Consider the following 275367-nt stretch of genomic DNA (forward strand, 5'->3'; position numbering starts at 1 on the left):
CTATATCCAGTAGTTTGCTTTCCTCCATTTCTGTCATTTGTGACTTGTTTCTTTGTCTCCGCATTTTGGCTGCTTTCCTGTGTTGATAGAGTGGCTTTGTGTGCTAGGTGTCCTATAGGGCCCAATGGCTCAGCCTCCCCAATTACCTGAGGTGGAAACTCTTGGTGCACCCCTTTGTTGGCTGTGTGCACAATTTTGTTGTAGTTAAGCCTTGATTGTAGTTGGTATCACTGGGAGGAATTGACCTCCAGGCCAATTGGCCGTGAGAATCAGCTGTGTCTATGGTGGGAGAACTTCTGTGCTGGAGACACCCTTCTGGGGCAAGACGTACTTCAGTGGGGCTTGGTGCTCACTGAGTCTGCCCCCTGAGTGTGTCCCTTATGGATCTGAGGAGTTGTAATCTGGATGGTCCCACTCTGACCACTGGGTACACTGGCTCTTGAATCTCTAAGGAGGTGCTAATTTAGACTCTGCCTGAGGCTACCCAGCAGGAGCTATGGAGAGATCTGCAGATTCCTCTTCCTTGTTTGTGGTTTGGAGGTGCCCAGATGAGGCCCAGCTGTGAAGCAATGCAAGCTGCTGTGGGGCCTTGAGCCTTCTTTTGGATGTTCTGGGTCTGTCTGGCCCAGCTGCAGTTTGTTAGGTAATTTTAGATCTCAAAGGGCCAGCCCATTCATATGCAAAAGCCTCTGCTCGCAGCTTGGGTGGGGGGGGGGGTCTCAGGGAATCAACAGGGTGGATCAAACAGCTATGGCTGATCCTCAGTCCTGCCCTAAGAGGCCCCACGTCTCAGTGTCCCACGGTAATCGCTGCAAGCACCTCTGAGAGAAAACCGCCCTCGAGTTCTGCCCGCTGCCAGACAGTCCAGTTTCTCCCCGTATGAGTCTGGGTCACCAGAGACTTGCCCAGAACTGGAGTTCAGAGCAGTTTGGAGCTTGAGACTCCCTCCCAATTGAAAAAGACAACAGCGTCCTCAGTTGCCAGCCCTTTCCACGTGCGCCTCCGTACCTCTGCACTTTGCTTCCGCACCTCCTCTGAGTCTCAGTGTGCTTTTCTCTTTCTTTCTAGTTGTAGAATTTCCACTCAGCCAGCCTTCCTGTGGTTCTGGATGATGTCCGTTTTGTCTTTTAGTTGTATTTTTGAAATGGTTGTGCGAGGCAGCAATTTCAGGTGTTTACCTATGCCGCCATCTTGGTTTCCTCCTTTTTTATTTATTTTTTTATGTAGGATCAATGTAAACCCATTTTTCTCTAAGAATATCGAATGCCTATAGTTTAAAAGTGAGGATGTTAAATATTTTATCATATGTCTTTCTTGATCTTCAGATCCCTTTCCCTAGTTATTCCTTATTCTATAACATGTGTGACTGCATGATTTATTGTAGGTGGCCACAAACAGCCGTGTCTATTTATTTGACATTTTCCTTCTGGGAAATCGTGCTTTCAACAATGGACTGCAGATGGTATTAGAAGACAAGAAAATTTTGAAGGTGAGTGTGTAAGCTGATTGCTCTGCTAATAAAACTAGTAGCCAGGTTCTAATTACTCTGTCTCTGTCTTCTGGTGCCTTAGGTTATCCATGATTGTCGTTGGCTTTCTGATTGCCTCTCTCATCAGTATGGAATTTTGCTGAATAATGTCTTTGACACACAGGTACATGCAGGGAAACATTGGATTTAATATACTGTACGTAGCTCCTGTAGAAAATAGGCCTTGTCTGATGAGTTGTTGAAAGTCTTTATGTGTCTGTGCCCTATTCCTGTTCATTTCTCATGTAAGATGTTTGTACAATGTGTGGGATCATTTGGTGAACTATAAAATCACTGTAGAAAAGTTACTTAAAATTATTTGGTATTTTCCCCTCATTTTGCTCAAGAATTTGCTCTGTACTCTAGTAAATAATATTCAGAAACAAACAATTTGGGGGTCATTCAGAAGTCTGAGATGAGACCTTTAGTATGAGGTGAACAATCACACCTCTGCCTTTACCACATATGTACCAGTTAAGGCTAGTGGCTAGTTGGCTTCTAGCTCAGGGATGCAGGTCGTCCTAGATATGTGAAAACGCCTCTTTTGGCACAACATAGCCTAAAGATATATGATTTTTCTCTGCTCTAAAGGACCCTAGATAAATGAGAAATTCTTAGACAATACTATCTCTTAGAGCTGGTTTGGCCGTGAGAGCAGGAAAACCATTAGTTTTCATTATGCTTTCTTAGGTTCTTCTAGGTTTATGCCAGTGAAAGTGAAATATTGAATATATAAGACCTAGAGCCTTTGGAGAGGGGTTAAACTATTGAGTTGGCCAATTTTTAACAAATTCCTAAAAGTTTAATTTTTTGTGGGTTTTTTTGTGTGTGATTCAGTTTGCCCTGTATGTATCGGCTCATTTACATGTTCTTTTGGACCTTATTTCAGGATCTTTCACTCTATAGAGATTGCTTTTGTACTTATTCCAAAACATAAGAGAATTGCTCATTGTTCCCTTGAGGCCATCAGGCTTCTTGATTGTGTGTAATAAAGACACTGGCATATCTTTCCATACTTTTCTTCTCAGATTTTCATAGTGAAAGAAGCAGGTATTGAGAGTTTTTCTAATTTGTTTTCCTTAGCACAATGTATTAGTTTCCTGTTGCTGTTGTAACAAATTCAAATTTAGTGGCTTAAATAACATTAATTTGCCCTGGCCAGTGTGGCTCAATTGGATGGGTGTTGTCCCATGCACGAGGAGTTGCCAATTTGATTCCCAGTTAGGGCACATGCCTGGGTTGTGGGTTAGAGTTTAGGATTATGGTTAGGTCCCCAGTAGGGGGCATTCGGAAGGCAGTAGATTGATGTTATGCTCTCACATTGTTTCTCTCCCTCTCCCTTTCTCTCTTTAAAAATCAATTTTTAAAAATCTTTAAAAAACCACAACATTAATTTACTCTCTTACAGTTCTGGAGTTTAGAAGTCTGAAATCATTTATATTGGGCTATAGTCAAGGTGTCAGCAGGGCTGGTTTCTTCTGGAGACTGATGGGGGAGAGACTGATTTCTTGCTTTTTTTATATTCTTTGGTTTATTCTTATTGCATCTTCAAAGTGCATCACTCCAGCCGAAACCGGCTTGGCTCAGTGGATAGAGCGTCGGCTTGCGGACTGAAGGGTCCCAGGTTCGATTCCGGTCAAGGGCATGTACCTGGGTTGCGGGCACATCCCCAGTGGGGAGATGTGCAGGAGGCAGCTGATCGATGTTTCTCTCTCATCGATGTTTCTAACTCTCTAGCTCTCTCCCTTCCTCTCTGTAAAAAATCAATAAAATATATATATTTTTTCAAAGTGCATCACTCCAACGTCTGCTGCCATAGTAAGATCTCCTTCTGCTTCCCTCTCATAAGAACACGTGATTACATTCAGAGCCTATCCTGATAATTCAAGATAATATTCCCATCTCAAGATCCTTAACTTATTACAGCTTCAAAGTCCATTTGTTGCATAAAATAACATTCATATGTTCCAGAAATTAGGATGTAGATATCTCTGGTGGCCATTATATAGCCTATCACACACAGGTAAATAATTATTTCACATTTTTAAAAATATGTTTTTTTATTGGTTTCAGAGAGAGGAAGAAAGAGGGAGAGGGAGTTAGAAGCATCAATGATGAGAGAGAATCATCTATTGGCTGCACACCCAGGCCAGGCATGTGCCCTGACCAGGCATTGAACTGTGACTTATTGGTTCATGAGTTAATGCTTAATCACTGAGTCATACCGTCAGGGCTTAATTCTTAAATTTTTAAGCTTTCCTTACCAAAACTTTACCACAGTTGCTAATGTATATATATAAAAAGTCTTAGCGACCATCCAACCGTTTGACTGTCCAACCGGTAGCTATGATACACAATGACCACCAGGAGGCAGACACACAACACAGGAGCTGCTGAGCTGCAGTGACTTGGCAGCTGCAGTTCTTGGGTTATACACCAAGAACCAGAGAGGAGGGAGCTCGATTCCAGGGTGCATCACCTGAGAACTGCCCTCTCACAATCCGGGACACCATGGGGGATGTCAGAGAACTGGTTTCAGCCCAATCCCTGCAGGCCAGGCCAAGGGACCCCACCAGTGCATGAATCCGTGCACCAGGCCTCTAGTATGTAATAAAAATAATTCTGTTTTTTTGAAATCCTCACCTAAGGAGATGCTTAGAGAGAGAGAAAGAGAGTTTGCCGAGATTGCCTTCCATATGTTCCCCAACATCGGATCAAACCCACAACCCAGATATGTGCCCTGATCAGGAATAGAACCAGCAACTTATTGGTGTAAAGGATGACACTCAACCAACCGAGCCACTGTGGCCTGGCAAAATAATTCTTGAATTTTATCTTCCTTTCCCCATTTCTCAAAGGCACCAAAAAATAATAAATAGCCCTGGCTGGTTTGGGTCAGTGGATAGAGTGTCGGCCTGCAAACTGAAAGGTCCCAGGTTCGATTCCGGTCAAGGACACATGCCCAGTGGGGGACTTGCAGGAGGCAGCCGATCCACCATGATTCTCATCATGGATGTTTCTATCTCTCTCTCCCTCTTCCTTTCTGAAATCAATAAAAATATATTTAAAAAATAATATTAAATAACCATAAGGCAGTCAAATTAAAGAAGTGGAAAAGAAAGTAGACAAGTACACATTAAAATTGGGTGATCATTTTTCTTTTTCTTTTTTCCTCCTACTTTTCAGAATAAGTTGTACAACTTTAAATTTTCATGTGGGTCATTGGGGAAAATGGTATTTAAAGACATTTATCTAAATACTGTATACTTCTACTATTTCTGCCAGGAGATAGCTCTGTGTATATATTCTACAGACTGGTCTGTTTGTCTTTTTTTAATGCCACAGGTGGCAGATGTCCTTCAGTTTTCCATGGAAACAGGCGGCTTTCTTCCAAACTGCATCAGTACCTTACAGGAGAGTTTAATCAGACATCTTAAAGTAGCCCCTAAATATCTCTCCTTTCTGGAAGAGAAACAAAAACTGATTCAGGTGAGTATTAAAGGATGTCCCATATGAGTTAGTTTTTTTCAAGTGCTTTCTGAGTGAGGTTATTAGCATATTCTATAGAGAAATGACAGGTGCCATGTAAGCATATGAGCATTGCTAAAATCTTAGTTGTTCCAAATGGGAACAGTTCGTTTGTGGGCTCAAGTGGATAAGAGCCAGGATCCAGATTTGTTGTCTGTCAATTTAAAAGCATTCTGAAATACATTGTTAAACTGACAAGAGGGTGATTAGGTTGGGAATTTGGACTAAGTGATAGGACAAAAATAATTCCAATTATTTATCCCAAAGTAAGGTAGATTTTATTTAGCTCCTGATTGTTTCTCATGCTAAACTGGGATCTAGGTCATTTGGCTATAGTTTTGGCCATGTAACCAAATCTGCTGCCTCCAGTTTTAAATAAGTCCTGATTTTTTATCTTTCTCTCCTTCTCCCTCCTTCCTTCTTATCTTTTCTTCCTTCTTCCCTCTTCTCTCTCTCTCTCTCTCTCTCTCTCTCTCTCTCTCTCTCTCCCCCCCCCTTCCTTCCTCCCTCCCTCTGTCCTCCCTGAATCATAAAGTGTGTATGTGTGTGTGTGCTCAGAAGGCTAGCCATAGTGTGAAAGTAGAAGGTAATAATTGAGGGAAATGACAGTAATAGTATTTTAAGTTAAACAGCACTTACATAAACAGTTTTCTTTCCTTACAGTTATTTTCTTTAACGTTTTGCTTACTATTCAGAGAAAATTGTTTTGATGTTTCTAGGAAAATACGGAAGTGTGGTTCACACGACCTCTTTCACCCTCCTTGCTAAAAATTTTGGCCCTAGAAGCCACCTACCTGCTACCCCTTCGCTTGGTACTCCTGGATGAGATGATGTCTGACCTAACCACCCTGGTAGATGGGTACCTAAACACCTACCGAGATGGGTCTGCAGACTGGCTGGGAGGCATGGAGGTAGGTGCAGCTCTTTGTGGCTGTGTCTTGAGGACTTCTGCTTCTGCCTTATTCTTCGTGGAGTGATATCCACAGCCACAGCAAATCTCACCAGGCAGTCTTGGTGATAAATATTTTTTTAAATATATTTTTATTGATTTCAGAGAGGAAGGGAGTAGGAGAGAGAGATAGAAACATCAATGATGAGAGAGAATCACTGATCAGCTGCTTCCTGCACGCCCCCTACTGGGGATCGAGCTCACAACCTGGGCATGTGCCCATGACCGGAATTGAACCTGGGACCCTTCAGTCCTCAGACTGATGCTCTATCCACTGAGGCAAACCGGCTAGGGCAGTAATAAGTATTTTTGAAGAGGCTATAGCTTGGGCTTAATCCATGTCCTTGAGCATTTTTCACAATATTATGTTTCCAATGAATATTTCTATCAAAGAATGATTAAATTTAAGATTTCATTAGTTATTTTTATGATGCCAGTACAATATAAGAAAAATTATAGACCAGGAGTTGAGAAAATGTTGCCCTTAACGCCTAACTTAACCACTGGCCTATTTTGGTATAGCTCACAAACTAAGAATGGTTTTTACAGTTTTAAGGGATTATTTAAAAAAAAAAAAAAGTATGCAATGGAGTTGGTTTGTGGCATAGAAAGGCCAAAATATTTACTGTTTGGCTCCTTACATAAAAAGTTTGCAGGTTGTTGGATTCTCCGTTAGAAAATCTGATGCAGAATCTTAAATACAATATTAGCATTTTGGGTATGAACCCCACTAGATGTATTTCACTTTTCTTTTAATGTGTTGCTGGATTCTATTTGCAAGCATAGTTTAATGTTAGGAAATTCTCCATTTTACTAGAGCCAAGAGAGTCTCATGACTATCTCATGAATGCCAAAAAAAATAAATAAATAAAAATACAACTTTTTTGTATTCTGCTCTCACTGTTTAATAGCAACAGCAGCAACAAAACATAAAAATCCTTGCATACCTTGTTTTACTGGATAATTTTAATGTTTTTTATTTACCATGTGAAACCAACGACAATTTTATAACTTTTTTGTATTTTGCTCTCACTGTTTAATGCTAGAAACATTTATATTACTTTACATACAATATTAATTAAAGTTGGAATAGATACTTCAACATGATAAAATTTTCTCAAGCAAGAAGACTACATAATGTTTAGGAACACTAAAAGCATTCCCATTAATATAAAGAAAAAAATTTAAATGGTGAATATTACCATTACTTTAATATTTTTAAAGCTTTTTTAAAATACTTTTTTTTTTTTATTGACTTTAGAGAAGAAGGGAGAGGGAGAGAGAGAAACATCAATAATGAGAAGTGTCTTCGATCGGATGCCTCCTGCTCGCCCCCTACTGGGGATTGAGCCCTAAACCTGGGCATGTGCCCTGACCAGGAATCAAACTGTGACCTCCTTGTTCATAGGTCCATACTCAACCCTGAGCCATGCCAGCCATACTACTTTAATATTTTTTGAAGTTATTAGGCAATGGAATTTAAAAAAATATATAAACTATAAAAATTGAATAGGAGAAATTAGAATTATGACATGCCTATGATACACAGGAAACCTGAAGAGAATCAACTGAAAAAAAACACTCCAAACAAAAAGAGAATTTAGTAAAGTGGTGGAAAATATGACATAAAAAATAGCTTTCTCATACCCATATACACAGCTAGAAAATGAAAGAAAACATCAATTTGTAATTGTAACAAAAAAGGTAGATTACCCAGAAATAAGTCTAACAAGAAATGTGTAATATAGAGATGAAGAAAATGTTAAAATATTACTAAATGACATAAAAAAGAACTTGAATGGAGACACTAAATATTTTTAGTTATCTAAATTAACTTTTATTTATTTATTTATTTATTTAATTAAATCTTTATTGTTCAGATTATTACATTTGTTCCTCTTTTTTCCCCCCATAACTCCCCTCCTCCCAGTTCCCGCCCCACCCTCCGCCCTCACTCCCCACCCACTGTCCTCTTCCATAGGTGCACAATTTTTGTCCAGTCTCTTTCCGCATCTCCCACACCCCTTTCCCCCCCAAGAATAGTCAGTCCATTCCCTTTCTCTGTCCCTGATTCTATTATGATCACCAGATTATTTATTCACTTGATTCTTAGATTCACTTGTTGATAGATGCATATTTGTTGTTCATAATTTGTATCTTTACCTTTTTCTTCTTCTTCCTCTTCTTAAAGGATACCTTTCAGCATTTCCTATAATCCTGGTTTGGTGGTGATGAACTCCTTTAGCTTTTCCTTATCTGTGAAGCTCTTTATCTGACCTTCAGTTCTGAATGATAGCTTTGCTGGATAAAGTAATCTTGGTTGTAGGTTCTTGGTATTCATCACTTTGAATATTTCTTGCCATTCCCTTCTGGCCTGCAAAGTTTCTGTTGAGAAATCAGCTGACAGTCGTATGGGTATTCCCTTGTAGGTAACTGGGTTTCTTTCTCTTGCTGCTTTTAAGATTCTCTCTTTATCTTTTGCTCTTGGCATTTTAATTATGATGTGTCTTGGTGTGGTCCTCTTTGGATTCCTTTTGTTTGGGGTTCTCTGCGCTTCCTGGACCTGTAAGTCTATTTCTTTGACCAGGTGGGAGAAGTTTTCTGTCATTATTTCTTCAAATAGGTTTTCAATATCTTGCTCTCTCTCATCTTCTGCCACCCCTATAATTCTGATGTTGGTACGCTTAAAGCTGTCCCAGAGGCTCCTTACACTATCTTCGTATTTTCGGATTCTTTTTTCATTTTGCTTTTCCAGTTGGGTGTTTTTTGCTTCTTCGCGTTTTGAATCTTTGACTTGATTCTTGCGCTCCTCTGGTCTGCTGTTGGGTGTCTGTATAATATTCTTTATTTCAGTCAGTGTATGCTTAATTTCTAGTTGGTTCTTTATCACAACATCGAGCGTCTCATTAGGTTTCTTGAGGATCTCACTACATTTATCGGCTGTCTCACCAGTCTTTTCGAGGGCCTTACTAAGTTGATCGGCAGCTTCTAGACAGTTCTTGAGCGACCTTAAAAGTGTGGTTTTGAGCTCTATATCTTCCATTTCTGACATTTGCGTCCTGTTTCTTTATCTCCATATTTTTTATCTTTTCTTGGTGCACCCCCTAGTGGTCTTTGTGCCCAGTCTTGTAGTTAAGCCTTGATTGTTGTCGGTAATACCAGGGGTGATTTGACCTCCAGGCTAACTGGCTATGAAAGTCAGCTGTGTCTGCAGTGGGAGAGCTTCTGTGCTGGATCTCTAGGGTGGTGCTAATCTAGCCTTTGCCTGAGGCTATCCGGCAAATGGCTCTGGGCAGGGCTTGGGAGGGGCGGGTCCCTGGGGATCTACAGGGCGGGCGGAGAGAGCAGTTATGGCTGCTCTCAGTTCCGTCCCTAGGGGCTCTGCCTCTCAGAGTCCCGGCAACTGCTGCAAACCTCGGAGAGAAAGCTTCCTTTGAGTTCCGACCGAAGCCAGACAGTCCCGCTTCTCCTGTTTGAGTCTGGGTCCCCAGAGACTCACCCGGATCTGGAGCTCAGAGTCTGAAACTCCCTCCCGATTGAAAACAACAACCGCGCCCTCCGCCGCCAGCCCGCTCCGTGCGCGCACTCCGCACCTTAGTATTTCACTTCAGCACTGTGCCTCCTCTGAGTCTGGGTATGATATTCTCTTTCCTCCTAGTTGTAGAATTTCCACTCAGCCAGCCTTCCTGTGGTTCTGGATGATGTCTGTTCTGTCCTTTAGTTATATCTCTGAAGTGGTTGTTCGAGGCAGCAATCTCCGGCGTTAACCTAGGCTGCCATCTTGGTTCCCCTCCTAAATTAACTTTTAAATTTAACTCTATTCCAATAAAAATATTAACAACAGCATTATTTAGGCAAACTGTGATTATAGAGTTTATAGAGATCAATAACCATAAGTAAAACATATAAGTCTAAACCAAATAAAACAGTTTGCGACAGTACCGGTTTAGGAAGACCAGTGGAAAAGAATAGAAAACCGTGCTTGCTTCGGCAGCACATATACTAAAATTGGAACGATACAGAGAAGATTAGCATGGCCCCTGCGCAAGGATGACACGCAAATTCGTGAAGCGTTCCATATTTAAAAAAAAAAAAAGAATATAAAACCCAAAAATAGATCCAATTTATATCTACCAAGATGGTTATGATAAAGGTAGACTTTTCAATCCATGAGAAAAAAATATAATTATTCTGAAAATGACCTTAGGCAAATGACTAACCACTGTGGGGGAGGAGAATTCAGAATTGAATTGCTATCTCTTTCATTACACTGAAACAAACTCATGGATCGAGTATTTTTGTAAAAAATGGAATTATAAAATTAGGTGGGGGAAACAATTTAAAAAATAATCTTACATAAGGAATACTTTTCTTTCTTTCCCCGCAATTTTATTGAGAAATAATTGAAAAAATTAATGGTATATATTTAAAGTATACTAGTACATATACGTTGGTGGAATGCTTCTGAGATCAAGATAATTAACACATCCTTATCTCACATTGTTACTTAGTGTATATGTATGCTGAGAATGCTTAAGATCTACTCTCAGCAAATTTCAAGTATACAATATCGAATTATTAGCTATAATTAATAACCATGCTGTACATTAATTAGAAACTACTTATAACTGAAAGTTTGTACCCTTTGAACTATCTCTCCATTTCCCCCAACTCCTGGCAACCACCATTCTATTCTCTGCTTCTATAAAATTTAGCTTTTTTAAAAGATTCCACACATTTAAGTAATAGCATACAGTATTTGTCTTTCTCTGTCTGGCTTCTTTTACTTAGCACAATATCCTCCATGTTCATCCACATTGTCACAAACAACAGGATTTCCTTCTTTTCATTGTATGTACATATAGACACATCTTCTTAATTCATTCATCCCTTGATAGACACTTAGGTTGTTTCCACATCTTAGCTATTGTGAATAATGCAGTGTTAACAAGATTGCTGATATCTCTTCAAGGCAGTGATTTTATTCCCTTTGGATATATACCAGATGTGGGATTCCTGAACCATATGGTAATTTTAGTTTTAATTTTTTGAGAAACTGCCATACTGCTTTTGATCATGGCTATACCAATTTACATTCCCATGAACACTGTATGAGAATTCCCTTTTCTCCACATACCACTCCTCCCCAAGCACTATTATCTCTTATCATTTTTATAATAGCTATCCTAACAGGTATGAGGTGATATCTTATTGTGGTTTTGATTTGCATTTTCCTGATGATTAGTGTTATCAGAGCATCTTTTAATATACTTACGGCCATTTGAATGCCTTCTTTGGGAAAATGTCAATTCAGGTCTTTAGTTCATTTTTTAAAAATCCTCATCCAAGGATAATGTTTTATTGATTTGAGAGAGAGAGAGAGAGAGAGAGAGAGAGAGAGAGAGAGAGAGAGGAGAAAGAGACATAGATCAGTTGCTTCCCAGACTGGGATTGAACCTGAAACCAAGGTATGTGCCCTGACCTGGAATGAAACCTACAACCTTTTGGTGTACGGGACAACCAACTGAGCCTCCCGGCCAGGCTCTTTGCTCATTTTTTATTTGGATTATTTGCTCTTTTGCTATGGAGTTGTAGGTGTATGTGTTTTTCTATCCAACAAAGAAATACTCAGAACTCTTAAAAATTTAATAAATTTGACTTACAATTTTTTTGTATGGCGAAAAGATAGTGAACAAAGGCAAAGGCAGGCAACCTGGGAAAATTATTTACCTCCTGCAACAAAGAGGGCATTTTCTATTTCTTTAAAAAAAATTTTTTTTTATTGATTTCAGAGAGCAGAGAGAGAGAGAGAGAGAGAGAGAGAGAGAGAGAGAGATCAATGATGAGAGAGAATCATCGATTGGTTGCCTCCTGCACACTCCTTACTGGTGATCAAGCCCACAACCTGGGCATGTGCCCTGACCAAGAATTGAACCGTGACCACCTGGTTCATAGGTCGACGCTCAACCACTGAGCCACACCAGCTGGGCTCACTGTATAATCCTGATACATACACACACAAAGATGCACACAAAACTGGATTCAAAATATTTGTTACTTGAAAAGTAGTAGTACTACAGTTAAAGACACTAGAGGGTACTATAAGAATACATTTGGATAGAACTTCACTTGCCAAATACTGTTAAGTATAGCAGAAGTGATTTTAAGGCATGATCAGAAGTTTAATTATAGGAGATTTGTGTTCAATTTCTTTTCTTAGCCTACGTGTATGGAACTTCCAGAGGAACTGCTTCAACTCAGGGACTTCCAGAAGCAGCGCAGAGAGAGAGCTGCAAAAGAATACAGGATGAATGCACAGGGCCTCCTCATAAGGACACTGCTACATCCAAAGAAATCCGTGACAGAGACAGCAAAGAAAGAGGAAAAAGTAAGGGGTGTCTTACTTTGTGAAAAATCTAGGCTGGATAAAGCTCCAAGTTTTGCATCTCATGAGAATGTAAATTTGCTGAAAGAAGAAGCTGAGAGTAAGCAAATTACAACAGAGCCTCCACATTTACCTCACATAGAGCAGGAAGTCCATGAGGATTCCAGTAACAAAGTCCTTTGCCCTGAATCAGAGGGGTTGGAGGACCAGAGAATAGGCCAGAAAGAACACCTTATGATACCCAAACAGGAATTTCAAGCAAGTTTATCTTTGAAAGAGGAGATAGAACAGCTACTAATGGTGGAAAACAAGGAAGATCTAAAACGCACAAAACAAGATGTCTCAGTGTCTCCTTCCCTTCCTCAGGAAACCAGAATGAATCTGAGTGACACCTTTCATCCTTTTAGAAAAGCTGTGTTTCCCACACTTCCTCCCTGTCCAGCTTTGGAGGATACTGATTCCTGGATAAATTCTTCTTCAAATCTGCCTTAGAGATCTAAAATTTGTTCTTTAGGCCAAAAAGTGGCTCATTTTCCCCTACCATTAGGACTTTCCTAAGTGCTTAAATTTCTTTTCTTTTCTTTTTTAAAAATATTTTTATTGATTTCAGAGAGAGGAAGGGAGAGGGAGAGAGAGACTGAAACATCTATGATGAGAGAGAATTATTGATTGGCTGCTTCCTGCACACCCCCTACTGGGGATTGAGCCAGCAACATAGGCATGTGCCCTTGACTGGAATTTAACCTGGTACCTTTCGGTCTGCAGACTGACACTCCATCCACTGAGCCAAACAGGCTAGGGCTAAATTTCTCATATAATAAATTTAATTATGCCTCAGTCATAGGCTTCTGGGGAAATTATATCCTCTCGCTTATTCCTGGGAGTGAATAAGTTAAATAATAGAAGAAATAAATTTTCTGATTATGTCACTGGGCAGAAGAAATGTTCCCAGTGGCCAGAGTGAATTATTTCTCATAATTTGAATTTAGAGGATTTGAAGAAAGGAGAAATCTTGGGTTTAATATCTTGAAAAATCTATACTTTTAAAATTTTGTTGTGTTTTTTGGTTTGAAGAGTGTTGGTAAAACTCTTACCTATAAGTTTAAAAATAATTGGTACCTGACAACCTTTTTTCTTTCTTTTTTTTATGCCCCATAATTCTTTTTAAAAATTATTAATTAATTTAGAGAGAGAAGAAGGGAGAGAGAAAAAAACATTATTTTGTTATTCCAATTTGTGCATGCATCTGTTGATTCCTGTATATGCCCTGATGGGGGATTGAACCCAAAACCTTGGCAACATTCTAACCAACTGAGCAACCCGGCCAGGGCTCTTTTTACCTTTTCAAAATATTTAAGTTGTCAATTATACTTCAATAAAGCTGAAAAAATATTAACTGTTTGAATTTTGAAAGTTTTGTCTGTCTTATGTCATAAACAAACAATAGTTAATGTTATTATCAGAAGCACTATTCCAGTTTTAATTTCAGACCATTTACTTTTAGGAGATTTTGTCTATTTTCTAATAAAGCTAGGGCTTCCTTTGAGTATGTCTGTTATGTAAACATGAAGTTTGATTCTACTCTATTAGCTTGGAATTGGTATATTTTCTAGACCGAAAGGAAGGCAGCTTGTACCAGGCCTTTTATTATATTGACTAAAGGCCCAGTGCATGAAATTCGTGCACTGGGGATGGGGGGGGGGCACCCTTAGCCCCGCTTGTGCCCTCTCACAGTCTGGGACCCCTTGGGGGATGTCCGACTGCTGGCTTAGGCCCGGCTGAGGCCTGGCTTAGGCCTGGGGGATTGGGCCTAAGCTGGCAGTCAGACATTCCTCTCGCAGTCGGGGATCCCTCGCTCCTTACTGCCTGCCTGCTCGCTCCTTACCGCTCAGCTTGCTGCTTCTTAGCAGCACGCTCCTTACCGGTTGGCTCGCTGCTCCTTAGCACTGCCGTAGAGGTGGGAGAGGCTCTTGTCACCACTGCTGCACTCGCCAGCCAGCCGTGAGCCCAGCTTCTGGCTGAGCAGCACTCCACCTATGGGAGTGCACTGACCACCAGGAGTCAGCTCCTGTGTCGAGCATCTGCCCCCTGGTGGACAGTGTGCATCATAGTGACAAGTCATTCTGCTTGTTCAGCCGTAATGGTTGCTTAGGCTTTTTTTATATGGACTAGAGGCCTATTGCACGAAGAGATTTGTGCAATAGGCCTTCCCTTTCCTTGGCTGCTGGCACCAGTTTTCCTCTTGCACCCGGGACCCAGGCCTTCGCTCTGGCTGGGCTCTGGACAGAGCCCCCTGCCCCCAGCCATCAGGCTTCACGGCTCCGCTGATCCCGGGGTGGTGAGGCGTCCCAGCTCCGCTGATCCCGGGGGCGTGAGGCCTCATGGCTCCGCTGATCCCGGGGCTGTGAGGCTCCGCTGCTCGGCAGGCTTCAGGTACATTTGGCTTCACTCCACTACTTGGAGCCTAGTATGCAAATTAACCGCCATCTTTGTTGGCGGTTAATTTGCATATTGCCCTGATTAGCCAATGGGAAGCGTAGCGAAGGTACGGTCAAATACCCTTTTTGTCTTTTATTAGATAGGATACTTGTAAGTTGCTCACATTCTTTTGTGTACAATAACCAATAAACCTGTTTTTACATTAGGTTATCTCTTACATTTCTTTCTTTTTTTAAAAAAAAATATATTTTATTGATTTTTTACAGAGAGGAAGGGAGAGAGACAGAGAGTTAGAAACATCGATGAGAGAGAAACATCGATCAGCTGCCTCCTGCACATCCCCCACCGGGGATGTGTCTGCAACCCAGGTACATGCCCTTGACCGGAATCAAACCTGGGACCTTTCAGTCCGCAGACCGACGCTCTATCCACTGAGCCAAACCGGTTCCAGCATCTCTTACATTTTTTAATTGGGTTAGGGTAAATAAATTGGAATATGTCTGGATTTATAGGTTCAGAGTCCAGTTTAGAAATATGTAATTATATTTTTACAGGTCTCTATTATTTATTTCACTTAGGGACAAGCTATGATTAGGAACATCCTTGTCTGCACCAGCTGATTCAATTATGAATTTCACTGAAAGCAGAGCTATGCCCTTCCAAACTCCAGAGCTCAGATCTAGTCTAAGGTTAAGATTAATTAAGGCTAGTGTTGGTCAGTAGTTAGGGCATCAGCCCTCAAACCCAAGCATCATGGGTTCAATTCCCAGTCAAGGGCATGTACCTGTGTTGTCAGTAAGGGCTCCTGCGGGAGGCAACACAGTATTTTGACTCCCAGACTAAATGAATCCTTGGGTTTCATTACAGTATTTTGTCAGAGAAGCACTCATAGTCCTGAAATTGCATTTTTCTCCACATCCTATCTAGTGTAAAGTGCCTACCTAAATTCCATGTGTACTGTCAGATCCTACCTATCCTTTGCTAGATAGACTGTAAAAAATCTCTAGGTTGTTTAAGCCCTGTTGCTAGTACTCTGTACCATTACTCAGATGTCTTATCTAAATTTTGCCCAGAATTTGGGGAAATGCTGGGTGTTTATCCCAACCCATAGTTGAGTTCTTTTTTTTTTTTTTAAACATATTTTATTGAGTTTTTTTTTTTACAGAGAGGAAGGGAGAGGGATAGAGAGTTAGAAATATTGATGAGAGGGAAACATTGATCAGCTGCCTCCTGCACACCCCCTACTGGGGATGTGCCCGCAACCAAGGTACATGCCTTTGACCGGAATCGAACCCAGGACCCTTCAGTCTGCAGACCAAAGCTCCATCCACTGAGCCAAACTGGTTAGGGCTCGAGTTCTTTACTGACTGTATTTTTCTAGTTGAGAGCTCATAAACTGTACTGCCTGCTTTCTCAAACTCTTGGGGTTTTGCTTTAGTCTACAAAAATTTCCTGAATCCTACTCAAGTCTGACCTTTCCATACATGAACTACAATTAGAGATTCTTACAAATAATCTGACCTTTTTAGTTTGGGATTTAGAGAACAGAGATAAATGACTTCCTTGAACAAAAATGCACCACGGGGAATAGAACCAGTGTTTCTTCCTACTTGGTCCATTAAATGTTCTTTCAACTATAGTGAGAAAAATCACTGCAGCAGCTTTGCCTCCAGTCTGGCTGTGGGCTCGATAAATCTTAACACAATAGAATTTTAACTCACTATTGGTGTGTCTCATTGTTTTGACACAAGGTAAGTGCCAACAGCAAACTGAGATGAGGCCTAGGGCAAACCTAGGGTGCTTGGGGGCGAATAGCTAAGTATACTTGTCAAAAAGGCATTTATAGCCCCACTGGTGCGCTCAGTGGTTGAGCGTCCACCCATGAACCAGAAGGTCACGATTTGATTCCTGGTCAGGGCACTTGGCTGAGTTGCGGTTTGATCCCCAGGAGAGGGCTTGCAGGAGGCAGTGGGTAGATCAGTGATGGCGAACCTTTTGAGCTCAGCGTGTCAGCATTTTAAAAAACCCTAACTTAACTCTGGTGCTGTGTCATATATAGAAATTTTTTGATATTTGCAACCATAGTAAAACAAAGATTTATATTTTTGATATTTATTTTATATATTTAAATGCCATTTAACAAAGAAAAATCAACCAAAAAAATGAGTTCGCGTGTCACCTCTGACACGCGTGTCATAGGTTCGCCATCACTGGGATAGATGATTCTCATCATTGATGTTTCTGACTCTTCCTTTCCCTTCTTCTCTCTGAAATAAATAAAAACATTTTTAAAAGGTATTTATACTGTTATAAAAATAAAATACCTTACTTAAAATTTAGAAAATAAAAAAGAGAAAAAAGATTTAACTATCATCCCACATTATACAACCCTTCCTAGCATTTTGGTATTTTCTTTCAATTTTCTCATTCTCTCTCCACATACACACATATCTGAAATATAATCACTACTATACAATAAATACAGTTAAAAGTGCTTTTTACATCATGTATTTTTCCTTTTTATAATCCTAACTAGCATATTTAATAGATTTTTAAAAATATTTTTATTGATTTCAGAGAGGAAGGGAGAGGGAGAGAGAGAGAGAGAGAAACATCAGTGATGAAGAGAGAATCATTGATCGGCTGCCTCCTGCACGCCCCCTACTGGGGATAGAGCCCGCAACCCAGGCATGTGCCTGTTGACGAAAGGGGCCACATGCTAACCTGACAAGCTCAGGGGAGGCCTGCATGGCAGTCTTGCAAACTCAGAGACCTAAAGTAACCACAAAGGATGGTCTGAAATTAAACTTTAACTAAAAGCAGTTATGGTGGGTAGTTACATCCTAGGCCGGTATCTTCACTGACAAGGTCAATCTTTACCTTAACTGAGCCTATCTGTCTTTTTGCATCTATAATAACATACCCTTTGAAATGTCTGGGTAATTTGTAGCTTCCCTTTTTCTGGACCCCTTGGGGCACAACCTAATGTGCTGGGCGCCAGGACAGATACCACAAATTCCTTCATTATCATGTTTGTTTGGTTTTTTTGTTGTTATTTTTTAAAAATATATTTTATTGATTTTTTTTACAGAGAGGAAGAGAGAGGGATAGAGAGTTAGAAACATCGATGAGAGAGAAACATCGATCAGCTGCCTCTTTCACACCTCCTACTGGGGATGTGCCCACAACCCAGGTACATGCCCTTGGCCGGAATCGAACCTGGGATCTTTCAGTTTTCAGGCCGAGGCTCTATCCACTGAGCCAAACCGGTCAGGGCCTTCATTATCATGTTAATTGTTCCTGCACACACCTAAATATGTGTCTATCATTTTACTTTTTATCCAATCCCAGGGGTTCCCCCCCCACCCCCCCTCCCAACCTGATGCTTTCCCCCGCCTCTCTAGTCTATCACCAATGGATTTCATGTAACCCACCTAGGTCCCTTTCCTTTGATTACAATGTATACATACAAATGTAACCCGCCATTCTCCGGAGCATTAGCTCAATTCATTGAAGTTCAAATAAACTCACAAAATCCTTTACAGGTTTCAATGGTTTTTTATGTTAACATGCCCTTGATAGGAATCCAACCTGGGACCCTTCAGTCTGCAGGCTGACACTCTATTCACTGAGCCAAACCAGCTAGGGCTAGATGTTTTATTTAAAATTCATATGCTATTAAGTAGAATTTGGAAAATATGGACAATAAGAAAAATTACTCTTATTTCTCTAACCTGGCAATAAGGTAACATTTTTGTTAATTCCAGTGTTATGCATAGGTGTTTTTCCCCCTACATGGTTGTAATCATACATGCATATATATGAAAGGGCAAGGGCTATGCCCTCCATCTTGCCCCGAATCCTCCATTTTTGGGCAGAGCCATGTGCTCAGCAAAGAGCTCCTTTCCGGAAGAAGCCCAAGCCTCTGCTAGCCACACCTAGGATTTCTTTAAACTAACCAATGATAATCAAGGGAAGTGCGTGTCATAGATACGACCACATCCTGTGTAACGAGGCACCGACTTGCGCCTGGCCAATTGGCAGGGCCCACAGTCCTCTCTCCTCCCCTTACTATAAAACCCCTCTCCCCACAAGGCTGGGTCTCTCTGCCACTTGCTGCTGCGTCAGTAAGGAGGGTAGGGGAGCCAAGCCCGGGTTTGAATAAAAGACTCTTTGCTTTTGCATCAGACATGGCTGGCTCCCTGGTGTGGTCTCTTGGGGATCCTGAAGTCTGGGCATAACAATATATATCCCGCCTTATGAATATTTTCTTATGCTGTTACACAATCTTTGTAAAGATTTTTAATGACTACAAAATATTTAGTAGAAGATGCAGTACAGTTTATTTAACTGTATTTTGGCATTTTGAGATGGTTTTCAATTCCTTACTTTATGCTTTTTTCAAAGCTTATTTAAAAGTTTTCCCCATGTTTTAAATCATTTCGTTAGAAAGAAATTCCAGAAATAGAAATATCAGGTCAAAGAAGTTTCCTTGTTTTGGTTTCTATAAAAGTTTATAGCTCTTGCTAAGTTATTTTACAAAAAACTTAGTAAATTATATGCCTGCCACTAATTTTTGTGGTAATGATGCACCATTGACAGCATTAGATTTTTATCTTGCATGGCATGGCATACTTTTTTGGCTTTCAAAAATCTTCATCCATAAATCTAAAGGTTTCTTGTCATTTTCTGTAGCTTACCTGCATTGAATACTATGGTGATTAATGAAAACATAAATATTGGGAATATTTGAATCTCTGATATCTAAGTTAAGGACAATATTATGGGTAAAATATTTAACTATAGAAACACTAAAATAAAACCAAAGTCTAATATACTCATGATAAATATCTTCAGAGCTCTCATCAGGAATAGCATAGAAAATTATTTTGTTATATAAAATAAGAATCTTAGCTAAATTGCTAGGTTCACCCTAAGATAAAGTTTAATATAGTTTATTCTACATACTCATAGGATTTGAGCTTTTGGCTTATAAGACCTCTTCAAACAGGAAGTGCTGTTAAATTGTAATGAGAGCATAATGAGCAACCAATTTAAAATAACATGTTATTGCAAAAAAAAAGTCTAAACTGTGCTTCAGTTTAATCAGTCATTAACAGCATTTCTTAAACCACAGAATAGAAAATATCAGAGTACATTGCACATATTAAGAAAAAGTATTGTTCTGTGAAACTTTTCTTTCTCATTTGTAGGCCTGGGGCATGTGTGCTTTTACTATTGGTTGCAGTAAAATCAGCTCAAGATAAGCATAGAAGGCCCTAGGTGGTTTGGGTCAGTGGTTAGAGCATTTGGCCCTCAGACTAATGGGTCAATGGTTCCATTCCAGTCAAGGGCACAAACCCCAGCCTGGGAGCATGCTGGAGGCAACCAATTGATGAATTGTTTCTCTCACATCTTGTTTCTGTCTGTCTCTTCCCCTCCCTTCCATTCTCTCTGAAAATCAGTGGAAAGAATATCCTCAGGTGAGGATTAACAACAACAACAAAGATAAGCATAAAAGGAAATTTATATACTGATACAATAAAATAAGATCTAAAACCAGTGATCTCAGCCTGTACCTTAAGGTAGAAAAAGAAGAGTAAACTTGGAGTAAGTAGGAGGTGAATTGAATAATGATAAGAATGGAAACAAAATTAAAAGTAGATGGAGAAAAATGAATAAAACCAAAACCTGGTTCTTTGAAAAGATCAATGAAATTGCTAAGCCTTTAAAATTTAACCATACAGACCAAGAGGGGGAAAAAGACACAAATAACCAATATCAGGAATCAAAGAGAGATTATCTTTACAGAAACTATCCTATATAATAAAAGGGTAATATGCAAATAGACCGGACAGCAGAACAACCGAAAAACCAATCAAAGTATAATATGCTAAGGCTGCTCAACCACTCACTATGACGTGCACTGACCACCATTGGGCAGTCAACCTGTCGACCAGTAGCTATGACATGCACTGACCACCAGGGGGAAGATGCTCTGACCAGTAGTTTAGCTTGCTGCTGGGGTCTGGCCAATCTGGACTGAGTGAAATGGGCTGGACACACCCTGGAGCCATCCTGTGGTCCCTCCTCGGCCCAATCATGCACCAGTGGGGTCCCTCCTCCTGGCCTGCACCCTCTCGCAATCCAGGACCATTCGGGGGATGACAGAAAGCTGGTTTCAGCCCAATACCACAGGCCATTCCCCTTGTGAGGGCGCCAGACACAGGGCTCATGGCTGGTGAGAACTGCTGTGGCAGCGAGAGCCTCTCTGGATCGGGATTGATTGGGCAGGAGCCCGCAGTAGGCACAGTGGGGCCAGGATGAGCAGGAGCAGCATGTAGGAGCTACAGGCAGCGTTAGACTGAGGGTTTCAGCCCAATCCCTGCAGGCCACCCAGAGGGACCCCACCGGTGCACGATTTCATGTACTGGGCCTCTAGTATATATTAAAAGGATAACAAGGGGCTACTTTAACAATTCTATACCCACAAATTGAAAAACAGTCGAAATAAACAAAAATCATTAAAACACAAATTACCAAAACTGATTCAAGAAGAAACACCTGAATAGCCCTAAATCAATTAAACAATTGAATTCATAATTTAAAACCTTTCCTGAAACAAACTTTGTACCAAGATAGCTTTACTGGTGAATTTCTATCTAGGAAACACTAATAACAATTATTCCAGGAAATAAAAAAGGAGGGGTCACTTCCCAACTAACTTTATAAGGCCATCATTACCCTAATACCAAAACCAGAAAATGACATTTCAAGAAAACAATAGACCAATATCACTTGTGAAAATAGATATAAAAGTCCTTAACAAAATATTAGCAAATGGGATCCAGAATCATGGAAAAAGGATAATACTTAATGACCAAATGAAGTTTATTCCAGCAATGCAAGTGTGGTTTAACATGAAAATGTAATGCATCATATTAATAGAATAAAGGAAAAAGACCATTTGATTATCTCAACAGCTACCAACAATTTTTTGTTTTTTAAAAATATATTTTTATTGATTTCCTAAAGAGGATGGCAAATCAGAAAGAGCTAGCCCAGGTTATAACCTGGCTATTTCTTAAAAGTTCAATATTCACTTACCATACCATTCAGAAATTCAACTCCTATGTGATTATGCATTAATGAAGTTTATTTTTTTAATTGAAAGACTGGCAATACCAAGGGTTTCAGGATGTGGAGCAACCAGAACTATAAAATACACAACCACTTTAGAAGACTGTCTATTTCTTATGAATTTATCACCCCATAATCCACTCCTAGGAATTTATTCCAAGAGTAATGAAAACATGTATTTACACAAACACTTGGACACAAATGCTCATGATGGCTTTCTTCTCCTTTTTTTTAAGTTTTATTTTTCAATTACACTTTGCATTCAATATTATTTTGTATTAGTTTCAAGTGTACAGCATCGTGGTTAGACAGTCAGACTTACCAGGCAGGGGATGCACTATGATCATGATGGCTTAATTCTCAGTGGCCCTAAACTGGAGTACAAATTTCTCAACAATAGGCAAATGGATAAATAAATAATCTACTAGTACTCAGCAATAAAAAGGGATAAACCATGATGCACACAACATGGATAATTCTCAAAAACTTTTGCTGAGCAAAATAAGCCAGATGCAAAAGAGTCCAGAGTGCTATTACATTACATGAAACTCCAGTAAAAACAAACCTCATCTATGGTGATAGAAGGCAGGTCAGTGGTTGCTTGGGGCGAGGGACACAAGGGAATTTTTTCAGGTGATATGAATGTCCTGTATCTTGATTGTTGTGGTAGTTAATCCTCATGCCCATGTTCATCAAAACTCATTGAACTGTACACGTATTTTATTGTGCATAAACCACATCAATAAAGTTTATTTTAAAAGCATTTGGAAGCCACTGATCTCATGTGCATAAGGGCAATAATAGAATTATAGCATTTTGTTAAATGCTATCAATGAACAGAAGAAGCAAGTATATGTTGCTAATATAGTCAGATAAAATTTAATCAAAATTTAAGAAGAAACAGTAATACATGCACATGGTTATAAAATAAATAGTACACAAGGGATTAATAAATATTAATGAAAATAAATATCCCTCTCCCCCATTCTTTCCCAGCCTCAGGAATTTTCCCCAGAGGTATCCACTTTTGATATTTTAACCTCTCCCCCCTCATTTTCCTCAAAGAACTAGAGTATAAACTGCTAGATACGGAACAGTTGATGAAAGGCATTTAACTGTGATATAAACCGGGAGGGCCAGTAACTTAAGCTTAAGGCTGCTGATCTCTCCACATGGCAACAGTAGCTTCTCTGATTTGTATGATATACTTCCACATTCTGGAGTTCTCAAATTCCCCAAAGTACATTTTTGTTTATAACTTGAAAGCCACCTGATGGCCAAACCCTGAATGTTTTAAATAAAAATCTGTGTAATGGAAACAAATTCTAATGAAAACATCCCTTAGGAAATGCCAAATCTGCAAGTTCCAGGAATGAGGGAAAGAAGAGAGAGTTCTGTTGATCATTGTGTAACTTGTTGGGATGCCATCCATAGTTTGTTTTTCGAGAAGCTATTGAAATAGAAAAATCAATATAGCGGAAAGGAAACCCTTCTTCAGCTCTCTCTCTCTCTCTCTCTTTTCTTTTAGAAAGTGATCTTAAAAGAAGTAAAAAGTAAATGAAAATATTATGTGTATGAGGAGCACGTACTCATACTTGCCTTTAAAATAGAGAATACTGAACTGTGGCTGTAAAGCTGCTTCACTGCAGTGTCTTACATGGTAGACTTCATTTGTGCATTCATTAGCAACTACAGTGGGGCCTTGACTTACGAGTTTAATTCGTTCCGTGACGGAGCTCGTAACTCAAATTACTCGTATGTCAAATCAAAGAGTGAACGAGTAAGACACGTGATGCTGGGCTGATGTTGTGGTGTTCACTGTGACGTTTGCTGCACCAACTAGCGGTGGGGTATCTGAAGCTGGCTCGTAACCCGAATTTTAGCTCGCGACTCAGAGCAAAAAATCAGCCAAGAGACGGCTCGTATCTCGAAAAACTCGTTAGTCAGGACACTCGTAAGTCAAGACCCCACTGTATTTTGAAGCCCCTTTTTGGAGCCAGGTGCTGGCATGGAGAATCAGAGGTAAAAAGACAGTCTTGCTTGGCCAGAGTGGCTCCGTGGTTGAGTGTTGACCCATGAACCAAGAGGTCAGGGTTCAATTCCTGGTCAGGGCACATGCCCAGGTTGTGGACTCCATCCCCAGTACAGGATGTGCAGGAGGCATCTGATCAATGTCTCTCTCTCTCTCTCTCTCTCTCTCTCTCTCTCTCTCTCTCATTGATTTTTCTATCTCTCAAATCCTCTCCCTTTTCTCTCTCTCTAAAATCTATTTAAACCAAAGTAAGTACTCTATAAGGGTTGACGATTATTCCACTATTGTGTCCACCCTATTTTAAAAAAGCAAAGAAAAGAGACAGTCCCTCTTCTCAAAAAACTTATATTTTATTGATTTTCTACAGAGAGTAAGGGAGAGGGATAGAGAGTCAGAAACATCGATGAGAGAGAAACATCGATCAGCTGCCTCCAGCACAGCCCCCACTGGGGACGTGCCCGCAACCAAGGTACATGCCCTTGACCGGAATTGAACCTGGGACCCCTCAGTCCACAGACCGATGCTCTATCCACTGAGCCAAACCGGTCAGGGCTATTTTATATATTTAAATGCCATTTAACAAAGAAAAATCAATCAAAAGAATGAGTTCGCGTGTCACCTCTGGCACGCGTGTCATAGGTTCGCCATCACTGCTATAGACTGTGGGAAACCATTGAAGAATTATGAATATGAAACTAAGATAATCAGAAATGTAGATTTTAGATCATCTGTAAATTGGAGGATGGACTGAAATGATGACAAGAATCATTGGTGTGTGTGGGGGGTTTGTCCCTCAGCCCAGCCTGCCCCCTCTCACATACTGGGAGCCCTCAGGAGTTGACCCCCATCACCCTCCAATCGCAGGATCGGCCCCTTGCCCAGGCCTGACGCCTCTGACAGAGGTGTCAGGCCTGGGCAGGGGACCCTCATTTCCCCCCATCACTGGTTCTGCCCCCAGTCCAGGCCTGATGCCTCAGCCAGAGGCGTAGACCCCCATCACCCTCTGATCGCCTGATCGGCCCCTTGCCCAGGCCTGACACCTTTGCCAGAGGTGTCAGGCTTGGACAGGGGACCCCCATCTCCCCCAGATCACTGGCTCTGATCCCCGCCCAGGCCTGAGGCCTCTGGCCCAGGAATCATGCCTGGGCAGGGGACCCCCATCTCCCTCTGATCGCTTGCTCCACTCCCCGCCCAAGCCTGACGCCTCTGACCCAGGCTTTAGGTCTGGGCAAGGGGACCATCATATCCCCCCAATCCCCAGCTCCACCCCCCACCCAGGCCTGATGCCTCGGCCAGAGGAGTTGACCCTCATCACCCTCCGATCACCAATCACCAGATCGGCCCCTTGACCAGGCCTGAGGTCTCCAGCAGAGGTGTCAGGCCTGGGCAGGGGACCCCCAGCTCCCCGCGGTTGCAGGCTCTGCCCCTGCCCAGGCCTAACGCCTCTGGCCGAAGCATTAGGCCTGGGCAGGGGACCCCCAGCTCCCCGCGGTTGCAGGCTCCGCCCCTGCCCAGGCGTCCGGCCCGGGCAGCAGGGACCCGCAGCTGCAGCGGCCCCGCGATCGCGGGCTCCGCTTTAGGCCCAGGTAAGGGACCCCTAGCTCCCGGGACTGCCAGCTTCGACCGTGCCCAGCTCCCATCGCTGGCTCCACACCTACTTCCTGCTATCACTGGCCAGGGCGGCAAAGGCAACTGATTCTCCGATCATGGCTGGGGGGCAGGGAAAAGGCAGCCCCAGGGCCGCCTTTTCCCTGCCCCCCAGCTCTTAGCTCCCCCCTGGGTTTCCGATCACTGTCAGTGGCAGGGGGCTTCTTCCTGCTTTCCCTTTCACCTCCCTGCATTGTGCCTACATATGCAAATTAACCGCCATCTTGTTGGCAGTTAACTGCCAATCTTAGTTGGCAGTTCATTTGCATATAGCCCTGTTTAGCCAATGAAAAGGGTAGCATCATACACCAATTACCATTTTTCTCTTTTATTAGTGTAGATGTTTACCACTGGTTCTAATGCCAATGACTCTAGTCATTTTGATCATCTCCAACTCTTCCTCTAGTAGATTCATTATCAGGGGCTCATAGGAGCAATATTCCCTGAGTACTTTCATGATGTAAAAATTTATCTGTGTTCTTTATATATGAAGGTTAGTTTTGCTAGATATGAAATCCTTGATTTGTATTTTCTTTCCTTGGGTGTCTTAAATATGTTATTCCATTTCTTCCTGGCATAAAATGTTGTCATTGAATCAAAATATACTAATCTAATTTTATTTCAAATTTTATGTCATGTGGTCCTGTATAGGCTCTCCAAAGATTTTCTTTTCTTTTTTTAAAAGCCATATAATTTTACTAGAATATATCTTGGTATTGATCATTCTCTATCACTGTTTTTAAGATGTATAATGTGCTTTTTCAATATGTAGTTTTAAGAAGTTTTTTACGTTAGGAAAACTTTTTTGAATTATATTTTTAGTGTTTATTCTTTTCTTTGTTTTTATTCTTTAAGGACATCTGTTACCCATGAGTCAAATTTTCTTTGCCTGTCTTCAATATTTGCAACTTTCTCTCAAATTACTTAGTTTTATTCATTTCTTTTTTATTGAAAGAATGCTCTTCCTTTTCATCTTCTTTTTCTTACACTGAGTTCATTTGCTCTTGGGTTCATTCTAGTTTAGTCTTTTCTTTTTAAATCGTTTTAAATTTTTTGTATTTCTAATTCTTTTTGTTGTTGTTGTTTTGTCACCTCATTTCTGAATATTTCTAATGTTGACATATGTTATTTGATATTCTTTTTTTAAGGGTAAAGAATTATGAATTTATTAGGTCATCTGGAAAACCACATGGGCTGAGCCACCAAATGGCACCAGCTCGTGCTTTCATATTCTTTTTTTTAATATATATTTTATTGATTTTTTACAGAGAAGAAGGGAGAGGGATAGAGAGCTAGAAACATCAATGAGAGAGAAACATCGATCAGCTGCTTCCTGCACACGCCCTGCTAGGGATGTGCCCGCTGAGATGAGAGGGAGAGTTGTGGTGCCTGGTCTGGGCTTGGCTCCTCCCTGGCCACCTGCCGCTTCACGCACTACTTCTTGTGGGATTGACGGGGACAGCAGACTGGAGCCTGATGAACTGGCAGGTAAGGCCGGGCTATGGCGGTGCAGAGGTCCACTGATCCCCACAGGCCAGACCAAGGGACCCCACCAGTGCACGAATCCGGGCACTGGGCCTCCAGTAATACTACTAATAAAAAATACTGGAGCTTCCTTCATACTCTGTCTTTCAGATCACTTGTTCTGAGGGAAGTCAGCTGCCATGTTGGGGCAATACTCAGACAGCCAGTGGAGAGGTCAACCTGGCAAATAACTGAGGACTTCAGCCAACATCTTATGAGGAACTATGTCCTGCCAACAACAATAGTGAGTGTGGAAGAGTATCCTTCCCAGTCAAGCCTGCAGATGACTGCTGGCCCAGCTTGACTGAAACATCATAAGAGACTTTGAACCAGAACTATCCAGCTAAACGGATCCTGGATTCCTGATCCTCAGAAACCGTGAGATATATGTTTGCTGCTTTAAGTGCTAACTTTGGGAATAATTTGTCACTGAGTAACAGAGAATAAAATATTTATGAACAAATGATCCCACTTTGTTTTTGTTTGTTTGTTTTTTAAATATATGTTTTATTGATTTTTTACAGAGAGGAAGGGAGAGGGATAGAGAGTTAGAAACATCAATGAGAGAGAAACATGGATCAGCTGCCTCCTGCATGCCCCCCACTGGGGATGTGCTCGCAATCAAGGTACATGCCCTTGACCGGAATCAAACCCGGGACCCTTCAGTCCACAGGCCAACTCTCTATCCACTGAGCCAAACCGGTTCTGGCATGATCCCACTTTGTAAGCCTATGTTTTGCTGACTTCAGTGATGGTTTTTCAACATTTTATTATAGGAAATTTCAAACATGCAATAAAATCACAAGATTTTACAGTGAACAGCCATATACCCACTACCTAGATCCTATCAAAAATTTTCTGTGGCTTTTAATGGCATCATATAGAACTTGTAGGAAAACATTTCATTTGAAACATTCCAAAAAAATTTAACAAGTTATAGACTCCAAGATTGTCACTTTTCAAGGCAAATTGTTCCCCTTTTTAGGCAGTTCTGTTTATTCAAATATTCTTCCTTATTTTGATTTTAGATTTGTTTTACTTAACTCCTTATCTGTTGATCCTTTGATAAATATAAGTTTTCAGTGGTGCCATGGAACATAAATTTATTCCCTCTCCCAAGTGATAGTCATTTGACTATTTGGAGACAAGTGTTATGATTTCTCTGAATCCCCTTTTTCTCTAGTCCCTTCATTTCTCAAGCTTCCCCTGTTCTCCCGCTATGGCTGTTTTCCAACTGATTCCAGCTAGTGGGAAGCACTGGTAGAAGATTAGAGGGAGGGAGAAGCCAGGATATTCACACAGCATCCTCCCTTTCTGTCCCGGTTGATATCTCCAACAGAGACTATGTCCACTGCATGGCTCCATTGTCAGCTAGGCAGTCCTGCCTGGTTTCAGCATTTTAGGGAATCCTGGCCTCAATAATACTACTGCCTCTCTTTGTTCCTCCAGCATAAGTGTCGTAGAGTCTTCCTTCCTTACTTCCTTCTGTAGTGTTTATTAATTCATCTGTGATTTCTCCCAGAGACAGGAAATTATATTGCATGGATATGTTGGCTTATCTGTTCCCTGCCACCCAGGTAACACCTGGAGGTATAAGAGAAATCATGTTTTCAAAGTAGTTGGAATTAGATGATGAAAAATTACAATAATGATATTTTGGAAAATGACTTATTAATGAGTTGTAACTATAGGAAAGGAAGTGAGTGGTCTTTGGAATGATATCCTGTAAATGAGATTAGAAGAAACTTGATACCCAAGGAGGAACTGGGAAATTAAAGTCAGGCAGGTGACTGAAAAGCTGGATGTACATCGAAAGGCTCCTTTCAGTTAGAAAAAAAGAGACCCAGTCATAATGAAATGTAAACACCAGTAATGCTGTATGACTCATTGCTAATGTTTAAAAAAACAGCAGGAAAATCAAAGCATCATCCATTAGTAGTGCTTCTCATTATATATATATATATATATATATATATATATATATATATATATATATACACATAGATTAAATATTCTATTTATTGTCATTTTTCTAAAATTTCAACAGGATGTCATTGTGATTTTCATGCATTTCCATCTACACTGCAGGTCCTGAATACATTTAAGAATTAGAGAAGAATGAGGAATAAATACGTGAATTTCAAAAAATGTTTCTGGAAATCACCATCATGCAATGATGATGTCAACATTAAATAGTGGAATAAATATTTAAAAAGAAAAAATGTGTCAGCCTCTAAAGGGTGAAGGAATTCTGATTAATCAACAGCAGTGATGGATTATAAATAGCGGACCTTGCCAGATTGGTGTGAATGGTTTTCTGGGGAGTTTTTGGATTATGAATTCCAGTAACAAGAGAAGAGATGTGTTGAATATTCTAGATTGACTATCAGTAAAACATTTAGATCTAGCATCTTGTGAAATCTCAATTACGAAATTAATTTATAGTGATTTCCAGGTGAGAGCGGTAACTGGAAACTTTCAAGGAAGATTTAGAGGAACAATGAGCAATGACAGGGAATTTTTTAAAAAATTTTTTATTGTGAAATATATATAGAAGTTTATATAATGAAAATGCACTGTTTAAAGAAAAATCTAAAGTGAACACTGAGTGCAAGAGCTAGAACATTGCCAGTATCATAGAATCTTACGTTGTATTTGTTTTCTATTCTAACAATTCCCTTCTAACTCTCCAACTCCGAGACAGCCATTATCCTAACCTTTATGGCAATCATGTCCTTGCATTTTAAAAAAAATCCTTATTGTTCAGATTATTACAGTTGTTTCTCTTCCCCCCCCCCCCATAGCTCCCCTCCACCCGGTTCCCACTCCACCCTCTGCCCTTACCACCCCCCAACCCACTGTCCTCATCCCTAGGTGTACGATTTTTATCCAGTCACTTCCCGCACCCCCACACCCCTTTCCCCCCAAGAATTGTCAGTCCACTCACTTTCTATGCCCCTGATTCTATTATATTCACCAGTTTATTCTGTTCATCAGATTTTTTATTCACTTGATTTTTAGATTCACTTGTTCATAGATGTGTATTTGTTGTTCATAATTTTTTTTAATATTTTTTTGATTTTTTTTACAGAGAGGAAGGGAGAGGGATAGTTAGAAACATCGATGAGAGAGAAACATTGATCAGCTGCCTCCTGCACACCTCCTACTGGGGATGTGCCCACAACCAAGGTACATGCCCTTGACCGGAATCGAACCTGGGACCCTTCAGTCCGCAGGCTGACGCTCTATCCACTGAGCCAAACCAGTCAGGGGCATAATTTTTATCTTTACCTTTTTCTTCTTCTTCCTCTTCTTAAAGGATACCTTTCAGCATTTCATATAATCCTGGTTTGGTGGTGATGAACTACTTTAGCTTTTCCTTATCTGTGAAGCTCTTCATCTGACCTTAAATTCTGAATGATAGCTTTGCTGGGTAAAGTAATCTTGGTTGTAGGTTCTTGGTATTCATCACTTTGAATATTTCTTGCCATTCCCTTCTGGCCTGCATAGTTTCCTTTGAGAAATCAGCTGACAGTCGAATGGGTACTCCCTTGTAGGTAACTAACTGTTTTTCTCTTGCTGCTTTTAATATTCTCTCTTTGTCTTTTGCCCTTGGCATTTTAATTATGATGTGTCTTGGTGTGGTCCTCTTTGGATTCCTTTTGTTTGGGGTTCTCTGTGCTTTCTGGACTTGTAAGTCTATTTCTTTCACCAGGTAGGGGAAGTTTTCTGTCATTATTTCTTAAAACAGGCTTTCAATATCTTGCTTTCTCTCTTCTCTGGCACCCCCATAATTCGGATGTTGGTCCCTTCAAGCTGTCCCAGAGCCTCCTTACACTATCTTCGTATTTTTGGATTCTTTTTTCTTTTTGCTTTTCCGGTTGGGTGTTTTTCACTTCTTCGTACTTCATATCTTTTTTTTTTTTAAATATATTTTATTGATTTTTTACAGAGAGGAAGGGAGAGAGATAGAGAGTTAGAAACATCGATCAGCTGCCTCCTGCACATCCCTACTGGGGATGTGCCCGCAGCCCAGGTACATGCCCTTGACCGGAATCGAACCTGGGACCCTTCAGTCCTCAAGCCGACGCTCCATCCACTGAGCCAAACCGGTTTCGGCTGTACTTCATATCTTTGACTTGATTCTTGTGATCCTCTAGTTTGCTGTTGGAACTCTGTATAATATTCTTTATTTTAGTCAGTGTATGCTTAATTTCTAGTTGGTCCTTTTTCATATCCTCGAGGGTCTCACTAGATTTCTTGAGGGTCTTACTAAATTTATTGGCGGTTTCTAGAAAATTCTTGAAAAACCTTATAACCGTGGTTTTGAACTCTATATCCAGTAGTTTGCTTTCCTCCATTTCTGTCATTTGTGACCTGTTTCTTTGTCTACGCATTTTGGCTGCTTTCCTGTGTTGATAGAGTGGCTTTGTGTGCTAGGTGTCCTATAGGGCCCAGTGGCTCAGCCTCCCCAATTACCTGAGGTGGAAACTCTTGGTGCACCCCTTTGTTGGCTGTGTGCACAATTTTGTTGTAGTTAAGCCTTGATTGTAGTTGGTATCACTGGGAGGAATTGACCTCCAGGCCAATTGGCCGTGAGAATCAGCTGTGTCTATGGTGGGAGAACTTCTGTGCTGGAGACATCCTTCTGGGGCAAGACTTGCTTCAGTGGGGCTTTGGTGCTCACTGAGTCTGCCCCCTGAGTGTGTCCCTTATGGATCTGAGGAGTTGTAATCTGGATGGTCCCACTCTGACCACTGGGTACACTGGCACTTGGATCTCTAAGGAGGTGCTAATTTAGACTCTGCCTGAGGCTACCCAGCAGGAGCTATGGAGAGATCTGCAGATTCCTCTTCTTTGTTTGGGATTTGGAGGTGCCCAGATGAGGCCCAGCTGTGAAGCAATGCAAGCTGCTGTGGGACCTTGGGGCTTCTTTTGGATGTTCTGGGTCTCTTTGACCCAGCTGCAGTTTGTTAGGTAATTTTAGGTTGCAAAGGGCCCGGTCATTCATATGCAAAAGCCTCTGCTCGCAGCTTGGGTGGGGCGGGGTCTCAGGGAACCAACAAGGTGGAGCAAACAGCTATGGCTGATCCTCAGTCCTGCCTTAAGAGGTCCATGGTCTCAGTGTCCCCCGGTAATCGCTGCAAGCTCCTCTGAGAGAAAGCCGCCCTCAAGTTCCGCCCAATGCCAGACAGTCCACTTTCTCCCCGTATGAGTATGGGTCCCCAGATACTCACCTGGAACTGGAGTCATGGTGGTCAGGAGCTTGTGTCTCCCTCCCAATTGAAAAAGACAGCCGCGTCCTCAGTTGCCAGCCCTTTCCACGTGCGCCTCCGTACCTCTGCACTTTACTTCCGCACTCCTCTGAGTCTCAGTGTGCTTTTCTCTTTCCTTCCAGTTGTAGAATTTCCACTCAGCCAGCCTTCCTGTGGTTCTGGATGATGTCCGTTTTGTCTTTTAGTTGTATTTTTGAAGTGGTTGTGCGAGGTAGCAATTTCAGGTGTTTACCTATGCTGCCATCTTGGTTTCTCAACCATGTTTTTTTGTTTTTGTTTTTAACAGCGTTACCATCCACCTGTGAATTCCCTAACAGGAAAGTAGCTTTGCTTGTTTTGAACTTTATTTATTTATAAATATACTAGGGGCCCGGTGCATGAAATTCGTGCACTGGGTCTGTGTGTGTGTGTGGGGGGGGGAGTGTCCCTCAGCCCAGCCTGCCGCCTCTCACATACTGGGAGCCCTCATGCATTGACCCTCATCACCCTCCAATCGCAGGATCGGCCCCTTGCCTCTAGCGGAGGCGTCAGGCCTGGGCAGGGGACCCTCATTTCCCCCCATCACTGGTTCTGCCCCCAGCCCAGGCCTGATGCCTCTGGCCTAGGCGTCAGGCCTGGGCAGGGGACCCCCATACTCCTCCGATTGCTGGCTCTGCCCCTTGCCCAGGCCTGATGCCTCAGCCAGAGGCGTAGACCCCCATCACCCTCTGATCGCCTGATCTGCCCCTTGCCCAGGCCTGACGCCTCCGCTAGAGGTGTCAGGCTTGGACAGGGGACCCCCATCTCACCCCGATCACTGGCTCCACCCCCCGCCCAAGCCTGATGCCTCTGACCCAGGCTTCAGGCCTTGGCAAGGGGATCATCATATCCCCCCAATCCCCGGCTCCGCCCCCAACCCAGGCCTGATTCCTCTGGCCCAGGCATCAGGCCTGGGCAGGGGACCCCCAGCCCCCCACCCAGGCCTGATGCCTCGGCCAGAGAAGTTGACCCTCATCACCCTCCGATCACCAATCACCGGATCGGCCCCTTGACCAGGCCTGAGGCCTCTGGCAGAGGTGTCAGGCCTGGGCAGGGGACCCCCAGCTGCAGCGGCCCCGCGATCGTGGGCTCCGCTTTAGGCCCAGGCAAGGGACCCCTAGCTCCCGGGACTGCCAACTTCGACCGTGCCCAGCTCCCATCGCTGGCTCCACCCCTACTTCCTGCTATCACTGGCCAGGGCAGAAAAGGCACCCCAGGGCCGCCTTTGCCCTGCCCCCCAGCTCTTAGCTCCCCCCTGGGTTTCCGATCACTGTCAGTGGCAGGGGGCTTCTTCCTGCTTTCCCTTTCGCCTCCCTGCATTGTGCCTACATATGCAAATTAACCGCCATCTTGTTGGCAGTTAACTGCCAATCTTAGTTGGCAGTTAATTTGCATATAGCCCTGATTAGCCAATGAAAAGGGTATCGTCGTACGCCAATTACCATTTTTCTCTTTTATTAGTGTTGATTTTTATTGATTTAGAGAAAGAGGAAGGGAGAGGGATGGAGAGATAGAAACATCGATGAGAGAAAAATATTGATTGGCTGCCTCCTGCATGCCCCTACTGGGGATGGAGCTAGGAACTGAAGCATGTATCCTGGCCAGGAATTAAACTTGGTTCATAGGTCTATACTCAACCACTAAGCAATACCTTCCAGGCTGTTTTGAACTTTATATATATGGAATCATACTGTATATATTATTTTGTATCTGGCTTTTTATTCAATACTAGAGGCCTGGTGCATGAAATTCATATGGGAGGGTAGCCCTTAGCCCAGCTTGCACCCTCTCCAATCCTGGACCCTTGAGTTCGCAGGCTGACGCTCTATCCACCGAGCCAAAGCGCCCAGGGCGAGTATGTGTCTTTTGCTTAATGAGTTTTGGGAATTCTTTATTCTATATACAAGTTCTTTGTCAGATATAGTATTACAAATATCCTCTCCTGCACTCTTTATTTCCTTTTTCACTTGTAATGGTTTCCTTTGATAAATATAAGTTTTTAACCTTGATGATGCCCAGTATATTATTGCTTTCTTTTATAGTCAGTGTGATTTTTTTGTCTTAAGAACTTTCTTTTTGCCCTGGCCAGTGATCTCAATGGTTAGACCAGTGGACTGCCCATCGAAGGGTCCTGGGTTTGATTCCTAGTCAAGGGCACATACTTAGGTTTCAGGTTTGATCCCAGGCTTCGGGTGTGTGCGGGAAGCAACCAATCAATGTGTCTCTCTCCATCTACATTTCTCTCTCTCCCCTGCCCTTCCACCCTCTCTAAAAATCAATGGAAAAAATATTCTTGGGTGAGGATTAACAAAAATCAAAAGAAAGAAAGAACTCTTTTTTTTACTGCAAGGGTCTGAAAATATTTCTTTTCTTTTCTTTTTTTTTTTTTTATCCTCACCTGAGGATATTTTATGCATTGGTTTTTAGAGTTGAAGGAAGGAGGGGGAGAGGGAGGAAGAAACATCTAGGTGAGAGAGACACATAGACTGGTTTCCTCCCCTTGACGAGATTCAAACCCAAGATCCTGGCCAATGCACTAACCACACCGAACAGGGCTGAAGATATTTCTTTTGTTATAATCTTTTTGTTTTGCACTCACATTTAGGTCTATAATACACCTGAGACTTTTAAATACAGTATGAGATATAGATCAAATTTTACCACTTTCAGTATACAATTACTTAATTGTTTGGTGCCATTTATTGAAAAACTGCAGTGTTCCCACTATCAGATAAATAGTGTTGGTACAAGCTGTGCTACCAATGCCAATGTCTGCTGCTGGGTTCTCCTGTTTATTGGGTTTTTGTCTATCTTATGTCAATAACACACTGTCTTAATTATTGTAGCTTTATAATAGATCTTGATATCCAAAAACAACTCATTCTTCTTCTTCAAAAGTATCTTGGCTCTTCTTGGCCTTTTGTATATCCATAAAAAGGTTAAGCATGTAAATTCCACAAATCTTTTAGAGTGTTGATTTGGGACAATAGTAAATCTACAAATTACTTTGGGGGGACTTGACATTGTTACTAAATTATGAATTCTAAACCATGAATTTGGAATACTTCTATTTATTTTATGTTTTCTCTAACAACTCTCTGTGAAGTTCCAGGCTATTTCCTATAGAGGTCTTACACATCTTTGTATTTAGAAGATTGTGTGGCACATAGAAGGTGCTCCATAAATGTTTGTTTAATATTTGTTTCCTAAGTGAATAGGCAAATCCTTAGAAACAAAAAGTAGATTAGTAATTGCCGGGGTTGTGGGGAGGAAGAACGAGTGATTGTTAATGGTCGCAGGGTTTCTTTGGGGGTGGTGATGAAAATGTTCAGGATTTAGATAGAGATGATAGTTGCACAACCTTGTGAATATACTAAAACCCACTCAATTGTACATTATAAAAGGGTAAATTTGATATGTGAATTATATCTCAAAAATTTGTTGGCCTTTAACGAAATAAGTTATTATTAATGCGACTCTTTTCTGAGTACAGATAAACAGTTCTTAGATAGAATAGAACTTTATGAATGCAGCTCATTATATAACCCATACCCCAAGCTTATAAATAGTTATTTCAGTTCCTCAGTACTCAAGGACTTGTAAGGGCTTGAGATGATACGTACATTTTGTTCTTTTCATTAAGGCTTTAATTTTAGAGCAGTTTTAGGCTCAGAAAAAATTGAGCAAAAAGTACAGAGATTTCCCACATACTCTCTATCCCCACACATGCATAGTGTCCCCCATTATAAACATCCTCCACCAGAATGGTACATTTGTTATAGTTGATGAACCTACAATGACATATACAGTCAACTTAAGTCCATATGTATATAGGATTCACTCATGGTTTTGTACATCCCATAGGTTAGGACAAATGTGTAATGACATGTATCCATCATAATGGCATGATATTGAATATTTTCACTGCCCTATAAATTGTCTGTGTTCCACTTACTCATCCCTCTTCTCCCCCCAATCCCAACCCTGCCAACCACTGGAATTTCTACTATCTCCATAGTCTTGCCTTGTCCAGAATGTCATATAGTTGGAATCATACAGTATGTAGCCTTTTCAGATTTGCTGCTCTCACTTAATAATATACATTTAAGACTTAATAGCTCAGTCTTTTCAAGACTTAATAGCTCATTTCTTTTTAGCCGTGAATAATATTCTATTGCCTGGACGTACCGCAGTTTACTTATCCATTTACCTACTGAAGGACCTTTTGGTTGCTTCCAGGCTGTGGCAATTATGAATGAAGCTGCTATAAACATTCATGTGCAGGTTTTAATGCAGACATAATTTTCAGCTTTTGGAGACAAATATCAAGGAGCATGATTGCTGGATCATATGCTAAGAGTACGTTTAGTTTTGGAAGGAACTGTAAAATTGTCTTCCAAAGTGGCTGTATCATTTTGCATTCTCATTAGCAATTGAATGAGGGTTCGGTTTCTTCCACATCTTCACTGGCATTTGGCGTTAGTGTTCCAGATTTTGGCCTTTGTAATCGGTATATAGTGGTGATCAATATTTCTCTCTCATTGTTTTAATTTGCATTCCACATGTTAAATTGCCATCTGTATATCTTCTTTGGTGAGATGTCTGTTAGGACTTTGGCCCATTTTTAAAAACTATGTTTTTATTGATTTTTTGAGAGAGAGGAAGGGAGAGGGAGATAGAAAATCAATAAGAGAAAAACATCAACATGGATTGGCTGCCTCCTGCACACCCCATACTGGGATTGAGCCCACAACCCAGGCATGTGGTCTGACCAGGAATTAAAACAGTGATCTCTTAATACATGGGTCGATGCTCAACCACTGGGCAACACCAGCTGGGCCTTTGGCCTGTTTTAAAATCAGATTGTTTGTTTTCTTAATGTTGACCTTTAAGAGTTCTATGTATATTTTTTGCAGTCCTTTATCAAATGTGTCTTTTTCAAATATTTTCTCCCAGTCTGTGGCTTGTCTTCTCATCCTCTTGCCATTGTCTTTCACTGTGCAGAACTTTTTAATTTTAAAGAAGTCCAGCTTATCAATTATTTCTTTCATGGATCAGGCCTTTGGTGTTGTATCTAAGAAGTCATCACCTTACCCAAGGTCATCTAGGTTTATCTCCTGTGCTATCTTCTAGGAGTTTTATTGTTTTACATTTAGATCTGTGATCCAATTTGAGTTAATATGGTCTGTATCTAGATGATGATGATGATGATGATGATGATGATTTGGCATGTGCATATCCAATTGTTCTAGCACCATTTGTTGAGGAGATTCCATTGTAGCTATATAAAATTTTAAATTACTAAGTGCCAATCCCTGCTCCCTCCTCCTTCTCAAATTTTAAAAAGAGGATCACATAAGAGAGTAAGAGGAACAGCATCGGAGAAAACTGGTATGACTATTTGAGAGGTCAACTTAATAATAATGTAAGGGCTATAAAAATGTTTGAACCCTTTGATTTGCAATTCCATTTAAAAAAAATCAGTTCTAAGAATTTAAGTGGAAGTGCAAACACAAATATTCACCACAGCATTCTTTTTAACTGTGAAAAAATTTGGAAATAGCCTAGTTTTCATGGCAACACTACAGTAAATTATGGTAAGTCTAAATGATGCATCCATGAAAATGCTTTTGAAAAATTTTTGGTAATGTGAAAAAATGCTTAGATTATGTTGTTTTAAAAAGCAATAATCAAAATCATAATCAATTAGATTTTTAAAAATCTATATTTAGCCCAGCCAGTGTGGCTTATAGTGGTTGAGCATCAACCTATGAACCAGGAGGTCACAGTTTGATTCCTGGTCAGGACACATGCCTGGGTTGCAGGCTCCATCCCCAGTGGAGGGTGTGCAGGAGACAGCCTATCAATTATTCTCTCTCATGGTTGTTTTTATTTCTCTCTCCCTCTCCTTTCCTCTCTGAACTCATTTTAATATATGAAGAAAATGCACCAAACACTATCAGTCATCATCTCTGAATTGTAGAATTATGGCTGATTTTTAAAAATTCTTTATCCAATTTTTCTGTAATGAGCACATAGTAATACCTTTTGCTTATTTATTGATTTTGTTGTTGTTGTTGTTAATCCTCACCTGAGGATATTTTTCCATTGATTTTTAGAGAGAGTGGAAGGGAGGGGGAGAGACAGAGAAAGAGAAACATTGATGTGAGAGAGACACATCAATTGGTTGCCTCTCACACATGCCCCATAAGGGCCTGGATGGAGCCTGCAACTGTGGTAGGTGCCCTTGACCAGGATCAAACCTGGGACCCTCAGTTCATGGACCTATGCTCTATCCACTGTGCTAAACAGGCTAGAGTGATTATTTTTATTCATTTATTTACTTATTTTTTAGAGAGGGAGAGAGAGAGAGAGAGAGAGAGAGAGAGAGAGAGAGAGAGAGAAAGGAAAAAGAAGGGAAACATTGATTTGTTGTTCCAAATTTATGCATTCATTGTTTGCATCTTGTACGTACCCTGACTAGGGACCAAACCTGCAACCTTGGTGTATCAGGACCATACTCCAACCAACTGAGCTACCTAGCCAAGGCCATAGTAATACTTTTTTATTCTGAGTATTTACTGAAAAAAAAAACTTGTCTCCTGCCCTAACCGGTTTGGCTCAGTGGATAGAGCATCAGCCTGCAGACTGAAGGGTCCCAGGTTCGATTCTGGTTAAAGGCATGTACCTGGGTTGCAGGCACATCCCCAAAAGGGGGTGTGCAGGAGGCAGCTGATCAATATTTCTCTCTCATCGATGTTTCAAGCTCTCTATCCCTCTACCTTCCTCTCTGTAAAAAAATCAATAAAATATATATTTAAAAAAAGCCAAAACTATGTCTCTTGTTAGGTAAATAATGTTAAAACCTGGAAGAAAGGGTATACATTCAAGTATGTATTCTTAGTTCCCCATCTCACCACATTCCAAGAAGGAATTCGTAAGTAACTGTCAAGTATGTTCCTCAGAGACCTCAGGGTTGGTGCAGCTGTTGTTATCTTCTACAAGTAGGAAAATGTTTATCTGTAATGGCTAATTAGCTTATGTTTTTCAGGCTAATAAGCCTGTATTGTCTGGGCTAATAGAACTGAGGCAGTTTCTTGAGAGAGAGTGATATAATGTCCTTTGTTGTTGTTGTTGTTAATCCTCACCTGAGGATATGTTTTCCTTGATTTTTATTTTTATTTTTTATTTTGTTGTTGTTAATCCCTACATGAGGATATTTTTCCATTTAGTTTTAGAGAAAGTAGAAGGAAGAAGAGACAGAGAGAAACAATGATGTAAGAGAAACACAGGGATTGATTGCCTCCTGCAAGGTCCCAGACCAGGGCCGGGGATTAAGCCTGCAACCAAGGTACATGCCCTTGACTGGAATTGAACCCAGGACCCTTCAGTTCGTGGGCTGACGCTCTATCCACTGAGCCAAACCAGCTAGGGCACCTTTGATTTTTTTTTTAGAGAGAGTGGAAGGTAAGGAAGGAAGGAGAGAGAAACATCAGTGTGAGGGAGGCACATCAATTGGTTGCCTTCCGCGTGCTCCCCGATGGAACCTGCAATCCCAGTAAGTGCCCTGACTGAGAGCCCTTTGGTGCTTGGGCCAATGCTCTAACCACTGAGCACACTTTCCCAGGGAGAGAGTGATATAGCCTTACAGGTTTCCCAAAGTGATTTCTCTGAGGAAGAAAGAGGATTGATTGATAACTCCTACTCACCCTTCAAGTCCAGCTCAGGTATCCTATACTTCAGGAGACCTCTGATGGGCACACCAACACCCCCCCAGTCTGGGTTAGGTATATCACTGAATTCTTCATTCTTATTACTATCTTTGCACTCACTGCATTGAGTCATAATGATTGATTTTTGTATCTGTATTCCTCATCAAGCTGCACTCTTTCTTTTTTAAAAAATTTTTGTTATATTGCTTAAAATATTACAAAGAGTATTACATATGTCTCCTTTTTTCCCCCTCCTTGACATTTCCCTGGCCTCCCCTACCTCCCAGTGTCTTGTGTCCATTGATTATGCTTATATGCATGCATACAAGTCCTTCGGTTGATCTCTTACCACCCACCACCCACCCCCCACCCCCGTGGCCTTCCCTCTGTATTTGACAGTCTGTTCGATGCTGCTCTGCCTCTGTATCTATATTTTTAAATATATTTTTAATTGATTTTTTTACAGAGAGGAAGGGAGAGGGATAGAGAGTTAGAAACATTGATCAGCTGCCTCCTGCACACTCCCCACTGGGTATGTGCCCGCAACCAAGGCACATGCCCTTGACCGGAATCGAACCTGGGACCCTTCAGTCCACAGGCCGACGCTCCATCCATTGAGCCATACCAGTCAGGGCTGTATCTATTTTTGTTTATCAGTTTATAATGCTCTTTATTATCCATAAATGAGTGAGATCATATGGTATTTTTCTTTCATTGACTGGCTTATTTCACTTAGCATAATGCTCTCCAGTTCCATCCATGCTGTTGCAAATGGTAAGAATTCCTTCTTTTTTACAGCAGCATAGTATTCCATTGTGCAGATGTACCACAGTTTTCTAATCCACTCATCTGCTGATGGGCACTTAGGCTGTTTTAAATTTTGTTTTATTGCTTAAAGTATTACAAAGAGTATTACATGTCTCCTTTTTCCCCCCCTCCTTGACATTCCCCCGGCCTCCCCTAAGAGCTGCACTCTTTCAAGATGGGTCCAGGTTTTGCTCAACTTTGTAGCCCAGGCATCTGGGATATTGTTAATATTCAACATGTTTGATGAATACCTGAGGAACAAATGAATGATGAGCAAATTGTATGAGATGGCAGGCTAATGAGAGTTGGACTGAATTCCATGGGATGTCAGTGAATCCATTTGGCAACTGATCGCACTAGGCAGGTGGCCACAGGAACATATATCAGATTTTAGGGGTCAGATTCTCAAACGGACTAAATGGCATACCAGGAAAGAAGGGAATGACAGGAATTTCTGCTGGTAAAAAGATTATTTCTCAAGTCTGTTTTGCAAAGTCTGCCTCCGGGCTGCCAACATCACAACCATTGTGTGCTGATTTACAATGTAGATTTCCGGGCCTCTTCTCAAGTCCTTCTGAAGCGAAGTTTTTGGAGCTGGGCTGAAGGAACCTGCCTTTGACCAGCTTCCCAGATGGCACTCTAAGGTGAGAGGGCCTCCGGAGGAGGTCATTTAGAGCGAGTCTGAGGGCCCTGGAATACTTTGTTCTGCAAAACCTGCTCTGTGTGAGGTTTCAGCCTACCACAACAGACTTGTGGCTCCATCTCAGAGATTGCTATTCAGTAAGTTTAGGGTAAATCCTGAGAATACATGTAGAAAAAAAACTAGGTGCAAGCCCCGCAAGCACTGAGTATATTTACACATAAGCTGTCTAGTTTGAATGGGAATGAGAATTTTTTCCATAAAAATTTATGAAAATATTCACAAACCTTTTAATTTATTATATATTTTGACTAGCCTGTAATTTATTTACTCCATGCAAACAATGTGCTTTTTGAGAAATGGGAAGATAAATTAGACGTAGCTTTTATGTTTAAGGCTCTTATAATTGGAAAAATGAGGTGTGTGGAAATAATCGTCGTAATGACATGGCTCTCAGATTCCCATGCTGGGACCTTCTAGTAAGGATCTTGGAATGGGGGAGGCCAGAATGAACCGTGAGAGCTGGCATGAAGCCCCATCATTGTGTCCAAAGAACATAATTTGGGGGTCAGTCTCTGAAGGTCCCAAAATGAGGGGTCACGACACGGTTGCAGGATTTCTTATCAGTGCGGATACTGGCCAACAAGTAGAAGAGAGAGAATCATATGAGCCAGTGTAAGCAATACTGTAGAAAGGAATAGCTAGAAACTGTGTAAGGGGTCAGAGCTTTGACTGAAAAACAAACTCCCGGGACAGGCTACAGTTCCGGAAGGAAACTGGAGTGAGAACCAGGGGCCCAAGTCGGAGGTCTTTGTCTAGACTAACCGTGCACATTGGAGTGGTAAACAGGAAGACTCAATTCAGTGTTCCTGCAGACATCCAAGACTGTTCACACCAGGCCAAGGGCAGCCCACTACATCCTCACTAGAGGAAGAGGGACAGAAATTGTGCCAGGTGAGGTCCTCCATGGTTTGGAGCTGGGGGTGGGGGGTGGAGGGTTGATGGTGAGAGGAAACTGCAGATAGCAGGCTCTCTGTGCCTTCAGATGTCTGGGGCAGGGGTGGAACTAGCAGGAAACAGTTCATCTAACACTGCTTTTTGCATAAGAAAGGTATAGATCCAATTGTACTGAAAGAGAAGTGGGAATCAGGATAAGTTTTTGTGGAGGAGTGAGAATTTGAAAGGAACTTGAGAAATCGGTGCTAAGTAAGGAAAATGAAACTCAATGGTCTGGATTAACAAGGTCACTCCTGGAGCCCTTCTTATTATTAGGAATTATGTAGCAATTCATCAAAGTCTTGGCCCAGTGACAGAGTTAAATATTTTCATTGTGTGCATGCAATTGAATCCTAGAATTAAAATAAAATCCTGAATGTATGCCATTTGACTCTAGTGACTTTTCCCCAGGTTTCTAACCTGTCAATTCTTTTCTTTCATCACTGGAAAAATATTATGCCAGTTCTTTCTGGCCTCCGTGGTTTCTTATTTTTTTTCAATTACAGTTTACATTTACTATTATTTTGTACTAGAGGCCTGTTGCACAAAAAGATTCATGCAATAGGCCTTCCCTTCCCCTGGCTGCCTGAACCGGTTTTCCTCCGGCACTTGGGACCCAGGCCTTCGCTCTGGCCGGAGCTGCCTTCAAGTCTTCGCTGTTCCAACAGGAGCCGCCTTCAGTCTTCGCTCTGCCGCTTCATGCCTACATATGCAAATTAACCGCCATCTTTGTTGGAGGTTAATTTGCATATCTTGCTGATTAGCCAATGGGAGGCATAGCGAAGGTACTGTCAATTACCATGTTTGTCTATTATTAGATAGGATTAGTTTCATGTGTACAACATAGTGGTTAATCATAAACTTTACAAAGTGATAACCCCACCCCCCTGCCCATATTTCAAGTACCCACCATACATAGTTATTACAATACTAGTGGCCGGTGCATGAAATTCATGAAAGGGGTGGTGTCCCTCAGCCCGGCCAGCACCCTCTCCAATCTGGGACCCCTTGGGGGATGTCTGACTGCCAATTGCAGTTGGACATCCCTCTTGCAATCTGGGACTGCTGGCTCCTAACTGCTCACCTGCTGCTAGAGGCTGGCCCATCCTTGTTGCTTGACACAGTCACTACAGGGGAGAAACATCTGCACAGCATATGTTTCAAGGGACCTGGCATCCTCTTCGTAATATGTTTGCTCCCCTTCTTAGCGCTATGAGGGCCACCTCCCCGAGAATGGTTGTTTCCAGGTGGGGATTTTTCCCTGGAGTTGGGGATTAACAGGACTAAGGAAGGGAATAAATCAGTAAAACCCCTTAACTAAGTGCCAGGCAGGTAGTTAATCACCTTAACTACAAACAATCACGCTTAAGCTACATAATCTTTACTTAGGATAATCTCCTTCAGTTACTTCCTTGTAGCTTAACAGAACAGTAGTGACCTTGGAATGGAGATAATACCTTTGGAATAGAATGGATAGGATTAAAATCAACAGAACTAGATGGAGAGGGGATTTTTTGGCAAAGGTCAGATAAACTATGGACATGAAACAAGGAACTGTAGAAGGTTAAGGGAGGACCCAAAACATACCATGATGTAACTACAGAGGCATGCTTATAGGATTAAATGGTATAAATACAGATGTAACAGGAGAATAAAGAGAGAACCTGGCAATGCTGATCAACTGAACACTGTCTCCATGTCAATCATTCTTCACTGACTCCGTCCACACCTTTGGGAACCCCTGGACTGTTGGGGCTGGACCCCAACAACCTGCCTGCCTGCCTGCCTGATCGCCCCTATCCACTCTGCCTGCTGGCCTTCTTGCCCCCAACTGCCCCTCCTTGCCAGCCTGATTGCCCCAACTGCCCTCACCAGCCAGTCTTCCGGAAGGTCTCCCGGTCTAATTTGCATATTACCCTTTTATTAGTATAGATTATTGACTATATTCCCTATGCTGTACTTTACACCCCTGTGACTATTTTGTGACCACAAATTTGTACTTCTTAGTCTCCTCCCTTTTTCTCCCAACTCCACAACCCCCCATGGTTTCTCATAAAAAATTCACTGTCATTCAAATTGTTTTTCCTAAACAGGTAATGTGTCATCTGAGTGTTGGCTTCTATTGGTTGTCCTCTTTCACTCAACTTGAGATCTTGGTCCTTAGTGATTCTCCACTGAAATATGACATTTTCATATTATGTTTTAAATATATAGAGTATCCCAAAAAATGTATACACACTTTTATTTTTATTATTATTATTTTTAATGTACACACATTTTAACAGCTGATAGCTCAATTGATGTTTCTTTTCTGATTTAACCCATTGGAATTAATAATGGTATTCAAAGTGTGTATACATTTTTTGGGGGACACCTTATATAATTCTAGATCTTATTTAAACCTGTTTTATTTTTAAAAATTTTAGAGAGAGAGGAAGGGAAAAGGAAAGAAAAATCTATGTGAGAGTGGAACCTTAATCAGCTGCCTCCTTCATGCCCCCTACTAGGTATCAAGCCGACAACTCAAGCATGTGCCCTGACCAGGCATTGAACCAGCAACCTTTTAGTGTACAGGATGACACCCAACCAACTGAGCCACAGTGGCCAGGGCTATGTAAATCTATTTTAGTTGGCTTTCTCTTACACCATTCCAGCAGGGGAAGCTGGGTGTGCCATGTTGTTACTGTTAGGTGGAGGTGGAAATCCATATTCGTTGCTTGGTTTCCATTGGTATATGAATGGGGTGCTCCTCCTTATTGTTGGTTGGGGGTTGGAATTCCAGATGGCCACATGGTCTCTGCCAATGCCATGTGGTAGGGGTTCTTGTTATCCCCAGATGGGGATGAAAGTTCTGGCTCCCTACTTGGCTTTCTCTGATGCCACCCTGGCAGGGGTGTTGGGGCATTTGTTATGGGCTACAAGAGTAGAAGTCTGCCCTAACAGGTTTGGCTCAGTGGATAGAGCATTGACCTGCAGACTCAAGGGTTCCAGGTTCGATTCCGGCCAAGGGCATGTATCTTGGTTATGGGCACATACCCAGTAGGGAGTGTGCAGGAGGCAGCGGATCGATGTTTAGAAACATTGATGTTCCTAACTCTCTATCCCTCTCCCTTCCTCTCTGTAAAAAATCAATAAAATATATTAAAATGAAATGCCTCTTTCCAAACCCCATAGGAGCCACCCTCAAGAGAGCACATAATCATGTTAACTATCCTGTAATCCAATCTCTATCTTGCTTTCTCCTACTTTCATGTAATTTTCCTTCCTTCCCCCCTTAATTTCAAATGCCTAAAAAAAGCTGCAAAGCCCTAACTGGTTTGGCTCAGTGGATAGGGCATCAGCCTGCGGACTCAAGGGTCCCGGGTTCAATTCCCGGGTTCGATTAGTTGTACTCAGTTAGGAAGAATAAAGAAATGTTTGTTTACTTTCCTGGAAATGCAATTATTTTGTGAGTTAATATTTCCCAATGTGAGTTTCTCTGATATTCCCTCAGGATTAGATTTGGGTTATGCTAATTTGGCTGTAGTTCCACTGAAGTGATGCTGAGTTTTGTTTTTTTTAGTGCATCATAGCAGAAGGCACATGCTGCCAGTCAATATCATTACCAGTGATGTCAGCTTTGATCACTTGGTTAAGGTGATGTTTGCCAAGCTTCTCCACTATGAAGTTACTGTTTTACCTTTTAAGGTTAATAAGTATTTTGTAGGGAGATACTTTGGGACTGTGCAAATATCTTCTCACTCTTCAAACTTTCACCCACTAGTTTTAGCATCATACAGTGATAACATTTGTCTGAATCAATTATTATGACGGCTTTCAAATGATAATTTTTCAATTTATCATTCCTTTGTTGTTTATTAATTTATGTTTAACTGAAAGAAAAGCTTTCTCTTCTGTACCATTCATTCACTCATTCATTTTTCTATATATCTATCAGTGTGTGAATTCTTATAAGTAATAATACTTTACTATAATTACTTATTTTGTTGCTCAAATTATCTCAGATTTGGCCAGTGGGGTCCCCCTTTAGTTGCTTCCTATCCCTCTGTGATAGGTCTTTATTCAAAGACAACATGTAGAGTCCTATCCAGTTTGCTCAATGGTTAGACGATTGGCCTGGGACTGGAGGGTCTCAGGTTCGATTCCCAGTCAAGATCACGTACCTTGGTTGCACGTTTGATCCCTAGCCCCAGTTAGGGCACAGGCTGGAGCAACCAATCGATGTGTGTCTTTCACATCGATGTTTCTCTTTCTCTGTCTCTCCCCCTCCCTTCCACTCTATAAATCAATGGAAAAAATATCCTCAGGTGAGGGATAACAAAAAGTAAAAGAAAGTAAAAGAAAGGAAGGAAGGAAGAAAGAAATACTGTTATTTCTTCCTGCTTAAAAAAGAAGACAGCACGTAGAAATATATATAAAAAATCCCAAATAATCCATAAAAATGCTACTAGAACTATAAGTGAATATTATAATGTTGTAGGACACAAGAATAATATACAAAAATCAAGCATATTTCTATACAATAGCAGCAAGCAATTGAAATTAAAATGTTAAAAAATACCATTTACAACAGTAAAAAGCCTGAAACATTTAAGAATAAATCTAATGAAATTTGTGCAAGATTTGCATGTTGAAATTACAATTGATGAGAGAAATTAAAGAAAACTTAAATATGTATGGAAAAGTCAATATAGTTAAGCTATTGATTCTTCCAAAATTTATCTGTGATCCAATACAAACCCAGTGAAAATCTCAGGAGCCTTTCTGGGTAGAAATTGGTAAGCTTATTCTAAAATTTATATTTAAAAAATAAATCTAGAATAGCCCAAACAATTTTGAAAGTGGACATAGGTGGAGGACTCATACAACTTAATTTCAAGACTTATTCTAAAATTATAGCAATAGACACTGTGTTATATATCAATAGAAAAAATAGAGTCCGGCCCAGCTGGTGTGGCTCAGTGGTTGGGCATTGATCTATGAACCAGAAGGTCTCGGTTGGCTTCCCAGTCAGGTTACACGCCCAGGTTGCAGGCTTGATTCCCAGTAGGGGGTGAGAGAGGCAGCCAATAGTTCTTTCATCATTGATGTTTCTGTCTATCTCCCTGTCCTTTCCTTTCTGAAATAAAAACATATTTTAATAAAATAGAGTCCAGATATATAGACTCATATATATTTGGTCAACTCATTGTCAATCAAGATTCCAAAGCAATTCAAAGGAGAAAGTATAATCTTTTCAAAAACTGGTTGTGGGAACAATTGGGTATCCATATATAAAATATGAGCTTTGACCTTTGCCTTGCAACAGATAAAGTAACTCAAAATTGATCACAGTCCTAAAACCTAAAATATAACTTATTGAAGAAAACAGGAAAACATCTTTGTCATCTTGATTTAGGAAGAGCTATCATAAAGAGGATACAAAAAAACACAACTCAATAGCAAAAAACAACAACACAAAATAAAACAAAAACCCCCAAACAATCTGATTGAACAGTAGGCAGAAAAAATGAATAGACATTTTCCAAAAGAAGACATACAAATGGCCAACGGGTACATGAAAAGATGTTCAGTGTCACTAATCATCAGGAAAATACAAATGGAAACCACAGCAATATTACCTCACACTCCTCAGAATGGCTATTTTATTTTATTTTATTTTTTTAAAAAATATATTTTATTGATTTTTGACAGAGAGGAAGGGAGAGAGACAGAGAGTTAGAAACATCGATGAGAGAGAAACATCGATCAGCTGCCTCTTGCACACCTCCTACTGGGGATGTGCCCGCAACCAAGGTACATGCCCTTGACCGGAATCGAACCTGGGACCTTTCAGTCCGCAGGCCGACGCTCTATCCACTGAGCCAAACCGGTTAAGGCTCAGAATGGCTATTTTAAAAAAATTTTTATTATCTCAGAGAGGGAGGGAGAGATAGAAGCATCAATGATAAGAGAGAATCAGTGATAGCTGCTTCCTGCAGGCCCCCCTACTAGGGATGGGGCCCACAACCTATGCATGTGGCCTTGTTCAGAATTGAACTCGGGATCCTAGAGTCTGCAGGCCTATGCTCTTTGCACTGAGCCAAACCGGCTAGGGCTCAGAATGGCTATTATAAAAAAAGACTAGAGGCCCAATGGATGAATTCGTGCATGGGTGGGGTCTGGCTGGCCTGGCCCCAATTGGGGTGGATCGAGGCTGGGTCTATCGGGAGGAGGAGACGGTGGCAGGTTGGCTGGTCAGCCTGCCCTGATCTGGGCCTGATCAGGGCCGGGCCAGCTGGAGGGAGGGGCCACAGGCAATTGGCCAGCAAGCCCCACCTCCTATTGGTGTGTGTGGGGGGGTCAATCAGGGGTGGAGCTGGCTGGGGGGAGGTAGGCTGATTGGAGTGGTGGGGGCCCATCAGGGTTGGGGTTGGCCAGAAGGAGGGGCCACAGGCCATTGGCCAGCCGGCCCTGCCCCTGATGGGAGTGAGGGAGCTGATCTGGGCTGGTGTCAAGGGGGAGGGGCTGCAGGAAGTTGGCCAGCCGGCCCCACCCCCTATTGGGGTGGAGGGGCGATTAGGGGTGGGGCCAGCTGGGGGGAGGGGCTGCAGGAGGTTGGCCGCTGGCCCCACCCCCATTTGGGCTGGTTCACTGGCCGCAGTGGGCGTCATAGAGACTGGTCATTCCGGTCGTTATGGTGTTCTGGTCACTGGCTTTTTATATATATAGATAAGAAATAGCAAGTGTCACGGAAGATGTAGAAAAAAGGTAACCCTTGTACACTTTTGGTGGGAAAGTAAATTGGTGCAGCCATTATGGAAAACAGTATGATGGTTTCTCAAAAAATTAAAAATAGAACTACCATATGATCTGAAGAAAATGAAAACAGGATCTTAATGAGATCCCTGCATTCCCATGCTTATTCGCAATATCCAAGGCATAGAAACAATCTTAATGTCTGCCTGACATTTCCTCTAATTCAGTGGTTCTCAACCTTCTGGCCCTTTAAATACAGCTCCTCATGTTGTGACCCAAACATAAAATTATTTTCGTTGCTACTTCATAACTGTAATGTTGCTACTGTTATGAATCGTAATGTACATATCTGATATGCAGGATGGTCTTAGGCGACCCCTGCGAAAGGGTCGTTCGACCGCCAAGGGGGTCGCGACCCACAGGTTGAGAACCGCTGCTCTAAGTTGTCTTAGTAGTCAGCTTATGGTTAGACAGAGAAAACTTTAAATGTCTTAAACTTGTAAGCCTCCCAGACTTTTCCAAAGGGCTGTGGGTGTGTATTTGGGTTTACCTTCATTCTTCAGCTTGCTCTTCTCCCTTACATACCAGGCGTCTAACCACTGTTTGATGGTATTAACAAAAGGGATTCCACTGAGCCACCCCACAGCCAGAGAGAAAATATGAATTGTTGAAGCCAGTATGATACGTGTAGTAGGAAAATGGGCTAAAACCCAGACTCAGTAGCATTTCTGCTTAGAATGGGGACAAACTGCCAGAGTTAAACTCTAATATGTCCTGACTCATAGCACAGAAGGTCACCCATAAACACTTTCCCCCGAAACAACACTGTTTGGAACCTGGATTATCCCCTTGTCAAGTTGGCAGTCCTATGGCTTTTCCTCCAGGCAAGGGTGGATTAGTTTCATCACTCTGGGTTGAGTGAAGACTGAGTTTCTAAGATCATGCCAGATTACAACTAAGAATGTGCTGAAAGATCATAGATTTTTTTCCCTTAAAACAAACTTTTTTCGATAAAAAATTTCTAACTTAAAAATACAGAAAATAATATAATGAACCCCAGGTACTCATAAACACAGTTGCAGAATTATCAGCATGATAATTTCATCATTCTCCTTTCATCTATTCTTTGCAGGTTCAATCCCAGGTCAGGGCACATACAAGAATCAACCAATGAATGCATAAGTAAGTGGAACAACAAATCGATGTTTCTCTCTCTCTCTCTCTCTCTCTCTCTCTCTCTCTCTCTCTCTCTCTTTCTCTCTCTCTCTCCCTCCCTCCCTCTCTTTTTCTAAAATAATCAATTAAAAAACGACGACAAGCTTTTAGCTTCTGCTCCTGGTCCATGTGAGGGACAGATGGCTGAGATGAGCGGGGTTCAGGCTGCAAAGAGCCTTCTGGCTCTAAGGGAACAGGAAGAACTAGAAGATTTGCCAAATGATTACCCCTCGAGCACCAGTGAAGATGAGAGGGGCGGTAGTGGAGAGTGAAAGCATCAAAAGCTTCCGGAAGCAATCAGGTCCCTTGATGGAAAGAATAGGCAGAAATTGGCTGAGAGATCTGAGGCTAGTCTGAAGGTGTCAGAATTCATGGTCAGTTCTGAAGGATCAGGAGAAAGGCTGGTCCTTTCAGATCTTCTCGAGCCCTTTAAAACTTCATCCTCATTGGCCACTGTGAAAAAGCAACTGAATAGAGTCAAGTCAAAGACGACTGTGGAGCTACCCCTCAACAAAGAAGACGTTGAGCGGATCCACAGAGAAGTGGCATTCAATAAAACCTCACAGACACTCTCCAAATGGGATCCCATCGTTCAGAAGAACCGACAAGCAGAACAGCTGGTTTCCCCCCTGATGAAGGAGCAGTCAGCCGTCGCTCCCATTGAGCATGTGCTCAACGGCTGGGAGGCAAGAACACCCCTGGAGCAGGAGATTTTTAACCTCCTTCGTAAGAACAAGCAGCCAGTGACAGACCCTTTACTGACTCTTGTGGAAAAGGCCTCTCTCAACGCCATGAGCCTGGAAGAGGCTAAGATGGGCGAGCAGAGCTTCAGAGGGCCCGAGCCCTGCAGTCTTACTATGAGGCCAGGGCTCAAAGAGAGAAGAAAATCAAAAGCGAAACGTATCACAGAGCTCTGAAGAAAGGAAAGGCCAAGAAAGCCCTAAAAGAGTTTGAGAAGCTGCGGAAGACCAATCCTGCTGCTGTGCTGGAGGAACTGGAAAAACTCGAGAAGGCCAGAATGATGGAGTGAATGAGCCTTAAGCACCAGAACAGTGGGAAATGGGCAAAGTCAAAGGCAATTGTGGCCAAATATGACCTGGAGGCTTGCCAGGCTATGCAGGATCAGTTGGCCAGGAACAAAGAACTGATGCAGAAAGTCCAGGTGGCCTCTGAGAGTGAGGAAGAGGAGGGAGGTGAGGAGGCAGAGGGTGATCTCCTTGTCCCTGATGCGGCGAATGAGGCACACATGACTGCAGATGGACCGAACCCCTGGATGGTCAGGAATCACGCTGGTGACTCAAAAGAGGCTGAAATCCAGAAGGACCCTGAACAACTTCCAGAGCCCATGGCCAATGAGGCTTCTGAAAGTGAGGAAGAAATTTTGTTGAAAGAATTTGAGGAAAGGCGATCGCTTAGGAAAAAGTCCGGGCTCAACCAGGATGCCAAGCCACTGGGCAGACAAGAAACAAAAGATTCTAGCACCCAGGAGGTGCTTCCGAACTGAGGGCACTGTCTCAGAAACTCAACAAGGACAACCATCAGTGCAGGAAGCAAAACGTGGGTTCAGCGAGGACTATTTTGTCTGTCCAGAGAGAGGGACCCACTGTGTGTGTGTGTGTGTGTGTGTGTGTGTGTGTGTGCGCAGATCCTATAGGGGTCTGGATGGTCCTCTCAAATTGTTGATGGTGGGCAAATGGATATGGAAGCACCCACACCTGGTGAGCTGCTGCATGGATATTGCACTTCTCATTTATAATCACATTTGGTAAATTCTTATCTTTTCTTGGAGGACCTTCAGGTGCTTCAATGAGAAATCGGCGTCTCTTCTTGGCACTGGGCTTCAGGCCCATACCGCCCCCTGGCCCCAGCCAGGCAGAGTCAGGTCCACGTCCTGTGGCTTACTCGCCTCCACAGTTTCTCCTCTTTCAAGAAATCTCTGATGACATCACCACCAGCAAAAGCTTCCTTTATCATTTGCCTTTGCTCTCTCTTCTGTTCATCTTCCGATTCCTCTATCGTGGGGACAGCCGAGGACTTCATGGAAGGTGATTTGTGCTTAGGATGTTCTGTAGGTCAATCATTTGTTCCTTCGTTTTCTTCTTGGGAGCATTAGGCTGATTATTCCTCTCCAACTGCTGCCCTTCTAATGGAAAGCTCCTCATTTTGAAAGCATCCTTCTTTGCTCAGTTCCTCTAGCTCCTCCAGAGTCTGTGCTCTCTCCAGCCTCTGCAGCAACAGGGGCTCCTCTTCTTCCCCAGTGGGTCCCTCTCTCTGGACAGACAAAATAGTCCTCGCTGAACCCACGTTTTGCTTCCTGCACTGATGGTTGTCCTTGTTGAGTTTCTGAGACAGTGCCCTCAGTTCGGAGGCACACACACACAGGATGCCTGCTCCGAGCCTCTGCTGCCAGACTGTGGCCATCAGCAGGACATCCACTGAGGGTTCCTGGACTGTGAGAGGGGCAGGCTGGGCTGAGGGAGCCCCACCCCCCAGTGCACGAATTTCGTGCACCGGGCCTCTAGTTGTAAATAATGTTAAACTCCATTTTCTAGCAATTAATTATATAAGGGGATTATGTCTACAGTGGCCCTGCCTTGTCAGTCATTTCTAGTGACCTTTTTACTTCTGTCAGGAGTGTACTAGTATATGTTGAAGAGCTCCTTATGACTAGTTGTTTTATGGAAGCCAGCACACATCCACAACAACATTTAAGCACAGGACCATTAGTCTATATTTTTAATAAATGTACCAATTAAATAAAATAAAATCTTTTTTCCTTGAAATATTAATGTTTATTGCATGTAACATTATTATACTTAAAATCTATTATATTTAAAATAGTTTTTCTTGAAATATTAATGATTATTGCATGTAACATTATTATACTTAAAATCTATTATATTTAAAATCATTTTTCTTGAAATATTAAAAAAAAAGTGTGTTGTTGACTAAAGTGGAACAAGCTGTCTCCCCAGGTAAAGGCAGGACTTGGCACTGCCCTCTCTTTCTAGGGGAGGGAAGAGCCTGAAAACCAGAGAGGATTTTAAGACTTGATGGTAGAGAGGATGCTGGAAAACTGCCTGAATGTTCCACACTTTTCATAGACCGAGTGAACCTGTTAAGGGCTAGCTGGGTTTGGTCCTCTTGGAGTAGGCGGTCTTGAGACTTGCCTTGAGCACATGTCAAGGGGGAACAAGCACATAGAAACTCTTCAACACCCTGCCCACTCCTCTGCTGACAGAGGGAAAGAAAATGGGCTGGTGGTAGAAACAACCTAGAACCTGTGCTTGGGTTTGTCTCTTGCTTTTAAACTAGACAAGGAACCCCTCATTTCCTCCAGAGTCCATTGTGCATCATTCAGCTCTAGCCTTCTAGTTATGCTCCTTCTAGCACCGGCATGAAGTCAAACTGGCGCCTCCCCTTTGATGGATCTGACACACAACATTCCCCAGGCATACAGCATTTGCAAAGAGAAGAGATGGGTGAGTAGTTATTCATTCTGTCCCCAACATCTACCCAGGTATGGGCCAGACTTATGGAGTATGAAGTTAAATTAAGATAGGCTGTGGGACACGTACAAACACGCAGGGTTGCTAGGGACCAACTGAAGGACACTCTCCCAGCCTGACAGAACCTTTAGATTTGGGCTAGAATTGACATCTGGGCTATCCTATTATCACTTTCTATTGGATTTCAGTGATAACCATACTGGGGGTTATCCCGAACAGCTAAAAGGTGAACATATCCACTATCAGATTAATTTAAGAAAACCTCCAGACCTTTAGGGTTTTTTTTTTTTTTTTTATTGCTTAAAGTATTACAAAGGGTATTACATATGTATCCATTTTATCCCCCCGCCCTAGACAGTCCCCTAGCCTCCCCTATCACCCCGTGTCTTATGTCCATTGGTTATGCTTATATGCATGCATACAAGTCCTTTAGTTGATCTCTTACCCCCCTACCTCCTGCCCCCCAACCCTCCCCGGCCTTCCCGCTGCAGTTTGACAATCTGTTTGAGGCAGCTCTGCCTCTGTATCTATTATTGTTCAAAAGTTTATAATGGTCTCTATTGTCCATGAATGAGTGAGATCATGTGGTATTTTCAGACCTTTAGGGGTTTTTGTTGTTGTTGTTTTAGCATTGTCTAGGGAGAAAAAAGAGGGTGCTAGGGAGATTTGGTCTTCAAGTTCTTTTTCTTTTTTTATAGATTTATAAGTACCGCATGCTAACCGATTGCGCGACTGGAGCTCCATATAGATTTATTGTGATATAATTCACAACCATGCAAGTCACCTATTGAAAGTGTTAGTTCAGTCCTAACCAGTTTGGCTCAGTGGATAGAGTGTCGGCCTGCGGACTCAAGGGTCCCAGGTTCGATTCTGGTCAAGGGCATGTACCTTGGTTGCGGGCACATGCCCAGAGGGGAGTGTGCAGGAGGCATCTGATCGATGTTTCTCTCTCATCTATGTTTTTGGCTCTCTGTCCCTCTCCTTTCCTCTCTGTAAAAAATCAATAAAATATATTTTTTTAAAAAAGTGTTAGTTCAATAGTTTTATTATGTTCACAGATATGTGCAACTATCACCACCATCAATTTTTGGAACATTTTATCACCTCAAAAGGAGACTCCATACCCTTTAGTTATTAGCTCCTCTAGCTCAATCCTCCCCAGCCCTAAACAACCATATTCTTCCACCTTCAAGTTAGACACTGAGGCCTTCCACTTCAGATTAGGTATAGGAAAGCTCAAACCACATGTAAGATATTAGCAGCATCAGAAGTATTCACTGCCCCTACCTCTAAGGCAATATTCAAAATTATTTTTCTAAAAATATTTAAATGCCTCCTCATAACAATGTTACTCTTTGTCACATCTTCTCTATTATAAAATAACCACAATGGAGAAAAGAAGCTAAACATGTAAAACTATTTTAAAACTTTGTGTAGGCCATGTTTTATTTTTATTTTTAAAAATATATTTTATTGATTTCAGAGAGGAAGGAGAGGGAGAGAGATAGAAACATCAATGATGAGAGGGAATTACTGATCAGCTGCCTCCTGCATGCCCCTCCTCCCCCGCCCCTGAAGATTGAGCCTGCAACCCCAGGCATGTGCCCTGACTGGGAATTGAACCTGGTTCACAGGTCGATACTCAACCACTGAGCCAGGCTGGCTGGGCCGTAGGCCATGTTTTATACACTCATGGATAAATTTATCTTTATTACATCCTCCTTGCCAGGCTTCTTACTCCAACTTAAAAGGATCTGTTGTCATTACCACTGAATATGTCTCATTTATTTTCTTTGTACTTTGCCTATTTTACCTACTATGTTTTAAATTCCAGCATGCTCCAAGGAGTTAAAAATCCTCAAGTTGTGCTTCAGAACTCTTCATCAAGATGCTCTAATTTTCTTTCAAGTATTGTGATATAGTGGAAAGAACATGGAATAAACATTCAGAGAACTTGAGTCAAGGCTTGGATTTACTGATGACTGGATTTGTGATTGTGGGCTTAATATATATTTTTAAAATATATTTTTATTGATTTCAGAGAGGAAGGGGGAGGGAGAGAGAGAGGGAGAAATATCAATGATGAGAGAGAATCATTGATCAGCTGCCTCCTGCACACCCCCTATTGGGGATCGAGCCCACAACCCAGGCATGTGCCCTGACCAGGAATCAAACCGTGACCTCCTGGTTGGACGCTCAACCACTGAGCCATGCCGGCTGGGCTGGGCTTAATATTCTTTTTTTTTGCATTTTTTTAATGGTTTGATGTTTTTTTTTCTTTATTAAGGTATTACATATGTGGCCTTATCCCCCCGCATTGTCCCCCCTCCTCCCGCTCATGCCCTCACCCTGGGCTTAATATTCTTGAGGTTCCAATTTGTCATCCAGAAAGAAGAGATAATATATATATATAAAATTATTATTATTATTATTATTATTATTATTATTATTATTGCCCTAGCCAGTTTGGCTCAGTGGGCAGTGTCAGCCTGTGGACTGAAGGTTCCCAGATTCAATTCCTATGATTTAACAATTTGAGTCATTGTAATAAACCTCGGAGAAACTTCAGCAGCTACATTAGAGAGCTGTACATCATAGAAGATAAGACAAATCTTACAATTTGTTTATTGATATATAACAAAAATAATTATCTGAGAATATGAAGTAATTAGGAATAAATCTAACAAAAATGGTCTAAGATTTCTATACTGTATAGGAAAAACCATAAAATGTTATTAAGTGGTAGTAGTAAAAAGGATCTAGATAGGAAGATTACTAGTAAATGTCATGGAACATCAATTCCCTTTCATTTGATCATGGATTCAATGAGAAACAATTAAAATACCAATCATATTTTCCATTAAAATTTATAAGATGATACTAAAATTTAAATGGAAGAGTAAAGGACCAAAAATAGTCATTTCTGAAGAAGGGAAAGGGACTTGCCTACCAGAAATCAGAATTTATTTGGAAATTGTGGTAATTAAGACAATGCAGCATTGGCACAGGGAGAGACAAATTGACCAGTGGAATAGAATAGAGTCCAGAAACAGACCATCACACTGTAGAACTTTAGTAAAAAACAAATCGCATGTCAGAGCAGTGGGAAAGGAAGGACCAGCTGTTCAATAAACGGATTTGGAAAAAATGGATCTCTATGTGGAAAAAGATGTAATTGGATTCTTACTTTACCACATATTTAAAAATGCCAATTGGATTAAATATCTAAATGTTAAAATTATTAAAGCTCTTAGTAACAAAATATTGATGGATTTTTTTTAAAGAGATGGTATAGAGAAAAATAGCTTAAGGAAAATACTAAAAACATTTAATATAGAAGAAAATATTGATAAATTTGATTATTAGAATTTTTTTTCTTTTAAAAGAATACTAAAGTGAAAAGATAACTAGCGAACTGGGGGAAGATATTCTCAATAGACAAACTTAGCAAAGATTTGTATCAACAATAAATTAAGCCCTGGCCGGTGCGTTTGGTGGTTATAGCTTCGGCTCACGCACCAAAGGGTCTCAGGTTCGATTTCCTGTCAAGGGCAGGGACCTGAGTTGCAGGTTCAGTCAGGGCTCTCATGGGAAGCAACCAACTGATGTCTCTCTCTCTCTCTCTCTCTCTCTCTCTCTCTCTCTCTCTCTTTCTCTCTCTCTCTCTCATCCTTCCTCCCTCCCCCTTCTATTCTCTCTAAAAAAAAAAAATCAATAGAAAAAACATCCTTGGGTGAGGATTAATAAAAATTTTGAAAAGAATAAATTAAGAACACTTACAAATCAATTAGAAAATCACACACACACACACACACACACACACACACACACACACACAAAACCAACACAAACACAGGCAAAAGGCATGAAAAACAATATCACAGAAGAGCAACATAAATGGTCAATAAACATTTGAAGAGATATTCAACATTATACTAGTAAGTGATCATTATGAAATTTTGGAAAGCAATTAATCCATAGGATCTCTCTCTCTCTCTTTTTTTTTTTATTGCTGGAGAGAGTGTAAATTTGCACAACTACTTCAGAATATAGTTCCCAAGTAGTGTTAATTATTTTCTGTACTTGACCACTTGCATACCCATTATTCTATAAGGCTACTATTATGTATATAATACGTATATGAGAATGCAGATACAAGACTATTCAAAACGCTAGTCATAACTGCAAAACCTGGAAAATAACCCAAATGTCCATCAGTGGAATAGTGGATAAATAAGCTGTGTCATAAACAAAATACTATTATACTACATTAAAAATTAATGAAATAATATCTAGAGACAGACAGATTTGAGGTGGAGGTGGGTTGGGAATGGGGAGTGAAGCTAATGAATATGGGTGTTTCTTTTTGGAATGATGAAAATGTTCTAAAATTAGATAATGGTGATTTGCACAACTAAAAACAACTTAATTATATACTTTTAAATAGGTGGATTTTTGGTATGTGAGTTATATACCAATAAAGCTATTTTTAAAAGTACAAACTCTGCCCAGGCTGGTTTGGCTCAGTGGATAGAAGAGTTGGCCCGCAGACTGAAGGGTCCTGGTGTTCGATTCCGGTCAAGAGCACATACCTCAGTTGCAGGCTCCTTTCTAGGCCCCAGTTGGGGTGTATGCAGGAGGCAACCAATTGATTTGTCTTTTTCACATTGATGTTTGTTTCTCTCTCTCTCTCTCTCTCTCTCTCTCTCTCTCTCTCTCTCTCCCCCTCTATGTCTAAAAAAAATTAATAAAAACATATTTAAGTAATAAATAAAAGTTCAAATTCCATACTTACCTGGTAGGGGAGATACCATGATCACAAAGATTGTTTTCCCAGAGCGAGGCAGGAGGCAGGAGGTGGAATTTTGGGATGTTTTATGGTTAAACACAACTTATTGTCCAGGACTTAGATGTTGTTTTTTATAATGAGTTTGCAAGTGGTTATTACAATATTAAAAGTAAGCTTAATAAAAAAGGAGCCATTGACAGACCTCTGATATGTCATGAACTAAAGATTATGATTAATCCAATTTTGTGAATCTGAAGCCACCCTCCAAATTTAAAAATATAAAATAAATTATATACACATTAACATGAGTAAGTCTCAAAATCATAATGTTGACTGAAAAGAGCAAGTGAAGATAGATATGTGTAGTGTAGTTTTTATGGATGTACAAAACATGGAAGGATATTGCTAATAATAAATTCAGGACAGTGGTTACCTCTGGGAGTGAGGAGAGAGGGGAAATGGGATACAAAAGGGCTATATAGGCAGCGTCAACTATATTTTTAATGTCTTATTAATAAAAAAAAAATAAGGCCCTGACCAGGTACTCAGTAGTATGTGATCCCAATATGTCAAGGTTGTGGGTTTGATCCCTGGTTAGGGCACATACAAGAATAAACCAGATTCCAGTCCAACACTTTAGGCTTCATTTTAGCTTTCCCCCTTTCCTTAAAAACTTTTTTTCTCCAACAATGAGAAGCCCAGCTCATGATCTACACTGTATTTTAACCAGCACACACATAAGTGGTTTCAAGTTGCTTACATCTCCCCCTGACTCCCCCAAACACTTAGTATGTGGATCAGGGCATTTATGTACAGATCAGTTGGTTTTATTTTTAGGGATCCAGCCAAGTTACTATTTCCCTTAGTTACTTGGGTGAGTTATTTTCTTCTGCACTCCTGCAGAGTGGCTGTCTTACTTATTTGTAATATTGTTCATTCCTTAGTGCTTGTATTCAGTTTTGGGTCTCCCCCCACATTTGTGGTATTTAGTTTTATTACTTTGTTTTAAAAAATAATGTATATAACCTAAGTAATCCACACAAAGTTTCCTCAAAATGATCATTAAATAATATTGTTTTGTTTTGTCCTGCACTTTAAACATTAAAATTAAATATGTTGCCGAAACCGGTTTAGCTCAGTGGATAGAGCGTCGGCCTGCGGACTGAAAGGTCTCAGGTTCGATTCCGGTCAAGGGCATGTACCTGGGTTGCAGGCACATCCCCAGTAGGAGATGTACAGGAGGAAACTGATCAGTGATTCTCTCTCATCGATGTTTCTGACTCTCTGTCTCTCTCCCTTCCTCTTGGTAAAAAATCAATAAAATATAAAAAAAATAAATAAAATTAAATATGTTATATGGAATGATTGTGAACAATAGTGAAATAAGCCCAAGTGACTCCTCTTTTTGGATAGAAAACAGAATATGTTACAATGAACTATAAAATAAAATCAAGATATTTCTGGGAAACAAATCCCAATTTAAATCCAAACTACAAAGAAATTGTGGGTTAAATCTTATATGATCTACTAAATCTCTAAGGCAGCAATTTTCAATGTTTTTCAGCTCAGGTCACACACAAACTAGTTACTAAAATTCTGTGACACACCAAAATATATATTTTTTGCTGATTTGACAAAAAAAGATATAATTTTGATTCATTCACACTGGATGGCTATTGTTGTGTTGGCTGTTACCTTTTTTTTTTTTTTTTTTTTTTTACAAACTAAGGGAAAAGTGGTCAGTACCTCTGATTAAATAGTCAGGTATTGCATGTTTTAAAAATTATTGCAGCGCGCTGGTTGAAAAAAATCACTGTTCTAAGGCAAAGAATTTACAAAGATTTGTGTGTGTGTGTGTGTGTGTGTTTTCTTTTGTGTACAAATATTTTAAATCAAGAATGCAAGACTGGCCCTGACAGGTGTTGGTTGGGCGTCATCCCATGCACTGAAAGGTTGCTGGTTTCAAGTCCTGGTCAGGGCATCTGCCTCGGTTGTGGGCTCAATTCCTGATTGGGGGGGGGGGAGGGGGCATACAGGAGGCACCCACTGATCCATGTTTCACTTTCATATCGGTGTTTCTCTCCCCATCTCCCTTCCTGTCTCTCTAAAAATCTATTAAAAATCTTTTTAAAAAATGAATTCATGACTGTATTAGAGATTGGAAAAAACTGGATTTTAGCATGGAAGTTATACATCAAAGATGTAATGAGTTGTATGTCAGAAGTTCTATGACAGATGTGGAGAGTAGAATAGTGCCTTTCTACCCCCACCTCCAAGGGTATCAATAGGACCTGTGAGTATGTTAAGTTTCAAGGCAAAGGGAAAGTCAGGTTGCAGGTGGACTTAAGATTGCTAATCACTTGATTTTAAAATGGGGAGATTTTCCTGGATTATCTGGGTGGGCCTGATGTAATTGCAAGGGTCCTTAAAAACAAACTTTTTTTTTTTGTTTTACAATGATCCTTAAAAGGTAAGATTGGTCAGATATGTGAGATGGACCAAACCTTCCATTAAAGATGGAAGATGGAAGCCAGAAACCAGAGCAGCCTTTGGAAGCTAGAAAAGGAGCTAAATTCTTACCCAGAGCCCTGCCAACACCTGGATTTTAGTCCAATGAGACTAGTATTAAGCTTCTGACCTACAGAACTCTAATAAATTATTTTTAAGCCACTTGTTGTGTTAATTTGTTAGCACAATAATAGGAAACAAAAACAACCTACATTTGAACTTTAAAAAAACTACAATTTGGTCCCTAACTTATTTTTTTCCTTTTACTCTTTCCCTTTGGTCTATACTCGAAACGGACAGCTCACTGTTACTCATGCATTATCCTACTTGGTTGCAGGAGTTCATTTTGGAAGGTATATGAAACATTAACTATGATTTTAAGATTCAGTCCAATACAAAAATCTTTACCAATCCCTCATCAACCCTCCACCTTGTTCCCAATTCCTCCCCCTTCCCGCTACCCTTCCATTAGGAAATCAGTCATTTTAATTTATGGTTTATTCTTGTGTTTCTTTTGCATCAATGAGATGTTTTCTTATGCTCCCTTCTTTCTTACACAAAGGATAGTATTTTGCCTTGGAGCAAAGTTAACTTTTTAAGTCCAGTGAATTTAGCGCAGTAAGTCTACTTAATGACCTTAAGCAAATGCTGTTCTGCTGAGATACTAAGGGCCAGGTTGAAATGAATTAAAAAGCTCGAGACTCGAAGGAACTGAAATAGCATCGTTAACTTCCGGCAAGTTAGAATCCTTAGCTGCGTTTAGGCTATATATATAGCAGGCCCTCCTCATGACAGATCCTGGTAACTGAGTTTAGTAAACATTGGTAGCACGGGGCTAACACTATGGAGACGGTACAGACAAATCAATTATTCCTTTTTTTCAGAGGCTCATTGAGCGACAGGTCTGTGTGTTCCCAAGTGCCTGAATCCTCAACTCTCACTTAGACATCTATGTCACAGCCTATATGTCACAGGATAGCGGTCTTGGTCTGAGCCTAGAGACCCAAACTACTGTACGAGAGTGCTCTACACAGCGGGCACTTCCCGGACGAGGTCAAACCCTGCCCAAGGGGCCAGAAACAGGTTAAAATATCACCCGAACCTATCCTTTCAAACGGATCTTCTCAGTGTTCCGTAACCCTTAACACACTCATCACAAGCTCCCTCTCTCTCCTGCCTGCGGGAACGAATATTCCCAGGATCCCGGGCCGTTACGATTGACGTTACTTCCGGGAAAAGTAACCTTCCTTCAGCGGTTGCAGGCCTGGAGAAGTCTCGCGACATTTACTCCCGCGAGATCTGCTTGCTCACTCTAGCGACGACATCCTTCTCCTCCTCCCCGCCGCCTTTCGGCAATCTTCGCCAGTCCCAGCCCCGACCAATCTGCACTCAGATGGCATGGATCAGGGTCTCCCCCCGAACCCCGGTCCACGCGGGGCGTCAGGCGGCAGCGGCGGGGTGCGAGCTGCTCGAGGCCGTGAGCAGCGGCACTGCGGAAGGCACGGGCCGGCGATGAGCAGTGAGCGTGGGCGGGGTAGGAGTAAGCCAGCTGAGTAGCGGCTCGATTGTTCTGGCCTGGCTATGGCGCCTCTCCTCCCCCCCGCCATGGCTCCCCGTGTCCCTGCTCCGCTCCTCTCAGTGAGTGAAAGTGGCCGCCGCCGCCGCCGGCCCAGCGCCCGCAGCCGCCTCAGCGCCGCCGCCATCTTGGGGTCCCAGGAGCCGCCGAGGGAGCGGGCTAGGAGCGTCCACGCCCAACGCAGTCACCGTCCTGCGGCCTCAGAGAGCGAACCGCGGCTCCACCGTCGGCGGGGCGACCCCCCCCTCCGGACCCCGCCCGCACCCCGCCCCCCCTCCGCCGCCGCCGCGGCGGCGGGGCCCGGCGGCCCGAGGTGAGGCGACTAGACGTGGGCGGGCGAACGGAGTGGGGGTCGTGTAGGCCCCGTTGCGCCCCTCTCTGCGGGCGACGACTGGGCCGCGTCTTAAAGGGGCCGTCGCCCCCGGCCCTCGGATTTGTTGGGCTTAATGGGCAGGATGGGTGTGAACACTCTCCGCAGGGTTGGGACCTCAGGGACCTGGGCCTTGTTCTTTCCCTCTCAGACCTCTGGAGATCCGGGGTCACGCGGTGACCTCAGCCGGCCGAGGAAGCCCGTGGGGCGCCCACATGTGGGGAGTGTGTTAGACCAGGTGCACGTGGGACCCGGTGGGGCGGTGTCGGGCTAACACGTGTGTGGGTTGGGGGTGGGGTGGGGCAGGGCGAGGGCTGGTTGGGTTCGAGTGGGAACCCCGTGAGGGTTATCCCTATCCACAGCAATCGAGACCTCAGGGCTTGGGAGTGTGTCAATTTCTGGGAGTAAGTTGGAGTATGGGTCTGTGGTGCATGCTGCTGGTGGGTGTTAGGTGGGGGCAGCCTAACACGTGCCGATTTAGGGAGTGTGTAGGTGACACTCCTAATCTTGTCGGCTTTCTTAGGGTGTTTAGGCAAATGTCATCCTACTTGACATTCCGTCTTGAGCTTGCTGATGAGAACTGCCACTTCCGTAATCACCGAGGGTAGAAGCCCCCTACAGTTTGGGAGTGATAGAGCCTCAGAAGGCACCCAGTGTTTTAGTTAATAGCCAACTGTACCGAATTCTTTTGATTGAAACACTCCCTAGTTTCATGTTCCTGTGCTTGTTGGTAAGAGTGGGAGAGAGAATTAGGGGGTTGACCTCGCTAACAGAACTGGTCACCAGCTTACTTTTCCTCATCAGCGACTTCTATGATTTCCTTTCCCACAAGGAAATTTTCATGGCGGTTTACTAGCGGGGTGGCTTTTAATTCATTTTTTAAAGTAACAGCTTTGTTGACATATACTTTACATATCTAGAAACCCACCCTTTCAAAGTGTACAGTTCTGTGATTTTTAGTATACTTGTGGCGTTGTACAGCTATCACCACCGTCAGACTCATCACACCCAGAAGAAGCCGCTTTAGCAGTCACTCGTCATTCCTCCTTACCACAGCCACTAGCAGCTAATCTATTTTCTGTCTTTGTAGATTTGCCTATTCTGGGTATTTTGTATAAACGGAATCACACATGTGTACTTTTGTGACTGGCTTCCTTCACTTAACATGTTTTCAAAGTTCATCTGTGTTGTAGTGTGTATTAAATTTTGTTCCTTTTTATTGCCAAATAATATTTCATTCAGATTGTGTTTTGTGCTTGAAATATACAAGTATTTCATGTAAAATGACAGTTGAAGGTTATTATATATGGTAAAAGTTGGATACCTACTAGATTCTAAAATTAATTTGTTTTTAAGGATTAAATCCCATTATTTAGTTTACTGTGTTCTTTTCCTCTACATTTTTATTTCAAAAGAATCCAAACCAAGTTTCAAAGATGAGTCTTTTGATAGGAAATAATTGTTAACAGCACAAATGTGATTAGAAAAGTTTATGACTAATAAAAACATTTTGAGTGCATCAAAGGTGGAAATGTGACAGACCATAAACTGGTGATATAATTTCACTTAATGAGAGTTTGTCCTATTACTTCTGAGGGAAGGTATCATAACAGTTTTTGACTGGTTACTTGAGTAGACGTAGATCAAGGAAAGGACTGCTAGACACCTTCTGCCCACAAAGAAGGTTAAAACTGGCTTAGGGATTTAACATGTCAACATACAAGTTCACACAAAACATAAATACTGGGATGCAGTGAATTTTAGAGAGGGCAAATGAAATAGAGTTAATAGGAAACTTTGAGTTTCTGTAGGAAGATAAGTGAAATTGATGACAAGTTTCAAAGTTGCATCTTAAGTATAAGAACTTTGATATGATAGGCTGCAGCATGCAGAGGATGAGCACATAGTTGCTAATCTTAATTACATTTTATGGGCACTTACCCTAATCATGAGGGCTCTTTTCCTACCTCCTGGTACTATTAACTTGGGGATATGTGAACATGGGATGGGACACAAATATTCAGACCATGGCTGTACATTAATTAAGTCAGAAATTCACTTGGAGAAGCATTGGATTCACTTGCTAATGATACAGTAGGCTTGCTTAGGATTGAAAAGTTGGTCACAAAGAAGCTTAATGCCTGTGCTTAGTAAGTACATAAGAGATTTCCATATATGTTAGGTTAGAAGTTGGAAATCAGTAATACTAAATGTAGTTGACAACTTAAATATAAAAAAATAATTGGGACTAAAAGCTATTCACATTTTTAAGGGACTAGAGGACAGTGAGTAAACTATGACATGCCTTTATAAACTTTCACTACCAAGGATTGACAGCCTTTGTAATGGTCTCTAGAGCAAGCAGGATTCTTACATATTTTTTATGTGCCCTGGACTCCTTTGCAGTCTAAAGAAGCCTGTGAACCTCTTCTCAGAATATGACTTTTAAATGTATGTAGTTCAAATATTTAAATTTATGATGTAAGACATTTGCTTTTATTGAATTAAATAACAACTAGTGATGGTCCTGCTAATACTGCTGTGGTATACTGCCTACATTCAGAATCGAAGGAAATGCTAATTTCAGCTATAGGTTAATGAAAGGATGTAAATTTCTTCCATCCAAATTTATGCACCCATAGTTTAAGATTCATAGTTTATTTGTTTGTTGTTAATCCTCACCAAAGGACACATTGATTAGTTGCCTCCCATACTCAAGCATGCTATTGGGGCTAGGATTGAACCTGCAACCTTGGTTTGTGTTCTTCACTGGGAATTGAACCCTTGATCCTTCATTGCATGGGCTGATACTCTACCTCTTAGCCACATTGGCTAGGGCAAGACTTACAGTTTTAGAGTCTCTGCCCTAAAGAGTCCTGCACATGTAAATAAGTTATTTCATATGGGGAAACCAGTGGTTTCCATAATAAGAAGAAGGATTGTTGATTCTTAAATACTTGTTCACAAGAACGTGACCGAGACTTCTTACAGTGAGACCAAGTGATAGTTTAAGGAAAAACCTGGTAGTATAATGGAAAGACATTGGGTTGGGAGATAAAAAGACTTGAGTTTGAGTTCTGCTTGCCACTGGGTAAGTAACGGAACTTTTTCTGAGTTTCAGTTCTCCTTATTTGTAAAATTGGGATAATAATTTTCACTTCTGAGATTAAATGACATATTAACTATAAAACAGTATATTGGTGAATGATAGTTTATTTTCATCTTTGAAGAAATTAACATTCCAAAGGCTGTGATTGCCCTAACCGGTTTGGCTCAGTGGCTAGAGCATTGGCCGACGGACTGAAGGGTCCCAGGTTTCATTCCAGTCAAGGGCATGTACCTTGGTTGCGGGCACATCCCTAGTAGGAGGTGTGCAGGAGGCAGCTGATTGATGTTTTTCTCTCATCGATGTTTCTAACTCTCTATCCCTCTCCCTTCCTCTCTGTAAAAAATCAATGAAATATATTTTTTTAAAAGGCTGTGATATACATTATTTTTATTTATTTTTAAATAATTCTTTATTGTTGAAAGTATTACATATGTACCGTTTTCCCCCATTGACCCCCTGCAGACCGCCCCCACCCCTGTGCTGTGATATACATTTAGTTTTTTTTAATTTTTATTTTTTACTCTTTGTAATACTTTAAGCAATAAAACAATTAAAAAAATAAAAGAAAAAAAAATCATCACTAGAGCTATGCAGTTCCCCTCTGTTCTCAGAGCACTCACATGGGGCCAGACTAGGATTTGCCCTTCCCTCAATATACCTGTCTTGCATGACTGCTCTGGTGGGCACTGGGGCTACCCCATGGAAGTTCCATACTTTACAGACAAGTGGCATCTGGGAAAGGTTGTTGGGGGGCGGGTGCGGGTGGAGGAGGAGAAGGTAGGAGAGGCCTTGATGTACAGAGGAGGAAGGTAGGAGGCTCTATATCCCTGCCTTTATCTGCCTAAACGATGCAAGGTTGACCAATCAGAAAGCTGCTAAAGGGTTCTGATCTGGCAGTCCTGACCTCTGGGCCTGTTCTCTGGAACCTCAGTTTTCCCATCTGAACAATGGGTGCTGGTCTATGGTAAGTGTTTTAAGAACACCCTTCATCTATAAAAGATCTGAAGCCTTGCAACCCCGAGGCCCCAGGGGCTCCTCCCCAGTCCAGGGTCCCTCCCAGATCCAGGTATCCAGCTCAGGTTCTTCTCTAGCGCTGGGTCCAAGAAGCAAGCACTTAGGTCAGACTCCCCCAACCTGCCAGTCCCCCTCCCGGGCCAGTACAGCCACCCAGCCAAGGCAGTGGGCAGGGCAGACACATCCAAATTCATCCCCGACTTAAATTCAGACCAATCAGCATTGAGTTCTGCATGTGAGCAGGAGGGAGGGTCACCGGCCGCTGCTCTATAGGCATGCGCAACCTCTCGCCTAAGGTCTCCTCCCGCCTTGCATGCACTCCGCACAGAGGGGTTAAGGGAACGGGGTAAGACATGAACCTTGGTTCCATCTTTAAAGTCAGGGAGTTCTCCTCGGCCCTCCTGTATCACATGCTTTTGGATCCCGTTCTCCCGGAGTCTTGCGATGACATCTGCCATCCTCCTTACCCGCTGCTCTCTTTCAGTAACTTCTGGACTCGCTCGGCAGCTTCCGGACCTGCTTCAGCAACTGCTGGCGCTTCCATTTAGTTTTTGTTTAGATGAGGGGAAACTATTATGTAGTAGGAGGGAACGACATGAATGGCATATAGGGCTTTCCCTAGGGTATTCAAGTGGAGTTCACCTTTTGGTAATGGTACTAAAACTATTCTTATCCTATATAATAAAAGAGAAACATGTAAATTGACCATCCTCCACTACATTCACCAGCCAATCAGACGTGAGTATGCAAATTAACCCAACAAAGATGGCGGGTTAATTTGCATACACAGGTGCCAGGCGGAGAGCAGAGCAAGAGAGCCAGCAGAGAGTGGAGCGGCTTGGGGAACTTGGCTCCCCAAGCCGCCAGACGGAGAGCAGAGAGGGAGAGGTAGCAGCTTGGAGGATTTGGCAAAGTGGGAGGCTGTGGGACGGAGACAGAGCAGGAAGGGAAAACCAAGAGCGCGGGGAGCACCAGGAATTCTGGGAATAGTAGTTCTGGTGGCAGACCCAGGACCTGAAGTGGAAGCCCAGAGTGTGGGGAGCACCAGGAATGCTGGGAATTGTAGTTCTGGTGGCAGACGGATCTCCTAGACCAGTGGTTCTCAACCTTCCTAATGCCGCGACCCTTTAATACAGTTTCTCATGTTGTGGTGACCGCCAACCATAAAATTATTTTCGTTGCTACTTCATAACTGTAATTTTATTACTGTTATGAATCATAATGTAAATATCTGATATGTAGGATGTATTTAGGCGACCCCTGTGAAAGGGTCGTTTGACCCCCAAAGGGGTCACGACCCACAGGTTGAGAACTGCTGTACTAGACACTAGAGCAAAGTGAGCCTGGAGCAAGGTACTGTTGTGGTGGGGGATGGAGGGAAAGCAAAGGTGAGAGAGATAAGTAAAATCAGAGTGTCTAGGAAAAATTAAAGGGAAGATATCCTAAAACTTCCAGGAAATCTCCACCAATAAAGCAAAGGAAAAAAAAATGCCTCTATTATTCTGTGAGCAACAAACCAAACTGGGTTGGGGGTCTCAGACAATTCGCTCATATGATTGCAAATACAGACAGAAACTCGTGGATTGGAGAGGGCTCCCCTGAGGGCTCCCAGATTGGAGAAGGTGCAGGTCGGGCTGAGGGACCCACCCCCAGTGCACGAATCTTTGTGCACCAGGCCTCTAGTTTCTTTTTTTTTAAATATATATTTTATTGATTTTTTTACAGAGAGGAAGGGAGAGGGATAGAGTCAGAAACATCGATGAGAGAGAAACATCGATCAGCTGCCTCCTGCACACTTCCCACTGGGCATGTGCCCGCAACCGAGGTACATGCCCCTGACCGGAATCGAACCTGGGACCCTTGAGTCTGCAGGCCGACGCTCTATCCACTGAGCCAAACCGGCTAGGGCCCTCTAGTTTCTTATAAAAGAACAAATAAAATGCCTTGGTTTGCGTGTGACAACTAAGCTTTTCAGGTTAAGAAGTTAGTTGATAAGTAGGATAAACTGGGTAAATCTCATATCTTTGTCCATGAACAGAAAAATGGCTAGTGACAATCAGTATGGTAAAAAGAATGCTAGGCCAACTGGTCATTTTATCTCTGAGAATGTTGCCTGAATGGTTCCCAAAAGGCCAACAAAATGTTAGTCATTCCCAATAGAGTTAAGGAAAATAAAATTTATAAATGGACTGCATTATCTTGGTATGAAACCACAGTACACTTACTCTTAAACTATTGAATGGATTCTAATTATTATACCTCAAGGAAGAAGAAATTTAAGAGGAGGGTTTCCAGAAAATGGCAATATAAATGATGAAGGCAATGGTGAGACTGTTGTATGAAGATAAAGAAATTAGACTCTACAATGGAATGATGAAGACTAAGATGGACTATGATTAAATTGTATTGAATTAGGAAAAAACATGAATAATAATCCTGGAAAATTAGAAGTAGTTTGAAAGATGAATATAGTTTGACAGGGATTGAATAATGAGTGGTTTATGAAATTTATTAGCACAGAAGGTGGTTAAGGCTTAAGAACAGACCAGGCATAATTTAAGGATTACAAAACCAGAGACATTTGTGATCCAGTCCTAGTTCATTTCAGTTAACAAACATTTAATGATACTTGTACCTAATGGTTTATGACAGCGGTCACCAACTGGTGGTCCACGGGATCTGAAAGATTGGTGACTGCTGGTTTATGAAACTCCTTGTTCTTTTCATTCATTCAATAAATGTTTATTGAAAACCAAGTGAATGCTTTTTGATCTTCCCAATAACCATTTATTGAGCATCTGCCACACTCAAGGGGCTGTGGTAGACTCCGAGGGTGTACACTGAATTAATACAGTTGTAGCTATATATATGGGGAGTACTGAGGGGTTCTGCAAAGATAAACACAGGCAATATTTTTTTAAAAATATATATTGCTTTCAGAGAGGAAGGGAGAGGGAGAGAGAGAGAGAATGTCAATGATGAGAGAGAATCCTTGATTGGCTGCCTTTGGGGGACAACCTGGGCATGTGCCCTTGACCGGAATCAAAACTGGGACCTTTCAGTCCGCAGCCTGACACTCTATCCACTGAACCAAACTGGCCAGGGCCAGTTATGCAAATTCGAAGTGCCATAGAGAACAATAAACCTAAATGTTTCTCTAAGGTGCTGATATGAATTACTAGTACTTAGGGTTTCTATTTATTTTTATTGATTTTCTTTTTAGAGAGAGAGGGAGGGAAAGGGAGAGAGAGATAGAAATATCAATGAGAAACATTGATAGGCTGCCTACTGCATACCTCTCACCAGGGATGGAGCCTCAAACCTGGGCTTGTGGAACTAGTGACCACACTATTCAGGCATACTTAGGGTTTTTTAAAAATATATTGAGCTTGGCCAGTGTTGTTCAGTGGTTGAGCGTCGACTTATGAACCAGGAGGTCACGGTTCAATTCCCGGTCAGGGCACATGCTGGCTGGATCCCCAGTGTGGGGAGTGCAGAAGGCAGGCGATCGATGATTCTCATCATTGATGTTTCTATCTCTCCCTCTTCTTTCCTCTCTGAAATAAAAATATTAAAAAAAAAAAATATATATATATATATAGACATTCTTTTCATTTGTTTAAAGGTCCTAAACTGCATTGTAATCCACTGGCAGTGTAGTATAACACAATTCCTCCTAGATCAAGCATGTCAAACTCAGAGGCTAACACGGGCCAGATGAACAAGGTTTAAGTTTATGTGTGCTGCCAGAAAAAAAAAACACCACCCAAAAGCTTCAATTTTCATATAAATGTAGGTTTGTTTTGATAGAAATGTGCTGAATACAAAGGGCTGAACTAAATAAGTAATTGCCAACATAAATAATAGAACATTTTAATAAAAAATAATATTTTTTCTTGAACAGTAACGTACCAGACACTGAATAACTGCACAAGTTAATAAGCGTAACACAAACCTATTTTTCTTGTTCTCCGAAAGCGAAATATTTCCTGTTGTGCACACCAAACATGTCAGTACAAGGCTAATGACATGGCAATCGGCTGCTAAAATGTTTGTTGCTAGTATTAGTGGAGAGAAATGGTGCGCCTGCCCGTAAGGCATGTAAGGGAAATGAATGCAACACAATTATAGTAATCAGTCATTAGCAAAAGTTGTAGTTCGTTATTAATAATTATGTATAACAGGACATTGTAAAAAATTAAGTTACAAAATTTTTGTTAAAATGTTTCTTATATGCCATTATATTGGCTGGGCTGCAAAAATATTCATTGTGGCCCGCGAGTTTGACATGCTTGTTCTAGATCCTAGAGTGAGATGACCTGTGTTCAAATTTTGGCTCTTTATCTTTATCTTATTAATTGTGTGACCTCTGGATAGCTATTCAATTTCTTCATCTCTGAAATTAGGATAATAGTAGTACCTACTCCATAGAGGATAATTGGGAGACAGCAAGGAATACATACTAGTACTGAGAATGATACCTGACACATAGTGCTGAGCAAGTATTAGCTATAATTATAGGTACCATTTTGACAGTTTAATCAAGAGCTTAATCTAGAGTTTTTATTTATAGTTTAATCAAAGTTTTAATTTATAAAGTATGGAACTCAGAACCATTTTTATTAGGAATAGAAATTATCTCATCTTTTTTTAGGTATGGTAGAGAAAAATACATCAATAAAATTGTTACTATGCAATAACCTCTGTCTTTATATAATGAATACAGTAGATATGAATAGAAGTATCTTCCTATTTAATAAGACCATAGCTCAAATAAAAAGGTGGTGTTTTGCAACATAGAACTCTTTAGTTCAGGCTCTAAAATATTTCTGTCCAGGATGTTATTCTGATGTTTTGATAGTTTACCCTTTTAAGAATCATTCTTAGAATATAATTGTAGGCCAGGCTTCTAGAATAGGGTTTGGGAAAGTTTTTCTGTAAAGGGTCAAATACTAGATCTTAGGCTTTGCTGGTTATGTCTTCTCTATTGCAGCTTACTCAACTCTGCCATTGTAGTGTGAAAGCAGCCATAGTGAATTTATAAATGAATGAGTGGGGCTGTATTTCAATAAAACTTTTTGGGCACTGAAATTGTAATTTTATGTAATTTTCATGTGTCAAGAAATAAGATCCCCCCCCCCCCCAATTATTTAAAAATGTAAAAACTATTATCTGCCAAGGGTTTACAGAAATCCAGCAGTGGGCTGGATTTGGCTTCAGACCAAACTGTGCTGACTCCTACTCTAGAGTCTTGGCTCTACAACTCCCAGGCTTTATGATCTTGTGGAAGTTAATGTTAAGCCTTAATTCCATTTTTAAATGGGGGATAATAACAGTATCTATTATATGTAGAATTGTGAGAAATGAGATAATTTATCTGAATTGCTTAGCACCATCTCTGACACATAGTGTTTAGTAAATGCTGTATGTTATTATCATCTAATTGAACCCCCTCATATACAATAAGGCTGTTGGGACCCTGAGAGGATAGGATAGCTGATATTTCTAAAATCTATCTATGGCTTGTCAGTAGCATTAAACTCACAGTGCTTGACTTTAGTTTCTCTTTCTACCCAACCACACTAATTTCATAGAGGATTTAATTCTGTTAACATATTGCTTGATAAAACTATTCTATTGGATATCGTAATGGTGGATACATGACATTATGCATTTGTCAAAACAAATAGGGCTTTCCAGTGCAAAGAGTAAACTCTAATGTGTACAAATCAAGCAAAAATCATTTAGGAGGTCAGGGATCCCAGAAAGGAGGAATGCAAACTGTGACCAGAGAATCTAATTCTATTACAAATGTCTGAAACAGCCTTACTGGGGAAGGATGGTAGTGTTGACCTAGGTAAATTAGGAAAGGAGTACACTCTAAGACAAAAGGCACTGCACATAAGCGCTGTCTAATTGATAAAATTGTATCCCATTGAGCTACAGGTTAATTCTGATACTGATATATATGTATACTGTCATTGAGTAATTAAGCAAATGGATCGTGGGAGACAGGCTTTTCACTGTTAGAGTGGGAATTTACAGATAAGCAAGGGGAGGAGGATAGAATGGGCCATGTGGTAATGGATTAGAGTTGGAGACATGCATATGAACCCATGTTTAGCTTAATACAGATATAGGTGCTTACATGTTGAAATATTTATAGATATGTATGCACAGTGGGTTTAGATACAGTTATATTTCTGTGCTCTTGCCAGCTGGAAAGTTAAAAGAAACCCAGGAACACAGTCAGTACCCACTTTTTGGTTTTTAATGCCATTGTCCAATAAAAGGAACTAGAGTTTGTTGGAGAAATGGCTGATTCTAGGACTGGGGCAAGAAATATACAAGATGAGCCTGGAGCATCTTATAGTGCCAGAAAGTAAGGAAGTACTCCAACCACCACCGCTACACTACAATCCCACATTGATGAGGATATGTTAGAGGAGCACAGGAGCCAACTGAAAGAGCTCCCAAATGCCAAAACTTGAACAGTTTGAGCAGCAGAATAAACAAAGCAGCATTGGATTATCTGTAATATAAAATCAATATTTAAGAGTTTATATTGACCTAAATAAATGATTGAATAAATTAATATACTGCTTGGAACACACTGTTAGCATGGTTGTATGTCTTAGGAGCCTCTGGTTTACTGGAAGGCCTTCAGAGAGTATTGGAATAATTAAGGATGTGGGACTTTTGAAGTTCAACTTCTTGGATCCCAATCCTGGCTCTACCATTTCTGGCTGTGTCACCTTGGGTGGGTTACTTAAGCTCTATCTACAAAATGGAGGTTATAATAGTGTCTATATTATAAAAGGATTAAATGAGTTAATGATATATAAAGCACTCATGCATATAAAATGTTTGGCATATAGCTCTCAGTTGAATGTGTGTATATAGCCTTCTTACTACAGTAGCATTCAAAGAGTTTGGATTCCCACTTGGAATTCTTTATCATAGAATCTCTCTCCCCAACCCCCCAAGCTTCTTGAGTAGAGGGAAAAAATCTAACTTTAAGTGTTTATTGAGCACCTAGTCTGATGTAAACATATCTGCCTTGTTCAAATTCACTGTGTAGACTGTATAGTGAAGAGAATAATATCACCTCCTCTTCCTCCTCCCTTTCCCTTCCCCTTCCCTTCCTCTCACCTTCCCTCTCTTTCCTTCCCTTTCCCTCCCCTCCCTTTCCCCCTCCCCTCACACTCCTTCTCCTCCTCCTCACCCTCCTCTTTTCTCCTCCTCCTTCTCCTTCTCCCTTCAACATTTCATGAAATATTGGTTTGGTGGTGGTGAGCTCCTTTAGCTTTTCCTTGTCTGTAAAGCTCTTTATCTGACCTTTAATTCTAAATGATAGCTTTGTTGGATAGAGTAATTGTGGTTGTAGGTTTTTGCTATTCATCACTTTGAATATTCCCACTCCTTTCTGGCCTGCAAAGCTTCTGTTGGGAAATGAGCTGACAGTCATATAGGTGCTGCCTTATAGGTAACTAACTGCTTTTCTCTTGCTGCTTGTAAGATTCTCTGTCTTTTGCTCTTGGCATTTTAATTATGATGTGTCTCAGTCCACACTGGGGATATGTCAGTAGCTCCTGTGGGTGGCCCAAGGCAGTGGTTAGCTTTGCACGTGTTTGGGTTCCTCTTTGGGACTCTCTGTGCATCCTGGACTTGTAAGTCTATTTCTTTCATCAGGTAGGGGAAGTTTTCTGTTATTATTTCTTCAAATAGGTTTTCAATATCTTGCTCTCCCTCTTCTCCTTCTGGCAACCACATAATGTGAATGTTGGTACCTTTGAAATTGTCCCAGAGGCTCCTTGCACTGTCTTCATATTTTTGGATTTGTTTTTTCTTTTTGCTCTTCAGATTGGGTGTTTTTTGCTTCCTCATATTCCAAATTGTTGATTTGATTCTCAGAATCTTCTACGGTTGAATTCCTGTAAATTATACTTTATTTCAGTTAGTGTATGCTTAATTTCTGACAGGTTCTTTTCCATGTCCTTGACATTCTCACTAAGATCTTTGAAAGTCTCACTAAGTCCCTTGAAACTCTAATTGAGATTCTTGAGCAACCTTATAACCATTGTTTTGAACTCTGTATCCAGTAATTTGCTTGCTTCCATTTCATTTATTTCTCTGGAGATTTCTCCTGTTCTTTCATTTGTGGCATGTTTCTTTGTCTCTGCATGTTCCCTGTGTTTGTTTCTATGTATTAGGTAGAGCTGCTGTGTCTCCTGGAATTGTTAGTGGCCTTGTGTAGTGGATATCCTGTATGGCCCAGTGGCTCAGCCTCCCCAGTCGCCTGAGCTGGGCCCTCTAGTTGCACCCCTGTGTGGGGCTGTGTGCACAGTCTTGTTGTAGTTGAGCCTTGATTGCTCTTGGCATCACTGGGAGGGGTTGACCTCCAAGCCAATTGGCTGTGAGGACCAGCTGCGACTATAGTGGAAGAGCTGCTGTGCAGGAGACACCCTTATGGAGCAGGACTTGCTTCAGTGGGGCTTTGGTGCTCACTGAGTCTGCCCCTTGAGTGTATCGCTTGTGAATGTGTAGAGTTGTAATCTGGTATGGTCTGAAGCTGTCCACTGAGTACACTGGCTTGGGGCCTCCTGGGAGGTGCAAAGCTAACCACTGCCTTGGGCCACCCAGCAGGAGCTACTGAGCAACTTACAGATGGCTGCTGTTTGTATTGTGCTTGCAAGTTCCCAGGGAGGCCAACCTGTGAAGCAAGGCAAGCTGTCCTAGTACTGGGTGTGGGGTCTCTTATTGATAGGGATGGGGCATGCTGATGCCAGTTGCTGATTGTTTAAGAAATTTTAGGAAAACCTGAAGCCTGAGCCAGGACAGGCCATTCATATGGAAAAGTTGCTGTAAACAGCTTGGATGGAATGGGGTCCCAGGGAATCACCAGGATGGAGCAAACAGTGTGAGCCACCCTGATGGAAATTCAGATATGGCTGCCAGTTAGTTCTGTGATGGGGAGTGGGGGAGGTCTCAGCACGGGAACAATGACCCCTGCGAGCACTTCCCTCTGTGAGAAAGCCACCCCTGAGTTCCTGCCCCCATGCCAGACAATCCAATTCCTCCCTATATGTCTCTGGTTCCCCCAGTGCTGCTTCCAGTGCTGGAGCTCAGAGGGATTGAGTCTGAGTAAGTCCATGTGCCAGCCCTTTAAGAGGGACTGCCTGTAACTCCAGCAGCCATTGTGTCACTCAGCCACAATCCCCACTGGTTTTTACCACAGTAAAAACCAGCCCTGGAACCCTGGGCTAGGAGTCTAGTGTGGAGCTGGGACCCCTTGCTTCTCTCAAAGGAGGCCTCCACAGTGGATATTTCCCTCCCGATTAAAAACACGCCACATGTGGTGTTGAATCAGCCCATTTCATGCCTCCGCCCCTACTATCAGTCTTCATACACTTTCTTCTTTACTTTTCTAGTGGTAGGACTTCCATTCAGCCAGCTTTCAGGGCGTTCTGAATGATAGTTCTGTATTTTAGTTGTAATTTTGATGTCATTGTGGGAGGTGGCGAGTACTGGCGTTTACCTATGCCACCATCCTGGTTCTCAATCTTGCAGCTGTTATTTTTACTTCTGGATCTTTTGATAAACTTTGGGCTTGTTAATTTGCTAGGCCAATGGTTGGCAAACTGCGGCTCGCGAGCCACATGCGGCTCTTTGGCCCCTTGAATGTGGCCACGAAGTTTCAATCGCACTGTATGTGTGCGCCCGCACATGGTATTTTGTGGAAGAGCCACACTCAAGGGGCCAAAGAGCCGCATGTGGCTCGCGAGCCACGGTTTGCTGACTGCGGCTCTAACCAATGAGCGACACAGGCCAGGCCCAGCTTGGATTTTGATACTGACTAATGAATCATAGGATGTCCTTTTATTTATTTAATTGTCTTGTTTTCAGTATAAATAAATATTTGGTCAAATTTATTCCTACGTATTTTATTCTTTTTGATGCTAATATTAATGCGTTTTAAAATTTCATTTTCATTGCTAGTGTATAGAAACATAATTGATTTTTGTATATTTATCTTGTACCCTAAAAGATCACTGAACTTGTTTATTTTAATCATTTTTAGTGCATTCTTTAGGATTAACTATCTGTATACAAGATCATGTTATCTATAACTATCGTTTTCTTTCTTCCAATCTGGATGACTTTTATTTCTTTTTTCTTTTTCTTTTTTGCCCTGACTAGAACTTTGGTACAATTTTCAATAGAAGTTGTAAGAGTGGATCTTGTCTTGTTTTTGATCTTAAGGGGGATAGCATTCTGTCTTTGACCCTGATGTTAGCTGTGAATTTTTCATAGATGCTCTAATAGGTTGAGGGAATTCCCTTCTGTTCCTTGTTTATTGAGTGTTTTTATTTTGAAAAGGTATTGGATTTTGTCAAATCATTTTTTGAGACTTGAGATAATTAAATGGGTTTTACCTTCTGTTCTGTTTATGTGGTGTAGTATATTGATTGATTTGTAGATGTTATACCAGCCTTGCATTTGTAGTATAAATTCTACTTGGTAATATACTCAGTGTATATTCCTTTTTACATGCTGCAGGATTCAACTGTTAGTATATTGTTGAGGATTTAAAAAACCTATATTATAAGGGATATTAGTCAATAGTTTTATTGTGATGTCTTTGTCTGGTTTTCGAATGAGAGTAATACCAGAGTCATAGAATGATGTGGCAAGTGTTCTTTTCTTTTCAGTTATTTGGAAGAATTTGTGATTGATTGGTACTAATTCTACTTTAAATGTTTGATAAAATTCACCAGTGGAGCCATTTGGACTTGGCATTTCTTAGTGGGAAGTTGGAAGCTTTAAATTTTGTATTATCATATTCATCTGACTTTTCATTTATTGTTATTTTGGTCATACATACATAGAAGCCTAACGTGCAGTTTCCTCATCAAAAGATGTAAAATATTTGTGCCTGGCCGGTGTAGCTCAGTGGTTGAGCATTGACCTACGAACCAGGAGGTCATGGTTCAATTCCTGGTCAGGGCACAGGCCTCAGGTTGTGGGTTCGATCACCAGTAGGGAGTTGTAAAGGAGACAGCGATCAATGATGTTTCTCTTCATTGATGTTTCTATCTTTATATCCGTCTCCCTTCCTTTCTCTCTAAAAATCAGTAAAAAAAAATTTAAAAAAATTTTTAAAGATGTAAATATTTTGCCCTGACCAATTTGGCTCAGTGGCTAGAGCGTCGGCCTGTGGACTGAAGAGTCCCAGGTTCGATTCCGGTCAAAGTCATGTACCTTGGCTGTGGGCACAACCCCAGTAGGGGGTGAGCAGGAGGCAGCTGATCGATGTTTCTAACTCTCTATCCCTCTCCTTTCCTCTCTGTAAAAAATCAATAAAATATATTTTATTTTATTTTTTAATATATTTTATTTTAAATAAAATATTTTATATAAAACATTTTATATTTTATATAAAATATTTTACATAAAATATTTTATTTTTCTGTCCCCATTCAATATATTTTATTGATTTTTATAGAGAGGAAGGGAGAGGGCAGAGAGTTAGAAACATCGATGAGAGAGAAACATCGATCAGCTGCCTCCTGCACACTCCCCACTGGGGATGTGCCTGTAACCAAGGTACATGCCCTTGACCGGAATCGAACCTGGGACCCTTGAGTCCGCAGGCTGATACTCTATCCACTGAGCCAAACCGGCCAGGGCTAATAAAATATATTTTAAAAAAAGTTGTAAATATTTGTAAATAATGCAATCAGTAGGAGTTACAAATTTCTCATAACATTTAATATGGTGTAACACTCATACGTAATCATCTTTTCTTGAACTCTCATGGCACTTTCTATATCTCTTAAGTGACTTTGTGTGTACCTATTTTTTTTTTTAATTGAGTTTATTGGGGAGACATTGGTTTGCATAATCATACATGTTTCAAGTGTACAACTCAATAAAGCATCATGTGCACAAACCAAAGGACTTGTATGCTTGTATATAATCATAACCCATGGTCACAGACAGTAGGGGGGTGAGGGCATGTGCTGGGGGTGGATGTGGCCGGAGAGAGGTCAGTGGGGGAAAAAAGAGACATATGTAATACTTTAAACAATAAAGAATTAAAAACAAGCCAGAACCGGTTTGGCTCAGTGGATAGAGCGTCGGCCTGCGGACTCAGGGGTCCCAGGTTCAATTCTGGTCGGGGGCATGTACCTTGGTTGCGGGCACATGCCCAGGGGGGCGTGCAGAAGGCAGCTGATCGATGTTTCTTTCTCATTGATGTTTCTGGCTCTCTGTCCCTCTCCCTTCCTCTCTGTAAAAAAGCAATAAAATATATTAAAAAAAAAAAAAGAATTAAAAACAACAACAAAAAAATCCTGTGCACAATGCATTGTGCCCGCATTGGCAAGAAAAAATCTTTTTCTGTCCCCATTTCCCTCCCCCTTTGTCCACCTCCACCTACCTACATCACTCTTTCCCTCTGGTTAATACCACACTGTTGTCTGTGTCTATGCCATGTAGAGTCCCCCGCCCCGTCCCCTCCGACAGCTGTCAGTCTGTTTTGTATATCCATGCCTCTGTTTCTATTTATTTGTTTGTCAGTTTATTTTCTTCATTAGATTCCAAATATAAGTGAGATCATATCATATGGTATTTGTCTTTGGCTTATTTCACTTAGCATTATAATTTCTAGGTCCATCTGTGCTGTTGCAAAAGGTAAGATTTCCTTTTTTTTTTTAATGGCTGAGTAGTATTCCATTATGTAAATGTACCACAGCTTTTTTATCCACTCATCTACTGATGGGCATCTACTGATGGGCATTGGCACTCTTTCCAGATCTTGGCTATCTATCTATATAAAGCCTAAGTGACTGTTGGACCGTTTGACTGGTGGCTGTGATGCACACTGACCACCAGGGGGCAGACACTCAGTGCACAGGCATGGAAACATGGAACAGACTGATGAACTTGGAAAGGGGGGGAGGGGAGGGCGGGAAGAGATTAACAAAGATCTTATATGTATACTAGAGGCCCGGTGCACGGATTTATGCACTGGTGGGGTCCTTGGATTGGCCTTCGGGGATTGGGCTGAAACCTGCAGTCTGACATCCCCTGAGGGTTCCCAGATTGCAAGAGGGCACAGGCCAGGCTGAGGGACCCCACTGGTGCACGTGCACTGGGCCTCTAGTTGTAAATAACACTGCAGTGAACATAGGGGTGCACATATTCTTTCCAGTTAGTATTTTGGGTTTCTTTGGGTATCTTCCCACAAGTCAAACGGCAGTCCCATTTTTAATTTTTTGAGGAAACTACATACCAGTACTTGTTTCCCACAGTGGCTGCTACAGTCTTCATTCCCACCAGCAGTGCATGAGGATTCCCCTTTATCCACATCCTCGCCAGCACTTGTTTATTTATTAGTGATAGCCATTCTGACAGGTGGGAGGTGATATCTCATTGTGGTTTTAATTTGCATCTCTCTGATGATTAGTCACATTGAGCATTTTTTTCATGTCTCTTGGCCATCTGTATGTTCTCTGGAGAAGTTTCTATTTAGGTCCTTTGCCCATTTTTAAATTGGGTTGTTTGTCTTGATGTTGAGTTGTATAAGTTCTTTATATATTTTGGAAATTAAGCCCTTGTCAGATGTATAATTGGCAAATATGTTCTGTTCAGTGGGTTCCCTTCTCATTTTGCTGTTGGTTTCTTTTGCTGTGCAAAAGCTTTATAGTTTAGTCCCATTTGTTTATTTTTTCCTTTGTTTCTCTTGCCCATGGAGAAATAAGATATAAATATTTGTAAATAATGCAATCAGTAGGAGTTACAAATTTCTCATATAACATTTATCATGGTGTAACAATCATACATAGTCATCCTTTCCTGAACTTAAAAATATTCCTACAAGAAATGCCTGAAATTTTACCGCCTATGTTTTCTAGGATTTTTATGGTCATGTGACTTATATTTAAGTCTTTAACCCATTTTGAGTTTATTCTTGTGTATGGTGTAAGTTGGTGGTCTAGTTTGATTTTTTTGCACGTATCTGTTTAGTTTCCTTAGCACCATTTATTAAAGAGACTTTCTTTACTCCATTGTATGTTCTTGCCTCCTTTGTCAAATATTAATTGACCATATAGGCATGGGTTTATTTCTGGGCTCTCTGTTCTGTTCCGTTCATCTATGTGTCTGTTTTTAAAACCATTACCACGCTATTTTGATTACTAGAACCTTATAGTATAGTTTCATATCAATCAGGTCTCATGATACCTCCAACTTTGTTCTTCTTTCTCAAGATTGCTGTGGCTATTATTTGCCATCTTTTGTGGTTCCATCTAAATTTTAGGATTATTTATCTGGTTCTGTGAAAAATGTTATTGGTATTTTGATAGGGATTGAATTGAATTATAGATTGCTTAGGGTATTATGGACATTTTAATGATGTTGATTTTTTTTTAAATTAAATCTTTATTGTTCAGATTATTACATTTGTTCCTCTTTTTTCCCCCCCATAACTCCCCTCCTCCCAGTTCCCGCCCCACCCTCCGCCCTCACTCCCCACCCACTGTCCTCATCCATAGGTGCACGATTTTTGTCCAGTCTCTTCCTGCATCTCCCACACCCCTTTCCCCCCCAAGAATAGTCAGTCCATTCCCTTTCTATGTCCCTGATTCTATTATAATCACCAGTTCATTCTGTTCATCAGATTATTTATTCACTTGATTCTTAGATTCACTTGTTGATAGATGCATATTTGTTGTTCATAATTTGTATCTTTACCTTTTTCTTCCTCTTCCTCTTCTTAAAGGATACCTTTCAGCATTTCATATAATCCTGCTTTGGTGGTGATGAACTCCTTTAGCTTTTCCTTATCTGTGAAGCTCTTTATCTGACCTTCAGTTGTGAATGATAGCTTTGCTGGATAAAGTAATCTTGGCTGTAGGTTCTTGGTATTCATCACTTTGAATATTTCTTGCCACTCCCTTCTGGCCTGCAAAGTTTCTGTTGAGAAATCAGCTGACAGTCGTATGGGTATTCCCTTGTAGGTAACTGAGTTACTTTCTCTTGCTATTTTTAAGATTCTCTCTTTATCTTTTGCTCTTGGCATTTTAATTATAATGTGTCTTGGTGTGGTCCTCTTTGGATTCCTTTTGTTTGGGGTTCTCTGCGCTTCTTGGACCTGTAAGTCCATTTCTTTCACCAGGTGGGGGAAGTTTTTTGTCATTATTTCTTCAAATAGGTTTTCAATATCTTGCTCTCTCTCATCTTCTGGCACCCCTATAATTCTGATGTTGGTACGCTTGAAGCTGTCCCAGAGGCTCCTTACACTATCCCCGCATTTTTGGATTCTTTTTTCATTTTGCTTTTCCGGCTGGGTGTTTTTTGCTTCCTCGCATTTCAAATCATTGACTTGATTGTTGCGCTCCTCTGGTCTGCTGTCGGGAGTCTGTATAATATTCGTTATTTCAGTCCGTGTATGCTTAATTTCTAGTTGGTTCCCCAATATAACATCGAGGGTCTCATTAGTTTTCTTGTAGATCTCATTAAGTTTATCGGCGGCTTCTAAACAGTTCTTGAGAGACCTTAGAAGTGTGGTTCTGAACTCTATATCTTCCATTGACAATTTTGTCCTGTTTCTTTGTCTCCGCATTTTGTTATGCTTCCTTGGTGCACCCCCTAGTGGTCTTTGTTCGCAGTCTTATAGTTAAACCTTGATTGTTGTAGCTAATACCAGGGAGGGTTTGACCTCCAGGCCAAGTGGCTATGAGAATCAGCTGTGTCAGCAGTGAGAGAACTTCTGTCCTCTAGGGAGGTGCTAATCTAGTCTTTGCCTGAGGCTATCCGGCAAATGCCTCTGTGCAAGGCTTGGGTAGGGCGGGTCGCACAGGATCAACAGGGTGGGCCGGAGAGAGCAGTTATGGCGGCTCTCAGTCCTGTCCCCAGGGGCTCTGCCTCTCTGAGTCCCAGCACCCGCTGCAAAGCTCGGAGAGAAAGCTGCACTCGCTCTGACCGAAGCCAGACAGTCCCGCTTCTCCCGTTTGAGTCTGGGTCCCTAAAGACTCGCCTGTATCTGGAGCTCAGAGTCTGCGACTCCCTCCGGATTGAAAACGCCAACCGCGCCCTCCGCCCCCAGCCCGCTCCGCGCACTCCGCACCTCAGAATTTGACTTCAGCACTGCGCCTCCTCTGAGTGTCCGTATGCGTTTCTCTTTCCTCCTAGTTGTAGGACTTCCACTCAGCCAGCGTTCCTGTGGTTCTGGGTGATGTCCGTTCCGTCTTTTAGTTTCACTTTTGAAGTAGTTGTTCAAAGCAGCAAACTCCGGCGTTAACCTATGCCGCCCTCTTGGTTCTCCTCTGATTTTTCCTATATATGAGCACAGTGTATGTTTCCATTTATTTGTATCCTTTTCAATTTCTTTCTTCAGTGTCTTATAATTTTCCGAGTATAGGTCTTTTATCTCCTTGGTTAAATTCCTACGTTTTTTTGTTGTTGCAATAGTAAATTGGATTGTTTTCTTTCTTTTTTTAAAAAAGATCTCTTTATTAATTTCAGAGAGGAAGGGAGAGGGAAAGAGAGATAGAGACATCAATGATGAGCGAGAATCATTGATTGACTCCCTCCTGCACGTCCTGCACTGGGGATCAAGCCAGCAACCCGGGCATGTGCCCTTGACCGGAATTGAACCTGGGACCTAGGTCCGCAGGCTGACGCTCTATTCACTGAGCCAAATCAGCTAGGGTTGCATTGTTTTCTTAATATCTTTCTGATAGTTCATTATTGGTGTATAAAAATACCACTGATGGGAGATCCTGGACCAGCATGTGCTAACTGCGCCTGCTCGGCTATGCCCCCGAAGGTTTTGAAACATGAATCCTTCATTCTTCTTGATTGCCCTTTACTTAGGAATAGCTTCAGCTTCTCCAAAACTTGATGGAAGTTTAGAGGCACGATGGCACTGGTGGAAGGCAACGCAGTATATGGCTTGAATGAAGAAGAATGGAGGAGAACAGTGTGGGAGAAGAATATGAAAATGATTGACCTGCACAACCAGGAATACAGCCTAGGGAGACAGAGCTTCACCTTGGCAATGAATGCTTTTGGTGACATGACCAGAATTCACATAGGTCAGTGGTCGGCAAACTGCGGCCCCTTGAGTGTGGCTCTTCCACAAACTACCACGTGTGGGTGCACACGTACAGTGCGATTGAAACTTCGTGGCCACACTCAAGGGGCCAAAGAGCCACATGTGGCTGGCGAGCCGCAGTTTGCCGACCACTGATGTAGGTGATGAATGGCCATCAAAATCAGAAGCACAAGAAAAGGAGAGTGTTCTGGGAACCGTACATTGCTGAAATCCCCCCAACTGTGGATTGGAGAGAAGAATTCTATGTAACTCCCATGAAGATCCTGAGTCACTGTGGTTCTTGTTGGGCAGTTAGTGCAACTGGTGCCCTTGAAGAACAGATGTTCCAGAAAACTGGCAGACTTATCTCATTGAGTGAGCAGAACCTTGTGGACTGCTCTCAGGCTCAAGGCAGTGAGGGCTGCAATGGTGGCCTAATGGATAATGCCTTCTAGTATGTTAAGTCCAATGGATGCCTGGACTCAGAGGAGTCCTGTCCATATCATGCAAAGGTTGGACCCTGCAAATACAGGTCCGAGGATTCTGTTGCCAATGACACTGGCTTTGTGGACATCCCTGAGCAGGAGAGTGCCCTCATGAAGGCAGTGGCAACCGTGGGGCCCATCTCTGTTGCTATAGATGCAAGCCATCTTAACTTCCGGTTCTATGAAGATGACATTTATTATGAGCGGCACTATAGCAGCGTAGATCTAGATTATAGCATACTGGTGGTTGGCTATGGCTTTGAAGAAGAAGAATCAAGTAACAATAAATATTGAATTGTCAAAAACAGTTGGGGTGAAGCTTGGGGCAAAAGTGGCTACATAAAGATGGCCAAAGACCGGAACAACTGTGGAATTGCCACCGCGACCAGCTATCCTACTGTGTGAGATGATGGTGATAAAGAAAGACTTGATTGAGAACAGGATATCCAGAGAAGGAATTTTTATTTTAAAACTGACCACATTTTACTTAATGGGATACAACACTTCAATCTTGAAGATCCAAACTGTGATTTGAATTCTGTGATGTTTACATTGGTAAAATGTTATTTCTTTTATATAAGGATGTATAAATTTTTACCTTTTAAAATAAAAATTTTTATTACTTTTAATCCTAAAAAAAGCCACTGATTTTTGAATATTAATTTGTATCTTGCTACTTGCCAAATTCATTTATTAGATCTACAGTTTTTTAGTGGACTCTAGGGTTTTCTATGTATAATATCATGTCATCTGCAAATAATGACAGTTTTATTTTCTTCTTTCAAATTTGGGTGCCTTTTATTTCTTCTCATCTGACTGCTATGACTAGTACTTCCAGTGCGATGTTGAATAAGAGTGGTGAAAGTGGACATCCCTGTCTTGTTCCTGATCTTAAGGGAAATGCTTTTAGATTTTGCCCATTGAGTAAGATGTAGGCTTTGGGTTTGTTCTATGTGGTGGTCTTTATTATCTTGAGGTATAATCTCTCTATTACCACTTTGCTAGAGTTTTTAATCAAAATGGTTGCTGGATTTTATCAAATGCTTTTTCTGCATCTAATGATATGATCATATGATTTTTATCCTTCATTTTGTTTATGTGATGTATCACATTTATTGATTTGTAAATATTATACCAATCTTGCATCCCCAGAATAAATTCTATTTGGTCATGGTATATAATCCTTTTAATGTATTGCTAGATCTGGTTTGCTAATATTTTGTTAGGATTTTAGCATCTGTGTTCATCAGGGATATTGGCTATATCATTTTCTTTCTTTGTAGTATCTTTATCTGGTTTTGGAATTAGGATAATGCTGGCCTCATAAAAGAGCTTGGAAGTCTTCCGTCCTTTTGAATTTTTTGGAATAATTTGAGAAAGGTGTTTTTTTAAAGAAAAAAATATTTTTTATTGATTTCATAGAGGGAGGGAGAGGGGGAGGGAGAGAGAGAAACATCAGTGATGAGAGAGAATCCTCGATCCTCTGGTTCCTGCATGCCCCCTACTGGGGATCAAGCCCACAACCCAGGCATGTGCCCTGGCCGGGAATTGAACTGTGACCTCCTGGTTCATAGGTTGACACTCAACCATTGAGCCACACCCGCTGGGCTAGGTGTTAGTTCTCCAAATGTTTGGTAAAGTCACCTGTGGAACCATCCAGTCCAAGACTTTGTTTACTGGTATTACTGCTTCAATTTCATTAGTTGTAATCAGTCTATTAAGGTTTTCTGACTCTTCCTGTTTCAGTTTTAGAAGATTGTATGTTTCTAGGATTTCATCCATTTCGTTAAGCTCGTCCAATTTGTTGGCATGTGTGTGTGTGTGTGTGTGTGTGTGTGTGTGTGTGTGTGTGTGTGTGTGTATATTAGAGGCCCGTTGCACAAAAATTTGTGCACTTGGGGGAGGGGGGTGTCCCTCAGCCCGGCCTGTGCCCTCTCGCAGTCTGGGACCCCTTGGGGGATGACCACCTGCTGGCTCCCTGGGGGGGGGGGGGGGGATCGGGCCTAAGCTGGCAATCAGACATCCCTCTGGCAGCCCAGCAGCCCTCAGGGGATGTCCACTTGCCAGTGGGGAGCAGACCTAAGCTGCAGTTGGACATCCTTAGTGCTGCTGAGGAGGTGGGAGAGGCTCCCACCACCACCGCTGTACTGGCAGCCATCAGCCTGGCTTGTGGCTGAGCAGAGCTCCCCCATGTGGGAGCGCACTGACCACCAGGGGGCAGCTCCTGCAATTAGCGTCTGCCCCCTGGTGGTCAGTGTGTGTCATAGTGACCAGTCATTCCCAGTCGTTCTGCTGTTAGTGTCAGTTTGCATATTACCCTTTTACTATATAGGATAGAGGCCTGGTGCACGGATGGGGGCCGGCTGGTTTGCCCTGAAGGGTGTCCCGGATCAGGGTGGGGGTCCCGCTTGGGTGCCTGGCCAGCCTGGGTGAGGGGCTGATGGCTGTTTGCAGCTGGTCACATCCCCTTCAGGGTGGGGGTCCCCACTGGGGTGCCTGGCCAGCCTGGATGAGAGGCTGATGGCTGTTTTCAGGCTGGCCAACCCCCTTTAGGGTGGGTTCCCCACTGGAGTGCCTGGCCAGTCTGGGTGAGGGGCTGAGGGCCGTTTTCAGGCTGGCTGGCGACTGAAGCTCCCAGCCTCTCCTGTTTTTCTTTTCTCTTTTTTAAATTTTGGGGTTTATTTACCTTCTATAATTGAAACTTTGTTGCTGTCACTGGAGCTGAGAGCCACTCCTGCTCGCTCCAGCTCTGAGGCCACAGCCTGCTGAAAGCAGGCATCTGGGGTTTGTTTAGCTTCTATAATGGAAAATTTGTTGCTGTCACTGGAGCTAAGAGCCGGCTCCAGCTCCGTGGCCATGGCTGGCTGAAAGCAGGTATCTGGGGTTTGTTTAGCTTCTATAATTGAAACTTTGTTGCTTTCAGAGCTCAGAGCCGGGCCGCAGCAGGCGGGGAACCTTGGCTTCCTCCATCACTGGAGTAAACAAGCTTCCTGCTCGCTTCAGCTGCATGGCTGCCGGGCGCCATCTTGGTTGGGTTAATTTGCATATCGTGCTGATTAGCCAATGGGTGGGGTGTAGCGAAGGTATGGTTAATTACCATGTTTGTCTAATATTAGATAGGATATACACACACACATGTGTGTGTGTGTGTGTGTGTGTGTGTATTGACTTCAGAGATGAATGGAGAGGGAGAGAGAGATAGAAACATTAATGATGAGGGAGAATCTTGATTAACCACTCCATGCACACCCTCCTCCAGGGTTCGGAGCTTGCAACCTGGGCAGTGTGCCCCAACCCAGAATCAAACTTGATGCTCAACCAATGAGTCTCCATGTATTTGAATGTTTTTCAGGGTGTTTGTTTTTTTTTATTGTAATTGATAGCAAGTTTTATAACATTGTGGTCAGAGAAGATGTTTTATGTGATTTCAATCTTCTTGAATTTATAAACTTATTTGGTGTCCTAACGTGGTTTATTTTTGTTTGTTTGTTTGTTTATCTTTGAGAATGTCCCATGTGCATTTGAGTAGAATGTATATTCTGCTGCTTTGGGATTAATGTTCCGTAAATATAAATTAAACCCATCTGACCCAGTGTGTCATTTAAGGTTACTATTGCCTTGTTCACTTCTTTTTTTTGCTGATAAAAAAGGTATTTATTTATTGATTGATTTTAATATATTTTTATTGATTTCAGAGAGGAAGGGAGAGGGAGAGATAGAAACATCAATGATGATGCCGAAACCAGTTTGGCTCAGTGGATAGAGAGTCGGCCTGCGGACTGAAAGGTCCCAGGTTCGATTCCGGTCAAGGGCATGTGCCTGGATTGCGGGCACATCCCCGGTGGGTGGTGTGCAGGAGGCAGCTGATCAATGTTTCTCTCTCATCGATGTTTCTGACTATCTCTCTCCCTTCCTCTCTGTAAAAACTCAATAAAATATATTTTAAAAAACGAAAAGAAACATCAATGATGAGAATCATCGATCAGCTGCCTCCTGCATGCCCCCTACTGGGGATGCAGCCCGCAACCCGGGCATATGTCCTTGACTGGAATCGAACCCGGGACCCTTTAGTCCTCAGGCCGATGGCTCTATCCACTGAGCCAAACCAGTTAGGGCAAAATGTTTTTTGGGTTTTTTTAATTGTTTTATTGCTTGAAGTATTACAAAGAGTATTACATATGTCTCCTTTTTTTCCTGCCCTTAACAATCCCCCGGCCTCCCCTACCCCCCAGTGTCTTATGTCCATTGGTTATGCTTATATGCATGCATATAAGTCCTTCGGTTGATCTCTTACCCCCCTCCACCCCCTCGCCCCTCAACCCTCCCCGGCTTTCTCATTATAGTTTGACAGTTTGAGGCAGCTCTGCCTCTGTATCTATTTTTGTTCATAAGTTTATAATGGTCTTTATTATCCATGAGTGAGATCATGTGGTGTTTTTCCTTCATTGACTGGCTTATTTCATTTAGCATAATGCTCTCTAGTTCCATCCATGCCGTTGCAAATGGTAAAAGTTCCTTCTTTTTTACAGCAGCATAGTATTCCATTGTGTAGATGTACCACAGTTTTCTAATCCATTCATCTACTGATGGGCACTTAAGCTGTTTCCAGATCTTAGCTATGGTGAATTGTGCTGCTATGAACATAGGGGTGCATATATCCTTTCTGATTGGTGTTTCTGATTTCTTGGGATATATTCCTAGAAGTGAGATCACAGGGTCAAATGGGAGTTCCATTTTTAGTTTTTTGAGGAAACTCCATACTGTCTTCCATAATGGCTGCACCAGTCTGCATTCCCACCAGCAGTGCATGAGTGTTCCTTTTTCTCCACATCCTCTCCAGCACTCGTCGTTTGTGGATTTGTTGATGATAGCCATTCTGACAGGTGTGAGATGGTACCTCATTGTTGTTTTGATTTGCATTTCTCGGATGATGAGTGACTTTGAGCAGGTTTTCATATGTCTCTTGGCTTTCTGAATGTCCTCTTTTGAAAAGTGTCTATTTAGGTCCTTTGCCCATTTTTTGATTGGATTGTTTATCTTCCTTTTGTTAAGCTGTATGAGTTCCCTATAAATTTTGGAGATTAGGCCCTTATCAGATATAACATTGGCAAATATGTTTTCCCACCCAGTGGGCTTTCTTGTTGTTTTGTTTATGGTTTCTTTTGCTGTGCAGAAGCTTTTTATTTTGATGTAGTCCCATTTGTTTATTTTCTCTTTAGTTTCCAATGCCCTAGGAGCTGTATCGGTGAAGAAATTGCTTCGGCATATGTCTGAGATTTTTTTGCCTTGGATTCTTTTAGTATTTTTATGGTTTCCCATCGTACATTTAAGTCCTTTATCCATTTTGAGTTTATTTTTGTGTATGGTGTAAGTTAGTGGTCTAGTTTCATTTTCTTGCATGTATCCATCCAATTTTCCCAACACCATTTATTGAAGAGACTATCTTGACTCCATTGTATGTTCTTGCCTCTTTTGTCAAATATTAATTGAGCATATTGGTTCGGGCCGATTTCTGGGTTCTCTGTTCTATTCCATTGATCTATATGTCTGTTCTTGTGCCAATACCAGGCAGTTTTGAGAACAGTGGCTTTGTAATACAGCTTGATAATCTGGTATTGAGATCCCACCTACTTTGTTCTTTCTCAGGATCACTGCAGCTATTCGGGGCCTTTTTTTATTCCAGATGAATTTTTGGATTGTTCGTTCTAGGCCTGTGAAATATGCTGTTGGTATTTTAATGGGAAGTGCGTTGAATTTATAGATTGCTTTGGGTAGTATGGACATTTTAATGATGTTGATTCTACCAATCCATGAACACAGTATGTTCTTCCATCTGTTTATGTCTTCCTCTATCTCTTTTTTCAATGTCCTGTAGTTTTCTGAGTAGAGGTCTTTTACCTCCTTAGTTAAGTTTATTCGTAGGTAGCTTAATTTTCTTGGTGCGATGGTAAATGGGGTTGTTTTTTTAGTCTCTCTTTCTGTAAGTTCACTATTGGTATATAGAAATGCCATAGATTTCTTGGCGTTAATTTTGTATCCTGCTACATTGCCAAATTCATTTATTAAGTCTAATAGGTTTTTGATGGAGTCTTTAGGGGTTTTTATGTATAATATCATGTCATCTGCAAATTAGGACAGTTTTACTTCTTCTTTTCCAATTTGGATGCCTTTTATTTCTTCTTCTTATCTAATTGCAATGGCTAATACTTCCAGTACTATATCGAACAGGAGTGGTGAGAGTGGGCATCCCTGTCTTGTTCCTGTTCTTAGGGGAAATGGTGTTAGTTTTTGTCCATTGAGTATGATGTTGGCTGTGGGTTTGTCATATATGGCTTTTATTATGTTGAGGTATGATCCTTCTATTCCCACCTTGCTGAGAGTTTTTATCAAAAATGGGTGTTGGATTTTGTCAAATGCTTTTTCTGCATCAATTGATATGACCATGTGGTTTTTTTCTTTCAATTTGTTTATGTGATGTATCATGTTTATTGATTTGCGGATATTGTACCATCCTTGCATCCCTGGGATAAATCCTACTTGGTCATGGTGTATGAGCTTTCTGATGTACTGCTGGATCCGATTTGCTAAGATTTTGTTGAGGATTTTGGCATCTATGTTCATGAGGGATATTGGCCTGTAATTCTCTTTCATTGTGTTGTCTTTACCTGGTTTTGGTATTAGGGTGATGCTGGCTTCATAGAATGAGCTTGGAAGTGTTCCTTCCTCTTGGATTTTTTGTAGTAGTCTGAGGAGGATAGGTTTTAGTTCTTCCTTGAATGTTTGGTAAAACTCCCCTGGGAAGCTGTCTGGTCCTGGGCTTTTGTTTGCTGGAAGATGACTGCTTCAATTTCTTCCATAGTTATTGGCCTGTTGAGATTTTTGGATTCTTCCTGATTGAGTTTTGGAATGTTGTATTTTTTAGGAATATGTCCATTTCCTCCAGGTTGTCTAATTTGTTGGAGTAGAGTTGTCCATAGTATTGTTTAACAATCATTTGTATTTCTGTGGGGTCTATTGTTATTTTGCCTCTATCATTTCTGATTTTGTTTATTTGGGTCCTCTCTCTTTGCTTCTTGGTGATCCTGGCTAGAGGTTCATCAATGTTGTTTATCCTTTCAAAGAACCAGCTCTTGGTTTCATTGATTTTATGTATTGTTTTTTTGGTCTCTATGTCATTTATTTATGCTCTAATCTTTATTATCTCCTTCCTTCTGCTCACTCTGGGCTTTTCTTGTTGCTGTCTTTCTAATTCTTTGAGTTGTAGAGTTAGATGATTTACTACCATTTTTTCTTGTTTTTTGAGATAGGCCTGTAGAGCTATAAACTTCCCTCTCAGGATTGCTTTCATTGTGTCCCATAGGTTTTGGATTGTTGTGTTTTCATTGTCATTCGTTTCCAGGATGTTTTTAATTTCTTCTTAGATCTCATTGGTAACCCACTCGATATTTAATAACATGCTATTCAGCTTCCAAGTGTTTGAGTATTTGGGGTTGTTTTTATTGTAGTTTATTTCTAATATTATGCCATCGTGGTCTGAGAAGATGCTTGGTATGATTTCAGTCTTCTTGAATTTGGGGAGACTTTGTTTGTGACCCAATATGTGGTCTATTTTTTAATATGTCCCATGAGCCCTTGAGAAGAATGTATATTCCATGGCTTTGGGGTGAAGTGTTCTGAAGATGTCAATTAAGTCCATCTATTCTAGTGAGTCATTTAGGATTGCTGTTTCTTTGCTGATTGTTTGTCTAGAGGATTTATCCAGTGCTGTCAGTGGTGTATTAAAGTCCCCTACTACAATTATATTGTTTTCGATTTCTCCTTTGATATCTTCCAGGAGTTTTTTTTATGTATTTGGGTGCTCCTGCATTGGGCGCATATGTGTTTATCAGGGTTATATCTTGTTGTATTGATCCCTTTAGTATTATGAAGTGGCCTTCCTTATCTCTTGTTATGGCCTTCACTTTGAGGTCTATTTTTTCCAAAGACAAAATAAGTATTGCTACCCCAGCTTATTTTTCATTTCCATTTGCCTGAAAGATATTTTTCCATCTCTTCACTTTCAGTCTGTGTGAATCCCTTCTTCTGAGGTGGGTCTCTTGTAGACAGAAAATGTATGGGTCATGTTTTTTTATCCATTCAGCCACTCGATGTGTTTTGGTTGGAGCATTTAGTACGTTTACGTTTAAAGTTATTATTGAAAGGTACTTGTTTGTAGCCATTTCTTTTTGTGTGTGGCTGTGTTCTTTCTGAGCTTTTTATTTCTTCTTTTTACACCAGTCCCTTTAGCATTTCTTGCATTGCTGGCTTGGTGGTGATAAACTCCCTTAGCCTCTTTTTGTCTGTGAAGCTTCTTATTTCCCCTTCAATTTTGAATGATAGCCTTGCTGGATAGAGTATTCTTGGATTCAGTCCTTTGCTTTGCATCACTTTGTAAATTTCTGTCCATTCTTTTCTGGCCTGATGTGTTACTGTTGAGAAATCATTTGATAATCTAATGGGAGATCCCTTGAATGTAACTTTCCGTCTCTCTCTTGCAGAGTTTAAGATTCTCTCTTTGTCCTGAACATTTGCTATGGTAATTATGATGTGTCTCGGTGTGGGTCTTTTCGGGTTTACCTTGTTTGGGACTCTCTGTGCTTGTGTGATCCCCCCCCCCCCCCCCACCTCTGGGAAGTTTTCTGATATTATTTCTTCTAATAGGTTTTCTAACCCTTGTTCCTCTTTCTGTTGTTCTGGCACCCCTATTATTCGTATGTTGTTTCGTTTCATGTTGTCCCAAAGCTCCCTTAGGCTCTCCTCTTGTCTTTTAATTTTTTTCTCCAATTGCTGTTCAGTTTGGGTGTGTTTTGTTTCCCTGTCTTCTAATTCGCTAATTTGGTCCTCTGCTTCTCCTAGTCTACTGTTGAAACTTTCCATGGGTTTTTTTTTTTATTGCAGCTATATCACTCTTCATTTCTTCTTGGTTCTTACATAATTTATTGATTTTTCATCTGTTTCTTCTTGCTTCTTGCATAAGTTGTTGATTTTTTCCTCCATCCAGTTTATGCCCTCTAGGACCTTTAATCTGAATTCTTTTTCTGTCATGTTGCATGCCTCTGTATCACTTAGCTGCTTTACTGGCGAGTCCTCCTTTTCTTTCCTTTGGGGGGTCTCTTTGTCTACCCATGTTTGATCGTACCGCCATATCTAGATGTTGAGTTGTTCAGTGGCTGCCCCTTGGGTGTCAGTAGCTCCTCGGGCTGCGGTTGCTCCTCGGGCAGTTGTGGTAGCAGCTGCTCCTCAGTTGGTAGCAGCTTCTCTGGTGGGTGCTGTTCACAGTTGTGGTGGCTCCTCTGGCTGGTGGGGGGAGGCTTCACACACAGCTGCTGTTCCTCAGACAGAGGGTGTGGTGATCAGGAGGCTGCTGTTCAGTCCACGTTCACCAGGTCCACCACCAGGGCAGGTTCCTGCTCTTCTCAGCCCCGGGAACCATACTGATGGGGTGTTGCAGGTTGGGGTCCCCACAAAGCAGACTCCTTCCTGTGATGCTGTGGGATGACACCCTGTTGATGCGATGAGACAGGGCTGTGAGTTGCCTTGTTCACTTTTTATCTGGAAGATCTAGCTATTGATGTCAGTGGAGTGTTAAAGTCCCCTACTATGACTGTATAGCTGTCAATCTCTCCCTCAATGTCTGCCAATATTTTCTGTATATATTAAGGTGCTCCAATGTTTGGTGCATATATGTTTACAAGGTTATGTCCTTTTGTTGAACTTATCCTTTTAGTATTACATTGTGACCTTCTTTGTCTCTTGTTATGGCCTTCTTTTGAAGGGAGGGGGAAAGAGAGAGAGAAACATCAATGAGAGAAAAGCATTTGTTGGCTGCTTCTTTCATGCCCCACACTGGGTATCGAACCTTCAAACTGGGCATGTACCCTGACTGGGAATTGAACCCGTGACCTCTTGATTCAGTGCTCAACTACTGAGCCACACTAGCCAGTCCCAACTATATTCTTTTTTTTCTTTTTCAATATATTTTATTGATTTTTTTTACAGAGGAAGGGAGAGGGATAGAGAGTTAGAATCATTGATGAGAGAGAAACATCGATCAGCTGCCTCCTGCACACCTCCTAGTGGGAATGTGCCCGCAACTAAGGTACATGCCCTTGACCGGAATCGAACCTGGGACCCTTCAGTCCGCAGGCTGACGCTCTATCCACTGAGCCAAACGGGTCAGGGCCCAACTATATTCTTTTTAAAAATTATTTTGGCTATTCTGGTTTGTTTGTGTTTCCATATAAATTTGAAGAATCAGCTGTCAATTTCTGAAAAAAAAAAAAAAAGGCAGTAGACTGCTTAGATTTTGATAGGGATTTATTGAATGTATATATCCATTACAGGAGAATTTCTAACATTTCCATAAGTAGGAAGATTATATTAGGAATTTTAAAAAACTATAATAAAAAGAAGATAATACAAAATAAAGATACTATAGTTTTGCCATTCCAGTGTGGCTCAGTGGTTGAGCATGGACTTATGAACACAGTTCCTTAAGACAGGCACATGCCTGGGTTGCAGGCTCAATTCCCAGTAGGGGGCGTGCAGGAGGCAGCTGATCGATGATTCTCTCGCATCGTTGATGCTTCTATCTCTCCCTCCCCTTATCTCTCTTAAATCAATAAAAATATATATATTTTTAAAAATATACTAAGGTTTCTTTGAACAGCATATACCTTAGTTTGTTGGATAATGAAGTTTATTTTTAAATTTATTATTATTGAAAGTATTACAGATGTTCCCTTTTTTCCCCCATTGACCCCCTCCATCCTACCCTTGCCCCCTCAGGCCTTCACCACATTGTATGTGACAATGGTTTATGCATAGATTATGAACTTTTAAAACATTTACCATTATTGAGTACTCATTGTGTATCAGAGGATAATCTAATTGCTCTATATTATCTCATTATTTAATCCTGGCTCAAGCTCTTAATTTTTTAAAGATGGAAAATTGATATAATGATTGTTTCTCTAATGAAGATATTCTGACTCTAACATTGTCTTAAACAACTTAAATTAGCAAAGAGAATGCTCAGGCTATACTATGTTTCTTGTCCTCACTTTTATTCTTTTTGCTCCAGTCTTCTAAATTATTTCTAAATCTTGTACTTCGTGGCATGTTTACAAGGGATGTAAAGTACTCTGCCAGTATATCTATTCTCTTTTTTTTTTTTTTTTTTTTTTTAATTAAATCTTTATTGTTCAGATTATTACATTTGTTCCTCTTTTTTTTCCCCCCCATAACTCCCCTCCTCCCAGTTCCCGCCCCACCCTCCGCCCTCACTCCCCACCCACTGTCCTCATCCATAGGTGCACGATTTTTGTCCAGTCTCTTCCCACATCTCCCACACCCCTTTCCCCCCCAAGAATAGTCAGTCCATTCCCTTTCTATGTCCCTGATTCTATTATAATCAACAGTTCATTCTGTTCATCAGATTATTAATTCACTTGATTCTTAGGTTCACTTGTTGATAGATGCATATTTGTTGTTCATAATGTGTATCTTTACCTTTTTCTTCCTCTTCCTCTTCTTAAAGGATACCTTTCAGCATTTCATATAATCCTGGTTTGGTGGTGATGAACTCCTTTAGCTTTTCCTTATCTGTGAAGCTCTTTATCTGACCTTCAATTCTGAATGATAGCTTTGCTGGATAAAGTAATCTTGGTTGTAGGTTCTTGGTATTCATCACTTTGAATATTTCTTGCCACTCCCTTCTGGCCTGCAAAGTTTCTGTTGAGAAATCAGCTGACAGTCGTATGGGTATTCCCTTGTAGGTAACTGAGTTTCTTTCTCTTGCTGTTTTTAAGATTCTCTCTTTATCTTTTGCTCTTGGCATTTTAATTATGATGTGTCTTGGTGTGGTCCTCTTTGGATTCCTTTTGTTTGGGGTTCTCCGCGCTTCTTGGACCTGTAAGTCCATTTCTTTCACCAGGTGGGGGAAGTTTTCTGTCATTATTTCTTCAAATAGGTTTTCAATATCTTGCTCTCTCTCATCTTCTGGCACCCCTATAATTCTGATGTTGGTACGCTTGAAGCTGTCCCAGAGGCTCCTTACACTATCCTCGCATTTTTGGATTCTTTTTTCATTTTGCTTTTCCGGTTGGATGTTTTTTGCTTCCTCGCATTTCAAATCATTGACTTGATTCTTGCGCTCCTCTGGTCTGCTGTCGGGCGTCTGTATAATATTCGTTATTTCAGTCCGTGTATGCTTAATTTCTCGTTGGTTCCCCAATATAAGATCGAGGGTCTTATTAGTTTTCGTGTAGATCTCATTAAGTTTATCGACAGCTTCTAAACAGTTCTTGAGAGACCTTAAAAGTGTGGTTCTGAACTCTATTTCTTCCATTGACAATTTTGTCCTGTTTCTTTGTCTCCGCATTTTGTTATGCTTCCTTGGTGTACCCCCTAGTGGTCTTTGTTCGAAGTCTTATAGTTAAATCTTGATTGTTGTAGCTAATTCCAGGGAGGGTTTGACCTCCAGGCCAAGTGGCTATGAGAATCAGCTGTGTCAGCAGAGAGAGAACTTCTGTCCTTTAGGGAGGTGCTAATCTAGCCTTTGCCTGAGGCTATCCGGTAAATGCCTCTGTGCAGGGCTTGGGCGGGGCGGGTCGCACAGGATCAACAGGGTGGGCCGGAGAGAGCAGTTATGGCAGCTCTCAGTCCTGTCCCCAGGGGCTCTGCCTCTCTGAGTCCTAGCACCCGCTGCAAAGCTGGGAGAGAAAGCTGCACTCGCTCTGACCGAAGCCAGACAGTCCCGCTTCTCCCGTTTGAGTCTGGGTCCCTAAAGACTCGCCCGGATCTGGTGCTCAGAGTCTGCGACTCCCTCCCGATTGAAAACAACAACCGCGCCCTCCGCCGCCAGCCGGCTCCGCGCACTCCGCACCTCAGAATTTGACTTCACCACTGCGCCTCCTCTGAGTGTCCGTGTGCGTTTCTCTTTCCTCCTAGTTGTAGGACTTCCACTCAGCCAGCGTTCCTGTGGTTCTGGGTGATGTCCGTTCCGTGTTTTAGTTTCACTTTTGAAGTAGTTGTTCAAAGCAGCAAACTCCGGCGTTAACCTATGCCGCCATCTTGGTTCTCCTATCTATTCTCTTGTAACACATCACACATATGTACAAATGTAAATATAAAATGAAAAAAGGGAGCAGCTGTTTGAAGGTGATGTGAGGTGTATAACAATGAGCTTGTGGTATGGATTTGGATTAGTGTTAGTAATTGTTCATTGTAGGGCACAGAGAAATGGGTATAAATTGTAAAGTATTGTTTCAAAGAAGTGTAGTGTGAATTTTTATTGTGACGTGACATTTTTTTCTGTATTTTGATGTTCTCATCCTTTTAACTTCTGCCTTTGCATTACAAGGCAGTGCCTATTGTGAGCTTTATAATGATCTTTCTATAGACAAGGTTTGATTTCTTTTGACATTTATAAAAAGCAGTTATGATAACGGGACAATAATAGTATTTCATTTTTCACTACTTATCTCCATTCTACAGCCGTGCAGTCAGAGACCCTTGTGCATGAAGACAGATTTGTTCTATGGCCTCGGAGTTGGGTGCCGGGGACGATGGCGGCTGCACTGAGCTGGCAAAGCCCCTCTATCTTCAGTACCTGGAGAGGGCCCTCCGGTTGGACCATTTCCTGCGACAGACATCAGCCATCTTCAACAGGAATATTTCTAGGTATGTTAATCCATCTTTCCTCTATGATGTTTAGTCATTTTTCTGATTCACAGATTTTAGGGTTAAAATACTTCATGATTTTTAGCATGTTTGATATATTTCCTTTCAAATAAAACAGTGAAGTTTTTCAAATGATCCATTTCTCCTATAAAATGTTCAGCCTACTAACCATAAATTATAATATTTTGCTGGGTCAGCCCTGATTGTGTATTCACCATTCTTAATTTCTAGTGATGAAAGTGAAGATGGGCTGGATGACAGTAATCCTTTATTGCCCCAATCTGGGGATCCCTTAATACAAGTTAAGGAAGAACCTCCAAATTCATTGCTTGGTGAAACTTCTGGAGCAAGCAGTTCTGGAATGTTAAACACGTACTCATTGAATGGAGTTCTACAGTCAGGTCAGTGTGGTGTGAGATCCCTCTTGGGACTATCAGTTCTTCTGGGGTAGTCATCCTTTGATTTTATTATTCTTTATGTTTCTTTACACAGAATCAAAAGCTGACAAAGGGAATTTATATAATTTCTCTAAGTTGAAGAAAAGCAGGAAGTGGCTAAAGGTAAGAGAAGACAGAATGTTTAGAATTCAGTTAACCTACTAACAGTAAGTAAAAGGGAAAGATATTGATGCATTCTGGCACATTGGCAGAGATTTTTATAGACATGAGTCTTTTTTCTGGGTGTGGTTTTTTGAAGAGATTGTAGACAAGAATCTAGAAGAATGAAGTTTGTTTTAGTAAACATTATTGAGTACAAATATCTCTATATATAAGAGGCTAATATGCTAAGTGTCCCCTTGGGAGTTCAACCGGGAGACCAGGAGTTCAAGCGCTTGCTGTGACGTGTGCTGACCACCAGGGGGCAGATGCTCTGACTGGTAGGTTAGCTTGCTGCTGGGGTCCGGTTGATTGGGACTGAGCGAGACGGGCTGGACATGCTCTGGAGCCCTCCTGCAGTCTCTCCCTGGCTGGCCAACCTCCCGTATCCTTCCCCTACCCCGATCGTGGGTGGGTGGGTGGGAGGTAATTAACCAAAGACCATCCTATATAATAAAAGGTTAATATGTAAATAGACCGAATGTCAGAATCACCGGTTGCTATGATGCACACTGACCACCAGGGGGCAGACGCTCAACACAGGAGCTGCCCCCTGGTGGTCAGTGCACTCCCACAGCAGGTGCACAGCTCAGCCAGAAGCCTGGCTCACGGCTGTTAAGTGCAGCCGCGGTGGCAGGAGTATCTCCCACCTCCATGACAGCACTAAGTATGTCCAACCACCATCAGTCGAACATCCCCCGAGGGCTCCTGGACTGCCAGAGGGCATAGGCCAGACTGAGGGACCCCCCCCCCAAACCCCCGCAAGTGCACGAATTTTGTGCACCGGTCCTCTAGTATTAGATAAGATCCTTGCCCTCACTGGCTCATATTGTAATTGGGACATTCAATCTACTTTCATCTGTTCTTGAGTAGTTTATTCACTCACCAAATGTTGATTAAGTACATCCTATGTGCCAGATACTGTTGTTCATAGACAGAATTCCTGCCCTTGTGGAGCTTACATTCTAATGGAGGGAGGCAGTGAGTAAGCCTGTAAACAAATAAATAAATATGGCTTTAAAGAAGTAACATTTTAACAATTTCTGAATGATCAGAGAGAACTGTGTGAAGGTTTAAGATGTGAGCATTTCAATCAGAAGGAATAACTGCAAAAGTTCTGAGAAAGAAAGCAACTCAGTATGTTTGAGGGAGAAAGAAAACTCCTATACCTGGAGGACAGTGAATAAGTGGATGGTAGAAGATGAGGTTAGAGAACCTGATCACTTAGGGTCTTTGTACACCATCTCAAGGAATTTGTATTTTACTCTAGTTACAGTAGTAAGTTATTGGAGTCTTTATAAGCAAGAGAGTGGTTCAGTATGGTTAAGATGCTTATAAGATTACTGTCAGCCGAAACCGGTTTGGCTCAGTGGATAGAGCGTTGGCCTGCGGACTGAAAGGTCCCAGGTTCGGTTCCGGTCAAGGGCATGTACCTGGGTTGCGGGCACATCCCCAGTGGGAGATATGCAGGAGGCAGCTGATCGTTGTTTCTCTCTCATCGATGTTTCTAACTCTCTATCTCTCTCCCTTCCTCTCTGTAAAAAATCAATAAAATATATTTAAAAAAAAAAAAAAGATTACTGTCAAACTGAGTTAAGGATAGCATTTCTTCTATTGAAACTAATTTTTCTCTATTTCATACTTTTCTTGTGAAGAATGGAAAGTAACTTAAAGGTATTCTTTTATTATTATCATCACTAGGGGCCCGGTGCACGAAATTCGTGCACTGGGTGTGTGTGTGGGGGGGAGTGTCCCTCAGCCCAGCCTGCCCCCTCTCACATACTGGGAGCCCTCAGGCGTTGACCCCCATCACCCTCCAATCGCAGGATCGGTTCCTTGCCCAGGCCTGATGCCTATGGCCTAGGCGTCCGGCCCGGGCAGCGGGGACCCACAGCTGCAGCGGCCCCACGATCGTGGGCTTCGCTTTAGGCCCAGGCAAGGGACCCCTAGCTCCTGGGACTGCCAGCTTCGACCGTGCCCAGCTCCCATCGCTGGCTCCACCCCTACTTCCTGCTATCACTAGCCAGGGCAGAAAAGGCACCTGATTCTCCAATCATGGCTGGGGGGCAGGGCAAAGGCGGCCTCAGGGCCGCCTTTGCCCTGCCCCCCAGCTCTTAGCTCCCCCCTGGGTTTCCGATCACTGTCAGTGGCAGGGGGCTTCTTCCTGCTTTCCCTTTCGCCTCCCTGCATTGTGCCTACATATGCAAATTAACCGCCATCTTGTTGGCAGTTAACTGCCAATCTTAGTTGGCAGTTAATTTGCATATAGCCCTGATTAGCCAATGAAAAGGGTAGCTCGTACGCCAATTACCATTTTTCTCTTTTATTAGTGTTGATTAGGCCCTTTTAAAAACTCATGTGCAAAAGTCCAGATTGCATCAGCTCAGTGAGGCTGTAAGCTGTTGGGAATTCAGAAATCTTTGTTTAGCCATCACATATTTTTTAAAATATTTTTATTGATTTCTGAGAGGAAGGGAGAGGGAGAGAGAGATACAAACATCAATGATGACAGAGAATCATTGATTGGCTGCCTCCTGCACGCCCCCTACTGGGGATCGAGCCCACAACCCAGGCATGTGCCCTGGACTGGAATTGAACCTGGGATCCTTCAGTCCGGAGGCTTACGCTCTATCCACTGAGCCAAACCGGCTAGTGCTAGCAATCACATTTTTAAAAATCAAGATAAAATTCACATGCCATAAAATCTACCCCTTTAAAGTATGATTTAGTCATTTCTGGTATATTCATAAAATTGTGTGCATCAATCATCACTGTCTAATAACAGAATATTTTCATCACTCCAGAAAGAAACCTCTGTACTCATTAGCAGTCGCTCCCCATTCTCTACATACTCAGCTGCTGGCAAACACTAATCTGTTTTCTGTCTGTAAAGATTTGCCTCTTCTGGGCATTTCATATAAACAGAATATCATATAATATGTTGCCTTTTGTGTCTGGCTTCTCTTACTTAGCATAACATTTTCAAACTTCATTCATGTTGTGGCACATATCAGTACTTTATTCCTTTTTATTGATGAATAATATTTGATTATCTGTATAATACTACATTTTGTTTATCCATTCATGAATGAATTTGGGGATTGTTTCTTTATTAGCCATCACAGCTTGCTTTCTATATTCTTTTATATCCTTCTAGAGGCCCGGTGCATGGATTCGTGCACCGGTGGGGTCTCTCGGCCTGGCCCCCAGGGATGGGGCCAAAACTGGCTCTCTGACATCCCCTGAGGGATCCGGGATTTCGAGAGGGTGGTTCTTCAGTGATGCACCCCGGAATCGGGCTCCCTCCTCTCTTCTCCCAATATTATGTCATTTTCTGTATCTGTCTTGGTTCTTTCATCTAACTTTACCCTAAGTTTGGAGGTAACTGATGACTTGTGGGCATTTAGCTGCAAAATTCTATTAGCAAACAGGATTTACTAAGCCTGGAATATAGTCGGCCTAGGGCAGGACCCTGCTTAATGTCAGGCTCCTGCCCAGGCCTCTCCACCCAGGCAGAGTCCTGTGGCGGTGGGAACCTCCTTCTCACCTGAGCTGCTCCTTCACTTTCTTCTTTCCCTAGAGGTTGCCTGCTGGCGCTACTGTCCACCTGAAGGAGGGAAGCTGCGGCCGGTTTCCCAGCTGAGTGTGGTAGCGGGAAAATTCACTGCCTCCACTGGAAATCGATATTAAGCGGGTGGGCCAGCATGGGCTTTAGATGTCGGGGCCACAGCCAATAAGTCCTGCATGTCTCATCATTTACCTAACTGAGTTGAAAATTTCTGTAAGGGCCAGAACCACGACCTCTGCAATGGGCTAGAGGCCAGGTGGGAAGCCAATGGGCTAGAGGCCTGGTGCATGGATTCATGTACTGGTGGGTCCCTTGGTCTGGCCTGTGGGGATTGGGCTGAAATCAGCTCTCTGACATCCTCCGAGTGGTCCCGGATTGCGAGAGGGCGGTTCTCGGGTGACGCACCTTAAAATCAGGCTCCTTCCTCTCTGGTTCTGGGTCACCCGAGGACCGCAGCTACCAAGTCACTGCAGCTTGGCAGCTCCTGCATTGAGTGTCTGCTCCCTGTTGGTCAGTGTGCGTCATAGCTACCGGTCAGCTGGTGGGCCGGTCGCTTAGGCTTTTATATATATAGATAGGTATTTTTTTGTTTTGTTTTTGCTTTGGTATTTGACATTTAGTTAAACTTATATATATAGTGTAAGTAGTTAGTAAAATCTAGCTTTGTTGATGTTTATAGCATTTCCCATGTTTTAGTGCTCTTTAATTTGTGTGTACTAGGTTTAATGGGTATCCTTTTGTTTTTCAGTTGGATTGGCAAAGAGTAGTATAAGGGAAACTGGAATGACTGCCCTCTAGCTGTTTTTGTCATTGTTTTAGGATCTGGAAAAAAAATGCTTGTGTTGTCTTGGGGTGGTGAACACACAGTACAATATATACAGATGATGTACTACAGAATTGTACACTTGAAATCTATTAATTTTATTAGCCAATATCACTCCAGTAAATTCAATTAAAAAATTCTTGTATTGTAAAAGGAATTGTTTCAAAGCAGAAGTTCCATTTCCTCCCTTTTTCAGAACATTCTGCTAAGTGATGAATCCAGTGAGGCAGATTCTCAGAGTGAAGACAATGATGAAGAAGAGGAAGAAGAGGAAGAAGAAGAGGAGGAGGAAGAACTGAATCTCAGCAGAGAAGAACTTCATAACATGCTGCGGCTGCACAAATATAAGAAACTTCACCAGAATAAATATAGTAAAGACAAGGAGGTAAGAGTTTCAGGAGACATTGCAGACCTTCATACTGGGTATTTACCCTCTGGGTATATTCATTGAAGATATATACATATATATATATTCCCCCCCCCCCCACTCAAAACACCTTTAATGTAAAAACACCCAGCGTCAATACCAACTCAAATCCAGATGTGTTTTAATCTCCCTGCCTGCTGACCTCAGAGTGCTCAATCTTTCAAGGATAGGGCCATTGTGAGAGGAGCACAGAGAATGGAAGCTGGAGGTGGGGGCTTACCCGAAGACTCGGACCCAAGTCCCATTTGTGGGGAGCCAGCTTGGAGTGCTTGGGGGGATGGCCAAGAACCTAGGACTGTCTTGGTTGCTGGTTGGCTCACTGGCCTCTCCTCAGCATCTTGAGGAACCATTACACAGGATCCCAGGTGGGGCTTAGTGTCCACGTGAGGCCACAGGGAAGGCAAGCACGCAGTCTGCCTTGGGCTCCAGAGGAGCAGCAGGTAGATTTCCAGGGTTGAGCAGATAACAGCAGGGCAGACCGCCAGCAGGCCAACTGCCTGAGTAAGGTGGCTACAGTCCATTTGTCTGTCTCCCAGGGGCTGCTAGGGGGTAGGCTGGCTACTGTACCAGCCGGTACATCATGTATCTGCCTGTGGTTTTGCTGGGCCGCATGATCTTCACTACCTGCCCCTGCTTTATCCCAGAGTAGTACGCACAGGGTCTCCAGCCTGGATCCTGGGCAGCTGGTTTTCTTGGAGTTTATATCTGGCCAGCAGCTCTGTCACCTCCTCCTTGGTCATGTCGACATGCTCTGGGACCAGCTTGTGCTCTGTGATGTTGATGAGCAGCTCCTGCTGCAGAAACAATTCCAGGATGTACTTGGGAGCCATGTCGACCAGGAACTGCTTAGTGGAGGGTGTCATGCCCTGCTGCACCACAATGAGGACTCGGGTGATTTTTTCCTTCTGCATGTGTTGTCAGTACACCTTGATGGTCTTGATCCCCGCCTTGGGCTCCTCTGGGAAAAAGACCAACATCTGGTCAATGGGGTCATCATTGTGGGCCACCAGCACCATGAGGTTCGTGCGCTGTGGCCATCCTTCACTTGGCTTGTCCCCAAACTGGGCCGTGAACTCCTAGTGTCTGGTCCAGCTCATCCTGAGTCACCAGGTAGCCTAGGTCATGGCACAGCTGAATAATTGTCTTGCGAATCTTCCACAGCCAGTATGTCTCTTTCTCATCATCCATGCCTACCGCTGCTCACACTCACTGTGCCTGTGCTGGCCAAGACCCTTGTGACTGTGCCTCCAGATACATCATTTTAACTTTATATTTAGACTGGAGGCCCGGTGTATGGATTTGTTCACCGGTGGTGTCCCTCGGCCTGGCCTGCAGGAATCGGGCCTAAACCAGCTCTCCAACATCCCCCGAGGAGTCCTGGATTGCAAGAGGGTGCAGGCCGGGCCAAGGGACCCCACCAAGATTGGCGCTGAAGAGGGCTCCAGGGTGTGTCTGGCCTGTCTCGCCCAGTCCTGGTTGGGGGCCGTCTTGCCCAGTCCCAATCTGACTGATCGGGGCCGGCCTTTCCGGGGAGGGTTCGCGGGAGGTTGGCCAGCCGGGGAGGGACCGCAAGAGGGCTCTAGGGCGTGTCCAGCCCGTCTCGCCCAGTCCCGATTGGCCGGACCCCAGCAGCAAGCTAACCTACCGGTTGGAGCATCTGCCCTCTGGTGGTCAGTGCTTATCATAGCGACTGGTCGAAAGGTCTAACGAACGGTCGGACACTTAGCATATTAGGTTTTTATTATATAGAGTGGTGTTGGTGGTGGTTGTTACAGTGATACCTTTATTGAAATATATTTCACACACCAAAAAAATTCAGTCGTCTAAGGTACACAGTTCAGTGGTTTTTAGTATATTCATAGAGTTGTGTAACTATTATTACTATCTAATTTAGATTATTTTCTCACTCTGAAACGACTCTGTTTTCCTTAGCTGTTGCCCTCTCCCCATTGTCTCCATTCCTCTCAGTTCCAAGAAGTCATGAGTCCACCACTTGTCTCTATAAATGTGTGTATTCTGGATGTTTCATACAAATGGAAAAACATGTGTCCTTTGTATTAAGCGTCTCTTAACATAATGTTTTCAAAGTTTATGTTGTAGGCATAAATCCATACTTTGCTTCTTTTTATTGCCAAATAATATTCCATTGTATGGACATATCGTATTTTATTTGCATCAGTTGATGAACTAATTGGATATTTTTTTCACTTTTTGGCTATTATGAATCATACCTACAATAGAGTTGTTTCCACTCTAAGCTGTTATGAGTGCTCCTGCCATGAACATTTGAGTTCAAGTTTTTGGTATGGACATGTATTTTCATTTCTCTAGGGCAGTGGTCGGCAAACTGTGGCCCCTTGAGTATGGCTCTTCCACAAAATACCACGTGCGGGCGCACACGTACAGTGCGATTGAAACTTCGTGGCCTCACTCAGGGGCCAAAGAGCCGCATGTGGCTCACAAGCCGCACTTTGCTGACCATTGCTCTAAGGCAGGGGTCCTCAAACTATGGCCCGCGGGCCACATGCAAATACAAATATTGTATTTGTTCCCGTTTTGTTTTTTTACCTCAAAATAAGATATGTGCAGTGTGCATAGGAATTTGTTCATAGTTTTTTTTTAAACTATAGTCTGGCCCTCCAATGGTCTGAGGGACATGAACTGGCCCCCTGTTTAAAAAGTTTGAGGACCCCTGCTCTAGGGTATATATATCTAGGAATCACTGGGTCATTGGGGAATTTTATGCTTACCCTTTTAAGGAACTGCCAGATTATTTTCCAAAGTGACTACACCATTTTGAATTTATTGGGTTTTTGTTTGTTTGTTTTCAATACATTTGCTCCTTGGAAGTGTTTCTATCTTGAAAAAAACTTATCTTCTTCATATACTAACATTAGATTGATATAGTTTTGTTTTATTTTTTAAATATATTTTTATTGATTTCAGAGAGGAAGGAAGAGAGAGAGAGAGAGAGAGAGAGAGACAGAGAGAGAGAGAGAGAGAGAGAAACACCAATGATGAGAGAGAATCATTGATTGACTGCCTCCTGCATGCCCCACACTGGGGTTTGAGCCTGCAACCCAGGCATGTGCCTTGACTGATTCATAGGTCAGTGCTCAACCACTGAGCTATGCTAACCAGGCAAAGCCTTCTGATTTTTGACAGAAGTGTAGCACTTTGTACATAATGGATAATAGCATATTTGAAGATCTAAAGACTTTACATCAGTTAGTTAAGGTCCAGAGTTAGTTCAGAAAACTTTGGATAATATGCTAAAGGCAATAGCCTGTAGAAGTGATAAACAGATATCTGACTGTTTTGATTAAGATGAAGAGTTTCTCCTTAAGGTACAGTGTTAATGCACTTGGTGCTTGAAATATTTGTGGTTTATTAGTATTACTAGAGGCCTGGTATGCAAAACTTTGTGCACTCGGGGGAGTCCCTCAGCCCGGCCTGTGCCCTCTCACAGTGTGGGACCCTCAGGTGATGTCCACTTGCCAGCGGGGAATAGCCCTAAGCTGCAGTCGGACATCCTTAGCGCTGCTGAGGAGGCGGGAGAGGCTCCCGCCACCACTGCTGTACTGGCAGCCATCAGCCTGGCTTGTGGCTGAGCAGAGCTCCTCCTGTGGGAGTGCACTGACCACCAGAGGGCAGCTCCTGCATTGAGCGTCTGCCCCCTGGTGGTCAGTGTGTGTCATAGTGACCAGTCATTCCCATTCGTTCTTCTGTTAGTGTCCGTTTGCATATTACCCTTTTATTATATAAGATAGAGACCTGGTGCACGGATGGGGGCCGGCTGGTTTGCCCTGAAGGGTGTCCCGGATCAGGGTGGGGGTCCCGCTGGGGTGCCTGGTTAGCCTGGGTGAGAGGCTGAGGGCTGTTTTCAAGCTGGCCACACCCCCTTCAGGGTGGGGTTCCCCACTGGGGTGCCTGGCCAGCCTGGGTGAGGGGCTGATGGCTGTTTGCAGGCTAGCCACACCTCCTTCAGGGTGGGGGTCCCCACTGCGGTGCCTGGCCAGCCTGGGTGAGGGGCTAATGGCTCTTTTCAGGCTGGTCACACCCGTGGGCTAGAAGCAGGTATCTGGGATTTATTTATCTTCTATAATTGAAACTTTGTAGCCTTGAGCGGAGCCCGGAACCAGGGGCAACCCAGGTTCCTAGCCCCTCCTTGAGCGGAGGCCACGCCGGTTGGAATCAGGTATCTGGGATTTCTTTATCTTCTATAATTGAAACTTTGTAGCCTTGAACAGAGCTCAGGGCTGGCAGGGCAGGCGGGAAGCTTGGCTTCCTCCATTGCCGGGGGCAACACAAGCCTCCTGTTCCCTCCAGCTCTGTGGCCGCCGCCATCTTTGTAATGGAGTAAGGGAGTAATGGTTAATTTGCATATTAGTCTTTTACTAGATAGGATTATTATTATTTTAAATAAATTTTTATTGATTTCAGAGAGGCAGGGAGAGGGAGAGAGAGAGATGGAAATGTCAATGATGAGAGAGAACCATTGATCAGCCTCCTGCATGTGCCTCCTGGGGATCGAGCCCACATCCCTGGCGTGTGCCCTTAACCAGAATTGATCCCAGGACTCTTTAATCCACAGGCTGACACTCTATTCACTGAGCCAAACCATCTGGGGCTATTTGTGGTTTTTTGAATTGAAAACATTCATATGGAAAAGTTCACTGGTTTTAAGTATACAGCTTGATGATTGCTCATTTAATTTTTACCTTTGACAGGTGACCTTGTAATAGTTCTCTTCTATTCTAGTTTGACTTCTTGGAAAACTCATTTGGCCATAATCCAGGAAAACATTTGACATTGGAATACCTAATTTTAATTTATATTCATATTTATCCATTAGTAATAATTGTGATGGAATTAATGTGAGCTTTGGAGGTCAATTTAAATGAAATGTTTGAAAGTATTAACTACTCCCTGGAAAGCAAAAGGAATTATCTGTATGTTATAATTCTGGCAACATAGGCACTGTTCATAATATTGTCAGACTCCCTTAGTGGTAGATGAAGATAGAAAAGACTTGAAACAATGAAGAATTGGGATGGCTGGTGACTGTTTGGACCAAATATAAGACTGAAAGCTAGAATAAAGGGCATCAAAAACCTTGGAAAATCTGAGGATCTATTCGTAGTAGAAATATGGTTTATATCTTGTTGATGAATTCCAAGAGGAGATCTTTCTGCAAAGAATTACTTGCCTCAAATACAAGGTAGAGCAAAAGTAGGTTTACAGTTATATATAGGCAAAGCACAGTTTATTCTTGTATTATTATTTATTGTATTATTCATGCACCGGTGGGGTCCCTCTGCCTGACCTGTGGGGATCGGGCTGAAATCGACTCTTTGATATCCCCTGAAGGGTCTCAGATTGCAAGAGGGTGGTTCTGAGGTGACGCTCCCCAGAATCGGGCTCCCGCCTCTCTGGTTCTGGTGCGTTATCCGAGAACGGCAGCTGCCAAGTCACCGCAGCTTGACAGCTCCCGCATTGAGTGTCTGCCCTCTGGTGGTCAATGCGCATCATAGCTACTGGTCGGGGTATCTGCCCTCTGGTGGTCATTGCATGTGATAGCTATCGGTCAGATTGTCGAATGGTCGCTTAGGCTTTTATATATAGACTAGAGACCTGTTGCATGAAGAGATTCATGCAATAGGCCTTCCTTCCCCAGGCTGCCGGCAATGATTTCCCTCTGGTACCCTCTACCCAGGCCTTCGCTCCGGGTGCAGCGGAGAAGCCAAGCCTGGAGGCTTCTCCGCTCCGACCGCAGCAGAGAAGGCAAGCCTTTTCAGTCTTCAGTCATCTTTAGTCTTCAGTCATCTTCAGTCTTCGTTCGGGTGGAGCCTTCAGTCTTCACTCCATGCCTGCATATGCAAATTAACCACCATCTTTGTTGGGTTAATTTTCATATTCATCCTGATTGGCTGGTGGGCATAGCAGAGCGACACCAATTTGCATGTTTCTCTTTTATTAGCATAGATAATTGTGTTATTCATATGAACAAATGTAAACCTACTTTTGATCCACCTTGTATGTGTCAGAACTAAGTAAATATTCTGGTGGAGACTCAGAAGCATGAAGAGTTTTGTCTCTGAAGTTATTTCCAGCGACTTGTATGTCCTTGCCAATGAATCTATTTTGTTTGAAGTTTAGAAAGTAATTCACTTTGATGTACTAAATCTTTATTGGTCTCTTTGTGGGAAGAATATTATATTTAGGAGGTAGGGTTTTCTCAGGCTCAGCTTTCTGTAGTAGAGGTGATTTGAAGACTGTGCTGTAGGACATAGGTAGGCCTTTCTAAGAATCACTGTCTTTGCTTCAGTTGCAGCAATACCAGTACTACAGCGCAGGCCTGCTCTCCACATATGACCCTTTCTATGAGCAACAGCGTCACCTACTTGGACCCAAAAAAAAGAAATTTAAGGAGGAAAAGAAACTTAAAGGTAAGCATATTGGCCTGCCTTCCACATTTACTCATTCTTTCTTTTAGGATTTTGTATGGCTTCCTGATGCATTTGGACTTTGAACATAATCCATGTAGAAATTTGCTTTATCTGAAATACACTAGTTTCCCCTGTCTAATTAGTTGTAAGTACTATTGACTTTATTTTGTATTTGATTTATGATCTTTTCTAGAATAATGAAGACATAAGAACTATGGGTTCCTGGTTTATTCCAATTAGTTTATTCCTTTTTTCTTCTATACCGTCTCCAAATGTTGACAATGCTCTGGGAGTGGAAAAAGTTAATATGAAAAGTAACCTGAAGTGTTTGGAATAAGTTGTAATTGTTGCTATATGTAGTTATTTAAAACAGATTACCTCCTGATGATCTTATGTAGTATTTTTGCATGTTGGTCAGGAAATGTCCTTTCCTATCTTACTGAGCTATCAGCAGCTGGAAATCAGGAAGGAAATAGGAAGGGGATGTTAAATTATCTGTACAGACAGATTTTATTCCTCTTGAAGGTATGAACTTCACTCAGAAAGATTCTTTTCAGCCTTTTTCCCTTCTTTCTCCCACATCCTCCTTGTTTATCTCTGTTTTCTCATTCTTCACACCCTCCCCCTCTAATTAGGTTTCTGTTCCTTGTATAATTTCGTCTTCACAAGTCTTAGCATCACATCAGTTAATGCCTTTTTTCTTTCTCTATTATTTCTCTTTAGCTACCTTACATTGCTACCAAGTAGAAATGTTTTCTTCCTTTTGACCATTACCTGAGCCCATGATACTTCATAAACTTTCTTTCCTGTTGTTGGGTTCAAAAGAAAGTCAGTTTTTATGTTTTATTTTGTGTTTCTCTTTCATGTAAACAAAGGGAGTATCCAGTGTTCTTTTCCAAGGTAGTGAGATCTTCCTCTTGGAGTATTCATGGCCTGAATAGATATACAGATAAACATTGCCAGCTTCTGGTAGAATGAGGAAAGAACCTTGAATTTTCTTAAAGTGATGAGGTTGTTTTGTTGCTGTCTCCTGGGAAAGGGAAGAAATGCAACCTCTGAAAGACTGTTTCTTTTGTAGCCAAGTTAAAAAAAGTGAAGAAAAAAAGGCGAAGAGATGAAGAACTTTCCTCTGAAGAATCCCCTCGTCGCCACCACCACCAGACCAAAGTCTTTGCCAAGTTCTCTCATGATGCACCTCCTCCTGGCATCAAGAAGAAGCACTTATCCATTGAACAGCTTAATGCTCGTCGCAGGAAAGTATGGCTCAGCATTGTGAAAAAGGAACTACCAAAGGTAAGTGAGTGCCTCCAGTGCAGGCGGTGGCGAGGATATTTTTTCTGCCTGCTCTTTAAAGAGGAGCTGTGAGAGCTAGATACCTTCACACTTCAGAAAGGGAACTAATTTGTTGAAATTGAAAGAATGCTGAGTAGTACTCTCTTCAGTTAACTGTTTTTCTAGAATTTGATCAGAATTCACAAGACAAATAATTGTGTGATGCTCCTTGGCCTTGAGGAAGACACATAGTTTTATTACATATAGCAATAGAGATTGACAGCAAGTAGATAGGTGATAATAGAGGAAACTAAAATGGTGGAGATGTTTGTTAGAGAATTTATAAACATTTGGCTGTTACTGAATAATACAGGCATTAAAAGAAAATGTGAATGATTCAAGAGAAACATGTATAAGCATTCTTTTTAGTCTTCTAATAAGTGGTGCTGTAGAAGGTAGATGGGGGAAGTGGAGGAAAGTATAGGGGGAATAGATGGTGATAGAAGGAGACTTGACTTGGGGTGGAGAACACACACTATAGTGTACAAATGATGTATTATAGAATTGTGCACCTGAAACCTGTATAATTTTGCTAACAAATATCACCCCAATAGACTAAATAAAAAAGAAAAAAAATAAGTGGTGCTGGGACAATGGGGTAGCCACTTAGAAAAAAAATAAAATTAGATCTGTGTCTCAACGCATGTACTCCAAATGGATTAGGGATCTCAATGTAATACAATGAAACCATCCAAATACTAGAAGAAAATGATTGCATTCCTATTTAACCTTTGTGTAGGAAAAGAGTTTCTAATTGTGACTCAGTATTCAGAAGCAATAAAAGAAAATATTGGTAAATTTGACTACATAGAATAAGTTTTTACATGACAAAAGACAATTGGAAAACTGGTAGAGATTATTTACATTGTATACCATGGTCAAAGGGCAATTATTGCTAACAATGAATAGCTATTAAAATTTGAGGGACAAAATGCCATAAATTGAGTAAACAAAGAAAGATACAGAAATACCCTCACCCTGGCTGCTGTGGCTTAGTTGGTTGAGTGTTGTCCTACACAACAAGGTCATGGGTTTGATTCCTGGTCAGGGTACATGCCCAGGTTGCAGGCTCAATTCCCAGTAGGAGGCATATGGGAAGCAACTAATTAATGTTTCTCTCTCTCTCTCTCTCTCTTTTTCTTTCTTCCTCCCTCCCTCTTCTTTCCTCTCTCTGAAAATCAGTAAAACCATTTTTAAAAAATGGCCCTCAAACATAGTAAAAATGTTCAATAAGTCTCTCATAATTGGAGTAATACAAATTAAAATGAGACCTGTCACACAGGCAGAAATTTAAAAATATGACCACGCATTCTGTTAAGGAGGCTGTGGGGAAATAGGCACTCATACATGGCTGCTAAGAATGCAAATTAGAGAAAACTGTTCTGGAGGTAAAGTTATCAGTATCTAACAATCTATGTATGCGCTTATTTTTTGAACCAGCGCTTCCATTTTTAGGCATCTACCCTGAAGCTAAACCTTCAGCAGTGTAAGCAAGGTTATTTGTTGCAGCATTATTTGTAATTGCAAAGTAAAGAAACAACCTAGACGTCCGTATGTGGGGCTTGAATTAAACACTGGTAGATCTACACAGTGGATTATTTTATTTTTTATTTTTTTTTAATATATTTTTATTGATTTCAGAGAGGAAGGGAGAGATAGAAACATCAATGATGAGAGAGAATCATTGATTGGCTGCCTCCTGCACGCCCCTTACTGGGGATCGAGCCCACAAATCTGCATGTGCCCTTGACTAGAATTGAACCTGGGACCCTTCAGTCCATAGGCTAAAACTCTATCCCCTGAGCCAAGTCAGCTAGGGCTACACAGTGGATTATTATGCTGCCGTTAAATGAAAGGGATGAGGATGTCCTCTCTGAACTGATATGAACAATTTCTAGGACATACTGTTAAGTGAAAAAAAGCAAAATGCAAACAAGCATTTAGACCATTTACCTTTCATATAAGAATAAAGGAACACAGAAAATGCCCAAAATATACTCATTTGTGCAGAATGTAGGTGGAGAAGGATGGATATGTAGGTAAAAGGAATAAAAACAGGAACAAACAATTAATTATATTAGAAACTAGAGGCCTGGTGCACAAAATTTGTGCGCTGGAGGGGTGGGGGAAGGCGGTGTGTCCCTCAGCCTGGCATGTGCCCTCTCGCAGCCTGGGAGCCCTTTGGGATGTCCAACTGATGGCTTAGCGCTGCTGTGGAGGCAGGAGAGGCTTCTGCCACTGCCGCTGCGCTCGCCAGCCATGAGCCCAACTTCTGGTCGAGAGGTGCTCTCCCTGTGGGAGCGCAGTGATTACCAAAGGGCGGCTCCTGCGTTGAGCGTCTGCCCCCTGTTGGTCAGTGCGTGTCCTAGCGACCAGTTGTTCCTCCGTTCAGTCTATTTGCATATTAGCCTTTTATTATATAGGATGAGTACTATGCTTAAGTTGCAGCAAGTGGGGAATTTAAAAACTCACCTAAGTAACAGGAGAACAGTATTTTGACTGAATATGTAAAGCTAAAAGACCAAAAGAGCAATACCTAAATGCCATAATTGACAAAGTAAAAGTGTTTCTCAGGAAAATGAGGTAGCACTTTTAAAACTAATTTATTTACATAGTAGAGGCCCGGTGCATGAAATTCGTGCATGGGGATGGGGGGGTCCCTCAGCCCAGCCTGCACCCTCTCCAATCCGGGATCCCTCGGGGGATGTTTGACTGCCTTTCGCAATCCGGGACCGCTGGCTCCTAACCACTCGCCTGCCTGCCTGATCGCCCCTAACCCCTCAGCCTGCCTGCCTGATCGCCCCAAACTGCTCCCCTGCCGGCCTGATTGCCCCAAACTGCTCCCCTGCTGGCCTGTTCGTCCCTAACCGCCTCGGCCTCACCCTGCACCTGGGACCCAGGATTCCCTCCTCCAGCCAGTTGCAGGCACCTGGTACCCGGGCTTCCCTCCTTCTGGTTGCCTTTTCAGGCTGGCTGCAGCCACGGGATTGTGGGTGGGCAGCTTTGCCTGGGCCACAGCCGCAGGCATCTGGGACCATGGGGCGGGCAGCTTGTCCCTCTCCCAGGCCACAGGTGCAGACGCAGCTGCTGGCGCCCGGGACCACAGGGTGGGTGTCTTATCCCTCTCCCGGGCCGCAGGTGCAGCCACTGGAGCCCGGGACTGTGGGGACTGTGGGGCGTGCAGATTATGCGCTCCCCCCCCCCCCGGGCCGCAGGTGCAGGTGCAGCTGCTGGAGCCCGGGACTGCGGGGCGGATGGCTTGTCCCACTCCTGGGCTGCAACCCCAGCCTCTAGCACCTGGGACTACAGTGCGGGTGGCTTGTCCTTCTCCTGGGCCACAGCCTGGCTGGTCCCCATTCCTTAATCCCAAGCTCATTTGTGCCTGGCTGGTCCCCATTCCTCTCTCCCCCAGTGTTGAGTGTCTGAGCCATTAGGGTATGAGGGTGTGACTACCATTTTCATATTAGCTCTTTATTATATAGGAGTATTAGGATTGAACAAATAAATACATTGTAGGTGAGAGCCAGTTTATCACTGTTGAAAAAAGAAGTTGTAAGTAAGAAAAAGAGAGGGGGAAAGCTAAAATGAAGCCTGTTAAGTTTGATTGGAATCAGAGATACTAGTATAAATTCATCTTTTTTCATATATATATATATAGATAGATAGATAGATAGATAGATAGATAGATAGATAGATAGATATAGATATATTTAGAAATATATTTGGCTGGATATGCAGGGATTAGTATGCGTTTTTTCCCCTACCTCTGTTTGTTGAAAGGGCCTAGTAGCAGTGACACTCCAGTAACAGTGAGTATATCTAGCACTCAGACCTTGATTTCTAAACACCTTTTATCCTACATAATAAACAGTTAATATGCAAATCGACTGAACGGCAGAACAACCAGTTCCTATGACACTCACAGACCGCCAGGAGGCAGATGCTCAACACAGGAGCTGCCCCCTGGTGGTCAGTGCACTCCCACAGGGGCAGCACTGCTCAGCCAGAAAGCCCAGCAGCCCAGAAGCTGGGCTCACGGCCAGTGAGCACAGCGATAGTGGTGGGAGCTTCTCCCAGACCTCTGCGGCAGCGCTAAGGATGTCCAACTGCTGGCTTAAGTGGGCCTAAGCCATCTGTCAGACATCCCCTGAGGGCTCCTGGACTGCTAGAAGGCGCAGGCCGGGCTGAGGGACATCGCCCTCCCCCAGTGCACGAATCTCGTGCACCGGGCCTCTAATTCTCGGAACTAGGACTCCTAGTTCCTGGAGGAGTAGTTTATTCCAGAACTTGCCAGAGAAAATATAAGGTGAGCCTTAAACATCTTGTGGTATCAGAAAATAGGGAAGTAATTGAAAAAAGGTGGAGGAGCAGGGTGGGGGTAGGGGGGAGCTTGTCAGAAGAACATAGTAATCAACCTGAAGGGGGTGGCCATTGTTACAGTAATTTGAACAACAAAATATATAGTAATAATTCTGAATTTTAACTCCAAGAATAAAGAAATATTTATGAATTCATACTCTTGAAAAAAAATGAATAAGCAAAAAGGTAAGGTAGAAGGAACAACTCTTCCTTACAGTAGAATTTCAACAAATAAGTATAGAAGGAAGGAAATAGAGAACCATTACACAAACACTGCAGTAATAATTGTTGCAGATTGGAACCATTGATGAATGCTAAAATTAGAGGGCAGCCTGGCCACTGTCAGTTAGTGGTGAGTGTTGACCTATGAACCAGGAAGTCACAGCTCCATTCCCGGCCAGGGCACATGCCCAGGTTGCGGGCTAGGTCCCCAGTAGGGGGCATGCAGGAGGCAGCTGATCAATGATTCTCTTTCATTATTATTGTTTCTATCTCTCCCTCTCCCTTTCTTTCTTTGAAATCAATAAAAATATATCTTAAAAAAATTTAGAGGGCAAAAGTTAGAGGAGAAACAACTTGCATAGATTCAAAGCACTTGCCTCAGCATACATATTTTACTACAAAGGGAAAGATAGTAACTATAGTGGTGAAAACTAGCAGAATGCACTTAACCAAATGATCCAAGTAAACATCACTACTAATATAAATTTTGACATCGTGAACTCCTTATTGTGATACACTGAGAATGACACATCATTTCTATGGAATTCTGTCAAAATGCATGTCATTTCAACCATGAGAAAACCACAAATTTTGGCATGTTTAAAAGAATAACTGATTGGTGTTTTTCAGAAGTGTCAAGGACATGAAAGAGAAAGATAGACATAAGAAATGTTACATACAGGAAGAGACTAAGGGGAAAAGCAACTAATTGCAATGTAGGATCCTATTTAGGATTCTGTAACAGTAAAAGAATATTAGTGAGGAAATTGTTGACATTCAAATAAGACCTATGGTTTAGTTAATATTTTACCAGTGTTAAATTATTTTCTTATTAATTATACTATGGTTATATAAGATGCTAAAATTAGGAAAAGCAGGGGGAGGTATGTAAGGGAACTATGTTATTTTTTGCAAATTTTCTGTGAGTCTAAAATTCGTTCAAAACAGTTTTAAAAAATATATGGCAAGAATAATGCAAGAAACTGCCAAGTATCTTTTACTCATATTTAGCAATTGTTTGTCTCATTTGCTTTTTTACCTAAATGTATACTTTTTCTTAGCCATTTTAAATGTTTGAGACTTTGTGCTAAACTTACTCCTAATAATTCAGTGTGAACTTCCTAAGAAAAAGGACATCTTGTCATATATAACCACAATGCAATTATAAAAATGATCGGATCCACAGACCATAATTCAAATTTTATCAGTTGTGTCACTAATGTCCTCTACAGTGCTTTTTTTTCTTTACTGATTCAATCCAAGATCCAATCTAGAACTACATGTTGCATTTAGTTTTCATGTCTCTCATGTCCTTGAATCTGAAACAATTTTTCATCCTTCATCTTTCATGACATTATTATTCTGAAGAGTATAGGCCAGGTATTTTGTAGAATGTTTCTGAATTTGGGTTCGTATGATGTTACCTCATGATTAGGTTTGGGTTTTACATTTTTGGCAGGATTGTTAGGGAAGAGATGTGTCCTTTGTATATCACATCAGGAGGCACATGATACACCTGAATCAATATTGGTGTTATTAGCTTTGATCCCTCCGTATGGTTTTTCTGTCTAGAAATTTATAAGTATATCCACAGAGAGAGTTTACGTATGAGCATTCTTGATGGGAAAAGTTATGAGGAAACATGCTTTAGGTGTCTGGTGATGAGGCTTCAGGTGATGTCTTTCCTATGATAAGGAATTCAGTGGAAGTATTTGAGATTCTTGTCTTTAAAAACTGCTGAAGAATTAGTAGGAGAGTCCTAGCTGGTTTGGCTCAGTGGATAGAGCATCCGCCTGCAGATTGAAGGATCCCAGGTTCGATTCCAGTCAAGGACCACGTACCTTAGTTGCGAGCTCGATCCCTGGCTCTGGTCGGGGCACATGCGATCAATGTGTCTCTCTCAGACACATTGATGTTTCTCTCTCTCTCCCCCTCCCTTCCATTCTCTCTAAAATAATCAATGGAAAAATATCCTTGGGTGAGGATTAACAAAAGAAAAGAAAAGAAAAGAAAAGAAAAGAAAAGAAAAGAAAAGAAAAGAAAAGAAAAGAAAAGAAAAGAAAAGAAAAGAAAAGAAAAGAAAAGAAAAGAAAAGAAAAGAAAAGAAAAGAAAAGAAAAGAAAAGAAAAGAAAAGAAAAGAAAAGAAAAGAAAAGAAAAGAAAAGAAAAGAAAAGAAAAGAAAAGAAAAGAAAAGAAAAGAAAAGAAAAGAAAAGAAAAGAAAAGAAAAGAGAAAAGAAAAGAAAAGAAGAATCAGTAAGAGGAAGTTTTGGTAAAGTGCCTTAAAAACTCCTTAAGCAGACAGTCTGAGTTGGGTATATTATAGAAACAGCTTTCATGCCCTCTGTAACTTTGTTTTTGTTGTTGCTAATCCTCACCCGAGGATATTTTTCCATTGATTTTTTAGAGAGAGTGGAATAGAGAGGGAAAGACAGAAATATCGATGTGAGAGAAACACATTGATTGGTTGTCTACTGCATGTGCCCTGACCAGGGCTCAGGTCCAGGAGGACCCTGCAACTGAGGTATGTGCCCTTGACCGGAATCGTGCCCTTGACCCGGAATCAAACCCGGGACCCTTCTGTCCACAGGCCAACTCTCTATCCACTGAGCCAAACCAGCTAGGGCCCCTCTATAATTTTCAATCCATTGTTTCTTCAGAATCAGGGAGAGCTTTTTTTTTTTTTTTTTTTAATATTTTATTGATTTTTTACAGAGATGAAAAGAGAGGGATACAGAGTTAGAAACATCGATGAGAGAGAAATATCGATCAGCTGCCTCCCGCACACCCCCCACCGGGGATGTGCCCGCAACCAAGGTACATGCCCTTGACTGGAATCGAACCCGGGACCCTTCAGTCCGCAGGCCGATGCTCTATCCACTGAGCCAAACCGATCAGGGCCAGGGAGAGCTTTTTAATAGTCAGAGAACCACTCACCTCTGCCTCTTCTGTATCTTCTCCCATGACAAATGAGCCATCATGGGAAATTCGGTTTCTTTAAACTGAAGTGGAAGACATAATAAGCAGCTCGAGGTTGCTGAGTCATCTTCTGTTAGGTCTGCCTCAGAATTTTTGTTGTTGTAGAAAATGATGTTTGAGTGGTGGCAGAAACTGAGTAATAGTGGCAGCAGGTTTGCCCTGGCTGGAGATGGAGCTAGAATCACAAACTGGGGGGCTAGTTTATCTTTCTTCTAACAATTTCTGTATCTGAGTGCCATGGTATGTGAGCTTCTTTGCAGATCAGCCTAGGAAAGCAGTGTTTTTTTAATCAGGGTGATATTAGAGTTAGGATATGGTGTTATATTTTTCCTAGTCCACTTCTAGCCTTCAATATAACTTAAATTCTTTCCAAAAGTGTACAGAAGACTCTAAGGCAGTGACAGCACTAGCTTATTATTTTTAATGCTAATTTAGTAGGTTTATATGTGGTTCTTGAGTCAGTAATGTATTTGAATATGCTTCACTTGATGCTTTTCTTTTTGGTTGCCTCCTGTACGCACCCCTACTGGGGCTGCAGATTGAACTGCAACTGAGGTACATGCCCTTCACCAGAATTGAACCCGTGACCATTCAGTCTGACACACTAACCCAGTGGTTCTCAACCTTCCTAATGCCGCAACCCTTTAATACAGTTCCTCATGTTGTGGTGACCCCCAACCATAAAATTATTTTTGTTGCTACTTCATAACTGTAATTTTGCTACTGTTATGAATCATAATGTAAATATCTGATATGCTATATGTGTTTTCCGATGGTCTCGACCCACAGGTTGAGAATAGCTGCAACCACTAAGCCAAACCGGCCAGGATGATGCTTTATTTTTAATCCTCAAGTTGAATAAAAGACAATGTCAGTACATAATATCTTCTCAAAAAGGAATCCTAAATGAAATAATTGTTTTTTAAATATTTTAGGCCAACAAGCAGAAAGCTTCAGCTCGTAACCTGTTTCTCACCAATAGCCGAAAGGTAAAATTGTAGCTTTCTATTTTCCATTTTATGTTTTGCTGGAATGGGCTCTTGTTCTTTGGATACGTAATTGCTGTTCTTGTCTCTTGTGACCTATTGATAATGAATCTGACAGTCCCTAAGAGAGTTTCTAAATGTTCTCAATCAATTTTATAAATAACATTGTTCTTCCTCACATTTCTGGTATTGGAATCTTTTTTGGTAAGATCATAGCCTATTCTTAATTCCTTGGGCAGACCACAGAATCTTCTTGCATTCAGTCTCTTCATCTAAGAAATGATTATATTAATATCTTCCCTTCGAGGGGAGTAACCCAGCTTCCTTTGAGAGTTGTGAGGATTAGGTGAGGTAATGTTCCTCGTTGTAGTTCCCTGAGCTAGTTAATTACTCATCCTCAGTTTCCTCATCTATGAAATGAGGATGATGATAATACCAACTTCATAGGGGTTTTGTGAAGAATAAGTTAGCTTAATGTATATTAAACTTAGATTGGTGCTTAGCATTTAATAAGCATTGATAGGTTTTATTATTATGTGTGATAACACTTTGTAACTTTCTAGCACATCTCAGATCATTATACTTTTTCTTTTTAATTTTCTAAGGCATTTTGTCTACAGATTTCTCATCCCTGATACTACCTCAGGGTCAAAAACTGGATCATAGTACAGTACAGGGATATTAATCAGTTTGGGGGAGAAAGAAATGTGGCCGTAGGACAGTGGTTCTCAACCTTCCTAATGCCGCGACCCTTTAATATAGTTCCTCATGTTGTGGTGACCCCCAACCATAAAATTATTTTTGCTGCTACTTCATAACTGTAATTTTGCCACTGTTATGAATCGTCATGTAAATATCTGATATGCCAGGATGTATTTAGGCGACCCCTGTGAAAGGGTCATTCGACCCCAAAGGGGTCGCGACCCACAGGTTGAGAACCGCTGCTGTAGGAGGACTGAATGGAATGAGGAATGCTGTGGTTTGGAGCCCAGGGAGCACTGGCGTTGGTGTTGGGTCCGCCATTGTCATAATGCTGTTATTTGCAGCTTGCCCACCAGTGCATGAAGGAGGTACGTCGAGCCGCCTTGCAGGCCCAGAAGAACTGTAAGGAGACCTTGCCTCGTGCCCGCCGCCTTACCAAGGAGATGCTTCTGTACTGGAAGAAGTACGAGAAGGTGGAGAAGGAACACCGCAAGCGGGCTGAAAAGGAAGCGTTGGAGCAACGGAAGTTGGATGAGGAAATGCGGGAGGTAGGACAGTAGCATAATATTTTGAAAATCCTAATTGCTGCAGCCATATTAAGAGATTGTTTGCACTTCAGAATTTATTTTTAAATCTAATCAATGAAGTTGTGTAAAAATGTTTTAAGGATGGTGATTTTAGTTCAGAAAACTAATTATATTCTTATTCTTTCAATAAGGCCCTCTCCCTGGCCATCACCTCTCTTTTATGCCAATTTCTTCTATTCTTTGCAGCCTATTTCTTTGTATATTTCTCGAGGACGAGAGAGAGAGAGAGAGAGAGAGAGAGAGAGAGAGAGAGAGAGAGAGAGAGAGAGAAGAAAAATGAACGAAAGTAAAAGGAATTAGCTTACAGCTTATCTTGGCTTGGTTCCAGGTGCTGGCTGCAGTTTTGATTTGTTAGAAGATCAGGGCTGTTTGCCAAATTTAGGGCCAGATAGGGAGAATGGACAACTAGCCCAGTTTTCTGAGACCTACCCCCTAACCTACTTTGCTGTTTTAAACTGCAGCTAGTACTCCTGCTAAGTCTGATGTAGGTTGAGTATATTGTTTAGGGAAGCAAGAGGGGAGAATAAGAGGACAAAGTTACTGTATTCCCTTTGGGAAACCATTTGGGATGAACGGAAGGAAAGTTGAGGTCTGAGAAAGAAGGGATTTAAAGGATTGGATGTTTTCTTTCAGTATAGGTAATATTCTTGCCAAGCAGAGCTGTGGAACCTGTCCTAAACTTTTGATCTTCCCTCCTTTATCATACCTTTGAGAACGAATATGGATTTTGCCCAGTTTATTTAATTCCCCTGGGTAACTTTTATCTTTGCTTGCAAGATGAACATACAGTATTATTGAATTAGTAAACATTTGATGCTATTGGGAATACTTACTGAGTTTAGAGGCATTTAAGAGTTAGTCACAGATCTTAAAAGTTTATAAGCAACTTGACTTATTATGATCTAGGTTTGTGAGACATTGTCCCAATTATAGTTATGTTGACTTGTATGTCTTTTTTTTTTAACTTTTGAAATAAAACTATTTTTGATGGATATTTATTGTTCCTTTTATTGACATTGTTTATTTAAACAATAGTTGCCTTCTTTAAGGTGACATTACTCTTTCTTTAAAAAATATTTTTTATTGATTTCAGAGAGAGGAAGGGAGAAGAGATAGAAACATCAATGATGAGAGAGAATTATTGATTGGCTGCCTCCTACACACCCCACACTGGGGATCGAGCCTCCAACCCTGGCATGTGCCCTTGACCAGAATCGAACCTGGGATCCTTCAGTTCACAGGCTGACGCTCTATCCACTGAGCAAAACCAGCTAGGGCCTGGACATTACTCTTTTTTGTTTTAGTTTTAGAAAGGTTTTCTTGACTATACTTTAGCTTTGGATCATGAGCATTTGTGTCTGTTATGAAAAATAAGCTCAGTGTTTTCTCAAACTCTCCGATTTTCTTCTAATTTGAATCTGGCTCAAATGCTATAAAACCCTTAAAAAAAGAATAGTTTTATGTAGCTTACTTTGGGACTTGGGTCTTTCTTGGCCTTATTCCTTATATTATTGCTGTTTTTCTTTGGGGAAAGTAGATCTAAGGATAAGTCACATACAATTCGTAGGAATTTTATTATAAAATAGTTAATGAAAAATGACTTTAATTTTGTATTGTGTGTGCTATATTTCATATTATTTGATCATTATGGTATTTGTTTGCTCATTTTACTGTTTATTTTGATGAATGACTTTATTTATTGACACAATGATTATTTTCCTAACCAGGTTATTTCAGAGGCACTTTGAATTAGCATTTTACATTTAAAAAAAGTATGTGTTTGTGAGCATGTATTTGGTTTATAACCATATTTTGGTTTATAACCATATTTTGTAACTATCATCACACGTAAACTATATGTTGTTTGGGGAGCATTTTCTTCCTTTCATTGGCTTATTTTTCTCAGATACTTTCTGCATTGACTTCAAGAATAATTTATAGCTCCTAGCACTTTGCCTTTTGGTGATAGATAAAGAAGAGTTTCTGACACGTTTACATTTTTTAATATAATGAAGCTATACAAATGTCTTTACCACCCAGGTTATGAAATAAAATATGTAGCTTGAATTTAGTTGCTGTCTCAGTGCCACTATAACAAAGTAATATAGTAAAGAAATAAGCGTTTTATTTTATATATGTATTTATTTTTAAATATGTTTTTATTGATTTCAAAGAGAGGAAGAGAGAGGGAGAGAAAGATAGAAACACTGAGTGGCTGCCTTCTGCATGCCTCCCACGGGGGATTGAGCCCACAACCTGGGCATGTGACCTCCTGGTTCATGGGCCGATGCTCAACCAACTTGAGCCACACTTGCTGGGCAGAAATAAACATTTTATTTGTTTATTTATTTTTAAATATATTTTTATTGATTTTAGATAGGAAGGGAGAGGGAGAGAGAAACATCAACGATGAGAGAGAATCATTGATTGGCTGCCTCCTACATGCCCCCCCTTGACTGGGATCGAACCCGGGACCCTTCAATCCACAGGCAGGCACTCTGTCCACTGAGCCAAACTGGCTAGGGCAGAAATAAACATTTTAGACAGAAGCCAACTGGAGAAAGATTTCATATTATAAAGGAGAGCAAAATATAGATTATTATTAGACTATAAATGAAGGTTATTATTTGTGTTTAGTACCAGGACTTGATTATTATAAAATTGTTCATTAGCAGTTTTCACCTTTCTAATGATAAAGAATTTATAAAGGAATTACATTGCAAACTATATATAAGTTTGGTGAATTTTGTTGACTACCTCTTGGTTTATGATTAATGGTGTGACTCTTTTCACTTCAATGTTTTTCATGTTTAGGCCAAGAGGCAACAGCGAAAACTGAACTTCCTAATCACCCAGACAGAGTTGTATGCCCATTTTATGAGTCGCAAACGAGACATGGGTCATGATGGGATCCAGGAGGAAATCCTAAGGAAACTGGAAGACAGTTCTACCCAGAGACAAATTGACATTGGTGGAGGGGTGGTAGTTAACATCACACAGGAGGATTATGGTGAGTCCCAAATCAGAAGTTATAGGAAGCCGATACCCTCCAGTTTTTCATATGTAAGGTTATACACATGATTAATTCTTGTAAGTTTTATCTTAACTGATACGTAATATTGATCAATAAAGGGGAATTTATTATACCAGCGTAGGAAAATGTGAGTGTTTATATAAAATAAAAATATAAAACTTTTATTCAAAAATTTGAAAAGGAAAGGGTCAGGTTATATGATCTTATAAGTTTGGGAATATTTTATATGTTCTTATACATTAGTAGAAATAGAAGATACTAAATTGGAAGAATTCAGTGAACATGTCTCAGAAGAGAACATCATCTCTCACATAACAAGGTTGTTAGTGATGCAAGTCAGGCATGAGAAAGAGACTGTTCAGTTTTAGTATTTTTGTGAACACAGGTAGGGAGGCATAGGGATGGAGTTTGAGAGGAATTTTACAGAGAATATTGATCAAAATCATGTTGAGCTAAGTGTAAAAGAGAAATGGGGATGCTTCAGAGTATCTTGGGGGTTACACATGTCTGTATTTCTTCTTTTGGAATAATTTCACCTGGCATAAATATATCACAATTTTGAATTCTTGTTGTCTTATTTTACTAGCTTTGACATTGCTTCATGCAAGAAACCCAGAATTAGGAGATGAGCTCAATCTCCTGGCAATTTAAAAAAAAAATCCTCACTTGAGGATATGTATTTACTGATTTTAGAGAGAAAGAGTGGGGGAGAGAGAGAGAGAAAAAGAGAGAAACATCGATGTGAGAGAGAAAATCATCAATCGGTTGTCTTCAGCACACACCCCAACTGGAGATCAAACCCACAACCTAGGTGTGTACCCTGACTGGGAATTGAACCTACAACCTTTTTGTGTACAGGACAACACTCCAACTGAGTGAGTCACCCAGCCAGGGCTCCTGGTGATTTTTTTGTGCTGGCTTTGGTTATGGGACACCATATCAGCCCTCTGCCTCCATGGTAACTTCCTTGCCTCTGTCAAATACTTAATTTGATCCTTTATGCTCCCTCATCCTCTATGAACCTAGGGATAAGTAGAATGGGGGAGTCACGGATCCAAACATGTTGATGTACATTGCATCTTTGAATGAGATCAATTAATGAGGTAGATAATCTATAAGTTTTCCTTTTCAGATAGTAACCATTTCAAAGCCCAGGCCCTGAAGAATGCTGAAAATGCTTACCATATTCATCAAGCTCGGGTGAGTCTTAAAAATGAAAAGATAAACTATAATGGGCCCTGGAAATAACCTGCAACCTTCTACTTGGGTGTTCTTCTTTTAGTCTTAATCATATTTTCTATGAAAAACATTGGCAAATGTTAGTATCTGTAGGTGACTGAGGAAAGGTGGAAAATGAACCTTCATATGTTTAAGCTTCAGGAGTGTGTGGATTGAAGTTAGGAAGTTTGCCTATTTTTTGTTCTATCAAGAAATTATGGGAAACACAGTAGGAAATGCATTAGAAAAGACCACATTTTTTGCTTGTTAAGCGAGCTATATTATGCCTAAAGAAAACTGATAAGTTAGTACCTTCATTCACTTCAGTAATAATTTGCTTATTTGTGATATAGTGCTTTTTAATGACGTAAGGAAGAAACTCCAGTTAGATTGAATTAAGTAAAGAAAACAGTTTAATAGACTGTCTAGGAACCTATATATAACTTCAGTAGGGTGGGTACAAGTCAAGGATAGACACAAACTTGACCTTCTTTCCATCAATCCCAACCAACCAAATTTTATATCAAAACTTTAATAAGACCATCTGGTGTGGTTCGGTGGTTGAGTGCCTACCTATGAACCAGGAGGTCACGGTTCAATTCCCAACCAGGGTATATGGCTTCTTCCCCAGTAAGGGGCGTACAGGAGGCAGCCGATTAATGATTCTCATCATTGATGTTCTATATCTCCCTTCCTCTCTAAAATCAATAAAAATATATTTTAAAAAACTGTAATAAATTTCTAGACCCTGGTCAGGTAACTCAGTGGTTAAAGTGTAGTTCTGTTATGCCACGTTTGGGTGTTCAATCTCTGGTCAGAGCACACACAGAGAAGCAGCCAAAGAATGTATAAATAAGTGGAACAACAAATGAATGGTTTTTTCTCTCTCGCCCTTCCTCTCTCTCTAAAATCAGTAAGTATAATTAAAAAATATATATATAAAAATGTCAATAAATTTCTTGATGAAGCAAGTAATCATATATAAGGCTTAGTATCTGTCCATTAAGAGCATATTTTTAATATAATTGTTAAATTGTTTTGTTCCAATTAGCCCAAAAGAGATGTTACATTTTTCTTCTAATAAAATTTTATTTTCCAGACAAGGTCTTTTGATGAAGATGCAAAAGAAAGTCGAGCAGCTGCCCTACGGGCAGCAAACAAGTCTGGCAGTGGGTTTGGGGAGAGTTACAGCCTGGCAAATCCTTCTATCCGGGCTGGCGAGGATATTCCACAGCCCACAATTTTTAATGGCAAATTAAAAGGTTATCAACTGAAAGGCATGAATTGGTTAGCAAATCTCTATGAACAGGTAAATTTTAGAATTATGCTATACCCATTATCTTTCACTTGTTACCTGTTTTTCTAAAGTCATTGGTTCAATATATTGTGAAATAAGCACAAGATAATGTTTTAGATTTCATTCCTTTTAAAAAGCTTCATCCTTTGGCAAGAATAAAAACGATGTCTCTATATTTTTAACCTGGAGATTTTATTGGAGAATATTTGTATTATATATATAGTTTGTCTTAGGTGGTCTTGGTAAGTGGTTGCTTGCTTTTGTGCCTGGACTAGATTAGCTAAAAAACTGGCTTCATGATTCACAGTTGTAGCTGTGGAGTTGGCGAATGAATCATTACAGCAGTGGATAAAGTGCTGAAGCTTGGAATCTCTGGTCACATTTGTTTGAACAAGTTTAACATTTTGGTTAGTTCTTTTTGAAGCTGTATGATGGAATGTGAGAGGTGTTAACCATGTGTGTTTTTTTCCCAGGGTATTAATGGCATTCTTGCAGATGAAATGGGCCTTGGTAAAACAGTACAGAGCATTGCCCTCCTTGCCCATCTGGCTGAGGTGGGTAGATGCTATCTTTCTATTTTTCTCTCTCTAGATCCTGAGGTCATTTTCTATTGAGAATCAGCCATTATCAAGCTCTATGTTAGGCTTTGTAGCACACCAAGACAGTAGCATTTGCTCCTTGCCTTCAAAGCCTTTACAGCGTAACATAATGTAGTGAAACATTTGATTTCCAAGAAGACTAGGACAATTTTTGAGAATGTATGGTTTGGCAACCTCTCCCACCACCTCCACCCTCAGTTGAGAACCACCAGTGTGGTGGCAAAGACAATGTATGGTTAGATCAGAGGACCTGAGTTCATATCTCAACTGTACACTTACTGGCAGTATAAACTTAGACAGTTCATGCAACCTCTTTGACCTGACTTCACTTTAACTCTTTAAGGTTGTTTCCACTTCTGCAAACTTCTCTTAAAAATTAAATGAGAAAATATGTGTAAAAGCATTTTGAAAAAAGCAAAAGCTTTAGGTAATAGTAAAATTATATGATCATCTAGTACAGGGGAAAGCAACACATAAAGTCAGTATGTTCTAAGTGCTTTGTGAATGATATAACTTAGGACCAATAAGAGGTGGATGGAGAGGGCAGTAATTGCTTGCTAATTTTTCCTCAATGTGTGTATGAGCAACTTCCTTCCTGGGTTATTATTAATATAGAATATTATTGAGTGTGCCAATATGTTGGAATAAACACCATTTCTCTTGTTACAATGTACTTTCTATTCTTAAACTGCTCTTGTAGTTAATTATAATTTTGAATTAACTATTTTCAGTTTTCCTGCAGTTTGCTAACCCAGTTTTTCTGTTTCAGAGAGAGAACATTTGGGGACCTTTCTTAATAATTTCACCTGCTTCTACGCTTAACAATTGGCATCAGGAGTTTACTAGATTTGTTCCTAAATTCAAGGTAAAAATCATTCAACAAAAAATTATATTGCTCTTTAAAATTAAAATTTCTGACTCTCTTGCTGCCTCGCTTATTAAAGTGCTCATAATAGTTTTTAATTTCTTATATTTTTGTCCCCCAAAATAACTTGCATACATTTCGTATAAATGTTACAATGGGAGAAGTAAATCTTTGTGCATCATAAGTGAGAAAACCAAAGTCCATTTTGAGTGATTTGCTGCATTGGTCACATGAATCAATGCTCTTGGTCAAACTACCATAATAGAAAATATCGACCTTGCTGGTTTAATGTAGATTTTTGGCTTATCATCATCAGGGCACATATCCTGTAATATATGGCATGGTCATCATTCCTCCCCCATCTATAATAATAAAAGTGTAATATGCTAATTAGACCGGACATCCTTCCAGACAAAGCCCCGGTGGTGGTGGAGGCCGAGCCCCTTGCACGAATATTCTCTGTAGAGTTATTTGTCATGTGGGATATGGAGCTCCCCATCTTTTTTTGTGTTGCTTTTTAGAAAAGTCTCACTCAAGGATATGTTTATTGATTTGAGAGAGAGAAACATTGTGAGAGAGAAACATCAATGTGAGAGAGAAGCATTGATCACTTGCCTCTCTCATGCACCCTGACTGGGGTTCAAATCTGCAAGCCAGGTATATGCCCTGACCCAGAATCGAACCACAATGTTTTGGTGCACGGGTTGACACTCCAACCATCCAAGCCACCCGACCAGGGCCCATCTTTTTTTCCGCCTTTGTTGTTGGTGGTGGTGTTGCTCAGTACAAGATGAACAATCAGGAAGTTAGAAATTAAATCTTAAAATTTTCCATCAAATTAAGTTTTCAGTATTTCCTTCATTGACCAATAGATGGCAATGAAGTTCTATTTATGTTTTTGTTACCTCTCCTTTGATTTTATACTTATACGTGAACTGAACTTTCATTTGCATGTTGAACTTTCATTTGATGCTAAAATTTACAGGTCAGTAAAATATGGCCTTTGGGCCAATCCCAATTTCCATTTGTTTGTCCCAATTTTTTAGTTTTGTTTTTTGTTGTTAATCCTCATTCAAGGATATTTTTCCCCATTGATTTTTAGAGAGAGTGGAAGGCTGGGAGTGGAGGAGGGTGGGAAGAGAGAAAGAGAAAAAGGAAGAGGAAGAGGAAGAGGAAGAGGAAGAGAAAGAGAAAGAGAAGGAAACATCAGTGTAACAGAGACACATACATCAATTGGTGCCTCCCACAAACTCCCCAAGGAAGGATGGGTAGAATCGAACCAAAACCCTGTGGTGCACAGCCAATGCTCTAACCACTGTGCATAGCAGCCAGGGCTCTCCCAGTTTTTAAAAATTGTTATAAAGTACGCATAACATAATATGTACCAATTTAAAGTGTACAGTGAAGTAGCATTAAGTACATATACAATAAGGTGCAGTGATCAGGTTGATATCAGGTTGCAGAATCTCCTTCATGGTGCCAAACAGAAACCGCTTCCCAGTTAAGTAGTGACTCCTTAATTCCCCTTTCATTCCCCTTTCCCTCTAGACCAGTGGTTCTCAACCTTGGCTGCACATTAGAATCACCTGCGAATCTTTTTAAAATCCTGATTTCTGGGCCTCATCCTCAGGAAATTCTGTTTCTTTGTTACTAATGTTGTGGCCTCACCCCATAACAAAGAAACAGAATTTCCAGAGGATGAGGCCCAGAAATCAGGATTTTAAAAAGATTCGCAGGTGATTCTAATGTGCAGCCAAGGTTGAGAACCACTGCTCTAGACCCTGGTTACCACAAATCTTTCCGTGTCCATGGATTTGCTAATTTTAGCTAGATATCTATAATAATAAAAGCGTAATATACTAATTAGACCAGATGTCCTTCTGACCACCTTCCGGACGAAACTGGGGCTGCGAGGGAAGCCTGGGTCCCGGGTGCCAGAGGGAAGCCGCTGTTGGCAGCTGGGGGAAGAAAGGCCTATTCTTGCACAATTTTTGTCCGCTGGGCCTCTAGTTTCATATAACTGGAATCATGCAATGTAAGGGCTTTTATGTCTGGCTTCTTTTCACTTAGCATAATGTTTTCAAGGTTCATCTGTGTTATAGGATATATCAGTACTTCATTCCTTTGACTGAATAATATTTTATTATCTGGATACTAGAGGCCTGGTGCAGGAATTTGTGCACCAGTGGGGTCCCTCGGCCTGGCCTGCAGGATTGGGCCAAAACCAGCTCTCTGACATGCCCAAGGGGTCCCGGATGGCAGGAGGGCACAGGCCAGGTTGAGGGACCCTACTGGTGCACAATTGGGGCTGGGAGGAACAGGGGAGGTTGGCCAGTCGGGGAGGGACCATAAGAGGGCTCCAGGGCATGTCTGGCCTGTCTCACTCAGTCCCGATTGGCTGGACCCCAGCAGCAAGCTAACCTATTGGTTGGAGCGTCTACCCACTGGTGGTCAGTACACGTCATAGCATCCTTAGCATGAGCGCCTTAGCATATCATTAGCATATAATGCTTTGATTGCTTGAATGGTCGACTGGACAACTGGACACTTAGCATATTAGGCTTTTATTATATAGCACTAGAGGCCCGGTGCACAAAAATTTGTGCACTCGGAGGGGAGGGGAGGTCCCTCAGCCCGGCCTGTGCCCTGTCGCAGTCTGGGACCCCTCGGGAGATAACGACCTGCTGGCTTAGGGCTGCTCCCAGGTGGCAGAGGGCAGGCCCAATCCCTAGGTGCAGCCCCTGGTCGGGCTCAGAGCAGGGCCGATTGCGGAGTTGGGGCGCCGCCCCCTGTCATGCACAGACCAGGGCGGATCGGGAGGTTGTGATGCCACCCTCAGTCACGCTCAGGGTAGGGCCGATTGGGGGCTTGGGGCGCAGCTCCCTGTCACACTCAAGGCAGGGTCGATGGGGAGGTTGCTGCGCCACCCCGTCATGCACAGAGCAGGGCCAATCAGGGGGTTGGGACGCTGCCCCCTGTCACGCACAGAGCAGGGCCCATCAGGGGGGTTGGGGCTCTGTACCCTGTCACGCACAGAGCAGGGTCGATCAGGGGATTGGCGAGCTCCCCCCTGTCACGCACAGAGTAGGGCCAATAGGGGAGTTGGTGCACCGCCCCCTGTCACACACAGAGCAGGGCGGATCAGGGGGTTGGGGCGATGCCCTCTATCACCCACAGAGCAGGGCCGATCAGGGGGTTGGGGCGCCGCCACTGTCACACTCAGGGCAGGGCGGACTGGGAGGTTATGGCTCTACCCCATCACACACAGAGCAGGGCCCGTGGGGGCGAAGGGGGTGGTTGGGGCGCTGCACCCTGTCACACACACAGCAGGGCCGATCAAGGGGTTGGGGAGCTCCCCCGTATCAGGCACAGAGCAGGGCTGATCAGGAGGTTGTGGCCCCACCACCTGTCACACACAGAGCCGCAGAGCGATCAGGGGATTTGGGCGCTGCCCCCTGTCATGCTGATCCTGGTGCTGGGAGGCCTCTCGGCTCCGCTGATCCCGGTGCTGGGAGGCATATTACCCTTTTACTATATAGAATAGAGGCCTGGTGCATGGGTGGGGGCTGGCTGGTTTGCCCTGAAGGGTGTCCTGGATCAGGGTGGGGGTCCCCACTGGGGTTCCTGGCCAGCCTGGGTTAAGGGGATGATGGCTGTTTGCAGCTGGTCACACCCCCTTCAGGGTGGGGGTCCCCACTGGGGTGCCTGGCCAGTCTGGATGAGGGGCTGAGGGCTGTTTTCAGGCTGGCGGGTGACGGAAGTTCCCAACTGCTCCTTTTTTTCTTTTTTCTTTTTTATTCTGGGCCAGCTTTAGCTCTGGCTCCAGCTCTGAGGCCTCTGCTGCTGAAAGAAGGTATCTGGTTTGTTTCGGTTCTGTAATTGAAACTCTGTATCAACTCCAGCTCTGAGATCCTGGGCTCCCTTAAAGCAGGTTTATGGGGTTTTGTTTAGCTTCTCTATTTGTTACAATGTTTCTTAAACTGCAGGCTCAGAGGCCGGCAAGGCAGGCGGGGAACGTTGGAGTCCTCCGTCACTGAAGCAAGCAAACCTCATGTTAGTTTCAAGCTGCCTGGCTGCCGGCTGCCATCTTGGCTGGCAGTTAATTTGCATATTGCCCTGACTAGCCAATGGGAAGGGTAGCAGTCGTACGCCAATTACCATGTTTCTCTTTTATTAGATAGGATACTGTATTTTGTTTGTCCATTCATCTATTGATGGATCTTTGGGTTGTTTCTACCATTTGGTTATTGTTAATAGCATTGCTGTGAACATTTATGTACAGGTTTTTGTTTGAACACCTGTCTTGTTTTTCAGTTCTTTTGGGTATGTATTTAGGAGAAGAATTGCTAAATCATTCTATATTTAACTTATTGAGGAATCTGCCACCTAGTTTTTTGTACAGCTTGCATGCTAAGAATAGTTTTTACATTTTTAAATTGTTGATTAAAAATATTTCATAACAAATGATGTATGAAATTTAAATCGTATATATTGGAACAAAGTCATGCTTTTGTTTATGTATTATTTATGGCTGAATTCAGTAGTTGTGACAGAGACTGTATGGCCTGCAAAGCAGAAATATTTATTATATGGCCATTTAGAGGAAAGGTTTGATGACCTCTGCTCTATTGATTCATTGTTTTTATTGCTGTTACTCCTTTAGATTGTCAGAAATGTGTTCACCTCCCTAAAGAACATAGGTGTGTAGACTCTGTTCAGGTTTATGGTTAGTTTACATTCAAAAGATACTTAGATCTGTGATGATAATATCTGAAAGTTCATTTTATTTGGCAAGTAAACCTTGTTTTATGGTTCTAGTGTGATCAGTGCCTCTGGTGTCATTTTTCCCATGAAATATGATTTATGTTTTTATAGTTAATGTATCACTTTTCATCCCTGATATAGGCTATTCTGTATGTTTTCTATTTCATTTATTTATTCTCTTTTTTTATTCTTGTCTACTTTTTTGGTAAACTTTAAAATTTTTCTAACGTTTCAAGATGGAACTTAGATGGTTGTTTTTTGTTTTTTTCTAATATGTATATTTAAGGGTATTAATTGCTTTCTAAGCATGAGTATAATCATCCAAACATTTGTTGGGTCACATTTTTTATCTTTCAATTCAAAATAATTTCTAGCTTTCACTGCAAGTTCTTGTAGACGCATGGGTTATTTAAAAATGTGGTTTCTGTCTGGCTGGTGTGGCTCAGTGGTTGAGTGTCGACCTATGAACCAGGAGGTCATGATTCATTTCCTGTCCAGGCACATGTCCAGGTTGTGGGCTTGATCCGCAGTAGGGGGTGTGCAGGAGGCAGTTGATCTATGATTTTCTTTCATCATTGATGTTTCTCTCTCTCTCTCTCTTCTTCTCTGAAATCCACAAAAATATATAAAAATAAAAGTATGGTTCTTAATTTCCAACAAAGGATGGTTTTCTAGGTACTTTTTTGTTATTAATTTATAGGTTAAACCCACTGTGATAAGAAAAAATGCTTTTTATTATATTAATCTTTTGAAATTTGTTGAACTTTGCTCTTATGGCCCAGCATATGGTCAGTTTTTATAAATGTCTGAAAATAGTGTCTATTCTACAGTTGTTGAGTATAGTGTTATATATATATGTTGAGTAGGTCAGGTTTGTTAACTTGTTCGCTCTTCTGTATCTTTATTGATTTTTTTTGTCTGCCTATCGTATTACTGACTGAAAGAGGTGTTAAAATTTTCCACAATCATGAATTTCTCCATTTTTGCTTTATATATTTTGAGGCTCTTTGAGATATATATACTAATTTATAATTATTTGATAATCTTGGTGAATTGGACCTTTTAATTTTATGAAACTAGAGTCCTGATGAATGAAATTCATGCAAGAATAGGCCTTCCTTTCCCCAGCTGCTCGCACCGGCTTCCCTCCGGCACCCAGGACCCAGGCTTCCCTTGCAGCCCAAGCTTTGTCAGGAAGGATGTTCGGTCTGATTAGCATATTATGTTTTTATTATTATAGATTCTCTTCTTTAAGATTTTACCTTAAAACCTATTTTCTCTGATATTAAATAAATTAACTTCTTTGGTTAATTTTTACATGGTATCTTTTTGTTCCTTTTATTTTTAACCATTCTCTATCTACACTTAAAGGCACATTTCTTGCTGAATTAGAGGTCTGATGCATGAAATTCATGCAAGGGTCTCGGCCCTCGTAGCCGCAGCAGCTTGCCTTGGCCCTCGCAGCCCCGGCTTCGTCTGGAAGGTTGTCGGCTGTCTGGTCTAATTAGCATATTATGCTTTTATTGTTACAGATATTTATCCTTACTTTTAATGTAATTATTGGTATATGTAGTTTAAATCTGCCTTGCTGCTTGCTTTCTAGTTCTTTCACATGTTCAACTTTCCTTTTTCTCTCCTTTCTTGGGTACCTTTGGATTGATTAGATTTTATTGCTTTTTTTTTCTTCCTCTCTTACCTGCTAATTATATATTCATTTTATTCTTCAGTAGATACCTAGGAGAATACATGTATCACTTTTTAAAAAGTAGCATATTTTACATTTTAAACCACATAAGACATTCTATTATTTATATCTTTTAAGTTTAGATTTATTCATAATACATGTTCATTGTTTTAATTGATCTTCATTCCTTTCTGCATATTTGTGCTTCCATCTGGCTGAGATTTTTGAAAACTACAAAAGACATCAAGCTATAAATTCAAGAAATACTTTGACCCCCATCTGGATAAAAAGAAAGAGAGCCCTAGAGGCATCACACAAAAAATGCTGAACTTTGCATTCTTTTGTTTCTCCATGATTTAGTCTGGATATTTTCTTCTAGTTCACTAACTTTCTCTTCAGCTGCATCTAACATGTCATTGAATTCTTTCTAAGTCTTTTTCTGATATTTTCATTATCTTGATCTCTTGTGGCTTTCTTTTTTCTCTTTTCAATCAAATGGTCTGGTCTTTCCATATGTCTGGTTTTTATTTTTGTTTTACTTGTATGCCAGACAGTGTATGGGGAAAATTCTAGAGATATTTGTGGGTTTTAAGAAACTGTTTTTTTCCTTCTGTAGAGAGGATTTTTCTGTGTTTGGGGTTTTGTTTTGGTTTCCTGTCACTAGTAAAATTTTTTTCTACGACACTAATAATCCAAATCCCCTTAATCTAGTCAGGAATTGAGATGATTTGAAGCAGAAATTCAGTATAGTGGGTCCTCTATATCTGAGGGATTCAACCAACTGTGTATTGAAACAATATTTGGCGGGAAAGTTACATTGTTGCTGATGTGTACTGTATTATTAGGCCTACAATGTACAAGTCTGAACATGTACAGACTTTTTTCTTGTCATTATTCCCTAAACAATACAGTATAACAATGATTTACTTGACATTTATATTATACTAGAGGCCTGGTGCATGAAATTCGTGCACTGGAGAGGGGGGTATCCCTCAGCCCAGCCTGCACCTTCTTCAATCTGGGACCCCACAGGGATCAGGCCGAAACCAGCAGTCGGACATCCCTCTCACAATCCAGGACTGCTGGCTCCCAACCGCTTGCCTGCATACCTGCCTGATTGCTCCTAACTGCTTCTGCCTGCCAGCCTGATCACCCCTAACCACTCCCCTGCCTGACTGATCGACGCCTAACTGCTTCCCTGCCGGCCCGATCGCCCCCAACTGCCCTCCCCTTCTGGCTCAGTTGCCCCCAACTGCCCTCCCCTGCCAGCCCGGTTGCCCCCAGCTGCCCTCCCCTGCTGACCTGGTCGCCCCCAACTGCCCTCCCCTGCTGGCCTGGTCTCCCTCCAACTGCTCTCCCCTGCTGGCTCAGTCGCCCCCAACTGCCCTCCCCTGCCAGCCCGGTTGCCCCCAGCTGCCCTCCCCTGCTGACCTGGTTGCCCCCAACTGCCCTCCCCTGCTGGCCTGGTCGCCCTCCAACTGCCCTCCCCTGCAGGCCTGGTCCCTCCCAACTGCCCTCCCCTGCCGGCTTGGTCGCTCCTAACTGCCTTCCCCTGTAGGCTTGGTCACCCCCAACTGCCCTCCCCTGCCATCCTGGTCACCCCCAACTTCCCTCCCCTGCTGGCCTGGTCACCCCCAACTTTCCTCCTCTGCTGGCCTGGTCACCCCCAGCTGCCCTCCCCCCCCAGCTGGCCTGGTCACCCCCAACTGCCCTCCCCTGCCAGTCTGGTCGCCCCTAACTCCCCTCGCTTGGACCAGTCACCCCCAACTGCCCTCCCCTGCCAGCCTGGTCGCCCACAATTGCCCTCACTAGCTGGCCTGGTCGCCCACAACTTGCCGGGGTCCAACCCCAGCAGGTCCAGGGGTCCCCAAAGGTGTGGACGGAGTCGGCGAAGAAGGAATGACACAGAGACAGCGTTCAGTTGATCAGCAGCCTTGCCAGGATCTCTAGCCACAATCTCCAGCCAAGTTCTGTCTAGGATCTCCAGCCAAGTTCTGTTTCGGATCCAGGTTCTCCAGCCAGATTCTGTAGCCATGTTCCCTCGCTAGGTTCTGTCTCTAGGTTCTGAGGCCAGTTTCTGTAGTCAGGTTCAGTCCAGGATCTTTTGCCATGTTCTCTCCAGCGAAGTCCTTCTGTCTCTAGAGAACGTTCTGTGTAGGTTCTGTGTTCTGAGTTCTGTCTCTCTTGGTCTTGTCTTCTGAGTTCTGTGTTCTAAGTTCTGTCTTGTTACATCTGTATTTATACCAGTTGATTCCAATCCTATCAATCTCTATTCCAAAGGTTAGGGCGTTTCTTATCTCCATTCCAGGGAGTAAAGATTATGTAGCTTAAGCATGATTGTTCGTAGTTAAAGTGATTAATTACCCGCCTGGCACTTAGTTGAGGGGTTTTATTCCCTCCCTAACTTCAGGGAAAAATCCCTACCTGGGGAGACAACCTTTCTCGGAGAGGTGACCTTGGTTAAAACACACAGCGCTAAGGGGAGCAAACATATTAAGAACAGTATGCTATATATGCCAGGTCCCTTGAAACAGCAAGGATGGACCGGCTCCCGGCAACAACTGCCCTCCCCTGCCGGCCATCTTGTGGCCATCTTTGACCACATGGGGGTGGCCATCTTGTGCGAAGGTGTGATGGTCAATTTGCATATTACCTCTTTATTATATAGGATTAGGTATTATAAATAAAGATGATTTTATGTATTCAGGGAGATATGCATAGGTTATATGCAAACACTGTGCCTTCCATGGGTTTTGATATCTTCAGGTGGTACTGGAACCAATTTCCTATAAATATTGAGGGATGACTGAGTCTGTTACGGCAGGTCTGTGTATGGTTTACCTTAATTACTAGTATCTAATCTAATAAAAGAAAAACATGCAAATTGTACCTTTGCTATGCCTTAAGCCACGCCCACCAGCCAATCAGAGCGACTGTATGCAAATTAACCCAACCAAGATGGCGGCCAGCAGCCACGGAGCTGGAGCGAGTAGGAGGCTTGGTTGCCCCAGTGATGGAGGAAGCCAAGCTTCCCGCCTGCCACAGCCGGCTCTGAGCTCCGCTGAAGGCAACAACCCAGATACCTGCTATCAGCCGGCCATGGCCACGGAGCTGGAGTCAGCAGGAGGCTTGGTTGCTCCAGTGATGGAGAAAGCCAAGCTTCCCGCCCATCCTGGCCGGCTCTGAACTCCACTGAAGGCAACAAAGTTTCAATTATAGAAGGTAAATAAATCTCAGAATAAAAAAAAAAAAAAGAAAGGAGAGGCTGGGAGCTTCCGTCGCCATGGGGCTTGGCCAGCCTGAAAACGGCCCTCAGTCCCTCACTCAGACTGGCCAGGCAACCCAGTGGGGACCCCCACCCTGAAGGGGATGTTGACCAGCTGCAAACAGCCATCAGCCCCTCACCCAGGCTGGCCAGGCACCCCAGTGGGGACCCCCACCCTGAAGGGGGTGTGACCATCCTGCAAACACCCATCAGCCCCTCACCCAGGCTGGCCAGGCACCCCAGCGGAACCCCCACCCTGATCCGGGACACCCTTCAGGGCAAACCAGCCAGCCCCCACCCATGCACCAGGCCTCTATCCTATATAATGAAAGAGTAATATTCAAACTGACCCTAACAGCAGAATGTCTAGGAATGACTGGTCACTATGACACACACTGACCACCAGGGGGCAGACGCTCAATGCAGGAGCTGCCCCCTGGTGGTCAGTGTGCTCCCACAGGGGGGCGCTCTGCTCAGCCACAAGCCAGGCTGATGGCTGCCAATACAGCGGTGGTGGTGGGAGCCTCTCCTGCCTCCTCAGCAGCACTAAGGATGTCCAACTGCAGCTTAGGTCTGCTCCCCGCTGGCAAGTGGACATCCCCCAAGGACTGCCGGGCTGCCAGAGGGATGTCTGATTCCAGCTTAGGCCCGATCCCCCAGGGAGCAGGCCTAAGCCAGCAGGTGGTCATCCCCCGAGGGATCCCAGACTGCGAGAGGGCACAGGCCGGGCTGAGGGATCCCCTCCCCGCCTGAGTGCACAAATTTTTGTGCATTGGGCCTCTAGTCTATCTAGTCTATAATAAAAGCATAATATGCGGATTAGACTGGACATTCTTCTGGATGAAGCCAGGGCTGCGAGGGAAGCCCGGGTCCTGGATGCCAGAAGGAAGCTAGTGCCAGCAGCCAGGGGAAGGAAGGCTTACTCTTACACGAATTTTGTGCATCGGGACTCTAGTGTGTATATATTCTTTGATCCTAACTTAAGGCCAAGGAGGTTGATGCTTATCAGAATCCCTCCTCCTTGGACTACAGTCTTTGTCCTGTGGGCTCCACATCTCTTAAGGAAAAACAAAAAAAAACCCTCTGCTCAGTTTCTTATCCTCTCAACCAGAACTTTTGGAAAGGATCACCTTCAGGGGGACCATGTACAGGTAACAGGATTTCCTTTCTCGGCTTGCTTTCTTTTCTGGATCTTGTCTCTTTAATTCTCCACTGCCTCAGTAGCTTAGCTCTTTGATACTTTCAAAGAGATGTTTTGAATATGTGTTTTTCATTTGGTCAGCAGGAGGAGTACTAGTCAAGCCATGACAGAAGAGGAATTCCTAGATTTATTTTGTTTTAGGTTCTTTTAAAATCATTCTGAGTAATGTATTGGTTCTTTTCCAGGTGCTACCATATTGGGGAAATCCTCATGATAGAAAAGTCATAAGGAGATTCTGGAGTCAGGTAACTCTCAGATTACTGAATATATACATATACAAGCACACATGTATATATATGAAATCATTTCTTCTTCAATTGATTTGAGTAATTTCTTATATACAAAATCTTCTTATATATTTTTGACACTAAGCAAGTGCACTTTTTTTCTTTTACATTGTAATGATGTTTTTCCTATTATAGACAGCTGGATTTGATTGAAGTCCAGGATTAAATAAGAACTTTTTTCTTTAATAAGCTAAATACTAGTTTCTATGATGATTTGTGATTAAGGTCCTACTTTAAAAACAGTTGTGGTTTAATTCACTGTACATCTCTCAGATGGGAGAAGCACATCTTTAGAGCTATCATAAACTTGGCCTTAGAAAATACAATGTATTCCTCATTATCTTATATGAATTGTTATTTCTTTTCGCCCTTGTCCTCTTATATTTACAGAAGACCCTTTACACTCAGGATGCTCCCTTCCACGTGGTTATCACCAGCTACCAGCTGGTGGTGCAGGATGTAAAGTATTTCCAGCGGGTCAAGTGGCAGTACATGGTACTGGACGAGGCTCAGGCACTCAAGAGTAGTTCCAGGTAACATGAGTAGTAGAACCCAAACTCCTTGGACTGAGAATATGTAGAAATATGATATACAGTTGACCCTTGAACAGTGTGGTGATTCAGGGTGCCAAAATCTGTCCCCCCAGCTCTTCGCACTTGAAAATCCTCATAAAACTTTGGACTCTCCAAACACTGGAAGTTTTACCAATAACATAAATAACACAAATTTTGTATGTTACATGTATTATATATTGAATTCTTACAATAAAGTTAGCTAGAGAAAAGAAAATGATACTGCCCTAGCTGGTTTTGCTCAGTGGTTAAAGTGTCAGTCTGCAGACTGAAGGATTATGGGTTCGATTCTGGTTCAAGGGCTTGTACCTTGGTTGCAGGCTCTATTCCTGGACCCACTGTGGCATGTGCGGTAGGAAACCAATGTTTCTCTCTGTCTCTCCCCGTCCCTTCACTCTCCAAAAAAAGTCAATGGAAAAAGTATCCTCAGGTGAGTATTAACAAGAAAAACAACAACAACAAAAATGTTACTAAGAAAATTATAAGGAAGAGAAAATACATTTACTATATTTATTGAAAAAAAAATCCACATTAGTGGACCCTCACAGTTTAAACCCATGTTGTTCAAGGGTCAGCTGTATCTGTGTGCTATATACACACATGAAAATAAAGATCAGAGAGGTTTCAGAAGATGGAATGATATGGTCTCCCCATAAGCCATTCATCTGACCAGAGGTCATAAGTTCCCTTTTGCATTTTTCATGGAACATAAATATTAATGTTTAAAATACAAGGATTTTTCTCTTTCTGTTTTCCTACTCAATAATTATGACATTTTAATAGATCTTTGTTCTTTAAGGAAAATTTTTGTGGAGGAAGGGGCGCCTGCCCTTTCCTCGAGAGATTATTTTAGACAGGAGGTCTTAGTAAGAAGTAGAATGTTACATTTATGTGGATTGTAGGTTCTCTCTTCTTTATGCAAGTTGTCCTAGTCCCTGGATGGTTATTAGAATTCCCCAAGAATCTTTTTATTGGAAGTTATATGTTTAAAATATTCCAATAACTTTTTGTTGTTGTTGTTGTTGTTAATCCTTACCTGAGAGTATTTTTTTCTATTGATTTTTTTTTTTTTTTTGAGAGGCTGGAGGAGAGGGAGAGAGAGAAACATGGATGTGAGAGAGATACATCAATTGGTTGCCTCCCTCATGCACTTCTACTGGGGCTAAAGATGGAACCTGCAACCCAGGTATGTGCCCTTGACCAGGAATTGAACCGGCAACCCTCCAGTGCAGTATGCCACACCAGCCAGGAAAAATATTCTAATACTTTTAAGTTTCCAAACTGAATAGTAAACGAGTGTTTGGCTATAAAGTGTTATTCAGAAGTATTAAACCTTGAGTTTGAGGCATTTTTATTAACTGTTGGTGAACACATAGGACTTCTTTAAAGGTCCATGTTACCTGGCAGAATGGTATTTTCCATGGAACATTCCATCATCTGAAGGGCATTACCTCATATTGCACTATTTCAAAGTAGGAAATGTTCATAGCCATAGATGATAGATTCTCTTTGCATTTTCTTCTCACGGGCTTTCCCTAAAATCAATTTTAAAGCTTCCTACTACAGATAAGTGCCTTATAATGAACTGGTTTGTGTCAGCACAAAGAGGAGTTTTATCAAGCCAGAAAGGATCCCTCTCTGCCTGTTTGGGGCTTTTTTTCCTAAAGCCTAGTCCCATATTTTCAGTATAGAGGCAGAAATCAGTCCTCTGAAATGTCCTATCCTCAGCTTTGTTGAATAATATTTTTCAATTGTGTACATAGTGGAGTAGTTGATTCTGAGTGTTCGTTATTTTTTTGGAAAACATTTTTAGAAATATGGGGACTTGGTAGTGTGGAGAAAGATTTATAGCTAATTTGGAATTTGTAATTCATCTTATTGGACAGTGTTCGTTGGAAGATCCTCTTGCAGTTCCAGTGTCGGAATCGGCTTCTGCTAACTGGGACCCCCATTCAGAACACCATGGCAGAGGTAGGCACTAGGTCTCAGTTTTAGGTCTGCATTAAACAGAATGGCTCCAGCAGAGAATAGAAGTCTTCACACATGCCAACCTTGAGTATTAGTACTCTGTGCAAATTATAATTCCCACATAAAGAAGAATTGGAACATAGCTTACCCTAAGTGGATTTTTTGGCATCATTCCTATTTTTTAATTCTCTGGCAAAAAGCAAATAAGTTACTTTATTTCTTTGTATTTATATAATAAACAGTGACCACATTAGGGATGCTACCCATCCAAAGCAGAAATGTTTTTATGCTAGAATGAAAAGGTAACATTTTTTTCTTTAGGAAGATAATTGATTTTCTATAACAGGGGCTAGAAAACTTTCTGTAAAGAGTCAGATAGTAAATATTTTAGACTTTACTGGCCATACAGTCACTGTCACACTATTTAACCTTGCCATTATAATATGTAAGCAGGCATGGATGATACATAAATGAGTAAATGTGGCTATGTTCACTATAACTTTATTTGTAAAAATAGATGGCAGACCAGACTTGGCACGACAGATTATAATTTGTTAACCCCTGATCTGGAGTTATTATTAGCAAGTTATGTTACCTCAGATGTTACACAATTGTGGAATGGGTTTTTTAATATGTGTAAGATCTTTAAAACTATTCCACCGCAAAAATCTGAGGTGGACGTGCATTTTCAGACTTTTAGTTCAAAATTCGTTGAAAAGTAACTACATTTTGCATAGCACTTTATAGAATTAGTATTGGGTGATGACGTATGTGCCCACACACTGTTTCTGTCCCTCTCATTCACTCACACATACACATGCATGAGACACAGACATACACACATACCTGCAACTTTCACTCTCTCTCTAAACCCTCACACTGTCATTTTGTTGCTCTGCAGCTATTTCACTTTTCTTTTGTTTATAGCTCTGGGCTCTGCTGCATTTTATTATGCCAACATTATTTGATTCACATGAGGAATTTAATGAGTGGTTTTCCAAGGACATTGAGAGCCATGCCGAAAACAAATCTGCCATTGATGAGAGTGAGTACTTTTATGAACTTTCTTCTATGGATCAGTTTAGACAAAGACATAATTGTATGCTTTTTCTATATGTAGAATTTTTCTTCTCATATACTTATGATTGGTTGGGGGTGGGGGGACAGGGACACATAATGTAATACCTTAATAAAGAAAAAGAAATAAAAGAACAGGTTCCTCTTGATTGGGATATTTGTCTAAAGAGAAAGAAGTAATTGAGATAAAAAGAACAATTTAATAATAGATACAGTAACTAGAAGCTATTATAGTCCTTTGTTCAGATGTCATGTTTAGGTCAGTTTTTCATGTTTGAAGGACATTGTCTTTAGCAATCAAGTTGAATAAACAATATTAAAAGTTAAAAAAAATGTACTTTGTTTATGTTTAAAAGGCTTTAAAAATGGACTAATTGATTCAGGTGATGTTGCTGTACAGTAAGCCCTCAATTTTGTGGACCTCGATTTAAAGGACTTCCAATTTAGCGGACAAAATTTCTGGTCCGTGTGTCATATGTGAAAATTAAAACCCTGTTAATTTTTAAATGCTTTTAACCAAGATTTGCTTATAATTAAATTATCAAGTTTTTTGTTGTTTTTGTTAAAGCACTATAGTAATTTTGCCAAAATAAATAAATATTACATATCTACAACTCTGTTCTACATATTTAAATCCAAGAGTCACCGCTTGTAAACAATCTTCAGTGAATGATTAGCACGCGATCACATCTCATTGGGCGCAGTAATTGGTTCTGTTGTGTTTGGTGTGACTTTTCTGCAGCGGTTTTAATGCATGCCTTGCCGGATGTTTCCATGTTCACTAAGCTACACCCTAGCTGCATGCATTTGTTGACTTAAGATGACTGGTGAATGCACACATTTATTAGACCCACTCAGTATAAATGTAAAATTACAGTGATCCATACAGAAAACTTTTTTGTGAAAGTTAAACTTTTCATACATACTTAATTTTAATTACGCAAACATGTCTACGTGAGTAAAAACAGGTAAACTAATTTGTCAATTTTTTAACATTCACATTCAGAAAACCTACTTTATTATGCAATGGACTTTCAGCTTTAACAGACACCTCCTCACCCAAATTAGTCTGTATAGCAAGGTTTTACTGTATTGTTGACTAATCAAGGCAGAGTAGACAGAATCAGATTTCCACATAGAGCCTGAAAAATTCCCATCACAATTCTGTTCTTTGTGGAATGGGGTAAGGCTTTTTCCTGTGATAAAAACTGAAAATACTAGTTTCTGTTTATATTAAAATTTGTTTCTACTGTGAACATTTTTAACATTGTGTGTCAGTACTACTGATCTTGTCGAGTATTATCTTTTGAGAGAATCATGTGTTTGTTACATAAACATGAAGTGACATCTTTTAACTATTAGAAAAATCCTTAGTAATTTCTTATACTACAAGTTATTTGCTGACATAATTTGAAAACATGATTTTGAGGAACATTGGGAGCCACAGATAGCTTGCATTAGACCTATATGAGAACCCTATTTTATTGATAAAAATGTTCCTTAAACATTATAAAGGTGCATTCTAATAAAAATAAGGTGGTCTTTGTTGGTCTGAGTGAGAGAAAAATACATTTGCCCAGTTGACTATACAAAAATACTCTGGAAAATTCAGATTCCTTGGTTTCCTACTTGGGGAAAAAAATGTGTTTCAGCCTTCTTTCATAGAATCATTAAGCCAAAAGGTGTTAAAACAGTTTAGTGAGAGATGTTCATGACTTTTCTTTTGTTTGTGTTAAATTGAAATAATGTATTACTTATGGGGGGTTCCTCCTGGCATTTCAGATCAACTGTCTCGCTTACACATGATCTTGAAGCCATTTATGCTGAGGAGAATCAAGAAAGATGTAGAAAATGAATTGTCTGACAAGGTAAGGAAAGAAAACCTCATGAGTTTATTACGCCTTAATAGGCACCACCTTAGGGTTCCAGGGAGAAAAAATGTTTCTTTATAAATGTTTACTTGAAAAGTAATTAGTTTGATTGAGAGAAGACCTTTAAACCTGAGTGGATCAAAGATTTCATATGAGTCAAATAATCACAGCAAGTAATATTTTTTCTTTTTGTTTTATAGTCATTTATGGAGAATTTGAAATGTTATGAAAGTAGAAAACATAATATAATGTACCTTTTTGTAGTCACCAAACAGCTTCAACAGTGATCAACTCATGGCTATTCCCCCCTTCTAGATTATTCTGAAGCAGATCCCAGATGTCTTTTATTTCATTTATAAAAATTTTCATATGTATTTTTAAAAATTTGGTCTTTTAAGAAATACATAACCACATATTATTGCCCCTACTGAAAATGACAATTACTTTATTGTAGTATTACATAGCAGTCAGTGCTCAGATATCCCTAGTTCATTCTCGCCTCTTTTTCACTCTCACTCTCAGAATTAGATTTTTGAAATCAGAATCCAAGCAAGATCCACACATAGAATTTGGGTGACATGTCTCTTAAGTGTCTTTTTATCTTTTTAAATCCTCACCTGAGCATATTTTCCATTGGTTTTTAGAGAGAGTGAGAGGGAGAGAGGGAAGGAGGAAGGGAGAGAGGAAAAGAGACATCAATGTGAGAGAGACACATTGATTGGTCGCCTCCCACACTCTCCTGGACACGGACAGGGATTGAGACTGCACCAAGGTACATGCCCTTGATTGGGAATCAAACCAGCAACCCTTCCATCCTTGGGCTGACGCTCTAACCACCAACCAGGGCTTAAGTATCTTTTAATCCCTCTCTCTGCTTTCCCTTGCATTCGTTGTTGAAGAAACTGAGTTATTTGTCCTATAGAGTTTCCCACATACTAGATTTTGCAAATTACATCATCCTGGTGTTGTCAAACGTGTTCCTCTGTCTCTTGTATTTCTGCAACTGAGAGTTAGGTTTTGAAATTTAATGTGCTTTGGGTTATAATATTTTTTCTCATATAAAGCCAATAATTTTGGTTTATAAATATCACAGGCCAGGTATCTTTACCAGACTTCTGTAATTCTCCTGTGAATTCCCCCCATATTCTCCTTCCTTTTTTCTACCAGTTCTCAGTCCTTTGGAGTTTTTTCCATATTCCACAGAGTCTACTAGTTTCTAACAAAGGCAGCTTTCCAGATCCTGATAATATCAGGTAGTTCTTCTCTATCACTGTCAGAAGGAAATTAGTAACTCTCTTTGGAAGATTGTGGTGGTGATGCACACCTTTAAAGAAAGGAGCAGTGTACCTTTGTTTTGTTTCTTTTTTAAAAATCTTGGTGGCTGTTTTGTGAAACTGGCAGATTTTAATTAAAGAGCACTGCCACACAGATGTACCTGATAGAAAGAATATACTTTATTTAAAAAAATGGATCCTTGAGGCTTTTTTTTTTTTTTTTTTTTATCACAGAGGACTTAGAAAGCAATAGCAGTGTCATAATACTGTTAATGGTAAGTAGGGAGGTGATCAGAAGATGTAGTATGGTTTTTTGTTTTTTTTTATATATATATTTTTATTGATTTTTTACAGAGAGGAAGGGAGAGAGATAGAGAGTTAGAAACATCGATCAGCTGCCTCCTGCACATCTCCCACTGGGGATGTGCCCGCAACCCAGGTACATGCCTTTGACCAGAATCGAACCCGGGACCCTCAGTCCGCAGGCCGACGCTCTATCCACTGAGCCAAACCGGTTTCGGCAGAAGATGTAGTATGGTTCTTAACTACAGTATATAGTGTACATTTCTTAGGCATCAGTAATGTTTCTGATCTAGTAAATAATACTATTTAATATAGTTATTTATTGCATGCCATCCACTGGTACTTATAGATATGTAAAGTCTCCAATTTCTGTTCAGATTTCCAAAGGAGATAAATAACTAATACTGTGTCACAGAGATACAATGATTGTCTATGTGAACTATAATGGGAACATAGATAAGGGAGTAGTTCTCTTAGGGAGGATTATAGATGGCATCAAAGCAGGGATGATATGTGAGGTAGATCTGGAATAACGAGTTGTCATTTACTAGGAAAATTATAGAAAGGGGGTGCTAGGAAACAAGAGCAATGTGAACAAAGGTAGAGCAACATTCAAATATACGGTATGTTTGGCAAACATTATTCAGACCATGCTTGCCAAGGTATGTAGAAAGACATAGTAATAAGACTGGGACAATTGGGTGGGTTAGATTATGGAAGGTCTTTTCTACCTATTGTAGAATTTTTAATATTTTACTATAGGCAGAAATGTACATTGAAGGTTTTTTCAGTAGTTGAATTACAAAATTTGTAAGAAAACTTTTTTAGGATCAGGAGAGACTGGCTGGCAGCAGGAAGACTCCAGAATAACACAATGGGAATGGTCATAAAAAGTGGTTAGAGGTAAATTTCTAGCCCTAGCCGGTTTGGCTCAGTGGCTAGAGCATGGACTTATGGACTGAGGGAGTCCCAGGTTCGATTCCAGTCAAGAGCGTGTGCCTCGGTTACAGCCCCCAATAGGGGGCATGCGAGAGGCAGCCAATTGCTGGGGTCCAACCCCAGCAGGTCCAGGGGTCCCCAAAGGCGTGGACGGAGTCGGCGAAGAAGGAATGACACGGAGACAGCATTCAGTTGATCAGCAACCTAGCCAGGATCTCTAGCCCAGATCTCCAGAGAGGTTCTGCTTTGGATCTCCAGCGAGGTTCTGTAGCCATGTTCCCTCGCTAGGTTCTCCAGCCAGGTTCTGTCCAGGCTCTCCAGTCAGGTTCAGTGTCCAGGTTCCAGTCAGGTTCTCCTGCCAATCTCTGTAGTCAGGTTCAGTCCAGGATCCCTTGCCATGTTCTCCCACTAGGCTCTGTCTCTAGGCTCCGAGGCCAGTCCCTCTCCAGGATCCTCCGGCATGCTCTCTCCAGCAAAGTTCTTCTGTCTCTAGGCTCCGTGTAGGTTCTGTCTTCTTGATTCTGTTCTAAGTTCTGTCTCCTGAGTTCTGTGTTCTGAGTTCTGTCTCTTGCTGTCTTGTTTTTTTTTTTTTTTATTGCTTAAAGTATTACAAAGGGTATTACATACGTGTCCATTTTATCCCCCCGCCCTAGACAGTCCCCTAGCCTCCCCTATTCCCCAGTGTCTTATGTCCATTGGTTATGCTTATATGCATGCATACAAGTCCTTTAGTTGATCTCTTACCCCCCTACCTCCTGCCCCCCAACCCTCCCCGGCCTTCCCGCTGCAGTTTGACAATCTGTTTGAGATCTTGCTGTCTTGTTACATCTGTATTTATACCAGTTGATTTTAATCCTGTCAATTTCTATTACAAAGGCTAGGGCGTTTCTTATCTCCATTCCAGGGAGTAAAGATTATGTAGCTTAAGCATGATTGTTCATAGTTAAAGTGATTAGTTACCCGCCTGGCACTTAGTTGAGGGGTTTTATTCCCTCCCTAACTTCAGGGGAAAATCCCTACCTGGGGATTCAACCTTTCTCAGAGAGGTGACCTTGGTTAAAACACAGCACCAAGAAGGTGAGCAAACATATTAAGAACCGTATGCCATATATGCCAGGTCCCTTGAAACAGCAAGGATGGACCGGCTCCCGGCAGCCAATCAATGAATCTCTCTTATCATTGACTAGAGGCTGGTGCAGGAATTCATGCACCAGTAGGGTCCTTTGGCCTGACCTGCAGGATCGGGTTGAAACTGGCTCTCCGACATCCCCCAGGGGTCCCGGATTTCAAGAGGGCACAGGCCAGGCTGAGGGAACCCATTGGTGCACTCGGGGCTTGGAGGGACGCAAGAAGTTGGCTGGCTGGGGAGGGACCGTAGGAGGGCTCCAGGGCATGTCCAGCCCGTCTTGCTCAGTCCCGATTGGCGGGACCCCAGCAAGCAAGCTAATCTACCGGTCAGAGCATCTGCCCCCTGGTGGTCAGTGCACATCATAGTGATTGGTCGACCAATTGACTGTCTGTCCTGTAGTGGTCAGTGCATGTCATAGCGAGCGGTTGAGCAGCCTTAGCAGTCAACGCTTTGATTGGTTGAATGGACAACTGGACACTTAGCATATTAGGCTTTTATTATATAGGATGTTTCTCTCTCCCTTCCTCTCTGAAATCAATAATAAAATAAAATAAAATAATGAAATAAAATAAAATAATAAAATAAAATAAAAATAAATAAGTAAATTTCTAGGTTGAGTTGAGGGACTTAGGAAATTATTAAACATGGGGTATGAGAGAGAGAAGAAATCAAAGCTGACTGAAGTTTTTGTTGGGCAACTCAGTGAGTGGTAATGCTATTAATCAATTTAGTAAATTGTGGAAAAGATAATTGTTTTCTGATATGTGACATATAAAACTGCTTTGCCCAGCTGGTGTGGATCAGTGGTTGGGCATCAGTCCATGAACCAGGAGGTCACGGTTCGATTCCTGGTCAGGGCACATACCAGGTTTAGGGTTCAATCCCCAGTAGGAGACACTGATGGAAGTTGATTCTCTTTCATCACTGATGTTTCTCTCTCTCCCTCCCCCTTCCTCTGTCTGAAATCAATAAAAACATTTTTTTATTAAAAACATAAAACTGCTGTGCACTCTCTGAGTGGTACTATTTTATTGTAGTAGGCAGTTGACAGTATGGAGCTAGGAGAGTTTAGGGATATATTTTTGTGTAAGTCACTGTGATGGGCAATAATTGGTGCTATTGGAAATGGAATAAATTTCCCAGGGACAGCATGTAGACTGAGTGACGGAAAGAGAGTCAAGGAAGAAAAACATTTCTGGATAATTAACCACATCACAGATTTATAGAGATAATGTGTTTCTAGAGATATACAGAATTGTTTTTTCAATCATCTGGCTTACATGTGTTTTTAACTTTATGTTGATACTGAATTTCCTTCTAAACTGTTTTTCAAAATATAAATGTTTTCACTGATTTTTAGATTGAGATTTTAATGTATTGCCAACTGACCAGTCGACAAAAGCTACTCTATCAGGCACTAAAGAACAAAATTTCTATTGAGGATTTATTGCAATCTTCTATGGGCTCTACCCAGCAAGCACAGACCACCACCAGCAGCCTCATGAATCTGGTCATGCAGTTTAGAAAGGTAAGAGCTTAGATCAGTTGCCCTGGAGTTGTCTTTATTAACTCACTTCAAGTAAAAGGCCTCTAACCTTGATACCAAATAAATATTAAAAAGAGATGAAAATGGCAGAGTATTTATTCACAAAGGTAAACATTCAGGGTTTGGGTTCCCCCATCATTTCATAGAGTGATGTTTGCACATAACAATGTTGTGTTCTTTCCCTTTCTCTTAGGTGTGTAATCACCCAGAGTTATTTGAACGACAAGAAACTTGGTCTCCATTTCATATTTCCCTAAAGCCATACCAGATTTCAAAATTTATCTACCATCACGGACAGATCAGGGTCTTCAACCATTCACGGGACAGGTGAGCAAATATTACTATCTGTTTACTCTAAAAGAGTGTTTTTGTAATATGTGGGATTGTGGAGAAAATTTTAGTGGAGAATGTTTGAATTCCTCACTAAAACATAATTAAACTGGGTTAAGGGATCTTGTGGTAGGAAAATCTGTACACTGTCAAGGGTTTACCTAACTGGATGACCTTAAAGGCCCTAGCCACTTCTGGTTGCTTTTCCAAATGAGAAATACGCTCCTGTGTGCAAATATGCACTTGCTCCAAAAGAGATCTGTAAAAGAGGCCTGTGTTGCTCAGTGGTTGCGTGTCAACCTATGAACCAGGAAGTCACAGTTTGATTCCTGGTCAGGCACATGCCCAGGTTGCAGGCTCAATCCCCAGTCAGGGGCGTGCAGGAGGCAGCCATCAATTGTTCTCTCTCTGATGATGTTTCTAGCTCTCCCTCTCCCTTCCTCTCTGAAATCAATAAAAATATATATTTTTAAAAATCAAATAAATTTGGGTTTGAATTTACTTTATTTACTTGCTTTACAGGTGGTTAAGGGTTCTTCTTTCTCCATTTGCACCAGACTATATCCAGCAGTCTCTCTTTCACAGAAAAGGTATGTGTTTTTATCTTTGGGAAGGAAAGTTTGCCAAGGATTTATCAGGATGTTTCTCTTTGTTCTGTTGAATGACGGATTTGGAACTAATAGTGGTTTGCCTGCATGCTTGGTTTTTATTTATAAAGTCTTGATAAGATTTAAGTAAATTAGTCATCTTCATCTATAGATGCTATGATTTGTGACTATAACAGGAAGCCATAAAAAAATATTACATTGACCTTCCAGCTTTATTTCATACCTGACTCTTAAGAATTTCTTACACTCTTAAGACATGACAGAAACAGTGCAAGATTCTTATTAGTCTAAGGAAAAGAAGCTTCTCAACTTAGGACATTGTCCTCAGTATTAAGGCAAAGGTTCAATGGTTCAGAATCTCGTACTTCTGTCCTTTGTTTTTTGTTTTTTCTTTTGGTCTGGCATGATAAAAAGCAGAAGGCAGTTAGCCAAGGATCCAAAACCCCAAATATAACTAATGAGCCAACTTCACTGTAGCTCATCTGTGCCATATCTCATAGGTCTGCCTAGTCTACTTAAGATTGTGGTACAAAAATATGACACCCTGACCTTCATCAAAGTAGCTGTGGTTCAGAATCTTTAAAATGTTTTTATTATTAAGCCAAAATTCAGCAGTTTAGCGAACAGGTTTTAGTTGAGTATTATCTCTTGGCTTGTTATTGAGTTTAACTTTGTCCTTTGATATTCTAGGTGTTAATGAAGAAAGCTGTTTTTCTTTCCTTCGCTTTATTGATGTATCGCCAGCAGAAATGGCAAACCTTATGCTTCAGGGACTTTTGGCCAGGTGAGTGAGGAGTTTGCTCGTTGTTTGATGAGAGAGCCATTGGAAATAAACAAGGACAAAGGTTGAATACTATGAAGGTTAAATATTTAATGTTATATCTTACAGAGCCTCTCATTCTTTTTGTGTTGTTGAAAATTTATATTAGGGCCTGGCCGGCATGGCTTAGTGATTGAGCATCAACCTCTGAATTGGGAGGTCAGAGTTCGATTCCCGGTCAGGGCACATGCCCAGGTTGCAGGCTCAATCCCTAGTGTGTGGCGTGCAGGAGGCAGCCGATCAGTGATTCTCTTTCATCATTTTGATGTTTCTATCTCTCCCTCTCCCTTCCTCTCTCTGATATCAATAAAAATATTTTTAAAAAGAAAATTTATATTAGGAAGTCATAATTTTCTTTTGATCATTTAATAATTGCTGGATACCTCATGATATACCATAAATAAGAACATCAGACTCTCCTCCCACGTGCTACCAGGTCTTCAGGTCTTCTTTTTTTTTTTTTTTTAATATATTTTATTGATTTTTTACAGAGAGAAAGGGAGAGAGATAGAGAGTTAGAAACATCGATGAGAGAGAAACATCGATCAGCTGCCTCCTGCACATCTCCCACTGGGGATATGCCCGCAACCCAGGTACATGCCCTTGACCGGAATCGAACCTGGGACCTTTCAGTCTGCAGGCCGACGCTCTATCCACTGAGCCAAACCGGTTTCGGCAGGTCTTCTTAATTTCTAGTTAGTCTACTATATTTTATTCGCTTCCATAGGGCAAATGATGGGTAATGATTCCTTTAGTTAGTAGTGATTAGAGCATAGCCTGCCTTAAATGTTCTGGGAAACTTAGTTCTATGATCTTATTCTTTGTAATAATGGCTTTCCCTTATTTTATTACCTTGCCTTTATGTAATAAATAGTGACCTCATTAGGCAAAGCTCTCTCCCTAATAGGAGGATGTTTTTATGATAGTTTTTGTGGTAGGATTGAATATTCTTCAATACTGAGATGAGCTTTACGGAGGATTTTAGTTTTCATAGTAGCAAGCCAAGTCATGCAAAAGGTAGAATTTATAGAACAGAAATATGAAGTAGTTTTATCTCAGAGTAGGAAAGAACTGTTTCTAAAATGCTCAATATTTAGAAAAGACATAAGTTATGAGAGACAAAGTTCCTCACTGCTGTGAAGTACCCTCAAACCTCCATGGAGCACTGAATAAGCATGTCTGCTGTGATTTATTTCAGATGGTTAGCTCTTTTCCTGTCTCTGAAAGCCTCCTACAGGCTCCATCAGCTGCGCTCCTGGGGAGAGCCAGAAGGGGAGAGCCAGCAGAGATATCTGAGCAACAAGGATTTCCTTCTGGGAGTTAATTTTCCACTCTCCTTTCCCAACCTTTGCAGCTGCCCTTTGTTAAAGGTAAGCAATTATTTCAGCATCAGCTATCCAAGTAGTACTCCATTCCCTTTTCAGTATAAGAAGCAACAAAGTAAATAATGGCCTTACAGCCAAAAGTTCCCAGAGGAGTGGAAGCTGTATATTGATATTTGTATGTATATATAAAGATATATTTTATATATAACTTTACTGTAACACAGACCTTAAATTCACAACTCTCTGAATTTATACATGTGTAAAATACTTGCAACAACTACCTACATTAAAATATAGGACATTTCTAGCACCCAGAGAAGTCTCCCTCGTGCTACTTCCCATTTAATACCTCTCATTCAGAACAAATCAATAAAGAAAAGTAATCACTATACTACTTCTGTTATCACAGATTATTTTTTTCTTTTGAACTTTATGAAAATAGAATTATCAGTATGTACTCTTTTGTGTCTGGTTTCTTTCTCTCAATATTATATCTATGAGATTCATCTATGTTGTATTAAAGCATTCTTTTTTAAAGCTATTAATCTGTTCTGTTGGTGGATATTTAGATTGCTTCCAGTTTTGAGCTTTTATGAATAAAAGGGCTATGCACATTCTCGTACATGCCTTTTGATGAGCATAAGCACTAATTACTTTGGGGTTTATGTTCCAAAGAAGTGGGCTTGCTGTATAATCAGGTATATGTATGTTTAGATTTAGTAGCCACTGCCAAACGTTTTCCAAAATGGTTTTACAATTTACAATTCCACCAGCATTGTGAGAGATTTGCTGTTATGTTCATCATCCTTGCCTATAACTGGTATTTTCAGTCCATGTTTTTTAATTTGTGGTGGTAGGTCACGGTTTTAAATTGCATTATCCTGGAAAATAATGATGTTGAGTACTTTGTCATGTAATTATTGGCCATTGTAAAATAGGTGAAGGGGAAAGTGACAGGAAATAAGGTGATAGATGTAGGTCCAGATCCTAGGGGGCCTCATAAATTATTGCTAAGGATTTGGATTTTATTCTCAATGAAATGGGTAGCACTGGAGAGTTGAAAAGAGATTTGCATGTTTATATTATAGTTCTTCAACAAGATTAGAAGGTAGGACATTTTTCTTGTATCCTTTTAAACATTTAATGGGTCATTAGTCTTTTTTTTTTTTTTACAATAGTTTCTTTTTTAAAAAATTAAATCTTTATTGTTCAGATTATTACAGTTGTTTCTCTTTTTCCCCGCATAACTCCCCTCCACCTGGTTCCTACCCCACCCACCCTCTGCCCTTATACACAAACCCCCCCCCCCCCCCCCCGCGTTGCTCATCCATAGGTATACGATTTTTTTTCCAGTCTCTTCCCGCACCCTCCACAACCCTTTCCCCCCAGGAATTGTCAATCCACTCCTTTTCTATGCCCCTGATTCTATTATATTCACCAGTTTATTCTGTTCATCAGATTATTTATTCACTTGATTTTTAGATTCACGAGTTGATAGATGTGTATTTGTTGTTCATAATTTGTATCTTTACCTTTTTCTTCTTCTTCCTCTTCTTAAAGGATACCTTTCAGCATTTCATATAATACTGGTTTGGTGGTGATGAACTCCTTTAGCTTTTCCTTATCTGTGAAGCTCTTTATCTGACTTTCAATTCTGAATGATAGCTTTGCTGGGTAAAGTAATCTTGGTTGTAGGTTCTTGCTATTCATCACTTTGAATATTTCTTGCCACTCCTTTCTGGCCTGCATAGTTTCTATTGAGAAATCAGCTGACAGTCGTATGGATACTCCCTTGTAGGTAACTGATTGTTTTTCTCTTGCTGCTTTTAAGATTCTCTCTTTGTCTTTTGCTCTTGGCATTTTAATTATGATGTGTCTTGGTGTGGTCCTCTTTGGATTCCTTTGTTTGGGGTTCTCTGCGCTTCCTGGACTTGTAAGTCTATTTCTTTCACCAGGTGGGGGAAGTTTTCTGTCATTATTTCTTCAAATAGGTTTTCAATATCTTGCTCTCTCTCATCTTCTGGCACCCCTATAATTCAGATGTTGGTACGCTTGAAGCTGTCCCAGAGGCTCCTTACACTATCTTCGTATTTTTGGATTCTTTTTTCTTTTTGCTTTTCCGGTTGGGTGTTTTATGCTTCTTTGTATTTCAAATCTTTGACTTGATTCTTGGGATCCTCTAGTCTGCTGTTGGATCTCTGTATAATATTCTTTATTTCAGTCAGTGTATGCTTAATTTCTAGCTGGTCCTTGTTCATATCCTCGAGGGTCTCACTACATTTATGGAGGGTCTCACTAAATTTATTGCCGGTTTCTAGAAGTTTCTTGAGTAACCTTATAACCGTGGTTTTGAACTCTATATCCAGTAGTTTGCTTTCCTCCATTTCTTTCATTTGTCTCCTCATTTTGGCTGCTTCCCTGTGTTGATAGAGTGACTTTCTGTACTAGGTATCCTATAGGGCCCAGTGGCTCAGCCTCCCCAATTACCTGAGGTGGAAACTCTTGGTGCACCCTTTTGTGGGCTGTGTGCACAGTCTTGTTGTAGCTAAGCCTTGATTGTAGTTGGTATCACTGGGAGGAATTGACCTCCAGGCCAATTGGCTGTGAGAATCAGCTGTGTCTACAGTGGGAGAACTTCTGTGTTGGAGACACCCTTCTGGGGCAAGACTTGCTTCAGTGGGGCTTTGGTGCTCACTGAGTCTGCCCCCTGAGTGTGTCCCTTATGGATCTGAGGAGTTGTAATCTGGATGGTCCCACTCTGACCACTGGGTACACTGGCACTTGGATCTCTAAGGAGGTGCTAATTTAGCCTCTGCCTGAGGCTACCCAGCAGGAGCTATGGAGAGATCTGCAGATTCCTCTTCTTTGTTTGGGATTTGGAGGTGCCCAGATGAGGCCCAGCTGTGAAGCAATGCAAGCTGCTGTGGGGCCTTGGGCCTTCTTTTGGATGTTCTGGGTCTCTTTGACCCAGCTGCAGTTTGTTAGGTAATTTTAGATTGCAAAGGGCCAGGTCATTCATATGCAAAAGCCTCTGCTCGCAGCTTTGGTGGGACGGGGGTCTCAGGGAATCAACAGGGTGGAGCAAACAGCTATGGTTGATCCTCAGCCCTGCCCTAAGAGGCCCTGCGTCTCAGTGTCCCGAGGTAATCGCTGCAAGCTCCTCTGAGAGAAAGCCACCCTCGAGTTCTGACCGATGCCAGACAGTCCAGTTTCTCCCCGTATGAGTTTGGGTCCCCAGAGACTCACCTGGGACTGGAGTTCAGAGCTATCGGGAGCTTGAGACTCCCTCCTGATTGAAAAAGACAACCATGTCCTCAGTTTCCAGCCCTTTCCACATGGGCCTCCGTACTTCTGCACTTTACTTCCGCACCTCCTCTGAGCCTCAGTGTGCTTTTCTCTTTCCTTCTAGTTGTAGAATTTCCACTCAGCCAGCCTTCCTGTGGTTCTGGATGATGTCCGTTTTGTCTTTTAGTTGTATTTTTGAAGTGGTTGTGCAAGGCAGCAATTTCCGGTTGTTTACCTATGCCGCCATCTTGGTTTCTCCTGCCTGGGTCATTAGTCTTAAATGCTATCAAATACCGGATGTTCTTTGGCTGGATCTGGTGTGTGTCCCCTGTACACTGGAGAACCCATATGATTTCCTTCTCTTTTGTTTTCTCAGTTGGTTTCTCAAACATTTCTCCATGTACTTTATTGGAGATAAGTAATACAAAAAGAGAATATAATTGGGTCCCAGCCTGTTTGGAATAATGTCACTGGTGGAAGAATGACTTCCTACAAGTGAAATATTGATCTGTCCAATGAAGAGTTACCTAACCTCTTACAGATCAATCCCCTGACATTCAATAATATATGGTATTACACTACAGTTATAAAGCTTTAGTAGTTTATTTTTGGTACAGAAAGCACTATCCTCCCAAGGGTTTGTTATGCCCCTTTATGTAGATACCTGCACCTTAATTTAACACTCAAAGATAAGCATCACTTATTTGTATTCTTACGCTTTATGAAAATATAGTAGTGTGATCAGAGCACCTGTTCAGAGAGGTCCTTATAACAACTAATGAATTTTCTGAGAAATTCAGATGTGGGTAGTATGCTTTATGGGAAATTGGTGGTGAAATCTGAAAGTTTATCTAATTGAAATTACAGTCACTTCCTTTTTCTCTTTTTAAATTTTATTTTCTGTTATGGATAGATATTTGCTCTTGTAGTGGCTTAGAATGTATACTGAGTTACTGAGCTTGTAGGCCACAGGTAGCTGAAAGCTAATTATGTAAGTGTAGAAACACTGTTCTGCTTTTAGTCTACAACATACATATATTAAAATACCAACCAGGCAGTGCATTTTGCAATTTGTTGATCTATCTATCCTAAGAACTCTCTGCTTTCAAATAAGCAGGATGACCTTTACATGGTATCTAGCCTTAAAGGTTAGCCCAGGTTCTAAATAAAGAATTATGTTGTTGTAACAGTTATTAAACATATAATAAAGCCCATTATATCTGTGGCTAATGAATTGTGATCATGACTCTAGTAAAAAATATTTTATGTTACCACCTGATAAGTATGTAGATATACCAAATATTATACATACCTAAAATTTTAATACAAAAAATTAACAAAACTATATGTAACCATATATACAGTATACCCTGGTTGTTTTTTCTTTTATTTTTTAAAATGTTGGTGGGGACCTACTAAAAAATTATTTCATGCCCTAGCTGGTTTGGCTCAGAGGATAGAGCGTCAGCCTGCAGACTGAAGGGTCCCGTGTTCGATTCCAGTCAAAGGCACATGCCCAAGTTGTTGATTCCCAGTAGGGGGCACGGAGTAGGCAACCGATCAATGATTCTCTCTCATCGTTGATGTTTCTCTCTCTCCCTCTCTGTTCTCCTCTGAAATCCATAAAAATGTATTTTAAAAAAATAATTTCATGACCATCCCTACTCATGATTTGAAAAATACAGTACTAGATGACTGCACAATATTAGAATAGCTAGAGGACTAGATAAAGAGAAGTCACTATGTAGAAGATTCTGGATCATTCTTGTAATAGTAGGAAAGGAAAGGAACTGACATTTTGGACTTTACGGAATAGTCTCACTTTCTGAATATGAAAGAGAAGACCAGAAGTTGCTCAGAGAGCAGTGTGTTTATTTCATTCCAGAGTTACCCTGACATGTAGCTCTAGTGATCAAAGTCCACCTGTGTCTTAGTATATTTTGGTATATATCTGTTATGTCCCTGATATTCAAAGATAGTTTAAATAAAAATAGGTGATTTTGAAAGAACCAACTGATTCAAACTTGAACAGTTTTATTGTGGGCACCATCCCCCAAGAATGGCCTTTTGAGAATATGCCTCTCACCATTATTATATTGTTTCTCATAGAGGTTTCTCTTAACTGGATTTTTCTTATTCAAGAAACATTCATCTAGAGAAAATTGGTTTTGTTTGTTTTGCAAAGAAGAGTAAAGAAGGAAATTTTGGACACTTATCCTTTAGTACAGATTTCCAAAATTCATTAGTTAAGATTATAAAAGTTGATCTCGTCTTGTAAGGAGTTTGAATTTTCTGGTTATTCAAGAGCTGCAGTAACCAAGATAAGACTCATCTATGGTCAGTGGACTCTGTTGCAGAGAATAATCCAAAGAAAGTGTTCATATAGATTCTGCAACAATACTTTTTCTTCTTTACTGGATTAATGATTTTGATTTTTGGATTTGCTGTGGCAGGTTTCTCCTTGGGTCAGAAAATGTTTTCCTTGGCAATGACATTGATAGCTACCGCCACTGTTTTTCTTATCATTCTTATTGTGGTAAATGTTGATGTACACCGCTGAGAGTCAGGGGTAATTTATGTGGTAGAAACCTCCAGTGCAGCGGTTCTCAACCTGTGGGTTGCAACCCCTTTGGCGGTCGAACAACCCTTTCACAGGGGCTGCCTAAGACCATCCTGCATATCAGATATTTACATGACGATTCATAACAGTAGCAACATTACAGTTATGAAGTAGCAACGAAAATAATTTTATGGTTGGGTCACAACATGAGGAACTGTATTTAGAGGGCCAGAATATTGAGAACCACTGCTAGTGAATACTGGTAGGAGCTCTATAATTAATAGAAAGATACTTCTCTAGCATAAAGAATGTTTTATGATGTCCAGAAAGACAAAAACTTATTTAACATGAAAAAAGGCACTGTTACACAGTTGTCTTTTTTTCTTCACTCCCTCCCCCCCTCCCCCCCCCCAGTAAGAATACAATTTAGATATTTGGGCATTTTATATAGTTGCTCTTCTCTTTGTGGTCTAGTTATTTTAGGCATCTTGCACTTAGAAGGTGAAATAAATGATCATTGAAGGACCTAGTGAGTGTTGGTGCATTGTATTATTGTTGCTTTTCTCTTTGGAACTTGGTGTGTATTCTTATCTCAGGGAATGTCCTTCAGCCTAAAAGTAAAAGTTTAGTCTTGCCCTGGTCAAGTGACTCGGTTGGAGCATCATCCTATAAACCAAAAAGGGTTCAATTACTGGCCAGGGCACTTACGTAGGTTGTGAGTTCTATCCCCAGTCAAGGAGCTTACAGGAAGTAACCGATTGATGTTTCTCTGTCACGTCAATATTCTCTCTCCCCCACTTCCTCTCCCTCTAAAACCAATAAAAACATATCTTCAAGAGAGGATTTTTTTTAAAAAGTATAATCTTTCTCAGTATTTCAAATAGAATTTTGTGAAGAATTCTAACTTTTTCTTATGGGTTGGGAAACATGGGTAGTATTGGTAACTTGTTTAATCATTTATTGATTTCTTTTTATTTTTGTACATCAGTTATTTTTGTCCTGCATTTGAGCTGAGAACTAAATGTACTTCTTGACACTGAGGAATACTAGTAGAAGTAGTTAATGTATAGAAATCTCAAGAGTAATTGTAAAAAGGGTCAATTGTGGATATTAACCCTTATATTTCTACTAGAGGCCCGGTGCATGAAATTCATGCAATGGGGGAAAGGGGTCCCTCAGCCCGGCCTGCGCCCTCCAATCTGGGAGCCCTCAGGGGAGCCCTCTCCAATCTGGGAGTTTCTGTCTGTATTTGCAATCATATGAGTGAATTGTCTGAGACCCCCCCAACCCAGTTTGGTTTGTTGCTCACAGAGGCATTTTTTTTCCTTTGCTTCATTGATGGAGATTTCCTGGAAGTTTTAGGTATATCTTCCCTTTAATTTTCCTAGACACTCTGATTTTACTTATGTCTCTCACCTTTGCTTTTCCTCCATCCTCCACCACAACAGTAACTTGCTCCAGGCTCACTTTGCTGTAGTGCAGTGGTTCTCAACCTTCCTAATGCCGTGACCCTTTAATACAGTTCCTCATGTTGTGGTGACCCCCCAATTTCATTGTTACAAATTGAACATAATTAAAGCATAGTGATTAATCACAAAAACAATATGTAATTACATATGTGTTTTCCGATGGTCTTAGGCGACCCCTGTGAAAGGGTCATTCGACCCCCCCCCCCCAAAAGGGTCGCGACCCACAGGTTGAGAACCACTGCTCTAGTGTCTAGGAGATCCTTCTGCCACCAGTACTATGATTCCCAGTATTCCTGGTGCTCCCCGCACTCTGGGCTTCCGCTTCTGGTCCTGGGGCTGCCACCAGAACTACTATTCCCAGAATTCCTGGTGCTCCCCGCACTCTTGGTTTTCCCTTCCTGCTCTGTCTCTGTCCCACAGCCTCCCACTCTGCCAAGTCCTCCAAGCTGCTAGCTCTCCCTCTATGCTCTCCATCTGGTGGCTTGGGGAGCCAAGTTCCCCAAGCCGCTCCACTCTCTGCTGGCTCTCCCACTGTGCTCTCCGCCCCTCGCCTGTGTATGCAAATTAACCTGCCATTTTTTGTTGGGTTAATTTGCATACTCACTCCTGATTGGCTGGAGAGTGTAGCAGAGGGATGGTCAATTTACATGTTTCTCTGTTATTATATAGCAGTGATGGCAAACCTTTTGAACTCGGCATGCCAGCATTTTGAAAAACCCTAACTTAACTCTGGTGCCTTGTCACATATAGAAATTTTTTGACATTTGCAACCATAGTAAAACAAAGACATATTTTTGATATTTATTTTATATATTTAAATGCCATTTAACAAAGAAAAATCAACCAAAAAAATGAGTTCGTGTGTCACCTCTGACACGCATGTCATAGGTTCGCCATCATTGTTATATAGGATACCTACATAACAGATTGCCTCAAAACCTAGCAGTTTAAAACAATAAACATTTAATATCTCACAGTTTCTTTGGTCAGGAACTTGGGAGCAGCTCAAGTAGGTGGTTCTGGCTCTTAGGAAGTCAAAATAACAGCTAGGGCAGTGGTCGGCAAACTCATTAGTCAACAGAACCAAATATCAACAGTACAACGATTGAAATTTCTTTTGAGAGCCAAATTTTTTAAACTTAAACTATATAGGTAGGTACATTGTTATTAACTTAATTAGGGTACTCCTAAGCTGGCCTTTGCTAAAAATGTCCTAAATCTGATTGAGGTACGTTTGCTGAGGTCGACCTCTTCCAACTCTTCCATCCACACTCGTCTTGTATACTTGTTTCGCCCAGGCCAAAAACCGACTTCTGCGCATGTGCCACGAAGTTTCATTCGCACTGTACGTGCGCGCCCGCACGTGGTATTTTGTGGAAGAGCCACACTCAAGGGGCCAAAGAGCCGCATGTGGGTCGCGAGCCGGGGTTTGCCGACCACTGAGCTAGGGTTACAGTTACCTGAAAGATTGACTAGAGCCATAGAATCTGCTCCCAAGGTAGCTCACTTTCATGCCTGGCAAGTTGGAGTTGGCTGTTGGCTGGAGGCCTCAGTTCCTTGCTGTATCAACTCTTCCTTGAGGCTGCTTGAATGTCCTCAGGGCATGGCAGCTGGCTTCCCACTGAGTGAATGACTCAAGAGAAAAAGAGTAAGAAGGAGCCACAGTGTCTTATGAGCTGGTTTTGGAAGACATTACATCTAAATCACACCCAAGGGGAGGGCAATTACGTTCCACCTTTTGAAGAAAGGGGTATCCAAAAAATTGTGAACATCTCAAAAGAACCATAGACTTTTACTGCTGGGCTGATGCCTTTATATTGGTTACTTAATTATAAAGTTTGTTTTGGTATTCACTGTTCTGAGATTTTGTCTTAGGCTATAGATAGGTTCTGACTGTGACACCATGAAAGTTCTAAAACTAGAGAAGATGTTGGTATCTCTCCCTGCACTCCAGGTCATTCATTTGTCTATAGTTTTATTAGCCATAGCAAATGTCAACTGTATTTATATTATATACAGTATAATATCAGGCTTTCATCTCCAACAGGAATTCATTGCTCTTAAGACCTAACCCCTTGTGAGCAAAACTTTTCCTTGCAAGCTATGTTCTATTCTGTATCTTTCGTTTCATTTTGATTTGCCAATTTACTTCTGATTATATAAATTTTATTATTCATAACATAATGCTGAAGAGATGCTGTTTCTCCAACTCTGTTTTGCTTTCTTTTGTGGTACTAGGAAGTACGGTAGCCTTTTTTTTAATATTTAAGTAAACACAAATTACGTTTCAAAGTTTTGAAAGCTTATATACGCTCCATCTGTAGTAAGCCAACTACCTCATGAAATTGGGAGCATTTCAGATTTTGGAATTTAAAATATACAAAAGGATCTAAACATAATATTTTTTAAAGAGTGGTGTGTGTTTAAGTTTTAAACACTGTTCTTTATTAAATGCTTGGAGAGCTTTGACTATTGATGAAGAATCCCCCAAACAGGAAGTTTTCAAAAACTTTCTTGCTGCCAGCTGGTTTGGCTCAGTGGATGGAGCGTCGGCCTGCGGACTGAAGGGTCCTGGGTTTGATTCCAGTCAAGGGCACATGCCTGGGTTGCTGGCTCGGTCCAACGTGCAGGAGGCAGCCAATCAATGATTCCCTCTCATCATTGATGTTTCTATCTCTCTCTTCCTTTCTGAAATCAATAAAAATATATTTTTTAAAAAAACTTTCTTGCTAAATGTTAATTTGCAACTACAGTATCTATCTATCTATCTATCTATCTATCTATCTATCTATCTATCTGTCTGTCTATCATTTCCTTAGATTGTGAGAGCTGCCAACACCTCTTGTAAAAAAGCCCTGGGAAGACATTGTGTTCAGGCTTTGTCTCTATTTTACTTTCCCCTTTTTCGTTTGATCGCTTAGAATATCTCTGAAAATAGAATCCATGTAGTGTAGCAGTTGATTTATAAACATTATGCCCTTTCACTTAAAATGAGACCTTTTGCCCAACCAGTGTGACACAGTGGCTGAGCATTGACCTATGAACCATTAGGTCACAGTTTGATTCCCAGTCAGGGCACATGCCCCGGTTGCGGGCTCAATCTCCAATAAAGGGTGTGTAGGAAGCAGCTGATCAATGATTCTCTCTCATCAGTGATGTTTCTATCTCTTTCTCTCTCCCTCCCCCTACCTCTCTGAAATAAAAAAAAAATTTTTTTTCATTAAAAAATAAAGTGAGACCTTTTCTCTATATCTAAATTTGATGTTATTTAAGAACAAAAAAAAATCAGTTTCTAAGTAACGAAGAACTAATGTTAACATAAGCATGCTTTTAAATTTAAATAAGATATGGAGAGCAAAGTATAAACCCTTTTTAAATGGGTAAGTCTAGCTCTGGCCAATGTGGCTCAGTTGGAGCATCTTCCCATACACTGAAAGGTTTGATTCCTGGTCGGGGCATGTGCGGGAGGCAACCGATCAGTGTTTCTCTCTCACATCAATATTTCTCTCTCCCTTCTGCTATTTAAATATCAATTTTAAAAATGTATAAATGGGCCCAGCTTGCATGGCTTAGTGGTTGAGCGTCGACCTATGAACCAGATTGTCACGGTTTGATTCCGGGTCAGGGCACATGCTGGGTTGTGGACTCGATCCCCATTGGGGGTGGGGGTGGGGAGTTGCAGGAAGCAGCCCATCAATGTTTCTCATCATTGATGTTTCTATTTCTCCCTCTCCCTTCCTCTCTGAAATCAATATACATATATTTTTTTAATTTTTTTAAATTTTTTATGTATAAATGGGTATGTTTGTATCTGAGGGGAAGACGTCTTGTCTGTGTTTTCTATCATTCTGTCCTACTTATTTTCACTTGACTTTTACATGGGGCCAAAAGAATTACAAAAGCCTGATTTCACTGCTGGCAGCAAGATGCTTACAGCTGCCATTGTCAACAATGTAATGAGACATTCAAAAACATGAGGAAGGGACAACAGAATAGCAAAACCTAGGACACATTATAACCAAGTTACATCTCTTATAGTGTGACATTCTGTTTCTTTTTTTCTAATTTGTTTTAGGCCAAAATAGACTAAAGAAATAATGCCCCTTCATCTCTGTCCTATCCCCTAAGCTCCTTGCACAGTGGCGTTGAAGGTGTCCTTTGTGTTCGTCTTTGTTACATGGTGGATTTTTCTGTGTCCAGCAGTTCATGTCATTTATGTGAAGAGAATGTGGATAGTGTGGTACCGTTAATGGACTCGCTGTACTAAGGAAGGTTGAGTAGAATCAATGTTAAGAGAATATACTCTAGAAAAGTATAGATTGAGTAAAATAGGACAGCAGCAGTCAGAGTTTCTCTAAAGCTAAGGCTGTATATGTTGAACATTTAGACCTGTGAATTTTTTTTTTTAAATCAGGAATCAGAAGTTTATAAATCACCTTGACTTAGTGACTTCCAATGAGACTACCATCTTTTTTAAAAAAATATATTTTTATTGATTTCAGAGAGGAAGGGAGGGGGAGAGATAGAAACATCAATGATGAGAGAGAATCATTGATCAGCTGCCTCCTGCACGCCCCCCCGGGATCGAGCCCACAACCCTGGCATGTGCCCTTTACCAGAATCGAACCCGGGACCCTTCAGTCCTCAGGCTGATGCTCTATCCACTGAGCCAAACCAGCTAGGACGAGACTATCATTTTAACCTAGCTCCTATAAGATAAGTGAACATGTCCTAATTTGAGAATGACTATCTCTGGAAATAGAATTGTTGGACTTTTTCCAGAACTTTATGACAAATGACATATTGTGTTAAAAGGACTTTCTACCGTGAAATTTGTATCCCTTTCTTATTAATAACTGTAATGTTGAAGAGAAAATAATTGAAGGAAATAATTTACCCTTTCATTTTTTTTTTATTTTAAGGATTTTTTAAAATATATTTTTTATTGATTTCAAAGATGAAGGGAAAGGGAGAGAAAGAAATATTAATGATGAGAATCATTGATTGGTTGCCTCCTGCACACCCCCTACTGGGGATTGAGCCTGCAACCCAGGCATGTGAACTTGACCGGAATCGAACCTGGGACCCTTCAGTCCGCAGGACGATCGATGCTCTATCCACTGAGCCAAACCAGCTAGGGCTATCCTTTCATTTTTTACTTATATAAGCTAGGAGTGAAATAAAAATAGGGTTCTGTTGGTTTTTGCCATTTGAGAATACTTAAAATGAGAGTGACTAAGAAATCCCTGACAGAGACATTGTTTATTTTTCTTTAGAAGTTAGTAAAGAATTCAAAGTCTTTAGGTAAGCCCTGGCTGGGTGGCTCAGTTGGTTGGAGCATCATCCCTACACCAAAATGTTGTGGGTTCAAATCCCAGTCAGGGCACATAACTGGCTGTCTATTTCCCCCTCCCTCCCTCCTTCTCACAATCTCTGAAAGGCAATGGAAAAAAATATCCTCGGGTGAGGATTAACAACAACAAAAAACTATCAGAAGCTTCAAATTCTTTTGTGGGTAATAACAGGAACCTCAATATCTAGAGAAAAAGGTCAAGCACATCAAAACTACATGAACCCACCATTATTTTGGTGGTGGTGTGGTTTTTTGTGTCTTGTATTTTTTTTAGGGATATATATATATATATTATTGATTTTTTACAGAGAGGAAGGGAGAGGGATAGAGAGTTAGAAACATCAATGAAAGAGAAACATTGATCAGCTGCCTCCTGCACACCCCCTACTGGAGATGTGCCTGCAACCAAGGTACATGGCCTTGACTGGAATCGAACCTGGGACTCTTCAGTCCGCAGGCTGACACTCTATCCCCTGAGCCACGCCAGCTGGGCAGTTTTTGTGTGTGTGGGTTTTTTTTGTTTAATTGATTTCAAAGAGGAAGGGAGAGGGAGAAGGAAACAATGATGAGAGAGAATCATTGATTGGCTGCCCCCTGCATGCCCCACACCAGGGATTGAGCCCACAATCGGGGCATGTGCCCTGACTGGGAATCGAACTGTACAACCTTCTGGTGCATAGGTCGATGCTCAACCACTGGCTGAGTAAAACTACATGGACCCACCATTGTAATAAAGCATTGTAAAGACTTCCTATGGTGTGATTAGAAACCACCAAAGCTGGCCCACCTGTGCTGGAGTCAGTTAAAGCCTTTTATTTTGTTCATGACCATTGTTTAGATGTTAATTGTTTCATGGAAGCTGATTATGATACGCATGTCCTACTAGACACTTGAGGTGACTTCTCTCAAACTGTGATCCTAAAGAACCCATTTACTTTGGGAGAAGATATGCATTGAAAAAAGACACCTTGAAGATATGGTACTGGAAGTTTTTGGTACTGGAACTATAGCTATTGTCCTGCAGAGGATGCTGGTAACTGTTCATCTAGCAGTTTGTTTGTTTTTTTCTTGACTTTACAGCAATGTATAAATTTGACTACATTGTGTATTATCTTCATCTATACAGTTACTTAAGTTATCAACCTGCCTTATTTAAGAAGCCAGTAAAACAGAAGTAATAAAAAATGAAGATCCAACAATAAATGTCTAACACTGAAGAAAGAACTGCATCTGTTATATAAAACAATGTAGCCCTAGCTGGTTTGGCTTAGTGGATAGAGCGTCGGCATGCGGACTGAAGGGTCCCAGGTTTGATTCCGGTCAAGGGCACGTGCCCAGGTTGTGGGCTCGATCCCCAGTGGGGGGCATGCAGGAGGCAGCCAATCAGTGGTACTCTCTCATCGTTGTTTCTACCTTGCTCTCCCTCTCCCTTCCTCTCTGAAATCAATAAAAATATGTTTTAAAAAATAGAATACTGTAATCTCACTGACAGATGCCATACTTAATATGAATGGCTGTAAACTGAAGCTTTAACATGAGCTGTGGAGTCTCTGAAAATGTATTTTTGCCCTGCCTGGCATCACTCAGTGGTTAGAGCATCAGCCTGAGCACTGAAGGGTTTCAGATTCGATTTCCTGTCAAGGACATGTACCTGGGTTGCAGGTTTGATCCCCAGGCCTAGTTGGGGCACATGCAGGAAGCAACCAATCAGTGTATTTCTCACACATGGATATTTCTTTCTCCCCTTCCCTCTTTTCGTTCCACTCTCAAAAGAATCAATGAGGAAGGGGGAAAATATATATACTTCAGTGAGGATTAACAAAAAGAAACTAAAAAGAAAATGTACTTTTGATACAGTAATCTAAATAAAGAGTTTATATTTTTTAAATAATAGGTAGAGGAACTAAAGAGATACTGTTCCTTCTTCCTGACCACTTGTATTGATGTCACTGCATAAATAAAATAGCTAACCTCACTAGAATTACACTGCACTATGTTAGTACACACATGTGATGCTAAGCAGATTTGCCTTAAAGAAAAATTTAGAAGGAAATTTTGTTGGTTGTCATTGTTTTTAACTCAAGACATGAGGTTGCACCCTGGCTGATGTTGCTCAGTTTGATTGTTGCCCTATGCTCTGAGCAGTTGCCGGTTTGATTCCTGATCAGGGCGCATGCCCAGATTGTGGGCTCAGTCCCCAGTAGGGGTTGTGCAAGAGGCAGCCAGTTGATGTTTCTCTCGTTGATGTTTCTCTCCCTCCCCCTTCCTCTGTCACTCTAAAATCAATAAAAACATATTAAAAAAAAAAAAAAGACATGAGTTTGCATCCATGGTATAACAAATGAACCAAACGCCCCTGCACATACATTACATAGTGTTTTCTCTAATGAAGGTTTTGTATCACCATTTATAATTAACAGCATCTTTTCCAGAAAAAGGTAGAATTAGAAATGATGCTTAGGTACTTTAATAAAACCACATTTTGAAATTAGTATGGACTTTGTCTATATTATACTTTTGGTTCTAAGTAGTGTTTGTTTATTAGAATTAATAATATATACTAGGAAGAATGCCTTTAAATCAGATGTTTAACTTGTGATATTTTCCCCAGTTTTGATTACATTAACCATAATTATCAATGGCACTAATTTGACTTTCTGTTTTGTAGTCTCTGGTTTTCAGCAGCCACTGTAAAGCAGTGAGTGGCTACTCAGACCAGGTCATCCATCAGCGGAGATCAGCTACCTCCTCGCTTCGTTGCTGCCTGCTCACTGAGCTACCATCTTTTTTGTGTGTGGCCAGTCCACGAGTAAGTGCCACAGAAGGGAAGAGACAAAGTAGATGGTATTGGAAGAAATAAACAAATTTTCAAGGCATCCATATCTTAAACGACTGTTTTAAGCTATTTGGACCTTGAGAAACATACAGATTCTTAGTATTTAGAACAAGCGTCCTCACCACCCTCTTGGCTTTCCCAAGACAGCACTTCTCACCTTGAACTGGGTTAGTTTAAGAATTGTATTGACCCTGGCCGCTGTGGCTTAGTTGGTTTGAGGCAGCCTCCTATGCGCCAGAAGGTCATGGGTTTGCTTCCCAGTCAGGGCATATACCAGGTTATGGGTTCGAACCCCCTGTCAGGGCACATGAGGGAGGCAACCCATCGTTGCTCCCCCCTCCCTCCTTCCTCCCCTCCCTCACCTGTCCGTCTCTCTCTAAAATCAGTAAAGGCATATCCTCGGGTGAGGATTAAAAAATTAAAAATTTAAAAAGAATAGTTGAATGGTAGATAGTTGTGGTTTTTTCCCCCTGACCTTGTCTCTCCTCTGTAGTTCCTCTCATGTAGTCAGGGGCTCTAATCTACCATGGCAGCAAGCCATCTGTCAGGTAGATTATCACCCAACAACAATTGTGATATTTGACAACAGGTCAGGGACAGTGGAATATTTGAAAAGAAGAGGGAGCCATTTGTCACCTGCATTGAGGGTTTTTCAGAGGAGGGGGCCAGATTGGCAGGGAGATTTGATCTGGCCTTATCACCTCAGCGCAGTCTCCAAATAACAAAAGGAAACATAACACTCTGGCTTCAAGAAACTTCTTAGTCTGGTGTTCTCACTTTCCTCAGCAGTCCTGCCTGCACTGTGGTTCACAAGTATGTTCCTTCTGAAAAGTGACTGTTGTGCAGTATTTGCCATTTAACAGTCATGGTCTTATTTATAGCCTGGGGGTTTATGTTGCAGTTTTAACTTTGAGCACTGTTGGATTCTTCCTATCACCTGTTTACTAAAAAAAGGCACTCCGGTGATTGTTGACAGCATTCCTGCAAAGGCTGCCTCCTTGGCATACTGTGGTGGTTTACTTTGCTTACATCTTCTCTCTTTCTGTCCTTATTGATCAATGCCAGATACAACCTCAAGAAGGATATGAAGGAAAGAGAAGCAGAGTAGAGATGTGACTAGACTTTGGTTTGAGCAAAGATCAAGTTTCTGTCTTTCTGTCTTATTTTCTTTTGCTTTAAGGGGCAACTTTCATAGCCAGGAGACTCTTTAAGAAGCTGACATTTCTTACCCTTCTGTGTGCTTTTTTCTTGTTTCCTCCACTCATCCTAGCAAGTTTACTTTTTCACAGTTCTATTCAGAGAAGGGAGAGTCTTTTGAATCTTCCTTAGTGATTTTTCCCACCATCATTTATATCAGCTTGCATCTTTATTAAGTTATCAAAGATCAGAATCCGGCAGAGGGTCCAAAGAAAGATGGTGACTGGAAATGAGATGATATTATTCAGTCCCATGGACTCCTGCCTGCCTAGATTTCTTTCTGCTGGTCCTGTGTTACATGAATTTGATTCCCTTGCTGCTGTCCTCTTCATTTGATTTACATTGATTATCCAGTTGATACAGAGAAATGCACTTTTTTAGGAAACATCTAAAGCCAAGTGCTTCCATAGAAAGCAGCCTTCAGGCTTCATGGTTGTGTGGTTTGTTTCCTTCTCACTCTCCTAATATGATGTGTATACCGCGAGGCCTGATAAGAGGAAGTATAGATTTTTGAGAGCCGTATGTCAAGATATTTTTACTTTTCATATTCCCAGTATTTTATGAAGCCAATAAAAAGTGAACTGCCTTGAACTACAATTGCATTTATGGACATAAAAATTCTTCGTTTTTACCATTCCAAGGTCTATAGTCAACCACTCTGAGGAACAACCCTATTTTCTGAACATAGTCACACATATGCACCCCAACTGTACTTCAGAGTATTGTTTTTGGAGGAGGTAGAAGTCTAAACCAAGGTTGCCAACCTTTCAGACCTCACAGACCACCAGTGGTCCACGGACCACCGGTTGGCAACTGCTGGTCTAAGCTGTCATGCATTGTGCTGCTGTTTCCATAAAGAACAATAAAAAGTAGTTTGAAGACTGCCATAGTGTATAAAGATGTGGAAGCAGTTAGAATAGGAGAAAGCTTTTATTATTGGACTAAAGGGCTCCTTTCCACCATCCTACTCAGCCCCTCCTGAAAATGGGAGTACTTACATGATGGTTATGAGGACAGGAAAAAAAGCTTTAAACATGTCTGGGTATTTTATATACACATACACAAATTCTTACCTTTGAGATCAGGCCTGGATTATAAGGCAACATTTCATGCAATGTCTTAATTATATTTATTTCTCACCCATCTGTGATGGAGAGAAACTGACTTCCTTTGAATCCTCAACCTTGGCCTTGAATTAAGACAAATTTTCCTGGCACATGCTATGAAAACTAGGGTCAGTTCAGGAAAAACTGTGCCATTAAGGAAGGAATTATAGGAGCTGTTTTCTCATTAGCCCAGAACATAATTCTGCAGGGGTCATAAACTAGACCTGGAAATTCATCTTATTAAAAAATTGTAGCGCTTGGAGCGGTCACGCTTCCTAGAGCTAGAGCAGGAATATACGTGTCCTCAGGAAGGACGCGTTGAATGCTTGAGGAGGAAGCCCCTGAGATACTTTAGTTTAGGAAGTTAATGAAGCAAGAAACAGGTTCGCTTATGTGGTACTGAAAGGAGTATGCATTTCCATTTGTGGGAAGGGGAAACTAGTATGTCATGCTTCATTGCCCCCTGTTTCTGAACCATCAGGAAGACCACGTGGGTCACGGCTGTCTATCTAGGACAGAGCTGACTTAGAAAGCAGGATTTAAGTAGAAATGGACTTGTTTGCCCCCCTTGAACCTCATGAGTTTGCTGCTTACGTATTCACAACATAACATTCTATGATTCTGCATATATCTTGATCCAGGGCTCCTGCCAAAGAAGCTTATCAAAACATTAAAAAATATTTCACTAAGAACTGTGCCTTGCAAACCTCCCAGTTTCAATCCTGGACTTGGAAGGATATCAGCAAAATGAAAGTTGGGAAATAGGTGAAAGTTTATAACTGAAGAAAGTTGGTTTGTTTTTAAACTATTAAGACTGCCTAGTACTGAGTCCCAGGCAGGGAAAACGTTTTCCCCTGTGTCACTGTTGACCGTATTCCTTCAGGCTAAGTTTCTAGCTTTTGATTTTTCATTTTGAGACTGTGGGCCCAAAGTCTTTTATATAAGTTCTGCTGATCTACAAAATAAACAACAACCCAAAGCAGTTATCTTTGAGTGTAAAATTGGCCAGTATGAGTCTCTCATAGGCTGTTTTACTCATCCAAGAGCATGCATGCTATTTGAGATATATAGAACTGGTCATACTTCTGTAGTCCAGACCACTGCTTTCTTAGTTATTTTTATGGAATTAGCAGATATTGATTGTGAGGTTCTGGGACTCAGAGGGTAGATGTCGGCTCTGATCCATTATCTGCTAGGCCACTGTCAGGACAAACCATAGCAGGGAAACGCCCAATTTTTTTCCACCTGCTTTGTATTTCAGTATTTATTTGCCTATGCTCAACTTTCAGTGGGAAAAATATAACTTGGAAATAAACTGTGGAGAGGATAAATGTGATATGAGATGATCAAAACCTTCTCTTAGTGCTACCTGGATAAGCCAATTTCTGTATGAGCCTGTCTGCATTTTGGAGCTCTAGGGGCTCAGCTTGCTGTGACCCTCTGTAGTTTTGCATCTGGACCATAGATGGCACTGCACCCTAGCAAACTCAGGTCAGCTTCATTGCCAGCATATTCTCTGGTTTTGGTAAATGATGCTCTTTCTCTGGTTTTGGTATTCTCTAGTCCTCAGCAGAGACACCCACAGCTCCATAGTAAGCTAGCTGACTGTTTATATACCCCGTGGCAGTATTTTCAAGGCTCAGCCTAAGATGTTGGGGTGCTTGTTAAAAACAGTTCTTAGTAAAATGTTTTGATAAGCTTCTTTTGCAGGAGCCCTGGGTCAATATATACACAGAATTGTAGAATGTCATGTTGTGAATACATAAGCAGCAAACTCATGAGGTCTAATAGGGGGCAACAAGTCCATTTCTACTTAAATCATACTTTCTAAGTCTATTTGGCAAATAGAACTTTGCCAAAGCAGCATCCAGCAGTGAAGGTAGTTGCAAAGCCATCATATATATATGAATGATAGAATTATTCCTGACCTGGTATCCCAGTTTATCCACGAACTGCAACACTCTTTGGATCTTTAGTTTTGTTGTAGGTTCATGTTATAAGAGGTTGACCTTTTACCTGGGAAGGCTCATTAAGTCATTATTAAGGAAAGTTTAGTTTGTTAGAACGGGGAAGGTAAAACACATAGCCCAAGAATTAGTTGATTTCAAAGTTGAGGTTCCCAAAGGGCTTAGTGGGTGTGGAAAATGTGAAAGAACCATCTCATTTGACTCTGACTGTAGGTCACCGCAGTGCCATTGGATTCTTACTGCAATGACCGAAGTGCAGAGTATGAGCGGCGAGTGCTGAAGGAAGGAGGGAGTCTGGCAGCCAAGCAGTGTTTGTTGAATGGGGCCCCTGAACTGGCAGCAGACTGGCTAAATCAACGGTCCCAGTTCTTCCCAGAGCCAGCTGGAGGACTGTGGAGCATCAGGCCTCAGAATGGCTGGTCTTTCATCAGGATTCCAGGTGAGTCCTCTGTTTGCTTGAAATATGTTAACAGCTTTGGCAAGGACAAAACCAGGGAGATGCTCCATGTGGTGGTTTCAGATATTTGGAATTCAGTTTTGGGTTTCTGTTTCTTCTTCTGCCCTTAGTAACTTATTGGTAAGTATATTTAAATAATTTGTGACTTGAATAGAGAGAAAATGTGTTTTAGATTTGTGCTTACTCCTTTGATAAGCTTACAGGTGTGAACGCCACTCTAACAAAAGGGGAGGAGGTAGAAACATACTTGGTAGGAAGGCTTCAGTCAAGTGAGTATGGTTGTCTTGTGCCATTGCCACGGGGTGAAGGAGAATGTCGGCACTCACAGAAAGCCTAGTTCAGGCAGCATGAACAGCGTCCTGCATGAACGCTGGAGATCTGAGTGGTAACCAGAAGTAAGACAGTGTGTTTGGTGTCAGAATGCTAGCAGATTCCCAGTCTTCCCAGGGTCGTGGTCATGGGTTGGAAGGAAACGAGGTTTTCACCTTTGCTTTAGTGAGACTACTTTTAAGGAAATTGAGCACAGGGGTCATGGGCTCATGTTCTTTGCTTACACCTGCAGGCAAACTGAAGCAGTAGCTTAGAGCTATTGTGTTAGTTTTGGTTGTCCACACTCTGATATTTTTATTGTATTCATCTTATTGGCATATAGCGGAAGTAAACTAGAGCTAAGCATTCAAAAGAAAGAATCTGCCATTTTTAAGAAATAACTGGATTAGGGTTTAAGACCTGGTTTTTCCATTTTAATGTTAACTTTTTCAAGTGTCAAAAGACTTTGGGTCAACCTGCTCTAGTAGGTTGGGTATATGAGAACAGTATTGTAAATGGCCTCATAACTGGCTTAGAACATGTGAAAGCAGTGGGTGAAGGTATATTGTTGTAAAATGAGGAAAACCCCAAGTATAAAGAATGCTTAAATACTGGTGGGAATAGAGGGATAGAATCCAGCAGGTATGAAAACCACAGAATCCCAGGCAGAAGATGAACACAGGTATTGAAAGAAGCAAGACAACACCATATTTCTTCTTTCTCCTGTCTTCATTCTGGCTGCTTAGTTCCCAGTACAGGAGTAGAAGACTTATTGCTGGCGCTGTGGGAATCTCTTGTGGCTTTTCCTGTTCTTTGAAAGAAAAATGGACCTTGTTTAAATAGCAGGAAGTGTCTGAGTTCTTTTCGCATCGATAAAAAGCACCAGCCTCACTGGCTGTTTACTGTGAGAACCAACCAGCTCCTCACTGACCCTATTGTGCTCTGTAGACTGGCTGGGGCAGGGCAGCAGGGGAGGGAGCCACTGGAAACCTATAGTTTATCTCTTTTCTCTGTACTTTTACATTTTCTGTTTTCCTAGGAAGGGTTGGTTCCAATACAGTCCTTGAGAAACTAACCAAAATCTCCTGGATTTCACACATTGAATGTGTCACCATGTTCACTGGAAGAAGGATTTACAATCTCTTCAAAAGTCTAGTCTCCTCCCCTTGGTAAAAGGAGATACTATTTAATTTTACTGCCATGAGACACATTCGTTTTGTCTCTGAGCAGGATCTTACACTGTGGTCAGTAAGAACCTGTATCAAAGTGAAAATATTATAAGACTATAGAAATATAAGACAGAATTGTAGGAAAGATTGCAAGAAAGTAAGTCTGCTCATTTCAACATTTTTCTTGAGCTCCTGTTTTAAAGAAGGGGCTGGGCACAGGTTTGACTTGGCAAAATCAGCCTAATTTCTAGGAAATTGTGTTCTTGGCTCTACGCCCTGCTTAGTAATAGGTTGTACTCTAGCCCAGTGCAACTTTGGTAGCTCTTAAAAAATTGGGTAGCCGCCCTGGCCTGAGTTGCTCAATGGTTAGAGCGTCAGCCTGCTCACTGAAGGGTCATGGGTTCTGTTCTGGTCAAGGGCACATACCTGGGTTGCAGGTTCAATCCCTACCCCAGTTGAGGCATGATCGAGAGGCAACCAATTGATGTGTCTCTCAAATCAATGTTTCTCTCTGTCTTTCTCTCTCCCTCCCCTTTTCTCTCTCCATCTCCCCCCCCCCCCAAAAAAAAAAATCAATGGAAAGTGAAGATTAACAAAACAAAACAAAAACGAAAAAATTGTGTAAAGGACGCCAGGCCCAGAAGACACCAGTGTATACAAAGAAACCAATTTTCCTGCATATCTTTATAAGGACAATTACTAGAGGCTGACTACCTCTATCTATCATGTTCATCAGAAAAACAAATACTGTTCATTACTTAAGTGTTTTAAGACTTACAGAAGTCTCTTCCTTCTTAGGCCTTTTCCTTCAGGGCAGTCCAAAGAAATCCAGTCTGTCCACTTCCACATCCCCCACCTACACAGTAACAGGCTAACAACAGGTACCACTTCTTGCTTCTCTCAGGTGCATCAGAGTTCTATCAAAGTATATGCACATCGTCATCTCTGAGGTTTCCGAATTCTAGCATCAGTTCATTCTATTTAGCAAAATAAAATAGATGTGGGAAGCAGGAATATGTGACAACCATTGAATCATGATTTTGAGATGAATTGAAACTTCTCAAAATTCAGATGCAAGACATTTGTACACCCTTAAATATTTGTGTTGAGGGAGTATATGCAAATGGAGAGAGATTAGCAGCCTGCAAAAATCAGATGAGCTTAGTTTACCCACTCTTGCTCAATGACTGAAAAATATATGGGCTTTTTTTTTTCACCTTGCTGTGCTTTTAATGAGAAAAGAAAGAAACTTATTATCTGAAATTGATTGGTAGCTCTGTGGGGAATGTTTAGGAGCTATCAAAATTGAGGGACCCTGGGGAATCCAATTAAAGGAGAAGGGTAATTGTGACAAGAAGAAAACCTTGAAGTTGCTATGAAAGCATTGCTCCCTCATCAGACTTGGAATTTGTACAGGCCTCCTTGTCTGGTGCCAGAGAGAGGGCTTAGCAATTAGTTCTGTCCCAGCTGCAGTCATTTGATTGTGTTGGTAAGGAGACCAACAAAAAGAAGAGCATTTCAATAATCTAAACAGGACCAAACAAAGAGGCTGAACAAAGGTGTGTGTCACAGCGTCAGGGGGTGGAGGGGTGGAGGGAGAGATGTAGCCTGGCAGCGTTCCGAAGGTGGGAAAAGGCAGGCTACAGTGCAGAGGAGTAAACATCCAGGGCCTGTGGCTTTGTAGCAAAACAGAGTGGCTGATGATTTGTTATGGTGCTGTCAGCACATCCGTTCTTGTTCAGTTTATACAATAATTGTGCACTTGGCAAATAACAAGAACTGAGAAATGACCATTGAGAACCCTTAGATTGCTTCACAGTTCTGAGGAAAATCCATGGGTTCAAACCCAGAAACCTAGGATAGACTATTTTTTTTCCTTAATAGTTTCCCTTTTTACTTTTAGCAGTTAGTTGTCTGTATAATAACTTTAGCCTTTCTCTCTCCCTTTTTGTGTTCCCCAGTCACTTCCACATATGCTCTTAAATCTCCCAGCCCCTTAAGCCTCATCTCTTCCCCTCTTAATAACAGCAATTGTTCAGGGCATGTTTATGGACCAGTCTGCAAACAGGAAACTCTACTTCCTGAAATGTGATGGGAGTTGAATGATACTGAATGGATAAGATGAAAATTTGTGAGTTAAGTATTCTTTAAGATCTTTGGCTGAAATTATTTATTTTTTTTAATGGGAAGAGGAAGGAGACAGTACAAGTTAGTGAGTGAAAGCAGCTTCCATTTCACAGAAACCCAACATCTTTTTAAAAAGCTGAACAAGCCCTAGAGTGTCTTTATTAAATTATAGCTTAGGATAATGGCATTTACCAGCCAACCTATTTGAAATCATCCAGGAGAGTGAGTTGAGTTGTTTTTTTAAAGGCAGAAGAGCCGGCTGGTGTGGCTCAATTGGTTGGGCTTTGTCCCATGCACCGAGAGGTTGCCTTTCTATTCCAGGTCAAGGCACATGCCCGGGTTCCAGGCTCCATCCCAAGTGGAGGGGTTGTGGGGGAGGGCAGGAAGCAGCCGATCAATGTTTCACTCTCACATCGATGTTTCTTTCTCTCTTTGCCTCCCTTCCTCTCTCTCTAAAGTTCAATAAAAATATTTTTTAAATAAAAGGCAGAAGAGGGTATGTTTATTTGCATTTCTTGGTGTTTAATTGACTCCAGGGGTTGACAAGAGCGGGCCTTGTTTCTTTACATTCTCATACTTCCAGAAAGTAAACCATTTAGCCACAAGACTAGCAGAAACAGATATCTAGAGATAATATGGAAAAAGAAACAGCAGGCCTCTCAGGTCACTTACAGAAGATATGACATGGACATCACTTTTAAATGCCATGTGTACCTGAGTGAGGGTTGTAGTGCGGAAGTTTTCAGATGCCTGTGTCTGATTGGGAACTATCGGTTGGGAAGGTACCTACACTTCCCTCTTTCAGGACATTTCTTCCCAGAGCACTATTGGATCACTATTTAACAGTGCTTTGCATTCTCCTCTAGAGTACTTTCCTGCTTTCATGATGATACGCATCCTGGTTGCAGTAATTTTGGCTGCATACAGCTTTGCAGTGAGTGATTTTGCTGCTTCAATTAAATACAGTTTCCCCTTCCCCCCCTTTTCTTCTCCCTAGGCAAGGAGAGCCTCATCACTGACAGTGGAAAGCTGTATGCCCTTGATGTCCTGCTGACTCGGCTCAAGTCTCAAGGACATAGGGTCCTTATCTACTCCCAGATGACCAGGATGATAGACCTACTGGAGGTAGGAGAAGGAACTTTGGCAACCTAGGACACCTTGTAGGAATCAGATATCTATGACTAATACTACTCCTGCTTAATGAGAACTCAAACAGCTTGATGATTTTACTGTCTGTAAAGGAGGAGAAGCAACTCCTGGCAGATGTGAGAATATGCAAAGGATTTCCGCTTCCTTCCTTATTCCAATGAAATAGAACACCCCCTACTCCCTTCCTTTACTAGGGAAGAAATTCCCTAATTTTAAAGTACATCAGAGCCTAGGAATTTCTTGAAAAATCCTCTAAAATTGTATATGGAAAATAAGATTTGTGATTTTTTTCTTTAGGTAAAAAAATAGAAAGCGGCTATTCATCTTGAGTTAATGTAATGGTTCTCAACTTGACTACATATTACAATCTCTTGGGGGACCTTTAACAAATACTGATGTCTGGTTATTTAATAAGTTTGGCATAAGACCTAGGCATCAGGACATTGAAAAGCTCCTAAGGTGCCCAGCTGGCGTGGCTCAGTGGTTGGATGTTGACCTATGAACCAGGAGGTCACAGTTCAATTCCTGGTCAGGACACATACCCGAGTTTTGGGTTCAATTCCCTGTTGGGGCATGTGCGGGAGGCAACCGATCAATGTTTCTCTCTCACATCAATGTTTCTCTCTTCCACTCTCTAAATATTAATTTTTAAAATGTATAAATGGGCCCTGCTGGCATGGCTCAGTGGTTCAGCATCAACCTATGAAACAGGAGGTCACAGTTAGATTCCCAGTCAGGGCACATGCCTGAGTTTCAGACTTGATCCCCAGTGGTGGGGGAGGGGTGTGCAGGAGGCAGCTGATCAGTGATTCTCTCTCATCATTAATGTTTCTATCTTTCTCTCCCTCTCCCTTCCTCTCTGAAATTAATAAAATATGTTTTTAAAATAAGAAAAAGCTCCTAAGGTAATTCTAATATGCAACTGAAGTTGACAACTATTGGGTTATGGTGAAAGATATAGTTGTCTTATTTTGCAAGGCAGCTTTTGTTTCTTTAATTACTTCTCTGATGACATTCTCTCTATTTTATTGTTGTTACTTGAGGGAGAGAAGCCATGGACATTGAAACAGGAGAGTGAATGAGAGGACAAATAATCACAAACCAATAGAGTAAATCCTTGGTGGAAGAATGTTGGAAAGCCGCTTGTGGAGAGGCTAAAGCATCTGGATATCAGTATTGTATAAATATTCTCATGTTTTTCCATGGAGATTTTATGCATCTAAGGCTTTCTGTTCTAACCTGCTACTCCAGGGAATATTTGGTAATAAGTGGAAATTGGACCATGATTATCCCTATCTTGGGATAAGAAAGTAGGGATCATATTTTTATATCAGTACAGAAGGATGAAGGGTAGCAATAGGGAGTAATTTTTAGGTTCTTTGGGAAGCAAGGCTGGCTTGCTGAATTTTGCAATGAGCTTATTTGAATTTGGTAGCAGGCTCTTTTTTTAATAATCTGGCAATTTTTTTAGCAAGAGATAACAATGATATTTGAGGTCAATTTACAATTGAATCACTAGCCTATCTAATAAAAGAGTAATGTGCAAATTAACCCTCAGTCCGTCACAAAGAAGATGGTGGCAACGGAGCTGGAGCAAGCAGGAGGCTTAGGTTGCCCCCAGCGATGGAGGAATCCAAGCTTCCTGCCCGCCCTGGCCAGCACTGGGCTCCGCTCAAGGCTACAAAGTTTCAATTATAGACGATAGATAAATCCCAGATACCTGCTTCCAACAGGCCTGGCCTCCACTCAAGGAGGGGCAGGGAACATGGGTTGCCAGGGGCAACCCAGGCTTCGAGTGGGATCAATGCTACAAAGTTTCAATTATAGAAGTTAAATAAATCCCAGATACCTGCTTCCAGCCCGTGGCTGTGGCCAGCCTGAAAACGGCCCTCAGCCCTCACCCAGGCTGGCCAGGCACCCCAGCGGGACCTCCACCCTGATCTGGGACACCCTTCAGGGCAAACCAGCCGGCCCCCACCCGTGCACCAGGCCTCTATCCTATTTGGTAAAAGGGTAATATGCAAATTGACCCTAACAGCAGAACCACTGGGAATGACTGGTCACTATGACACACACTGACCACCGGGGGGCAGACACTCAATGCAGAAGCTGCCCCCTGGTGGTCAGTGCACTCACACAGGGGGAGCTCTGCTCAGCCACAAGCCAGGCTGATGGCTGCCAGCACAGCAGTGGTGGTGGGAGCCTCTCTGATCCCCCGGGAAGCGGGCCTAAGCCAGCAGGTGGACATCCCCCGAGGGGTCCCAGACTGCAAGAGGGCACAGGCCAGGCTGAGGACCTCCCCCCCCCCCCCAGTGCACAAATTTTTGTGCACCAGGCCTCTAGTATCTTATATTTAATACTAGAGGCCCGATGCACGGATTTGTGCACATTTGGGGTCCCTCAGCCTGGCCTGCACCCGGACCCCTTGGGGGATGTCGGACTGCCAGTTTCAGCCTGATCCCCGCAGGCCAGGCTGAGGGACCCCCCCGCCGCCACCACCACCAGTGCACGAATCCGTGCACCGAGCCAGTTTCAGCCCTATCCCCACAGGCCAGACTGAGGAACTCCACCGGTACACGAATCTGTGCACTGGGCCTCTAGTATGCATATAAGATCTTTGATTAATCTCTTCCCATCCTCCCCACTTCCCTCTGAGATGATTCATCAGTGTGTTCCATGTTTCCATGCCTGTGCATTGAGTGTCTGCCCCCTGATGGTCAGTATGCGTCATAGCTACCGGTCGAATGGTCACTTAGACTTTTGTATATTTAATGTAGTGTTTAGCCCCAGAATGCTGTCAGCAAACCAAACTTTCTGGTTTGTATGATAAGTAGGTTACCTATTTCTAAATGATGGAGAATGCTTATGTGACTGTAAGAGAGGTGATTAAGCCATTGTGTTTGATGTAAATCTTGACTGTATTAAAGGTCCTAATAGCAGTAATCCTATCTAATAAAGAGGGAATATGCTAATTGACCCTCACACCATCACAAAGATGGAGGCACCCACAGACAGTAAGGCGGGAATATGCTAATTGACTGCCCCACCCTAAAAATAGCAGTGCCCACAGCCACAAGATGGCCAGCAGGGGAGGGCAGTTAGGGGTGACCGTGCCAGCAGGGGAGGGCAGTTGGGGGGACCAGGCAGGCAGGCAGGTAAGTGATTAGGAGCCAGCAATCCCGGATTGTGAGAGGGATTTCCAACTGCCCCTGAGAGGTCCCAGATTGGAGAGGGTGCAGGCTGGGCTGAGGGACACCACCACCACCACCCCCCACCCCCCCAGTGAATGGATTTCGTGCACAGAGCCTCTAGTTTAAAATAAAAGGACTGCTTGCATCTTTAATGTTCTGTTCAAAGCAGATGATGCCAACAGCCAAAACAGTGAGTTAACTTTCCTTCAGTGGGGCTCTTTTTAAATAAAGTGCATGTGGGCCTTGCCCTAGAGCAGGGGTGGGCAAACTTTTTGACTGGGGGGCCACAATGGGTTCTTAAACTGGACCGGAGGGCCGGAACAAAAACATGGATGGAGTGTTTGTGTGAACTAATATAAATTCAAAGTAAACATCATTACATAAAAGGGTACGGTCTTTTTTTTCAATAGTTTTATTCATTTCAAACGGGCCGGATCTGGCCCGTGGGCCGTAGTTTGCCCACAGCTGCCCTAGAGTCAGGGAAGTAAAGATGAAATAGTGATCTTACTGCTAAGAATTACAGAAAAGCGGTATGTTAAGGATTTTGTAAGGGAGATGATGATCTTTCTTTCTCAAGATTATATGAGTAGGTTATAGAGTCATAAAGGTTGATTCATATTAGAGGAAATTCTAGGAAAATGGGTAAACTGCAAAAAAATAAGCTAGCTCTGGTAGATGAAGGTGAGTGTGGGTGGTTTAAGTTTGATATAGTCCTACATTTTAGTTCGTCATCTTGTATATTGCACACTTCTAGTTCCTCATAAATATTACTAAAATAAGTAAATCAAAGTATAACAGTAAATTTTGTTCAGGATGAGTGCTTTAAACCTTAGCCCTACAGTCACTTTCTATCTCTGTCTAATCCAGCAGGATTTTTGAAGGGGAGGTAAACTTGGTGGGTTGACTTTGCAAACAAGGCAGCATGAAGGCCTTCTCTAAATGTAGTTACAGCTCTATGAGGAATTCTGAATTAGGGAAAAGCAAATTCAAAGCCTGAATTTCATAACTGCTCACATTCCTTAGCCATATGTGTAACATGCATCTAGGAGGCTGAAGCCAAAAATGTTACTGCTATTTGTATGTTTTACTGAAAAACTAAAATGAAACTGTTGTCTAGATTTTTTAATACTATTCTGTTCTTTCTCCTTCGACGTTAAATTCCTAAAAGTTCATTTAATTTTTCTTTGGCCTATTTATTTAATATTTACCCAAATGAACCACATTCTGTATTCCAAGAGGTTAGTCCATAAATGAAATTTATTTTGCGGATGTAGAATTACAATGCCCACAATGTTTAGTATATGTCTTATCATTTATTGAAATGTAAATGTATTGTGGATCTTGGAACAGTCCAGGATTAGGTCTACATTTCTTTATCTTTTCAGAGTAATGTGGGTTTACTTTCATAATGGAATCTTTCGCTGTAAACATTTGTTAGAGTCATTTCAGCTTTAAAACATAACTGGTGCATGAACCTAAGGGGCAGGTTTTAGAAAGGCCCTTCTATATAGATGCTTGCCCTTGAGTACCTGTAACCTTTTCTTTAAAGAAATATCTTGACCCTCACCTTGTGTATTATAGTTTTTATTGGTGTTTAAGGTTTTTTTTTACTTTTTTCCCCCAGAATTCTCTTTTTCTGTTGACATCCTGGACCCTGTATGTCAAAGAGGGAATAAAGAGCTTTCAATAGAGCCAGAGTTAGAAACTCAGAGGGGTATTGGCGCTCAGTGGTGGAGCATGTCAGCATCTCTTTCATACAGCAGCCTTTTGGGGCTTTTTGTTCAGTGCTTCAGCCTTGGCTATCTATCTATTTCTGGGACCCACAAGAACCAGAAGACAATAAATGTTCACATATTTCTATATGGCCAGGTTTCCATTTTGTGAGCAATACTAGATCTAGGCACTTATTATTTGCTCAGTATTTTCTAAAGTGATCGATAGCCTCCTTCTCTAGGGCAAAAGTCTGACTTTAATTTAAATTTCTTATGAATGTATCAGATCTTCTTCCAAATAGAATTCTGTATTCTGAAATGTTTTATCCTTCCCCATGGTATCCAAATAGTATTTCTGGATAGGGGATATAAAAGGAGACTGCTTAATTTCCAGGGCCAAGAATTTTTAGTGTGCCATGGGCAGAAGTCAAGGACATAAATAGGGGAGCATATGATAGATTTACTGAGTCACCTGTGGGGCCTTGGCTGGAGGGGGTATTGTGGAAGCAGACATAGGCCCTGTGCAATTGGGATGGTGGTGTCCAACTTTATATCAGACAAAACTTTTCATACTACCTTCATTTTTACCCTAGTTTGGGATGTTGCAAAGAGCTTTTAATTCTCTACAGATGACTTACATTATCTCTGGGTCATCTCTTTTGAGATTCATTCCTGATGCATCAAGTAACTGAGTCTGTAGTTTAAGGAAATAAGCCTTAGTATTTTCTATGAAATACGACAAAGGTACTTGGAAAGGTTCAGCCAACTGGTGCATGTATGTGGTGTGATTGCTAAGTACTAAACCCAGACAGATCTTGAATTGCACCAATATATGAAAATAGTACAACGCAGAATTAAGTCCAGATAATCTGTAACTAATAATGACATTTGAGACAGTGGATTGTATAATTTGCCCAGTCAGCAAGTACCTCACTAGGGAGGGATTCATCCTGAACAGACATTTTATCATTCTGTTTTTCCTGAAACCTACAGATATCTTAGAACTTCAAGTTATCTTTGGAAACTGTGATTCTGAACATACCGGAAAGCTGGGTATTCTAAAACTGTCCCGTGGACTATAAAGCAAATTGCAATCACTGTTGACTAGCATTTTCATTTGGTCTTAAGCATGGTAGAAGGACATGTATCAACTTACAATCATCCTATATCCTGTTTAGTTCACTTTTTCATGCCCACTGTGAGGGAGGCATTGTGCTAGGGCAGTTGGAAATATCAGTTCACTGTGGTCTTTGACTGCTAGGAATGTATCTTGGGGTGGGAGGCAGGGGTGTGTGTGTGTACCTATATATGTCACAGACAAATAACTCAAGTGTACCATGAACTGGTGCCAAAAATACTGAAGCATAAACATGCTGAACATAACAGGAGGGACACATTTATTTCTAACTGCGTCACTTGAGGGAGGCTTTACATAGGCAGTGACATCTGAACTGAACTTAAATAGAATTTCAGCCATCAGGGAGATGTACATTCCAGACTAAGGAAGCCAAGTGTAAAAAGGCACAGAGATGGGAAGGTAGAAGACATTTGGGGGAGTAGTGCACTGTGACTGGTGCATGGGATATAGGAGAAAAGGATATAACACAAGTAGTGTGAAGGCAGGTTATGTTGGGCCCATGAATGCCTTGTGATTGGGTCTTGCTCCTAAGAGTTCTGTATTAGATATAGGAGGGATGGCTGCCATATTTCATTCACTTGGTGCAACTTACCTGGACAACAGAGAGGCTGTAATAGACATTGAGAGGAGCCTTACTTTTTGCTGGTGATAGACTCCAAAGATGTAAAGGGACACGTTCAGGAAAATAGTTATACCACATCTGCAGGTTTGTGGATCATACTGAGTCTTTCCTCCCAAAACGTTTTATGAAAGTGAAATTGCATTAAAATGAACATCAGAGGCAATTTTGAAATGGAAAAGAAGTGTGAGAATGGAAGTTCATGTTATAAATATGTAAGCATTTTCCTTTATTTTTTCAAGTGCCCAATCATCCTTTCTTTATGATGATGATGGATGGGGGTTATGGACAAAATATACTAAAAACCTTATGGGGCTTCTTCACCCCCCCCCCCCATACCTCCTTTTCCCCCTAGTGGTGGTGTGCTTCTGTTCTATTTAAGCAATAGAGGGGTTAAACCAAAGACTAGAACAAGCATGTCAAACCGCTGCAAGTTTGACATGTTTGCAACAAGTCTGCCTGAGTTCCAGTCCCAGCTTCATTACTGCCTATGCCACTTTAAAGACCTTCCTTAATATCTGTAAAATGGGAGTAACAATACTAACATCTCCCTTTGAAGGCTATGGTGAGGATTAGATAAGCAAAACCAGGTAAAGTACATAGAATACTGATTGTCACTTGGTAAATGCTGTATAAGTGCGAGCCATCATCATCACTACTACTTTAAGATGAACCTAGTCACTTGATGTTACACCATTGGGTATATTTTAAGGAGTTAGAGCCACTTGCTGACACTTTGAATTATGAGGCTACCAATTAATGTGTCTCTCTCACATCGATGTTTCTCTCTCTGTCTCTCCCCCACCATTCCACTCTGTCTAAAAAAAACAATGGAAAAATACCCTCGGATGAGGATTAACAACAAAAGTAGGACTTAGGGATGTGATCCAGAACTGGTCTGTCTTCCCAACTTGTCCTCCAAAACACTGGTTTCCAAGCTTGTGGAGTAGGTTAGAGAGAATAAGAGACCTAGGTAGAGATTTATAAGATTTTACTTGGAAAAAAGTATTTTAATGATTTAAAAACAGCATAAGGATATGTTCCACAACAGTGTTTCGCAAACTTATGTTTGAGAAACTTATGTACTTACAAGTCACACATGTTAACATTAAAATGCAAATTCTCATTCTCTAGGTATGGGCATGCCCCTCTATTCTGCATTTTAACACACTTAAGGTGTTGCCAGTACTCCTCATCAGAGGGCCATATTTGAAATAGTAAGATTCTATAGGAGTTTTTCTTAGCTGCTGATACAGAGCACTTATTGCAATCATCTTTGAAGCTTTTTATTTTTTTTTTTAATTAAATCTTTATTGTTCAGATTATTACATTTGTTCCTCTTTTCCCCCCCCCCCATAACTCCCCTCCTCCCAGTTCCCTCCCCACCCTCCGCCCTCACTCCCCACCCACTGTCCTCATCCATAGGTGCACGATTTTTGTCCAGTCTCTTCCCACATCTTCCACACCCCTTTCCCCCCCAAGAATAGTCAGTCCATTCCCTTTCTATGTCCCTGATTCTATTATAATCACCGGTTCATTCTGTTCATCAGATTATTTATTCACTTGATTCTTAGATTCACTTGTTGATAGATGCATATTTGTTGTTCATAATTTGTATCTTTACCTTTTTCTTCCTCTTCCTCTTCTTAAAGGATACCTTTCAGCATTTCATATAATCCTGGTTTGGTGGTGATGAACTCCTTTAGCTTTTCCTTATCTGTGAAGCTCTTTATCTGACCTTCAATTCTGAATGATAGCTTTGCTGGATAAAGTAATCTTGGTTGTAGGTTCTTGGTATTCATCACTTTGAATATTTCTTGCCACTCCCTTCTGGCCTGCAAAGTTTCTGTTGAGAAATCTGCTGACAGTCGTATGGGTATTCCCTTGTAGGTAACTGAGTTACTTTCTCTTGCTGTTTTTAAGATTCTCTCTTTATCTTTTGCTCTTGGCATTTTAATTATGATGTGTCTTGGTGTGGTCCTCTTTGGATTCCTTTTGTTTGGGGTTCTCCGCGCTTCTTGGACCTGTAAGTCCATATCTTTCACCAGGTGGGGGAAGTTTTCTGTCATTATTTCTTCAAATAGGTTTTCAATATCTTGCTCTCTCTCATCTTCTGGCACCCCTATAATTCAGATGTTGGTACGCTTGAAGCTGTCCCAGAGGCTCCTTACACTAGCCTCGCATTTTTGGATTCTTTTTTCATTTTGCTTTTCTGGTTGGATGTTTTTTGCTTCCTCGCATTTCAAATCATTGACTTGATTCTTGCGCTCCTCTGGTCTGCTGTCGGGAGTCTGTATAATATTCGTTATTTCAGTCCGTGTATGCTTAATTTCTAGTTGGTTCCCCAATATAACATCAAGGGACTCATTAGTTTTCTTGTAGATCTCATTAAGTTTATCGGCGGCTTCTAAACAGTTCTTGAGAGACCTTAGAAGTGTGGTTCTGAACTCTATATCTTCCATTGACAATTTTGTCCTGTTTCTTTGTCTCCGCATTTTGTTATGCTTCCTTGGTGCACCCCCTAGTGGTCTTTGTTCGCAGTCTTATAGTTAAACCTTGATTGTTGTAGCTAATACCAGGGAGGGTTTGACCTCCAGGCCAAGTGGCTATGAGAATCAGCTGTGTCAGCAGTGAGAGAACTTCTGTCCTCTAGGGAGGTGCTAATCTAGCCTTTGCCTGAGGCTATCCGGCAAATGCCTCTGTGCAGGGCTTGGGTAGGTTGGGTCGCACAGGATCAACAGGGTGGGCCGGAGAGAGCAGTTATGGCGGCTCTCAGTCCTGTCCCCAGGGGCTCTGCCTCTGAGTCCCAGCACCCGCTGCAAAGCTCGGAGAGAAAGCTGCACTCACTCTGACCGAAGCCAGACAGTCCCGCTTCTCCCGTTTGAGTCTGGGTCCCTAAAGACTCGCCTGTATCTGGAGCTCAGAGTCTGCGACTCCCTTCCGATTGAAAACGCCAACCGTGCCCTCCGCCGCCAGCCCGCTCGGCGCACTCCGCACCTCAGAATTTGACTTCAGCACTGCGCCTCCTCTGAGTGTCCGTATGTGTTTCTCTTTCCTCCTAGTTGTAGGACTTCCACTCAGCCAGCATTCCTGTGGTTCTGGGTGATGTCCGTTCCGTCTTTTAGTTTCACTTTTGAAGTAGTTGTTCAAAGCAGCAAACTCCAGCGTTAACCTATGCCGCCATCTTGGTTCTCCCATCTTTGAAGCTTTTTAAAAATAAACCTGTCCCGCCCTGGCTGAGTGGCTTGGTTGGTTGGAGCATTGTCCTATGCACCAAAAAGTTGCAGGTTTGATTCTTGGTCAGGACACATACCTAGATTACGGTTCAAGCCCAAGTCTAGGCATGTGCAGGAGGCAACTGATCGATGTTTTTCTCTCACATTGTTGTCTCTCACTCTGTCTCTCTAAAAATCATAAAAACATATCCTCGGGTAAAGGTTTGAAAAGAAAAGAAATTTAAAAATAAACCAGTCCAGGCCCTAGCCCAGACCTACAGACTCAGAATCCCTGGGATGGGTCGATACACAGGTATTTTTAATCCTTGTTGAGAATCACTACTCAAATGCCAAGAGTACATCTTGTCCAAAACCCCTTTGGCTTCTTCAATAAATCTATCTATCTATCTATCTATCTATCTATCTATCTATCTATCTATCTATCTATATCTATTGCTAATCCTCACCTGAGGGTATTTTCCCATTGGTTTTTAGAGAGCAGAAAGGAGGTTGGTAAAAGGAGGAGGAGGAAGAGAGAAAGAGAGAGAAACATCAATGTGAGAGACAAAAATCAGTTGGTTACCCCCCACACTTGCCCCAACCAGGGATTGAACCCACAACCTGGGCATGTGCCCTGACTGGGCCTCAAACCTGCCACCTTTTGGCGCACACGACGACGCTCCAACCAATTGAACCACACTGGCCAGGGCTGGATCAGTTTTTAAAATAAAATTTCAAAAATGCTATGAGTACTTTAAAATCATTTATTAGAATTTGTGTTTTTATTTTAACAAAATAGAATTTAATTTGGTACTAAGTCATTAGATGTTTTTAGGATCACTAAACTAAGAATGGGAGTGGGCACAGTTCTTAAAATTAACAGAAGAAATTAGGCATTTTTTCCAGACGAACATTTGATTAAACATCTTCTCTAAATGGCCTAGACTTTTATTTTTTCAATATATTTTTATTGATTTCAGAAAGGAAGGGAGAGAGAGATAGAGACATCAATGATGAGAGAGAATCATTGATTGGCTGCCTCCTGCATACCTCCTACTGGGGATTGAGCCTGCAACCCAGGCATATGACCTGACTACAAATTGAATTGTGACCTGGTTCATTGGTGATCAACCACTGGGCCACACAGGCCGGACAACAGCCTAGACATTTGGAGAGACAGAGTAACTTTGATACAGCCAGAATTTGTGAATAAAAGAAATATTAAATTTCTTAGCTCAGTATTAATCTCTTTTTTAAAAATATATATTTTTATTGATTTCAGAGAAGAAGAGAAAGGGATAGAGAGATAGAAACTAGAAACATCAGTGATGAGAGAGAATCATTGATCAGCTGCCTCCTTCACATCCCCCACTGGGGATCAAGCCTGCAACCGGGACATGTGCCCTGACAGGGAATTGAACCATGACCTGCTGGTTCATAGGTTGACATTCAACCACTGAGCCATGCCAGTGGTGCTCTGCCCCTCTTTGATTATAAAAATCCTTACAGAACTACCTGGAGACAGATAGAAATAGTAAAAAAAATATATATCCTATATAATAAAAGGGTAATATACAAATCGACGAAACAGCAGTGACTGGTCACCATGATGCACACTGACCACCAGGGTTTCAGTAGTTCTCAACCTTCCTAATGCCGCGACCCTTTAATACAGTTCCTCATGTTGTGGTGACCCCCAGCCATAACATTATATTCATTGCTACTTCATAACTGTAATTTTGCTACTGTAAACAATATGTAATTATATGTGTGTTTTCCGATGGTCTTAGGCAACCCACAGGTTGAGAACCACTGGTTTAGATGCTCAACGCAGGAGCTGCCCCCTGGTGGTCAGTGTGCTCCCACAGGAGGAGCACCGCTCAGCTGGGCTGACATCTGGTGAGCACAGCGTTGGTCGCCGGAGCCTCTCCCGCGGCAACGCTAAGGATGTCCTCGCTGCCTGACTGCAGCTTAGGCCCGCTCCCCGCCATTTTGGTTTGGAGATTTCATTTTGTTTATTTTTTTGTTTTTCCTGAAACCTACAAAAACTTAGAGAAATAAGATTAGTTTCCAAGTTGATATTGAGAGTGGTTGTAGTCTTCAGGTTACCCTAGATTTTTACATGATGGCAGTAAACTCATTTACAAATTAAATCCCCATACTTTTGACATTGGTTTCTCCTCATTCTGGATATAGTGACTCGCTCACTGTATGGATGAGATAGAAAGTAAGTAGATGCTTGTGGGAATTGGAATACAGTACTTTTCATCAGATTGATTGTATCTATTTACTCTTGATTGGCAGGAATATATGGTTTACAGGAAGCATACCTATATGAGGCTTGATGGCTCATCCAAGATCTCGGAAAGGCGGGACATGGTTGCTGATTTTCAGAACAGGTAATTTTAATAGGAATTATAAAACCCTCATTTGGTTTTCCTCTAGAGCTTCAGATGATGAGGTTTAAAAAAATACCAATACATTTCATATTATTAAGTGATCATGATAGTTCCTGCCATTTTAAGAGGTAGCTAAATCTGCTTATAGCAGTTCAGATCTGTGTGTCTGTGAGAGAGAAAAAACAAATACTTGGTAATTTTTGTGTTTGAAATCTGCTTTCTTACCAAATCAGTGGTATTTATTTAGCCAATAAAATAAATGATTTCTGAGTATGAACCAAGACCTTCCTTATGTGGATAATATGTGTGTAGAAAAAAGTTGCTAACTGTTAACAGTGGCTATCTCTGGGTGTTAACTTATAGTTAGTCTTAGTTCATTATTGCTTACCTGTTTCACTTTGTATGAGTTAAAAAAGAAAACCTTCCTTTTTCCTGCTTTCCCTCTAGCATTGTAGTACAGTGCGGTATGACAACTTGCAGTAGTCTGTAATCTATTCAGCTGGCAGCTCTCAGTTACAGTACTTCTCCTACCTGATAATGAGCCTATGAAATTTCAAATGCTGCCTGCTGGATGCTGATGGCTTACAAAGCCATAATTATCCTAAGTGCAGGTTCTCATTGTAATAAGCAGAGTCTGGTTACTGCTCTCTCCAAGGAGAAAGCCAAGCTCTGCTGGTGACAGGTCTGCTGAACTCCACCCTTAATTTTCTTCCTTAAACCTGAAGAACTAAAGAATAAGAGTAGATCTTATTATTCTATAAATCAGAACATTCTGAATTTCTGGCCTTTAATTGTGTAGTCTGTTACTATTTTACTTTTGAGTTCTTGGGAAGAAAATTAAGCACATAAGCCATTTGTATTTAGGTTTCAATTGTTTAAATTTCTTTCCTTTTTAATGCATCGTTTACTTCAATTGTAAAATAATTTCGCATAAAACAAATCCATAGTTCAACATAGAATGTCCTCTGATTGAAAGTTTTTGCTATTGGATGATCCTTTACAATAGAGCATAGGTAAGGAGATATATCCTGACATTTTGGTTTACAGTGTATATTCAGGCCAGTAACTTGTAAATTACAACTATACATCTGAATTTAGGAGGCTGTTTGACCAACGATGGAAGGGAAGATCTATTGTGTACCTATTTCAATTTGTTAGATGGGTGCAAGTATGTACATGGCCTAACCTAGTTTCTCACCATCAGAATCTATCAGCAGATTTTTAAATTGATTATTTGAGACATGTACAAGCATAGTAGTGCCTCCTAGTCTCACCACATTGTTATGAATTGCCCCCCCAAAAAAAGTTTACCAGCTGATCTTCATCTTTTCATGATTCTGAAATAAAATGGAACATATTTTACTTTGTCCTTACTTACTCCAACCTAAGAGCTCCAATAGACAAGAATCTTACATACAAGATCTATAGACTATATATTTTCCCCAGGGTACCTTTAATTTCTCCAGGCATGCCAGCACCTCTGTGGTATGGGCACACTGTTATGAGGTGGCATGAGTTGTGTGTTAGAAGAAACTCCATTAAGTAATAAGTATTTCACCTACAATTTGTGTTTATTTTTCACTAACATGTTTGATGTCATACATTTGAGGATCTCATGAACAGCAAAACTATTATTTTCCAGTTATAATTGGCATTGTTATATCTTACAATAAAACTAGTGTCCCAATGCATCGATTTGTGCACATTGAAAGGAAATTAATTAGATGAACTATTTTAATATTGCTATTTGCCCTTTCTCTATAGTAGAAATGTCAACCAAATTCACAATCGACAATGATAGATGGAAACGCGCATACAATTGGTGCCAGCAAGAGCTTTATATGTGTCGCGCATGTGCAAGTCAACTTAGCCATATATATGTATGTGTGTGTATGTATGTGTGTATATGTGTGTGTGTGTGTATATATATATATATATATATATATATATATATATATATATATGTATGTATATATATATAAAACTTGCTTAATTAGACCTGCTTTCTGATTAAGCTAAACTTTTTCCAGCCCAGTGAAGCACCCCAACTTCTCTTTCAGGTAATTGTCAGCAGCACAGCAGTAAATATCAACACGAAGCAGATTATTATTGTAGATCATGCAGGGAGAACAAAGGGTAAAATATTTAACTGTAGCAGTGTTTGACTATATTCTGTGCAGTGAGAAAACCTGAAGTCATTTTCAAGGTCCATCATTTCTTACTTCTTTTCAGTCAGGTCAAGTTTCTAAACTTTCTAAATCTCCATTGTCTTGCTAATGAAGAGATAATAGGATTCTACCAAGTCTCCTATGTACCTACTCCAGGACCTCTGTGAGGATCAAATGAGAGGAGGCACTTGAAAATGCTTCACAAACATTCGTTTAAACAGTAAAATATTTGCACCTGGCTATAAAGCAAGCCGGGCTCCTGGCTGAAGAAACTCCAAGGAGGCTAATCGCCAGGAAGGGGAAGCCAGGTGTTGCTATGTGAAGTCATTACCTGGCGCCCACAGCGACCATTTCTGGGCTGGGTTATGGGCCGCATTTTGCTCCACGAGGTCTTGGCAGTGTTGGCTGCGATTTGGTGGGGTGTCACTGTGGGGTGGTGGCTGGACCTGTGTCCCACTTGGGGGAAGCTGAATGTTGGTTTGTCAGCACCAGGTTTGTGGTGCCATTTCTTTTTAACACATTGTATGCAGGAAACGTATTTATATGTTTTACGTTGACTGGTAGTGGAGCGCGGGACACGTATTAATACGTTTTTTTATAGACTAGCGGTAGAATGCAGGTAACATATAAATACGTTTATTTTTATACTTTTTTATTGCTCTAAAGGGATGCTAACATGCAGATATACGAATTCCAAAGGACAAAATTTGGGTCTCTAACACATACAATGGTGAATTATGTATGTACTTCCAGGTATAACGGTAATCTATTCAACTGCGTAGAGTCATCCCTTTACACAATTCTCTGCCTCGCCACGCGTTCAGTGTGATTCTAAGAAAAATAATTCAGTACACATTTTATAGTAAATCACAAAAAGTTTCATTGAAAAAAAATATGTAAAACTAAAGTTATCGTAATTTTACTGAACGTTGCCATTTGCACAAAAAATTAGCAAAAATGGCCCGCGCCACCTGTTAGCACGCTATAAAAACTACCCGCAAACAATGTGTTAAATGGCCAGTGTGCGTCATGGCAGCTCCTGCATTGAGCATCTGCCCCCTGGTGGTCAGTGCACATCATAGCTACTGGTCAGATGGATAGACACTTAGCCTTTTATATATATAGACTAGAGGCCCTGTGCACAAAAATTTGTGCACTCGGGGGGGGGGGGGGGTTCCTCAGCCCGGCCTGTGCCCTCTCGCAGTCTGGGACCCCTCGGGAGATAACGACCTGCTGGCTTAGGCCTGCTCCCGGGTGGCAGAGGGCAGGCCCAATCCCTAGGTGCAGCCCCTGGTCGGGCTCAGAGCAGGGTTGATTGGGGAGTTGGGGCGCCGCCCCCTGTCATGCACAGAGCCGCAGGGCGATCAGGGGGTTTGGACGCTGCCCCCTGTCACACTGATCCCGGTGCCAAGAGGCCTCTCGGCTCCGCTGATCCCGGTGCTGGGAGGCATATTACCCTTTTACTATATAGGATAGAGGCCTGGTGCACGGGTGGGGGCCGGCTGGTTTGCCCTGAAGGGTGTCCTGGATCAGGGTGGGGGTCCCCACTGGGGTTCCTGGCCAGCCTGGATGAGGGGATGATGGCTGTCTGCAGCTGGTCACACACCCTTCAGGGTGGGGGTCCCCACTGAGGTGCCTGGCCAGTCTGGGTGAGGGGCTGAGGGCTGTTTTCAGGCTGGCAGGTAACTAAAGCTCCCAACCGCTCCTTTTTTTCTTTCTTTATTCTGGGCCAGCTTTAGCTCTGAGGCTTGGCTCCAGCTCTTAGGCTCTGCTGCTGAAAGCAGGTATCTGGTTTGTTTGGGTTCTATAATCAAAACACTGTTTCAACTCCAGCTCTGAGATCCTGGCTGGCTGAAAGCAGATTTCTGCGATTTTGTTTAGCTTCTATATTTGTAACAATGTTTCAAACTGCAAGCTCAGAGGCCGGCAGCGGCAGGTGGGAACTTTGGAGTCCTCCATCACTGAAGCAAGCAAGCCTCATGTTCGCTTCAAGCTGCCTGGCTGCCGGCCGCCATCTTGGCTGGCAGTTAATTTGCATATTGCCCTGATTCGCCAATGGGAAGGGTAGTGGAGGTACGGCTAATTACCATGTTTCTCTTTTATTAGATAGGATGCCTATTGAGGACAATTTGAGAGATAGTTAATGAAGAAAATAAAAAGCACCCACAATCCCATTACTATTAACATTTTGGAACATCCCTCTAGTCTTTTATTTATTAATTTTTAAAATATATTTTTATTATTTCATAGAGGAAGGCAGAGGGAGAGAGAGATAGAAATATCAATGATGAGAGAAAATCATTGATCGGCTGCCTCCTGCATGCCCCCACACTGGGGATCGAGCCTGCAACCTGGGCATGTGCCCTTGACCAGAATTGAACCTGGACCCTTCAGTCCTCAGACTGACACTCTATCCACTGAGCCAAACCAGCTCGGGCTCCCTCTAGTCTTTAATGTATATTTGTGGTTATACTTACAGGTTGATACCATCTATATATATAAAAGCCTAAGTGACCGTTACGACCATTCTACCAGTCGCTATGATGCAGAAGCTGCCCCCCTCTCCCCACCCGGTGATCAGTGCGCTCTCACAGCCAACTCCCGAGGTCCCCCCCCGCCCCAGGCTGGCTGGCCCCGATCACCCCGATTTGCCCCAATCGCCAACCAGGCCGAGGGACCCCACCCGTGCACAAATTCGTGCACCGGGCCTCTAGTGTTATAGATATGATTGTGTGTCCAGATTTCTTCCACTTATCATTATATCATAAACATTTTCCCATATCATTAAAAAAAGTCTTTGTAATCATTATTTTTAATGATCAGTGTTCCTTTATACTGGGTATACTATAATTGTTAAAATTGGTGAGTGAGCCCAGGCTGGTGTGGGTCCTGTGCACCAGGAGGTTGCTGGTTTGAGTCCTGGTCAAGGGCACATGCCCTGGTTGTGGGCTTGATTCCTGGTGGGAGGCGTGCAGGAGGCAGCCGATGTTTCTCTCTCTCCCTCTCCCTTCCTCTCTCTCTAAAAATCAATAAACTATTCTTTTTTTTTTTAATGGTGAGTGAATATCTTTGTTTATAAAGCTTTGTCACCATTTTAGGTTATTAATGTAGATTCAAACAAGGTAAATCAGTGAATGAAGGGATGTGAACATTTAAAACTGCATTTTGTCCAATTGCTTTATAGAAATTTCTACTGGTTTAGATTCCAACCAGAGCTGTAGTATGTTGGCTTGTCATGATTTGGATTTCTGGGTTGTAGAGCTACAGCTGTTCTTCTACCTGACCCAATTCCCAGAAAACTGGACTATGAATTTAGAGATCAGTATATTTTAGTGACCTTTTTAGTGGAAAAAAAATAAGTAGATTTATCTAATTAATGATCGTAAAATCTTTTATTTAACCTGTGAAGCAATTATTTGGGCAATCCCACTAGCACACAATAGTTTTGAAAAGCTTAGCTCTAAAAGAAGGGTATTTTCACTATTAAATTATACTATTCTTTACTTAGTAAATATCTTATTTTGCACAGCTTTTCTGGAAAACTTTACTTGAGCTTCCAAACACTGCAGCTAAGAATTGCTTAGAGAATAGTGAGGTGTGTTTTTTTCTTTTGTTTGTTTGTTTGTTTTTTAGCAGTGAGCTTTTTTAGTCAACATTTGAATAACCATCACTTTAATACTCTGCATCTAATATTAGACAAACTGAAAAAAACAGACTAAAATCTCTTTCCCTGCCTACATTATGAGCTAGATTACAGTTGGGGTATGACTAGAAATAATCCCGTGTCTCACGTATAGGAACAAACTGTGCCTCTGCTGACCAGAAACTTATCAGGCAGATTCCTCCAAATTGGGGTGGGGGGTAGTTCTCAACTTTTAAATTTTGAGTGGCTACAGTAGGCCAATACAGAGAAATAGACAGGTGTTTTTGAAAACAAAAAAGCATGCCTTGCCAAATATTTTCATTATTATTCATGAAAAGACATCAAAAGAAAAAAATTGTAGTTTCAACTGGAAAGCCCTGTGGCTCAAAGGTCAGCCAGAGTAAACAAGAACTCCTATAAAAAGCCATTTACATTCCCTTCATACAAGATTTATTTATGAGAGATCCTTCCAGGAAAGAGTCTGACTGAGACTAAAGACTGTTTGCCCAGGATGTCCTGACTGGGCAACATTCAGAACATGTGACCAGTGCGTGATCCTAGAAGCCATTCACAAGGTCTTTGCTCTGGTGTGCCTTGGCTGTGGCTTCACTTCTTCCTACCCCATGACATTTACCAAATGGATCCCCCCAATTCTGATCACTCAGGGTGGGCCTTTGGAGAACATGAGAAAAAGTGAGTGTGGTGTGGACTTTTCTTTTCTTGGTGAGAGTGTTGTAGAGCTCCAGTGTTGTCTTTGATTCTGGCTCAGCAAGTCTTTATTTACATGCCCAGCACTATTGGGGTATTTTAAAGCAAAGTGGCCTAAGTGGGTCATTAACTAAAGAAGAGTAAGAGTATAGCTAGGCATGTCTTTACTACATGATTTCATAAACCGAAGGATGGTCTCTAATATAAGGCCTTATTCCATCACGGACCCTTAGTTGATATCCATTTTCAGCCCTCTAGAGGGCACCCAAACCATCATGTTGCCTTAAGTTTTGCTAATTTATTTTTACCTAGATTTCTTTCCCTGGTGTTTGTTTTTTTCTATGTATAGTCCCTGTGTATAAGTGATTACCAGATCTTGGATCTTATCTCTCTGACTGTCCAGACTCATTTTTCAGCTTCTACTCTTTCTTTTACTGTGGTTACCAACTGCATTCTCCCTCCCATCCTGTCTGACCCCTGTCCCCCAGTCCCCCCCACCCCCCGCCCCAAGCTCAGACTATGGACTTCTTTCCGATTTACCAAAAAAGTTCTAGCCATTGGGTGACTCCCATCAGCTCTCACACAGTATCGGAGAGAAGCCTCTGATCCCTAACCCCACCTCTGTACCCACCAAAGCAGGAGAGAGAGATGTATGGGGAAGATAAATTTTCTCAGGGCCAGAGTGGGAAGGATTATCCTATAGAGGTTAGTACAGCCTAGAAAGCTCAGTTTTTATTTGAACATTTATTGTGGTTAAGTATTCTCCTATGGGCTGTGAGGTATCAAACTTCCATTTACATCATCCCATATCTGTGGGAAAATGTGTTTATAAACTGGCTAATGCCTTTTAACTTATTGGTTTGCCCTGTATGATTTAACCACAAAAGAGACATCTAATAAATTATATAAATAAAATTATGAAATGTTAAATTTCATGATAAAATTCAAGAATAAACTAGTAGAACTTTTTTGTAAGAGTATAGTGCTTTTGGCATCATGCCCTACAAGAGGCCTCCGAACATGCTCTGTTTGTTATCCATGCGTGCCTCTAGGAAAGTTGTGTTTAACTAAGTGCAGATAATGGACAGATTTCTACTAGGACCTGTCTTTACAAATTAACCAGGATGCTTATTCCAAAATAGCTCCCTCTTTGATATTCATGTTTGCGCTTGCTATGTCATCAGTTAGTTGCTTCAACTGTATTCAGAGCATCTCTATTTTATATCTAGGAAGTAGACCTTCAGCAGTCAAGTGACTTTATCAAGGAAGAACAGCATCTAGGGATGAAAGCATCCTGATGTCAACATGTTTCCTTTTTTTTTTTTTACTTGAATCTACAGAATAAAATTCATTTTACATTGGGATTTAGTACCTATATACCATCTCTGAAATCTTACAAGACAGTACTTTTCCTTGTGACCTGTAATGATGTGTTATAATTTTTTGTTGTTAATCCTCTCTGAAGATATTTTTCCCATTGATTTTCAGAGAGAGTGGAAGGGAGGTTGTGAGGGGGAGAGAGAGAGAAAAACATCAATGTGAGAGAGACACATTGATTGGTTGCTTTCCCATATGTGCCCCCGACTGGAGGCCAGGATCAAACCTGCAACCCAGGTATTTACCCTTGACTGCGACCCTTCGGTGCTTGGGCTGGCGCTCTAACCACTGAACCACACCGGCCATGACTATACTGTTTTCTAATCTGTTCTATTTCTTTTGTTTTTTTTATAGTTTAAAATTTTATTTACAAAACTTCATACTATAATTCCACTTGCATTTTAATTGTATAATATATTGTAGATATCTTTTCACATGAGTACATAGCACTATACTATGTCATTTTATTTTATTAATTTAAATTCTTTTTTTTTTAATTAAATCTTTATTGTTCAGATTATTACATTTGTTCCTTTTTCCCCCCCCATAACTCCCCTCCTCCCAGTTCCCGCCCCACCCTCCGCCCTCACTCCCCACCCACTGTCCTCATCCATAGGTGCACGATTTTTGTCCAGTCTCTTCCCACATCTCCCACACCCCTTTCCCCCCCAAGAATAGTCAGTCCATTCCCTTTCTATGTCCCTGATTCTATTATAATCAACAGTTCATTCTGTTCATCAGATTATTTATTCACTTGATTCTTAGATTCACTTGTTGATAGATGCATATTTGTTGTTCATAATTTGTATCTTTATCTTTTTCTTCCTCTTCCTCTTCTTAAAGGATACCTTTCAGCATTTCATATAATCCTGGTTTGGTGGTGATGAACTCCTTTAGCTTTTCCTTATCTGTGAAGCTCTTTATCTGACCTTCAATTCTGAATGATAGCTTTGCTGGATAAAGTAATCTTGGTTGTAGGTTCTTGGTATTCATCACTTTGAATATTTCTTGCCACTCCCTTCTGGCCTGCAAAGTTTCTGTTGAGAAATCAGCTGACAGTCGTATGGGTATTCCCTTGTAGGTAACTGAGTTACTTTCTCTTGCTGTTTTTAAGATTCTCTCTTTATCTTTTGCTCTTGGCATTTTAATTATGATGTGTCTTGGTGTGGTCCTCTTTGGATTCCTTTTGTTTGGGGTTCTCCGCGCTTCTTGGACCTGTAAGTCCATTTCTTTCACCAGGTGGGGGAAGTTTTCTGTCATTATTTCTTCAAATAGGTTTTCAATATCTTGCTCTCTCTCATCTTCTGGCACCCCTATAATTCTGATGTTGGTACGCTTGAAGCTGTCCCAGAGGCTCCTTACACTATCCCCGCATTTTTGGATTCTTTTTTCATTTTGCTTTTCCGGCTGGATGTTTTTTGCTTCCTCGCATTTCAAATCATTGACTTGATTCTTGCGCTCCTCTGGTCTGCTGTCGGGCGTCTGTATAATATTCGTTGTTTCAGTCTGTGTGTGCTTAATTTCTAGTTGGTTCCCCAGTATAAGATCGAGGGTCTTATTAGTTTTCGTGTAGATCTCATTAAGTTTATCGGCAGCTTCTAAACAGTTCTTGAGAGACCTTAGAAGTGTGGTTCTGAACTCTATTTCTTCCATTGACAATTTTGTCCTGTTTCTTTGTCTCCACATTTTGTTATGCTTCCTTGGTGCACCCCCTAGTGGTCTTTGTTTGTAGTCTTATAGATAAATCTTGATTGTTGTAGCTAATACCAGGGAGGGTTTGACCTCCAGGCCAAGTGGCTATGAGAATCAGCTGTGTCAGCAGTGAGAGAACTTCTGTCCTCTAGGGAGGTGCTAATCTAGCCTTTGCCTGAGGCTATCCGGCAAATGCCTCTGTGCAGGGCTTGGGCGGGGCGGGTCGCACAGGATCAACAGGGTGGGCAGGAGAGAGCAGTTATGGCGGCTCTCAGTCCTGTCCCAAGGGGCTCTGCCTCTCTGAGTCCCAGCACCCGCTGCAAAGCTCGGAGAGAAAGCTGCACTCGCTCTGACCGAAGCCAGACAGTCCCGCTTCTCCCGTTTGAGTCTGGGTCCCTAAAGACTCGCCCGGATCTGGAGCTCAGAGTCTGCGACTCCCTCCCGATTGAAAACAACAACCACGCCCTCCGCCGCCAGCCAGCTCCGCGCACTCCGCACCTCAGAATTTGACTTCAGCACTGCGCCTCCTCTGAGTGTCCGTATGCGTTTCTCTTTCCTCCTAGTTGTAGGACTTCCACTCAGCCAGCGTTCCTGTGGTTCTGGGTGATGTCCCTTCCGTTTTTTGGTTTCACTTTTGAAGTAGTTGTTCAAAGCAGCAAACTCCGGCGTTAACCTATGCCGCCATCTTGGTTCTCCTCCATAGTTCTAATGTCTATTAATTTAAATTCTTTATTGTTTAAAGTATTACATATATCTCCTTTTTCCCCCATTGATCTCTCCCTGCTCACTCCCATCCCCACCCGCCCCCCCAGCACATGCTCTCATCCCCCTACTGTCTATATTCATTGGTTATGCTTATATGCATACACACAAGTCCTTTGGTTGATCTCTTACTCCCACACCTTCCCTGCCTTCCCTCTGAGGTTTGACGGTCTGTTCAATGGTTCTATGTCTCTGTATCTTTTTTTGTTGTTGTTCATCAGTTTATGTTGTTCATTATATTCTACAAATGAGTGAGATCATGTGATATTCATCTTTATCCGGCTGGCTTACTTCACTTAGCATAATGCTCTCCAGGTCCATCTGTGCTGTTGCAAATGATAAGAGTGCTTTCTTTTTTATGACAGCATAGTATTCCATTGTGTAGATGTACCACAGTTTTCTAATCCACTCATCTGCTGATGGGCACTTAGGCTATTTCCAATCTTAGCTATTGTAAATTGTGCTGCTGTGAACATTATTTCATGACTAATGATAGGTGTGACCTACAATTTGAATAACACCAATCTAAATGAATTTCCAGTTGTATTTCTCATTATAGTCGTGAAAAAAAGATATGCTGCTTGATTTAGAGCAGCGGTCGCCAACCTTTCCGACCTCACAGACCACCAGTTTCCTGAGGACCGCCGGTTGGCGACGCTGATTTAGAGGGCAGTAAAGTTTGCTCATCAGTATAATGCAAACCTTTAGAAATATTCTAGAAAATAACATTGGGTGGCAGGAATGTGAAAATGCAAGATAATCTTAAATGTTTATGTTATTTGCAAGAACTGGACTCAGACTGAGCCTCTAATTGTATGTGTATATATAGATAAATCTTACAGTCAGGGCCTGCTTTCTGTAATCTGGCATGGCCTTGTTCCTAAAAGATATTCAATAAATACTTGTTGCCTGAATGAATGACAGTGGCATCTACTGTTTTATTTGTAATTCTAGGTTTCTTTAAAGGGACATCTACACTAATAAAAGACAAAGATGCTAATTGACCATACCTTTGCTACGCTCATCAGCCAATCAGAAGAGTATGCAAATTAACCCAACAAAGATGGCTGTTAAATTTGCATACTGCAGGCAGATCTCGCTGCGCTGCCCCGCCCAGGTGGCAGCGCGATCCCAAGCTGCCCCCAACCCCAGTGCGGGATCTGGGCCTGCTGTGTGCGGGTCGGGGTGGGCTGGGCAGGAAGCAGCGGGATCCCCAGCCACCGCCTGCCCCAGTACGGGATCCAGGCCTGCCGTGTGCAACCGAGGGAGACGGGGCAGGCATTGCGGGATCTGGCATGCCATCTGCCACCAGGGGAGCGGGCCTAAGCCAGCAGGTGGTTATCTCCTGAGGGGTCCCAGACTGTGAGAGGGCAAAGGTTGGGTTGAGGGACCTCCCCCTCCCCCCCGAGTGCACAAATTTTTGTGCACTGGGCTTCTAGTATAATATAAAGGGAAACAGAAAACTATATCTGATTGTTTCTTTGTAAGAGCTGTGATGGCATTCATAAAAAAGTACTTTAATTCCAGTCTGTCCTCATGGGTTAATCCTAAATTCAACTTAATACGTACATAGAAGTCATGACCTAGGTCTTAGTCTCAGGAGCTTGAGTCATTTTTCTGGGACTGACTTTCTTCATTTGAAAATGAGTGCTTTGGAATTATAATTAATAGTAAATTACTGGAAGTTATGATTCCTGGGGAAAATGCCAGGAAATACTGATTTATTTATATCCTCTATATGGACTATGAATGGTTTGACTTGTTAAAAATATGACTGTTACATATAGACAAAGGCCTCTACTTCCATGATAACATACTTTTCTGTCATATGTGCTACATGTTTATAACTTTATTGCCTCTCAGTCAGTATTAGTGGGCGGCAAAAGTATATCTGCAAATTGGAAGGTGATAACCATGGTTTGATCTTAGCAACAGAGCACCTTTGTACAGTGTGTCAAAGAAATGTTAGATCAGGCCTGTGTAATGACCAAAACTCTTTCTAGCCTTAGATCTGCATTCAGGGATTCCTCTCTTATGCCACATGCCCTTTTTATTTTTCAGTTTTTTCCTCTTAACATATCCCTCCCTCTTCTGCAGGAATGACATCTTTGTGTTCCTGCTAAGCACCCGAGCTGGAGGACTGGGTATCAATCTCACTGCTGCAGATACAGTAAGTCATGAGAGCCAATACATTGGATATGCAGGTTTTCGGCTATAAATATGTTCAGTTGGTATCACCCTTTGCTTTGTATCACAAACTTTTTTCTTTGCCATTGGTGACAGTAGTTGTGCTTTGCCTGGAACTGGAACATATTAGCTTTCCTTTGGACTTTTCTATCCATTCTGTTGGAATAAATTTTTTATGCATTCATTCAACAAATATTTGATGAATGCCTACTATGTGTCTCATACTATTCTAAACACTTGGAATGTGTCAGTGAATAAACACTGGAAGAAAATCAGCCAAGTCAACCAGGAGCTCTAAACAAATCAGGAAGCATTGTTTTATCACTCTTACGCATTATTTCATCATAGGAACACATCATATTTTTGTATCCCAAACTTCAAAAGGTGGTTGGAGAGCAATGAAATTGGAATTAAAAAAATAAAATAAAAGACATTTCATCAAATGACTATCCTTTCATACCCAATCTCCTTGTGGGGATACTTCAGCATCTGAAAGGGAGAAGAAAAGAACATTCCTTTTGAATCTCAGAAATATTCCCAGGATTCAAATATATTTAATAATTTCCGTAATCTTGAGACATAAAAATGCATAAGTGGGAAATTGTTTTGTAGAAGGCATGCCTCTAAAAATGCCATCTCGGGTGGCGGTTGTGGAGCCTCTCTATGAAATACTGAGCATCACAATTCCCACAAATAGAAGGATGCATACTGGAGGTCATGGATAAATGAAATACAGGGGTGGAGAGGCTTGAATAGGTGCACAGCAGCAGAGCTGGAACTAGATTCCACATGTCCTAGTCTCCACTTCTAGGCTGTGTCCCCCCTTTTTCCTTACTCACTACTACATAGAACTGACTACTTTCACCCTGGCTGGTGTGTCTAGGCGGTTAGAGCGTCAGCCCATGCACGAAGGGTAGTGGGTTTGATTCCCGGTCAAGGGCATATACCTGGGTTGCAGGTTTGATCCCCGACTCTGGTCAGAGCATGTGCAATCAATGTTTCTCTCCCCCCGCCCCACCCCCGTCCCCTTCTTCCCTTCCTCTCTCTGTAAAAATCAATTGAAAAAAAATATCCTAAGATGACAATTAACAACAACAACAAAAAATGAAAACCAGATTCTAAATATCAACCATAGGATCAGCTATACCTTCCTTGGCAACTAAACCTCTTCAACCAGTTAACCAGGTTGGGACAGGGCTCCAGGGCCTGAGGTATATTCTGTCTTACGTGCACATCATTAGCCACAGTCCTCTTAAGGGAAGGCTATCATTGGTGGTAGGTGCTGTTCTTACGGGTTTTCTGATATGGTGGCTCACTTGGTAGCATATCTGATAGCAGAAACTTGGCTTTCTCGTCGCCCCTTGCTTCTCTGTAAGCATTTTATACTGTCCCAACTTGAAGTCATACTGACAATGTGAATAAAAGATTCATTCGTTTCTCCTAGCTGATCTTTTGGACTCCAGTCTCAGCCCCCAGCCTCATACCTACTCTGTTTATACCCTTCTTTACAACCATGCCACTCCCTTGCTTAAAACTCTTCAGGAATTCTCCATCATCTACAAGATAAGCTCCTTTACATGGCATATAGGCCCTTCATTTTGTGGCCTTTATCTCTCTTTCCAGCCTAATAAACAGATTACTTCCCCTTCTAAAATTTACCTCATAGAAATGATTTACTTGTAGTTTTCCTGAACACACCATCCTGTATCACACTGTTGCATAAACTGTTCCCTCAACATAGATCACTCTTCGTCTACCTGGTAAATTTTAAAACCTCATTTTTGATCAGGGGTTGTGTTATATGGCCTAGTCATGCTTCTCTGGTAGGATGACTAAGATGACATTTGAGCCAAGTTCTGAAGAAAGTAAGGAAGCAAGCCAAGCATATATCTGTCAGAAAGAAGAGCATTCCAGGCAGAGGAAATAAATGCAAAGCCCTGAGGTGAGAGCATGCTTGGCATAATCAGGCAACAGCAAACAGCCCTATTTAAGTGGAACATAATGAGTGAGGAGAGTGGTGTGAGAGGAATGTTGCAGAAGCAGGTCATGTAGGTCTTAATAGGCCATGGTAAGGATTTTGAGATGGGAAGTCACTGGAAGAATTAGAACAGACATCTAACGTGAATTGGCTTATAGGTTTTAAATGTGTTCCTCTGGCTTGGGTATAGGGTAGGGGTGGGGAGAACTATAGGGAGCAAGATGGAATCAAGTTCAGTTAAAAGTTAGACACAGATGATGGTGATGGACAAGGGTTGAAGCAGTGAAAGTGGTGAGAAATAATTGGAGTCTGCATGTATTTTGAAGGCACAGCCAATAGAGGTTGCTGCCAGATTGGATGTGGGACATGCAGGAGGTGTGATGAAGAGCTCCAATGTGTTTGACCTCAGCAGCTGGAATGAATTACTAATTAAGGGGAATATTTGGGGAGCAGTTTGATTGGGGGGACTCAAATGTTTGGTTTTGGGAGGATTAAGTTCAAGATTTTTAGCAAACACTAAATAGCAATGTCACCCAGGCTATGGGGTCTCTGGAGTTCAGGAGAAAGATTGGGGCTGAAGATGTGTTTTTGGAATCAGGTCAGAGATGATCATTTAAGGCCATGAGGCTGGATAAGTTCATCTGATCAAAATGTATTTTCCTTTGCAGCCTGCCTATTTTAGGTTTGGTCTATGGTTTCTTAAGGAATAGTTCTCCTAGTGGTCCAGTTGAATGGTCAAAAAAATAAGTTTGAGGGGGAGAGATCTGCATTATGCTTCCAGTGTTCACATAGTTTGCCTTGTGGGGTAAGAGCTCCTGCCAGCCACTGAGAACCAAAATAGGCCCTTAATCCATAGCTAGGGAGTAGAAATAGGAATTCCCTTTTCATCCTGGGGGCTAAAGAGGGGCTCTGAATATTCTGAGTTCTCAATTCCAAAATAATTTACATTAATTTTGAAGGGAGGGCTTGGGGATTCACTTGTAAATTAAAACCTTCTGGAATACTCAGAAAAATGAGACCACAGATTGAAATGAATTCCTAGGTTATGGTTTGTGTGAAGTCAGGTTATATTCTCTGTGTATTATTAGAAAAACAATAGGCTTAACTGCTTGCCTGGTTGGTGTTTTTCCTTTGTCCTGAGTTTATTTAGCTTTGGAAGATCCTCAGAGACATTTATGGACAAGAAGAGGATAGTCAGCCTAAAATGCCAGAAAAAACTGAATCTCTGATGACGAGAATGCATATATAACCGTGCTTATAAACAGTGGGACGACGGCCCACTCTGTTAGTAAAAACATGATTTTAGCCTGTGACTAACGGCAGCTGCCCCTCACTGTCTGTGTTCTTCCTGAAGTAGGGGTCTCTTTGCCTTTGACTCTTTAGTGAGGGGTTGTTACAATCTGCACTGTTTGTTTTGTTTCTGTGTCACACATGTAAATGCTTACGTGTAGAGAGAGAGTGAGGAGCTTTTGTCCCTTGGTTGCAATGTGAGAAGTCCTTTGTTCCTGTGAGACAAACATGGCACAGCTTTCAGCCCTCCCAAGGGACTGCACTTCCACTCCTTCTCTAGGGGAGGGGGGTTCTACCCTCCAAGTGCTGGTCTTGTTTTCCATTTCAGTTCCTCTCCCCTGAAACTACTTCTCATTGACCTATAGCTAAGTGCCTCAACCTCTCCTCAACTCTCACCTCCCCCTGTCATTTCTGTCCAGCCTGGTGTTTACAGCTTCATGAAAGATACTGACTATTAATATATTTCCCCTTAGTCATTGCTGGGCCACGCTTTGTGAATTGACTTGCTGTCATTTTTCCTAATTAAGTCCGTTGTTCTGATGCCTTCATTATTATTTGTTTTTCTCCAGAATGTCGCACTGAGTTCCATAAACCTGATTACCAAATGCAGGTGTCTTCTCTGTCCTACTGCCTTGGTCATTGCCTCCTCGATTCCCCGCCCCCACCCCGAATTCCTGTCATAGCTGATTCAGTGTTCATTTTATTGTAAAATTAGATAATAAGCATACAACTAGGTTAGTTTTTCATTCTCGTTCTTCTTTTAACTTATTAACTTATGCATATTTCATATTCTTTTCCCCAAGGCAAGTATTTTTCTAAATAGAATCTTATTTTAGTCTCTCTTCCTCCCAAATTCCTCACCTCTTTTAATCCATTTAAATGATAAATAGCCACTAAATTTGTCAGGGGAGGAAAGGGTTGAAGTTAAATTGCAAACCTATCTCCTTAGACCAGTGATGGTGAACCTTTTGAGCTCCGCGTGTCAGCATTATGAAAAACCCTTACCTAATTCTGGTGCTGTGTCACATATAGAAATTTTTTGATATTTGCAACCATAGTAAAACAAAGATTTATATTTTTGATATTTATTTTATATATTTAAATGCCACTTAACAAAGAAAAATCAACCAAAAAAATGAGTTCGCGTGTCACCTCTGACACATGTGTCATAGGTTCACCATCACTGCCTTAGGCTTTAATCTTCTTACTGTTTATGAGCTCAAAAAAGACAAGTAGCCGAAACCGGTTTGGCTCAGTGGATAGAGCGTCGGCCTACGGACTGAAAGGTCCCGGGTTTGATTCGGGCCAAGGGCATGTACCTGGGTTGCAGGCACATCCCCAGTAGGAGATGTGCAGGAGGCAGCTGATCGATGTTTCCCTCTCATCGATGTTTCTAACTCACTCTCTCCCTTCCTCTCTGTAAAAAATCAATAAAATATATTTAAAAAAAAAAAAAAAAAAAGACAAGTAGAATCAGGTTTGGTTGCCCCTGAGACTTCCAGTAAAAAATGTAAATGTTTTGGAAGCACCTATGAAATGGAACATCCCATAATGAATTTAGCTGACCCAATGCCTCAGGCTTTGACACTAAAAGTACTGTTTAGGTGTGACATAAGCCCTCATTTTCCACATATGTAGTCATTTTAGATATAGTAGGCAAGCAATGTTTCCCACTAGTCCAATTGACAGTCTCCTTTTTATTAACTCAGCCTTCTCTTCTCGAAAGTTTAAACAGATTTTCTAGAATTTTGCCTATCTTGTTGAAACTGCAAAATGCCCTGTGGTCAGGTTTGCTGTGCTCCTCTACAAGTGAAAAGTGTTGTACACTTACAAATCCTAGTTCTGTGGATACTGGATTATCAATAAGCTTTCACAGTGATTTCTTTCTTTGGCAGGCAGTTTATAATTCTCTCCCCACAAATTCTAACCTATACTAAAAATTGAGGAGTTATACCTGATATAGAAGCAACACAAAGGAAAAAACAATGAGGCTCTTACTAGAGGTGAAATGGGACAACAAATGGGTCTGGGCTGCCTGTCACTACTTGAGCCAATTAAGCAGAGACGGCGTTGAATCATATATGATTATTATTCTAATAATGCCAGCAGTATCGGAAAGTAGCAGGTCATCCACGAAGAATCTGCTCTAACACCTCCTGCTAGCTGGTTGATTATAGAGGGATGAGGAAGAGAGGCTGCATGGAAGGGGGAAGGGGGAAGGGGGAAGGGGGAAGGAGGAAGGAGGGGTTGGGGTGGCTACAGGGTCTATGGTCCCTTGTGTCTCCCTCCAGGACCTTGAAGTCCAGTAACAAGGTAAGTAGTTTTCAGTGGTGTTAAAACCAGCTCCACCAGTTCTTGGGACCCTGAGAATGGTTCGCATTCCTGAGGCAAGCTCCATGAGGAGGTCAGGGTCTAGGCACAGCAACCAAATCAGATCACAGCACATCTTGTTCTTTGTCCTCAAAATGTATTTTCTTTTCTGAGGAATGGACCCATCTAGGCCCCAGGGTGTCTCTTACCTTTTTACCACTCTGTCTTTCTTCTTGCAGCACATCCTCTAGTTTTCCAAGGTCTGTAAGAAAGCCTCTTATCTATAGTTGGTAAGGTGAATAATCATTATACAACTGCGGTCCTATTCTTTTTTGTTTTGTTTTATTAATCTTCACCAGCCGATATTTTTTCCATTGATTTTTAGAGAGAGTAGAAGGGAGGGGGAGAGATAGAAAGAGAGAAAGAAACATCAGTGTGAGAGAGACACATCAATTGGTTGCCTCTTGCACGCGCCCGACCCAGGGATTGCGCCTGCAGCGGAGGTACATGCCCTTGACTGGAATCGAACCCATGACCCTTCAGTCCACGGGCAAGGACACTCTCACCCCTGAGCCAAACCGGCTAGGGTGTGGTCCTGTTCTTATTGTGTGCCCTTCCTCCCTATCGTTTCCCCCTGTTAATATTATCACCTTAAATCTGTGAGATTAGTTCTATATGGGAAGTGTCTTGCTGCTGAATTGTATTATTCCTGACCTATTATAATTTCCCTTTATGGATTTTTTTACTCTGAATCCTTTCAGGGAAAAGGGACGTTGTGTCTCTTTTGTCACTGCTTTTGGTTTATGGGGTGGCAGAGTTCTGAAGTCCTCCCTGTCTGACAAAAGAAGGAGGGAGCCAAAAAGGGGAAAACAGTTTTAAGTGAAGTCAATAGATAATCCATGCTTCATTGACTGAATCATAAGTCTAAGCTGTTTTAGTGTTACTTTTTGGACACAATGATGCTGATGGCTTCTACAGTGAGCCCTATACTGTGTCAGCAAGCAGTCATGTAAATATAGGCATATATTCTATGAAAACAGAAGCAAATAAAACAGAGAGGTTAGTGCATACAGTAAATCATAAACCAGAAGAGAAGATTTTTAGATCATGGCTTCCGGTGGAATGATACCACACAGTGACAATCTGATAGATTGTAGTTACATTTCTGATGAGGTCTGGGACCAATGTGGCATACACAGACACAGCCTTAAAAGCAAAACTTTGGTCGTAGCCGGTTTGGCTCAGTGGATAGTGCGTCGGTCTGTGGACTGAAGTATCCTGGGTTCGATTCCAGTCAACGGCATGTACCTCGAATGCAGGCTCAGTCCCCAGCCCTGTTCAGGTCACATGCAGGAGGCAACCAATCCATGTGTCTCTCTCACATTGATGTTTCTCTCCCCCTCCCTTCCACTCTCTCTAAAAATCAATGGAAAAATATCCTCTGGTGAGAATTAACAAAACAAAAACTTTGAAGACATTTGATTATACAGTAGGGCCTTGACTTACGAGTGTCCTGACTAACGAGTTTTTTGAGATACCAGCTGTCTCTAGGCCGATTTTTTGCATTGAGTTGATAGAGTAATTTGAGTTAACGAGCTCCTTAACGAGCTCGGTCTCGGAACAAATTAAACTCGTAGGTCAAGGCCCCACTGTACTGGAATCTCGTACCCACAATTAGACATTGTAGTTTTATTTAAAGCATAATTTTTCTCCCTAAAATTACCCTAATTTTCAAAGAGATTATATCAAGTCTATTTTTTTGTTTGTCCTGTTTGCATAAACACAAGAGTAGCAATTGATCAAATTGATCACACAGGCATTCTCAGATTTGCTTTGCAGGATTTCATTCACTGATAGGGAATCTTTAGATTGAGCTCTAGTGAACTGTAGGCCTTTCAGGGCAGAGAAGCCAAAGCCAAGGTTTCCTGGAATACCTGTATGTTTTGGGTCGTATTCTCAAGTCCTTGAGGTCCCCAAGGTGTCTTGAGGACACCTTGCCATATTTCAGGAATGCAACCTTCATTCCTTACCTGGAAAGAGTGTCATGAACCATGTGACCAAGCAAGGTACCAGGCTATTTCTACAAGGCTTATCGCTTCAAATTCAGTCTTCATCCATATACTAAAATCATATAATTTCTTTCCAGTGTAATTAGAATTTTAATTCTTAGAAACTTTGACCTTTTTGGTGACAATTAATTAACATTCCTCAGATTAATAATACATTCACGTTTTTAAGAGTTCTATTTAAATAAAATAAAAGACATATTCATTTACAGATTCAAAGCCAAACATAGGCAAACATATTAATATTTCAATGTCCTGTCATTTCAAAATACTTAGATATATAATAATTTTTACTATTTAACACAGCAAAACTCCGAAGTTTTAAGTTACCCAAAACCCTTCATTTTAGCCCAGCTGGTGTGCTCAGTGGTTGACCATCCACCTATGAACCAGGAGGTCATGATTCAATTCCCATTAGACGGCATGCAGGGGTCAGCCAATTGATGAATCTTTCTCATCATTGATGTTTCTATCTCTCCCTCTCCATTCCTCTCTCTGAAATAAATAAAAACATTTTTTTAGAAACCCTTCATTTTAGTTATATCTTTTTATTATGTCTTAACTTTATGAAATTTTAAAACCAATTATTACCCAAGGTATTTTCTTGGCAAATTTTGTAACAGGGATAATATGACCTTGACAACTTTTAGGGGGCTGGAGAAAAGGGGAGGGATGGGGGGCAGAAGGAGATATCAGACCCCGCAGCTCTTTCCAAGACTGCAACAACTCCTGGGCCTTTAATGTGAAAGTACCTTTTTTTTTTCCTTTATAGAGTGGACTGCTGCTTTTGCAGCCTGCTTGAGGGCTCTTCTGCAGCTCCAGCCCTTCTAGGAGAAAGACTTGGGGGTTAGAAGGTTTATTTCCATATTTTTCTTCCCGAGTAGAATCCTTGTGATGTAACAACATGGAAATCTTGCATATAAGAGATCTTACCCTATTTCAAAAGAGAAACAACCTCTAAAGTAAATAAATGGTTATTCTCTCCCTGACCGGTTTTACTCAGTGGATAGAGCATCGGCCTGCGGACTGAAAGGTCCCAGGTTCGATTCCAGTCAAGGGTATGTACCTTGATTGTGGGCACATCCCCATGGGGGGTGTGCAGGAGGCAGCTGATCAATGTTTCTCTCTCATCGATGTTTCTAGCTCTCTATCCCTCTCCCTTCCTCTCTGTAAAAAATCAATAAAATATATTTTTAAAAAATAAAATAAAAAACAAATGGTTATTCTCAAAAGGTGGGACTGGGGCATTAGCCTGAGAATCGTATCTCACACTTACCCAGCAAGGCAGATGACCTTCTTGCTCTTTGGTCTGAGGGTCTGAAGGATCTGAGTGGTGGAAAGCCCAAACAACAGGGACAGAGGACTCCCTGTGTTCATAAAACAGCGAGGAGCGAACTAAGTCCCCAAAAGATAAGAAAGCAAGCAAAGAACATCAGAACCAAAGTTACATTACAGACAGACAAGAGCTCTTACTAGATAAACGGTTCAGGTGGCTGATGCCTCGAGAGGGAGAGCAGGGAGGGTGTCCGAGGTTAAGAACTCTAGGCAGATGCTGGGAAGTTCCTGCAATCCTTGCTGTGGGTTCAGCCTGCCACAAGCAGCTGAGGCCCCCAGCCAAGTGGGATATGCCCTATCTTTAAACAAATTAAACATCAGAGACACAGAATAACAACAGAGACACTTAAGTACAGTATTTACAGGGTACAGTATTTACAGGCGTGCACAACCCATAGACAAGAGCTTTACACCATACTTTTTTTTATCTATCCAGCCACAGAAACCTCAGAATGCCCTGTGTTTAAAAACACAGAAAACACTGAAGCAAAGCAATGTCTCTCATCCCAGAGCCGATCAGGCTACGGGCTTGGGGACTAGGCAAGGACCAATAGAGGTCTTTTGCCACCCAGAGCTGATCAGGCTTGTCCAGACCAGAGGCAGTAAATGCCTCCCATACAATGCACAGTAAATGCTTCCAGTGCCTTACAAAGAAGCTCAGACAAGAGGCAGCAAATGCTTTTCATGTCATACAAAAATGCTGGATTCAACTTAGATCTTAGGTGAGATGTCGAGGATTGCTGAGGCTGCAACTGGGACTCAAGACAAGAAAATTCCTGGCAGTGCTACAAATAAAAGAGTCCAGGCCTCAGCCCCAGGAACTCCTGGTCCAGGCAGCAAGTGGGATCCCCGGTATTCACCCCAAAGGAGTCCCCCTCTTGTGATGTCACCAGAAAATGAAACCTTTGTTTTTAAATGAGAAAACAAATAAATTACTTAGGAATAATGTTAAGCAATGGAAAAGGCATCATAGAGAAATAGTTTCAAGAGAGACAAATCAGTATTCCGTTTACATTTTTAGGCTCTGTCTGGTTTTGTCAGATTCCTTAGAAATTCTAGTATCAATCAACTAGTATCTGGGATTCTAGTTTGCACTGATGAATCTTGTCTGTCCTCAAGTCTAGATGGGAAGACGTTTAAATAATACACATGGGCACCTATAGAAGATAGTGATTCAGTGGAAATTTGGACCAGGGTAGGCAATGCAAGGGATTGTTCATAGTGCAGGTTGATAGTGCTAGCACTGTTAGGTCACTCTCTTTCTAACTTAAAAATGAAGGAAATACATACAGTTTTTGTGAAAATTTAATGAGATATGTGTGCACACTAGTGCCAGACACATTGTAAGTGCTCAACAGATTTTGGCCATTATTTATTCCATTCTAATTGGAATTCATGGGGAATAGGAAAAGGAAACATTGTCAGAGGCAGGAGAAATCAGGGAGGCCTTCCTGAACATGTGAAGCTTGAACAGAATCTTAAAGGACCATTAGAGAAGAGATGAAGGATTCCAGAAAAACAGCTTGAGCAAAAGTGCTACAAACAAATGTGTAATACAAGTCAGGAAGACTGAAGAGACCTGTCTGATGAAAGTGAGGGGCGTGTTTATATTTTAGGAAAGGCTAGAAATAGCAAGGCCTGATGATTGGGAGGTGTTGGAACTCGATGTGTTTCAGCTGGCAGAGAGGGAGTAGAAACCTAGGAAGCATTAGTGAGCTGGTCTGATGGCATTAGTGAACCAGACATAGGTGGTGAGTGCCTAGACCAGGATAGGGACAGTGAAATTGTAGAAAGGGTAGGTTCGTTTCTGAAAATGAACTGATTGGATTTGGTGACTTGATTAAATATAGAGAAGGATGCACGAGAGGTGGCCATTTTTGAACTGGCTTTCTTTCAGGATGTCCGTTGTGTTGGCTGAGGACCCAGGAGTCTGCTGTGTTGTGAGTGTGTGTGTGTGTGTGTGTGTGTGTGTGTGTGTGTGTGTTTAATATATTTTTATTGATTTCAGAGAGGAAGGGAGAGGGAGAGCGAGATAGAAACCAATGATGAGAGAGAATCATTGATTGGCTGCCTCCTGCACACCCCCTTACTGGGGGTCAAGCCTACAACCCAGGCATGTGCCCCTGACCGGAATTGAACCCGGGACCCTTCAGTCCGCAGGCTGGCACTCTATCCACTGAGCCAAACCAGCTAGGGCATCTGTTGGTTTTAGGATCACTTGTGGGGTTGCGGAGGGAGTGGTACATTTTGTTGCTGTTTGTGTTTATTGTTTAGCAAACTATAAGTAGCTTCCAGGGAACCTTTAAACTTTTCTTCCCTGGAATTCAAGGGATAGGAAATGACCCTATTGATGGGAGCCTGAAAATGCCAGGAAAGCCATGTCTGTCTCTTACCAAGATAGGCCTGGTGTTAGAGAGAAGGCTTCTTAACATTCCCCACATCCCAGGCCCACCACTTACTTAGGCTGTGTAATCTTGGATAAATTCTCTAATTCCTCTGTGCCTCAGTTTCCTTATCTATAAAATGAGGTCTTAATAGTACCTCAGTCATAGTGAATATGGGATTTAAGTGAGTGACTATACACAAAGCAACTAGTACAATGACTAGTAAATAACAAGCACTAAGTGTTCACTACTAATATTATCGCCACTCCCTCTTTTTAAATAAAAATCCTGAAAAAAGTCCAGAGTAGCTCTCTTGCCCAGGACTAGATTGGTTTTAAAAATGGATACCTGCTCATCTTAATGTCATATACAAAGAGATGAGTGGCTGGGTTGCTCTCAAAATTTCTGCTCCTGTGTTGAGTCCCTTAGTCTTTACTGTATTCTTGTCTGCCTGTGCAGGTGATTTTTTATGATAGCGACTGGAACCCCACTGTGGACCAGCAGGCCATGGACAGAGCCCACCGCTTGGGGCAGACAAAGCAGGTTACCGTGTACCGGCTCATCTGTAAAGGCACCATTGAAGAACGCATTCTACAGAGAGCTAAGGAGAAGAGTGAGGTAAGCATGAGGCAGAGGAAGTACTACACGGCGAAGAAAATACAAAATCCCACCCCATTGACTAGACCAGGGGTGGGCAAACTTTTTGACTCGAGGGCCACAATGGGTTCTTAAACTGGACCGGAGGGCTAGAACAAAAGCATGGATGGAGTGTTTGTGTGAACTAATATAAATTCAAAGTAAACATCCTATCTAATAAAAGAGAAACATGGTAATTGGCGTACAACCGTTACCCTTCCCATTGGCTAATCGGGGCAATATACAAATTAACTGCCAGCCAAGATGGCGGCCGGCAGCCAGGCAGCTTGAAACTAACATGAGGCTTGCTTGCTTCAGTGACGGAGGACTCCAACGTTCCCCGCCTGCAGCTCCAGGCCTCTGAGCTGCAACTCTAAGCAACTATGTAACAAATATAGAAGCTAAACAAAACCCCAGAAACCTGCCTTAGTCCGCCCGGCTTTAGCCAGCAGGATCGCAACATTGTAAGCAAAGGCCAGAAACCTACTTTCAGCAGCGGAGGCCTAAGAGCTGGAGCCAAGCCTCAAAGCTAAAGCTGGCCCAGAAAAAAAAAAAGAAAGAAAAAAAGGAGCGGTTGGGAGCTTCAGTCACCCCCAGCCTGAAAACAGCCCTCAGTCCCTCACCCAGACTGGCCAGGCACCCCAGTGGGGACCCCCACCCTGATCCAGGACACCCTTCAGGGCAAACCAGCTGGCACCCACCCGTGCACCAGGCCTCTATCCTATATAGTAAAAGGGTAATATGCCTCCCAGCACCGGGATCAGCAGAGCCATGAGGCCTCCCGGCACCGAGATCAGCGTGACAAGGGGAAGCGACCAAACCCCCGATCGTTCTGCGGCTCTGTGGCTCACGGGGCCACAACCTCCCTATCAGCCCTGCTCTGTTCCTGACAGGGGAAGGCTCCCCAACCTCCTGATCAGCCCTGCTCTGTGCCTGATAGGGGGGAGCTCCCCAACCCCCTGATCACCCTGCGGCTCTGTGTGTGACAGGGTGGGGCGCCCCAACCCCCTGATCAGCCCTGCTTTGTGTGTGACAGGGTGCGGTGCCCCAACCCGCCCTCCCCACCCCCCACGGGCCCTGCTCTGTGTGTGACGGGGTAGAGCCATAACCTCCCCATCGGCCCTGCCCTGAGTGTGAGAGTGGCGGTGCCCCAACCCCCTGATCAGCCCTGCTCTGTGGGTGATAGAGGGCGGCGCCCCAACCCCCTGATGGGCCCTGCTCTGTGCGTGACAGGGGGCAGCGCCACAACCCCCCGATGGGCCCTGCTCTGTGCGTGACGGGGGGTGGCGCCGCAACCTCCCCATCGACCCTGCCTTGAGTGTGACAGGGGACGGTGCCCCAACCCCCGAATCGGCCCTACCCTGAGCATGACTGAGGGTGGCATCACAACCTCCTGATCCGCCCTGCTCTGTGCATGACAGGGGGCGGCGCCCCAACTCCCCAATCGCCCCGCTCTGAGCCCGACCAGGGGCTGCACCTAGGGATTGGGCCTGCCCTCTGCCACCCGGGAGCAGGCCTAAGCCAGCAGGTCGTTATCTCCCGAGGGGTCCCAGACTACAGGAGGGCAAAGGCCGGCTGAGGGACCCCCCCCTCCCCCCCCCCGAGTGCACAAATTTTTGTGCACTGGGCCTCTAGTCATTACATAAAAGGGTACAGTCTTTTTTTTTTTTTTTTTTTATTCATTTCAAACGGGCCGGATCCGGCCCGCGGGCCATAGTTTGCCCACGGCTGGACTAGACTAAGACTCTCTTGCCTTTTGTTGGTCTGAAGGGGCTAAATTTTTCCTGGATGGAAAATAAAATCAGGAGAGGAAAAAAAAAGAAGAAAGAAAAAATCAGGTCCTATAACAATACTAATTTCTTACTGCCCTGGCTATTTCTCACTCCTTTTCTACCAGAATGGAGTTTATCGCCTAGATCTAGCTGTTGTTCATGTGGAGAGGACACTAGTCATGGCCCTCATGCTTGTCATACTTTCCCAAGCTCTCACCCTGGTACTCTCAATCTGATCAGGTTCTGAATAGTGGCCAGATTTGTTAATTTCCAAAGAAATTGTCCTTTCTCTTTAGAAAGGAATAAGTAATCTAGAAGAGCCAGTCAGCAGAATGAAAAAGAAAATAGGGACTCCAGGGGCCTCCCTGGTAGAAGGAGAAATATGTTTCTTTCTTTTGGAGGTTTGCCGTTATGGAATAGATGCCTGGGTGTGAAATTTTGATCTGCTTTGTGTAGATTCAGCGGATGGTGATTTCTGGTGGGAACTTCAAACCAGATACTTTGAAACCAAAAGAGGTGGTTAGTCTTCTTCTAGACGATGAAGAATTGGAAAAGAAACGTATGTACTCTAAACCTCTTATTAATGTTCTCTCCTCCCTACAAAAGATGTTTCTCTGGCCCCACACGTCTGAAAATGGAAGAGACCCTTGGCTGTGTGCCAAGGGTAGGCAAAGCCAAAGACTTTATTTGGGGGGAAATATTTTTATGTTAATGCTAGAGGCCCGATGCATGAAATTCATGCAAGAGTAGGCCTTCCTTCCCCCAGCTGCTGGCACCAGCTTCCCTCTGGCACCTGGGCCCAGGCTTCCCTCACAGTCCTGGCTTCGTCCTGAAGGACGAATGGTCTAATTAGCATATTATGCTTTTATTATTATAACCAAAATAAAGATGTGTTATGGAATAGAAGGTAAAATTCCCGTAATTTTTAAGTTAATATGACTTTAAATAAATTTGCACCAGGAAGGCTATATCCTTAGACTCCTCCGCAGTAATAAATTTACTCTGTTCTGCCCAGAGAAATCTTTTTATGGAGAAGAAGGAGAAGTGCACTGCTGTAACACACAAACCATTCTCCCATTTATTACTAGCTTGAGAACAGTGGGTTTCAGACTCACCTTGTGAGCCTCTGAGAACTTATGTAGCATTACATGATGGAGCTTCTTTCTTATGTGCTTACATTTGCCACCACCTTCTGAAAACCTTTTGGGACTCAAAACCACACTTGATCTGTGCAATGCAGAGATATTGAATGACTGGAAAAAAAAAGAGAGAAAAAAGAGCAAAAGCAAGGAAAGGCCCATCATAATTAAACTGAATCATAGTTTGAGCCAAAAACTGTTAAGAATCCAAGAACTGCCCTTGCCGGTTTGGCTCAGTGAATAGAGAGTTGGCCTGTGGACTGAAGGGTCCCGGGTTGGATTCCAGTCAAAGGCACATGCCCAGGTTGCGGGCTCGATCCCTAGTTTGAGGCGTGCAGGAGGCAGCTAATCAGTGATTCTCTCTCTTCATTGATGTTTCCCTCTCCCTTCCTCTCTGAAATCATTTAAATTAAATGAATGAATGAATGAATGAATCCAAAAACTCTTTTCCTTCTCAAAGTTAGAAAACCACCGATTAGCTGACTTGGACAGATAGAAGTCATACTTTGGAATATAAATATCAAAGGATATGGTCACTTTATGTTTTTTGTTTTTTTTTTAAGATTTTTTAAATTGATTTTTCGAGAGAGAGGAAGGGAGAGAGAGAAACATCGATCTGAAAGCACAACATTGGCTGCCTCCTGCATGCCCCCCTCCCAGGGTTCAAGCCTGCAACCCGGGCATGTGCCCTGACTGGGAATTGAACCAGCAACCCCTCAGTGCACAGATGATGCCCAACCAACTGAGCCAGACCAGCCAGGGCAGGATACGGTCACTTTATTTATTTATTTATTTATTTATTTATTTATTTTAAATATATTTTATTGATTTTTTACAGAGAGAAAGGGAGAGGGATAGAGAGTTAGAAACATCAATGAGAGAGAAACATCAATCAGCTGCCTCCTGCACACCCCACACTGGGGATGTGCCTGCAACCAAGGTACATGCCCCTGACCGGAATCGAACCCGGGACCCTTCAATCTGCAGGCCAGTGCTCTATCCACTGAGCCAAACCGGCTAGGGCAGGATACGGTCACTTTAATTTCAAAATGAGAATTATGATTGCCCCAGATACTTCATATGATTTTTATTTTCTTAATAGTACGATTGCGGCAAGAAGAGAAACGGCAGCAGGAAGAAACCAACCGAGTCAAAGAGCGCAAGCGCAAGCGGGAAAAGTATGCAGAGAAGGTATCTCAGGTTTGGGGTGGCTGACAAGGACTGGTGGGGTGTGAGGCAGTACCTATAGAAAAGGCTTCGGAGTACGTGCCTTGCCATCTTGGTTACTGGTTGGTTATACAGCTCCAGCTGTGTGTTCTGTTCTTACTGATATTAAGAGGTCATTAGATCCAGTCCTTCTACCATGATGCTGCTAGTGTACCATTCATTCAGTGTCCTTTACCACTGGAAAAACGAATCTCTGCCCAGCTTAGTGTGTACCGTTTGTCTCCCTTATTTCAGGAGTTAGCCCATTAGTTTTGACTCATTTATTATATGTCCAAGGACTGTTGGTTTGGAACTACTTTACTACCTTCTAGTAAGGTATTTTTTTGGTGGGTTTGGCTTACCTTTGGGTTGTACTGCCCTTCTCATCTTCATCTTCCCCAGCCCTGGTTTGCCCCACTCTTGAACAAGTTAGCCACCTGAGCTTCAGGCATCTCGGTAGTTTTGGGCCCTCAAGTCTGACAATTGCATATGCTCCGTTTCCTTGGGCTTTTTGGTTTATCTGAAGCATACTGATTGGCCACATGTTAAAATTGGTTGTTTTAAGTGGAGGTCAGCTTCTTCCCTTTACCCACACTTGTATTAGACCTCGTGTCCCTCAGGGCCATAGAGCCTTGATAGTCAGCAGCGTAAGAGCCTGTGTATATTATATCATCATCTTCCAGTAGATACACTAGCTCTTTCTATTGGAAAGCCCACACCCTAGATTGTACCTCTGCTAAGCAGCACTGTTTTTAGCCTGAGGATGCCCCCATTACAGTTTGTACCCACTATGGTTACAAACCTGAGAAGTCCCAGAAATGAAGGATCATATTCCTGCTTAGCCTGGGCTGCCATCTCTACCCAGTTCCTCAGATTCTCTTGTATGACTCCATCCTCAAATCTCTAACCCATTACTTAGTGCTATTTAGAATTAAAATATTGTTGACATTCAGAAACAATATCAAAGGAGGGAAGATTGTTTTCTCATACAGGACATTGTAGGGACATTGCATCAGATGCCATCCTTACTCTGAGCATAGAAGTTTCAGATGAAGACACAGTGACAATATGACCTACACAAAGATATACCTTTTTGTTGTTGTTAATCCTCACCCTTGGATATTTTTCTATTGATCAATAGAGAGAGTGGAAGGGAGAGGGTAAGACAGAGAGAGAGAAACATCGATGTGAGAGAGACACATGGATTGGTTGCCTCCCGCACATGTCTCAACCAGGGCCGGGGATCTAGCCTGCAACCGAGGTATGTGCCTTTGATCCAAATCCTCTATCCACTGAGCCAAACCAGCCAAAGATATACCATATTAACCCTAATACAGGTGCAGAAACAAAAGCAGTTAGGTGGATGTGAGTCCCAGAATTTTGCAAGCACATTGTGTGATTGATTCCAGGTCCCTAATCTAGACCTGCTAAGTGTAGCTCAGTCACTCACCCCTTAAGCTTTTACATATAAAGTGAGGAAATATGACCAAAAAATAACAAAAAAAAATTATTCCTTGTGTATAATAAGAACCTTCATTCTCTTTATGCATATTTAAAATGAAGGCAGAGTAAAAACAGATGTGCAGAAAATATGCTAATGGCATTAGCCCTCCATCTTGTAAGACTGCATCAGTGCAACCCCCGGTGAGTGCTGCAGCTCGGACACACACGCCAGAGCTGGCTGTGCACTTTGCCCCGTGAGGATTAAGCTGGGTGCAGCTTTCAGTGTGACTAAGCTACCTTTCAACTCTGTATTATTGTGGTAGAATATACATGAACCATGAACTGTTTTTTTTTTTTTTTTTTTAATATATTGATTTTTTTAGAGAGATGAAGGGAGAGGAATAGAGAGTTAGAAACATTGATGAGAGAGAAACATCGATCAGCTGCCTCCTGCACACCCCCCACTGGGGATGTGCCCACAACCAAGGTACATGCCCTTGACCCGAATCAAACCTGGGACCCTTCAGTCTACAGGCCGACGCTCTATCAGCTGAGCCAAACCAGTTAGGGCTATATGAACTCTTTTTTTAAAAGAATGTATTTTTATTGATTTCAGAGATGAATGGAGAGAGATAGAAACATCAGTGATGAGAGAGAATCATCTATCGGCTGCCTTTCTTACCCACACTGGGGATCGAGCCCACAACCCAGGCATGTGCCCTGACTGGGAATCGAACCATGACCATCTGGTTTATAGGTTGATGCTCAGTCACTGAGCACACTGGCCAGGCTACATGAACTCTTATTAAGCCATCCCTTTCCTGCTTCCATAAGATTTTTTTTCCCTCTTTGGATTCCTTTTGTTTGGGGTTCTCTGCCCTTCCTGGACTTGTAAGTCTATTTCTTTCACCAGGTAGGGGAAGTTTTCTGTCATTATTTCTTCAAATAGGTTTTCAATATCTTGCTCTCTCTCTTCTTCTGGCACCCCTATAATTCAGATGTTGGTACGCTTGAAGCTGTCCCAGAGGCTCCTTACACTATCTTCATATTTTTGGATTCTTTTTTCTTTTTGCTTTTCCGGTTGGGTGTTTTTTGCTTCTTCATATTTCAAATCGTTGACTTGATTCTTGCGATCCTCTAGTCTGCTGTTGGGAGTCTGTATAATATTCTTTATTTCAGTCAGTGTATGCTTAATTTCTAGTTGGTCCTTTATCACAACATCGAGGGTCTCATTAGATTTCTTGAGGGTCTCATTAAGTTTATCTGCGGTTTCTAGAAAATTCTTAAAAAACCTTAAAAGTGTGGTTTTGAACTCTATATCCAGTCATTTGCTTTCCTCCATTTCTGTCATTTGTGTCCTGTTTCTTTGTCTCCACATTTTTTTATGCTTCGCTGTGTCAATAGAGTGGCTTTCTGTACTAGGTGTCCTGTAGGGCCCAGTGGCTCAGTCTCCCCAATTACCTGAGGTAGACACTCTTGGTGCACCCCCTTGTGGGCTTTGTGCACAGTCTTGTTGTAGTTAAAGCTTTGATTGTTGTAGGTAACACTGGGAGGAATTGACCTCCAGGCCAATTGGCTGTGAGAATCAGCTGTGTCTATGGTGGGAGAACTTCTGTGCTGAAGACACCCTTATGGGGCAAGACTTGCTTCAATGGGGCTTTGGTGCTCACTGAGTCTGCCCCCTGAAGTGTGTCCTTTATGAATCCGAGGAGCTGCAATCTGGATGGTCCCACTCTGACCACTGGGCACACTGGCTCCTGGATCTCTAAGGAGGTGCTAATCTAGCCTCTGCCTGAGGCTATCCAGCAGGAGCCAGCTGTGGCACAATGCAAGTTGCCCTGGGGCCTTGGGCCAGCTGCAGTTTGTTAGGTAATTATCAGATTGCAAAGGGCCAGGCCTTTCATATGCAAAAGCCTCCATGCAGGGCTTGGGTGGGGCAGGGTCCCAGGGGATCAACAGGGCGGGTGGAGCGAGCAGTATGGCTGCTCTCAGTCCTGCCCTCAGAGGCCCTGGCAATCGCTGCGAGTGCCTCCGACAGAAAGCTGCCCTCGAGTTCCGACCGATGCCAGACAGTCCCGTTTCTCCCGTATGAGTCTGGGTCCCCAGAGACTCGCCCAGAACTGGAGCTCAGAGCTTGAGACTCCCTACCTATTGAAAAAGACAGCCGTGTCCTCAGCCGCCAGCCCTCTCTGCGTGCGCCTTCATACCTTTGCACCTCCTCTGAGTCTCGGTATGCTTTTCTCTTTCCTTCTAGTTGTAGAATTTCCACTCAGCCAGCCTTCCTGTGGTTCTGGATGATGTCCGTTCAGTCTTTTAGTTGAATTTTTGAAATGGTTGTGCGAGGCAGAAATCTCCGGTGTTTACCTATGCTGCCGTCTTGGTTTCTCAAGAGTTGTTTTTTTTTTTAAAAAAAAATACATTAATTGCAAAAAATTAAACCTAGTTTACAAAGTCAAATTTATTCCCTGACTCCACTTTTCTTTTGGTGTATATCCTCATGCTTTGTCCATATGTCTTGTTTTGTGTGTTCCCAGAAAAAAAAAGAAGATGAATTGGATGGGAAAAGGAGAAAGGAGGGTATGAACTTGGTGATCCCATTTGTTCCCTCGGCTGATAACTCCAACCTCTCTGCTGATGGGGACGATTCCTTCGTTAGCGTGGACTCAGCTATGCCCAGCCCTTTCAGTGAGGTGAGTCTCCTTTTAGGTGCCTTCATCACAGCAGGGGGACTGTCCTGACCTTGTAGTGGTTGCTTCTCCTGAAGTATTCCTGCCTTTTAGAAGGAGGTTGCACATAAAATCCAGAAGAAAAAGAGCAAATGAGGACAGGCTGGCTTCTCTGGAATTAAGGCAGGGGACCTAACCCTCAGGAGTTAAAGCAGGGACCTAACCCTCAGGAGAAGCCAAGCAGGAGGGGTAATAGTGGCAAGACTTGAGAAGCACGCCCTCACATAGGTACCAAGGCACAGGGAGGAGTAGTGATCTCAACCCTTCCTCCTCTAGATCTCCATCAGCAGTGAGCTGCACACTGGCTCCATTCCACCTGACGAGAGCAGCAGTGACATGCTGGTCATTGTGGATGACCCAGCCTCTTCAGCCCCGCAGTCTCGAGCCACCAACTCTCCCGCTTCCATCACAGGCTCTGTCTCGGACACCGTGAACGGTGAGTGGTGCTGCTGTCCCATACAACTTGGACCTGGGCCACTGCCTCAAGGAAAGTGTTGGTTTAGTTGTAGCATGAGGTCCTGATTCCTTCTAGGATAATGGCTTTCTCTTCTTCCTTTAAAGAGGAGTAGAATGGAGCAAGAGGAATTTGTAGGGTCGTCCTTTCATTAGCCTGTTAAGTGAAGGGAAAAGGGAAGGTTAGGGAAAGCAAACTAAGAACTTCATAAAGATTTCACACTTCCTTGTTTCCTAGTCATCCCAGTCTTTCATATTTCACCCTTATTTCTGCTAGTTCAGTTAGCTTTGCTGGGCCTTTCCTCACTTTGTTCTATGGGGCCCAGGCTTCTGTGTCTCGAGAAGCTCTAGGGCTGAGCTTGGGAGGACAAGGTGACTCTCCGAGGCAGGTGCATCCGAGTGTGCAGGTGGGTCTCAGGTAGCCAGTCCCTGGGGTCCACTTAGTCATGATCTCATTAGAGAAGAGGGACGGCCTGCTAGCTGCTTAGAATTCTTACTAACTCGGTGTGACTTGGTGGCCCAGCCATTAAATGTGGACATAGACTTCCCTTGAAGTCCTGAAACGAACACCCTTAGAGCCAGCCCTCCCTGTCAGGGAAGATTCTGTTAATGTATGAAGAGATTGACATTTTTCCTCTTGGCCCATTTGTTTCCACAGGAATTTCCATCCAGGAAATGCCAACCGCAGGCCGTGGTCACTCAGCCCGAAGCCGAGGCCGCCCCAAAGGTTCGGGAAGCACAGCCAAAGGAGCAGCGAAAGGCCGGAGCAGGAAATCCACCGCGGGCAGTGCGGCGGCCATGGCGGGGGCCAAAGCCGGGGCTGCGGCAGCGTCCGCGGCCGCCTTCGCTGCATACGGGTACAACGTGTCTAAAGGTACAGAGGCCTGGAAGCTAGGAGGGCCCCCTTCAGGGCAGGGACAGACTGCTGAGCATTCGGCCAGGAGCAGGCAGGACACCCCAGTCCAGGAAGCTCCTTCCCAAAGCCCATATCGGGCTCTGCTTCTGCATTGAGTAGTCCTGACTCTCCCTTGTCCTGTGACTAGTTCAGGGCCGCCTTCGAGGTGGAAGTAGCTGTGAAAAGAGAGCTGAATTTCTGGACTGTCTAAACAGTCAGAATTGTTTCTGCTTTGAGAACAGATGTTTTTCCCAAGCCCCATATGCAGGCTAGCGTAGTTAACATTTACCCAGCAATGTGGTCCATCACCTGTGTTATTAAGCACTTGCCGTGTGCATAGGATATAACACATGGACCCTGCACCTGGGTATATAGTAGAAGTAGGAAGGGAAAGCTGTACATGGAATATGTTTAACAGCAGTACAAGGCAGTATGTGTACACTGAATGAAAAGAGAGAGGCCTTAATTGCGGTTGTAGATCAAAAGGAGGAACCACGGAACTGATGACCAAGTAGCCAGACTATAATTCAGAAAGGGGAAGGGTGAGGAAGGATTTGGACTGGCGATGAAGTTGGCAATGACCAGGGCGGACATATTGGGGGTTACCGAGCAGGTCAGTCAGGCTGCTTTGAAAAACAGCAGTGGGAGTCAAGGTTGGCAAGACATGGCAAGACTGGAGGGGGCAAGAGCTTACCAAGGATTTAACAATGGGCTCTGGAAATTTTGAGAAAGGAGGTGGCTGTTGTGACCATGACAAGTGAGGGGGCAGCTGTAGCAATGGAATGTAGGACATCCGAGTTGGTAGGAGGGGAGCTCCTGTTTACAGACCTCTCTCCCCATTTAAAATATGGTCTCAGTATTTGGCTCATAGGATTTTTGTAGCAAGTAAGGGCTTTATTGAGTAGAGTACTGAGTAAGTGCTAGTTCACCTCCCCTTCCTCTTCCTGTAGGGATGCCAGCTTTCACTTATTTGTTCATTGAACAAATGTAAAGATAATAGCCTAGGCCAGTGTTTCTTAACCCTCACCATGTCTTTGGAAAACAACAATCTTGCCAGCAGTCAAGGCTGCTGTGGCAGAGTCTCACTTATCAGACTTTCTCCTGGAGCCCTGACCTGAAGAGGGCAGGAGGGACGAAGGAGTCAGCAAGGGCTAGAGTGTCACAGAAAAATCAATAGTGCTTGCCTTGGCCAGGTAGCTCAGTTGGTTAGAGCAGCGGTCACCAACCTTTTGGACCTCACAGACCACCAGTGGTCTGCGGACCATCGGTTGGCGACCGCTGGGTTAGAGCATCTTCCTGATGTGCCAAAGTTGTGGGTTTGATCCCCAGTCAGGGCACACACAAGAATCAACCAATGGCCCTGACCAGGGAGCTCGGTTGGGGTGTTGTCCCGAACACCAAAAGGTGGCAGGTTTGATTCCCTGTCAGGGCACATACACGTACCCAGGTTGCGGGTTCGATCCCTGGTCAGAGTGTGTGCAGGAGGCAATTGATCAATGTTTCTCTTTCTCTCTCCCTTCCTCTCTAAAAATCAATAAAAAATTTTAAAAATCAACTGATAAATGCATAAGTAAGTGGAACAAATTCCCCCTTTCTTCCTCTCTCTCTCTCTCTCTCTCTCTCTCTCTCTCTCTCTCTCTCTCTCTTTCTCTCTCTCTCTCTTAAAAAAAAATATATATATATATATTAGTGCCTAGAAAGTTACAGCTCATCCCTCACCCTTGGCTTCCCCACATGGTGTAATGTGTGCTCTGTCCTTGAGCAACAAGATGTTACCTTACTCCCTGCTGACGAGGTCATGTAGGCAGGGCTGGGTAGGTGTCATATTTCTATTTAAAAAGTACATCCCTCTTACTGAAAAACAAAACAGTTGACAGGAAGAGCAAGCAAATGTGCTAAGAAGAGATTGGCAGGAGGGGTTCCCCACGACCTCTCCTCCAGTAACCAAGGTCATGCCTGAGGCAGCTCAGACAGGACTGGTGCTCACGTTCTTGTCTCCTCCGTCTCCACAGGAATCTCTGCCAGCAGTCCTCTGCAGACATCTATGGTTCGGCCTGCTGGCCTTGCTGACTTTGGACCTTCAAGCGCCTCTTCTCCCTTGAGTTCCCCTTTGAGCAAAGGAAATAATGTTCCTGGGACACCCAAGAGCCTCCACTTGACCAGCAGCCTAGCCCCAGACTCCCTGGTCCGGAAGCAGGGCAAAGGCACCAACCCGTCTGGAGGACGGTAACCACCTAGGCCTCCAGCTTCCTTCAGCCAAACCACATGCTAGAGGTCTAGCCTGCAAGTGGTCTTTGGATGGCTTGCCCGGTGCAGCATCTTACATCCCAGGTCAGAGGGCAGAGGTGACCAGTTGCAGCAGGTGAAGGACGGCAGGTGGTTAGTTGAGCACTTCTATCACCTGTGGCTCAAGAAGTGTGCTCTGGGGTTGCCTATAGGAAAAAGGCCAAGGGCGGGGATCAGCCCCACAGCATCTCAGATGAACGTCTTAAACCTCATACGGGGAAGGGCCTGACGGAGCCCCCGCAGGTGCTCAGGCACACTGTCTCCGCTCCCATTCCGCTCTTCAGCTCTGGTCCTGTCCCTTGCAAAGCCTTCACAAGTGTGGTGAAGAGCTTTCTGTGGTGGAAACTTCTTTTAGAGCTGGGATTTCCTATCGGACTAGGAAGGGAGGAAATCATGTATCTGGCATGCCCAGTCTTTGGGTAACTGCCCAGGTCTCTAAACCCCATTTGTCAGAGTGTCACCATTGGAGAGCAGTGAGTGCAAAAGGCAGTAGTGGCTTGTGAGGGTGACAGAAGCTAGAGGAAGCAGGCCTGGAGGCAGTTGTTTTCCTAGCATTTCCTCCCCATCCTGCATGGTTCACACCAGGGAACCTTCAGGTCCCACCAGCAACAGTAGCAGCAGCTCCCACCTTGGGACTCCCAGAAGCCAGTAAAGAGACCAGGAGCCACCTCAATCAGCAGGACAGCCTCACGCCCTCTTACAGACTCCCCTTGCCCTTCCTGAATGCACAGTCTCCCCACCCTTGCCCTTCAGCCCCCTGCTTGGCTGTATGCACTGTCTGTATTGCACTGAGAAAGGAAGGGACAGCAGGAGTGAGGAGGAGAGGATGGAGAGGGGGCAAGCTCAGCACCCACCCTCCCAGCCCCGCCCCACAGCCTGAGCTTGCTTCCCTCCAAGAGAGGCTAAGGAAGGTGTCTGCATGGGAGGTGTTTCTGCCTGCCCGGCCTGATGTTCCTGGTGGAGCAGGTGCTTCCAGGCGAGCCAGCCTCTAATTTGCACACATGAAAATCGCGGAATTGAATTTAGATAGATTAATTTTTAAAACTTTCTTTTGGAGTAGGGGTGGTAGGGCAATCATTTAATTTAAATCATTAAGATTTCCCTGCCCAAACCCAGACTCCTATGTACAGATGCTATTTAGAGGGAATCAGAAAAATGCCAAGCCTTTTTTCTCTTTGAATGTGCTGTCTATTTTTATAACTGAACTTGTACATATGTATAAAGAGAGACACATCTTTCTTTTACTAACTGGAGAAAAAAATCTTAAATAAAATGGAGTGAGATAATTTTATGTAAATTGGAGTGTCTGTGGTCTTTGCAGCTGCCTCTCCTTAGGGGTATTTGGGTTTTTGGTGGGGCTGTATGGCAGGATAAAGGGGACACAGCCCCAACATCATTCCTATAGTCAGAGGGGACAGGTGATCAGTGGGACAGGGATGTTTCTGTGACGTTTCTTCTGTGGTACCCTTGATGGGATTTATGAGTGCCTGGCGTGCCGAGGCCAAGGCCCTTGGGATGTGGTTACGACTAGGACCTAGACTCCAGGGCTTGACCAGCTTGGCTAGTCCCCCGTCAGGCAGTTACATCGTGGTAACTCGGACGGGTTCTTTCTCCTAACCACAGCAACAGAACATCCTGCAGTGTGCAGTGCAGGGTGGGCAAAAGTAGGCTTGTAGTTGTTTGTATGAAACACAGTACAAAAACAAATAATAATACAAGAATAAACTCTGTTTTGTGTACTCACAACTGTAATCCTAATTTTGCCTACCCTATATATAAAATCTCCATCTAATAGCAACTTCCTGGTCGCAGTTTCTAAAACTGTGATATGGCCTGGCCGGTATGGCTCAGTGGTTGAGCATTGACCTATAAACCGGGAGGTCACGGTTGGTTCCCCGTCAGGGCACATGCCTGGGTTGTGGGGTCAATCCCCAGTAGGGGGTGAGCAGGACGCAGCTGATCAATGATTCGTCATTGGTGTTTCTATCTCTCCCTCTCACCCTCTCTGAAATAAGAACATATTTTTTAAAAAAAACAACAAACAGTAATATGTATACCAGTGATGGCGAACCCTTTGAGCTTGGCGTGTCAGCATTTTGAAAAACCCTAACTTAACTCCGGTGCCGTGTCACATATAGAAATTTTTTGATACTTGCAACCATAGTAAAACAAAGACTTACATTTTTGATATTTATTTTTTATATTTAAATGCCATTTAACAAAAAAAAAAATCAACCAAAAAAATGAGTTCGTGTGTCACCTCTGACACGCGTGTCATAGGTTCGCCATCACTGATGTATACAAATACATGTGTATAAGCCCCAGAAAGTAGCCCGTTTGAAGTCTTAGTACACACTGGATCCATTAAGCCAGCAGAGAGATCGTAAGTCCTCTAACATCCTCGATAGGTTCTTGGAAACTGAAACTTTAAGCAAAATGAGTATAAGAAAACCGATTTACCATATGTTAAGTGATATAAACAAGAATTAAGTTTCTGTAGCATATTTGTGGTCACAAAACATCACCAAATTTCTAAATAAAGCCCCAAAATATTTCTAATATTAAACATTGGAATAAATATGAGCTATGCATAAATTTAATAAAGATTAATAAAAACAAGATAATTATTTTCCAAACTGCTTATTCCAGTTCAGGGTCTTTGGTGCTGGAGCCTGTTCCAGCAGCTCAGAGCGCAAGGAAGACCCAACGCGTCACAGGGCACACTCAGCCCCCCACTCACTCAGTCCGGGACAACTTAGACCCCCCCGTTCACCGACACGCACGTCTTTGGGATGTGGAGGAAACCAGAGTGCCCCGGGAAGCCCCCGCAGACATGGGAGAACATGCAAACTACACAGACAATGGCCCCGCCGGGAGTCTTTTTCCTCTTCAACCTTATAATGAAACATCTTTGCTCGAGGACCTGCTATATGCTATAAAACATACTGCGACAGGAATTCAGTATTCTCAAGGTTAGCTGTGCTTGTAAGAATCACGAAAGAAAACAGTGAAATAGGTTACTGGGAATCCCAAAGACATCCAGGCTTTGGAAACAGCTCTCTGATCGTTGGAAAAAGAGTGAGTTCCCAGCCTGGACTGGCAGTTGGTGTTTCTCTGAGCTAAAACACTGGCATGCTCTTGCATCACCTTTGAGCAGGGCTCACACTGTTCCCAAGTTTGCTGGCAGTGTGGCCTCCCGAGCTTTGGCTCACCCTGCACACCCGGGATAGGTGGGCTGGCTCTTGGGCACCTGCCGCTCACAGTCACAAGGTCCAGCCTTCTCATTTTGTTGATCTCCAGGAGCACTGTCAGGTACGCTGGGTCTTGTTCTTGCTGGCAAACTTGACCAGTGTCAGTTTCCCAACTAACTTTGCCCTACTGTCATCACCACTGTGGCTTCTAGTCAACAAGCCCACTAGGATGGGTTCTCTCCAATTACTACTCAGCAAGGCCCCTGACAATCCTGCCAGAGCCTTGCCAAGGCCGCACGGCTGCCTCTGGGGATCTGGCAGCTCTGAGATCCCTGCACGGCTTTGCCCAGACGTGATAGGCTAGTGTTCTCCAGAAAAGCGTGTTAAGTTTTGGATCAGAGCCTTCCATTCTCCTCTGACCCCAAACATAGGACCATACACCCCTTTCAGCCATTTTCAATTCAACCCCTGAAGAAACAGCCAATAGCCTTAATGTGCCTTCTCACCTGTCCCTCCCTTACCTGAGGGTAGGGGGATGGAACTTGAATCTTAAAAGTGAAGGTTTCAAACTCTAACAATTTCCAGTCCCGAAGTTACGATTCATGCCCTGTCTACCCCACTTTCTGAAGACTTGTCCATCTCCCATGTGAGAGCTAGTTTACCTTATGAACCAGGGGGCCGGTCCCTTAACATACAGAAAAGCTGGGAGGGCTCCCACCCAGCTACAAGAAGACAAGTCCTAGAGTGCAGGTGTGGGCTCCATCACAGTGAGGGCCGACCCTTCAGCCACAGGCTCACCTTGCCACGGGGGCCAGCTCTGTCGGAGCAGTCCTGGAAGTGCAGGGCCTGCACTAGGCTTACTATCAATTTCTGTGCCTAGAGCTTTGTTGAAGCACCCAGGACTCTGGAGACCCACCTGAGACTTGCGTGGGTCTCTCTGGTCCTGAGGGTTGGGCTGGGCAAGGAGGCTGGTAGTCCGCACTGAGCAATGAGCTGGGTTTTTCTGTGCAGCCTTGCCCTGGTGTCTGCCAGCCTGTTGCATCCAGAAAGCCTCACTGCTGGCTTTCAGATGCAGTCCACACACCCTTGCTTTGGTCCCCACAGCATATCACCTGCCATTAGAAACAGTTTCTTAGCTCCCCGAGGCCCTGGCTGGTGTGGCTCAGTTGGTTGAGCATCGTCCCATACACCAAGAGGTTGCCAGTTCAATTCCAGGTCAGGGGACATGCCCAGGTTCCATCTCCAGCAAGGGACGGGCAGGAGGCAGGCGATGGATGTTTCTCTCATGTCCATGTTTCTTTCTCGCTAAAATCAATAAAAACATTTTTATAAAATACCAAACTGAAGCCCTAGTTCGTTTGGCTCAGTGGATAGAGCATCGGCCTGGGGACTGAAGGGTCCCGGTTTTTATTCCGGTCAAGGGCACATACCTCGGTTGCAGGTTTGATCCCCGGCCCTGGTTGGAATGTGTGCAGGAGGCAACCGATTAATGTGTCTCTCTCACATTGATGTTTCTCTCTGTCTTTCCCCCTCCTTTCCACTCTCTAAAAATCAATGGAAAAATATCCTCAGGTGAGGCTTAACAAACATAAATACATACATACATACATACATACATACATACATACATAAAATAAATACCAAACTGAGGAGCTTGGGCAAGATGAGTGGGTTTTAGCTGGCCTCTGGCGTTTCAGAGATCCTCAAATATGCCCCAAGGGTTATCATGAGTGATGAGCTAAGGCAGTGATGGCGAACCTTTTGAGCTTGGTGTGTCAGCATTTTGAAAAACCCTAACTTAACTCTGGTGCTGTGTCACATATAGAAATTTTTTGATATTTGCAACCAGAGTAAAACAAAGACTTATATTTTTGATATTTTATATATTTAAATGCCATTTAACAAAGAAAAATCAACCAAGAAAATGAGTTCGCTTGTCACCTCTGACACGCGTGTCATAGGTTCGCCATCACTGAGCTAAGGGGCCATAAGCCTCCCAAGTGGACTAGAGCAGCTTTGCTTTCTCCTACTGCAGGTAAAGATTTTGGGTGGAGTTTAGCTGTAAGAGAGAGAGAGAGAGAGAGGGAAAAAAAAGAAACCTCTGAATCATTCCTTAAGCAATGCTTCCCAAACTTTTACATGCATATGAATTACTTTGGAATCTTCTTAAAATGCAGATTCAGTTTTGGAAGATCTAGGATGAGATCTAAGACTGAATTTCCAGCACATCCCAAGTGATGGCCTTGCTGCTAGTGCTTGGGCCACACCTGGAATTACAGGGCTTTAGAGCACCCTCCAGCCCTGCCAGTCAGAATAAACTGACCTCTGCCCCCACCCCAGCCAGGCAGCCCTGTGTGGGAAATACAACTTTATTTTTCCTGTTTTTCGTCTTAATCCATCTAATGACAGAAAATGAAATCTTAGCATCTCCAGGAAAATTCAGTCCCATATGTGTTTTCTCAGGGGTTTTTTGTTTGTTTGGGTTTTTGTTTTTTTTTTAACTGTTAATTCATAGAGCATTTGAGATCTTGCTCCCTGGCACATATCATGAGTTTGACTCAATCATAAAATTTCAAAAAAAAACACCTGTCAATCCATGATTTTCTCCATCACCTTTCTCCCATGGGCAGCACCTCTGTTAGACATATAAGGTACAAGAAAGGGTCTCTTATCTGCTGTCTCTGTCCTGTGTGGCCTCCACCAAGAGGCAGCCTCTGTAATTGCTGGCATTCCCCGGAGGGTCTGTGATCCCTGGAGTCACTGTTTCCTGCTGCTTGGCTTCTTATCACGACCACCAGACTCCTCAGGGTCAGTCTTTCTGAGTGAATTCCTGAGCCCTTCTCGAGACATGGAGAAACTTGGCTGCTCTCCATGCTTCTCTGAGGCTGCCGGAGTGTGGTGAGGCCGTGCAATTTGGGAGGCAGCTGTGGTCGGTGTCGGCTCCCCATCTTCATGATGCTCATTCAAACCACTTAAATGTGGAGGGCAGAGTCCCTTCTAGAGAAAGCAGTGCCTCTGGCTATCTTGAAACCTTGGGCCCAGGCACTTGCTCTATGGTAGTAACTGGTGCTAAGCAAGGCACCTGCCCGGGGGAGAGGCCCCCACATGGAGGCTCCTGAGGACTCTGGATGCAGGCGCTTGGGCTATTTCAGTCCTTATGGGAATGACCTACCCATTTGCACCCAGGAAATGTCTGGGCAAACAGTGCCAGGACTGGGCTATGAGATGCTAATCCCAGGTGGCAGCCCCCAGGGCTGGGTGATAGAGGAGGTAGAAGGAAAGATGAGAAGGAAAAGGAGGAGGAGGAGGGAAGACATGCATGAGGCCCACTTCCTGGGTGTTGAGGGCCCTGAGGAAGCTGGGTGCCTCCCTTATCACCAGGCCCCTGGCCTTTTCCTATGATCTCACTTTGTTTTGGTTTTTTGGTTCGAGACACATGGAATGCTTGCCTCCCACATGCACCTCAACTGGGGCCAGGGATTGAGCCTGCAACCCAGGTGCGTGCCCTTCAGTCCATGGGCCGAAGCTTAACTACTGAACCAAACTGGCTGGGCCCTCTGCTCCATGTTGAACTCCTGGTTCCCCACTAGCTACTGCCCCAAATGAGTATTTTACTTCTCTATTTACTTATGGGTTTTCTTGCTCATCAAAATAAGGGTACGAAGTAAAAGCAGGACTGGACATGGGAAGTTACAAAGCTCAAGATGATATGTTTCCCACGGTCCCTGGTCCACAGTTCTTGGCACCTTGAGTGAGAGAAACAAAGATCCCTGAGTGGGAGGCTTCCCAACGCCTAATTCCCTCCTCGGAGGAAGGGGTTCCTTCCCGAAGTGCAGGGGAATGTGCTCCTGGGAGCAGCCCTGCAGGGCCTGTGCCGCTGCCCACCCGCTGGTGGGATCTCATTGTGTTGGGCCCCAAAGCTCAAGAAGAAATAACCTGGCCTCAAGGCTCGGCGGCCTCTCTGGGTCTCACCTGGACTGGGCTTAGGCCGGCAGCCTGTGAGGGAGAAGGAAGCAGGGACACAGAGGGTCAAAGGAGCCAGCGGGGAGTTTTCTAAGCCCCCAGACGGCTGACGGCCCCCAGAGCAGCTCTCTGGGAGGATGTCTCACCCCTCACTGCCACCAGCACCCACCCACAAACTCCACCTGAGTCAGGCCCCCCCTTGCCTATTCCTGCTACCAGAGGAGGGGGAAGGGGCTTCCTTCCCATTTCCCAGGTGAGGGGTCCTGAACAGCCCGAGCAGCTCCACCCCTTGCACCTGTGAACCTTGAGAAGGAAGATGTCTACCATGAAGGACTCCCCATGGTTAACTGGGCTCAAGTTTGTAACCAGAGCCTAACAGCCATTGCTGACAGAGGTCTGCACTGCAGGGAAAAGCCATACCCTGAGCTTCCAGCCTCCTGCCTCCTGAGTCAACCCTTATCAGGGAGTTCCCAGTTTCCGCTTTCTACTGAGACTTGCCATCCAATCAGAACTGCGCAACTATAGCCTTATTTGCATCTCTACCAGCTACACTGAACTGCTCCATAAGGACAATTCAGAACTGCACAACTTGGACCAATCAGAACTGTACAAAGGTAGATGCTTCATTTCCACTTGGGGATCTGGGCATAAAAGGCAGCCTTCCCTCTGTCTTGGTGGAGTGCACTTTCAGTTTCCACCTGAGGCTTTGCTTCCTGGGTTTGCAAACTGTTCAGCTGAATAAAATCTCTCTCCCCACCTCAGGTTGGTAATTGTTGTCGACACACCCTTGAAAAGTCATGATGCCATTGGCCTGGGAATGTCTGAGGAGGGCAGTCTGCGGGAGGGGGCAGGGGTTTGGGGGTAGTGCAGCACCGTGGTCTCAGTTTGCACTCAGCCCAATGGATTTGGAAAAAGCAGCATAAACTGTTATCCTGAATCTTTCTGAATAGCTAAGTCTTTCAGAGAGCTGACATTTAATTCTTTGAAGCACCAGGATTTATCTTGGTTAGAACTCTCATTGATATATATATATATATATATATTATACATATATTTTTAATATATATATACTAAATAATATATATTTTTAATTGATTTCAGAGAGGAAAGGAGAGGGAGAGAGAGGTAGAAACAACAATGATGAGAGAGAATCATTGATTGGCTGCCTCCTGCACGCCCCCCACTGGGGACCGGGACTGCAACCTGGGCATGTGCCCTTGACCAGAATAGAGTTTTTTTAATGTCATTGCTTAAACAAACCATACAGAACATATTTTTTCCTGAGGACCTGGGACACGTGGGCGTCCGGTGGTCAGGTCCCCTATGATATGACGGCCATATGTCTAACACTAAATGATGCTGACAGCTACACTGCTGCAATTTAGTCTGCTTTCAATAGGACCTGTGCAACTGCAGTGTGTTACCTAATTCAGAACTTCTGAACCAATGAAAGGTATTCTGAAGGAGGAATTGTGGGATCTCCTAGGAATAAAGTAATTGAGCTCAGTGCCTGCCTCTGTCAGCCCTGCCTTCTGGTCCTCTGTTGTACTCCAGTACCTTAGTGTTCTAGGTAAGCCAAGTGTTCTAGATAGGCATGTTCTGGTTTGAGCCAGTTCACTAAATCTCTCTCTCTCTCTCTTTCCATTTATAAATTTAATACCTGGGAACAGGTCTGCCAAGGGGTCTAGGCAATAGGCTGGTGCACGCTCTCTCCTGGAAGGCAATCTGAAGGCATTGTAAGCAACTATAGTCCATCATGCAGTGAGAGCGAGGACAATAGAACAGGTGATCTCAAAGGCCAGTGCATTGAAGCTGACCTCCTAGCCTTCCTCCCTCCTCCGTGCTTCACCATCATGGGAACAGGCGGTCATCCCTGGGGACTAACTGCAGGTGGACACTTGCTATTGACATTGGGGTACTTGGGTTTCCAAGATGGAAATAAAGAGGAAACCCGAGAGAAATTCCCAGGCAGGTGTTATTAAGCTTATGCTCCTGCACCAGGGAGGCACACAGAGGAGAGGCAGGGCCTCTGAGCTACGTCAGGGGCTGGCTCTGCTTGGCTGCTTTTACACGCGGGGAACGAAGCAAGCTGTGCGAAAAGGTGAGCTTTTTTGAAAAAGGCGAGCTTGTGGAATTTTCCATTTCATTGTTGGGTGACTCCTTTTTCCAAGCTGTGCTGCCTGGTATGTTTGCACCTGTGCTGTGGGGGCAAGATGGCAGGCTGCTCATTACTGCCACCTTAGGCCGTCCTACAACGACAAGCCCTGACCAGCTGTGCTGCGGGTCTGTTGTTTAAGCAGGTGGTGAAGCTAAAAGGGAGGTAAAACCAGGTAGCTCTGTTTCTGAGAAGGGAGTGGAGAGGTGGTGACGTTTTTTCTCTAGTTCCTTTGTCCACCTGGTCTCAACTTGGCTTCCTGGCCACCTGGTAATTTCATGCCCAGGCCCAGGTCCCTATGCTTTCTCACACTGGTTGGGCCATAAATCCTCTGACCAAATCGTATCACTGCTTACATTAGAGTAACACACGTTGTGTAATAGAGACCCTAAAATGCAGTGGCTCAGTAAGATATAAATTCATATCTCTCTCATGATGTTATAGAAGACAAGAGAAAAACCAAGCAACGCTTAGAGAAATGGAGTTACACAGCTTTATTATGCTGGTGGGCTCAGAGGAATATGTCTCTCAAATTCTGAGTAAAGCAACAAGGAAGGAGTTTTCTTTTTTTTCTTTTTTTTAAATATATTTTATTGATTTTTTACAGAGAGGAAGGGAGAGAGACAGAGTGTTGGAAACATCGATGAGAGAGGAACATCGATCAGCTGCCTCCCACACATCTCCCACTGGGGATGTGCCCGCAACCCAGGTACATGCCCTTGACCAGAATCGAACCTGGGACCCCCCCAGTCCGCAGGCCGACGCTCTATCCACTGAGCCAAACTGGTTTCGGCAGGAGTTTTCTTTTTATAAAAGAGCCTTATGTATGCTTAGTAGATATCTCGCAGGGAGCCTGTAGCCTTGAGTACAACACAGTTCTATTCAGTGAACTAAAAAAACACCTGGCATGAGAGCATGGGAGTATCAGTCCCTTACGTTAGATGACTAGCCTACAAGGTCAGACAGCTAAGTTTATCTTCCCTATTATTCAAGCAAGTGTGAAGCGTATGTTTATAGAAGCTAAAAAGCAAAGTTAATTATAGAACAAGGGACCGTCTAAAAATAGCAGAGTTGATTCACAGAACAAGGGACCATCTAAATAGCAGAGAATTTCAAACAGCAGTTTTAGAAAATAGAGGTTACTATGCTTCAGGTTGACAACACAGTTTGGTTCTGCTTCTCTGGGAAGGCTCCAAATGTTGGGAAAGTTCAACTTAAAGTGTTATAGGAAGAACTAGCCTGTAGCCTTCTCAACATAAGAGTTTGAATTTGGCCGAAACCGGTTTGGCTCGGTGGATGGAGCGTCGGCCTGCGGACTGAAGGGTCCCGGGTTCGATTCCGGTCAGGGGCATGTGCCTGGGTTGCGGGCATATCCCCAGTGGGAGATGTGCAGGAGGCAGCTGATCGATGTTTCTCTCTCATCGATGTTTCTAACTCTCTATCTCTCTCCCTTCCTCTCTGTAAAAAATCAATAAAATATATTTTTTTTTAAAAAAAGAGTTTGAGAGAGAAACCAAGATGGCAGCGTAGGTTAACGCAGGAGATCGCTGCCTCGAACAACCACTTCAGAGATATAACTAAAGGACAGAACGGACATCATCCAAAACCACAGGAAGGCTGGCTGAGTGGAAATTCTACAACTAGGAGGAAAGAGAATATCATACCCAGACTCAGAGGAGGCGCAGTGCTGAAGTGAAATACTCAGGTGCGGAGTGCGCGCGCGGAGCGGGCTGGTGGCGGAGGGCGCGGTTGTTGTTTTTAATCGGGAGGGAGTTTCAGACTCTGAGCTCCAGATCCAGGCGAGTCTCTGGGGAGCAAGACTCAAACGGGAGAAGCGGGACTGTCTGGCTTCGGTCGGAACTTGAAGGCAGCTTTCTCTCCGAGGTTTGCAGCCATTGCTGGGACTCTGAGAGGCAGAGCCCCTGGGGAAGGAACTGAGAGCAGCCATAACTGCTCGCTCCGGCCTGCCCTGTAGATCCCCTGGGACCCGCCCCGCCCAAGCCCTGCGCAGAACCATTTGCCGGATAGCCTCAGGCAAAGGCTAGATTAGCACCGCCTTAGAGATCCAGCACAGAAGCCCTCCCACTGCAGACCCAGCGGACTCTCATAGCCAGTTAGCCTGGGGGTCAACTCACCCCCGGTATTGCCGACATCAATCAAGGCTTAAAGGCAACAAGACTGCACACAAAGACCACTAGGGGGTGTACCAAGAAAGCATAAAAAATGCGGAGACAAAGAAACAGGACAAAACTGTCAATGGAGGATATTGAGTTCAGAACCACACTTTTAAGGTCTCTTAAGAACTGTCTAGAAGCTGCCGATAAACTTAGTAAGGCCCTCGAAAAGACTGGTGAGACCGCCGATAAATGTTGTGAGATCCTCAAGAAATCTAATGAGACCCTCGATGTTATATAGGGGAACCAAATAGAAATTAAGCATACACGGACTGAAATAACGAATATTATACAGACTCCCGGCAGCAGACCAGAGGAGCCCAAGAATCAAGTCAATGATTTGAAATGCGAGGAAGCAAAAAACACCCAATGGGAAAAGCAAAATGAAAAAAGAATCCAAAAATGCGAGGATAGTGTAAGGAGCCTCTGGGACAGCTTCAAGCGTACCAACATCAGAATTATAGGGGTGCCAGAAGATGAGAGAGACCAAGATATTAAAAACCTATTTGAAGAAATAATGACAGAAAACTTCCCCCACCTGGTGAAAGAAATGGACTTACAGGTCCAAGAAGCGCGGAGAACCCCAAACAAAAGGAATCCAAAGAGGACCACACCAAGACACATCATAATTAAAATGCCAAGAGCAAAAGACAAAGAGAGAATCTTAAAAGCAGCAAGAGAAAGAAACCCAGCTACCTACAAGGGAATACCCATACGACTGTCAGCTGATTTCTCAACAGAAACTTTGCAGGCCAGAAGGGAATGGCAAGAAATATTCAAAGTGATGAATACCAAGAACCTACAACCACGATTACTTTATCCAGCAAAGCTATCATTCAGAATTGAAGGTCAGATAAAGAGCTTCACAGATAAGGAAAAGCTAAAGGAGTTCATCACCACCAAACCAGGATTATATGAAATGCTGAAAGGTATCCTTTAAGAAGAGGAAGAGGAAGAAAAAGGTAAAGATACAAATTATGAACAACAAATATGCATCTATCAACAAGTGAATCTAAGAATCAAGTGAATAAATAATCTGATGAACAGAATGAACTGGTGATTATAATAGAATCAGGAACATAGAAAGGGAATGGACTGACTATTCTTGGGGGGGAAAGGGGTGTGGTAGATTCGGGAAGAGACTGGACAAAAATCGTGCACCTATGGATGAGGACAGTGGGTGGGGAGTGAGGGCGGAGGGTGGGGCGGGAACTGAGAGGAGGGGAGTTATGGGGGGTGGAAAAAGAGGAACAAATGTAATAATCTGAAAAATAAAGATTAAAAAATAAAAAAAATAAAAATAAAAAAAGAGTTTGAATTTGTATGTGTTCTACACCATCGTTTCAGGTTCCACCTTGTTTCTCTGCCATGTCCACACATTGTCTGCATCTGCATGGTCAATGCTGGTTTCCGGAAACACCTTATAGGAAGGAGGAAGACGGGGAGGAGGCTCACCTGCTGTCTTAAGAATTAGACCCTTGCCCTGGCCTGTTTGGTTCAGTGGTCAGAGCGTTGGCTGGCACACGGAAGGGCTGTAGGTTTGATCCCTGGCCCTCCCGTCTGGGTGCAAACGGGAGGCAACCAATCCATGTGTCTCTCTCACATAAATGTTTCTCTCTCCCTCCCTCCTCTCTCCCTTCCACGCTCTCTAAAAAATATCCTTGGGTGAGGATTCACCAAAAAAAATATAATAAAAAGTTAGACCCTTAAATGGCTCACAGTACTTTGGCTCACATTCTATCAGAGAGAGCTTTAGACCTGCTTAACTGCGAAGGAGGCTACCGTATAATGATGGAAGAAAAGAACAGATTTAAATGGACAGCTGTTAGACACAACATCCCAAAGGAAAATTGGCAAATGTATTTACTCAAGATTGATTGATTGATTAAGTACCTTCTATGTGCTGGGCTTGTACATGAATAGAAAGTGTGTGTGTGCCCCCACACACACGCAAATGGGTAATAATCTTAAATGTTCAACCTCATTAATAATGAAAGAAATGCGAAATAAAACAATGAAGATTCTAAGCTTTTCCTGTCAGATTGGCTGAAATTTGTTTTTAAACGAAGGAGTTGGGGGGAGATATAAACAGATAGGCTTACCACAAACTTCTGGTGGGATCAGAGGCTGATTTGCTGTGAAACATTGTATTTAAGCTTTGGACACCTCACTTTGCATGGGCCCTCGGTGCACAGGTGGCAGGAGCACTGCTCCAGCCTCGAGGACCCACTCAGGCCTTGGAAGAGGGGGTCCTGAGGCTATTCTTCGACCCCCAGTGATAAGCCAGTGTCCAGACTCCATTGTCAACCCCAAGGAGAATGATCTGAACACTGTTCCACCTTGACCCAGGCTTTCTGGCCAAAAAGCCCCCCACGAACTGGCCGGGTTGGGGGCACCAGAGCAGCAAGGGAAACCATGCCTACGAGGTCAGTGAGCAAGCCTAGCCTGAACAGGCATCGCGGACAAAGTTACAGAGGTGGCACTAGGACACTTTCCAAAACTCTCAATAATAAAAAATAAATATGAAACATGTTATAAAAAGACGTTTTCTTCCTATTCTTTTTATAGAAAGTGACCGTGCAATATCATTATTCTTGAAAAGGCAATTAAAGTATATGCAGCTCTGCCCAGCCGGTGTGGCTCAGTGGTTGAGCATCAACCTATGAACCAGGAGGTCACGGTTCCATTCCAGGTCAGGGCACATGCCTGAGCTGAGGGCTTGATCTCCAGTGTGGGGCGTGCCAGAGGCAGCCAATCATGATTCTTTCTCATCATTGATGTTTCTATCTCTCTCTCTCCCTCCCCCTTTCTCTCTGAAATCAATAAAAATATATTTAAAAAGAAAAGAATATGCAGCCCTTCACACCCACTAGGATGCCTGAAATAAAAAAGACAAATGTTGATGAGGATGTGGAGAATTGGACTCATTCATTCCTTGTGGAGATATAAAATGTTGCATGTGCCTTGGAAAACAGTTTGTCAGTCCTTTAAAAAATGAGAGAGTTGCCCTAACCGGTTTGGCTCAGTGGATAGAGCATCAGCCGGTGGACTCAAGGGTCCCAGGTTCGATTCCAGTCAAGGGCATGTACCTTGGTTGCGGGCACATCCCCAGTAGGGGTTGTGCAGGAGGCAGCTGATCGATGTTTCTCTCTCATCGATGTTTCTAACTCTCTATCCCTCTCCCTTCCTCTCTGTAAAAAATCAATAAAATATATTTTTTTAAAAATGAGCGAGTATACAAAAGTTACTATGATGGTTAATTTTATTTGGTCAAACATTATTCTGGGTATTTCTGTGAGGCTGGGTTTTCTTATTTATTTGATTGGTTAATCCTCACCCAAGGATATTTTTTCCACTGATTTTTAGAAAGAGTGGAAGGGAAGCGGGGGGGGGGGGGGGGAGAGAGAGAGAGAGAGAGAGAGAGAGAGAGAGAGAGAGAGAGAGAGAGAGAGAGAAAGAAAGAAAGAAAGAAAGAAAGAAAGAAAGAAAGAAAGAAAGAAAGAAAGAAAGAAAGAAAGAAAGAAAGATAACATCCATGTGAGAGAGACACATTGATTGATTGCCTCCAACATGCACCCTGACTGGGGCCAAGGATCAAACCTGCAATCCAGGCATGTGCCCTGACCGGGGATTGAACCATTACCTCCAGGTTCATAGGTCAACCCTCAACCACTGAGCCACTCCAGCTATCTGTATTCTTTTTCTTAAAGAGGGCTCTCCCAAATTGCAAAAGCTCTAGGCCTCATGCACCCAGATGCCAGGGTGGGAATGTAAAGTGATAATCTTATATGGACAACTTGATGATATGTGTCAAGAATTTTAGAAATATACACGCCCTTTGACCCAGCCATTCTACTGTTCGAAATCTATTTCGAGGGAGTAATCGAGTAAAGCAGAGCTTCTCAACTTCGATGCAGGTTTTTCAGTAGAGTCGTTAAGAGGGAGAATGAAAAGGAAGTCAACTTTCCTGGTGGTGAAATTGTGAATGCATTTTTTTTCTTAATTTTAATTTATTATTTTTTTTGTTCCTTATTGTTGAAAGTATTATATATGTCCCCTTTTTCCCCCATCGACCTCTCCCAGCACTCGCCTCCCCCGCCAGGCCTTCACCACCACCCCCATTGTCTGTGTCCATTGGTTATGCTTATATGCATACAAGTTCTTTGGTGGATCTCTTAGCCCACCCACCCACCTCTGAGATTTGAAGGGCTGTTTGATGCTTCTATGTATCTGGATCCATTTTTGTCCATCAGTTTTTGTTCATTATATTCCACAGATGAGTGAGATCATATGATATTTATCTTTCTCTGACTGGCTTATTTCGCTTAGCAGAATGCTCTCCAGGTCCATCCATGCTGGTGCAAATGGTAAGAGTTATTTCTTACAGCAGCATAATATTCCATTGTGTAGATGTACCACAATTTTTTATTCCACTCATCTGCTGATGGGCACTTACGTTGTTTCCAAATCTTATCTATTGTAAATTGTGCTGCTATGAACGTAGGGGTGCATATGTTCTTTCTGATTGGTGTTTCTGGTTTCATGGGATATATTCCTAGAAGTGGGATTACTGGGTCAAATGGGAATTCCATTTTTAATTTTTTGAGGAAACTCCATACTGTTTTCCACAGAGGCTGCACCAGTCTGCATCCCACCAGCAGTGTACGAGGGTTCCCTTTTCTCACACATCCTTGCTTGTCATTTGTTGATGATAGCCATTCTGACAGGTATGATATGGTACCTCATTGTCATTTTGATGTGCATCTCACGGGTGATTAGTGAATTTGAGCATGTTTTCATATGTCTCTTGGCCTTCTGTATGTCCTCGTTCAAAAAGTTTCTATTTAGGTCCTTTGTCCATTTTTTGATTGGGTTGTTTTTGTGTGTGTGTGTGTGTTTTTTTAATTAAACCTTTATTGTTCAGATTACAGTTGTTCCTCTTTTTCCCCCCCATAGCTCCCCTCCACCCGGTTCCCCTCCCACCCTCCACCCTCATCCCCCCCACCACTGTCCTCATTCATAGGTGCACAATTTTTGTCCAGTCTCTTCCAGCATCCCCCACACCCTTCCCCCCCCCAAGATAGTCAGTCCACTCCCTTTCTATGCCCCTGATTCTATTATAATCACCAGTTTATTCTGATCATCAGATTATTTATTCACTTGATTTTTAGATTCACTTGTTGATGGGTGTGTATTAGTTTTCATAATTTGTATCTTTACCTTTTTCTTCTTCTTCCTCTTCTTAAAAGATACCTTTCAGCATTTCATATAATACTGGTTTAGTGGTGATGAACCCCTTTAGCTTCTCCTTATCTGTGAAGCTCTTTATCTGGCCTTCAATTCTGAATGATAGCTTTGCTGGATAAAGTAATCTTGGCTGTAGGTTCTTGGTATTCATCACTTTGAATATTTCTTGCCACTCCCTTCTGGCCTGCAAAGTTTCTGCTGAGAAATCAGCTGACAGTCGTATAGATACTCCCTTGTAGGTAATTGACTGTCTTTCTCTTGCTGCTTTTAAGATTTTCTCTTTGTCTTTTGCTCTTGGCATTTTATTTTTTATTTTTTAAAATATATTTTATTGATTTTTTACAGAGAGGAAGGGAGAGAGACAGAGAGCTAGAAACATCGATGGGAGAGAAACATCGATCAGCCGCCTCCTGCACATCTCCCACTGGGGATGTGCCCGCAACCCAGGTACATGCCCTTGACCGGAATCGAACCTGGGACCTTTCAGTCCGCAGGCCGACGCTCTATCCACTAAGCCAAACCGGTTTCAGCGGCATTTTAATTATGATGTGTCTTGGTGTGGTCCTCTTTGGATTCCTTTTGTTTGGGGTTCTCTGTGCTTCCTGGACTTGAAAGTCTATTTCTTTCACCAGGTAGGGGAAGTTTTCTGTCATTTCTTCAAATAGGTTTTCAATATCTTTCTCTCTCTCTTCTTCTGGCACCCCTATAATTCAGATGTTGGTACACTTGAAGCTGTCCCAGAGGCTCCTTACACTATCTTCGTATTTTTGGATTCTTTTTACATTTTGCTTTTCCGGTTGGGTGTCTTTTGCTTCTTTGTATTTCAAATCGTTGACTTGATTCTTGCGATCCTCTGGTCTGCTGTTAGGAGCCTGTATAATATTCTTTATTTCAGTCAGTGTATGCTTAATTTCTAGTTGGTCCTTTATCACAACATCGAGGGTCTCATTAGATTTCTTGAGGGCCTCATTAAGTTTATCGGCAGTTTCTAGAAAATTCTTGAAAAGCCTTAAAAGTGTGGTTTTAAACTCTATATCCAGTAGTTTGCTTTCATCCATTTCTGTCATTTGTGTCCTGTTTCTTTGTCTTGGCATTTTTTATGCTTTGCTGTGTCGATAGAGTGGCTTTGTGTGCTAGGTGTCCTATAGGGCCCAGTGGCTCAGCCTCCCCAATTACCTGAGGTAGACACTCTTGGTGCACCCCCTTGTGGGCTTTGTGCACAGTCTTGTTGTAGTTAAGTCTTGATTGTTGTAGGTAACACTGGGAGGAATTGACCTCCAGGCCAATTGGCTGTGAGAATCAGCTGTGTCTATGGTGGGAGAATTTCTGTGCTGAAGACACCCTTATGGGGCAAGACTTGCTTCAATGGGGCTTTGGTGCTCACTGAGTCTGCCCCCTGAGTGTGTCCCTTATGGGTCTGAGGAGTTGTAATTGGATGGTCCCACTCTGACCACTGGGTATGCTGGCTCTTGGATCTAAGGAGGTGCTAATCTAGCTTCTGCCTGAGGCTACCCAGCAGAAGCCAGCTGTAAAGCAATGCAAGTTGCCCTTGGGCCTTGGGCCAACTGCAGTTTGTTAAGTAATTTTCAGATTACAAAGGGCTGGGGTGGAGCACGCAGTTATGGCTGCTCTCAGTCCTGCCCTCAGAGGCCCCGGCAATCACTGTGAGTACCTCCAAGAGAAAGCTGCCCTCGAGTTCCAACCAATGCCAGACAGTCCTGTTTCTCCCGTATGAGTCTGGGTCCCCAGAGACTCGCCCAGAACTGGAGCTCAGAGCCTGAGACTTCCTCCCGATTGAAAAAGACAATCGTGTCCTCAGCTGCCAGCCCTCTCTGCATGCGCCTCCGCACCTTTGTATTTTACTTCCGTACCACACCTCCTCTGAGTCTCAGTATGCTTTTCTCTTTCCTTCTAGTTGTAGAATTTCCACTCAGCCAGCCTTCCTGTGGTTCTGGATGATGTCCGTTCTGTATTTTAGTTGTATTTTTGAAGTGGTTGTGTGAGGCAGCACACTCCGGTGTTTACCTATGCCGCCATCTTGGTTTCTCCTGATTGGATTGTTTATCTTCCTTTTGTTAGGTTGTATGAGTTACCTATAAATTTTTGAGATTGAACCCTTATCAGATATAACATTGGCAAATATGTTCTCCCATGCAGTGGGCTTTCTTGTTGTTTTGTTGATGGTTTCTTTTTCTGTCCTAAGAGATGTATTGGTAAAGATATTGCTACGACATATGTCTGATATTGTGAATGCATTTTTAATTCATTATACCATTCTGTATTTTCCAAAACTTCTACTTGACCATGTGTTACTTTATATATAGTTATAATAAGCACTAGTCATAAAGAAGCATATGTGTGTTTTTTTTGTTGTTTTTTTAAAAAAATATATTTTATTGATTTTTTACAGAGAGGAAGGGAGAAAGATAGAGAGTTAGAAACATCGATGAGAGAGAAACATCTATCAGCTGCCTCCTGCACATCTCCTACTGGGGATATGCCCGCAACCCAGGTACATGCCCTTGACCGGAATTGAACCTGGGGCCTTTCAGTCCGCAGGCTGACACTCTATCCACTGAGCCAAACCAGTTTCAGCGAGAAGCATATGTTTTTAAGGAGAATTGAGAAAAAACCCAAAAACAAGGAAGAAAGTAAGATTTTCCCACTATCAAAGCTTTCTTACAGTGTGTCTCCCTATTTCAATTCAGTTCACGTGACAAAATGATAACATGTTAACACCCCCTCACCTTAATGGTTTTATTATTGTTAGTGCTTTTTCAAAAATTAAATTATTGGGGTGACATTGGTCCACATGAACATATAGGTTCAGGTGTGGGTTTCTATGTTACAAGATCTATATGTTATACCATGTGCCCACCACCCAAAGTCAAATCTTCTCCCGTCTCCATATATTAGGACCCCCTTTCCCCACCCCCTCACCTTAATGTTTTCCTGGGGGCTTTAGAGAAGTTATACTCAGGCAAAGGCATGAGCTGGAATTTCAGATGCCAGAGGGAGATATTTTAAGGCAGGTATGTCTCAAATTAGATTCTGAGCATGGATAGACCCCTGCTCCAGGTGCAGGCCTGTGTTCTGGTTCACCTGGGCATAGGGCCACCTTCCCCTCTGGTGGGAAAGGGAGCACCCTGCATGGCCCATAAGTGCTGTCTACCTCTGAGGGTTATTTCTAGCACCTCTTTGTGCATATACCTTTTCTTTTTCTTTTTTTAAAATCCTCACCTGAGGGTATTCTTTTCCATTGATTTTTAGAGAGGAATGAGGGAAAGAGAGAAAGAGAAACATCGATGTGAGAAAGATACATGAACTGGTTGCTTCCCGTAGGGGCCAGGGATCAAATCTGCAACCCAGGTACATGCTCTTGACTGGGAATCGAACCCGCAACCCTCCAGTGTGCAAGTCGATGCTGTAACCACTGAGTCACACCAGCCAGGGCCATATATCTTTTCTTTTGCAGATCTGCATTTTATTTTATTATATACTTGACATATTTACTTATGAACAAGTAGTACATTTGCAAAGTACAAATCAAAAACATACGAAAGGGCATAAGAAGAAAATCTCTCTCCCATCCCATTCCCTGGCCCCCACTTCTCCCCGCTGGGAGGCAAACTGTGTTGACAGTTTCTGGTGATTTCTTCCAGACACATTTCTATGCTTTTTAGAATTCATGGTTTTATTCATACTATGATCTAACTTTGTATGCTTCTTTTTTTTCTCTTAACATTATGTAGTAACTAGAGGCCCAATGCATGAAATTCATGCAAGAGTAGGCCTTCCAGGCTGTGTAATTACTACAGAGCTGAGGCAGCTGCATCTCCCAAAATGCCGATTACCTCGGTTCGGATCAGCGGAAAACCAAAGAGGAGGAGAAGGAGGACAAGCCTATCCGCGCTTTGGATGAGGGTGATATTGCCTTGCTGAAAACTTATGGACAGCCGAAACCGGTTTGGCTCAGTGGATAGAGCGTCGGCTTGCAGACTGAAGGGTCCCAGGTTCCATTCCGGTCAAGGGCATGTACCTGGGTTGCGGGCACATCCCCAGTGGGAGATGTGCAGGAGGCAGCTGATCAATGTTTCTCTCTCATCGATGTTTCTAGCTCTCTATCTCTCTCCCTTCCTCTCTGTAAAAAATCAATAAAATATATGTAAAAAAGAAAACTTATGGACAGAGCATTTACTCTAGGCAGATCAAGCAGGTTGAAGATGACATTCAACAACTTCTCAAGAAAATTAATGAGCTCACTGGTATTAAAGAGTCTGACACTGGCCTGGCCCCACCAGCACTCTGGGATTTGGCTGAGGATAAGCAAACACTCCAGAGTGAACAGCCTTTGCAGGTTGCGAGATGTACAAAGATAATCAAGGCTGATTCGGAGGAACCAAAGTACATTATCAACGTGAAGCAGTTTGCCAAGTTTGTGGTGGACCTCAGTGATCAGGTAGCACCTACTGACATTGAAGAAGGGCTGAGAGTTGGTGTGGGCAGAAATAAGTATCAGATTCACATTCCACTGCCTCCTAAGATCGACCCAACAGTTACCATGATGCAGGTAGAGGCAAAACCTGATGTCACATACAGTGATGTGGGTGGCTATAAGGAACAGGTGGAGAAACTTCGAGAAGCGGTTGAGACCCCTCTACTCTACTTCATCCAGAGAGGTTTGTTAACCTTGGCATTGAGCCTCCCAAAGGCGTGCTGCTCTTTGGTCCACCGGGTGCAGGCAAGACACTCTGTGCTCAGGCAGTTGCTAACAGGACTGATGCTTGCTTCATTTGAGTTATTGGATCTGAACGTGTACAAAAAAATATGTCGGTGAGGGGGCACAAATGGTTCGAGAGCTCTTTGAAATGGCCAGAACAAAAAAAGCCTGCCTTATCTTCCTTGATGAAATCGATGCTGCTGGAGGGGCTCGTTTTGATGGTGCCGGAGGTGACAATGAAGTACAGAGAACGATGTTGGAATTGATCAACCAGCTGGATGGTTTTGATCCTCGAGGCAACATTAAAGTACTGCTGGCCACTAACAGACCCGACACTTTGGACCCAGCACTGATGAGGCCAGGGAGACTGGACAGGAAGATTGAATTTAGCTTACCTGATCTAGAGGGTCAGACTCACATTTTTAAAATCCATGCGCATTCAATGAGTGTTGAAAGAGATATCAGATTTGAATTGTTAGCATGACTGTGTCCAAATAGCACTGGTGCTGAGATTAGAAGTGTCTGCACAGAAGCTGGTATGTTTGCCATCAGACCCTGGTGAAAAATAGCTACTGAGAAGGATTTCTTGGAAGCTGTAAATAAGGTCATTAATTCCTATGCCAAATTCAGTGCTACTCCCCGCTACATGACATACAACTGAGCCCTGAAGCTTTCGTGAAAACACTTCTTTAATTGGAATCCTAAGCTTATATAGATTTGTTAATAACCATGTCACACAAAAAATAAATGGTTTTAAAATGTTAAACAAAAAAGAGTAGGCCTTCCTTCCCCCAGCTGCCAGCACCAGCTTCCCACTGGCACCGGGATGGGCTTCCCTCACAGAGGGAGGCCCCGCCCCGCCCACCCGCTGCAGTCCGCTGGTCAGTGGCCTGGGCCTCCCTCTGCGGGCGATCGTGAGGCGATGGCCAGCCCCTGACCAATCGCCTCTCACCCACCTTGGCTGGCCTGGCAGCAGTGGGTGTCATAGCGTGGTCCCAGATGGTCATCCGGATGGTTGTTCCACTGTTCGGCCGTTCGGTCGATTTGCATGTTACGCTTTTTATCATATAGGATGTTAAGAGCGTACTGTAAAGACAGTAAAATGTTTTCCTAACATTAGTAAATACTCTTCCTAAACATTCGTAATGACTGCAAACATGCCATCGGAGGGAGATGAGCCATTGGCTTGTCCTAACTGCTTAACCATTAGTGTTTTCCCCCCATGAGTCCCCTGACTCTGTCCAAACGAAACTATCTGCCTGGGTTCAGCCAGGAATTGTGTTTGTTTTAGATCCCATTGGCCGTTGGCTCCCTGGGGGCCTGGGGCCCTGGAGTCAGGAGGAGGCCCAGGGCACAACCCAGAGGGCTAGGCGGGTGTTTTGCTGGCCTTCAGGGGCCGGCTGTGTGGTCCCTGCCAGCGGAGGAGATATATTTAGCCAGGTCAGATGCCTCACTGTGTCATGACCCTGGAGGACTGTGCTGTTGGTAAACAAACCAGAATGGCTTGGCTTCAGCCTTCCTTCCTCCTCCCTCTCCCGGCTTGCGGGCCGGACAGAGGCCGTGAGCGGCAGGAGAAGGCACTGACCACAGAGGAGCCACCTGCGAGGCCCCAGCCCAGGCAGATTCTGAAGCAGCCTCCTCTCGCTGCCCCAAGTTGGTCTTCTGTCATCCGTCCCCCCCCCCCCCGCCCGCACCCCCCCCCCTCGCCCCAGCTGCCTTTCTTTGTTCACACTCCCCAGCATGGAAGAGCCTGGGCAGCCCGGGGTACTCCCTTCCTCCTCTGCCTCCTCCCCTTCCCTTTCTCCCTCCACCCCAGTCAATCCGATTTGATCTCAGTGCTCTGCTCATTGAGAGGAGTTCATTCATGTAGTCATTCATGCAAGTCAACTCATTTATCCACTTATTTGTTTAGCAAATATTTTCTTAGGGCCTGGGCTAAGCCAGGCTCTGCGCTGAGTGCCAAGGGCCTGCAGTGGACAGGGAGGTGCCCTGGTGAGGTTAGAGATATTCGAGTAACTAACCAGTGTTGGTGAAAAACAATAGTGTGGAATAATCATAACCAGCACTCACATCGAGCTTTGAAGTGTACAGAGTGTTTTTCACCAATAGCACATCTAATCCCAAGAATCTGAGAGGCAGCTAAGATGATCAGTCCTGCCGAAACCGGTTTGGCTCAGTGGATGGAGCATCGGCCTGCGGACTGAAAGGTCCCAGGTTCGAGTCCAGTCAAGGGCATGTACCTGGGTTGCGGGCACATGCCCAGAGGGGAGTGTGCAGGAGGCATCTGATCGATGTTTCTCTCTCATCTATGTTTTTGGCTCTCTGTCCCTCTCCCTTCCTCTCTGTAAAAAATCAATAAAATATATTTAAAAAAAAAAAGATGATCAGTCCTGCTTTAAAGACGAAGAGATTGCAGACCAGAGACATTAAATAGACATTAAATAGGTCAGAGTCCTGACCAAGGACTCCCAGGGCACATGGAACTCCGGCTTCCAACGCAGTCCCTCTGACCCCCAAGCCCACGGCCCTCCTGGAAAAGAGGAACCACTGGGATTGGGTGGGAACTGATTCTTGGTGAAGCTCATGTTACATTTGAGGCCCGGAGAGAGAAGTGCCTGGAGCTTAAAACAGAGACTGTGGCCCAGCGGTTGAGCATCGACCCAGGACCCAAGAGGCCACTGGTTTGATTCCCGGTCAGGGCACATGCCTGGGTTGCGAGCTCGATCCCCCGTAGTGGGTGTGCAGGAGGCAGCTGATCGATGGTGTTTCTCTCTCATCCATGTTTCTCTCCCCCACCCTCTCCTTCCTCTCTAAAAAAGAAATAAAAACATATTTAAAAAACAAAAACAGAGACTGGACCCTCTGGATCTCAGCCCAGTGCTCTTTCTTTGCAACTAAACCGCAGTTCAATGTCCTGACCGGGTTATGAGGCCCTGGAAGATCTGGGGGTGGGGGTGTCCTGGTAAGTCTGGCTCTGCTGCACGCCCTCCCCTACTCCCCACTGCTGCATAGGCCCTCATGGGGGAGACAGCCCCCATCCTTCCCTCTCTAGTGCCTTCTTCTTGCTGAGTGCGTGGACTTTCATTCTAGCAGCACAGGGCTATCAAAGCTGCAAAGCACAGGTGTCAGAGACGTGTGGCAGGCCCCCAAGTCGGGCCTTGGTGGTCTGGGAGGCTTCCTGGAGGAGGTGGCATCTCAGCTGAGCCCTGAAATCTAAGTGACAAATTATCCAGGCTGAGCTGGCAGGGCAGAAACTTTTAGGATGAGGGAATAAAGGGTGCAAGACAAGGCAAGAATATGTCCTGCACATCGCAGGCAGCCATAGGTTTCTGTCAGGTCAGCTCCCGTCTGTTCACTGTAAATCATGCCTCTCGGGTTCAAGTGGCGTGTGAGCAGGAACTGGGTCTCCCTTCCTGTGGAAACCCCCCTGGGCGAGGGCCTCCTCCTGTGGACAGATGACTCAGGCTCTCCACAGGAGCCGCTTGTCATCAGCCTTTACCCCGACGCACGCACAGACTCACCACCTCTCCCAGCCAGAGCCTCCGCCTGTCAGACACTCCCCATCCCCTGCCACCTCCTCACTGGGCACAGGGGTGACTGGGCCCCGGAAGGGCTGTGCCTGGCTGGAGGCTTTGACTGTAGTGGGTGGGGGATGAGAGGAGCCAAAGGTGGATATGTTACTGTTCCCTCCTCCCCCACCCCATCACCAACACCCTCCAGCTTAGTGCCAGAGCGGGGAGGACTAGCAGGGGTGCGCACCCGCCCCCTATGTGCCAAAAGGCCTTTCCTCAGTGTGTGTTTAGGCCTGGCCTCTCTCAGACTGAGGGCGAGGGAGGGGGCCGGTGCTGCCCGTGCTGGGGGTCTGCCCGTGCCCCGGCGGCCCCGGTCCCACATTGCTGGGCTGTGCGCATCAACATTCAGATTGACTATTAGCCCGGGCAGGCAGCTGGGCATGCTCCCTGGGCTGTGGGTGAAATCTTCCCGGGGTCCGAGACATGGCGATCCGAAGGGTGACTCATTGAACCCCACTTCCCATAGGTCCCCTGCGCTCCTGCGGGGCCCTGCGCTGTGCTACGTGCTGGGACACACACAGCTCCTGCCCTTGGCGGGAGGGAAGGTCGGTTTAGTGGGGACAGATTTGCAAGTACGATGTGCTCAGCACAAAACAGGGCGGGGGGTGAGAGGAGGGGCCGGCCAGCGGGGGGCAGGGCATCCGCAGGTCTGCAGGCGGGGTGCCGCGCTGGGTGCCGAGGGTGGAAGCGCTTGAGCAAAGTTGCGGGGAGAGGGGGAAGCAAGGGGAGCAAAGGCTTGGTGGCCAAAAGTAGCCTGAGGTGGGAGGAGACACCAGGCAGCGTGGGGTGGGGGTGGGGGGCTCTGGTGGGGGGAGGGGGGGCGAGAGGCTGGACAGAGAGCAGGGGGCCAGGCCAGCCGCCGCTCATCCTGGGCCCCAGTTGCTGCTGTCAGAGGTGGTCAGTGTGGGTTCGGGCCGGAGCTGCACTGTCCATTGCAATGACTCTCAAGGGAGGGCACAGAACTGGGGGAGGCCGTGACAACCACCCGAGAAGGAGGGAGTGTGAAGGTGGTGGCGAGAGGGGTGGGCGTGGAGGTGTGAGGTGTGACAAAGAAGGCTGGGCCCCTGGCCACGCTTGGGGGAGGGGAGCGCTCGGCCTGGGCCCCACCATCTGCTGGGTCGGGGGCCCAGGGAGGGGCAGGATCCAGAACTGAGCCAAGGAAGGGACTGAAGGGCCAAGTGGGGGAGAGTGAAGTGGGGAGTTTCTGGACTGAAAAGCAGACACGGGTGGGGGGGTCGGGGGAGGGGGGGAGAGGTGAGGAGGGAAGGGCCGGAGAGTAGTTCTGTGGCTGAGCCCCAGGATGTGTCCACCTTTCCCTCAGCCCGAGGAAAGCCTGGGGCAGGGGCAGGGGCAGGGGCAGGGGTGAAGGCAGGGGGCTGGGGGCTGGGATCGGGGGAGGGGGGAGAGGTGAGGAGGGGAGGGCCGGAGAGTAGTTCTGTGGCTGAGCCCCAGGATGTGTCCACCTTTCCCTCAGCCCGAGGAAAGCCTGGGGCAGGGGGCAGGGGCAGGGGGCAGGGGTGAAGGCAGGGGGCTGGGGACTGGGATCGGGGGAGGGGGGGAGAGGTGAGGAGGGAAGGGCCGGAGAGTAGTTCTGTGGCTGAGCCCCAGGATGTGTCCACCTTTCCCTCAGCCCGAGGAAAGCCTGGGGCAGGGGGCAGGGGCAGGGGGCAGGGGTGAAGGCAGGGGGCTGGGGACTCTTCCAGGGCAACAAGGGAGTAGCAGAGGAGAGTGGCTGCTGGGCTGGGGGTGAGGGTGCAGATATAGGGTCAGGAGGACAGAGGACAGCACTGGTCAGGGGCTTCGGTCAACCCCCTGACAACTGCTCCGTCCCAGTTTCTACAGCCACCATGCAACCGACTGTCCAGACCTGGACGCTTTTGACAATGAAAGTGATAATGACTCCAGGACAACAGGAGCAAACCAGGCCTGTGCTGGGCACGCTGGGGCATGTGGTCCCCCCGGCCACGCCCGGGAGCTGGCCCTGTGTGCTGCCGTGGCCCTCAGGGACACTCTCCCTGTGGCCACTGCCTCCCTGACCTGTCCTTGGGCACTGAAGTGCGACAGCCTGGAGCACCCAACCCTCCTCAGAGCCAGGCCTGGAGAGGGGAGGTCTCCTTCTTTCTGGGTCCATCCCCCCACCCCTCTCCTTTCTGATGACTGACATGGCTGCTACCACTGTCTGCAGGGCAGGACAGCCCCCAGAGGTCTGTGCTCCTTCCTGGGGGCCATGGGGGCAACCTGGAGAATCCTTAGGAGCCTGCCAGCCCTCCAGGGTGCATGGAGGCCAGAGTGTTCACCCACGTCCCCCTGCACTGTCCATGCCCCTCAACAAAACCCTGGGGTCCCCTATCTTCTCCCTCCTGCTCGCCCCTCATTTGCCTGGGGCTGCCAGATGTCCCCGCATTCCAGGGTTCTGGCTCAGTTCAGCCCTCCCAGCACCTGCCTGGAATGTTATAGCGGGCGCCCCCAGCCTTGCAGCCATCAGCCACCTTTCCCTGCCTCAAGCTCAGCCTCCTTAAACCCAGGCCTGAACACAAGGTCTGCTCAGCAGACAAAACAAAAAGAACAAAAACAAAGACCCCTCCATGGGAGGAAAAGCACTACCACAGAGCTCACCTTCCCTACAAGATCAAGTTACAACTTCCTCCACAAACGGACTCCCCCAAACCCCTTCCCTTTCCACAGCTACTTGCCAAACCCTGTGTCGCTCCCTCTTTGCTGGAGCCAACCCCACACCTGGAATGCCCGGCTGCCTGGTGGATTCCTGAGCTTCTTTAAGGCCCGACCACACCTGAGCTCCCCTGCCCCATCCTCTCAGCTACTCTTTCTTATCCCAGGCCAGGCAGGAGGTGGTTCTGCGGTGGCCCAGGGCCCTGGGGCCTTGGTAGACTCAATAAACAGGGATTGAATCCCTGGCTTTCCCTGCTCACTGGCGCTTCTCCAGAAGGATGCCCTCAAGGAGGGACGGGTGGTTTCTGGGGCCTCTGCTACCGCCGAAACTCCCTGATGCTGCAGCCTAAGGTCCAGCTCCCACCCTTGAACTCCTCCAAGTAAGAAAGAAAAGAAACAAAAAATTTTTAATAATCCTACACCAGAAGGCCTCGAAAATGGCCCAGGAACCCCTGAGGATCCCCAAAACCTTCTCAGGAGGTCTGTGAGGGCAAAAGTATTTTTGTAGTAATGCTAGGAGGTTGCTTGTCTTTTTACTGTAATTTCCCCTTTTTTGTAATAATGGTAGGAGGTAACTTGTTTTTTTACTGTAATTTCCTCATGAGCATTCAGTGGCGTTTTGCAGAGCTATTTATGTGGATTTGCAAATGATTGAGTGCAGAAGAGATGAGAATCCAGCTGCTTCCATTGTCAGACATTAAAAACTTATAACATTGCCACTCTTTTCATTAAATTTGTTTGTTTTGGAATATAGAATCCTTTTTCTTTTAAAATATATTAATGTGTAATAGATTTATAAAATATATTTTTATTGATTACAGAGAGGAAGAAAGAGGGTGAGGGAGATAGAAACATCAATGATGAGAGAGAATCACTGATAGGCTGCCTCTTGCATGCCCCACACTGGGGATCAAGCCCACAACCTATGCGTGTGCCCTGACCAGGAATCTAACCGTGACCTCCTGGTTCATAGATTGACACTCAACCACTGAGCCATGCTGGCCAGGCTATTCTTTTCTTTTCTTTTTTTTAATTTAATAAATACATTTTAAACTTCTCAATTTCTAATACACTACATCTTGTCAATAGCTATATCTCACATAAACAATGTTTTTAGGGTCCTCGGTAATTTTTAATTTGTAAAGGGGTCCTGAGACCACTACACCCTCCATGACCCTTCTGCTTCTCTCTCTTGTTAGTAGGCAAATTTCTTTTTTAAAATATATTTTTATTGATTTCATAGAGGAAGGGAGAGGGTGAGAGAGATAGAAGCATCAATGATGAGAGAGAATCATTGATTGGCTGCCTCCTGCACACCCCAAACTAGGTATTGAGCCCACAACCCGGGAATCGAACCGTGACCTCCTGGTTCAGTTGATGGCGAACCTTTTCAGCTCGGCGTGTCAGCATTTTGAAAAACCCTAACTTAACTCTGGTGCCGTGTCACATATAGAAATTTTTTGATATTTGCAACGATAGTAAAACAAAGACTTATATTTTTGATATTTATTTTATATATTTAAATGCCATTTAACAAAGAAAAATCAACCAAAAAAATGAGTTCACGTGTCACCTCTGACACACGTGTCATAGATTCGCCATCACTGTCCTGACGGTTCATAGGTCAATGCTCAACCACTGAGCCACACTGGCCAGGCCAGGCCAATTTCTTGAGCTGTCCACGTCTCCTCCCATTGGCTCCTCAGCCCTGTCTTGGGATTCTCACCACTGTTCCTGAAATTGCTCTCACTGAGGCTACTGGGGACCCCCAGCATTTCATCCAATGACACTCCCGCGCTGATTGTCCCTGGCATCTTGACACATGTCCCTGGCCCCCTGATTCTCCTCCACATCTCCATCTGCTGTTCTCAACTGTTGTTGCTTCACTCAGGTCACCAGGGCTGGGGGCCTCGGGGCTGGGCCAGGCCCTGTTCTCTTTTCTCTCCACTCCCGGGGCTTCTCGCACCATCTGAATGTGCATGGCTTCAAACCTCTAACTCCAGTCCGAGTCCTAGACCCATATGTTCAGCTGCCTCCTAAATATTTATGTGGGTGACACTGCCCCACACCGGCACCCCCAGTTCAACCACCCTAACACGGGGCAGATCTCCACTCCGCCCTTTCCAACTCTGAACTCTGGCCCTCTCTTTTCTCCCTCACTCTCATCACCTGAGTCCTGGCGACCTCACCCCTTAACCTGCTCTCAAATCCACCCTCCTGTCCATGCCACACCTCAGCTCAGGCCATCGTGCACCTCTCTCTGTCCTCCCTTTGGCCTTCTTCCTCCAAACTGACACGGCAGCTGCTGTTCCTTCGTTTTTTGTTGTTGTTAATTCTCAGATTTTCCCATTGATTTTTAGAGAGAATGGGTGGAAGGGAGGGGGAGACAGAGAGAAACATCAATTGGTTGAGACACATCGATGGGTTGCCTCCTGCACACTCCCCAGCTGCAACCACGGTATGTACCCTTGACCAGAACCGAACCCAGGACCCTTCAGTCCTTGGGCCAACACTCTACCCACTGAGCCACACTGGCTAGGGTGCCTGTGTTCCTTCTTAAGCGGTCTCTTCCCTGCCCAGAACCCACAGACGGCAAAAAGCCAACTCCACAGTGAGGCATGCCAGTAAGCCAGGACAAGTGGAAGAGGGAAACTAAGACAAACAGTTAAACAAGCAGTTTGCAGCCGTCTGGTAAGTCCTGTCTTCTGTGACCAAGGACTTAAGAGTAAATAGTTTGTACTTCTCACCAACCCGAGAGTAAATAGCTTAGAGCACCCCACTCAGGGAGATAGATAGCGGAAACCCAATTAATGCCATTTGCCAACCACACTCAAGGACAGATGAACCTAAAGGAATACGAAGCAGCCAGCTTATGCTCATTTCTCCACCTGGCCCCTCTCCTGTTACCCTAGGCCAGTGGTCGGCAAACTCATTAGTCAACAGAGCCAAATAGCAACAGTACAACGATTGAAATTTCTTTTGAGAGCCAAATTTTTTAAACTTAAACTATATAGGTAGGTACATTGTTATTAACTTAATAAGGGTACCCCTAAGGCTTAGGAAGAGCCACACTCAAGGGGCCAAAGAGCCGCATGTGGCTCGCGAGCCGCAGTTTGCCGACCATGGCCCTAGGCCCTTCCTTGTATCACTGTCCTCAGTTTTAATACAAGTCCTCTAAAAATCACCTGGACAAGTGTTGTGAAATCCTTCCTGCACCAAATCAAGAACGCACACACCGCTGGGCGGCCCGAGGCAGACCTGCTTGGGGCCAGGTCCTCTTAAGGTCACAGCACAGCTCACCAGCCTGGCTAGCAGGATGCGGGTGCGGCCCTGCCCCCTGTCCAGCCCATGTTCCCTTGGCCACGCCACCCTGTCCCAGCTGATCTGACCCTCTTCCCTCTCTAGCACAGGCTGTTCCCTGCCTCTGGTCACGGAAGACCCTTCTCAGGCTCAGGGCTCGGCCCTATCGTTCCCTCCCCCGGGATGTCTTTCTAAGCTGAGCACCCTAGTCTCCTCCCATCACAGCCCATTTCACGCTGAACAGTCACCATTCAGTTTCCAGGCTCTGAGTTCCTTGAGGAGGAGGATTTCTTCACTACTGTACCACACGCGCACGCACACACTCACACACACACACTCACACGCACACACACACGCACGCATGCACACGCACACATGCACACGCGCGCGCACACACACACACGCACGCACACACACACACTAGGTCGGTGCCTGTCCTGTAGCAGCTTAGTAAATATTTGCTAAACGCACAGGTTGAAGAATTCGAACCATGTACAGCTGCCACGCAGTCCCCACCCCCATTTGGCACAGAGTAAGGCTCTGCTCTGAGTACCCAGACTGGCGCCTGGTCCTGCCGGCACAGGAGGGCCCGGAGGCTGACGCCCAGGGCTCCCCGCCTCCTCCTGTTGTGAAGCCCTGACTGAGCTCCCAGGAGCGCCTGACTGGACTCCACGCTTTCCCCATCAGTGGCCAAGACGTGAGGCTGCCAACACCTGGCCCACTCCCCAGGCACAACACTGCCCAACGTGGTTGGAGCTGACCCTGCTGGGGACACCCAGACACGCCAGACCAGCCACAGGAGCAGCAGCAACACAGACGCTCAGCGTCCCCGTGTGAACTAGTGCTCAGGAGGCTGGCCGCCTTCCTGGAGGCCCCTGGGCCAGTGAGGGAAGGGGCTGGGTCGGAGCCAGCTCTTGTCTTTTTTTGGAGCCAAGCTCCTCTGATGTTAAGGCCGTCGCCTGGGCCCTGCACCCATTCTGCAGTCCAGGAGCAGAGGCCGAGCCACTGAGGGGCCAGTCCCAGCTGAGGGCCAGGATCAGGCCGGGATGGGACCAGCGTGGGCGTTTGGCAGTCAGGGTGGGAGTGGCAGCCGGGGTCAGCCTGGGTGAATCTGCAGTAGCCCCGAGGGTGCCCCAGCAACTCATTCCATTGTGGGAGAGTCCTGGCAGGTCAGGGTAAGAGAGAAGGTGCAACCCATACCCCAGAGGAGGCAACAGTGAGCCCCGGGACCTCAGAGGTCAAAGGGCCACCGGGTCCTCCAGGCCACGGGTCTTCACTGTCAGCATTAGCCCAGACCCTACCTAACCCATAGCAGGAAGCCAGAGATCGAGCCTCACTATTAGGAAGAGGCAGCAGCTGTCCCGGGAGAAAGACCTGGTCTGAGCTTCGAGTCTCCCAGAGCCTCCTTGGGGCAGGAGACATAGGGCACCAGCGGCAAGAACACTGCTCCCGGGGCTGCCCAGGCCAGCCACACAGGCTGAATTCTGCAGGACTCAGTGTTGTTGGTGTGCACTAAGACCTGAACGGTGCCCACGCGAGGGTGTAACCTGGCAGCTGGGAGGAAGAGATGGAGACAAAGAGGGAGCCCTTTCCCTTCTTTATAAGGCATCCAGGCCTTCACCACCTCACTCACCCCCACCCCCATCTGAAGAACCACATTCCAGCACAGCACAGTAATAAGACAGCAGTTTATGGTAATAGTAAGGGACAGATGGGATGGCACCGAGGCCTAGTGATCAATTTCCCAGGAATAAACGAGAGACAGATAGGACTGCACAGACAGACATACAGGACAGGAGAACAAAGCCTAGCGGGTGAGAGATCCAGGCCCAGCTCCAGCAGCTATGCCTGGGCTCCAGATCTAGCTTTGCCCTGGGGACCTGGGGGATGAACAAGGCTGAAAGGGGCCTCAGTTCCTTCAGGGCCCCATCCCCTCACTCCCTGCTGGCCCTTACCAGCAGGCGGTATTTCTGGGGCCAGGGAATGGTTTGGGGGTTAGGGAGTTAGAGGGGGAGGGGGAGGGCTGGGTGGTGTGGGGTTAGCAGCAGCACGGAGGGGAATCAGGGACGGGACACCGCTCAGCAGGGCCCATGTGTCCAGGGCAGGCCCCCCACTCTGCCCATCACACCAACATGGTGCAATAAATAGTTTCAAGTGGTAAGTCAATGTCAGGCGGGAGAGAGCTGGAGACCGACGGACAGGCAGGGGCTCAGGGAGAGGAGCCCTCGCTGCCCACTGAGTCCCCTGAGTGGGCTCCAGCTGTACCAAGTCTGTCTGTGTGCACAGGCGTGGGCACCTGGCCCCCAGGTCCATGTGGGCACTCCCTGCAGGGCTCAGCCCCTCACGCCAGTCCCAGCGCCTGCTTGGTGGGGCAGAAGCAGGGCAGCATGGTGCCCACAGCGTCCACGATGGCTGCCAGGTGCTCGTCCCGTGCCTGGGGCCCACAGAGCTGCATGAAGTCTGCCAGGCGCAGCAAGTACTCAAGGTTGTGGCCGGAGAAGCCCTGGCAGGCCAGGATCTGTGTAGCAATGGCCTCCTCCGGTGCAGGGCCCAAGTACCCAGGGTTCTGTGGGGTGGCCACATAGGCCAATGCCTTGAGTGGTTGGTCAGGGTTATCTTGGGGGTAGAAGGTGACCTCCTTGGTATCATAGCCACCGAGCTCTGCTTCCCGCACGTGCAGATACTTCAGAGCCTCGCTCACCTGTTCATCTCGTACCTGGTATGCCACGCCCCAAGTGCAGCCCTAGGAGGAAACAGGACATAGGGGTCAGTCACGACAGCTCCTCTCGGGTCCCAACCCAGGGCTCTGCTCTCTAAGGGAGGTGGGAGGAGGGCTGCTGAGCCACCCAGTAGCAATATCTGCACCAAGCTGTCCTCCCTTTTCTTAACCAGATTAACAGGGTATCACCTGTAGGCTTGTCAGGAATGTGCGTTTCAGGCTTTAACAGGAAATCCTGTTGAGAAGCACGGAACCAGACCACCCTCTCCTTCTGTCAGAAGGCCATCTAACCTAGTCCGCAGCCAAGGACTCGCAGACTGTCCGTTGGCACCCCTCCATGCTTGGCCCAGGGCCCCTGTCTTCACTCGGCACTTACCTCATGGTCTTCGAGAAGGGTCACCACTCGGCCAGGCTAGGAAGGAAGAACAGATTTCAAAAGAGACAAGTTAGAAAGCTCTGCCATCCGTGCCAGAGGACTTACCAACTCTGCCAGCACAGGCCTCAGAGAGCCCACTCACCCAGGGGAGAGTGGAGGGAGTGATGCATGGATGCAAGAGAAATAGACACCTGGCAGGGCCCCAGGCTGATCATCAGAACTACTCATCAACAACACAGGATCACAGGCTCCAGGCATCACACGGCGATCCACTGGGCACACAAATTTAAGCCACAAACCCCCGGGCATTGGTTTACCTATTTCCCCCATCGTCCGTCTGCCCACAGAGCCCTGGGCACGCCGGCGCCCCCTCTCCTGCCCGACCCCATCCCTCTCCCCGGGGCATGGCTGAATGCTCACCATCTTGTCGCTGCCCCGATGGAAGGTGTCTCCCTGCCAGAACCGGCGGCTGTAGCCGCGCACGAAGCCCACGCGGCTGTCGCTATAGGCGAAGTCGGGCCTCCACACCAGGGAGCCGTACCCGAAAATCCACAGCGCCCGGGGCTCGCCATCGTCCCGCGGGGGCTGCGCGGGCGGGGAGGCGGGCGGCGAGGCGGGCGAGGTGTCCTGGGCTGCGGATGCCTGCTTCATGGTGCCGGGCACAGGGACGGGCCCGGGCGTCCTCCGGGCAGGTCTCCGGCGCGGGCACGGAAGGACCGACGGACGCGCACACCTGGCCTGGCACCGCTGAGTCGCTCCAGCTGCGCAGCCCCGGCCAAGGCCCTTTTTAAACCCTCCGGTGGGCAGGCACCGCCCTCCGCCGCCAGCTGCCGCGGTGATTGGGGCGGGGCCACCCCATTTGGGGCCAATGACCTGTGGATGTTGCTGGCCGCTTAACCGCTCCGCCCTGCGAGTGGGTTACTGGGCGGCCGGCCCCCGCCCCATCGCGCCCGCTGATTGGCTCGGCTCCTTCTCTGCAGCAGCCCTGTCAGGAGTGATGCAACGGCGAGGGAGGTTTCCCCAGCCTGGCATGCAGCAAGGGCGCCTCGGATTGCGTCAGGCGGCGGGTCGAGAGCCGGGGCACCGGCCGTCTCCCCGGCAACCTCTCCACCGCCTGGGCCCTTCAAGAACCCTGGCGGGCGGTTCCCAAGAGGGTGTCTCCCCCCGAGTCCTGCCGACGCACGCGGCCGAGCTCTGCTACCCCCTGGGCAGGCAGCGCGGACTCACCAGGGCCGGTGCAGGCACGGCCCGAAGGAGCGCTCTGGGCGGCATCACTGCCTGTCCCTGGGGCTCCGCCTGGGAGCGCGCACTCGGGAGACGCCGTCGGAGGCCCTTTCCGCATTCTGCGCAGGTGTTTCACGCGGTAGGCCCGCGTGAGCAAATGGAGAAACTGAGTCACGGGGCTGACCAGGGGTTCTGCAGAGGCTGAATCAGCGGGGCGCCCAGAGCGTGCGGCCTCACGTGAGGGCTACGCCTCGAGGAAGGAGGGGGACCCCCTGAGCCCGCGGAGACGGGGGAAGAGCCAGAGTTCTTGGAACTGCCGTGGTCCCTTTGGCGTTGTTGGCCCGACAGCAGAAGGCCTGTCCTTCGCAGGAGAGTGGTGACAAGGCCTGGGGCGAGCCCTCTGGCAGGGGAAGCGGACAGTATTGCTTCTCATTCTAATCTAGTTAGGCACTAAACAAAAAATTGTCTGCACACTTGAAATAATCATTCCAAAGGTGTGTAAGATATAGCCTCCAGTAGGGATGTCGCACTCCAGTGTGTATAGCATGAAGCTAGTTCTTTTAAAACAAGTTATACATTAATGTTTGTAAAAACAAAAAGCAAAAACCCTGCAAGAATATACCTAAACGGTTAGTAGAGCTTGTCATCAGCGGAGGACTTTTAATATTAAATGTAAACATTTATGGAAAAGTTTGGGTTTTTACAAGAAGCATGAATTACTTATCCAGTTGGAAAAAATTACAGGCAAAATGGTTTTTTCTTTCCTTTCTCTTTCCCTCCATTCTTCATATTCACTCTCTCCTCTGCTGTCTATCCTGTCCCCTTTAGAAGCTGCTAGCTTCTTCGGGAGACTACCTCCTCTCCCCACCCCCACCTACCTACTTTGGGTTACTGGTCCCAGCACTCTGCTGGAAGGATCTGAATAGGCACAAACAACCCTTTGAAAAAGCAGCTTGGTGATACGAATCAAGAATCATAAAATGTCCCTGCCCTTTGACCCAATGCTTCCACTCCAGGAAATTATTCAAAATATGGGGAAAGCCATATGCCTGAAGATTTTTCAAAGCATTGTTATTAATTATAGCAAAAACAAAAGAAGAAAACTACTTAAATATCTAAAAATAGCTAAATGCTTAAGTAAATTATGGTCAATTCACATGGTAGAGAAATACACAAACACACAAAACAAGTATCCAACAATAGATTATTAGTTACATAGATTTGATATAAACAAAAATAAATCTGTGCAGTCACTAGAAACCATTACCTAATATAACTCCTTAAATGTAAAAAGTCTGTATATGTTTCTTTGCTTAGAAAAAAATCTGGAAGGACACATAAACATGGTCAATGATTATGTCTGAGCAGTAGGACTATGTGAGATTTGTACTTTATTTTTATTATTCTTTTTATTATTTTTTTAATCTTTACTGTTGGAAGTATTACATATGTCCTCCTTTTTCCCTCATCACCCCCCCCCCCCCCCCAGCTGTACTTTCTTTTTATACTAGTTCAGATTGTCTGGGATTTTTTTTAAAAAGGAAACAAAAGCCACTTCTATTTAGAAAAAAAAGTTAAAAATAAAAATCCATTATGAAAATAACATACTAATAATGCCTATGATTGCATAATACGGCAAAAATGCAAAATATGACTATCACATGCACTGTTATTAAAACTATTAAAACAACAGAAATAAGATGCATGAGGAAAAAATGGGGGCACCGTTGCTAATGATGAATGTGTTGTGATATTGGGATTATGGGCAAATCTTTTTTTCTATTTTCCAAGGCCCGGTGTACTTTTTACTAATTAAAGTGTTCCTTTGAAAGAAGCGTAATTAGCCCTAGCCAGTTTGGCTCAGTGGATGGAGTGTTGACCCGAAGACTGAAGGTTCCAAGGTTCAATTCCGGTCAAGGGCATGTACCTTGGTTGGGGCTCATGTAGGAGGCAACCAATGTGTCTCTCCCACATTGATGTTTCTCTCTCTCTCTCTCTCTCTCTCTCTCTCTCTCTCTCTCTCTCTCCCTCCCTCCCTCCCTCCCTCCCTCCCTTTCACTCTCTCTAAAATCTCAATATAAAAAATATCCTCGAGTGAGGATTAAGAAAAGAAGAAGCATAATTAATGGTTTTCTGGTAGCTAAGGGGCAGATAGCATAGCAGAATCACCTGGGAAACATATTCAAGATGCCCATTCTGAGAACCCCTCCCACCAGGACCAAGGCCCCAGGTTTTAATAACTCCTTTAGTGAGCTCCTACTCCAGGCAGAGTTGGCACTCCCTCCTCTGTGTTTCCACACCCCCTTACCTCCCTTTTGTTTATATTTTTGTTCCCTCCACTTCATGCTTATAACAAAAATAATCCTTTATCTCAAGTTTACCTTGAGCTAGACAGCTAAATGCTTTTACATCTATTCTAATGACAAACTTCACTACTTTGTGAGATGAATATAATTTCACAGATGGGCAAACTGGGGCACAGAAAAGTTGGGTAATCTACCTGTGGTGACACAGCACGTGGTGGAACCTGGGACTGAAGACAGAGTCCAAACCCAGAGCCTCCTTGCTGATAAGCATTTGGCGTTCTGCCTCCCAGGAACCTGAGCTCCCTTAGGGCAGACTTCACCTTTGAAGGCCCAGGGGAATCAACACAGCGCTGGCTCTTGGAATTTTTCCCACAAAAGTAGGTAGAAGGGAAGCTCTTACTTGGAAAAGGCCAGGGCAGCCTGGAGTTTAGAAGAGGTGGAATCCTGTAAGAGACAGTTTCAACCTTGACCTTCTCAAAATAGGAATCCTCACAAAACTTGGCCTGGGGGTCTCGGCCATCTTCCCAGGTACATGTCTTGTTCCCATTCCTGGCGTATTCCTCCCAACATCAGTTTCTTTTCCTCCAGTGGGACACTCCTCTGCAGCAAACCACCCGCTCAACAGGCTCCTCTTTAACATCTGCAGCAACAATTCCATCTTTTCTCCCAAAATCCCCTCAGGAAGGGGCTGCAGAGGTCATGCCCACAGAAGCTCCAGCTCATGAAAGATGATGAGAGAGCACCACCTTCACCTTGAAGAGGTGATGTGCACGTGGTGGCTTCCTTTTTGGGCCTTTCCCAAATTAATCTTTCCTTACTGTTCCCCTTCAGGCAGTCATTTCTCATTCCCTTATGATCTCTTCTCACCTCTCATTCCAGTCACTGCAGTCAACTCCCGGTGTTACCTGAAACAAAGGAAGGGGGTGTGTTGGGAGCCAGGGGATCCTGCTAATGTATGCTAAGTGATAAAATTGCTTTATAAAGCTGCTGATTCCAGAAGGTAGAAACCTCTCAGCCCAGCTTGCCCAGATTTGAGCCTTGCTCCGCCATTGACCATCGGGACGACCCTCAACTGTGAAATGGGGAATAATAGCACCTCCTTTGTAGGTGCTGATGAGGTTTATAATGCCTTAACCGTCACCTGCTGTATGGGAGCTCTCAATACATGCCAGCTCCTTATTATTTTTATTTTAGCCTTTTCACTTTCTATTTTATTTAGAGCAGAGCCACATATCAGAAACCACCCAGCCAGCAGCTTAGTATGTCCATTGCTATAAGGGAGGGTGAAATTATCAGAAGAGTTTATATTGTAGTTATTAGATACTTAAAGACAACAACTAGAACACCCAGTACAAGTCAGACATTCACCACAGGAAGCTACTGCAGCAACCTGTAGAGAAAACATCCCTGCATCCCAAACAGTGGGTCCCAACATATAAAGGTTCCAGTATGTGACTTTCTTCCCAAAATGAATGGAACAATCTTATATGATAAAGAGGTGATGTGCAAATTGACCATCACTCCAACACACAAAATGGCCACAACAGGATGGCCAGCAGGGGAGGGCAGTGGGGAGTGAGCAGGCCTGCAGGGGAGGACAGTTAGGGGCAACCAGGCTGGCAGGGGAGGAAAGTTAGGGGTGAATGGGCCAGCAGGGGAGGGCAGTTGGGGCCTACCAGGCCTGCAGGGGAGGGCAGTTAGGGGTGACCAGGAGGGAAGTAGGGGGCAATTGGGCCGGCAGGGGAGCAGTTAGGCATCAATCAGGCTGGCAGGGGAGTGGTTAGGGGGTGATCAGGCTGGCAAGCAGAAGCGGTTAGGGGCAATCAGGCAGGCAGGCAGGCGAACGGTTGGGAGCCAGCAGTCCTGGATTGTGAGAGGGATGTCCAACTGCCCATTTAGGCCCAATCCCAGTGGGATTGGGCCTAAATGGGCAGTGGGATATCCCTCGAGGGGTCCCAGATTGGAGAGGGTGCAGGCTGGGCTGAGGGACACACAACCCTACCGTTCATGAATTTCGTGCACTGGGCCTCTAGTTCTATATATTAGCAATAGGTGTCCCAACTCCTACTGGCAAGATGTAAAGGTTCACCCTACATGGGTTCCTCCATTGCGGGCTTCAGAGCAGTTGGAGTGGTGAGAAGCGCATCTCCAGGTCCTGTCCATTTCCCCTCCAGTTGGCTCATTGTCCTTATTTTGCTCATGTCTATCTGACTGCCTACCATATCCCCCTCAAGTATCTTGGCTCTGAATTCTTTAGAGAAAAGGGGTGTTGGGTCTCTTCTGTGGCTGCTTCAAGCTGAGGAGGGAGGAAGTTTTCTTTCAGAGCCAAGAGATCCTTGTTCTGTGTCAGAGGGACGATGAGGCCTGGGTATGGGAGGAGGTGGCAGTGATGTCTAGAGATGGTATGCTCTGAGTACGAGTAGGGCTTGTAACTACTGGAGACAAACTGTGTTATAGATTTTAGTGTTATTGCAGTAAAAGTTAGAGATAAATTCAGGATCTAGTTTAATTCACGGGTGAAAAATAAAGCTTTGAGTCTAATATTCACCACTTTGTGTTACAGAGTCTACGGAAACACAATTCCCCCCTAAAATCACCCTCATTTTTATTAAAGAGCCAAATTAAGACCAATTTATTTGCTTTATTAAGACTAGTTTCAATTTGGCCTGATTGTTTGCATGAACACAATAAGAATAGCAATTGGTCATATCGGTTTTTTATTTTATTTTATTTTATTTTTAATATATTTTATTGATTTTTTACAGAGAGGAAGGGAGAGAGATAGAGTCAGAAACATCGATGAGAGAGAAACATCGATCAGCTGCCTCCTGCACATCTCCTACTGGGGATATGCCCGCAACCCAGGTACATGCCCTTGACCGGAATCGAACCTGGGATCTTTCAGTCCGCAGGCCGATGCTCTATCCACTGAGCCAAACCGGTTTCGGCCATATCGGTTTTTTTTTAAAAATCTGCTTTGCTGGAATTTCATGATTGAGCTTTAATTAGCCCCTTAGGACAAAGAAGCTGAGCCACCAGGGGCCTTGTTCCTTAGTATGACTGATCATCTTTATGCCCAAGGAACATCACAGGGTTCGAACCAAAAGAGTCCATCTCACAGCCATGGCACTGGACTACACCTGTGATCATCGCTACTGATGATCTCCACCTGTGGAGCCCTGCTGACTATATTGCTTTGATCATTTTTGTTATGCTGGTAATGGTAGGCTCCCTTACTGTAGAAGTGACCTGGCTGGCTTGTAGCATGATAAAAGCCCTAAATGCCACTTCCAGGGCTACACACAGGATAAATCAAGAGCTAAGCCAGGTCAGGGAGGCAGTTGTAGAGAATCGGGCAGCAATAGATTATTTCTGGTTGTGGCATAACCACAATGAGAAATTTAAAGGAATGTGCTGTTTTAATCTTTTTGACAATTCTCAATTGATAGAAAACAACATTCAACAAATTAGGGAAACAGTCTCCCAAGAGCCTGCATTCACTATATTCCATCCCTGGGAACTGCTTTCTCCACTTTTGTTTCTGATTTTATTTATTTGGGCTCTCTCTTTGTTTCTTGATGAGTCTGACTAATGGTTCATCAATTTTATTTATATTTTTTCAAAGAACCAGCTCTTGGTTTCACTGATTTTATTTGCATTTTTTTTGTTTGTTTGTTTGTTTTAGTCTCTATATCATTTATTTATGCTCTTATCTTTATTTCTGTCCTACTTACTCTGGGCTTTTCTTGTTCTCTTTATAGTTCTTTAAGTTGTAGGGTTAAATAGTTTATTGTTAATTTTTCTTTTCTTTTCTTTTTTTTCTGAGGTTGGCATGTAGTGCTATGAACTTCCCTCTTAGGACTGCTGTGGCTGTGTCCCAGAGATTTTGGGTTGTTGTGTGTTCATTTTCATTTGTTTCCAGGAAGTTTTTGATTTCTTTCTTGATCTCATTGATAACCCACTCATTGGGTAATAACATGCTATTTAGCCTCTATGTGTTTGAATGTTTTGGGGTGTTTTTACTGTAATTGATTTCTAATTTCATTCCACTGTGATCTGAGAAGATGCTTGATATTATTTCAATCTTCTTGAACTTGTAGAGACTTATTTTGTGTCCACATGTTTGATAACATGTGGTCTATCTTTGTGAATGATCCATGTGCACTTGACAAGAATGTATATTCTGCAGCTTTGGGGTGAAATGTTCTATAAATGCCAATTAAATCTGTCTGATCCAGTGTATCTTTTAGAGTCACTGTTTCTATGTTAAGTTTTTGTCTGGAAGATCTATGCAGTGAATCAGTGGGGTGTTAAAGTTCCCTACTATGACTGTATTGTAGATTTTCTCCCTTAAAGTCCTTTAGAAGTTTTTAAATATATTTAGGTGCTCCAATGTCGGGTGCATATATATTTACCAGGGTTATATCCTCTTGTTGGGTTGATCCCTTTAGTATTATGTAGTGACCTTTGTTGTCTCTTATGATGGTCTTCATTTTTAAAAAAATATATTTTATTGATTTTTTACAGAGAGGAAGGGAGAGGGACAGAGAGCCAGAAACATCGATGAGAGAGAAACACCGATCAGCTGCCTCCCACACACCGCCCACTGGGGATTTGCCCACAACCAAGGCACATACCTCTGACCAGAATTGAACCTGGGACTCCCCAGTCCACAGACCAACGCTCTATCCACTGAGCCAAACCGCTTAGGGCGATGATCTTCATTTTGAAGTCTATTTTGTTGGATATGAGTATTGCTACTCCAGCTTTTTATTCTTTTCCATTTGCATGGAAATTTTTTTCCCCATCTCTTTATTCTCATCCTATGTATGTCTTTGTTCTGAGGTGGGTCTCTTCTAGACAGCATATAGTTGGGTCATGCTTTTGTATCCATTTAGCTACCCTACACCTTTGATTGGAGCATTTAATCCATTTACCTTTAGGGTTATTATTGATAGGTACTTATTTGTTGCCATTTTAATTCTGTATGCCTAGGTTTCTCTCTCTGTTTCTTCTTCTCATTACAGCAGTCCCTTTAGCATTTCTTGTAATGCTGGCTTGGTGGTGATGTACTCCTTTAGCCTTTTTTTTTTTTTTTTTTGTCTGGGAAGCTTTTTATTTGACCGTCTATTTTGAATAACTTTGCTGGATATACTAATCTTGGTTTCAGATCCTTGCTTTCCATTACCTTGAGTACTTCATGCCATTCCCTTCTGGCCTGTAGAGCTTCTGATGAGTAATCAGGTGTCAGCTTTATGGGAGCTCCTTTGTAGGTAACAGTTGCTTTTCTCTTGCTGCCTTTAAAATTCTCTCTTTGTCTTTAATTTTTGGCATTTTAATTATGATGTGTCTGGGTGTGGGTCTGTTTGGGTTCATCTTACTTGGGGTTCTCTGTGCCTCCTGAACTTATGTGACTTTTTCCTTTACCAGATTAAGGAAGTTTTCTGCCATTATTTCTTTTTTTCTTTTTTTTTAAAATATATTTTATTGATTTTTTTACAGGGAGGAAGGGAGAGAGATAGTTAGAAACATCGATGAGAGAGAAACATCGATCAGCTGCCTCCTGCACATCTCCTACTGGGGATATGCCCGAAACCCAGGTACACATGCCCTTGACCGGAACCGAACCTGGGACCTTTCAGTCCGCAGGCCGACGCTCTATCCACTGAGCCAAGCCGGTTTCGGCCTGCCATTATTTCTTTAAACACATTCTCTATCCCTTTCTCCCTTTCTGCATCTTCTGGCACACCTGCTATTCGAATATTGTTATGTTTCACGTTGTCCCACAGCTCTCTTAAGCTGTCCTCCTGCTTTTTAATTGTTGTTTTTTTTTCTTTTTGGTTCTCTGATTGAGTGATTTTTTTCAACCCTGTCTTCTAATTCACTGATTCGATCCTCAGCTTCCCCTAATCTGCTGTGTATTACTTCCAAAGTGTTCTTTATTTGTGCTATGTCATTTTTTATTTCTGTTTTCATAGTTACTATATCTTTTCTCATGCTGTTCAGCATCTTTACCATCATTATTCTGAACTCTATATCAGAAAACTTCTTATTTCCGTTTCATTTATCTCTTCTTCTGGGTAATTCTCTTGTTCTTTCATCTGGGGATTGTTGCTTTGTCTCCTCATTTTGGCTGCCTATTTGGGTTTGTGACTATGCATTAAGTAGATCTGCTACGTCTCTCAATCTCTAGTGCTGGATAGTGTCAAACGCTGTTTCTGTCTAATTAGATCAGGCAAAGACTCAAAGCCTCCAGAAACCACCTCTGCCTACAGCAGTGGTTCTCAACCTTCTGGCCCTTTAAATACAGTTCCTCATGTTGTGACCCAACCATAAAATTATTTTCATTGCTACTTCATAACTGTAATGTTGCTACTGTTATGAATCGTAATGTAAATATCTGATATGCAGCCCTAGCTGGTTTTGCTCAGTGGATAGAGCATCAGCCTGCAGACTGAAGGGTCCCAGGTTCGATTCTGGTCAAGGGCACATGCCTAGGTTGCGGGCTTGATCCCCAGTAGGGGACATGCAGGAGGCAGCCAATCAATGATTCTCTTTCATCATTGATGTTTCTATCTCTCTTTCCTTCTCCCTTCCTCTCTGAAATCAATAAAGATATGTTTTTTTTAAAAAAGAGGCTATTTATTAAAAAAAAAAAAATCTGATATGCAGGATGGTCTTAGGCGACCCCTGTGAAAGGGTTGTTCGACCGCCAAAGGGGTCATGACCCACAGGTTGAGAACCCCTGGCCTACAGACTGATAGGATTCTGTCTTCAATTGCCCTCAGGCAATCATCCACAGATGTGGCACAAATTCTTTTCAATGAGGTGGGGCAATTGCTTCTGCCTGGAGGCTAATTGTTATTCTCAGTCTCTATTGGGCCTCTAAAACTCCACACCTTGGGGCAAGCTGTTTTCCAATAGTGTGAGTCAACTGTCTTCCCCCAGGAAAAGCTTCGTGTATAGAAAATGTCTACATTAGAAAGATGACCTCTACGGTGGGAGGGAATGACTTACAGGAAACCAGGTGTCTGCCTTCTGAGCCCTTACCACAGAGCCCCCCATCCTGGCTTCTGCTCATACAGCTCCAGTCCACTCTGTCCTCCCCCTGTCGGAGCGCTAGATAGCTGGCTTCACAGGGAACTTTTTTTTTCTTTTTTATTCACAGGGAATTTTGTTTGTTGGCCCTTTAAGAGAGTGTATGAATTTTTAGCCCTCTCTCCCTGTCAGACAGCAACCCTGTCACTTTTCCCAGCTGGGTGTTATGTGGGTACCCTTCTCAGTTCTGGTGCTCTCTGCCGGGGGGCCCAGCTTGGGAATTATACCCCAGTAGCAACCCTCCATAGCTGAGATATCTCTCCAGAACTTCAGTTGCTATTTGTGGGAGCCCAGCCAGCCCTTTCACGCTTCTGCCTCTCCTACCAGTCTCTCTGCCGTCTCTGCCTTCAGTCCTCGGTTACCAGGGTTCTCTCCAGCGATTCTTCCGTTGATTATTCAGGAAGTTTTTCTGTATTTTAGTTGTAAATCCAGTTTGGTCCTGGGAGCATGTCCGTGCGGCATCCACTTATTCCACTGCCATATTTCATCTCTCCTCCTGGGCAGAAGCAAATTCAGTCCAGCAGGATGAGATTTTTCATCTAAAACTAATCTCATAGATTTGAGATGCTAGAAAAAGCAGTGGGGAATGTTAGGGGCAGAAATGGAATATTGGGGACCAGCTACAATTATAATAAATATTAATCATGCTCTGTTAACCAGGATGGTTCTAATTTTATTAGAGAAAGCGCATTCTAACCTGGCTAAGAGTTGTACACCTAGGACATGGGAGCTAACATCGGAATGCAGTCCATCCTCCTTTCCTGAGAACTGCCTATCATTATGGGAAGATTTACAACCTCGTGGCTGAAACAGTCTAGTCCTGGAGGCACCCACTATTTACAGCCTCAAGCCCCTATTGCCTGTAATCTGGTCCTGGGGTGCCCGGAGGCGTCCACCCTCTTGGACCCCCTTGCCCCAGCCCGCATGACTTGTAACTTGTAATGATTATATTGTGCCTACTTTCCCATGCCTGTAATTCCTACTTTCCCATATAATCTTTGTCCTTCTACCCAATATTAACAACTGGCTTATGGGGAGAGGCAGAGCAGAGTTTTGTGGATGACCTGCTGCTCTCCCATACCCCCGGCATTATTGGAATAAATGCTCATATATGATTCAACCCTGTCTCTGTTTAATTGGCTGAAGTAGTGACAAGCAGCCCGGACCCCTTGGTTGTCTGGTTACAAAAACAAATAAGATGATGATTTTCCAACCCATTTATTCCAGTTCAAGGTCATGAGTGTTCAGAGCCTATCCCAGCAGCTCAGGGTGCAAGGGGGACCCAACCCTGAACAGGACACCCATTCCATCACAGGAGCACACACGCGCACACACACACACACACACACACACACACACACACACCACACACTCAGACTGGGGACAATTTAGATGCACCAGTTCATCTCCCATGCAGACATAGGGAGAACATGGAAACCACACAGACGGTGGCCCAGCCAGGAATTGATTTTTTTATTCTCAACAGCACTAAAACAGCATCGAACAAAATGACAACTTGAGGACTTGCTGTAGTAGAGCACCGAGAATAGAAGAGATGTATGGGAAGAGTGTGTTTTCCTTTACCCTACTTCTCAGCAAGAATTGGATGGGTCAGGAAAGTGATCAGGGTAGTTTTGATTCAGTGGAGGAAACTTCCAGCTGTTTCACCTTTCATTCTTGCCATACAATTCACAGATTGTTCCAGCAAACAGGGTGCTAAAGGAGTGTGTGTGTGTTTTTAATATATATGTACATATTTTATTGATTTCAGAGAGGAAGGGAGAGGGAGAGAGATAGAAACATCAATGATGAGAGAGAATCATTGATTGGCTGCCTCCTTTACGCTCCACACTGAGGATCAAGCCCGCAACCCAGGCATGGGCCTTGACCAGGAATCAAACTGTGACCTCCTGGTTCATAGGTCGATGCTCAATCACTGAGCCACACCGGCTAGGCTAAAGGAGTGTTTTTAAAAGGCAGAATGGGTGATAGTCTCCCCCAAGAATGCTATAAATAGAATAGCTGCTTGAGCAAAGAAAGGTTTTCTGTGTATACTTGAGGGGAGGGATACTAAAATAAATTAATTAATTGGCCCTGGCCGGGTATCTCAGTTGGTTAAAGCATTGTCCAAATATGCCAAGGTTGCAGGTTCAATCCCCGGTCAGGGCACATACATGAACCAACCAATGAATGCATAAATAAGTGAGTAAACAAATGGATGTTTCTCTCTCTCTCTCTCTCTCTCTCTCTCTCTCTCTCTCTCTCTCTCTCCCTCTATCTCTCAAAAATCCATCAATCAACAAATTAATTAATTAATAGAATAAATAACCTACAATCTATGCGGGGCTACACTTCCCACAGACCGCTGAGAGATACATGAGTCCGTAGGCCTTGGCCCATGTGCAAGAAGGACATAGGTCCCACCAACACTCTGGCAAACAGATGGAAAGAAAGAGTATACAGTCCACCTCAGGAGAGGGAGAGGAGAAGACAGAGGCTCTGCTGGTTATGCCAGCTGAATCCAGGATCAAGAAGCAAAGGCTACTTGGTTTCCCCACCCACAAAAGCAGGGACTGTAAGGATTCACCCATGTCCTGGCAGAAGGGTTCATAGGATGGTGGGGAAACTTGGCTCCCTGCCCACTTCCAGCCTTCAAGGAGGAAGGAAGACGAAGCTGACCAGGTACCCTATTGTGGCCAGGGTTCCAGTTACTCGACCTCCTGCCTACTCTGGAAGGGGAGGGGCCAGGGCTCCAACAGAAGGTTGGATTGATGCGGTGAGGCCTTGCTCCCAACTTTAAGGAAAGAGGAAGGTGTGGTTTGTGGGGCAGGAAATGGCCGGCTACTGGGCTAAGGAGAACTGCAGTAGGGAGCATGTCAGGGGAAGGACAAGACTGGTGTGGAGAGGATAGCCATAGGGTCAGAATCAAATCAAACCCCACGGAAATGCTGCAGTATGATAGGACCTGGCTTTAGAAAAGAATTCCAGGAAAGCAGCCCATTTGGAGAATTATGACTGAGGGGCAAACTCTGAAGCCCACAGACAGCCAAGGAAGTGAAGCCCCTTAAATGACAGCAGCTGAGGCACCATCCCCCAAGGGCTGCTGGAGAATGGGAAGGCGATCCTAGAATGTATCCCATCTCTTTTACCAGAGAGAAAAGAGGACACACTGAGTG

The 275367-nt window shown here is 43.0% G+C and overlaps 3 protein-coding genes, 1 non-coding gene and 4 pseudogenes across 12 annotated transcripts in view; 6 read left to right on the forward strand and 2 right to left on the reverse strand.

Annotated features, from left to right (window-relative positions):
- Positions 1 to 13786, forward strand: part of EXD1 (exonuclease 3'-5' domain containing 1) — a 48292-nt gene extending 34506 nt beyond the window's left edge. For 4 of the 5 annotated variants that reach the window (XM_059656244.1, XM_059656417.1, XM_059656326.1 and 1 more), the window contains 5 exons: positions 1385 to 1489; positions 1572 to 1652; positions 4874 to 5017; positions 5776 to 5967; positions 12226 to 13786. In XM_059656244.1, coding sequence (XP_059512227.1) covers positions 1385 to 1489; positions 1572 to 1652; positions 4874 to 5017; positions 5776 to 5967; positions 12226 to 12882 — 1179 coding nt within the window. In that variant the 3' untranslated portion in view covers positions 12883 to 13786. The remainder of the gene's footprint in view (positions 1 to 1384; positions 1490 to 1571; positions 1653 to 4873; positions 5018 to 5775; positions 5968 to 12225) is intronic. The other variant, XM_059656588.1, reaches the window with a different exon arrangement.
- LOC132223462 (U6 spliceosomal RNA) lies at positions 9984 to 10090 on the forward strand. Its single transcript, XR_009450478.1, has one exon. It is a non-coding gene; the product is annotated as a U6 spliceosomal RNA (small nuclear RNA).
- A 36898-nt stretch (positions 13787 to 50684) lies between the features above and the next one.
- LOC132222180 (U3 small nucleolar RNA-associated protein 14 homolog A-like) lies at positions 50685 to 54847 on the forward strand (annotated as a pseudogene).
- A 7851-nt stretch (positions 54848 to 62698) lies between these two features.
- Positions 62699 to 231470, forward strand: INO80 (INO80 complex ATPase subunit). 4 transcript variants are annotated; one of them, XM_059712805.1, is made up of 36 exons: positions 62699 to 63269; positions 98572 to 98757; positions 98989 to 99158; positions 99250 to 99317; positions 103941 to 104129; positions 110500 to 110620; positions 111699 to 111913; positions 120447 to 120500; positions 121544 to 121747; positions 124601 to 124796; positions 125953 to 126020; positions 127138 to 127347; positions 127809 to 127889; positions 128704 to 128799; positions 139899 to 139958; positions 140391 to 140533; positions 142459 to 142543; positions 143468 to 143585; positions 145400 to 145485; positions 150494 to 150661; positions 150873 to 151006; positions 151532 to 151599; positions 152308 to 152401; positions 153636 to 153807; positions 169098 to 169238; positions 173749 to 173974; positions 178595 to 178722; positions 190926 to 191020; positions 203468 to 203540; positions 215380 to 215538; positions 217785 to 217887; positions 219570 to 219658; positions 223651 to 223806; positions 224119 to 224278; positions 224954 to 225169; positions 230126 to 231470. In XM_059712805.1, the coding sequence occupies exons 2-36, from the start codon at positions 98615 to 98617 to the stop codon at positions 230233 to 230235; spliced, it is 4599 nt and encodes a 1532-aa protein (XP_059568788.1). In that variant the 5' UTR covers positions 62699 to 63269; positions 98572 to 98614; the 3' UTR covers positions 230236 to 231470. The 4 variants fall into 4 exon arrangements, with proteins under 4 accessions (XP_059568788.1, XP_059511704.1, XP_059568623.1 ...); XM_059712640.1 differs by lacking the exon at positions 230126 to 231470 and adding an exon at positions 227203 to 228773 and having other exon boundaries at positions 62700 to 63269; XM_059712721.1 differs by lacking the exon at positions 230126 to 231470 and adding an exon at positions 227203 to 228773 and having other exon boundaries at positions 62700 to 62899.
- Positions 83788 to 86375, forward strand: LOC132213610 (cathepsin L2-like; annotated as a pseudogene).
- On the reverse strand, positions 104573 to 105391 carry LOC132213120 (DNA-directed RNA polymerases I, II, and III subunit RPABC1-like; annotated as a pseudogene).
- Positions 231471 to 248049: 16579 nt separating the features above from the next.
- On the forward strand, positions 248050 to 249683 carry LOC132222862 (26S proteasome regulatory subunit 7-like; annotated as a pseudogene).
- Positions 249684 to 260141: 10458 nt separating this feature from the next.
- On the reverse strand, positions 260142 to 262683 carry CHAC1 (ChaC glutathione specific gamma-glutamylcyclotransferase 1). 2 transcript variants are annotated; one of them, XM_059659047.1, is made up of 3 exons: positions 261984 to 262668; positions 261564 to 261599; positions 260142 to 261211 (listed from the first exon to the last, which is right to left on the reverse strand). In XM_059659047.1, the coding sequence occupies exons 1-3, from the start codon at positions 262212 to 262214 to the stop codon at positions 260810 to 260812; spliced, it is 669 nt and encodes a 222-aa protein (XP_059515030.1). In that variant the 5' UTR covers positions 262215 to 262668; the 3' UTR covers positions 260142 to 260809. The 2 variants fall into 2 exon arrangements, with proteins under 2 accessions (XP_059515030.1, XP_059515116.1); XM_059659133.1 differs by lacking the exon at positions 261564 to 261599 and having other exon boundaries at positions 261984 to 262683.
- Positions 262684 to 275367: the final 12684 nt, after the last annotated feature.

Source organism: Myotis daubentonii, chromosome 1 (assembly GCF_963259705.1).
Source record: "Myotis daubentonii chromosome 1, mMyoDau2.1, whole genome shotgun sequence".
Taxonomy (NCBI): domain Eukaryota; kingdom Metazoa; phylum Chordata; class Mammalia; order Chiroptera; family Vespertilionidae; genus Myotis; species Myotis daubentonii.

What these genes read in the sequence shown, in the direction of transcription:
- INO80 (XM_059712640.1), top strand. Translation starts at nt 98,615, where the DNA reads ATGGCCTCGGAGTTGGGTGCCGGGGACGATGGCGGCTGCACTGAGCTG. An exon ending in AATATAGTAAAGACAAGGAG is followed by an intron (nt 104,130 to 110,499) that starts GTAAGAGTTTCA and finishes TCTTTGCTTCAG; the next exon opens with TTGCAGCAATACCAGTACTA. An exon ending in CGGGTACAACGTGTCTAAAG is followed by an intron (nt 225,170 to 227,202) that starts GTACAGAGGCCT and finishes CCGTCTCCACAG; the next exon opens with GAATCTCTGCCAGCAGTCCT.
- CHAC1 (XM_059659047.1), bottom strand. Translation starts at nt 262,214, where the DNA reads ATGAAGCAGGCATCCGCAGCCCAGGACACCTCGCCCGCCTCGCCGCCC. An exon ending in ATCGGGGCAGCGACAAGATG is followed by an intron (nt 261,600 to 261,983) that starts GTGAGCATTCAG and finishes CTTCCTTCCTAG; the next exon opens with CCTGGCCGAGTGGTGACCCT. An exon ending in CCCTTCTCGAAGACCATGAG is followed by an intron (nt 261,212 to 261,563) that starts GTAAGTGCCGAG and finishes GTTTCCTCCTAG; the next exon opens with GGCTGCACTTGGGGCGTGGC.